The following is a 281,840-nucleotide window of genomic DNA, read 5'->3' as shown; positions in this document are numbered from 1 at the left end:
TTTTTGTTTTTGATCATTCAGTTCACGAAAGCAGCATACCAGAGCTTTGAAGCCACAGTCCACTGCGCTAGCTTTACTCGGTCTGACGTGGTGGTCCAAGCATCGCCTGCAGGACCACACACCAGTAGTTTGCTGCTGACATGTAACTCTGACCTCCCATCTGTGCTGCCATGGCACTTCGATTGTGGTTCAGTCTCACTGCCCATTGCTGTATAATCTGTGAAAAGAGAAGGTTGCTCCAATTGTAGTAGAAACAAAACCTTAACAAAATATAAAAAGGAGATAGAAAATCCTTTTCCCCAGAGTTTCACCAGTGAGAAGGGGCAGTGCAGTGGTACACTATGTTACATTTACATCCTTGATCTGTGTGAATGAGACCCAGCAGGGTACTGGCAAGGAAGTGCGAGGGCCTCAGATAATTAGAGGGTGACGGAGAACGAGGAAACAATCTGACAAGAGTTGAATTAGTCGAAAGGAAAGTAGGGGCAGAGCAAATCAAAGAGGAGTGAGGAAGTGGAAGAAGAGGAGGTGCAAAAAAGAAAAATGAGAAAAAGAAAGACAACGGAGGATCTCATTCATCTGACTTGGGCCATTAGGGAGCATATTGGGCACTTTGTCTGATCTGCCTGCCAGCTGAGTACTGGCCAACTGATGCAGCATTCACAGATGGTAACCCAGCAATGTGTGTTTGTGTGTGTGTGTGTGTGTGTGTGTGTGTGTGCGTGTGTGTGTGCGCGTTTGAGTGTGCGTGTGTCTTCGACAAGAGAGAGACAGACAGAGTTCTCTAACATTATCAATTTCCTGTCATGAGTTCAGTAGAGCGTCTCGACTGACTACAATGTTTAGCACACGGCTGGCATACCTTCACTCTCCATTGAAGTACTGTAGTTACACTGAGATAACAAAGCCTGTAATTTACGTACGCATAGTTATAGGAAGGAGAAGACAAAAACATTTTTGGAGCAGACCAATGGGATCGCAGAATAAAAGAGGAATGAATTAATCGTGTCATAGTTCTTTTTCTTGGACCTGATGTGGAAACAGCCCCCCCCCCCCCCCCCCCCCCATTCTCACCTCTTCTGTTTGTCCTCTATTTTTTATTCTCCATTCTGAGTGATTCTTATGGGTTTTCATTTTTTGTGTGAGACAGTTTCTCTTGTCATGCAAAGGGAGGTGAAGTTACTGTAAAATAAAATTTGAAGCTCTCAACCACTGTCTTTTTCTCCTGAGTAGGACTTCTACAATGTGTTATGGCAAAAAAATGAAATTGCCTAAAGCAATCAAAAAAAAAAACGAATAACAGAAAAAAGAAAAAAAAAATGTCATGAGGAAAAAGCACAAAGGCAAACTGGGCAGAAAATAGTGCAATCCTGATTTTCCGTCTCTCTTGATTTTCTTTATTTTTTTTGGAAGTCGGTGAATCAACCTTTTTTTTTTTTTTTTTCATCGAGTTTATTTTGATGTACTAAAAGCTTTAAAAAAATATCTGTAGATCTTATTGTACAGTGTGTATGACTTTTAGAGCATGTGAAGCTGTTTTCTTACTATGCTAAAACACAAAGAATACTCAAGCACATGGAAAAAAAAAATCCATAAAGTGAAGCAAGAAGTATTTACAGAACATTTCTTTTTTCTTCTTTCCTCTACCTGAAAACAACAGAAGGATGGATATAAATGAAGAGGAGGAATTGTGATTGTCCCCTAAAGCACATGCCCGTTCAAACCTGCAGCACAAATAGAACTCTTTTACAGAGGCACAACATGAGAGCGATTTTAAACCCCTTGGCACATTAAGCTGCCTTGCTGGACATATGGGATCTTTACTGACAACCCGGCTTTGGAAAGTGTCCGTCGCATTGGGAGACAATTTTTGGATGATTGCTGAAGGGCGTTGCCCCAGCTGACAATGAGTTACGTTGTAGCACCGAATACCCCTGACACAGGAACAGCTGTGAGCTTTTCTGTCATCACCGGTGCTGGGAAGGATCTCCCATTGCTGCGTTGGCGTGTGTGTATATGTGCAGAACTTTGACTGCGTGCACACAGCTATACGTCATGTCTCGGTGGGACTGCTGCCACCTCTCTTCAACGTCAAAGCACAGACACATGTTACAAATACCTGCTGGGGTTATTACGGCACAGAGTGGTGAGGTTTGATAATGTCAGAGGATATAGCTATAACTTTAAATGTTGGAAATGTATGAGGCCACTAAAGGAGGAGGAGCTGTATGTGAACGTATGCAAATGTGTGTGTGTGTGTCTCTGTGCTAGACAGAGGTGTGTGTGTGTGTGTGTGTGTGTGTGTGTGTGTGTGTGTGTGTGTGTGTGTGTGTGTGTGTGTGTGTGTGTGTGTGTGTGTGTGTGTGTGTGTGTGTGTGTGTGTGTGTGTGTGTGTGTGTGTGTGTGTGTGTGTGTGTGTGTGTGTGTGTGTGTGTGTGTGTGTGTCTCTGTGCTAGACAGAGGGAGTGTGTGTGTGTGTGTGTGTGTCTGTGAGAGAGAGTGTGTGTGTGTGTGTGTGTGTGTGTGTGTGTGTGTGTGTGTGAGAGCGTGAGCGTGTGCTAGACAGAGGGTGTGTGTGTGTGTGAGAGAGAGAGAGAGCGCGTGTGTGTAAAATGTGTGTGTCTACAGCGTCTCTGTGTGTGTACACATATATGCACATGCTTTGGTTTGTACATGCCCGTGTGCATGAGCCAGACGACAGAGCGGGAGAAAGGCTGAGTGCGTCTCTCTGTGGACATTTTCTGGAGTAATGTGATGCTTATGTAAAACTTGCCTCCCCCCTGCTATTTGTGTTGATACCAGAGAGATTTACATAATTATAATGAACTATTACTTATTGTGATTGTGAACCCCATTAAGAGTGGACACCACCCTCTGGTACTGTGTTGAACTGCGCTCGTACCCCGGAAAAACCCCCCGAGAACCCCCCTCCCAGAATCCTCGGTCACCTCAACACAACGTTGTGTTCACTGTATATGTTGATGCTCCCCTTTGTTATTTAAATGTGAAAGTATTATTTGCCATTGTCCCTGTCGGTGTTTCTGTTGAGGGGGTGCCTTTTTGTAGTCACTATCTCTTGCTAAGTCTCCAAAGGATGAGATGATAAAAGAGTGAAATCAGAGGCTGTAATCACTCCCGGTTACCGGTTATCCCGCTCATTACAGAGCATCAGCGCCCGGATCGATCCCCCAGGTCCCCCAAAACCTCCTCTTTTTCTTACTCTGTACCTCCTTAATTGCCTTAGCCTCTGCTGCCAATCCCCCCCCTCACTCCATAGCTTCTAAATGCTCCTCTCTTCTCTTCCCAGCTCTAGACTCCCTGCCTCTTTATTGCTCAGCTTATTTTTTCATTTTTTTTGCCCCGCTCTCCTCTCCCCCCCGGCCGTCAGTCCTCCCATTCCTTCAGTCCCAGCGCAGAACTAACTCTGTTTTCTGTTTATTTTATTTCTGGTGAAGTACTATAGATTGTTTTGCTGAATCTTGATACTGTGTTTTAATGTTCTTGTCGACATTTAATAAACATTCACATTTTATAAATGGGGAACACCCTGAAGTGTGTGGCGTCCATGCATGCTTACAGCAGTGTTGTTCGGTTTTTTTTGTGAGTTTGTCTGATTTGATCAAGCTGAATAAAAAATAAAAAAAAGGCAATGGACATTTAATAGCCTTTCACCTTTCAAAATAAAACTCTGTTAATGTTTTGGAACCAACAATAGAATATAGAAAGGCAGCCTTAACAGACCCAGAATGTAACATATGCTTGAGGTCATAGGGGCCATGCAGCGAGTTAAGGCTTTACTTGAAAATTGTTTGCGATAAAACCTCAAAGTTTTCTGCCGTAGACCCCTGTAATAGAGGTAAAATGATTTTGTTTGCGGAGCTCAAGGATTTTTTTTTTTAATAAATGCCATTTTGAAAGTCATGAAATCAGACGCAACAAGTCTTTTTCCATAAGCAATGTCCCGGAAACTCTGGATCCCCCACGGAACTTTAAAAACTTTTTTAAATGATTAATGCCAAAAATTAAAAAAAAAAATTTAAAGATAAAATTATCCCATGGCCAGTTTTGCATTGACAACCAGTGAGGAGCTGCTATCACCAATAATAAGAATATGAATATACAGTGCCATTGCATACCTCAAAGTTTGCAATATATTTGAATAATAATTATAAAAAAAAAAAGGCAAGGGGAGATAGCAGAAATGACTTAGCTTATTAAAAGCTAAGTCATTTCTGCTTTCTCTTAAACTATATAATATCTTAATTTCCACAGATAAGGTGCCTTGGCCATGCTGAGGTCTTGCAACATTGATGGAGTTTCTTAAGGGCAATCCAGGGTAAGTTTCAAGTGATGTTTATATTTGTGTACAAAGTAACACATGCATAATCAATGTGGGTAAAAGCAAATATTAGGGGATACATTGTAAAATGGGATGATTGGCAGGAGTAACAGCATAATGTGAAGGAAGCAAATGAGCAAATCATATTTATGAAAGCTGCACTTTTTGTCATTTGATTATTGATCAATCCAAATAAGATGACAGTAAAATGAATCTGTACTAGTTCCATGATGAAAAGGGTGTTTTTTTGGTTTTCTTAGTTAATATTTTTTGTGGGTTAATTGGTATGCCACTTCCACAGGGGGGTGGTTAAGGTGATGGTGATAGGTTACGGGTCACTATCAGGTAATAAGTAGACACAGGTTAGGAGTGTCTGTGTGTTCGACCGCTGGAGATGCAACGACAAACGCAACTAAACGACACGAAACAACAAGCTATAATCTAAATATTGCACACGTACTTACACAGAAAATAAACTAGTCTGCCATCTCAAACTACAGCATCACGGAAGAAGCAAGCAACCAAAGATTAACCAAATTAGTCACAACACTCTTTTCTTACATTTGTTGAAATTCACTCCGACAGCTACCAATAAATCAAACGCTCTTACTCGGCAGAATGAAATGATTGTAAGGGCTGCCTACTTATCTACCAACCTGCGCGAATCGAATTAGCTCTCATGTCTCAGGAACATAAACAACATAACGTTTAACCACATTATAGACAGGCCACGGATATTTATCAATTAGTGTGTTCTGTAAAATATCCAGAGTGCTAAAAATACTGTGCTGTATAAAATGCTGTAATTCCACAGCTATTTAGCCTCCAAGTCTAGCTTGACTGATTTTTATAGCTTTATTGCTTTCTGTTTACTGTTTCTATTGCTTTTATAGTTTGATTGTGTAGTAACATTCTAGTTAGTTTTGATAAATGTTTTTTTCCAACATCACCAACAAAGTGGATGAGCAGTTTCATTCTATTTCACGTGAAATACACTTCTGCCCGTCTGTTGGACAATCCAGCTATATGTGTTGCCTGCTGATAATTCTCTTTATGAGTGACTATCCAGGATCACATACTTCCTCTCTAGCAGGGTAACTCAAATTATTCTTAATGCGGAACATCCTTCTTAAGATGCCCTGGCGGTTTTTGAAACCCTGCAACAACACACAATGCAACTTGTCACTGATCAAAATTGAAGTGTCTCCATGTGGCCAAAAGCCAAGCCGGTACGGTGCACTTACTAATTGCCTAGAAGGAGTGTGACTCATGATGGGGAGGGCTGCGAGTTGCAGGAGTAACACAGAGGAGCCATGCCAGCCGTGTGATCTGGCTCTTCAATTCATAGTTCAAAACAGAGCAAATGATGTCAGTGACTGAGTTCTGTGGAGCCACTAGATGAACACGGCTTTAAAGTGCGGTCGTGACACTCCGTGTGTGCCGGCTGTGCCATCTACTCAGCCTCTTCAAAGTGCCGAATTGGCAGGAAACATGTTTGCTTATTGGTGGAGCAGCGTCAAGTTGTTTTAAATACCATTCCAACTGCTCACACAGAGATCTGTTGAGGAAGGATGATACGGCTTCAGTGTGGTGCAAAAATATTAAGTTACTAAGTTATAGAGTCTGAAGTGATTAGATTTAACAAGGTTACATGACCCGTGTTGGAGATAGACACAATGACAACAGGAAGTCACTGCATGTGGAGAGAAATAGTTCCAGCACATAACACACAAACGCTGTGGAAGTGGCCACACTCGGTATTGCAGGTTCACGTGACCATGGCGGGAAATAGAGCCCCAGGTAGAAATATCATAATTAAATAATACTAATAATTACAGAGTAGAGGTAATGATGAATAATCATAGAAACAACTCACACATTTCTGAGAAAAAAAACTTGAATATTCTCTGAGATTATGAAGATCATGAAAACCTGCAAGATAAAATTCAGAAATACCCTGAGTCTCTGAATACTTGAGGTGCTATAAAAATATATTGCATATCTCTAAATTAATACAATAAAAATGCTTGGTTTTGTGTCTATGTCCGCAGCACAAATGTCTCAGTCACTGAAAACTAAAGACATTTCCACTCACAATTTAGTGGCGTTTTATTTTTAATTTAAAAGGAACACGGGTAATATGTTTCATATTTCTTGTGAATACTGTCCAATCAATCGTATTTCTGTATATTACTTACAGTTTGTTAACACTTTATAATAAAAACTGGATGCAACCAGATGTGTATCCTTTATCTAACTTCTACAAGTCAGACATTAGAGAATGGCTCAGTGGCTGCACGGCAATTTTAAGGCTGATTTGAACATGGAGATGCAACTGACGGCTTGACTGCAGTGTAATGAGGTAAAAGGGAAGGGATGTGGTTCCATGACAAAAAAAAAAATCATAATTTGAGATTTTATAATTTCAGGTAATATTGACGTTTCTTCTTCTAAATGCTCAATACCTACAATGGCCCTAATATGTTGTTGTACGTGATTTGCCCAAAAACATACTTTTTTTCCCAATACACAATGATTATAAACATAACGGCTATAATCCACTGAATATATTTTTGTGTGCGGTATCACAAACTCCTCCGATGATTCTTAATATGTTCAGATTTTGATCCATTCGGTCCAATCAAATTTGGAAATTCTAGAGGAGTCGTTGTATTCATGCCATTCGTCTACGGGAGTCCCCACACACATAGTCAGCCAGAGGAACCTGTCATGGGGACACCACCTTGGAACGGAGCATCCACCTGTTCTTCACTCATTCATTATAACTCCCTGAGATCCTAAGCTAATCAACTCTTCGCTCAATCTCCATGCAGAGGTATTCAATCAGGTTCTCCTCATGATACTCTCAGCACGGATGTGAATAACTGTATTTCCCCAAATGTCAGACTTTAATCTTACATTCAATTAGCAAAAAACTAATTGCATGGGGGCAAAAATAAAAGATAATGGGTCTAAATCAATAGAAGTGTGCAGTCCCAACCAAGAGAATACAAATAAATGGTAAGCTAACGTCTACATAGGTGGTCTTCTTTGTTGTTAGGTATGAAGACTTGTTCGTTGCTCAAAAAGAATCATGTGCTCCACCTTTAATGCCACGTAGTTCAGGGTTTGGGGGGGTATTAGCATTCCTCCCCTGCATCTCTTTTCAGCATGCCAGCAGGGTAAGCGTACAGATTACTGCGGAGCCGTGAAAACCAACTAAACACATGAACACTTGACTGAAAGAGAGCATTGTATTAGTTCAGGCAGAGCCCAAATGTCATGCTTTGCTAATCTACCAGCTAATCGCTTCACACACCGACCTCCATCAGTCTATTTAGATGACTTGCTGTATGTGATTGTTGCTGTATAAACTGCTGTAACCCCATTTCTGCTGCAAGGTAAAAAAAAAGCCTCGCCCCCACCTCCCCAAGCCTTTATCTGATACAGTCTATCCAGTGGCTCTGACACCGATAACACAGCTCTGTTGTTGCCCTGGCTTTACTCTGTGAACACCCATGGGGGGATTTGAATTACAGCCTGGCTATATCCTCAGCATGTTTGCTGGGAAAGCAGAGGGCAGCCTGCTGCAGAGACAGGAATGTCAAATGGAACTGTGTTACTGTTTGCTGCTTTAGAAGGTTTTATCTTTTGACTGCTGCATTTCAAACTGAATCACGTGCATGTTGCTTTTTAGTCACTTCAATTTGTTATAATGTAATTATATGTGTTACTGTTTACCCTTTGATTTAATCACGATTTAAATCGATGATCCTGCAGCCTGCAAATGGCACAGCGATTGACATGCGTGTTAAAAATGTAAAACATGGGTGTTAAATAGACGCAGTTTGACAATTCGTAAAATGAAATCTATGTAAAGCCACGGGATCGTGAAAACCTTGTGTCATGTCATGCACAGACCAAAAAAAACCTCAGACAGTAAGGCTGGCAGTATGCTTTAAAAAAAATGTAATCTGCTCGTACAGGCAAACTTGTGAAAACAAATTGCAGGCTTGTGAACAGCCTTGTTCATTGCTTCAGAACTGACCAATGATGTCATGTGATTGGTTGAAGCTTACATCTTTTCTGACTTGCACATAATTACTATTGCAGTTGTAATAGTATGTTTCTTCCTTGTTCATTTCTTATATTAAGTCACGTTTTCTTGCCACATGATTCTCTCATTTCTTTATCTAGCTGACATATATATATATATATATATATATATATATATATATATATATATATATATATATATATATATATATATATATATATATTTACTGGGGCCATACAAGCAAGAAAATGCAAATATACTTGTATTTATGAATAATAAAGTTGACATTACTCTGCGGTAGGCCTACTTTCAGGCGGAATGGAATGGTTATTTTGTTTGCTAAGTGTTACTATTTAACAATTAGAATTAGAAATGTGATCATTGTTGCGCTGTCTGGTGAACTAATGTTCTTTTATTTTTCTCAATGTGTGGTGCAATTATGATTTTATACTTTAAAAACAATGTAGTTTAGAGAGATAATTATGCCAGCTGTCCTTTATTTTCTACATGTGTGATATGTTGCCATCACAATGGGTAATGACCACTCAATGGCCTCTTTAGTGCTATTGGAAGACCTTCCAGAGAGAGCATGCTGATTTTTTTTGACAAATGATAATTAATAGGCTGGACAGCACTTCAGACTTCAGAGGGGAGCTTGTGTGTGTGTCGACCCCAAATCTTTCTGCTTTCCCTGCAGTCGCGGCCAGTACGTTTGCTCGGCAATCTCAATTAATTGCACTTTATTTTTTGTTCTTTTATGTTACTTTGAGGTGACATTAATTAAATTGGGTGATTCAATCACACTCTCCTTTGTGCATGAAGATAACCCCTTTCAACCTGCATCAGCGTGTCTTTCAAGTTATTAACAGCAGTAGTTCCGCCATATTCAACAGAGATAATGGTTGTTCTCCCGTCCCTTTAAGGTCAACTCTTTTCTTTTTTCAGTGTGTGGTGCTCATATCGTGCATTGCTAACTTTTGCCACTCTATAATTATTTCAACTTCCCAGGCACCCTGTTCTTGCTTCTTTCCTTTCGACAAAATGTAAGCAAACCCAGATGCAAACGACCATCACTGTAGGCAGTTTAACATGCAGGCTACAACTGCAAAAAAGTTAATTCAGCCATACTTTAGCAGAAGTGGAACATATTGAGTGCACAGATGGAGAACGAAGACGTGGATTATGCTGCAGGAGTGGTTTGAATTTTATCTCTATATTTTAAGACTTTTCTGCAGTGGAACCTCATCACCATTGGGTTTTATTTTACACACCATGAATTCAAGCTAACCACAAAATTGGCAATTGTTTTCAAGACAGAATGTGCTGGTTCCAGCTGCTTGAATTTGAAAGTCTTCTGTTTTTCTTTCTATGATAGTAAATTGAATATATGTGGCTTTTGGACTTTTTGGCAACGTGTAATAGGCATTTCATTAATGAACTAAACAGTAATCGATTGATCCATAATAAAGTAATTGCTATTAATCAATAATGAAATAATTACAGCCTTATAGAATAAAGTACAACATCTTTACAACCACTTTTCAAGCCAACATATATCCATACTTTATGCTGTTCTGTACTGGTAGCTGTATACTGTTGCAATAAATCCAGCGTATAATAATAAGGGGTTTACCTGTGTCTTCCTCTGTGATAACATCAAAACAACAAATGTACTGATTCCCTAATCTTCCAATTCTCTTTCATCCCCCCCAAAAAAATCAATCCATGAACATGAACTCTTTCTACTTCTTGTCCTCCTGAGAATATGTTTACCCAAGTCATCCGAGAGCATCCAAACACACTTCACAAGCAAAATGTTTATATTTATGTTCTTATCCACAGTGTATCTGTGTAAAACTGCTTCTAAAACTGCCTACCATCACATCACCCTACCATCTGCATTAACACCATATGCATTCAATATTTTCATATACAAATCTAGACTTGTGTCTTTGTTCTTTTAATATTGCATCTCTACATGGAAGTTAGGTTCTGTGGAGTTCGAGCCACAGAGACCTCTCTTTAATATTCCTTGATGTAAGTGTCACTTTCGTTCCGTGTCACCCGCGTTGCTTGGACAGCTGATAGTGTTCGGCAAGGATGGGATCCGTCGTTAGCACGCGCAGGGATTTGTGATCCCCTCAAAGGGCTGGACAATTATGGTGCAGGGATGCTGTATGTCAAGAAATATCTAGTCTGCCACAATAACACTTGTCTTATTTCCACTCAACAGGCCTTATTTATGAAGCAACTTCTTATGAGATCATTTCTAAAGCATGTAAAATTGGGATCTAACAGTTTTTGCCCATCCGTTTATCAGAGCAAAAATGAACACCCCAAAGCATGTGTACAAGCAAGTTGAGCAGATTAAGTTATTTCATCATTTTATCCTCCTACATTTATGAATCTAGATGTAAAAAAAAAAAAAAAAAAAAAAGAAAAACACAAGCTGTCAACATGTTTTTCAATCTGTTTTTCTCAAATTCCCACATTGACATATACAAGCAATAAATTAACTTTCCTAGTCAATGCGGCAGCACAGATATTGCATCGCGCCAGAGTCGTTTCTTTTGGGCCTAGTATTATCACATGAAGAGTCTCAGTACTGGGCGTGATACAGCAATGATGCGGACTCATTGTACTGATCGGCTTGCAGTCATTCTTGGCCTCTTCACACAGCCTTGAAGCTGCTGTGGTTGGCTCCGAAGAGCTTTCAAGTGTTCGGGGTTTGTGAATTTCTCCTTTGCAGAATTCACCTTGGGTTTTGCCAAGGCTTTTATTTTCAAATAGCTCTTTCCTCCTCGACCTCAGCAGGGATGTAATATCAACATAGCAACGTCAGGGGGAAACCACAGACGTTTTATTACACCTTGTATTGTAGTGTGCTGTGACAGCGGTCAGCTCTTGACATGTCGGGACCTTAATTGGAATAATAATCTAAGGATGGAAAGGTAATGGATGAGGAAATACTGAGGAATTAGTTTTACTGGGCATTACCTGACATGAAAACATGAACCCTGGATTGTTTCCTCTGACTGGCTATATTTCAGCTCCAGAAAACTCTAAAGCAGAATTTTAAAGTACTAGAGTTTTTGTGAGAAAAATTGGAACTTCAGAAAATTCAGACAGTCTGTCCTGACCCCATTGCTGAACATCCAACTGAACCTTTCAAACTGATTCTGAGTCAGCCTGTCTGGACACTTGCTGTTTTCAGCAGATATTCGCCATCCAACCACATTTAGGAACCTTTTGGAGGGTCCAGCTTTGACAGCAAATGTGACAACCACTATAGCCAAACACTCACACCGGCAGTGACATCTAGACACAAACTGAGCAACTGAGTCATTCATTTCAAATGAGTGCCCGGACATGAAGAGCGACAGAGAAGAGCAGAGCAATGAGAGAGAGCTCTCAGTGGTTTTGGTAACGGGAGAAAGTTGAGCAGAGTTCAACTTGATGCATGTGAGATGTGATTTGGTGTTGTGACAGTGAAGAGCAGAAGTGGACCGCTAGAAAACTACCAGTAGTACAACTTGTCTCTGTCAATTTACAAGTATATAACTGAAAGAAGTAATAAAGAGAAAAAATTGTGGATTTTAATATATTACAGAATACATTGCAAATTACATTATTATTTAAAAAAGAAGGGGAAAAAATGAAAGCTTGAATGGATGTCAGCAATGAAAGAAACTGTCTGTGACATTTCGATGAATTCAGGCTCTGTTCAGCTTGAGAGCGTCTTTATGAAAAACACTGATCCACCCATTCAAGACAGGTTTTTTTAAATAAGAGACGCCTTCTAAGGGTTGACAGAAGGAAAACACAAACAATCATGAGGGGATTTGAAACTACATCCTTCAGACTGAATACTTTTTCTTAGCACCAGCTGAGCTATCTTAACTCTACAGGTTTATGTAGACTGACAGCTCAAATTTGTTTTTTGCCATTTGAAATCAGCAAAAGAACACATGAAATTAGATTTTTGCAAATCCGATCCAATGGAGGTCGTTTGAAATGCGATTCCAATCTGCTTTCACCAAATGCATCTCAGTCTGAACCATGAACTGTCAGTGTGAACATGTCTCAGTGTGAACATGTTTCATTGTGAACAGCTTTCAGTCTGTAAACTTTGTTTCTCTGCAGGTGGATGAAGGTGAAGTGTATGCAGCTTCAATCCGATCTTCTTTCTCTCTCTGGTTCTCTGTGTTGATCGATCCTGAAGAGGACATCACCTTTGGGATTCAACCCTGACTCAGGCGACCTGAGGTATGTCAGACAGAAGTTTCTGAGATTACTGTGTGGGTTCATCTGTCATCTTCCCGAAACAACCAAACATAAAAATGTAAAACTTTCTGGTTTATATTTAAATTTCAACTTGTGAAATTCCACCGCTTACAATTAAGGAGGGAACAGAAAACGGGTAAGTGCATGTGAGCTTTTGTTATAACTTTCCTTTATCTGCAGTGTTTTAGTCAGCACACTGTTCAACTGATTCTTCAGAGAGTCTGATTAGCTGACCTTCAACAGCACATTACATATTATACATTACATTACAGTCATTTAGCAGACGCTTTTATCCAAAGCGACTTACAGGAAGTGTATTCAACATAGGTATTCAAGAGAACTACTAGTCACCAGAAGTCATAAGTGCATCTCCTTTCTTAAACAAGCATCTTAAAGCATAAACCAGAGTAAAAAGTATAGTGCAGAGGCAAATTACTACGAAAACAATAATTGCAACAGACTAATACGAATACAATAAGTGCTACAAACTACTACGAATAGGATAAGTGCAGTAAACGAATACGAATACAGTAAGTGCAACAACTAATACGAATGCAATATTTTACAGTTAACCTGCCTTATTAAGGCTTTTCTTGGACTCCCCTGGATAAAATATAATAAAGATCTCTCTAGGTTTCCCTTCCAGTGGATAAAATGTGGTGCAGTGATATACAGGCCGCCCTACATTCTAAGGAAACTTTCCCCACCACATACAGCTGGTGCCTTTTTTATAGATTTCACCCCTTGCCCTCAGACAACCTTAGTCAGCCACTGCACAGAAGTATGTCACCTTACCTTTTTGTAAATGAGCCCCGCCCACTTCAAACAGAAATCTCTCATGTGAAATGACCAGAACTCAGCATTCATAGCAAAATCGAATCCCATCTAATGGCGTAATTGTTGTATTGACTCAATCAAAGAGAAGATTGTCGATAATCTTTTTTGAAATTCAATGCATGTAGTTGCACCATTCTGTCTTCCTTCAATTCTTCATGATTTGTAAAAAAAAAAAAAAAAAAAAAAGAAAGAAGATTCTCCTGACTTTTTCAGAAATATGTCAGTACATTCTATATAAAATAATTTATATGCTCCTGTCTGCAAGAATTATATTATGCAGCTCCTATTCTTTGCTCGTGGAGGCACAGCATATGTGAAAATACCACAGGCCAATTGGTCTCCAAGCTCCTACCCAGGAGTTCCCTTCTCCCTGTGGCACGTTATTGTACGTTAAGCTAATTGATGGTGTTGGCAGGTAAAAGGTCCCAATAGTGCCTAATGAGAGATGTGAATTCAATATTGAGCCTGACACACACAGGCAGAGGTAAGCTGGTACCTGCTTATTACTGGTGACACCTCACAAATATGAAGCAGTTGCTGATAACTAAGCAGACCCCGTGAGAGCATTTAATGGAAAGATGTTGGCAGTGAGGAAAAGTGAGGTTTTGGCTCACAGGCTGACAATTAAAATGACAAAAATGGTTTCTCGTTTACACTTTGGGATACAGGGGAAGAGGTAGTCATGTACTGCCAAACCTAGGTATCTCTGTTTGTACACTGCCAGCACAGGACAAAGGATGGTACATCTTAACATGAGTCATATAAGCATCATTAGGGCTCGACATTAACACTAAAAATATAGGTTCTAGATCTCCATTAGGGGCCAATATTCAATGAGAATATGTAATCCGGAGATCGGCGTTAATGTCTTTCTACCCGCCATTATGTCATAAACGCCAAAATATGTCAATGTCAATTACATACACACAACAGATACTCATGGTTCTCAGACTATGTATTGAAATGATTTGGTGGTTCCCTGGCTTTCCTTTCAGTCCCACCACGAGGGCATGAATATGCATTTCAAAATTATATCTGTAAATTGAGGCAGAAACTAGTTAGAAGGATAGATCTTGTGTGAAACTGCCGCTTTGATGAGGAAGGAAATCGGTTTATAAGTTATTTTATTTATGTTGCAAATTTCCCCGCTGCAGGACTAATAAAGGATTATCTTATCTTATCTTATCTTATCTTATCTTATCTTATCTTATCTTATCTTATCTAATTTATCAATACATCGACTGCATGTCTGATGTAGTGGAATGTGTGATCTTGTGACAGTAAATAACTCACTAAATGTCCCAAACCTTGACTGTTTTTTGTCTGAACAATAATTTATTGCTAGTCATCACAGTACGAAGCTTGAAAGCTAATAAAGTGTTATATGCAGTATGGCCAAATGCAGGTTGGGCTGAGCTCTGCAGTCCTGTCGAACCAACGGACTCACTGGTTTATATCATGCAGTCCACCGGGGCATATCAGAAAGCCCAGTGTATCTGTAACTTTCCTGTTCATGGAGCAAAGCTGGAATTGTAAACTAGAAATTTATGTTGGTTACCATAAATTCCAATAATGGCCATTTTTTACAGTGTGGGGAAAAAAGTACCAGATTTTTGAAAGGAAGTTTTTAAATGCCCCGTGCAGCATAGTCCACCTCTCAGTCAGCCACCTATAGGCTCACAATCATATGTCCAACAGTATATGCCTACATTTGCATTAAGGGCTATGGCTACATTGTATACAGAAGGGGTGTTCCAACTACGGGAGGTAATTCTTTAATCAGACTTTTATCACTGGCCATCTTAGAACATTGAAAAGCTTGCAAGGAAAAGATGGGCTTTTGTGGCAAATGTATGCACACATTAAACAATTTGTTGTGAAGCTTCAACCTTTTGCTAAGCAATGCTGCACGCTTTCCAACTCCCAAGAAACATGCAATTTACATCGCTGATCACAGAATTCCACCAGCGATCTGCTGCCCTTGAGTAGTACTGTTCTCATACTCATGCTCTCTGTGCATATGGATTGTTCAGTACATAGATATGTGAGCAAACGCTTTCTCTTAATAGTGATGGAATCATCCTACTGCGTCTTCTGCAAAGCACAAAGGGCTTTAAACATTAAATCTCTTAAATGGCCCGGGAAGATGTCCTTTCTTTCTCCATGTGGTCTCCTGGCAGGAAAGGTTTGGACTCCCCTGGTACACAGCTTGATGGTGGCTCATGAACAGCTTCTGTTTGGACACAATAAAGAAAAAAGCTGTGCTGGGAACTTTACTGTGAGCAGCTTTACAAGCCTAACAAAAGCTTACAGTCTGTACATTGGCACCTTGTAGCCCTTGACTCATTCTCGAGAGGTTTAACAACATAATGATTTCCTCACATCCCAATATATGAATTATATGGGCTGTATGATATGTTAAGTGGAATGTGTAAATGTGCATACATTTACACTGGATGCAGCATCATTTCCTTCTGTGTCCTCCACATTCATATTTTTCTGTGTACAATACCCTTTTGTCTACTTTATCCTCACTTTGTGTCAGCCTTCTTCTCTTTCACACGTTCATAAACGCACTCCACCACCAACGGATTTATTTTAAAGCCAAAAGTCACACTGCAGCAACAAACTCTTTATTTTGAGGTGTTATTTTCATGTTTTTCACACTGCCATTACCTCGCACCAATTCCCAAAAATATGATTCGAGCTTTTCAGCAATGTTTTTCTGATAAACTCGGACGCACCAAATGAATGTGAAATTAATTTGTTTGGTTTGTTTACTCACACAACTAATGATGTTTTTTTTGTGATTTCTTAACTGAAGTCATCTAACAGATGATCCAATGTTGAAAGCCATTTTTCTGCTAAAATAAAAAAGCAGTCTTTTTTGATGACATTTACACGGCTAATGACAGATTTAGCACTTCATTTTTATTCTGCTCGAGGCTCTGGAGGTTTTTCCGATGTGTGATTTTGTCAACCCTCCGAGCACTTAAATTAAGTCATTTGTTTGGTACGTAAAATGTGTCTCTTCGCTCAGCATGGCTGGTCTTATTTATGCTCACAACGATAATTAGTTCAGTCCTTTTTAAAACAATGAATTACAGATTAAGCACTGCAGATAGGCCTCATGCCTAATTGATTATGAGTAACATTGAACAGTTTTCCAGCTCGTAGAAAATGGGATATTAATGCCATCTCCTTTGTCTTCCCCATCTCTCCCTTCTTCGCTCATGCAAATGTTTACTCTTCATCTGTTTCTCTGTTTGTCAAGTGTGCATTGATCTACTTCAGTATTTCTCTGTATCTTTCTCTCTGTATTCAATTCCATTTGCTGTACTGGCTACACCTTCAGGCCTTGCTTGGAGCCTGAAGGTGAAGCTTGAGATTTACCCGCTGATCTATGCTCCAACTCTCACCTTTATTCACAAGCTTTGGGTCATGACCAAAAGGATGAAACTGCAGATACAAGTAGCTCAAATTACTTTTCTTAGTAGGGCAAGGCTGGGGGGGCTCAGCTTTTCTGATATTCTATCTAAGCTCCTAAACTCCTCTCCCAACAGTTGCTCCTTTATGTTGAACGGAGCATGCTGAGGTGGTGGGGGGGGGCATTTGATTAAGATTTCTCCCCGAAGCCTCCCCGTGGAGATATTCTGGGCATGTCTGACTGGGAGGAAGCCCAGAAGACTCAGGAGGGATTAAATATTCCAACTGGTCTGGGAATGCCTCCGGATCCCCTAGAAGGAGCTCGGAGGACATGGCTTGGGAGAAAAGGATCCACAAGCTGCCCTTATTAGTTTGCTGCCACTAGAGCCAGGACTCTGGAAATGGGATGGATAGATGAAAGGATTACTTTTTTTTTTTTTTTTTTTTTTTCATGGCTTAAATGTTAGAAATGAATATTGCAACAGCTCCCATTACAATGGAATAAAGCACCGGCTTCAAATGTTATCAGCCCATTGAATGGGCCTTATCAGCGGTTATCAGCCTCATAGATGTGGCTTAGAAAGGGCTTACTACAATGAGTTTAGATTCAGAAGGACATTTTCATACAAATACAAGAAGATGACTCAGACTTCAAGTGGCAGTTCTAAAATGAGGAAGTCAATATGAAATAGTAAAAAGATCAATAAACATAGTCATTTTGCGGTAGGGACCACTGTTGTAGTTCTGTAAAAAACAAAGGTCAAAGTTGACTTATTTTACCATATTTTTGTTATGTAATGTACTTTACAAACGCCAAGATACAAGCATACGTATTTCCACCCAAACCACTGTCTTTTCTTAAACCTGACCAAGTGGTTTTGTTTAAAAATTGTTTTCAAACAAAGGCTGTAAAATGTTGTTCATAATATTACATTTATAAAAACATATATTTGGACCTGCATCAAAAAAGCCATAACGATAAAGAGCCATGATTATTTATCATAATGGCTTTTTTGTTGCAGCTCTGTATATCATTTTGTATAAATTACTATAGAATTATAGTGTCTACTCTCCTGCAAATTGTTGCATGATACAAATTAAGAGCTAACTGACAACTGAGTCATTCTGCAGCACTTATTATTTTATTTTTTTTCATTTCTGTTTATTTTGTTCAATATAGTGCTGCTATGCTATTATACTTGTTTTTAAAGTACTCCACAAATTTCAATTCAAATCTCTAAAGTAGTTTTTGAAATATCCTGCTGACAGAAAAACAGACAAATTGGTGCCAAAAACAACCTGAGGCAGTTATAGAGCATTTACTCCACTCAGAGCAATGGCTGCATGCTCTTTGTACGTGTGGTAAAAGAGACAGTTGCATAAATCTGTCATAGCCTTTTTAAATAAGAAGCCTCTAATATCCCAAAAAAAAGGCGATGTGACCTTGCAATATTGTTGCTTTAATCCTATTTAGATAAAAAAACAGCACTCTGCTGATTAGCCAGTAACTGAACATATGAAATTCAAAACAGATGTTTGGGATGTGGATTCACACTGTTTAATGACCCATCATTGCAAGTCTCAGAATCATGTATAGGTTATATGACATTTACTCTTTTTTTTTGTGGCAGGTTGACTCCTTGATCAAAGTCTTCACAGGCATGGTGGCAGCATTTGCATCTGTCAGCGGATTCTCAGTGTGAGACTCCTTCTTTTTCCTATTGTTTGAAATCTCTCATCATTATAGCAGATGCCAGAGTGTCCAGGGTGTTGGCTATGTCCTGATGTGTGCCATCTTTCACTAGAACATAAGGTACCCTGAGCTGAAAGGAAAAAAAAAAAAAGCTTGTGTTTTAAGGCAGGGATGTGAACAAGTGCATATTTGCCCCATCAAGGTTCTGTCATATCCTATCAAAAGCTACTCATGGTGTTATCCCCTTGTGGATACAGCAGTGTGCATGTTCTGAATTTTGAAATTCCACCTTAGTCTAAATATATCACATGCTCAATTTCATTAAGAAAACTAAATGCTTAAACATGGCAGTGAAAAATGCCAAGAAGATAAAGATTTTAGAGTGTATAGGACTTTTTTATTATAGACAATGTTAGATCCTATTACCCATTTATGCATTTCACCCAATAACAAGCTATAATATTCTACAGGCCTGTGCTTTTTAATTATTTCTTTTTACCACTAGTAATAGTGATGGCCGCCGTGTCCCTGTCTGAAATTACATAGAAAGTGCTGAGCGAGGGGCTGTTAGGAATTTAATGGGAAATAAATACCGCTTAATACATCCTACATGTAACTGTGGGGCATTTAGTATCGTACTTTGTTTTGTTAGGAGAAGAGGAAAATATAATGTGATTCTATCTACCCACACTAACACCTAAAAACAAGTTTTGTTTTGAAAGATCATCTCTGTTACACAAAATTGAAGCTGAGTGCCTCATAAAGGTTGTATTGGATTGCATCAAATTGTACAACTGTCATCACCACTTAACAGAGAACATCCCCGCCTTTTTATGGACCATAAGATGCATCATCTCCACAACAAAACAAAATACACTGAATTAAGAAAAACAAACAGCATGAACACCCGGTGTAGAATTTGCAGTGATGATTTTTAGTACATATCTTTACTATTTCAGCTTTCTAAATGATATCATTACCGAGTTTGTAGACAGACAGATAGGGAGTCAGTTATTTAGAACATGTAGCAAAAAACAAGACAACTAAACAGGAATACCAAATAAAATGAGCAGCCCTGGTCCAGAGGATGACAAGGCCCCCTCCTCGTCCCTGTACCTTTCAAAATTATTAATTAAAATATTTCTTAAATTGATAAATGTTTACTTTACTAAATGTCTTCATCTAACACATTCCATAAATTCACCCCACAAACTGATATCAACATTGCCTTGTTAGTGTCAGTGTGTTTGCCAAATCCTACGTTTACGTCTCACATATAACAAAGTTCAGAAGATAAAGTCTATAGTGATCCCTTATCAACCATGAATAAATATTTTAAATTGTCCTCTTACTGGTCAGTTTTCTTCAGCCCAGGAGCATCTATCAGCCTTGTCATTTTAATTCACAGTGGAACAAATTTTCACACAAGTCTAAGTGTTGAATAACTCAGCAATGAGTCAGCAGAATCGAACAGAAAATAGAGACTTAACAAAACACACAATACAGTTTTTAGAATTAAGTTTTTGCATCGTACAGTAATTTTCTTTAACCAGTCTAAAAACATTTTATTGTAGACAGGTTTCCAGCCTGCCACTGCATTTAGTCTCTATTTTATTCAAATGAATTCATACTCCGTTGTTCATGTCGACCCCGCTGAGCTCAGAGAAACCGTAACCATCACTGCTTTATGTGGTGGCTCCATGTGAGCTTTTTGATGATAATGACTGAACTGTTATTCCTCTTTTGTCCTCTTTAGCTTTGGGGCATAATATACTAGATAACATTAAGAAGATATGCTTGATGCTTTGTTGATTTTCACTTCACTTTTAACTAGAAAGTGGCAACATGGATTAACCTGTAATCATGAATACTGTATAGGATGACTAAACATCATGAACATGAAGGATGTGCGGTTTCCTCGTATTTTTGCGTATTTCATCTTCCTGTCCATGCATGACCCTGAATGCGATCAAGCTCTGTCATCATTATCATCTCCTAATGTTGTTCAGAGGAGCGAGGAGGCCTCCAGAGGTGCTTGGAGATAATTTTCACATGAGCATCCAATGTGGAGGGTCCTTTCATTGAAAATCTGTTAGATCCTCCAGCTGATCTGATGAGATGAGACTGATAAAGCGAGCTACTGCGGAGACTGTAAATCACCTCAGCACTGCAGTTTTGTCAAGCTGCAAAGCTGGGACAGGCCAAATGACAGCACACTATCACGTGATATACTGGTTATTGGGAGGTTTTTTGTAGTTGTAGGTCTTAATGTGGAGAATGTTGCCGAGAATTGTGCAGTTGTGATGATGCCATCTTCTAGATGACTGGAGAATTTACAGTAATTATATGAATGCAGATTTAAAGAAAGACGTTTTGCTGCTGTAAACTAACCCTTTAAAAGTCATTGTTTTTTACATTTTAGCCATGTACCTTTTTTTTGCTAATGGGTTCCAGTGTTCATATTTGACATGATCATTGAAACGAAATTCATGAGCGATTCTTATGCTCAATAATCAATTTATGAACTCATGAGTTCTTGATGAGAAATTTAAATCTCTTGACGAAGTGACTATTAATGTGTTTTAATAATGCATAATAATTATGAAATCCTAAAGTCATGTAGTTGAATTAGTCATCACTTTTCTTAGTCCAAACTAATGTCAATGTTTTAGTAGTAATAGTATTTTATTGTTAGAAGAAAGAAAAAAAGGCACATTGGGAAAATATCAGAAATGCTCCTTTCTGTCTCGACGTGTCTTTGTTTGATTGACAGCAGCTGGCAGGCTGCCGATGTGTCGGTGTTGCACGTTAAGAGATGAGAGACAATGTAAACAGATAGCAGCGCTCTTTTCTCCGTTGAATGTTTGTGTGGTTGCTCAATCAACAAGCTATGGTGCAGGACAAGACACCTGTTGGTTGAGTTAAAGGTCTACTGTGCAGGATTTTCTCTAGGATTTTTCTCTAGACTCATACAGAAGTCATTTCTCTCAATCAATTATGACCCACTAGAAGTGTGTGGCGTTTTCTGTATCAGAGAACCTGCCCTTTGTCTGTATTTTCTTATTTTCCCAATTTTTTGCTGTGTTTGAGATGCTTTTTTGGTGGTCTGACTGTTGCAGAATTGTTCTTATTTATTATGAATCAATTGATTTTGTGCTTAATATCAACTTTTAGATCAGATTTCTCTGAACTATTGCACCTTATGCAAGGGCTTACTGAGGCAGAAGCCATAGTGAATAGTGAAAATGTTGGTTTTGAAAGGCTAAACACCAACAAATATTAATTGAAGCAGAACAATTTGCTAGATAAACCATTTGTGTTATCTTGGATTGATAACATCCATCTTATTTAAATAACTACTGACTTTTGGACTTTACAACACAATGAATAGATATGCCACAAAAAACGTATGCAGTATTCAAATGTTTATTTAGAATTTGAATGTAATCGTGACGAATGTGAGAGTATGTGTGTATGTGATATGGCCGCGGCATATTGTGAATGGAGTGAAAGGCTTTCAAAGCGTCCTTAGTGCGAAAAGTCACTTCTGGACATGTTGTAGCCTACTATTAAGCCTTCTGTTATTGTTTTTCAAGCCTGTAGGCTGGTATTTGCAATGCATTTTGTAGGCCAATCAGAGTTTTATGATGGTGTTTTATGGGTAATTTAATGCAAAAAATCATTAAACAATCTATCTCTCTCCTTCTAGCTAAACTAGCGTATGGTGGCCTATTAGCCAGGGAGAGAACATACTATGAAAAAGAATTCTGCCGGTGCCGATGCAAGATACAAATATGCTACAAATATGGCAGAAAAAGTCTCTGGGGTGGACTAAAAAGTTGAATATGAAACGTAAGACGCTATTTTTTCTGGGTTGCCGTTTATTGTATTATAAGGTAAAGTGTCTGGAATCGATGTGAACTTTTTCATTCAATCAAAAGCACATTTTGAAAGAAATTGAATGTAAATCACAATGTGGAACTCGATACTCTGTCCTGCTCTCCATATTATAGCCAACTCATTCACTAAATACTCAACTGAGGAAAACTCACAGCCAATGTAACATTGCAGTACGTGAGACAAGGGTCAATGAAACAACCCTGAATTTCTGAAAGATATTAGTGCCTTTGCTGATGATGCATAGCCATTTTATTGCTCTTTCTTACAGCATAACTACCACCAGACTTGACTGATGCCACAGAGCTTGGGCAGCTCTCTGCACTGCATGAAGATTAGGGCCAGTAGACTTTAAATGTAGCAGAGAATAATGGAGCCGATACAGCTTCAAAAGCAGCCTCATCTTGTTTTCCTTCTCAGTGCGTGACTTTGCAGTTTCTGGCAAATACCTTCTTTCTCTTCTATGTTTTCAGAGAGCACTTATCTCTATTTAATTTGCCACAGAACCGTCTCATGCTCTTTCATGCTCTTTCATGCTCCTCCTTTGTACCCTCAGCTCCTCTGCATATCATGCCATGGAGAGAGTTCAGCCAGTGCTTTACAGTCTCTGCTGCTTGATGTGGCTCCGTGTTTAAAGGAAAATGCAAATGACAGCACAATAATGGATTTTTATGTTCAACCTTCCCAGTCTTGTCTTGAGTTCACTCAGGTACATGTTTAGCATATGGGCTTCAAAACAGAGCGATGCAATGGAGATGATTCCTCTTTTTGGAAATGACATACAGAAGGAAATCTGACAGGTCGTGTTGGTCCCAGTAATGTGGTTGAGGCCGCTGCAAAACTTCCGTCATGGATCAGCTCACGTGTGATATGAAGAGAAAAAAAAAAAGGAGTCTGTACAGCTCAGTATATGAATTTGTATCAGGAAGATTAAAGACTCTGGCACATGCTGAGCCATGTCACAGATTCATAATGATGGATGAGTTATACAGTATGCGTGTTCATGCTTTCCTCATTTGTTTCCAGGCATCACCAATCACCTATAAACCCTCTCTTCATCTGTGCCATGCGGTTGAATGTCAGGAGCTCATCTGTATTATTTCTGCTGAACCATATTTGCTGAATGACTGCGACTGTGTGTGTGGAAGGTTATCTGCATAAGAAGTTAATGTGAGTACATGATGAGCATGCTTTATCCTGCTGAGTTCTTCGTGCTTGTGTGAAGGCATGCTTTCTTGGAAGATTTAAATGCAGTAATGTGAGATTTGTGAAGGTTTCTTTTTTACTTCCAGAGCTTCATTTGTCATATTAATCTATGGTAAAGGCATGAGGGATATCAGTGTTTGGGTAAGTCAAACTGATTATTCTGGGCATGTGTGTGTGTGTGTGTGTGTGTGTGTGTGTGTGTGTGTGTGTGTGTGTGTGTGTGTGTGTGTGTGTGTGTGTGTGTGTGTGTGTGTGTGTGTGTGTGTGTGTGTGTGTGTGTGTGTGTGTGTGTGTGTGCAGATGGATTGCACATCATTAGTCATTCAAGTTAGGCATATAGAGAAGTACTAAAGGAGAGATGGAGACAAAGTGATTTTTTAATAGAAATGTTGCTCTCGTTCTTTATTCATATCGATTTGTTAACGCTTGGTCCTTTTTTTTTTCAAACCACTGATATCTCATCAGTCTCGGTTGCAGATTACAGCTCCCCTCCCTGACCATTTGCATAGCCTTCATCCAGCCCATCACCAAATAAAAAAGGGGGGAAGGAAGCTTCTCTAGCAACACACCCCTCATCATTTATTCAATAAATGAGTACCGATGCGGCTGCTGATGCAGCTCCCTATTAAAATGAATGCTCCTGGTCTCTCTGGGCCTGTGCCTGTTGAAATAGGATACACCCCACAGGTATTACTGAAGTTAATCATTTCAATATTGACATGTTTGCTCTTAACGTTGTCTGAATTGAATTAACCTGAGGTGGATCTTAAGAGGTTAGCCGGCTGATATTAAAGCTTTGGCCTTGGATCAACATATCCGGGAGGATTCGAGGAGATCGGAGTAATGCGCCGTCCCCTTATACAGCAAAGTGACCTGAGGCAAGAGAGTTTGGCTGAGGCAATAAGGCAGAAAATCTAATATGGTGGCATGGGCTGTCCCACTGGGCTAAGCTCTCTCAAACAGCGAAGCTAGGCGTCTCACTCTGTGTGTCTCCTCATTTCCCCCCCCCCCTTCTTTTATATTCTGCTCGCTTCTTCCTCTTCCATCTTTCTCCTTTCTTTTCCCTACATGAGGCTCGCACACTCCTTTAAAACGTGCTCGCACACACACGCCGTTACACATACATAAAGTGATAAGCTGTGAGTCCTGTCTAGCTGCGACCCTAACCAAATTGCAGAGTTTATTGGGCAGCTTCGCCAGAGAAGTAACCTTATTTTGCCTGGAGGAATACAGAGTCAGCTATTTGTTCGGCTGCTTGCACACCTCCAACAACCCTATACTCCTCTGCCTGTTCCCACTGTCCACCCCCACCTCTGTCCACCCATTTGTTTTCCCAATATATCAACCTACCGCCCACCCTGGAGTAAACACACACACACACACACAACACACACACACACACACACACACACACCTCCAGATGGTTTAGTGGCTTGCTGTGCCCAGACGGATATGGTTCAATAGCTCTAAGCAAAAGAATAACATTGTCAACTTTCTGCTGAATCGTACAAGTAATGTCCAAACACTGCACAGCCGTAGAAATGATGGTGTGGAATTGGCTGCACTAAAAAACAGGTAAAGGTAAAGGCCAATTGCAGGAGAAAAAAAAATAAAGCCTCTGAAATGGCAGTGACTGAGCACAAAAGAGAGAGGAAAGAAAGCAATAATTTATTATTAGTGTTATTTAACTGTAAAAGCCCTGAAAGAGCCAAGCATGCTTATGCCATGTTCACTTAAATGTTGGGTTTTTCTTTGATCCTCCTTGTCTCTCTTGTCTCAGTGGTGTATTTGAGCCGATTATCTTCTTATTTTCATCCTTCCTCTCTCCATTACTAGCTCACAACACAATGTGTGTGTGAGTGCAAGGACAGGTCCCATGACAGATCGTTCATGGCGGGTCATGTACACACTCTCCTACAGACGGAGAATTACAGGCTTATTTCCGTAGTTCTCAACATCACTTTTCACATTCTCTCCACTAACTCTCTCATCGCTGTGCAGCTGACTGCACAGTGAACTCCCGGGTCCTCCAGGGGCCACAGGTCCACCACCTCAGCCCGCCGTCTCTGGCACTCAGCTGCCTGAGCACACCTGCTGCAGAGCACTCGGCTATCATACGTGACGTGGGGATAGAACAGGGATGCTGATTACTGAGACCTTCTTGGTAATGTGCACTAAAATGAGAGAAGCCACTTCCCAATGCACACTCATAATAAGGTGTGACTGATTGAGAGCCGGTGTCTCTCAGTTAGTCTTTATGTGTCTGGGTTTTTGTCCGTCCATCAGAGCTGTTCTCTCCAAATTGGTCTTTTGTTCAAACACCAAAACTCTTAAATCTTTTCTCAGCTAGCAACCTTTTGTGGAGGAGAAAAAAAAGTATGCCTGATAAGCCTGATATAATTGTGTTGCCGGGAGAGGTCAGGTGGTATTCTTTTATTTTTTTGCCTCTGACGTTGAACCTTGAAACCATATTTCAAATTCTTTCCCCAACCAATCAGGTTTAGTTACGTAAACCTAACCAAACTCTAACCATATTGGTGGCAGATCAGGAAATACTCACATATAATTCCTGTAACCATGAAAGGAAACAAACAATGTTGTTTTACCAATAAGATGCGTCGGATCAGAACACACTCCCATGAATCACTCTTGAAATGGTCATGAGGGTCATTTTGGAAGTCTGTGACGAACAACCAATTTCGTCTAGTTTGGAGGACTTGCCGTTGGTTCATCAGTCACCTCTCTGCCTGACTGTTTTGTCTGTTTTCTTTTCCATGGCCTTTACCGCTCTTAAAAAATGGACATTCTATCAAATGTAACCATCAACTCGGGAGTGCAAGTTGTTTGTGCTTATTAGTGTCAACAGTTCAAGCGGGTAATTAAAAAAACAAGTAAAAAAACAAGGGAAAGGAAACAATTCCAAAAGTTACTGATTATATTATCATCCAGAGTTGGGGCGGTGTGGGACTGGGTACTAGAGTGACTTTATAAAGTACCCATTGAGGCACACAATAGCCTCATCCATCTTCTTTGCTTTCCTTTCAGCTCTGATTAAATGAGTGTGATGGATCTCGCCATCATTAGGGAGACTGAGGGCTGGCGGATTGGAGCCATCACAAATCAGCTTTATGTGGGAAGAGCATGGAGTGGCAGTGACAGCTTTACTGCTCCTGTGATATTAATGGAGTGGACCGTTTTACATTGCAACGGCCCTGCAGCCCTTTTCACATCAGATGTATGGTAACCAGGGGTCGTTAAAGAGCTCAGGGTTCCAAGACATGTGTAGTTCCATCGGTGGTCTGTACCTTAGTCAGCACATTACCGGTTGTCTGAAAAGGTGGTGGAGTTACTATTCATTCTCGTTCGGAATTCTTTATGTTAATGCTGACCTAGTGACTCAAGATGTAAATCCTGTCTAAGTGTGGTGTGCATAAAAAAACCTTCTGCCTATTTGTTATGTTTCCCATCTTTCTTAGAGCTCAAGTTGTGCGCATACGGAAAGGCACTAATGAGAATGTTCTGTGGTGTAAATCACAAGAGGAGTCCATGTTTTCTCACAATACAGACAACCGGAGTTTCTTAACACAGATGCCGTTCCCCTCCGCGGGTCTTCCTCACCTCAATTTCTCATAGTGGATGCGTTCTCTTTTCATGATCCAAATCTGGATTCATTCATGCTTAACTCACGGTGGAAAACGTCTTTGTTCTAAAGTGTAAGAAAGAGGTCAGTCATGTCGCTCATCCTGAGAATCACATTCAATTTCACTCAAACTAACATTACAAAAATCCCTGTTTGTCTCTGTTTACTTGAGCAACAGACACAGCATGATGCCATTGCTGTTGTGACTATCAGGATAAGTGGGTCTTTATCTAGCTGAGGAGACTGGTGTTAAATTTCTTTTATGATATTCTCACTGTGCTGTGGGTTGATTTGGGTGAAATAAATCAAATCTTTTACTCAGAAGCTTGTATCTTCCAGCTTTGTCACACTCTTTTAACATGAATGCAATTTATATTTATAGTTTTTATCTTGTCTCATTTTTATATACGGTCACCTCCAAAAGTTGAAAGCACAGACTCATTTTCTTTTTCTACTGTTTACTGCATTGTTCCTTTTACGGAAGAGGATTTGGGCTTTATCAGTTCTGTGTTTAAAGTCATGATTCTGAGTTTAAAGTTTTAATTCTGACTATATTCTTAGAATCCACTAACCTTGGGGCCATTCACAGGTTACATCTAAAAACACTTGGAAAGCGCCAGCTGTGCCTCTTTTATTTCTTCACCAGGTGCTTGGAGGTGTTGCGCTCCTGTCACACCTGCGGTTACTAAGCAAACAAAACCTGCACGCTGCGATGACGATGATGATGATGATGAAGTTGCAGCAATTTGCAAAGTAAGCCTCACTTAAACTGAGGGAAGTTAAAACAAAGATAATTGGATTTCCAGCACTGTAAATCTTTCACAGTAGTTTAGCTGCTCAATTTGTCATTTTCAGTTTTGCTGACCTTTCAACCTGATGTTGTGAAGTCTTTGGACAAAAATCGTGACGCGAGTAAAATAGTCCCTGGGACAGATCGTAAAGCTCCAGGTTAGACCTTCACTAAAATGATATACTTCTCCGAATATTTCCTGTAGACTGATATTTACAGAAGAAAGAAAATATATTTGCCAGCTGGGATTGGTCGGTCCTTGCTCGAGAATGCTTGTATCAGTGTTTGAAGTGCCTTCTGCACATCTACATTGAAATCAATAGATTTTAATCTCAGAATTATGACTTTAAAGTTAAAACATAAATATTTTCACTTTGATTGTTTTTATTAATTAAAACCAGACTTTATTCTTAGAATTCTAAATTTGAACTTAGAACTTAAATACAAGACATCAATTATCACTTTTGATGAATTCATAAAAAGGCATATGTTTGGACAAAAGCTAAGTGCTAGAAAGGTAGTGTATTTGCCATAAAAAAGCATGAAGATTCATGTTGACGATATTAGCAGAAGGAGTAGACGTGGTAGAGAAACTATGACAGATTCCTCACACCTGGAGTGGAGGTCACCTTAACTGGGTAAAATGGCATTACAGCTGCAGTAAATTCAGGCAGATTGTTCTCAAGTGAGCAAGCCATGGAGAGCAATATGCGAGCAGCAGAGAAACAAAAACAAAAGTAAGCCAACAGGAGACGCAGTGGGGTGTCAGGCTTTTGCTTTCACAAATGAGTTATATCCAAACCATAGGCAGCCACTGAATACAGAATAGAAGACACAAAGCGCTGCATGCCTGCAGTGGGCGACTTCCAATGATGTGAAGTGTTCCCTAAATCTGTGTTTATTTCTGTGTGTGTGTATTCATTTGATTTGTGTGGATCATAAAACAATGTCTCTGTGTGAAACCTCTCTGGCAGAGTTTGCCTAGTGTGAAAATCCATCCGCCCAACATGAGCTAACATTTTACTCATTAATGTCGTGAGAGGTTTGCACCAGAAATACCAAACAGCCTGCAGAATGTGTCTTTGTATGAAGATGACAGCATTTGCGATGTTGTTTGTTTCTGTGTGTGCGTGTTTGTTTTTTAATGCTCGTGTGTTTGGTTTCGCCATGTGTTGTATTTTTTCATCCCTTTCTGTGTTTTGTCATCCACATTGCACACACTCAGCTGAAGGAATGTAATCTACCCTCTATTGTCGATGAGTCACTCTTGTCATTGCAGCAATTCATCCATATTCAATGGTTTGTCACCAATGAAAAAGTGATTAAAGGGAAGTCTATGAAAAGCTTGATAGAATGGGATTCTACTATACAGAGAAAGAAAACTCTGGAAACCCTCCATATATTTTACTGACTGAACTGGATTCATTTAACAGCAAAGAGCCAGACAATTAATGTACGAATGACGATATTCTGTTAAGTTACATTAGTTTTATTAATATAGAAAACATACACTTACTTTTTTATCAACAACTGCTCATTGGTAAATAGCAATTCTACAGCAAGACTAATAGGCTACATCCTTAAGTGAGGCTGCATGTGGGAACAGTGGTGCTTTGAGCTACAAAGTGATGTCAGCATGCTAACATGCTCACAACGACAAAGCAAACATGCTTATGTGTAGCAAGTATAATGTTTATCATATTTAATAGGTTAGTTCAGCTGTGTTAGCATGCTAACAGTTGCTTATTAGCTCTAAACACCAAACCAGGTTACACTGACTGGAATGTCATTAGTTAGGCGCTATTTTGTTGTAAACTATGAACTGAACATATTAGAATGTTATCTGTTATCAAAGAACTAGTGCTATAATAAGCCGTTTTAACAGATTGTAATCACAACAGGACAGTCAGTGCACGCTGTGATCAATCCTCATGACAATATCGGCCTTGTAGCTATCCATTTCTACCATGACTAGGCTGTGAGAAACCAAAAAACTTGATCGTCAGTCCTTGTTCCATGCAAAAATGCATTCCTGAAGATCAACCAAAACTATTGTGAGGTTTCATGTAGGTTTTGTTTGGGATATAACACTAGCCGGAAAAGCTGCATTCTATAGTCAAAACAAATGTACTCACTAACAATGACTATATAGAAGTACTACCCTGAGCCTTCCTCGTAGCACTTATTGCATTCGTACTAGTTGTTGCACTTACTGTATTCGTATCAGTTCGCTGCACTTATTGAATTCGTATTCGTTTACTGCACTTATCCTATTCGTAGTAGTTTGTAGCACTTATTGTATTCGTATTAGTCTGTTGCAATTATTGTTTTCGTAGTAATTTGCCTCTGCACTATACTTTTGCTCTGGTTTATGCTTTAAGATGCTTGTTTAAGAAAGGAGATGCACTTATGACTTCTGGTGACTAGTAGTTCTCTTGAATACCTATGTTGAATACACTTCCTGTAAGTCGCTTTGGATAAAAGCGTCTGCTAAATGACTGTAATGTAATGTAATAATGTAATGTATAACTTTCAAACTCACAGTAGATGTGGCATGTGAATGTTCTATTGACATAGACTTCACCTGTCCTGTAAAACATATAACTGAAAGGAAACTGTGCAGATAACCTGGGACAAATTTGACATATTCACCTTCTAAACAGGGGTGGAGAGACAGCACAGCCAACGCATGCAGATCCAAAAGCACCATCAGCTCTGTATGCCTCATGCACGATTGATCTCTCACGCCCACTGGTCTCCTCTGAATCCTAAACCTGAACCTGTAGAGAAACCTGGGCAAAACACCAGACAGTCGGGAATACATTTCCAGCCCACACCCCATCCTTCGTGCACAGCAGAATGTGGGAGGACAGTAAGCCAGTAAAGGCAGATCTATTCAATGCTGCACATATGTCCTCCTCACGTTCCACTGATCTAGCCAGTTGATGCCAACCAGGATGGTCCTTGCCTGCCAAAGTGTAAGCTTGATATGCCATCACTAAACCAGCGGGCAAGCCTATGTTTAGACTGAGGGCTTAGCATGTGTTTTCACATCGGGGTGTTTATTTGAGAATAGTCACCCCAGTGCTATCACTGCTTTTGATAGTGTTTCATCTTTCTTTTCAGGAAAATCCCAATGAGCACGGAATTTGAGGTAAAAAAAAAAAGGAGTAAAGTAAAATAGTAGTTTTAGACAATCAAGTAATAATAGAAAACCTTCCTCATTGAGGGAAAGTAGATAAGGTCAGCCAAGAAGCACTATGCTACCTTGTTAGAGAGCAAAGACCAGGCCACTGAGCAGCATCCTTGTTGTCCTCCAGACGAGGGAGTACGACTGGTGGGACTTTCACAAGGGCGGAGGGGCAGCGCTTGGTGGAGCCGCTACCACATGGCATCTCTGTCATCGCGCCACATGAGATCACTGGAAGTCATCCCACCACTGCTGGCATTTTGCCACTGCCAGACGGATGGTATTGTTGTTGATGATGAGTGAGACGAAACACTGTGTAGGTCAACCTCGATGACCAAGCCAGGGCATGAAGAGCACAGGATTATCCTGATTGGCTCAGCGTGCAAATGGGAAATTTATCAGTTCACAGATGCGTGTCAAAGATGGCTAAGCCTGTAGAGCACCAATACACCCAATACACCCATCATTCAATGCTGGCTCTTTCTGGATCACAGTGGAAGCAAATTATTCTTAATGTCTTTCTCTTCACCTGCATACTCCACCCTTTTCTGGGATATCCCCAATACGTTCCAAGGCCAGGAAGGATTTGTTATCAATCCAACATTTCGTCAGTCCCAAAGAGTTCCCCCCATGCTGGAAGGTTCCCATAATACCACATGGAGGTATTTGGTAGACATCCTGGTCATCTACACTGAGCTATCTATGAGTATATGAGCTATACTCACCCTACTGTGTTGAATTGTCACCCATAGATCCAGATTTACAGCAAAAACTGCTTCTGTTAATAAAGAAACATTCAAAAGCTGCTGCTTGGATATGACTGTCACCTGTTGTTCCGGCTTTGATGCTTTCTTTGGCATTTTCTTTGTTCCCCCCCAATGCAAACTCAATAAAATAGTTTTTCTTGCAAACTTGCAGAGCCACTATAGTAGGACAACCCTTGGTATTTCTGCTGCAGCGGATTTCAAGTGCACTAAGAAGGAGGCTGTCACCACTAAGGGTATTAGCAGAATGTGATTTGGTATTTTCTGCTTTATGGGCCCCCTGCACCGTTATCTGGCAGTGGAACAGAGGACTTGGGGCTGTCATTTTACATGGCATCAGCAGAGACACTGAGCAGATAGTGTCAGCGCAGGGAGATCACAGGTAGAAAGGGGTATTTTCCTCTGGGATGTTGGGATGGTAATAAGACAGCATTAGAGAGGCAGGGATATACAGCCAGACAGCCAGAGCTTATCTGTCAGTAGCTCACCATGTAGCCTAGACTATGTAACATAAAGAAACTAAATACTTTTTTGCAAGAGAACCATATTTATGTTGCTCAAGCCACAAAACCAAGATCCTGTATAGCTTATAACCTCCTGTTACTCCTACTCGTGGACTGATCACATTGAGACACAACGCTAAATGCGCAGCCGCTTTAAAAACCCCTTGGCAGAGTATATTGGGCAAAACAGCTGGTACGCCAGTGGAACAGGACTGCTCTCTCACTTTTTCTATCTCTCTCTACTATTACAACATGAGATATGATTGTTGTAGATTGTAGATATTGCCCCGTCCGGCCCAACAGCTAACTAACTAGCTAGCCCTACCCAAGCGCCAGCCTCTGAGGCTAAAAAAATGAAGCCAAGTGCCAAAAAAAAAGCAGTTCATCAAATGGCCACTTGAGGCTGGCTCCAAAAGGGAATATATCCCCATATACCCAGGTATTTAAATGTCCAACTTTACAGCATAAATAAACCAGCTTGGTGCATGGTCGCCTAAGCTGATATGATTTTTTTGGTTTAACTCACACCAGGCTTAAAATTATGCATAATTAAGGGCATGACCGCCGTCACAGCTGCTACCTGTCTGCTGGATATCACCTCGGCTAAATCGATGCACTAAAATTAACCTCTCCGCTGTGTTTGTGGTGTTGGTGCCATTTGGACATTTTTTTCAAGCAAATGTCGGACAAATAATAAGGCTTGCTGTGCGGTTAATTGTACGCCGGGCATCCTGCTGACCAATGTGCAGGCGTTGAATCATGGCTGCCACTGGATGAACTCCGTGCCGCTGGTATCAGTTTTAAATAGGATATAACGATATGTAATGTATGTGAATACCGAGCAACCCCACTCAACCCCAGCTCTTTTTCCTTATACAAAACTGAAAGAAGGAGGCGTGTGCTTTTTGCCTTTTAACTTACGTTAAAGCTAATGCACAAATTGAAGGAGCTGACGGGATTGCATTTCAATAGAGTTGTAATGTTATCTTATATGGTTTCATTTGACAAATAAATTGATTGATTGTATGAAGAAGTGACGTGGTCCAGTTTTTTCTGTGAGTGAAATTAGTTAGTGAGTTAGTTTTGTTTTATTTGTATGTTAGCACCTGTACCAACAGGCAACCGGAAGCAACTATCATCAAGACCACAGGGTGAACGTTAGCCCGCTAGCCACAGCCTAGCTTGTTAGCCTTAGCTAGTTTGGTAGCTTTGAGCTAGTTGGGTATGTGTTTCAGCAACTAAGCTTCATTCCGCCTGCCTGGACCAAGTGTGCAATTGACGAGTGGTGCGATTCCCCGCCTCGGTGTGCAAAGTTGGTAATGTAGTAACTTTAACACGCTAGAATATCACGGCGCACATGTTACAATGGTTTTGCTAATGATGCGTTTCTAGCGCCACGTCTCGGGGTGGCGAGCCCCTTAGACAGTAAACAGCTAAGGCTTGGACATCATTCGGTGCAAATGACGTCTAAGCCCACTCCTTGTTCTCAGATTTTGTGAAACTATTCTTTTTCCTGTGGACTTAAAAAATATGCTGACCTTGAATTGTTGAGAATGCAATTATAATACACACAGGTGTACAAGACATTTGAATGCGAAGCAAAGTGAATTCAGTGAAGTAGAAGACAAAACTGCATAACAGCGAGAAAAGAAAAAGTGGAACATGAAAAGAAACTTTAGTTTTCGAAGTTTAGGACATTCCCTTGAGAATGTGAGTTGAATGTGAGTCTCACAACATTCAGCCATATTCTACAGTAATAATCATTCTACGTCTAGATTAGACTATTCTTTCTTCTTAGTACTATCACCACATGCTGTTTTTTTGACATGATAGATTGGACCTTATTTGATTGACTGCAGAAATGTCAGACAGAAAACAATCAAATGTCAGACTTCCTGCTAACAATATTTCTCTCCCTCTGTCTGTCTGTCTGTCTCTCTTGCAGACTGAAGTCATCCCAAAGCCGCTCTCTTGAGAAAAGCAGACATGTTTCTTAATCCACCTGCAGAAGAGAAATCAATAGTGCTTTGCTCGCCCACACTGAAAAAGATTGTGAGCACCGTCTCATCTGTCCAGTTTACACAACAAAAATTGTTCTATGGCATTAATCCAAATGTCAGCACTTATGGCAGACAAGAACCCCATACATGAAGCCCAGTTTACTCGTAAACCAGTAAAAACTGTTGAATATTACCTTCTGTGGCTCTGTTGAATTCAAAACTATGGGAGTGACCCTTTATTCCAAATAATCATGGTTGATAGCAGACAGAAAACAAGAGATGGAGGATCAATGTTTATACAGTACCAGTCAAAAGTTTTGACACACCTTCTCATTCAATGGTTTTTCTTTATTTTTATTTTTTTCTACATTGTAGATTAATATTGAAGACATCCAAACTATGAAGGAACACATATGGAATGATGTGGTAAACAAACAAATGCTCAACAAACCAGAATATGTTTTATATTTTAGATTCTTCAAAGTAGTTGAATGAGAAGGTGTGTCCAAATTTTTGACTGGTACTGTATTTTGTTAAAAAAAAACCTTCACATTTAATCTCCAGCATCTTTTTTATTTGTAAAAATATATATATCACAGTTGAGAGAATAATAATAAATGAGTATGCACAGCACATTCTCTGCAAGTGTATCTTTAGCATCTTAGCACTTGACCCAGTATGCCCTCACATTTATGATGTTACAAACATAAAGATTACTGCAGACATCATTTGAATCTGCCAATGTTTATGCCCTGGAGGATATTTTAAAGGTGAGCATGGGAGCAAAGTGGTCAAATGCTCGTGTTATTGTGCTCTTCGGCTTCTACAATATGTGTTGCTGTCACACTGAAGCTTTTCTCTCACTATTTTCCTCCCTCGTTTATGGCTGCTGTGTGATATCCATCTTTTTCTTGCTGCTCTCAGAGATGCAAATGATGTTCAAAAGGTAACATTTTATTGCCCTCCTTTTGCATCGGTTTATGTCTCCCTCTATCTCTCTCTGTGCGTGTGTCTGTGTGTCATGCTCAAGGTAGACAGCCATGAAAATGAAGAGGCATGAGCCTGGGAAGATGCTTTGGTGCCGGTGATTCATTCTCATGAGGACATGTCATCCCATCAAAGTCGCTGAATGAAGGAACCTGCCACGTGTGTTTTTTTGTGAGTGTGAGAACCCAGATGATGGGTATTGATAGACTACACAGTCAACATTATGTCTAAACATTTGAGTATGTAAGGCACACACAGTTAATGTGAGAAAAACTGAATGTTACAACATTCCTTGACATTAAATCCAGTAGTATTGTCCTACTGCTTCTCATTTGAAAACCAATTCAGCCTTTGAACTGCAGAAAATGTCTTTTATTGGTTTGATTTGTACGAGAGTGATTTGACTCACGTGACTTATGGACGTGTGTGCTTTTTCTGGCTATTGTTTGTTTTGTGGCGCATTTAACACCACAGCTGAGTCACAAGGTGTACGGTCAGATGGATCCTGAAAGTCCCCCATTGTTATAATTTTTCAGTTCTCTCTTATTCTCACACTTCCTCTTCTCACACCCTCTGCTCCTATTCACTTTTTTTTTTTTTTTTTTTTTTTTTTTTTTTTTAGCATCCTTTCAGCCAATCAAACTGCCACAGCACAACAAGAAATAAAAAAAGTGGAGCATCACTTTTGCACAGCTTTTATGATGCTACCCTATTAAATGAGAAACAGTGTTGATTTCTAGCAGTGCTCATTTTGGCACTCAGCTCAATTCCCCACAGTGTCCCTCTTCAGAAAGAGACAGACAAAGCCGCCTCTGAGAAAGTCAACAGCGACAGAAAGACCACCCGATCCTCCCTGTGAATTATGTTCATAATAGACCATTCTGCAGTAACAGTCAATGCCAATGCAGGAAGTAGTGTGTTATTACACAGGTTAGTTCATATTTAGCCTTTATGAAAAAAAAGTGTCGCTTAGAGATTGGAAAATTGTATTTAAAGCCACTATGTGAGATATTTAAAGATTTGTGACTTTGACCTCCATCATAAGCAATAACGACAACAACAATTGAATTCAGAATATTTGCAAAAATGAAATTGATGGTGAAATTAAACAGTGACTACTCACACTTTATTGGTATGTAGTTCTGTTGGATGTTGGAGTCACAGCTTAGGTTTCTAAATGAAGGTGGACTTAAACATGTCTGAAGCAAGAGGAGAAGGACCCTGTGGCTTAAGATCTTTTCATAATACTATATCTGGACCAAACACACACTGCAGAAAGGGACAGCATCCAACTGACAGGCACAAGATTTCTTTTAAAGCTGCATTCATTGATTTTTTTACCACTTGGGGGCAGTGGAACAAGCAGTAAACCCTATATTGATGTATTGTCACCTCCTTAAGGGGGCAAATGTTTTAGCAACGGGCAAATGTGTTGCTTATTTAAACCTGTGGCAGATACGGAGCAACATTAAACTTATATTGAATTTCTGGACATTTGGCAAATGTACTTACTAATATAAATGTTCCCTTTAGCTCTGTTTTTGGTCTCCACCAACTCCTCAGTGAAACAGCTAGTTGTAGTGAACAGTCAGTTTATCAGAGCTTCATCACAAAAAAAACAGCTTGATGAGATTGATGAGGAGGGTGAGCCAAAACAGTAAAGTTGCCGGCCATAAAACCGGAGCAATCAGCTGAGGGATGCTAAAATGCGCTGTAGAGGTGAGTAAATTGCAGAATGGCAAAGTCAGGTGTTAATTTGCCGTGAGTTTATTATTTTGAATAACCTCTTTCATAACACACAGTCATCCAATCTATAGTTAATAGAGAGCAGCTTTGTGGAAAGTGTTACTTTAAACTGAGTAGGTTATTTGTTCAAAACAGCAATAGTGGAAATACAGAGGAGGAAAATGAGAAGGCAAAAGCTGCGGGATGTATTAACAATTCAACTTTTCAAATTTCCTGGCCTGTCTCTTGACACTTCAAGTGTGGATCAACATGAGAAGTAAACATTTCCGTTTGCAAATGAGATTCAAATAAATAAATAAAAGAAACCTGACTTTTACACTTAGAATTCGAACCAGTGGAACGTTGTAACTGCTCAAGAAAACTGGTCAGAGAACAGGATCTCATACACAGACTGATCTTAGTTGAGGAGGGAATAAGGCCCTGAAAAGCCAAGGCTTCACGATAAATCGTTTTAACTACACTCAGAGTTGTATTCTTCCACAAGAAAGCCTTAGTCATGTGTCGACCGCTGCAGAAAATCACCTCAACATATAAGACTGAATCAGAAAAAAAAAACAGTCACAAGGTCAAGGGTAGCTAACATATATTTTAAAGGTCCTTACATCTGAATGTAATCAAAAAGCTGAAAACACTATTCTATTTAAGAGTTCAATAACAAATAATGTATCCCAAAAGAAATGGAATAGAATAGAAAATAGCTATATGGAAGGATTTTTCTGAAGGCCTTTAAACACCGGGGGCGTGACAAATAAACAATTCAAAAATGCGACTTGCCTGTGAGCAGTCTGAATCAAAATATTAATCCCGGCAGCAATGCGAGATGCAACAGTTGCAACACTTAGATTCACACAGGCAGAGGACCAACTAGTGTCCTATCGACCCAGAGCACCATCTGTCTGTCTGTCTGAGGTAAGTTGTTTTAATGCTTAAACTAATGCAAGCTATTATTTGAGTTTCCTTTAAGTGGCATTCTCTAAGTGAATTTGAGTTCCCTCTGATTACAGTTTTGCAGTTTACATGTCTAGAGCTCTTATTGTGAAAGGTAAGAACGAAAGAGTGGATCTTGTTTATTCATTATTGTTTCCCTTTTTTCGTTCAATTCCACAGTAGTATGAAAGTAGGTGTTAGAATACAAATTTATCATCAACCCAACATTTTTAATTTGCTGTTAGTAAAGTTGTTATTCATATAGTTTTCTGCAAAATAATGCATACTTATCTTTTAACTATTTTGTTGTAGATAAAATGAGACACTCTGCTCGGACACGTGTCATTCATGTCAACATGTGTTAATGCAACAGAGTTTTGCTGAACTGTCAGCCTCGCAGTGGTGCCGTAAACTGGATCCAATTGGCTCGTCTCCACCTTTTATGTTTGTCTGGTATTCCGATGACACAATTCAAGCTTAGAAAACGGACCACTTAGCATGCAGCCGGTGTCGTCCTGCTGCACAGAGCCCAGCGATGCGACTGATCTGGGATGTGAGTACCAGAGACCTTGGACTGTGAGCCGTTTTACTGATTAAACTGGACATTTGTTATAGATAATCAAGTTAATTTGTGTATGTGCGGACTGATGATCATGTAAATTGTTATGTGATGCAAACCAAGACAAACTCTGTTGAACACGCTGACCTCCACTCTCCCAAAAACAAACCATGTTCAAGCTTTGATCAGAGTTATTAGCGAGTAAGGTTCGGAGTATTTCTTTGCCTTGAAATATCAGAGGTTTGTTTGCAAAGCTCTAGCGGTTGACTACTGAGCCTTTTTCATTTCTCCCTTCTTCTTCCCCGCTGGCTGTTTTTTGCTCACCTGTACTCTTAACTTCGCCGGTTCAGAAAGAGCTGAGACTGATGCAACTGCGTTATCAACAGACTTTGGCAAAGTGTGTCTTCAGGCAAAATATCACAAGCCTCTATCAGGTCGTTATGCCAAAACAGTTTTTCAGGACTGAAGACTTTTCAAGTGCAAACTTTTAAATGCCTTCTGTGAACCTTTAGAAACTCATTGAAATCCCATCTGCTGTACATATATCTACATGGGATGCGCTCTTGTGTATTGGGTTTTGTGCATATGCCAAAGTCAGATCTGGGATTGGTTTTGTATTTATGTTTTATTCACAAACATCAGATATAGAAGTAAATCTCTATGTAGAAGTACCTTTAAACCAGCATGCATTGTGGTTTAGAAAATGTAATCTCTGACTCTAGGAGACATTTTGGCAATTGGGTCAGTCCCGTGCGTGATGTTGGGAGAAAATGTTTTCAGAGGCGTGGTTTGCCAACTTCTTTCATTCAAAGTGTAGCTCAGTACTTTTTCCTATCCTACCAGCTCTCCCACCCTCAATCCGCCGCCCCTTCAAATGTCAGAGAACGCCTGCCTGCCGCATGGCGCTGCCTCTTGGGTAGCGTTTGTGTTTTTCATCTAAAACTAATAATAACGAGACAGGCCCTTGGAGGCGCTTTGTAATTTTTTTCCCCTTTTCACAGATCACTACATTTCTTTTTATACCGCTGCACATAAAAAACCCTATTATAGGCCAGTCAGGGAGAGCTGCCATCTCTAATTTTCACTTTTTTGTATTCCAGCTTTATATCATGATATTTGCTACAAAGATTTTTTTTATTTTTTCTGTTCAAGAGCCTGTGAAACTTGCTGCTTCGTGTGACAAGGAAGTTGAGATCTTCAACACTTTATAAATAAAGAGTTTTTGTGTGCAGGTTTCCTAATTCTTTTTTTCTGTCGTTTTTTTTATTCTTCTTTTCTTTTCAACCCAAGACCTCATTCAAACTTTCAATTCATAATATTATGAAGGCATGCCATCAGATTTGTTGAATTTGTCTTAATGCCCTTTTCTTTCAGTCAAAGCTTCAGTAAACAGTAGTGAGTGGTCAAATCCATTCAGGTGTCATAAAGGAGCTCTGATAAGTGTTGGTCTAAGCTACACAGAATGCACCAGGAGTAGGCTTTCATTATTAAAGATATTGATTTTCAATACCAGCAATGCCGATGAGGAAAGGGTAGCAGGAATTCTCAGGTCCACCTGATATTATTAACTCCACCCCGCCCCAATATTGGTTATTACTCGGAACACTGCAGTCAGCAAAATGTTTTGACAAGTGATGAGATTGAGTGAGAGGAATGAGCCACTGATTGACGGACGTGAAGAAGCCGGGGGGGGGGGGGCAAATTGTCCTTACTAGCAAGGTTTTCTGGATTATTTTAAGGTTTGAGTGAAAATCAATGAGCTCATTGTATATCAGTAGTTCATATATCTAAAAGGGTGAAATTGGAAAAGCAATATTCTCTCTGTGTAGTAAAGTCTCCTGTGTGATGCAGTTAGCAATGACAACAAAACTAATGGTCCTCTGTAGTCAGTCCCAATGGGCTTGGAGTAGGCCAAACACATGAATCAAATGCTATACTTGGTGCCCTGCTATTTCCTTGGAGTGCGAAGTGCATCCTCACGTCATTACTCAAAGCCAGTGACTTACATGTATGCATTATGTAGCCTACATTAGAGGTTGATTATCTGAGGCGTTAATAACACACACAGCGTGATCTAAGTTAAATATGATTGATCAAGCAAGTAGAGAGCAGCTCATCCGCATAACTTCTCCTTCATACATGTGTAAAAGTCACATTATGATCATGCAACAGATGGATGTGAAGATGGGCATGAGTTAATTATGGGCACCGGATATGTGTGTAATAGGTTCATGTGCGTTTCTGTTGACCATGCTCACGGTGGCATATTTTTCTTCACATCCCAGTGTGCACGTACACGGTTGTATAAGAGTGTACAGACACTGACATCTTTTATTTAATGTAGTCCGAGCAGGTGTGTGACAGTCACAGGAAACCTGTAGAGAGAGAGAGAGAGAAAAAAAGTCGGACAAAGCAGAGCAGAGAGAGCACGTCTCAGAACAGCTCGTCTGTCTTCATTGTGTCAGACAGAAGAAGCAGGCCACCGGGCCACAGCACAAAGGCAAAGGTCATGTGGACAACTGTGGAAAAAGAAAAAAACATCATAAAAACACCACCCAGTCTGGATTCTTTCCTACAGCTTACAGTTTTGTTTCTTCATGCTGTTGTTGTATCTCTCTCTTGCCAGGCTGCTCTCACAAATATAACTGGTGCAATAGGAAAACCTTTTAAGGCTTTTTTTTTTTCTCCTCTCTGCCTCCCATGCAGTTACACACTAATGGGTCTATTTTCCAGCTAAGAGCAACCTAATGTCCTATACAGGATTAATAAACTATTTATGACTATCAGACCTCAGAAAGGACTGATAGACAGGTTTTCAGACAGGATTTGAGTGCTCCCGTCCTTTTTTTTTTTTTCAAATGGAATGAAAAAAGGCCATCAATAAGTGCTACGGGTCTCATTAGAAAAAACAAAATCACAGACGAGCATAGTATTATTTACCTGCTCAGATTTGTTTCATTATCTATCAAGGGTCTCATTTGTATTCATATATATCTTGTTACTCTGAAGCAAATCACCAGGTGGTGTCCCATTTACAAGTATATCACCAATTAGCTTAGCAAATGCTTTCTGTTAGAAGATAAACGCTCTGAAATTGGACGTGGAAGTCCTCCAGAGATGGAAGAGCTAGCTGTGTTTGCATGTAGTGAATGGAATGTACTGTAGCTCGAAAAGCCAGCGGGGCATTCTCCTGTAGAATTCATCCTATTTTCTAGATTCATATCTGCGAAACAATCACATTATTTAATACCTGGAGATAACAGAGATCCAATAGGGGAGGAAAAAAAAGGGAGCGGAGAAATCCTACACAACCTTTATACACAATCAGCTGCCTGGCTCGTTTCCAAAACATCGTGGAGAATCGAGCAGAATTGTGGTGAAATATTTGTTGGCAGAAAGTGTTTTCTGTGAGTCTCTAGGCCTGCGCAGGTGATCCTCACATTCCTGGAGGATGATTTTGTGTTTGTGACTCCCTCTTTCCCTGGCCATCTGTTGGTCTATTCCCTCTCTCATCTATATGGATAACAAGACATGCAATAGAATAACTAATACAACAGGCCTCATATGGCGCGTGTGCACTAACAAGGTGGTACAGATTGCGGGGGAGATGCTGGGAGATTGTGCTCTGCCGAGGTTTAAGGCCATGCCAGGGACTGTGGAGCTACAGTAACATCATGAAATAATGGTTTATTATTTATTCTTGTGGGAGGCCATATAATGTCCTCTAGCCTGAAGGTGTGCTTTTTTTTCACCTGTAAATATATCTTGTATGGGGTGTTTTTTGTTTTTTTTTCCAACATTACATTTAGCAACCCTTTGAACAGGTTTACTTGCAAGGTTACATATCTTTTTTTTTTTCTTACTGTCATCTTCTGCATGTGAAGACAGCAAACTAACCGAAGTGGCAGGAAAAAGTCCAACCCCGTGGGTGGAGAGTTATAGCGCTGGTCCAACGGAGGGGAGAGATAGATGGAGGACTAAATGAGAGGGGTAGTTGTTGAGGGAGATTCATCAGTGGATCCACTAGCCTCCGTAACATGAGGTGCCGGGTCTGGTCTCGGAGAAGCAGACCCTCAGGACCAGATCTATGTGCTGAAATGTGGAGATCTGAAGTATTTTTATCCTGAGGGAAAAGACTGTCCACATCCAGATGTTTAGTGCACAGTCTGTGATTGATGCCCTGTGGGAGTGTGATTGTGAATGTCCACACACACACACACACACACACACACACACACACACACACACACACACACACTCTCTCTCTCTTAATATGTGTGTACATGTTCGTCAGGGATTCTCACTAAATATTTCAAAGGGGCCAAGAGAGAAAACAAAGGCAAATTGGATATCAGAATCTGGAGCAGTAGTCCCTGAAGAGACACCGAAGGAGCCCCCTTCTCCCAGTTACAACAGGAATAAAATCGTTTGATCTATGCCGCTCCTGCTTCTATTGTTATCTGCTGCAAAAACCTCCACCCTCCCCAACTACGCTCACTGTAGCACTGTGGTAACTTTGGAGGCCAACAAATACGTGCGGAATAAATAGGCAGAGCAAATATGTTTACTCGTGCAACCTGCAAAATACTTGATATCACCAGGGAAGCAGTGTTAATTTGTAGCATTTTCATACACCTTCCTACTTTAATTAGCACTTTTGGGGAGGAACCTCCCTCTATCACCACCAACTACACCACCACCTGACTTTGTCTGGCTTCTCAAAGCATTTGTAATTACCAACAACATCCATTTAATTCCATTTCAACAGGTTTGATTGTTAAGCCAAGCAAATGTTCCATTAGTTAAGTAAGTACGTTGTGATTTCATTACGGCCCAACGTCAACTAGAGATGTGCGTGCTGCAGTTTGAATGCTGCTTATGAGAGAGCAGCGGTTGGAGGGACACATAATCAGCAGTCTTTTTTAAACCATATAATCAATCTGTGTTGGCTGCACCTCGCTGAGACCGACTCAGAAGTGTGACTGGTGTTATGAAACTAAAAATTACAACTTTTTTTTTTTTCCGGTAGTGGCTGCATGCTTGGTCTGGCTGGTTTAATTTTAGCACAGCCCGTGTTACAGTACTCTGTGTACCCAAAACTTTCAACGCCTTGCAGGGCATTTTATCAACTCGTGGAGATCTTGTTTTGTACAAAAGCCTGCTTCAGTAAGAGACTGTCTAACCCTTCATCTATATTGGCTTTATCATCCGAACCACAGCAAACCAGTCACGGACGCTTAATCGATACAACACCCGAGATATTGACCGGGTGTTTAGCATCGACCACTTCCTAATGGGTCGTGACACCTGTGTTTGCTGTACCTCGTAGAGTGTGTTGTCCACCCTTGATACCAAACAATCCTTATCAGCTTCTGGTCACACACACACACACACACAGGTACACATGGAGCATCCTCTTAAAACTGGTGATTTCCTTATCAGCACATTGCATGGACCAACTAATTTATCAGCATTGATTTACCTTTGAATGACGAATAAAAAAAGAGTTCATCCCTTCGCTCTATCTCTTATTCTCTTCTCCTCCCTGTTCTGTAACCTTCCCTGCTCCGTCTCTCCTCTGGCTCTAAAGGGATCCCTCCTTCTGGACGCTACAGTAGGTGAACTCTTGTTAATTGCTCGCAGCAGTTGGAGGTTATCAGCTGGCTGGCAGTGAAGGTCTGAATAATAAGCAGGGCTGAACAAGGCCCAGGTGGAAAACAATTAACAATGAAGCTGCTGCTGCTTTCTCACAAGAGAGAAGGATGTTTAAAAGGCGCAGAAAAAAAACAAACATGTTTGTACCCAAAAGCACGACTCTGAGACCAGTCCAATTAAATGGAAACTCGAGGTCAAAACCAGGGAGGAGAGGGAGATCAGGCAAACTTACCCTGTAGGGGACCAGACTAGTGAGCAGGTGTCCAAAAAACGTAGGCAGGGGTTCATAGCAGGCAGAGAAAATGGCAAGACGCATAATAGACAATCTGGCAGGGAATGAACGGAAATAGGCCAGTACGCAGTATATGCTACTGGGCTGATGGGGTTAGTGGGAACAGGTGTGCAGGTGGGTGGGGAAGGTTAAGTGATGGGGGAGTGACGGGAGAACCGGGGTTACTGCAGGGCATCAGGATCTGAAACTACAAGTGAGCTATAGGGCAAAGCTGGGGGGGGGGGGCTCCTAAGGAGAGGTGAGACTGGGACTTGGCTGACATTGTGACATGAAGAGGGAGGAGAAGAGATTAGATGAAGTGGCTGCAGGTTTAGGGATGACTCATAAACAGGGTAAACGGGAGCGAAGGCACTTGGTTGGCTGATTATGTGCTGTATATAAAATCTTGCCCTGAGCATGCCTCTGGCTGCCCTTTTCATGGTGATTCCTGCATTTGCATAATGCCACTTTTCTGATGGTTGAGTGTCTGAGGTTGACACACACACACACACACACACACACACACACACACACACACACACACACATTTATAACACAAACACACCTACATGCCAACTATACACCCAGATGAAAATGTGATCTTCATTGGGGAGCTCATCAATGAATGTATTCATTTTCCCAGTGACCTGTTTTTCCAAATGACCTTGCCTTTACAGGCGGTATTTCTGCAGAACTGAACATTTTTTGTACAAGTTTGTTTTGCTTCAATCTGTTTTTGCCCGTCAAAAAATGGACCTGTTCAGAACGGGTCGAATGCTTGGCCTGTGGGGTTGCTGCTTGCAACTTTCTCTCGAGTAACCGCTCATAGAAACAAGTTCACACTCAACACTGCGCTTCCTCGCATCCTGAGCAATACACCTGCATAGTTCATTCACACACACCGAGTTGTGGCTAGTTGTGCAACCCAAAATGCACCCTGGTTCGCAGGGAAAAAACACCAGGGGAAGACTTTACCGGAAAAGTAGGCAAAACCTGGACTTGGGCTAAACTGCTATAGATGTATTATGATGTTTAGAAATAAAAAAAAGTTGAATTATGTTATTATTCTTACTCATTGTACCTTGAAAAAACCTCACAAAATCCCCAGAAAGCACTTTAAAAATGTACTACTTACTTTGTTGTTCTACTTCAAAAGAAAACATTGTGGGGCTACATGTACTTGACAGAGAAATGTTACTGGTTACGTTGCAAATTCCGATTTGACTAACAAAACATAACAATTCAAATATAATGAAATGTTGTTGATTTAACTATCCAGAATCATATTCAAATTTAAAGCTCCACCTTGAACAAACATTAAGTCAATTTAAATACGCTGTGTTGATATGCCTCTTTTTCTCTAGTACCTAGTTTTACTTATAGTTAATAGTTTTACTTCAGTAAAAGAAAAGTTTTGAGTAGGCCTGCTGCTAATACCAAAATTCACAGTCAGAGAAAAGGTTTCTAATGTTAATTCAAAGTTTATTAATATTGAATGTGTCGTGTGTCTGAATGAGATCGCCGGGACACGACTGTATGAACGAGATCGCTAGGACGTGACTGTATGAATGAGATCGCTGGGACGTGACTGTATGAACGAGATCGCTGGGACGTGACTGTATGAACGAGATCGCTGGGACGTGACTGTATGAAGAAGATCGCCGGGACACGACTGTATGAACGAGATCGCTGGGACGTGACTGTATGAACGTGACTGTATGACCGAGATCGCTGGGACTCGACTGTATGAACGAGATCGCTGGGACGTGACTGTATGAACGAGATCGCTGGGACGTGACTGTATGAACGAGATCGCTGGGACGTGACTGTATGAACGTGACTGTATGAACGTGACTGATGACGTGACTGTATGACGAGATCGCGGGACGTGACTGTATGATCGCTGGGACGTGACTGTATGAACGAGATCGCTGGGACGTGACTGTATGAACGAGATCGCCGGGACGTGACTGTATGAACGAGATCGCCGGGACGTGACTGTATGAACGTGACTGTATGAACGTGACTGTATGAACGAGATCGCCGGGACGTGACTGTATGAACGAGATCGCCGGGGGACGTGACTGTACGAGATCGTGGGACTGTATGACGAGATCGCTGGGACGTGACTGTATGAACGAGATCGCTGGGACGTGACTGTATGAACGAGATCGCTGGGACGTGACTGTACGAACGAGATCGTGACTGTGGAGACGTGACTGTACGAACTGGGACGTGAGATCGCCGGGGACGTGACTGTGACTGTATGAACGAGATCGCTGGGACTCGACTGTATGAACGAGATCGCTGGGACGTGACTGTATGAACGAGATCGCTGGGACGTGACTGTATGAACGAGATCGCTGGGACGTGACTGTATGAACGAGATCGCCGGGACGTGACTGTATGAACGAGATCGCCGGGACGTGACTGTATGAACGAGATCGGGACTGTATGAACGTGACTGTATGAACGTGACTGTATGAACGTGACTGTATGAACGAGATCGCCGGGACGTGACTGTATGAACGAGATCGCTGGGACGTGACTGACTGTACGAACGAACGAGATCGCTGGGACGTGACTGTATGAACGAGATCGCCGGGACGTGACTGTATGAACGAGATCGCCGGGACGTGACTGTATGAACGAGATCGCTGGGACGTGACTGTACGAACGAGATCGCTGGGACGTGACTGTATTACCGCAACAATCTGGGAGCCGATCCCAGCTATCATTGGGCGAAGGCAGGGTACGCCAGACTATCGCAGGGCTGACATATAGAGACAGACAACCATTCACGCTCACATCGACACCTACGGGCAATTTACAGTCTTCAATTAACCTCAGCTGCATGTCTTTGGACTGTGGGAGGAAGTGGGAGAACCCGGAGAGAACCCATTCTGACAAGGGTAGAACATGCAAACTCCACACAGAAGGCCGTCTAACCCCGGGAACCCTGGCCCCACCGTGCAGCTTTATAGTTAGATTATTTATTATTTGAAATCTCATTGTGTATATATATTGTTATGTGTTTAATTTGAGAGTGCATACTATCTGAGCTGGACACCAACCATGGACCTGCAGCTGTGTGGCTCAAATTTCATCATTTGGATCCCTCACCAGAATAGTGGGTGTGCTTGTGCACTCAGAGTCATTATTTCAGATGTAAGGGGGCATCATTCACAGCATCCCTGTGGAAAGTATTCAGGATAAATACTTTTAAGAGGATTTGTGAAATTTAGGGGAAGAGATGGTGCAGTCGAGTTGTAAGCCCCTTTCGAACGCACACACGCACGCACCCGCTCTTCTTCCATCAGGTCTCCACTGTTCATCCTCCACTTTATTGCCTGCAGGCACTCTAACTTGGAGTCTGAACTTATTATGCTTCTCCCTTCTCTGAATTTTGGTGCACTCAGCTTGTGAATGGAGAAGGAATGAGCTCATTCCACCAGCGTCAGCGCGAGGAATGGTTATGCAGCAGACGGCTCGCTGTGGAAAGTGTAATGAGGGAGCGCAGGTTCTTCTACGCTGGTTCTTCCCCCCCCCCCTCCTCCCCCTCCTCGGCTTCTCCCTCTCAACCAATCAAGCATGACATGATTTAAGCCTCCAGCCGCTGCAGGTGAACTCCAGGAGAATAGATTTATGAAAATGTTTAACTTTTTCATGTAAGATTGCTCCGGGCTTTCTGTCCTCTCTCAAACCCAATCAACCAAAACGCTCCATTTCTCTCTCTCTCTCTCTTTGTCTTCCCTCTTATCCCCCCCTCTCTTCTCGCTATATCTCCCTCAGTCGGCCTGTCTTCACTGTGTCTCTCCATTCTGCTCTCCATCACACCTTTGTCCTAACTCCATCCAAGAACTAGGGAAATAGGGATGACAAATCTTTTCTCTCAGCAGGGATTGCTGGAGGGATTTTTTTTCATTAATGGTGGCTGATTCTTTTCATGCTGCGTTCCACGAAGGCGATGCTCCCATACTCTGCTTTCTCCTCGCGGCAAGCATGGAGTTTAAATGCTTACCCGTGGCTTTGGATACGAACAGTGTGCTTATGTTGCTAAACAAACATAAGTACTCTATTTTTTGCCATCTTTCTTTTTTCTGGAGGGCACAGACGAAATAAACAACATGACATGTCAGTTCAGTTTTCTGATGAATGGCCTTGTGTGCTCCAGTTGTTTTGACACAGAGGGCAATAAAAAAAAAAAAGGGGAAGAAGATCGAGAGACAGAATGGAGGGAAGATGACAAGATATGGTTTGTCTGATCCTTGAGAGGAGAGAGGTTTCATTACCTGTGGGACTTCAGCAGGGGATGTCTCGGCGGTGGCGTATTTATTTTATTTTTTCTCGCTGCTTGTCAGAATTGCGGCGCTGCTACATATACTTATGTGTTTTTAGTCACTCAGGGTATTTCGGCAGCGCCAGCAGGGGCCAGACAGACCAGGAATCAGCCGTGATGGATGGCTACGTCTGTCCTGGAGGATGGAGGGGTCGCCGGGGTTCACGCCGGTGATGGAGACACTTCCCTGCTCGGCACCCATGACTTTTTTTTAATTAACCTCTTCGGGAGGACCAGTCTCTTCCTTTAGAGGTAACCACAGCTTGGAAAGTCCCTTCATTAGGACTTATCTGACCCCTGTGTGTCCGGTAGTGTTCGGCGTTTCTGCCCCCTTTACATCCTCCACCTCCCATTCAGTGCAGTAATGGGCCCCCGCCACACAGAAAAGGGACACAACGGCAGTGAATGTACCCGGGCCCTTCAGGAGTTTCAATTCTCTGTAACCCTCTCTGTTTCCGTGTTCACACACCTCGCGCCATTCATCCCTCTCAGCAAGAATTCGCTTTATTTCACAGCCAGGCAACTTCATTGATCCCACCAAGAGACAATCGTAGTTTAATGGTGAATTAGGAGAGGCTTGCCAGATGCCGCAGCACTCTTTCGCTTCTCATCTTGAATTTTCCTCCTTACTGCTCTCACTGCTGACCTTATTATACACAAACACACAAGAAAGATAGACAGAAATAAAAAAATAAACTTATCCCATTTTTCACATTAGACTTCTGAAGGGACAAACAAGCCTCGGCGCTCCTTCGGGGAAGTGAACCCCTCTGAGCGATGCCCCAGAACAACCAGATCAAACGCCTCTCCTGTGGCTCCCTCGCCTTTTTCTTCCAATCTCTCTATTTTGGTTGCCTTCTTTCATGTCGGGGAACAGTGTCTTAAGTGGCACTATTGGAGCTCTCTGATGGTGCTCTCAAATGAAGCTTGTGTGAACTCGGGGAAAAAAATAAATTGGTTTGTTCTGAAAGCTGCGACGCCCGTGGCGCCCCCTGCCATTCGCTCTGTGATCCGCGTAGTGTCCGACGACGGGGGGGGGGGGGGGGGGTCAAGAAGAAAAAAAAAACATTATAATAAACGAACGGGATGAGTCACGTCACTTGCTTTGTTGGAGCATTTGCATTTCATTTCGGTCGATGAGAGTTTTATACATGCTAAGTGAACATTCTACTTTCTGAATGTATTCACAGTGGAAGGAGGACGTAAAGAGAGAAATGCATGGACCCACATCTCCCCCATGTGGACATCCTGCACAAAACACCAGTTGGAAAAGCTTCAATGAGCTGACTTCTGCTCGTACACATCCCATTGAATATTCCAACTTATTATAACCAACAAACATAATCATATACTTCTGATTTTCTTCCCTCATCTGTCTTTCTATGTCTAGTTTTCCAACATACTTCTATTTCATGTGCACCAATGAAATACCATGCAGAATGTTTGTATTGCTCTCTCGCTTCAACAATCCACCTCTGAATTATGCATTTTTCTTTAAGTTTCCCCTCTTCCTCTGAAACTTCCTCATTCATATGCATCCTATAACAGGGCCCTTGGCTTTTCTGTTTCGCTTATCTGAAAGTTGCTGTGTGTGGCAGTGATGTGTGTGAGCTGTGTGTGTGTGTGTGTGTGTGTGTGTGTGTGTGTGTGTGTGTGTGTGTGTGTGTGTGTGTGTGTGTGTGTGTGTGTGTGTACCCACAGCAGCAGGTCTGTGTGTGGACATGAGATTGGCCCTGTGCCAACAGAGAGGATCAGCAAACAGGAGGATACAATGGCTCTCTCTCTTTGGCTCCTCGCCTCTGCATGTTTGTTTCTTACGTTTATCTGCACACGATTTCCTCTTGTCACGGAATAATCAACGCTTTCATTGTGACAGTAAACACACATCTGCCTTGTTCAGGTGAGAAGTGTTGATTTGCCCATTACACGCCACTCAAATCTCCTTCCTCTCATCCTTAAAAGACTGACAGCAGCTATAACCGTTTGTAACAAGTGTCCCTTTAAATGTTATCCTTCACACAAATGGAGTCTTTGAAACTTTAACATCTGGGCATTTAAAGTTTACAACTCACTGCAGCAACTAAAGAGCTTATGATTGTTTAGTTGCTGTGTTGAGGCTTAGTGGAAACTGATGATGTGTAATGTTGTTCTTTTTTTTCACAAAATAATAAGGTACAGTACCAGTCAAAAGTTTGGACACACCTTCTCATTCAACTACTTTGAAGAATGTAAAATATAAAACATATTCTGGTTTGTTGAGCATTTGTTTGTTTACCACATCATTCCATATGTGTTCCTTCATAGTTTGGATGTCTTCAATATTAATCTACAATGTAGAAAAAAATTAAAATTAAAGAAAAACCATTGAATGAGAAGGTGTGTCCAAACTTTTGACTGGTACTGTATATGCGGACCTTATGGATTGTGTTATATTGATTGATTCTGTTCCAAACTTCTGTTCCTATTCATTTATAAAACATGTCAACATAATATATAAATATAACATAAAGAAAGGCCCTGGTGGGGAAAATATTGGGAAATCTTGTTTACTTCCTCACATTGTTCTGCAATCACCCACTTCTCTATTTGTAGAAATTAAAATTGCAAAATCAAACTGCCGACTGAATTCTGTAGAAACGTATTGGAGTGAGAAACATTCACATTGATTACAAAAAAGAAAAAAAAAAATATATATATATATATACTATTTCACTCTCTACTCATTTCCATGAATTCACAGTTTTAAATTGCCGCTCCTGTCCTGGAGCGTTCATACGGCAAAAGGCACGACCCTAAGCCGATTATGACCCGTGGCCCGGGGGGGGGACCCGGCTGTTTTATTGGTCACCGGCGTGTCAGGAAGCGTGGAGCAAACCAATTGAACTGCGCGGAGGTTTATCTCAGCTTTAAGCACCTGTCAACACAATGCACTTCCTCAATAATAGAAAAGGTAATGGCTTTTACTGAATGGTTTTTTTTTTTACCTTCTCTCTCTCTCTGTTTCCCAAAGCAGCTGTTTTGATCTCGATCTCGGGTGAATGACGGAACACTGACACATCCACGGAGAAACTCTCAGCGGGGTTTCTGAACCAAGAGTGTCCGTCTCACTGCGCGCACCGGCCGGACTCTGGGAATGACATTTGGTGCCTCCAGCAGGATGGAGTGGCTGTTCCAGCGATACCACAAAGAGGCTGTCTTCCACAACACCTTTCGGTCGGTGCTGCTCATGTCATGTTTGGTAAGGAAGTATACTTTAATTACATCATGATCACTTTTATTCTTTTTTTTTTTAATTTGAAAAACTTTTTTTTTTTAGAAGAAGTCTTCAGTGTCCCATAAGGCGTTGGAATTGATGAATTCTTATTTATTGTATTTATTCTAACAGAGGGTTTATTTGCGTTGGATGAACTGTGATGCTGTGCAGAGAAGTAGGACAGATTATAAATTGGTCACTGCGTCCAATCCAAGGCCTGATACTCATTTATCTGTGACAGACAGCGCCAAATAATAAGAGGATAAATACTGAAATCCAATCCAATCCAAACATGGCAATCCTTTCAGACGCCAGCAGATAATTAAATTGAGTTATAACGCTGCATCATCCAAACATTAATAATAAGAAGCTAAATGTCCAAATCTTTTATGTCAGATGCAAACATCAGCCCCAGGGATGTCACAAAGTCACTAACTTTTAGATTGCAACACATTGAGATGTCCTTTATTGCACCCTGACCCCTTCTACAGGTCCTGGTCCTGGCCGTGTCCTTGTATCCTGGGCTGTGGTCCATTGGGGTCAGAGTTCATTCAGTCTTCACAGGGAGCTACGTACCAGGCCACCACTCCGTTCTTCTCATCAACAGTCCCAACGAACAGACAGCCAAGGACATCGGCAGGTACAGTAGTGACTCCAGGTTTTTACCTTTTACAGTCTGCCTCGCGCTGCTGTAGCCCTAAGCTAAATCTGGAAACACACGGTTTCATTTGGGATGTTTACTGGTACATCAGCTCGAAATAGATCCAAAGGAATAGTTCTGCATTTTGGGACCTCTAAAGCTCCCCAATTAACATGTCATCGCATGTCTATGTCTTGTTCGTTTAGTCTGTTAACCTCACTGAGGTCACTGCGACTGCACAAGTCGTTTTCACAGTTTAACTAAACGAGATAAGGCATGTTAATGAGTGAGCGAGCTTTATAAGTTCCAGCTTGCAGGTTTCTTTTATATCTTTGGCCCTGTCTAAAGTCTATATGCTAAGCTAAGCTAACCCGACTGCTGACTCAAGTTTCATATTTACCATACAGACATGAGAGTGGTATCAGCCCTTCAGATCTAACTCTCTGCAACAAAATGGTGTGTCGGCCAAAAATGACAATACAAAATTGAAATGTCCCTTTAATCTGGATGCTAATTGAATTTATTCCACTTTGATATGGACTTGGAAATCAGTTAAAGTGATTTAAACAATAAAAAGTCTGGACATACAGTAAGTTTGACTATTCTGTCTGGAGAAGAGATACAGTGCTGTCAAACCCACAACTGGTACAGCGTCGTGTTTGCACTCTCATTCCCTTTGTTGACATTTTAGCTGCATGTAAATTAACTCTATTTACAATGTGTCAAGATATGTAATCACCTCCTTCAGAGACACCGGTTAGAGCAGGGGAGGGAGACTGAACTGGTAATAAACTATCATATCAGCTGAGCAGCAGCAGAAAGCAGAGTTTAAAATGCGTTTCTGGATTTTAATGCATTAAGTCCTTTCCTTTGTTCTGCTTTGAAGAGCAACATAATAAAAGGGCTCAGTTTAATGCTGTAATTGATAAACATCATAGCTTGTAAGTGTTTCATTTTTCTATCTTCTCTTTTGTCCGTCCCCTCCACCCAATTCTGTCTTTTTTTCTTCCAGGGCGATCATGGAGAGGCGGCTGGCAGGCAGCATTAACATTCTCTCCAGGACCCTCACAATGTAAATCATACTCCCCCCCCACATCTTGACACAACTTTGCACCCAGCTGGGGTTGCCAACACAAAGGTCGCCAACTCAGTTGTTATGTCCCTCACATGTGCATGTAAGCACATATGTTCTTTTTTCTCTTTCTCCACCACATAGCTGGTTACCAAGGAAACCACAAGGTGAACGGACTACGTCTCAATGCTTTTATCCGTCGTTCCCATCGCCAGAAACTGAGTGGCAGTTAGCCTTCGAAGCGATCACACGTTTACGTGGATTAGCTTTCCTGTTAATGCATAAACCACAAAAAGTAATAAGTGAGGAAGGACTCAGGGTGGAGAGGGTTGGAGGGTAACTGAATGGAAAAGGAGTTTCTGTTATAACAAATTGTATTTAGTCTTAAGCTTCAAGATTTTTCTTTGACATTTCAAATGTTTAAATATGGGCTCTTAGTTTGTCTTTCAAAACAAGAAAGGGGAAAAAGCATCATGTTTAAAAGCAAAGAGGCAGTTGTGTGTTTGACACTATAAAAGCCTCTCTGGTACAGTTTGACAGTGTTACTCTGAATCACAGAAGACGTAATGAATGGTTGGGCGAGGTTTGATTGTTGTAAATACACTAATTCATGAAAGCACTTTCACCTAATTGTACTGGTACTTTTCAGTCCCTAGTACTCTACATGGTGCAGTTCTAATGTCTTGGCTTTTCGGTTTCTTTAGGTACTATTGGAAAGGAGAACTCCAGGATACCAGTGAAGTTCTGATGGTGAGCATACTGAGAACGTCTCGCTATGATAAACATGTTCTCAACAGGAATGCTGGAACAGAACGCAGAAGTGTAAGATAAGATGTGACTTGTTGTTGCAGCTGGTGAAAACAAAGACCTCCAGGACTCAGCAAGTCATAGACTATGTGAGGTGAGAGGCTGCTTCATGTAATGGTTATTCCAGATTGTTGACATCAAATACTATTTCATTAATTGATGATTAAGGCGAGCGTGCAACTGTGGACCTGCTTTCAAGGTTTATTGCAGTTAATTTTTAGCTCAGACCTTATCGTGTACTTTAAAATGACTCCATTGTAGAGCTTAACAACCTCAGGTGTGCCAGTGCACTGGTCAATAGAATAAATCAAACACCTGTGATCAAACATTCACAACATTTTATTCGTTAAACAGGCCGTCCCTGACACGTCAAACACGGATGCTAGAGGGCTATTTGAATATATTGTTGTTGCTAACACGCATTCCAAATTGACTGTTGCCGTTTTTTATTAGAAGAAGGAGAACAGAATTCAGATGCTTCAGCTCGAAACTATTTATTTTAGATGTTTGACTTTAAGGAAAAATTGGAAATATCATCTGCTGTTGAATGGGGATGTTTTGTTAAAAGTGTTTGATCTAGACTGTAAAACACTTTATTGAATTGAACAATGGAGTGCATTATCTACATAAGATAAGATAAGATAATCCTTTATTAGTCCCGCAGTGGGGAAAGAGACATAGTAAAAACAAGATTGATTATAAATAAGTAAATAAGTAATAACACAGTAAGGAATATTAAATAAGTTAAAAAAAAGTTAAAAATCCACAATAACTTAAATATTATATATAAAGACAGAATAACTGTAGTATTGTACAGTGTATTGCACATGTTTTTATATTGCACAGATTTATATAGTTGTAGAAAAAAATAAAGAAAAACCATTGAATGAGAAGGTGTGTCCAAACCTTTGACTGGTACTGTAAATGGTTCAATATCCAGTAGCTATGGTCTGTGACATGAAAGAGAAAAATCATTAATTGATAAATAAAACACCAAAATAAATTATATTATTCTACATCTGCGGGCAAAAGATCTTAGATAACTCAGGACTTCATTAAACTGTTTAACTGTCTGGACAAACTAGAAGGGCAGTTTCTTTTCTTTTTTTATCACTGGACCACTGCCAACGTTCATCACATGGATCACCAGGTTTGACAGAGTCTTATCACTGAGCACATGGCTCGGCAAAACCTGGGGTCTGAAAAGGATCAACTTTATTGATACCTTTAATCTGTTCTGGGGCCGTTGGCTTCTTCTTTAGGGCAGGTGGTCTCCGCCCAATCAGATCTGGACTTAAAGTACTGATGGACCGTTTGCTGGTTTAGCCTGCAACATCTGTCTGCCAGGGCTTGATGCGCCCGGGACACACGGCGGCCTCGGAGCCTCAAAGACCAAACATCACAGCTTCAATGTCAGCGTGTTGACAACCAGCTCATGGATCAGTCTCCTGATTCCCCCTCCCTTCACTCCCTCCCTCCGCACCCATGTTGGTATTCACTGTCAGTGAATCTGTTCCCAGTCTTTGTGCTCTCCTTCTGGACTACATATTCCTTTTCCTGTTTTGATAAGCAGTAGGACGAACAAAGCGCACTCAATTTAATCTGCTATTGCAGTATATTTTATAATTACTATTTTAAATTGGCAAAGACAACTTCAGTTCCATGAGTTACGATTTTATTTAATAATTCTTAAACATATTCCGGCCACCTCAATATTCCAGCTTCTACGGATGACTTTGCTGAACTGCTGTCAATCATCCGCATCGCCTTGGGCCGTGTGGTTATTGATGGTGATTTTAACATTCACAGATGCAACCCCCCCAGGACAGCAGCAACGACTAACAGTGTCGTATTCTGGATAAGTATGGACTGACTCTGCATGTGATGGAGCTCACACGCAACAAGGGGGCACGCTCAGGACTTAATCATCTGCAAGGCTCTTATTTGCACTTTTCTGTGGTTTGGGTGATTTTGGATTTTGCCCTTTACGTTCTTTCACACTCTATCGCAGTGCACAAAAGTTCAAGCAGTTAATCGCGAAACAGTCTATCACTTGAAACACCAGTTAATTAATAATTTGTTCGAAATATATAAAGAAAGTGTCAAATAATTATAGTAATGACATCTATTAAGAGAGACTTTACATTTATAATTTAGAACCGAGAATCCAAAGGCAGTCCTCCTTCTCCTACATGACTGCCAAAAGCAATTATAATGCACGTGCCATACTTGATGTGTTGACTGGCTGACAACCCGTATCAGCAGCCCCTGGATTTTTCTATTATGCAATGAATGCCTCCTTCTTCACTGACAACACAGAAAATGAGACAAGCTGTCAGGTCCTCCACATCAGGTGTAGCGTATGTATTGACCTTGCGTGCCCTTAAGACAAACTCAATTAGCATGACGCAATTTGATCACGTCAACGATAGAAACTTGGAGGACATTGTGCAACATTTGAGATCCTCCTCCTGCACTTGTCTGCTCTCAGGCTATTTTCCGCAGCGCCCTGCAGTTATTTATTCACTCTAAATAAAACACAGTTTAAAACCTCGCTAATGAGCAATTATAAGCCTTTTTCAATTCTTCTATTTTTAAGTTGCTTTTTCAACTGCTTAACACCTTCCTTGTACTAAACAATTGTATTGATGTTTTTCTGGATGGATGTCTCGAATGACATCCAATTAAACGCAGGGAGTGGGAAAGTTTCAGTCATTTGACCTCAGTGGTGACCTCCACATATTGCTAGACTGTTAAACTAAGTGGGACTTATATACAGATAATGATCAGGCCTCATCTGTTCAACATCTGCATGCTCCCACTAGCGCAGTTTATTCTACACAACAAACTTTTTTTTACCATAATAATAGAGAGGACACACAGATTTAAATAAAGAAATCACCAGGTGACTATTTTTTATTTTAATATTTTCCTTTTACATATATATATATATATATATATATATATATATATATATATATATATATATATATATATTACCTTTAATTTTCTTCTCTGTTTAGTCTTACAGTATTTATGCCCTTTGAATTGCCACGTGTTGAAAGGTGCTATAAAATAAGTGTACCTTGTGTAGGGCAGATATACTTTTCTGCTCCAGTGTTCATCTATATGAAAAAATTCTACGTCCTATCTGACATGTATTTGTTTGTGCGTGTCCCTTTAAGGTCCATCCACCCCTATGCAAACCCAGAGATCCTCAGCTTCCCGGTGGAGGACGGCAGTCTGGCTTACATGAAGTTGATGGATGAAGAGATTCCGTAGGACTGATACAGCGTTTAAAGTCAAATCCAATCTCTGCATGGACTGCACAATAACAAGGACACTGAGCCATGCATACAGTCTGTTGTGTGAGGGCTTTGGATCGAACGGTTTCTGAAAAGCACAAAAGTTCAATAATGCTATTTTGTTGCTTTGACCTTTTCATTGTTAAATACACTTTGTACTGTGGATATTTGAGTTCAGTCTTTTAAAGAGCTTTGTATCACAGTCATAGACAACACTCGCTTCTGATTTTCTCGCAGGTGAAGGTTAGCATTGCATAACATTACACAACCTTTTCGACCGATTAGTTTTAAGGCAAAGTATATTTATCTCTTTAACCTCTTTAATCTCTTTAACCTCCATAATACTTCTTATGCTTTGTGCCATGAGGTTCTTAGTAAACTCTCACTGGTTAAACTGACACATACAAACTTTTTTAAATAGATGACAATTTGAAACAGCCTGTTAAAAGTAGCCATTAGGTTATCGTCCAAGGTGATCAGATTAAGGAGATAATGGACTCAGTAAGTAATTAAGTTAGTCCAGTTTTGTATTTAAATATCACCTTTCAAAACCTTTACAAAGTTATGAAAAAAAGATAGAGTCCAACATAAGCATTACAATTGATGAAGATGGCACAAAAAAACAGAGTACAAAGTGCTTTCCATAGGCTGCAAGGCAATACAATTACCAAATCTCAAAAAAATAAAAACATAAAAATATAAGCACACAATTAAAATACCATTAAAAATACATTTACAGATTAATCATTTCATTCCATAAGGTAGGACAGGTGAAACTGCTCAAGTGGTTACACAACAGAGAAATATCAACAATTGGACAAATGAATAAATATAATCAATTGTCAGGCAAAAAGGCGAGTCGGTAAAAATGGATTTAAAAGCCGAAACAGTGTCTGAAGATAGCGACTCAAGCACGAAAAACAACAGAAAAGAGAAAGTTCTTATCAGTAGAGGAATCGCCACTCTGTAGCCTTCTCTGCCTGCACCTTTTGTTCTGCATTTCTGCGTCGACATAGCTGCACCTCTCACACAGATTACACTTTCCTCTACTGGCAGACGTCGTTGCGTGTTTGCGTTAGATAAAAACGAGCCCTCTCGTTCTGCTTTCCATTCATGTATTCATTCAAGATGGCATCAGTCTTGTAGGCCGGTTTAACATAATAATGGGTTGTGCTGGGACATATTGATGGCATGACTATACTATACTGATAAATATTGTAATAGAGTCATTGGTATGGTAGTCATGTACTGCCTGTTATTGAACATAACGTTGCCCATACTATAGCAATCCGCATACAGTTCTATAGATTATTGATCCATCAGGCTGTAGTAGGTTAGCTCGGTTTGTTCTACTAAAACATTCACTACCACCTTGATTAACTTCAAGCTACACAGTCCTACCGAGGATAAATTAACAAATGGATATGACTGACAGCACTTAGCGTAATTGTGCATCTTGACCCCGTCTCCGCCTTGTATTTCTAATGTCCAATTATGAAACGTTAGAGGTGTGTTTTGTTTGCATTTTGTGATTGATCATCTTGAACAACACATCCTTGATCTCCACAGGACTAGTCGTGCCAAATGAAACTTAAATTGAATCGCAAAAACAAGCTGGATTGTCAATCGGCCTTCAGCTGCACTTAAAGGTCTTGTTATCTGGATTCTTGCTTTCACAAATATGTATTTGACAGTAAACCACCACTTAAGTTTAATTCATTTCCTTGAAAAAAACAACTTAATATTCTAAATGACATCAAATGTGTCCCCCATGCTTTATTTGTGGTTATACAGGTCAGCCATGCATGATTACCGCATTAAGCAAAAATGCGCACTCGGTCTGCAGAAAGTGTTTCCGGAATGAGGCCCCAACAAAGGGAATGCAGACACTGTTCAGTCCGGTGTTTTGTCTGTGGGGCCAAAATAATCCTCCCCATCAGGTCCGGAGATCAGGACATGTGTGTGTGTGTGTGTGGGGGGGGGTTTGTTACTTCAATGCATGATTTACCCATTCACAGCAATGTGTGTGTACATTCCATGTCTGAATGTGCCAAACATACGTACGCACAGATGCCTTCGTGCCTTTGTGAGTATAGTTAGGGCCGAAAAAATTATTCTGCAATTGGATTAAATGTTCACTAGATGGTGGTGTTTCAATACACATGAAAACATGCCGCTGTTAGCAGACATTCACATGTGGTCCCCGTTGAAATAATGCAAGTTGCTTTCTGTCAGATATTAATTACAACAACACATTTCACTCATTTGCCCACCCAATTTAATTATTAGTGGTTGATGGGTAAGCCACTGTTACCACTTCTACCTTTTATATAGTACATTCAGTCAAAGCCTAATTACTACTAAACTAAAGAAATATCATTTCTATATGAATATCATGTAACTTGTGTCAACACAGAGACATATGGCCGGCTCTTATTTTTTTTATCCTGTGTGTCATCAAACTCTCCATGGGATGCAGGATAATTAAGAATAAGCTGTAAGAAACAGACGCTAATAACATGCTCCCACTGAGAAATTCAATGAACTGAGATTAACACACACACACGCATGTATGCAGCTATCTGTTTCCAGAAAAGCAAGGTGGTGATGGAGGGTTTTTTTCATGAACTTGGGTGTTTTAATTGCAGTCACTGCTGTTTGAAAGTAATACTAATCAAGAAAAGTAGCTGATATGAATGCAATGTTTGACATCACATTCATCACAACACGCTTTGCATTTTCTGCAGTTTATGTTGTGTTGCTTTTACAGAAGTTTTCCTGTAGTGTTACATGGTCTTCATATTGCAGTGCTGTTATCATGTTGCATGTTTAACAGTTTTTTAGTAATCATCTAGATATATATTTCTGTTTCTGTAATTGATCCCACTGTCCCTTTTTTTCTCTTTCAGACATTCAATGATCTAGAGCCTTGTGAACAAGCACAATACAACATAGTGTAGAAGGCTGATAAACAAAATGAAATAAATCAAGGTCAAGTGTTGTTGTTCTTATAGCTAGATTAGTTAAATAAGGTTAAATCAGTTTATACCCTCGCCAGGCCATATGTTGTTTTAATATGACAGTGGCCAAAACGACCTATAATGCCTGGATCCACCTAAGGGCTATAGCTAAAGTTCTTTATACAATTTTGTTGACCCGAGTTACAAGTGCGATCCTTGTGCACAATCTGGAAAAGGAGCTAGAGCAAGGTGAAAACATTGAAGCTAGGAGGAATATTTTAGCAGCAGACCGTTTACTAATGAGCTGGGAGGAGCTACTCCAGGCAGAAAACTGAAACTTGATTATACAGCATCCCAGAACCACTTCCAAGGGCAGATGGTCTACTTTTTTTTAATCTGAATGCATATTTTAGAATCAAATTATATATTTTTTGCAATCTCTAGAGTTTTAGAAAAAAAAAAGATATGAAATTTACATAATATGCCCTCACAGTAGATCAAGGTGGAGCTTCTTAAATAGATTGAGAATGAGTGTTTATATTTAGCATAGCATGGATGCCCTGGCCACAAGGCAGCTGAAGCTCTGAAAGTGGACAGAGGTCATTGAAGTCATAAGGGGGAAAGCTAACCAACGAGATTAATCTCTTTATTTATTAAGTCTCAATTATTGAGTCCAAAAAGTCTCACATTAGTTGTTTGTGAGGGTGAGTATGGACCCTCTGTGAAATGTATGGATAAAGTTATTGCTCCTTTAAAAAAAAAGGCATGCATACTGACAGATGTATATTATTGTCATATTATTTTATTCTTTATTCTTTTAATTATAAACCGCAAATTGAATTTGCATAACAGATACCTGGTATCATCAGACTTGCATTCCCTCTAATGGCCATCAGGGGGCGACTCCTCTGGTTGCAAAAAGAAGTCTGATTGTATTAAAGTCAATGAGAAAATGACTATACTTCTCACTTGATTTATAACCCCAGTAAATATTGTATATTGAGTTTATGGTCTCAATCGTTAGTTTCAAGTCTTTCCCAATACAGCATGATGCATGATGCAGGGTATGCTTTAGGGCGTGGTTACCTAGTGATTGACAGGTCGCCACCACAGCGTTGTCCGGTCTGAGAGTCGTAAGTGTTTTTGTCTCAGAACTTTAACTCTTTCAAAGTTTATGAAAAGTTCATTTTAACATTTTGTTTTGCCTCAATATGTCTTGTTCAGCATTAAAAAAAAAGCATAAAAAAAGCATAAAAACCGTTGCCATCAAGGCTTCAAAACTGTAGCCCACAAACAAATGGGTGATGTAATGGGAACTACGTCCACTTCTTATATGGTGTCATCCAATGGCTATGGGGTTTTAATCAAGTGGAAAAAAAGACTCTCATTCATCTTACAAGAAGTCGAAGACAACATCATGAGGAATCTCTGACTATTCAAAGCGAGGAGAGTCTCTGCGTGATAGTGAGTCTTTGCAGTGTTTGAATTTCTTGTCTGCTTTGTAGACATGGTGGCACTTTGCCACCGGCTGCAAATTCACTAAAAGATAAGATCTCTGACACACAGCCAAACTAATGTTGGTGGCACATGTAAGCTTTGAATTGGCTTACTGCTCTGTGTTGCGAGGTTACGTGGAAGGGAGGGACGAGTAATGGCTCAGTGCCTGAGTGAGTAAGCCTATACACTACACGGTGATTGCTTCCTCCCTCTCCTCAGCACCTCCTTCTCCTCCAACATCCACCGATCCCTCCCCCGTCCTCAAGCTCCTCCCATCTCCCTGCCTCTGTGCACCTCATAAATCACCATCTGCAGTACATGTGTTCTGTGTAAGACATGCACACTCACAGCAAATGAGGAAAAAAGAGAAAGAGAGCAATTGAGAATGTGGAGACACTTGGGCGATGTAATGAAGGAGCCAGTTTCTCCTCCACATACCTCTGATGCTCGCTCGCTTGCTCGCTCACTCACTCCCTGAGCTGCTACGCGGACTCCGTCATCAAAACACACAGTGAGGCGTGCTGGCTTGCTCACACTCTGTAGCTAGTGGACACACACACACACACACACACACACACACACTCTCACACACTCACACCACACATTCACTCTCAGTCTCACAGTGAAGCCAACATTCAAGATGCAGCAGCAAGAGAGAATGTCTTCTGATTCAGGTAAATGCTATATTAGATGTGTATCTCTGTCATCCCTCCCTTTCCCTCCATCAATAACCATCTTGTTTCCCCTCCTTTCACTGTTACACTTAATGACACATTCTTGTTTTCTCTCTCTCTTGTTGTTTCCCTTGCTTCTCCCTCCTGTTCTCCCTCTCTGTATCCATCTGTCCATGTTTCCTTTCTGTGTGTTTCTCTTCCTCTTATGAGTACATGTGTTGTGCTATAAGAGTTGATAACCGTGATGATTGTTATTGTAGAAAAACAGGAGGTGTACCTTTTTCCATATGGCATTGCCCGAGGGAGTACATTAAGGTGGAGTAGCTCCTGCTACTACGACTGCCTCACACCCAAAGCAAAGCTGTGCAACTGCATATGGGCTGGAAAATATATTGCATTGTTCTGACCTAGATACAATGACAAAGCTTGTGCTACTTTAGCTGGGCTGCTTGTTTTTCTTAAAATTAAACCATGTATGTGTGTGTTTGAGTTGATTGAGTGATGATTTGAGAGTCCTGTAGAGACAGACGGCACAATTTACACGCTGGATATTCAATTCCTGTAAGACTTTTAAAAAGTGAGAGATGAAAGCAGGTTGTTTGGTTTGTTCAACAGTGGAAATGTTTGTGGTTGGCCTCTGGAGGTTCATAGTTGTCCTTGGTGATGAGGATGATTCCTGCTGGGAAAATGGACTCTGCACACATCTTTCATTGGTTATGTAATTAATTTTATTGGAGCTTGTAAAGAAAAAAGAAAAAAAATCATTGCTGTTGGTCAGGTGTGTTTGTGGTGAGGATTATGACATTTCAAATCAGGATTATAACAACAAACTCGGTTTTTTTCCCCCTTCGTTGCTCAGCATCAAAACTCATTAAGGCTTCTCAATGTGAACCGGAGAATTACAAAAACACGAGAGATGCAAATAATGAGTCTTTGCATGGCGGAGGGAAAGAAATGTAATTTTGACTCGATTTCAACTCTGAATGACTCTGAAGCAAATAATGAGTCTTTGCATCGGAGGGAAAGAAATGTAATTTTGACTCGATTTCAACTTAACAACTGAAATTATGTTTTGGGCTTCTCATTAACAGCTTCTCATTTCATCAGCCGCATTATTCCAAAAAGTGAACACCTACCTGATCTGCTGCTCGACTGACCATGCATTTATTCATGTAGTTATGGTTATTGTTTGGGGGAGGGTCAGGGGGATCATATCCCGGCATACTGTGGGCAAGTAAATCAGATCATTATAAAATAAATAGAACGATGAACAGTATTCATTGAATGCTTAGGTTTGGATTGTGAGCAAAAACTCTGACGGACCCGGATACCACACAACAACCATATTTGCACAAGTCACAGTCATGCCAATGAAAGGGTGATTTATATCTTTGTGCCATTTTGTCTGCAAGCTCAACTTGAAATCATTTGTGTGCTTTCTTGACGCATTACAGCCCATTGGGGTAAAGATGGGGGCTTAGCCAATTGTATTCATTCACATCACACAATACAGCAATGGCTGTTGCAGGCACTCCTGAGAGAAAAGATGTGCACTCTACTAAGTGCACCTTTCTAGTTTTTTTAATGACTCGAGATGAGAGCATTTGCCCCTTTATTTTGGTGAATTTGTGCAGCGCTTCCTGTTATCCATGTCGACCACAGAGCAAATGATCTGTTGTGAGATAATCTTATTGGAAGCCTTTTGGAGGTCAGTCCACCAGAGAAGAAGAAAAAAGCTTGCCGTGGGCAACATAATAAACTAAAAGGAGCTAATTAACTCTTCATGTTAGTTTGACCGCCACTGCTCGCGCCACACCAACAGGTATCACACTGCCTGCCTATAACAAAGAGTTTGTAGTATATCTAACAAAAAGTTATTTCGTATTTTCTGTCCAGCAGAATAAGCCACCAGTGTGCATGCGCAAGCCCCTAAAGTGCAAAACCTGTTTGAGCTACAAACCTTCTTGGTTAGTTTTAGGAAAAGATCGTAGTTTGTGTTGAAGTAATTGGCATGCGTTGTTAATTAAAATAACTATGTGACATCGGTTACATAACAAAGTAAAGTAAAATGAGTCAATGTTCACTGTGGTTTCACATGGGACACCAACAGCGGTCACGGATACTGGAGATAACATTCAGCATGGGACTTTGAGATGGAGAGGCATTTTATGAGAGCTCCCACGGGAGGAGAGCCAAAGATTTTTGGCAGCAATTTCAACACTAAGACTAAGTTTTTGTTGTCTAAAGAGAATCTGATGATGCTGAAGGACTTCAAGACACTTTAGGATGTCCTGCTGACACCTGCCTCTCTGAACCAAAACAAGACCAGCCAGGCAAGCTTGGGTGAGCTGAAACCCTAAGTCACAATCCAACACGTTCACGATGAGGAATGACAGATGAGCCAATCAGATTGCTACATAAACGAGGATCAGCCCAGTCTGACAGGCAACATTTTGCTCTGTGCTTTTTGGGGCTTTTGCAGGAATAAGTGGATGAATACAGCCTGGATACTTTTTCCATATTTGGCAGGTGACCCCGTGATACAAGCTGCACAATGCATCTTTTATGGTCTCGAATCTAAGAATTCATACGACTGAATAAACATTTCACACTCACTTTCTCTCTCTTGGCCTGCCACATGTTTACTTCAGGTTAGGTTAAGACTGAAATAGCAATAGGCCGAAGTTATTATTATCAATGTGCTCTAAAACAGAAACCTTGTACCGAGTTCTTCTTGCGAGTTTGTTTCAATAACTAAGAAAGATACAGAGTTTCAAATTGCCACTCTGAGTTGCACAGTGCTATTTGGAGGAAGACAAAACCTCATGTTGCTGCGGATTCCACGGTGTTGTTTACGACTTACACTTGAAACACCACTCCTGCTCTGACACCTCGCCTGTCACCCATCACCAGTTCCATGCGAGCTCCCAGGTGAAATCATTATCGGCAAATCATTCGGTTCGGGTTGATGCACATCACCTCTGCTGCACTTTAATCTGCCGCACAGACCAACAGCACAACAACACAGCAGCAGCAGCGGCAGCACAGCTCGGAGGTGATTTCGGTACAAATGCATTTCTTGCTTCATTGGCTTCTTGGACAGATGGGCGTTATTAGTAGCACAGTCTCAGTGTTAACAAGGAAGGCATAATTGTACTCTTAAGTGTATTTTATTGGCCTACAGTGGCAATAGCAGGTGGCAAGCAGGATTACATAAAGTGTGTGAGTGGGAAAGAGATAATGTGAAGGAACACTGGGAGGTAAAGTGAGGTAAAGTGTAGACCACCAATAAAATGACTTGTTTAATGCATCAGAAAGGTAAACACAATGCACTCTCAGACTCCTTTAGTTATGCATTCACGCTGCACTCTATCCTGGTTTCCTTTCCTCATGACAATACATTTCTCTGATTGCCTTGGCACAGTTTCTACAACAGTTTGAATGTGAAGAATTCTTAATCAAAGAGCCAAACTGCGCTGAAAAGGACTGGCAACAATGCATTTTCCAAATATGCTGCATTTTTCTACAAGAAGCAGCCAAAAAAAGAAGACAGCTCTGGCAAAGCCTTCGTGTATGTATATGATGAAGCACACACACAACATGTTGACTCCACCAACTGCAAAATAACACAAGAAATCAAATGAATGTGGCTCTAGTGCCGAGTTTGTGTGTGATAGAACTTTTTGCCATTATTGATTCTCGTACGTCATGCCTGCATTCCAACAGCACTCAAATGGATTAGAGTTTGAAGGATTTGTTCTTTTCAGTATAGTGCTCTGATCAAAAGTTTTTCAATGGAACCATCAAATGAACAACAATGTGTGTGGTTGTGATTAAAGTTAGACTGAGGCTTCTCAAAGGTAGCTGCAACTTATGCTCGGTTTTCCTCATGCATGCCAGGGCACCTTTCTCAATTATTGTCCACCCCAAAAAACTATATATTATAAAAACTATATATTCAAAAACTGTCTGCCCTGTCTCCTAAAAATAACACTCCCACACAACAAATCTGCACTGTGAATTGCGAGGGAAAGTTTTTCTGTTATTATTATTTTCGGATCATGTTTGCTTTTGATTTATCACAAATAAATTTCAAATGAGTCCTCGGAAGTTTGTAGGGAGCTTGATGCGGTGGATGAAAACACAGGGCTGCTATTCATGTCTTGCGTGAACGAAGTACATCTGTTGCCTAAACATAACCAAGTACTTTTTTTGCATTTTGTTTTGATAAGCACTTGTTTGAAATGGTTTAAAACTGCCACCGATTGGTCTGGAAGAAGTTTCCCAAGAAACATAATTGAGGGTGCAGTTTAGTCGTATAGGGAAGTCATTTTGTAAGAGACAGGGTTGGACACTGTATAGCGGTCAGAAAAAACTCATTTGCACAAGAAGTTTTTCAACTTCTGTGGCTTTAAGTGTGTGTTATGGTACAGAAAACATGAGTCACCATGAAATCACAGGACAATATATATTTTAATGTTTCTTAATTCAAAAGCTGAAAATCAACAGGAAATTAAATTCAGACTTTTTGCATGATAATCCCAGAATTTAATCCAGTGAGAGGTGCAACTGGTACATGCACAAGTAAAAGCATTAAAAGGTATTGGCTCGCTTGAATTGGCACATATCACAGTAAAAATGAGAATGCTCCAAGAATTAGATAAAGGGAGAATCAGATAAAGAATCTGATCTTTGTCTGATTCTCAGATAAAGGGAGAGTTGGAACTCTGGTTTGTCTTAAAGGGTAAAATAGAATCCTTTACATTACATTACAGTCATTTAGCAGACGCTTTTATCCAAAGCGACTTACAGGAAGTGTATTCAACATAGGTATTCAAGAGAACTACTAGTCACCAGAAGTCATAAGTGCATCTCCTTTCTTAAACAAGCATCTCAAAGCATAAGCCAGAGCAAAAGTATAGTGCAGAGGCAGATTACTACGAAAACAATAATTGCAACAGACTAATCCGAATATAGTAAGTGCTACAAACTACTACGAATAGGATAAGTGCAGTAAACAAATGCAAATTCAATAAGTGCAGCGATCTGATACGAATACAGTAAGTGCAGCAACTAATACTTTAAAGTAACTGAAGCTTTACACAGTATTATGACATTAAACTACACAGCACGTATCAGTCAGATAGAACTGAGACCAAAAGCCCAACACTGCCTGCACTGAGCTTATATTGGAGCTACACAGGTGACAGCAATTGGTCCTGATTGCCTGAGAAGAGAAGAGTCAATGTGGCACCTGAGCCAGAATTTCAAAAAGGGAGGAAATGGATTATTATAATAAACACATTGGAGCCGTTTTGGAGGGAATAGATTCCTCATTTAAAACTTTTCCTTCAGCATCAACAGTTTTTCCCCTTTCAGATAATCAGAAAAAGTAAGTGTTGTCTCCCTTGAGAGAAATTTGTCTTCGGCAAAGTCAAATTCTGCACTATTTGCTTGATGCAAAAGTCCATCATTTCTGAAATAGATACTGTGACAGCCACAATTTAAGGTGTAAACAACATTACTCACATGATTCTCTTGTGTCAGGAATTTTAATTTATTTTCAAATTATTGCTTGGTTTGCCAGTTTCATTTAATGACTGTATTTTATCATAAGAAACTGCACCATTACAACTCAAAGGAAATTTAAACTGGATTATTATTTCATCGCTACGTGTTTCTTTAGTTTGTGATTATCACTGCACTTCCTTTGTCATGCATTATGTAATTTAATAATCATCTCTGCCTCGGAAGGGTCTGACAAAGAATGTTTTTTGCTCCACAGACAAAAAAAAGTCATATTTATTCATTTTTTTAAACCTAATGGATTCATTAGTGTACATTTCAGTCACTCATATCTGATAGTACTGAAGACGATTCCATATTTGAAAGGCAGCTTCAGTATTTTTTAACCTTTTTTTTAACCCTATTTTCCAAAGTTTTTTGTTTTCTACAGCCTTTTAACCACTGGACAAAAAACCCATTATTACCCTAATAATGGGTCTAACATCTGGCTTTTGTTTATAGTGGCCAAAGTTACAATCAGGATTCGTACCCAGGTTTTCACATGTTTAACTTCACCCACATATCATGCTAGTCTCATCCAGCATTCATAGCTACCTACGAAAAATAATGAACCGTAATTTGCAGGTATCCCTAGAAATAATTACTTTAAAGTACGGTGAGTGTGTAAGGAGGTGGACGGGTCAAACAAAGAGTGATCTGTTCGTTCCCCACGTGAAATGAAAAGTCAATGTTGATTTATTTGTCAACTTGCATCCTTCAATAACGGCACTTCTTTAATATTTGAACCCGAACAACGATCTACTCCTCAACCTAACCAAGTAGTTCTGGTGCCTTTACCTAACTAAGTTGTTTCCTGTGAAAACAGAATTTTACTTTGAATTGACTGAATGATTGTAACAATGGAAATTGACTTGTGTTGCTTGCTTTCGTAGGAATACGCACAAAACATGAGGAGTACCGGATGGACAGCGACACTTTCTCTTAACCAGAATCTATAGTTTTGCATTGGTATTCAGGGTCAGTCCTTCTGTTTTGCTATCGGCTCATAGTTTAGTTTAGTTTAGTTTTCTGTGTTAAAAGATACTGTTTCAAATGCCTTCACACAGGCTTTGTTATCACAGAAACACAGGGACACAATGTTACTTGCACAAAGTATTTTTTTCACATCTAGTTTTCACAGTCGAGCTGTTAGCAAGAGAGTTTTAACAAACTAATTGTTGGGGTGTGTGTGTGTGTGTGTGTGTGTGTGTGTGTGTGTGTGTGTGTGTGTGTGTGTGTGTGTGTGTGTGTGTGTGTGTGTGTGTGTTTGAGACAATGAGTGGGCATGCTAACGAGACAATCAACTGGACTGAAAACAGGTGTGCCACTTGACACAGTAGGTGAGAACCAACTTAGCCCTCCAAACCCCATCACACGTGTCATAAGCACTTTAGCAATCCCATTGAGTTTCAGGATTTAAAATCCTAAAAAATGATTGCCCATCCAATTCATTGGCCAAGCACAATCACACATATCCTTTTCTTGACGTATGGCATTTTGGATTTATTTCAAATTATATAACCTTTTTAATTTCTTGCGGTCTATTTCTTGCTCATGTCTAACCTTTAAAATGTGATATAATCTGTCTCACACTGCTGGTTCTCCATGGTCGAGTCAAGCCAGGTGTGACAATTACATGACATAAAAGTTGCTGTGAAATTAACTTCTGACAATGCTGCAACCTCGGGCTTTTCTTCAAGTTTTTTAATATACTATTTATATTTGATCCACTGTGAGCCCAATACTGGGAGAATTAAAATCAAACATTATGCTAGATTGTAGTAGGTAGCATTTCTACCTTGCCATATTTATTTGTATCCAAGTGCTGTTGTGCTATCTCGATCAGTGTGTATGAGTCCTTGCATTGATTCTTTCAAGCACAGGCTTCTGGAGTGTTCACAACATCTCCTTCCACAGCTACAACAACACATATGCATGGAGGGGATGAAGGTCTTCACATGTCCTTCTATTGTCATTGTATAATGTTTGCTTTGGAAACCCCCTGAAGTTGTCGGTTGCCTGGGTCGTATCTGCACCAGTGTCGCCAAGACAACCTCCTGTGAGCTTGGCGAGAACAGTGACAGTGATTCATAAGAGCTCAAACAGCAGATGATTCGATCATTTCCTCACCTGACTGAGGCTGCAACTGTGGATTACTTTTTAATTGATGACCAGAAGCTACAAAACGGATCAAGCTTCATATTAATGTCGTTGTCGTGAAAAAACCAGCAGCAGCTACAGAGACGGTTTCTTCTTCTTCTTCTTCTTCCAGCTTGCTCCATTGTACCACTGACTCTTTCGTAGAGCATTTCTGGCCTCATGCCAGTAGTATCTTCACACTCCAAGTGCGCAATTAATACTGCCGTCTCTCTGAGCCCGTAACATGACAGCTATGGTACAGTGACACCCTTGAGTCTGCATTAGTTTAAATGACACCCTCTAGAGATTTACACTCTTGGAATCTCATCTCAGCACGTTAAAACAAGATTAACAAACTCTTGTGCATTTGCATCCACTCTGTCTCTGTGTTACCTGCACCCTTAAGTTGTGATTGGTGCCAGTGCCAGGCTAGCTGGTGGCATTTATTTGCTTGCATGGTATTTCTGGAAAGCTCTGAGAAGAGAGGAAGTTCAATCACTCTGCATGTGGGCTTACCTTGTGGCCTTTTCGGCGCTGCTTTGAATGAGCAAAAAAAAACAAACAAGATTGAGCTTTCCATCAGCAGCGCAACGCAATCCTTGGGCTCTTAAATCTCTCAAAGCTGCGTCAGAGCATGCATGTGTAGCCAGCATCACGTAGACAGGCAGGATATATAACTGACTATTGAAATGGATGCTTCTTTAATGGGTTAAGATGAGTGCATCTCCAATTATGGACATTGGACCAAAAATGACAGGTGTATTTAAAGTTGTTTCCCCTATAAATTGGCATTGAATATCAGGAAAACAGTGTGAATACAGCAGCGTGTAATAGGTAGAAGATCCAAGAAGGTTTTGGACTGTAACATAGTATTATCCTGACATTGGCCTCAATTTAGCTCAGTCAGTTTACAATGTCCACCCAAGCTACTGAAATATACTTTTTTGTGCCATCAGTTCATGAGCTGGGAGTGAGAACTGAATGGCGCAGTAGGTAAAGCACAGGATATGTGGATACATCTACTTAAAATAAACTCTTTTGAATTAAACATATGTTCATTGAATCACATGGGTATTTTGATGAGAAAAGTGTGGAAATTGAATTCAATCTTATGTTCCAAACTCCTGCAAAAGTCTGATTTCGGTGAGCTGGGAGGCATGAATCCATATTATGTGGGAGTCGTAGGTGCAGAGACTGCTATGTGATGGAAAGTTTCTTTATTCTCATAGCACAGGCATGAACAAAACCTAAAATATCCTGAGGAAAAAAATTATTGACATCCGTTTCCTTTAGATTAGGCTCCAAACGCGGTAGTCTTGGTCGATCAACAAGGCAGCCTACATGCTCTCCCATCTGCTGTGCTTCAGCTTCACACACAGGATCGGATCACATCCTCTCCACCAGTTTTTTTCTCACCCTCACTCACAATACTTCCTTCCGTTGCTGGAACAGGAGAGCACCAATATGTCCTTCCTCCAAACTTAAAATATTGATCTAATACCATTAGGCCTTTTTTTTTTATATTTGCTCTATCAATACCTGACAGCAGGACTCTGTAGCAACTGGTGAAAGGTGAGGTTTATTGTCATATTTCCAAGGCCTGCTGACGGGGGATGAAATGCTAATATTGTGCAGCTATTGATCTCATCCGGCCACTCAAATGTGCAACACAGGAGGGAGCAGAAGAGCATGGCTATAAGTAAATGCAGATACAATGCGGTCATGCTCGCCATCTGAGTAAGATTAGAACATCTAGCTGCTATCTGATTGGAACGCTGCTTATCTTTCACACACACACAGGGTGAAACGCACTTATCCGTGATGCCGTGTACGCATACGCAAGTCCAATGAATGCACGACCCGTGGTCTCTTTTCTTTCTGCTAATTATTTGAGCCTCATTAAAATGTGCTGGATTACATAACTGCCCTGCAATTGTAGGCAACAATTCAAAGAGTGCATACTAATGTGTGACTTAATCATGCCCTCTTATTTGATTAAAAAACAAAGATAGAACACTTCAAAATAAAAAACACTTACCAAGAGAGACTATTCACATTGCCATTTAATTCAATTAATTATCTTTTAGCTGGACACAGTACATGTAAAACACGTATTGCTTGTCTGTACCGCAGCCATTTCTGCTGTAGTGTTCCTGTCTTGTCAGCCTTTTGCATAGCTGTTTTAGCATGACAAGAAAATCAGCTTCTTAAAATCTGGGTCTCCACATAATTACCACAGCCTGGCCAGTTAACTTGATTAATAATTGACTAGTTTAGCACCAGTCCTGTGGTTCATTTACGTAACCATTTGATGTCTGATATCCCCACAGAGGCCTTTGTGGAATTGGCATGGCAAAATAAAAAAAAAGAAAATGGCTGTTCCATCTTGTATCTCTGTATTAGTTTGAACCGATGTGGCAACAGTTAACAGTCAAACGGCCAGTTGACTGTGTTGCTTCGTTTAAAATGTCCCACAACTTTGCATGCATGTGTGCAGATTATCTCTTATCTAGTGACCTAGTTTGGCTACTGACCTTTTACAGCCATATTCAAATATTGAGAAAAGAAGATGCTTCACACTGACGCTGCAAATCGCGTACTTGTAGTAAATAATGCCCTTACAAAGTACGCACTGTTGCATGCAGTGTGCATTCTAGTTAGACATACTACATCTCATAGCTTAATAACATTACACCTTGTACTTTGACCCTCTTACTCATATATCCGCTGTGCAGAGGATTGTGGGTCAGAAAAGCATGCTGGCTTGCACACTGCAAAATGCAAATAGTTGCTGTAGAAAAAATCCTGTTATTTTGGGCATAATGCATTTGACATAGCCAACTATGTATTGGGACATACTAAAGCTTTTTCCGGTATACTAAATATTTGGTAATATTTGATTGGAACGCCATACATTACCAGGCAGTCAATAATAAAGGCAGTAGCCTACTGTGTCTCAGGAGTGGAAGTAACGAAACATACTCTTTAATAATAATAATAATAATAATAATACATTTTATTTATAGAGCGCTTTTCAGAGTACTCAAAGACGCTTTACAGACATTCAAAAACAGCATATAAAAAGCTACACACTAAAAACTTAAAACTTAAAACACACAGCATTAGTCAGACATTAAAAGCAGTTTTGAAGAGGTGAGTTTTGATTTCTGATTTGAACATTGAAAGGTTTCCAGAGGGAGGGGGCAGCTATGGAGAAGGCTCTGTCGCCCCATGTCTGGTGCTTGGTCCTGACTGGCAGAGATAGCAGGTTGGCATCAGAGGAGCGGAGCCGACGGGACGGAGTGTGGTGATGGAGCAGGTCGGTGAGGTAGGATGGGGGGCCTGATTACGGAGGGCTTTGTGGGTGAGAAGCAGGACTTTGTATTGGATCCGTTGTGGGACGGGGAAAGCCAGTGGAGTTTCTGAAGCGGGAGAGGGTGAGCAGACGAGCAGCAGAGTTCTGGATGTATTGGAGTTTATTTAGGACATCAGTGTGTGAATGGGTGAATGATATGTAATATACTACTTCCTGTAAGTCGCTTTGGATAAAAGCGTCTGCTAAATGACCGTAATGTAATGTAATGTAACTTTGGTTGATGTGCCACAAAGAATGCTGTTGCAGTTTAGGCCTGCTTAACACCATATTTTTTCAAATATATTTCAGTATTTCAATCAGTCATTTTATTTTTCCAAGTCACATCCTTTACACAATACAAACAGTCAGATGAAAAAGTCAATATAAACTGATCAAAAGAAAGGAGCCCGGCCTGCAGCAGAGTAAACCAGTCACATCCTTTACACAATACAAACAGTCAGATGAAAAAGTCAATATAAACTGAATGGATCAAAAGAAAGGAGCCCGGCCTGCAGCAGAGAAGAAGCTTCTGAGCTCTGGGTAAACCAGTCTATGATGTAGACTGGTAGACTGGTGTAGAGGTGTAGACTGGTGTAGAGGTGTGGCTGTGGTGTAGTGGAGAGCAAGGTAGTTCTCCAATCAGAGGGTCGGTGGTTCGATACCCGGCTTCGGCAGTCGATGTGTCCTTGGGCAAGACACTTAACCCCAAGTTGCTCCCGAAGGCTTGCCATCGGTGTGGACTGGATGTTGCATGAATGTTAGTTAGAGTCTGATGGTGGCACCTTGCATGGTAGCCTGTCATCAGTGTGTGAATGGGTGAATGATATGTAATATACTACTGATTGTAAGTCGCTTTGGATAAAAGCGTCTGCTAAATGACTGTAATGTAATGTAGAGGTGTAGAGGTGTAGACTGGTTTAGAGGTGCATTAAACTGTGCCTCAGGTGTGCCAGTTTGTAAACAGCAGTGTACAATCAGGTAGATGTCTCCATGGTTTCAGGTCAGCATTGGTACAAAAGCAGCTTCCTAATCTCCATGAATCACTGGCATGCACAAACCCAGTGGGCACGCTGAGTGACACAAATCAAACACACCCACGTGGTTTCTGCGTGACCAACAAGTGGCGGGCTGCATCGAGCCGACATCATAAATACTGAAGGGCTTCTGCTGGTTGCATGCAGCTCGTGACTGTCACGTGCGCACGTCACGGTGTGTTTGACAACTTTGACGCGTGCGCGGTAATGTGTCAGCCGCAGGTGAGTTTGTTGTTTACGCATGAAGCTGTAAACGCGTCTGGATTCCACCGTTAACTCGTATTAGGTCTGTCATCTCGTCTGGTCAGTTCTCGCGAGACGTGGTCGAGGAGGACAGGTGTATAATTGACCATGCAGCTGTAAGGCACAGGCTGATCTAAATGTCTATTGTTGGTTTGGACGTGGAGCTTTGTGGTGATGTGTAAGCTGAATGTTGATATGTTTGTGTCCTAAATGTTTTTTTTGTTTTTTTTTATTATTATTTGACATGTCAATCATATTACATAACCATCATGGCAGATATTTGTTTTTGTATTTCTGATTGAATTAGCTCGCCTTTGATCATGGAGTTTGTTTACTTGCCTCAGTTGGAAAATGACAGCAGTATGTTGCTGTGGATGGAAATGCAGTTTGTGTGTATATTCCCTCAGCCCACTACAGGAGACAGGAGAGCCTGCAAAATATCAATAGCCTGCAAAATATCAATAGACTACAGAATATGAACCTGTCATGAACCAGATGGATAAATCAGCAAGACCATGAAAAAAAAAAATCCATAGAAAATATAACCCCATCAGCGAGTTGTCCTTTGGTTTGTGTGTCAACCAGAGTCTACGAGTTCTGTTGAAGAACACGAGTTTGTTTTTCATGGCATTGGTCTTGTTAGTGATTTTTTTTTTTTTTTTTTTTTGTGTCTTTACTTTCTATTGTTGTAGATGCTGAACAGCTTTGTTGGTTAACAGATTTCCATCATGAGAATGCAAGACTCAGAGCTCATCTGTGAAGCAGATGAATTCCACCAGTGCTGCTGCTTTATTGTAGGAAATTAATTTACACATTCCAAGCAAAACCGTGTCACTCAAAAGACTTCCTTCATTTCTGCATTTCTCGCCTTCCCGTCTCTTCTCTCCATCGCTTTCATAATTCTAAAGCGGGGTAAAGCTGATTCTGAATAGCATAATTTAATCAACACCAAGATGAAAAACCTGTCTGCTAAATGGAAAACTGTGTGTGCTTGACCTGCTCCTGTCCACAACGTGACTGTAAGCTGATCAGAAGGAGGCAGTAGTGTGTGTGTGTGTGTGTGTGTGTGTGTGTGTGTGTGTGTGTGTGTGTGTGTGTGTGTGTGTGTGTGTGTGTGTGTGTGTGTGTGTGTGTGTGTGTGTGTGTGTGTGTGTGTGTGTGTGTGTGTGTGTGTGACTTAGTCTAATGGCATGGTGATGAGGCTACCTGTGATATGTAGTTACGTCACTAAGACGTAATGGTCTCCACTGACAGGGTTCTGACGAGCTCTAAACTCAATGTGTACATTTTTTCACACTGGTGTCCATTGCACCGGAGCTCTAATTCCACAATATTGTAAATGAGATTCAAAAAAAAAAAGAAAAAAAAAATGACATGACAAAAATTCCCAGTGCAATGAATAAATCATACACTCCTCATTATATTGAATATTTACTGTGAAACTGTGCACGGCTGGATAGTCCCTGAAAGTTTTATATTCAGTTTTTTTACATTTCCAAGAAGTGAGATGAAAAACCTCCAGCTTCAAAATTGCTACCAGAGGCAAAAACACTTTGGAGTGAACTGTGGGAAATAAACAGGAATTGTCTCTGAATTATTTTTTAATAAAGCTACACTCCATCTTTCCGTGCTTGCTCAGTTGCTTTTTTATCAAGTATGGCTGTATGCATATTGCATGTCGTGTGTGTGTGTGTGTGATACATGATGAAACGCATTGGAGCACATCTCTGCATGGACTTGGCATCTTAGCAGCAAGAGCGTCAATGTACTGTACTTTCAACACGGCACACTCTGACCCACATATGCCACTCATTAGCCTGTAGCTGAACTACAAACACATACAACGCTGCACCAACAGGTGATCTAGATCTACGCAGTAATGTCATGTTTCAAGTGTTTGAGTTTAGCCGTCAGAAATATATTTTTATTAGCGTTTGAAGTGTGAAGAGAGAGACTACCAGAGATGCTAATAAGTGTTTGCCTCTCAAAGCAGATCTGTAATGAAACCCTCGGATTGTGCTCCTTGTTGATTGATGTATTCGCAGTGTCTCTGTAACGGTAACCCGAGTGCGAGAATTGATGGATTGCTTTTTTTTTTTCCCGTGTGGAAAAATAGCCCATGTATTGCGTTTTTTCCTGAGATTTATGTCACCTCATTTCTGGAGATGCGGGAGAATCCAATTTATGCCTGTCTCGGTTGAGTTCTATTTATCCTTTCTTCACCTGACATCCACAGAATGACTGAAGTAAAAAAAGTGGAGAGCATGAGGTAGTCATTAACCTCGGTGCCATTTCTAATTCAGAAAAAGGTGTTTTGTGTTTGCCGAGCAAAACAGTTATTTGCACAAGTTGAAAAGCAGTATTCACATAGATGAAGGGCCCATGACCTTTCTTTTTTTTCAGGATATCACTATTGAAAAATGTGATATTCCACTCCGTCATCAAGTGAACAAACAAATCGCCATTTGTCTTTTTACTCTCACAATTTGTTTATTTGTTTATTTTATTTGCACAATTGAAAAATATAAACAGAACATAACATGGATAAATAATATTACAGTGCGGGAAGAGGCAGAAAGCCCACTGGGCTTATTTGAAGCCTCCACCTATATAATATTAAAAAAAAACACAATACTATAATGAATACAAAAAGAATATACATATGGTATCAAATATGTTAAAACAAGATATGATTTATAATAACAATACATTATAAACAACAAGAAAGAAAGAAAGAAAGAAAGAAAGAAAGAAAGAAAGAAAGAAAGAAAGAAAGAAAGAAAGAAAGAAAGAAAAAATGAGATATATTGATATATTTCTCTTTGTCTGATCCCCTTTCCAGATGTGCGGTGTCCATCGAGACACTGGATGTCCCGTGGCCACTCCTATGAGGAGCCAACTGTGAGGAACCCGAAGTACTGCGTGGTTGGTGACTGTCAGATGCTGCTTCTGAGCGAGGAGGTGGTGAGATCAGTCAGCACTATCTCTCGTCTGTCACGTCCCTCTGTGTCGCTATTGTGCTTCTCGTCTGTTCATGTTTTTCTTTTCTTTTTTTTTTTTTCTTCTTGTCCCTGTCAATTTCATTTTATTTGTTTCAGCTTTTAAGCTCTTTCCCACCCACCCATTTCTCCACATAGTTGAGCATTTACCTTCTTAAACAACATCTTAAGGGGATATACCTCAGGCAAAAGCATGTTTATTTATGCACTGGGCATTTTTTGTGAGTTTGGGATATTTTGCTTCCATAACAGGTCTTCTTTCAGACTAATGGGAAGAAAACATCCGAAATACACATTTAAGTTTTTATTTACTACTCTGTCTATTTGCGTCTTAAGGTTTCTCCAAAAATCATCAAAAGTCTGCATTAAATAAAGCCTCACTTGCATATTTAAACAAAGAATTTCATAAAACTTGTATTTACAAAAACGTTGTATTGTTAGTAATCAACTGGAGAAGTTTAATGATGACATCTATTCCTTAAAATTTTACCCCATTCACCTGACGTTTTTCCTCTTAAATTCATGTCAAAATTACTTCTGACTCAAACTAATAATGATATAATGATAATAATTATAGGTTGAGCGTTAAATCCACCAGCCACTATTAGCCCATTGTGGGTATATTAGTATCGGTATGTGTCTGTTGATAAGTGACAAGCAGTTGCAGGACAGAAATTCAAAACCAGGTTTGAAGTCATTTAAAAACACTGTCACCAATACATATTTGTCAAACATAGAGTATTATTTTAACACTGTAAAATCTTACACTCTTTATGCATCTTGTTCACAATTCTTAACAAAAAAATCTTTGTTTATGTTCTGTTTAAAAAAGAATAATTATTGTTATTATTATTATTATTATTATTATTATTATTATTATTATTATTATTATTATTATATATTTGAAACTCCCAAATATTAAAAAACGATAAAGGCCTTTAAACTGCAGCCAGTCTGGCTATAGTTATAATAACTAAGGACGAACAAAAAGTGAATTCTGTTTTGTGTGAGAATCTCCATTCAGATTCATCCCACAGTGGAGACCACCTGTAGCAAGGTTGGACAGAGCACGCTGAGTCTGGCTCTCTGTCTGGAAACTAATCAGGAGTCGGCGAGGTTATCCAAACCACATTTTGCAGTCTGCAATATCCCGACCTTGTTCAATAACTTTGTATGAACTCATTTTCAAAGCATCCTTTTACCCTTTAGCTGCAGTACACAGGTGTTTTATCCTGTTGTGGCTTGTTAGGTGTCTACTCAAGACTGACTAAATGCTGTGATTAGGCAATATATTACACTATAAATAAATAACTATATTAAATGTTACTGAGATATATATATATATATATATATATATATATATATATATATATATATATATATATATATATATATATATATATATATTGCATTAAGCTAAACGTATGCAAACGTGAATAAACTACACACAAAAATAAGATAAAATGAATGTCAAAAATCAGTTCAAAGCAATAAGGCATAAGAATATTCATTACAAAACTAAACAGTCCTCAATTATAAATAAAACATTTTAATAACAAATTGTTAATCAAATTGGAATGTGTAGATTTATAAGAAAAAATAACTATAGTATCACAATTAGATTCAGCTAAAACTTGAATAGCTCTTGTCTGTTGTACAAAAAAGAAAAAAATAATAGCAGAACATTTTCCCTCATACAGACTGTACTTGATATATCCCTCACTGTCCTGTCAGTTCAAAGGGACGACTTACACAAGGCGACCAAACTAGGAATCATTTCTTTCATACTTCTGCCCAACTTTAACCCAATCCCATGAATGTCATTGAGAGCTTCTTATCTCAAAGTTTCTGTCCTGCCGTGGGGGCCAATACCTCATGCACATTAGCATCAGTGGTTGAGCCGGGCCAATAGCATGCATGAATAGCACAAGAGTAATATTCAATATTCCATTGCAAAAGTAATTTCTTTTAACTAATGCCACTATCTGAGAACCATCAGCAGCAAATTTAATTAAAGCCGCTTTTGGGAATTCTCCAACTCTCTTCTTAGCACAGCAGCAGTAACAGAACACTGTTCTAAGAGAATATAGAAGCTTGTGCAAGAACAGTTAAAGGGGAACGCTGGTATTTTTCAACCTGGCCCTTATTTATTCCACGTTGAGGACAGCAATTTTTGAAAATGGTCCAGTAGTGAGGGAGAACGCTGCAGACGGCAGCAGCTTAACAGGATGAAATGTAATCTTATCAGGCATTACATCGTCCAAAAATTGCTTGTTTGTGTCTCCGACGGACTTAGATTTTTATTATAAGTGTCTGACAACATTTTGGAAAGGATCATTCAGAGAAATGAAATAGATTTTCATTTTTTTCCCCCATTCTTTCTATTATTGTGTGTCACGCTTGAAAACTTCTTGTTTCGAAATATCGTGTCGCATCCATATAGCTAAAATTAGCTAAATATTCAGCCATGACTCTGAAAATCCTCTAGATAGCACCAAGCTACCCTTTCTGTACAACACAACAAACACTGACAACAACGGCAGCAAGTCACATGGCTCAATAGGAAAAACGTTTTATTTCACCGGAGGGTTCTTTCCATAGCGTTTTCTGACATTTTTCTCCCTCAATACTGGATGAATTTCAAAAATTGTTGTCCCTATTATTAGTCTTGTAAAATTGTGTTTTTTCCTGTTTTTTTTGCTGAAAAATACCAAAGTTACCTTTTTAAATTTGGGAAATGGCAAATGGACACGACTCCACTGTTTCAAATGAACAAAAGCACCCAGAGAAGGCATAAGTACTGGACAATCCAAACCTACGTACCAACATGACGGCTGCAACTGGGGAGAAAAGTGTGGCTTCAGTTTCTCTCATTTCCTGGAAGTGCTAAGTTATGCCATGCTGAAATAGAGCAATAATTGCAAGGGAGGGCTTATTTGAATTGACCCATTGGCAGCCTTCCCGCTATACAGTGCTTTTTGTTTCGCAGCAGCAGAAGAACAACAGCTTTTAAATGCATCACTCAAGAGACCCGGACTCTGAAAGGTCACCTGTAATGCTGCTGGATTTCTGCGATGTCAGCAAATTGCAGGTCAAAACCGTGATAGAGTTTTATAACGGTTTGCTCCCGATGAAGGCGTGCTGACATGATTTAGACAGCTGAACATTTTCTTTAAGTAGAATGGGTCAGAGCATCAACTGCTACGAACTAGCAAACCGCAAACATCATACAGTGGAGGTCAAACATTTACGTGCCCTTTTGGGGGGTAATGTTTTTCATGAAAGTATTAGGTTTTCAGTTATTTCAGCAACTCTTCATTCCATTACAGAAGGATTGGACATGTGCTTGGCCACAAAGTGATTTGATTTGATTCATATAAGACATATAGCTTACTTCTTAAATGTTCCTCCTTCTGGTTATTTATGATGCCACACTGGCACAGTAATAATTCAGAAGAAGCATTTTCCATCCTAGGGAGAAATACAATGCAACAAAAAACACATAAAGATGCTTAAATTATTCAAATTTAGCCACAAATTAAAAATGAGAATAGTTTGAACTTTGCCCTTTGGCTTTTATGTATGAAGCTGACACAATCATTTGGTAGGTGCAATATACAGGATTCAGAGCATTAATATAGGAGTAAGCCAAAATTTGCATCCACCGCTCTGCCAAGCATTCGTACGCCGATTACAACAGCTAACGCTCTGTCAGCATTTCTGCCTTAGCTTGCACTGTTGGTGCTGTGACCACCGTTAGTTGAGAGCCACCGGGTCAGAAGTTGCCATATTGAGAGTCAATAGAAATGCTCAATATCTCCATTAAAGCACCTTTAATGGAGAGTAAAGGTATATTTGTAAGTGCGGCATATTTAAATCTTCATAGATTAAATATTTACAGCTGCTACGCTGAATTTAAATTTTGTGAAGGTTTTGGCGGTCCCTGTGGACAAAAGCGGTAGTGTTTCAGGTCATCAGAGTCCGATTTGAAAACCACTCATTTTACTGCAGCAGTGTCGACAGTCTGGCCCACTGTCTTTAATGTCCCAGTGAGAAGCAAGTTAGAGCGTCTTTAGCTTCTGTAACAAGAAGGATTTCAATCAAATCTTTTGCATTTGATTGGTCTGCTAAAAAGTGGGCGGGCTTAGAATGTAGCAACATCATCATATGGTGCTTCACGCACCTCCCTTGTTGCTAAAAGTTGCAGATTGATTGATGGATTGCTGTAATGGCAATATTGTTTGAAAGTGGTTAATAATAGCTTACATAAGCACACGTCATATTTAGTTTTACAGGAAAAAAGATGGATTTTGATATAAAAATACAAAGATTTTTTTTCTTTTGTTAATTCCTTTATGATATTTCTAATAGGTGCACAATATGACCAGCAATTTAATCTAAATTACTTTAAAATATACTTTTTTTAAATCTCGACTTTAATGAGTGGAAATTTGGCTTTTATATTCCTCTGTTCCATACCACTTAAAGAAAACACTAGAGTGAACGAATCAAAGTGTATGGCAAGAGTTTAAGAGTTTCTTCAGATAAGTTTTTATTGATTGTTTGCTGTGAAGAGGATTTAGGAACACAGTAATCTTTTTCTTTATTCCTTTGTTTTGACTTTTAGTTTTATTTATTGTCTGTTCTTCTGTCTTTAATAACTTTTTGGTTTGTTTTACTGTCTTTCTTTATTCATTTCTTGTCTCTGTTTCTCCTTGGTTCTGTTGTGTTCTGAGACATGATGAAAAACATAGAACTGAAGCACAGTTCTCACGGAACAACTGATGCTTATATTGTCATTTGTAACAGAATGTTTGCTTGATGAATGGTTTTGGCCTTGTTTGCCAAAGGCGATCAGGCCCTTAGCTATTTGTACCGCCAACGTGGCGTTTCCCTAATCGCAAGACAAATGATGCTTCCACAAACGCAAAGAGAGCCAAAGAGGAGGAAATTCAGAGACTGAATGCAAAAACTCTGCAGGAATGGAGAACAATCTCAACATTCAGCCAGTGTGTCGTATATCTTGAGGGCAGCAATATGAAGGCAATAAAACTGAGAGAAAGGCTCAATTCCAGAGGGGTTTCCAGAGTTTGGACTTTTCTCTTTTTCACTTTCAGTTGATTGTGAAGCCTTCAGTTGTTCCTCAGACCCATGAAGGACACTGTGTGTAAACTCAGAACAAGTCCAGCTCATTACTCTCATCTACATTTCTAAAGCTGCACATGCCTGCCAGTAGAGGGGGCTCATGATTGAAGACAAACAACCTTTTTTTTTTTTTTTTTTTTTTTTTTTTTTATGTTTAAATTCCTACTGAATTGAGAGTACTTGAAGGCAATTCAAGTGGGCTCTGCCATTTGCTTATCTGTTGTGATCAAATCAGTGCTTACGTCCATGGAAAAAGCAATTGTCCTAATTGAGGCAGCAGAGAGTGAAGCGATACATCACTGCCTCCTGAAATATTTCATCAGCCAGCCCTTTCACAATAAATTAGGGAAATTAGTTTATCTCGGCAGAACGATTGTAATTGAAGGTTTTAAACCTATTGCCCTTTTGACTTTCTTAACTTTTTAGGTGTCTCTTCCTCCATTAGTTTTGTAGGCATCCAAGTAGAGGTAAGGTAATAATCATACTACAAATAAACATTAGCTTAATTACTGAGTTTAAAAAAAAAAAACATGTTTTTACTGATAAATTATTATTTTAAAGCCACAGACTATACTCCTATCCCTGATCAAGACCAGTTTCCCTAGAAGACAGATTCCCTGACCAGACTTTTGGAACTTGAGTCCCACTGCTGATTGTTAAAGAAATTCAGAGGACCACCTTCCCAAATAAATGAAAAAAATTATAATAACCTGACATAAAAAAAGAGAAAAATTCAGCCAAATTCAGCTGAAATTACCAAAACCAATACTCTGCTTACCCTCATCTATCACTGCCTGATATAATGAAACCAGATTTCATTTATTCAGGGTCATATTTCCACACGGTATGCCTTGGAGCTTTTATTGGCTCAGGGTTTGTCTCCTAGAGATAGATTTTGCTTTCAAAAAACTATCCATTTTATATCACTTTATCCAAGGGAACGTTAGTTAGCTAGCAGTGGCAGCAGAAAACATTTTTCTTTACCTAATGAAGTGTCGTGATTGACGTGGTGATATCTAAACCTAACTTGTCATTGAGATTTTGCTTTGTTTGAATTAGTTTATTTTTATTTACGTGAATTCTTGAGCAAATTTAAAATAAAAAAAATAACAAGCTTTGTGAATGATCAAAACACTGTGTCTTTTTAATTCAATCCAACCGTTTGGCGTTACCTCTGGGGCCCACCAAGCGGCGTTCCGAGGGCCCCTCCAGTTGGCCCCGGGCCCGTTGGTTGAGAATAACTGCTTTCTCCCAGACCGAATTGTTGCAGTGAATATTGGGACTCAAATTACAGCTCATATTTGCTGATTCATTGTGGCTCAGACCACCAGACACTGTCTGTACGTCAGAAGTGGTGTCAGTGAGAGCTGTCATCAAGCCCTGAGTCCCATGAGGCGAGTAAAGAGGTGACAAGCAGAGAGCATCAACGAGACACGGAGAGATAAACAGACGGACGAGGAAAAGGAGGGAGAGAGAGAGAGAGAGAGAGAGGGGAGAGGTGTGAGGATGTTCGATAAGCCATTATCACTCCTTTTTTTTGGAGGACAGAAGGCCATGCTGCTTTCAACCTCCTCTTTCTCACCACGGCCGTCCTTTTTGTCTTTGTCTGTTTTAATCTATTAGAGCCAAACATGTGGTATGCGAGCTATAGGACGATACGGGCTGACACAGACTGATGTGCTGCTCATGCCTGCTTTGTTTTATCCACCGACTCCTCATTCATCAGGAGCTCTACGGCTATTATGCACTATTGGCCCAACGCAGCATTAAACATGGTGACCAGAATAACCACAACAACACAGATAAGGAGCCTCATTGTCACAGCCACCATTTTTTGTTTTGTTTTGTTTTGTTACTTTCATTCTTCTTCTCTACGCTATCTTTCTCTGTGTGCCCTCTTTTGTATCTGTGCCTTTTATTCGAGTTTACTCGGCCTTTTATCCGTCTTGAATTCCTAGCTCTGTGTCCTTGTCTCCTTCTTTCTCTCTCCCTCCGTCTCAGCAGATCCGTTCCTTGTTTTTGCAGGAGAGGCGCTCTGCGTCATGCAAGGGCCATCTTCTGCGACGCACCATCAGCGTTCCGGTGGAAACGCAGTTCCCAAAATTCCACAGCCAGCTGTCCACCGAGAGCGGTGAGTAGCCTGAGGACACACCTCTGCAGTAATCAGGATGCACACACACACACACACACACACACACACACACACACACACACACACACACACACACACACACACACACACACACACACACACACACACACACACATTACTCTCCTTAAAAGCATTTAATTAAATTACGCTGATTAATAACCTTGTAATCAAATACTTAACACTTGTTCAACATGATTATGTGCATATAAAGATCTAATTTATTATTAAGACTCAGGAGACTGAGGGGAAGTTGTTTCTTTTTTATGGTTTGGACTTTTAAAAGGCTGCTTAATATCTTCTTAAAGTCATTTGCAGATACTTGTTCTATACAAAGGTCAAATGTAACTCTAGTAAAGCACTTCTTTCTGCTCCTCAGTGACATAACCGGCCAAACACCCACGCTTGCATTACTCTCATGCCTGGGTGAGCCGTTTAAAATATCTGATTCTCTTTTCAATCTGCCGTACATCCACTAGATGGAGAGCTTGCTGCTTCGTAGCGCTTCACCGCTCTCATAACGCTTCATCCTCACCACCAAGACAGACACTGAGAATGTGTTTGTCTTTTTCAAACAGCAGATGGCATGTTGCACTTTCATTGCTTTTATGAAATTGTAATGCTTGTAATATCATACCAGTGGCGGAAGGAGTACTCAGATATTTTACTTTAGTAAAAGTAACAATACTACAATGTAAAAAGTCCTGCATTCAAACTCTTATTTAAGTAAAAATACCATTTTATTTGCATCAAAATTGACTTAAAGTGCCAGAAATAAAAATACTCACTATGCAGAATGGCCCATGTCCCAATCATATATATTGTATCACTCTATTTCTAATAATGAATGCATTAACGTGTCCATCACTTTAATGTTGCAGCTCGTAAATGTGGGGGTGATTTTAATAACCTTATATACTGCTGCAGCTTAACCTATAATTAAGAAGCATAAAGAGTAGATTTATATTATGTATTAGTAATCAAAATCTGCAAAGTAACTAAAGCTGTCCATTGCATTTAATGTAGGGGAGTGAAAAGTACTATATTTTTCTTTCAAACGTAGTGTACGTGGAGAGTATCATAGGATGGAAATACTCAAGGAAAGTATGAGTGCTTTAAAATTGTACTTAAATACAGTACTTGAGTAAATGTACTAAGTTACATTCCACCACTGTATAATAGCATTGCTTTTTTGAATGTGCCAGTATACATACTTACGTCTGCGTTTTTTTATGAAGCAGCTCAGTAGAAGCTGCTGAGGTCTGTGGATGTGTCTGTCTTTCAGGATGAGCACACATTCAAAATGAGACACTACGTGGTACTGAGGTTCGACATTAAAGTAATTGTATCCCAGAGTTACTGTTGCTGGGTTGTCAGCTGGCATGCAACCTAATATAACCCACCTTTAAATCAGTGTGCACATTGTGTGTTCTGTTCAAGTGCTTTTTCATGATGTCATTAAATGATTTAACAGCACAGAACATTAAGTTTAGGATGTATTAAGTTAAGTGTTTTCCTGAGGTGTTGGTGCCTCTATCTCTGAGACAGCATGAAGATTGTGTAATTTCTAGTTCAGCGATGTTGTGTAAGCATCCTTTATTCAAGATTCTTGCACGGTTCTTTGTTACCATAGTGATCTTAGTTCTAGGATGAGAATCATGCATTCTGCATAATTTAGACTCATTTAACAATTCCTGGGCATTTAAAACCCTTGGCCATTAGAGGGAACCATTTAGCTCAGTGTTGAAGGAATACTTCACCCACAAAATGACCATTTTTGTATCTATTACTCATACTGTTTTCCTTAGAATGTCTTAAGAAAGATCTTCCTTACAATCAGCCTCACTTGTGCTCACACCTACTCTTCTGCGCGAGTCCGGACGAGTCTGAAGTTTGTTAAATAGTTTAGGTTTTAGCATGTGTTTTTGGAAGTACTGAGCATACTACTACTACTACTACTACTACTACTACTACTACTACTACTACTACTACTACTACTACTACCACTACTACTACTACTACTACTACTACTACTACTACCACTACTACTACTACTACTACTACTACTACTACTACTACTACTACTACTACTACTACCACTACTACTACTACTACTACTACTACTACTACTACTACTACTACTACTACTACTACTACTACTACTACTACCTACTACTACTACTACTACTACTACTACTACTACTACTACTACTACTACTACTACTACTACTACTACTACTACTACTACTACTACTACTACTACTACTACTACTACTACTACTACTACTACTACTACTCCTACTACTACCACTACTACTACTACTACTACTACTCCTACTACTACTACTACTACTACTACTACTACTACTACTACTACTACCACTACTACTACTACTACTACTACTACTCCTACTACTACTACTACTACCACTACTACTACTACTACTACTACTACTACTACTACTACTACTACTACTACTACTACTACTACTACTACTACTACTTCTAAAGACTTGGACAATTCTGCATGAGTTGTGAAGTTTTGCAAACTGATGAAAAAATGGGTTTTCTTCAAGTATTCAAGGTAACAGGGGGTAAGTAATTGATTCACAAATGGTCATTTTGTAGATAATAAATATAACTTTGGGGGCATTTAAAGTATTGTTACTTTGGATGATGGATTTATAATACAACAAATGTATTATTAATCCATCAATTGACATGACAAAATATACATAAGAGAATATTTAGCCCTCAGGTTATAGGTTCTTTCAGATAAAGATTCGGATTTCAAAGCACATCTATATTTCCTCCACACGGCTCCCAACACCGCGACGGCTAACAGTGCTAACAGTGCTAACAGTGCTAACGAGACAAGCAATGGCAACAGTGCTATATCTTTACAATATTATTTAATGCCATGTCATCATGTTATTTGATACAACTCTTTTTTTCCCTTTTATTTTAAAAGACAAACTTTCTCCTTATTTTTCGAACCTTATTTCGGACACTAGCCTCTTTCTATCAGACCCTTTATCTCCCAAATGACGTTGCATTCTCGTTGAGAGGATGCTGAGGGGCACGACGATGAATCAGGCAGAGATGTCCTTCTGTTTCCTCAAAGTTATGGCAGTTACCCAGCATTCTCCGCATAGCACATTTGACTTTAAAATACAAGGACAATCGTGCAGTACTAAATCACACACACACACACACACACACACACACACACACACACACACACACACACACGCACACGCACACGCACACGCACACACATCCACAGGAGGGGGAGCAGAGGAGAGCTTTGGTAACAGGTGATGACATGTTGATTAAATTGGGCGTGCAGACGCATCATTACACTGCATCTGTGATTAGGTTGATTTTGTCTCTCTGAGCGGAGACAGAGGCTAAAAGAATAAACACAGACTGCCAGTTAGCTCACTAATTACAAGGCACCTTTGCAACTCTGCCACTGACTTTCTGAAAACTTTTCCACCATGATGATGATGATGATGATGATGATGATGTAAGATCCTTTCTAAATTGCTGATTCAGATTTCCATAGTCAAGCCACACTTTTCTGCATGTTAGGTAGAATACATTACAATACATAAATATATTACTGCAGTGGTTATTACGTCAGCCATTTAAACATAATTTCAGACTACATCACCTTTTGAGGTATTTAGCCAAATTAATATTCACCAAGGCCTGAAACTTCATTTTGTATCGACTGCATTCATGCTCATGTTAGTATCCGTGGTGTTGGGTGTGATGCTGCTAGAGCTTCATTAAAACACACTTTTCATTGGCAATAATAATATGTCAAAGGGACAACAACAAGTGTTTGCCTCTTTAATATCATATTGACAGAAGGGTGCTAATTTACCCATGAAAGACAAACGGTAATAGATGTGCTAGTCCCCACTTCAGTGTCTAACCTTTTAAAGTCGTGTGTGTGTGTGTGTGTGTGTGTGTGTGTGTGTGTGTGTGTGTGTGTGTGTGTGTGTGTGTGTGTGTGTGTGTGTGTGTGTGTGTGTGTGTGTGTGTGTGTGTGTGTGTGTGCGTGTGTGGTTTTCAAATCACAACACTACAAACACTCACACGGTTCTCTGTTTTACTAAATTATTCATTGGCGTAGGCCTCACCTGCTCTTGTCCTTGAGTGACACACGGGTTCCAAATAAACAGCATGATGAATAAAAACCACGGCGAGATGAATAGGAATCCGCAGCGAATCACAGAGCGCTCTCATCTCGTCTCATCCTCCGACTCAATGGTGAGCGGCTGCCTCCTCTATTCTTTTGAACTCTACGAGATTTTGGCACGGAGAGGGAGCTTTTTACTTTTTTTACTCCTCCATCTGAAAAGCTTAATTTGACTGAGGTGAACGTATTTTTTCTTCTTTCTTTTCTTCTCTGGATGCTGCTTTGGAAAAGTTCTCCACTCTGGGTTCTTTAAAGATGCTGGGGCATATGCTGCCCTATTTTTCAGTTTTTTTTTTTACATCTTCCATTAATATTTTCTCTGCAGCTGCAACACTTTAGATAGGATTAAATAGAACTGGATAACTGACCAAAGGCTGTTGAATGATTTGTACATGCCTTGTGGCCCAAATACTGCCTCGCATGTATTTTAAGCATCTTAACATTCCCTCTGATGTTTAATTTAACACAATCCTGCTTGTCTCCATCTCTCTCTCCAGATATTTCAATTAGCTATCATTAGCCAGAATGGCATTTATTGAGTTAGTGCCAGAACACCTCTATAATAAATATATTTACATTATATTGTTGTGTATCAATATGTGCTATTACATCCACCTGCTTTTATGCACATTTTCAATTTGCACATAAAAAAATCAGAGTGGAAATAATGAAAATTTGAAAAGAATCTTCAAATATCTCAACAAAAAGTTGTTATGCTTGGCAGAGGTGGAAAAGTTGGTTTATCAATAAAAAAAACAAAATGTGACAAAGGGCAATGGAAACCAATTTAGCGGAGAAATGGTGACGTAAATGAAGCATGTGATTTCAACGTCCACTGAAGCTTGAAGCTGCTCCGCTGATGACAGTCTCCTCACGGCTTCACACAAATCTCATGTTGCCTCCCTCACATTAAAACGTGAAACTAACAGAAATGTCACATTTGCGTCGCTTGTTTGTCATCTTTTGAGGTTAGACTCGCGCTCTTTTAATTACTTCATACTCCTCTTCTGCAATGGTATTTTGTTTTTTCCCGTCTTAATGAACTCATAGTAATGGTAGTGGATAGAAACATTTGGATGGACACCTGTTGAATGTTTTTTCTTACAGTTGTAACAAAGACTTACTCAAACCTCTAATAGGGAGCTATGACTTACCAAGAAACTGTGATCGTTGAGATGAAACGTTTTCAAGGTAAAAGGTGGTCTCCATTTGGCTTCTTTCTGTTGCTGAAAGGACATGTGAGCAGCGCTGTCAGCTGATAATCAAACCGATGCAGTCCGCGTAGATGACGTGGTGACACTTATTTTGGAGGATGAGTTGTACGACTGCTTGTACATCATGCTACATAAACCCAACGATAAGAACATTAATCTAATAGTCGATCAGACAGAAATTCATTGACAACGAAGATCCCTTTCAGTCACGTCTCAAGCAAAAATCATTAAACAAATTTTGCATGCAGCATCCTGCATTCTCAGTAATTGCAGGGTGCATATATTTGAATTTTTGTGTGTAAGTCAAACTAAACAAGCAATTTGTAGGCTTCCATTGACAAAGTTTATTTAACATTACATGAACAATTTTTTTTTTTTTTATTGTCAGTCGCATCCCCAATGTTAAGTTTCCGCGCAGTTGGCAAAAGCAGCATGTACTGTCTTGTGTGCCAAATGGAAACAAGAGTAGAAACATGCCCTGCCAGCACAACCCGGTCAGAGTCCCCCCATTGTGAAAATCAGCCTGCAGTACTCAAAAATTCCCAAATTCTTCTGGCCTGATAATGTTTTCCAAACGGATGTTACTAAGTTCTCTTTATGATGACCCAAAAATATGCAGAGAGCGTTAAATTGATCAAAGTGGAAAACATTCAGCGCTGCCACAACCCTCTCCACCCATATCTCTCTCTCTCTCTCTCTCTCTATCCAACACCACAATGTGGAAACTGCTCCTCTCTCTCTCTCTCTCTCTCCTCCCGCCCATTCTGTGCTCAGCTATACTCCCTCACTCTCTCTCTCTTTCTCTCTCTCTCTCTCTCTCTCTCTCTCTCTCTCTCACCACTCTCCAGAGAGAGGCTCAGTCAGACAGATGTAACACAGCGGTAGAAGCCTTGAGCTGAGCTGGCAGGCTGCGGGGGCCCAGACCAGAGCCAGCAGCTCTGACTGGAGAGAGAACGGCAACAGCGGGGACACAACGGAACAGTAGTTGTGGCAACAGTTTTAAGTAGCCGCAGTCCAGTTAGTTAGAGCCGACGTTGCATCCGGGACATGGTTGTGTTGGTCTGGGCGCCCATCACACAGTGAATTTTAACATGGACCCTGACACCATCACCCATCCAGACGCACAGCATGGTGAGTAAGATTTGGAGCGCCGGGTGGGGTGGGTGGGAAAGATCGGAAATGATGAGAGCGATTCTGTGGAAAAAGTTGGTGGACAAGGGAGTCGGGTCACATGGTTTCTCCGGCTAGCTGGCTACTATGACTAGTCTCTCCATTTGGCTCTCAAGCTGTTGACTAGGGCCTCTGTGGTCAGATGAATAGGACCTTCAGTCTGTTCTGGTGGGAAGGGGGTCGAAGGGGTGAGGGGTTTTACATGGCGATGTGACGAATTCAACGACCTGCTAACGACATTTAGCTCTTATGACCTTTTTGGACATTACTTTAACTGCGTTATAAAGTTTTGTTGTAGCAAAGAAAGTTCCAAAATCCGTTGAATGACTTTTCCGTTTTGGTACAGTGTTGGTGCGAGCTTCGTGGAGCAGGAAGCCCTCCTCTCGCTCTCTGAATGGAATAATTAACTGTGTGCACATATGTGAGGGCCGTGGGTGTACCATTTCTGTTCAAAAGCAGCGAGATAATTCGATGGTAATGTGAATCCGTGTACATTTGTATGCCGTGTCGTGGTTTGCAACCATGTGGGTGTTTGTGTTAAGTGGCACAAAAGAATTGAGGGTGAGAGAAGGGGAGAGAGACAGAAAGAGAGTTATGTACACAAATAAATCCAGGGGGATCTAGACTGCACTGTAGGCCAGTGAGAGTGCTCACTCTTTCTCTTCCCCCTCATTTTTCCGCCGCCTCGTTTTTTTTCTCCACCGCTTCAAATGTTAAGAGCCCAAACTAGATAGTTAAAAGACAGAAAGAGTGGTGTGTTATTAACTGGGCCAAGAAAAGAAGATGTTTTGTCTTCATGGCCGACGGGGAGGACTCTGCTGCGCCGCTGATGAAGAATGCGGTTAACAGAACTGAGTCAACAGAGAACATATTTCCAAGAGACTGAAAGTTTGTCTTCGCCCAGCGTCTAAGCCACACTGCTTTATGCACTGGGCCGTCTGCCACGCCGGGGAACGGGAGACGAAGAAAAGGGGAAAGAAAAGTGCTAAAGAAGAAACCTCGCCGTTTTTATCCATCTCCTGAGAGTTGGAGCTGCTGTAAACAATCCAGCCCAAATAAGTTTTACAGTGAGGTTTCCCAACATCAAATGTCAACCTCATACAGTGATTGGATACTGTCTCATTTAAACCAGTCGGCCTGTCACTCTCACAGCCTCAGAAGATCCCCTCTAAAGGTTCAATATAAATAGAAAAGTCAGAGTAGAAAGGGCAATTATCTCATATCATCCGATTACTTTCTCACTCTAGGCAATACTCAAGAAGAGTTCATGCTTCCTCTGGCTCAAAGGCACTCATTTTCACTCTCTATTTCTCACAAACACACACACACACACACACACACACACACACACACACACACACACACACACACACACACACACACATACACATGCATGCACACAGTCACCCCTCTATTGCTGTTTGTAGTAAATCCAAGAGCATTTCTGATCATTTTAATATGCATGTTATTTTAATATATTTCGGAGGGTTTTTTTGTTTTTGAAGAAGAGTTTCATCTGCTGTCTGCATCTAGCTTAGCATTATAGCAAAGGAAACTGCATCTACCCATTTTTTTTTTTCCATCTACAGAAAGCACATGGTTGCTGATGCTGGACATCATCACCTAATGTAATGTATTATACTTTAGATGCTATTCTGAGTGGTGTTGCTACCAGACAGGCGCATATAAAAGTGGTCACTTGAATAACTCAAACAATAGTCAGACATATGAAGTCATTCTGCATCCTTAGTGTGGGTTTGTGGTACATCAGGCATCAAAATGAGCTGCTAGCTTATAGGAACACACAGGGATGAGAGGGAGGTGAGTAAAAAAAGAGGGAGGCAGAAAAAAGTCCTTATCCGTGGCCTTCATTGACATGTAAATAGATCTGCATGATTTTGTCCTAGTTGGGAAAGGTTCAACGCCTGCTCCTGCACTGGAGGAAAAAAGCACGGGGACATTTTTTTTTTTTTTTTCTTTTTTTTTTTTTTTTGCACAGAACTTTTACTAGACGGGATTCTTTCTCTTTCACCATAAAGCATTTTTTTTTTGCGGAAAAACAAGAGGCTCTTCTCTCATTTTCCATTTTGAGGTGAATGAGGGTTTCTGACTACACTTCTAAAATTCCCAGATTTCATCCAGATGAAACTGCGGTCTTGTGGGTGAAAGCGCTACAGGGCATTGTCTTAAAGACTGTTCAGCTTTTAATCAAATATTTAGTCCTGCTGGTGTTGTCATCTGCGACAAATCTAGCCGGACTGTGAAGCTGGGCGGTGCAGGGTGTGTTAATGTAGGAACTGGGCTGTCAGCTTATGAATTTTAATCTACTTTTAAGAGAGGAAACACTATCTTACACCAGGCCTCACGGTCAAGGACAGTTTATTCTGTTGTGCACAAGACTTTCTTCACTTTATGAGGTTGCAGTCTTGTCTAGAGGGTTTAGAGAGTAATACAATCTTGATGTTTAGTCTGTTCTTTGTGCAGCTGTAAACATGTTTGTGTGAAGGCCACAGAGTATGTGTGTGTGTTTCTGTATTCATGTTTTTTTAAAGCAAATCTATATATTTTTTTACATTTGTTGGAAAGATATTTTTGGCAAAGTGAGGATCTGGTTTGTCTCACCTCTTTAAAGGGCTATTTCAGGATCTCAGGGACTTGAGTTTGAGGTTAGAGATTATTCTGGCCACAAACTCCTATGAAAACTATCTGGGTCGTAAATTTGATGTTTAGATGTTTGCTCGAATTTGCTAACCTTCTTCCATTGGCACGTTCGGCTGCGCTGAGTCAAACAACACCGCACTGATTAGCGTTTCCATTACCAGTTTTAGCTCTCAGTGTTGTGCCGAGATGGACCGTCTCTGGAGTCATCCCAAAGTGCGCCCAACCAGCCTCCAAGCGGATTGGTTGACGCCTTGCCAACCGTTGACGACCCCTCTTCTCCCCCTCGAACAAGTGTGTGTTGTGAGACTCAACTCGTGTCTGTGCAGAAGGCCAGAGATGAGGGCTTGTGTGTTCAGCTGTCGGTACTTTTGAAGCTACAAAATGAATTGGTTTTGGTTTGAAGGTTAGTTTCCCTCCTGCGTCCCTCTTAGTACTTTCATTAAAAACCCAACCTTTCCTAAATTTGCCTCTCTGTTCAACCCTTCTCTGCATTCATTCACCCAATTCTGCATTTATTTTAAGTCACATATTTGACCTCTGCGTTTAACCCATCTTTGCATTTAACAACTCGAGCAACTCTCAATAATTTAGCCAAATGTCAGTCCATTATTCACTTTCTTTTAGCTCTGTTTTTGGTCTCTACCAACAAATATCTGGCTCTGCAGCCAAAAATGATGTTTTAAGAGCGGTGAATGAAGCAAAACATAAAAGCTCTGTGTGCCTGTAAGCCAAACAATCGCTGTAAAGTTTCTGTAGAGCAGTGGGGAACTGCAGAGTCAAGTGATTATTCTCTACACTAGCATTATCCGAAGCATTTAGAGTAAGTATGGATAAAAAAGGCATGCTGCTTGTCATGCTCCTACAGAGGTCAAGGCAGTGGCATTGGATTAGTTGGGCTGGAAAGAATGTCTGTGGCAGGCTTTGTATTGTTGCATAGGCTTTTCTTAACTAAACTAGCTCTGATGACTTCCAGTATTTGGGTTGGATGCTATTTTGACATGAAGACCAAACATAACCTTTTATATAGACATCTTTAACTGGTTTCCCGTCTCGTCGGTACAGAACCACTATCTTAGTGTCGCTCTTAAGTCCCGGTATCTTGTACAAAAACATTCAGATTGTGTCGACATCCAGTTGAGGCCTATTGCATTTCACACTTGGCTTTAAAATTCTTTCAAATGTATCTCGAGTGGCTGCTTGTAATGGGATTTTGCCTCTGTGCTTATATTTGACTTTATCTGTGGAGAAAACTATGGATGTTTCTGATCACACACATTTGCGCTCAGCCGTGGAGCCACACAAGAGGATTGCTGTGGCTATTTGCATAATGGATAGTACTACACCGAAAAACTAAAAATGAAAAGAAAAAGATGGATACAGAAGAGCCGTGAAAACACAGATGAACAGAGAGGGAGAGAAGACCTCAGTGGTCTATGTTGGGTCGCTTTGTTGAGCTATATATATATATGAACTACAAACTTGACTAGGTGGTCGCACTAGGAGGTCAAGGACGCACTACTGTTGACACAACACTACATATTTGGATAAATCCCTGACCTGAACATGTCCAAATGTGGCTGCAAACAGTCAGGTTCTGATGGGTGCATTCTTGGGGTGCTGTCTGCTGTGATTGGCATGTTTGTCCTGCAGTTTAAAAGCCTGCTGCTTGTTATTATCTCATAAGACATGATGGAAATATTAAAAAGCCTTGGTGCCTCTGATACAGTTTGCCATTTTGCCATATTATTCCAGGAACTCAAACCATTCCCAGATTAATAGTGCTGAGAAAAGGACCATTTTTATGTGTTGAGAAAAAAACACTTTTTTGATGTCATTGTGTTGTACTTTGTAATTTAAGATTTAGTCATTTTTAATAGACGTTGTAAAGAAGACACACAGAAGACGACACACTAAAATGTCTGTCTCCAGCGTAACAATCTGCTGACTGTGATTGTTCTGTGTCGTTGTCTGCTAAAGTACGGAATTTGTCTGTCTTTGGTACGTAACCACAATAAGGCGATTGGCAAATAAATTGAAATTAGTCTCTCTTTATCTTGCTCTCTTTTTAGACTGTCAAGTTTGCAGATGTTTGTACTGTAAACGTCAGTAAAATTGAAGAATCTCACAGTCCTAAAAGTGAAACTACGCCCAGTACTTGCTCGTAATCTGAATAATTGCTTGTGTGTGAATCTTATTACCACACAAACAGTGACTGGCCCATTGAAAAAGCACCAACACTTGAGCTAGCTAACTCTGATCCAAATGGAGTTAAAGTTCATGGGTTCCAAACAAAGGCAGTTTCGGAGCCCAGTACTCTCACGCATAGTTCCTGACCAACTCTACTTTGGATATACAGAGTAGGAAAAAATTTGTCGTAAAAGGGATTTATCCTAAAAGCCCAATAACACCTCTAAAAACTGTGGACAAAATTGAGAAAAAAGTTGTATGGAAGTCTCGTCAAGTTGCACAGAATTCCGAAAAAACATTCAATTCAGCAGTTTCTTATTGTATTGCTATGAAACTTAAATATAGAACTGCATTTTTTGCACACCCAGATATACCGTCAGTTACAATAAGAAGACATGGCAGATTGCAAACCGACAGCAGAGGATGACACATGAAAAGTTCATCAAACGTTTAAAACTGGTCTGGTGATGGTGTGTATAAATAACACTGAATGAGCCGAGCTAAGCAATAACCTCAGAGAGCTGACTCGCGTCCAGCAGCGGCAGTGGCACGACTCCATTTGGCCCATTTGTCAGAGAGCCTCCCTGATGGGAGACTGTCAGTCAACAGCACTGCCGAGGGAGGGAGGGAGGGAGGGAGGGGGAACACTGAAAACTTTAAGAGACAATAAAAAGTTAAGGAAAATTAGAATGTACAAATGTAAATTATGCCTTTTTACTGTATGTTATGGAGATGTTAATGGTGTAAATGTGTGTGTGGGGGTGCTAGTGTGTACATACATTTGTCAGTGTGTGTCCGTGGCATGTTTGTGTGTTTGATGTGTGTCTAAGTGACTGCGAGGGGGACAGAAAGTGAGCCAAACACAGTCATGAGCTTGTTACACGCTCACAACAAATTCATGTCGGGGGGGAAAATGTGCTTTTCATGTCTCTGTATATCTTTATGGAAATGTGCCGCTCGCACACTGAGCAAAGAGAGCCAGAGAGGGTGAGAGTGGTGAGGGAGGAGAGTTGGAGGAAACTGGTAAATCCAGAATAAGCATGAGCACCAGCACACTTAAGCTTCTTTTTTTCCCCCCGGGAGATACCAATCAAAGGAGGAAGCTAGACTCATGATAATCTGATCTTAATCAGTGTTTTGTTTATCCTTCCTCATTGTTTGAGTATTTATTTTAGTGCCGACACTGATGGGAAAATGCAACCATTTGATACAATTTTCAGAAGTCTGATTTTAAGTTTTTTGTTTTTATCTCTGCTTTTTTTTTTTTCACACAATCTGCACACATTTATATCACAATTAAATATGTCCATGAGGATGCGAACTGTAAAAGCTTCACATAATGTCACATGCTGTTATGTGTATGCTTTATGTAAAACTCCCGCACCTAAACAGAAGGTTATGAGATGACAACAGTGATACAGAATGACATAATCCACTCACAAAAGAGGTAATATTTCTGTTCTTCAAAAGAAGCACTAAAGACTACTATGTTTTGGTCCATTTCTTTTAATTAGAAAAAAAAAGATTAAGCTGCTTTATTGCCGATTTATTTTATTTTTTACAGAAGCTCAGATTTTAGACCCAAAATTCAGTCAGAGACACTTTTATCAAATAATTGCCTGTTAATACCAAAATGTAATGCTGTTACATTTGAATGTAAAGGCTCTGTTCTTTTAAAAGAGGCCTCAAAGGAATCAAAGTAGCACTGAGGATTCTGCTAGAAGACCTAATCCCCTCTGGCATAACAATGACATACATGATCAGATCATTGAGAGTTAACGATTGGTCGGATGGAGGAGGCTTTCAGTGGTGGAGGGAGATACAGGAGAGCAGCAAACAACATTTGCATGGGGGGGAGGGGGGTCATGGGAACAGCAGAGTGATAGAAAGCGTTTACCTTAACTGACACAATACCCCATTTATGACAAGGCACCAAGAGTTCAGTATCTCTCTAAGTTGCAGTTTGCAAGTTGTGCCAGATCGTATTAACTGGCAGTAAAGAGTTACAGAGATGTGGAGATGTGGAGAAAAGAGGTCTTGGATGATATATGATAAAGGGTCCTAATAAAACCGAGACCTTGGCAGCTACGTGGTATGCATGTTAGACCGCCGGGGCCCCCAGGAGGCCCTAGTTTCCAGCCTTTTATAAGTTGAATCCCCTTTTGGAATCCTTCCACAAAAAGCACTTGCCGCTGGCAGGGTAGGCATGGCAGCGGCCTGACCCCCACGTGCCGCACACAAGTGCCTTTTGTCTCCCAAACGGCAGATGATGGCATTCCCGACTGTCCCGCGTCCAACAGCTTCCTACAACTGAGAGACACATTCCCGTACTTCTCTGCTTTTACTGGCGAGAGGAAACCAGAGACGAGTTGGACGCCAGGCGCTCCGGTTGGATTTGATGTGGTTTAATGTGTCAATTTTTCTCAGACTCAGCTCTCTGAGGAGCGCGCTGTCATTTTTTGTTTATGCATTAAGATTTTTCTTGCACTCAACAGAGGATGGAATTACTTCATTAGGACACACATAGACAGACTGTTTGTTTTCTGTGTTTGCCGGATCTCTTTTTCACACTGGCACTTTCCATTTTGCTTCTTTCAGCTTTTGGCTGTTTACTTCTCTGTCTTCTCTCTTTTTATATCCAGTCTTTTTCTCCAGTTTCACTGTCATGCTCTTTACTCTGTTTCAGAGTTGACATAACTGCTGTTCCTCGAGGGAGATACATGAGAAAACCTTTATTTTTACTCCCAAGGAGCTGACTTTCACATGCTCATACACAAATATCTATGCTGAGACTAAATAAACAGCAGGTTTGGACACAGTCGTCATTATGCATGTTGTTAACCTTTCACACGTTCGTGGATATAAACACGCACAAAGCGACTCAGGAAAATAAACAAGGGGGTGAGGGATTAGCAGAGACAGAATGGGAGACAAACGGAGAGGAAGATGAAAGGAGAGGCGTGTCGGAGTAGTCTAAAGGAGTGGACGTCACTGATCCGCTTTTTTGTCCCCGTGTAACTCTATAGTCCACATACCAGAGTACTCACTCATTATGTCACTTCAGCCTTTGAGCTTTTAGTTTCTCCAAGTTTTACTTTCACTCTCTGGCTTTCAATGTATTTTTTTTTTTCCTGGTAATAGCTCTTTGGAGGTGGAATTAGACTTCAGCCAAACTTTGACGTAAACACGCATTGTAGTCTTTACTGGCTTAACCTCAATCTGCTCTAAAGACCACCAAACCACCACATGCTAATGTTACCCGTATGCATCACTACTAAGTACAGTGTGAGTGATGAGTAATACAACTGGGAGCATTTACCAGAATCAGAAGACTTAAGGAACAACATGAGCAAAGATGGTGATTAAGATAAACGAAGTAGAAGCACATGACACTGCTGTACGGTTTAAAGGCGTAAAGTATGTGTAAGTATATTAAGTGAATTCCATTGGTTCCATTTAATCATTTTAAATAATGAAAACACGCGTTTAAATAGAACTTGATGGTTTTTCTTGTTCACCCGGTCTCATTGGGGTATATTAACATTATTTAATTTCACACAATAATGTGAAGATTTTTGCCAACAGCAGTTTAAACGGAGATGGGAATCAGGAGTGCCATGCTACTTGGGGTTATCGTGTTCAAATGATGTTCCTGCCTTCAGGCTTCCTACAAAAATTCTGCACTGAGCACTTTAAACTGATATGTAAAGTGGTTGCGTTTTTTTTTTGTCAAAGAACTTTGGGAGAAAAAGCCTCGATAATTGTCATAATATGTTTGGGAAATTTGCAAGTGATCAAGCCAGTCTTAGAAAAAGAAAAAGGAGAAAACAACACATGCTAAAATGCGCCAAGCAACTCTCATCGCCGAGCTTTGGTGCTCAACAAACAAAGACCAACTGTCAACATAATGTTTAACTGGAGAGTTTTGTTGCTGTGCTGAATGCCTCAGAATCAAGAAACACATGAAAGTAATAGATCAATGTATTTATTCCATCTTTCAACGACGTCACAGACTGGAACAATTTGTATCATTTTATGTTTACTGGCTGGTTCTGGTTTTGGAAGCCAGGACTCACTTAACATAGAGTGCAGGAAACATGGAGCTGTCTGTCACCAGTTTATTCTAACCTGTTGACTTTGTTAATGCTCTGTTGCTATAATTAACATTACTTTATTAGAGATTTAACAGATGCTAAATAAAGGGAAACGTCTTGTCACATTATCTGTCAGATCAGTAAGTGGAAATCTGTTAACCTTAAACACAAACTTGCTCATTAAAGAGATTGAATGGTCTATTAAATTTAGAACCACACTTAGTTTCTCTTTTTTACAGATTTCATCTTTGTGGTCAGGAGCACATGTTCATGCCACACTGCCATCACATTTTCTGTGAACATTTTCTACACTTTTAGCCACAGTAGAGACATGACTCTATGGAAATGTTGATCTGTCGGTCCCCCTCTTTGTTCCAGACTGAAATACCTCAACAACTGTTGGAAGGATTGCTTTGAAATTTGGTACAAACGTTCAGGGTTTTTTCAAAATGATGAATCATCTGACATCTTCCCTTTCGAGGTTGACATTGGTGTTTTTAGTGAAATGTCAGTTCAGATGCTGAATTGAATCCACTTTAATTTGGTAAACCTATTCATGTCTATCTCAAAAGGAAGTGTAATAACATTGGTGATCCCTTCCCTTTTCAAATGGCTCAATCATGTCAAAATTATAGTTTTTTTGGTGCTCCTTAGTACTCCTTTATTTCCATCAGCCCCAGCAATAATTTGTGTTTAGTGCTAATTAGCAGGCTTTTACTCTAAAGTAAGATGGTGAACATGGTCAACATTATATCAGTTAAACATCAGCATGTTAGTATTGTCACTAGTACATACTTAGCATCTAGTACATACTTAGTCACTTATACTACCACCTTCAATTATGTTTTACTTTCAGACACAAATTCACAACAACAGCCTGTATTTAAAGCAGTTTACTCAAAGAAAAGCTCATCATCTTACCTCGTTCTTATTAAAGAGCCCTAATCCCTTTTCTTTTTTTTAAAAGTTGAGGTAGCAGTTAATGGGTGTGAACGGCAGGAGGAGGGGGGGAGATCTGTTGTCACCTCTGTGGACAAATGCTTCGCTTGACAAATGTCTGGCCAAGGACAGCGGCCCGAAACATGAGAGTGCTGTTCTCCGTCAGGAAGGAGGGAGGGACGTGGGAAGAGACGGGGAAACCTCTCTACACAGCTTCCTCACGCTGTGACATACCTGGTACCTTTTTTTTTACCAGTTTTCATGTAGTTTTGTGTCTTGACTTGATTCTTAAGTTGTTCATATATTCTTAGAGAAAAAAAAAACATGTTTTATAGATAACACTCCCTTTTTAACATTGAAATTTTAGTCACGCAGAGAGCAAAATGCCATTGTGTTCAAGGACTAGTCCTTTCCCAAGGTATAAACAGTGACGGTCATCCACTACACTGCTGCAGAATGTAGGCTAAATCCACGGCAAACTCCAGCTAATGCTTTAAAGCTGCAGTGTGGTGGAGAGGCCCGGCCTGGCCCGGCGGTTTTTGGTCAACCGCAACAAGGCCTGCGATTGGTTGGATGCGAGGTAGAGGAATTCGGCTCTCTGAGCTCTCAGCTCCTCCTCCTCCTCCTCCTCCTCCTTCTTCTCCTGGCCCCAGGCGCTGAGGCACGACAGCATTCCCTGTGCACACACACACACACACACACACACACACACACACACACACACACACACACACACATAGTCCCTCTATCCCATTCGCTTTCCCCTCTGAAAGGGGCTGTGGAGCGGGGAGTTACACACATTTTGAAGACACAGAGTGAGGAAGTGAGAGAAAGCAACAAAAGACAAAGAGAGAACTCTACTACCCGCTGTTTGTGTGTGTGTGTGTGGGTGAGCTTTTTTCTCTCTCTCTCTCTCTCCTTCTCACTCTGTGATCCTGAGAAGGGGGAGGACCTGAACCCTGTTAAGAGTCAATACCCCTGCAGGAGTCCACAGGATCCCTCACAAGCACACACACACACACACACACACACACACACACACACACACACACACATATGCATACTCACTCAGTGCACTGCAGCTACCACAGCTTGAATGAGTGCAAAGCAGAGGGAAGAAACAGAGCGAGGAAGCAGGAGTACGAGAGGAGGGAGGAGGAATCTCTGGAGTTGCTACTTGTTGCTCTTGGTTTTTTTTTCTGCGCGGATCGAGGATGATGTTCCTTCTGCTTTCCCTGCGGCGGTGGGACCTTGTCTGAGGTGAGCGCTAGCATTCTTCTCTTTTCTCTCTCTCTCTCTCTCCTTTCGCTGTGGAATAATTCTGTGAGAGTGAGGAAAAAGAGGGGGGGTCTGAGTTCCAGAATAGTGTGATCTTTTTTTTTCTTCTGTTGGATTGCTCTCTCTTGGTTGGAATGGCGGAGGAGGTGTGGAGGGGAAGCTCTTCACGTGCCAGGGAAGCGACATTATCACACCGATCTGTCAGGGGAAGAAGCAAAGCAAAGGGGGTGGGGGGAAAAAAAAGAAGCAAAGTGTGTTTTTTTTTGTTGGAGAATTGAATGTGGCTTGTTGGAAGAGAAATGCCAGGCTGAAAAGACACAAAGAGCTGCAACATGTGATTCAGAGCTTTGCCTCTACGAGTGGGACAGCAGAAGATGAGGAAAACAAACTGTGTCCAGCTCTCTCTTGTGTCTCCAGACTCTTTTTCTGATTTAATGCCTCCCATTCTTTGGCGTTTGTTTGTTTGTGCAGTTTCGGGGCTGCTTTGCTGAACGCAGAACGTGCAACATACAAGTAACATCTGTTCCAAACCTTTTCTCCGAATGTGTGTGTTGGCTCTATGTGTAGTCCCATGCCAACACACTGAGGCACAGGGTAGTGTTTAAGTACTTTAGCAGTGTGTAGCCCCTCATTTATCAGCTCCAGCACGATTACAGTGTTTTCTCTCGACTCCACCACAGATAGCAGCTCACTTGAGCGTTCGGCCTCATCATCATTCCTCCACCAACATGTGTTTACATGCTGCAGTCTATTACCCGCACACAGACGTACCAAACGTCAACAAGTCTGTCTAATGTTGCTCTGTCGGAGTTGGACGTCAGTAATTGTAGCGACAGTTATGTTGATTTAACCTTTTCTGACCTTTTTATGTGTAATTTACTTATTGGTTCTTGTATATTTGTGTGGGGAAACACTAAAAAATGTTTCAGATTCCAAGCAAATAGTTTTTGGATGTGATTTTTTTTCTTCTCAGTAGTAGTGTAGAGTGTCCGGGCGTGGGGCGGGCATTGTTGTCCTATTATTAGAGAAAGCCGGGCCAGCCAGCAGCTGTGGGGAAGGAAGTAGGCTCGGAGCAGCAGGAGAAGAGGGATTACTGGGAACGCTGGGCAGGAATTATGGACTGACTGGAATTGCATTCCTAAGGTGGCAGAGTCACTGGAGAGGAAGACGAGTGAGCCAGAGCATCAGATGGGGGGGATCAGTGTGGATCGTAAGAAAAGACATGAGAGGTCGGAGGTCAACAGGGATCCGGACTAAAACACCCCGCTGTAATTGCAGATTACAACTGCTGAACAGCTGGATAACGTGGTGGTTGATTTATTGGCATGGATTATCAAAGGCTGCAATAGAATTAATAGATGATAGTGGAAAAAGGTCAAAGGGATAGTCACCCTTTTCAAGAATTCAAGGTGAAATCTTGCAGTTGCTTTTGATGAACCAACAGTCCAAAACAGTTTACAGGGACGTAAAACAGAGAAAAGCAGCAAATGTTCACATTAGAGAAGCTGAAGTGTGAACGTTCTGCTTGATAAATGGCACATTTTGTGATTTAATCATTTTCCAATTGAATATTTCTAACTCTCAAGCAACTAATCAGACCATTTTTTTTATTTAAGATTTACTTTTAAATAAAAACATCTCTAGGATTACTATATTTTATCGCAGACTACAGTGTCAGTGTAATGGATGGAAATCTGGCGGCTGTGGCGTAGTGGAGAGCAAGGTAGTTCTCCAATCAGAGGGTCGGTGGTTCGATACCCGGCTTCGGCAGTCGATGTGTCCTTGGGCAAGACACTTAACCCCAAGTTGCTCCCGAAGGCTTGCCATCGGTGTGGACTGGATGATGAATGTTAGTTAGAGTCTGATGGTGGCACCTTGCATGGTAGCCTGTCATCAGTGTGTGAATGGGTGAATGATATGTAATATACTACTGACTGTAAGTTGCTTTGGATAAAAGCGTCTGCTAAATGACTGTAATGTAATGTAATGTAAATCTTAGTTTGTATAAAGGGTGATAAATAAATTACAACCTAATATATAGCCTGTCACCCTTTGTAACATCTTTATCTCCGGCGGCCCAGGCATCGGAAGCTGACCAAGTGTTCCCAGGCAGTGAAAGTGGAAGGAGTTCTTTGCAGATAGTGATGACTTGGTGATTGACTGCTGTGATAAACTGCTGCCACACTGGCTAAAGAGATAATAGCATCCCGGTATTGCTCCCATATCTCTGCTATCTCTCCCCATGTTAGTCTCTGGTGTGTATTCCAGTCGAGTATGCTCACTCAATTCATTCGCGAGATAGAGCAACAAGAGCTTTGTCATCCGCAACTTTTTCTTTTTTGCATTTCTTTTTTAACATTTATGTTTAAAAGTCACGTCCTTCCTACCTCCAGTGCTGAATGCAGGCTGTGATATGTTTACTGATGAATGGTGAAAATCAGCCAACAAAACTATTGTGAAAGGGGGGAAAAAAAGAAAAAAGAAACCACAACAATTGCTAAAGATTCAAGATTAACATCTCTTGTCTAGAGTGTACTTGTTCAGGTATTTTTTAATTCTTTTTTATTATTGTGAAATCAAAGATTGGTGGATAGAGACTTTGATTTAATTATAAGTTTTCCCTTTTACTAAAACTTTATATACAGCGTGTGTAAAGTGTGTACACTAGTTTGTACACAAAGTTGGTCAAGAGAAAAAAGCACCTGGGACTTATCCGGTTTTCAAACAAGAAATTGAATCTGTTTATGCGTATGTTTGTGTGGGGGTGGTTGACATAGCTCTCTGTATTTTAATATAAAAGTATTTAAGATAATCCTTTATTAGTCCCGCGGCGGGGAAATTTACAGATAATGCATCATTTTATTTCACATGTTGTCCATAGTGTCTCCACATCTCAAACACCTGACTGTGTCTTACAGGCTTTTACAAGCTCAGGACCTGCCCTCATTTCCTCCACTCTCTTTCCAGCTTTCCTTTCCAACCCTCCCACACGAGCTCTCTGAAGAAAACAGCTATGTAATTAGTCAGAGCCATGAATCACAGACAACACGGGGGGATCTTGATATATGTTTGACAGCAATAAACGGGAGGGTGATTTCACTGTATATGTGGATTCTGGGGTTTGAGGAGCAGAAAGGGTGTTTAGTTGGCACACCTGAAATGAACTGTTGCTTTTAGATTGCATGTTTGGGCAGGTGGCTCCAGCTGCAGCCTCCGTGTGTGTGCACCGGCACTTATTGCTTATTCATATCAGAATCAATTAACATTTCATTGTTTTTCTGTCCTGCAGACACCTAATGAGGGCCGTGGGAGAGCATGCATTGTGTCTTTTGTCAGAGCAATTAGGGGCTTAAAATGAGGTGGTTATAAATTAAATTAGAAGTATATTCATTTGTTTGTTAAAGTAATGTCTCACAAGGATAGTTCATATGTTCTGAAGTGGGGTTAAATGAGGTACTTATATTACTTATATTCAATTACCTACAGTAGAAAACGGTTGGCACGCCCCCAGCTTGGAGAAGCAGACAGGATTATTTGCATGGAAGCAAAGCCATGTATGTAAATAGTTTTTAGCTACCTAAAATAAATTGTACACTATATTTATAATATTTTCACCGCCCTTCCTTGCCTTGAGACTTCTTCGTCTTTTCCAATGGTGAACCGATCCCGTTATATCCATCTATGCTCTTGGTCAAAGCCACCAAACTTGAAGAAAACAGTGTTTTTACCTTGCAGAACATGGAAGTTGCTGCCCCCCAGTCTGGCGGCTTTGTCGAGAAAACGCCCTAATTTCCCCCTCTGAAACATAGACTGTATGGCTGTCGCACGACAAGGTACAGGTCTGAAAATGTTCCAAATATAGCGTAAACCTAAACTGACTTTAGGTGTGGGCCTTTCTCTGCTGCCCCGGTCCACAGCAGTACATTTCACACATTGCTTTCCTTCCGTGCAGTAACTCCTGTCTGTTTCTCCAAATATGGGGGTGTGCAGATCGTCATCTACTGACTTTGGATAAACACTTTATACAACCACACTTCAACACATTCTAACTATCCCCGTAATGCTTCCAGCCTTGTGGGAACTCTGCTGTGCACATTTGCTCTCCCAAGACAAAGAAACCTATTCATTTTGGACCTTTGTGCCATCTCTGCGCCAAACATTCACAAGTGTGTCTAATGACCTGTTTGTTGTAAACACACAATATGAGGGCACACATATTAGCTCTCTGTATCCTGTGTGATTATGCATTTTTATGTTCTGTAGGTGTGTGTATCCCAATGCTTTAAGGTGTAGGCCTCCACATAATGATAAGATAATAAGATAATAACATGTTGATATATTGACAGTCGTTATTAATCCAGCTGGAGTCCATATGCAGTTGTTAATAATTGAATTCTGTTGCCCCTTTCAGCACTTTAACCCCGACTGAGCTCTTTGACATCCACACCCTCCACTGAAGCTGCCAGTCAAACGGATGTATGGGCTTACTGCGTGTCTGGTTGTGTTCATGGCGGCTTAGCATTTGAATGGGCACGTCGCAGCGTCAGCATGTTTGCTGTACGCAACCAGGCTGCAATGCAGATGTAGTAACAATAGATGCTTCCACGTTCTCAATGAGAGAACGTATCGCTATCTGTCTGTCTACAACTGAGACTTTTGGGAGTTTGTCGTTGACATAAAAGGTTTAGGTTTCCCATCCAAAAAAATCGTTGTTGGCCATTCTTCTTCCAAAAAAGATTCATTTCAATGTAACACTTCAGAATATGCCCTCATATCCCAGTACAATTACCATGGAAGCTTCCATTAATGTCCCAGGAGTTGTTCCATTATTCACTCTCTATTCAGCTTCTCTGGATGACATAATCACTACTGTCTATCTCTCTGTTGGTTTAAAGGTTCTCAATGGGATAGTCAGAGCTTTAATGTAGCAGCAAAAAAACTATTTGCAATGCAAAAAAAATGGTGGAGTAATGGCGTCCTGAATGAAGTTACACTCCCGCTGTGTGTGTTGTGATCTGAGCTGTGTTTACAAGGCCGACAATAAGAAATGAAATCTAATCTTATAATGCGAGAGTGCATTTAAAATGCTACATTTTGTCATCACACCAATATTGGTATAGCATTGTGGTAGAATTTTAATAAAACGGCATTTAAATGATTTGTTAAGCTGGTAAATAATATCAACTTTCACACTTTTACAGCACTACCTATTGCTATACCAGTGATATTCGAGAGACAGTTCTTGGAAGTAAATGTCTCATAAGGAGTTTATGATCTGTGTGATCGTGTGCATGTATTTGCATATATGTGACCTGGTTTATGTTGTGTATATGTAAAGGTGAGACTTTTTTGGGGGGGTCTGACAAAGCATTGTTGTGTTGATTAACAAGGAGCTGGACCACCCAATGAGTTTTCAATGAGCCAAGAGATAACAGAGCAAATGTTTCAGGTCTCTTGTCTGTGGCTCGTCAGTGTTTCTAGTTAAAGATTTTAGAAAACTGCAAATGCTTTTAAAGTTATTTTTAAAGGGGTAGTTTTGATAGTTTCTGAGTATCTTTGCGTGTGTTTGTTTGCCATCACATCTCTTCCTGTTGTTTTCTCACCTCAAAGTTATGCAAAGTGGCACGGGAGCGGCACGTTTGTGTGTTTGCATGACATCACGCCCCCGCATGGTGTAGAACAACACTGTAGTGTAGGCGAAGCAGAAAGGTCAGTCTCTCTTTCAAACGCTCTGACCAGAGTTGGTGATTACTGTTTACGTCAATGGAGTCTTGTGGCTTTGAGGAACGTGTACAACGGCTGTCTTTTTTTTCACATGTGACAATTCCAGTCAGTCCATAATGTGATTATGGGTTTATTTGGACCAACTGGAGTTGCCGATTGTTGGAACACTGAAAAGACAAGATGGTTTTAATTTAGTTTACTGTTATGATAATTTAAAATGAGTGTCCAAATTCCTGTTTATTTTATTTAATATATATATTCTCTTCGAACACACTCGACCTGTGGCTTTAAAATACCCGTACCGAAGACTCATTTGTCCCAGGAATGAATGCCGATTGTAATTTTTCCCACTAAAGACAAAAACAAGATGTTAGCCGAATGTAAGTGGTTTTTTGTGTCCATTGGGAAAGATGCCATGTAGTGTGACCGCTCATGTTTCTTGCTCTTCCGATTTCTTTTTTGAGATGTTGTCTTATTTTTAAAGCTCAGTATTTAATTTGATGAGTACAATGTTGTCATTACTGAATGAAACAATGGCCAAAAGGTCCAAAGAATCTCCAAAATGTGTGAAATGTGCCACAACAATGCAAATGAATAATCTCTACTTGTTGCCCTTTTATATTTTCCTCCTCACTCTACTCTAATCTGCCTTGACATTGATGTATAAACAGGCTTTCATCACAGAGATCCACATCAAGTGGTAACCAATAAAACTCTGTGGAGACACTGAACCAGCCCCCCCCCCCCCCAGCCCCCGGCTGTCAAAACAAAATGGAAGTGGACAGAAGAAAAGAGCGTGCTCTGTTTGCATTAATTAGTCCTTCTACTGCATTCTCTGAGAATATGCAGGTTTTCAAAGCGGTTAGTCAAGGTGTTGACCCCTGAAAAACCCAGCTCCGACAATATAATTTACATGATAATCAAGTTTTTTTCTTTCAACGACAATGCTATAGTTCTATTGCTTCCTAAGTGCTTCTTTAACTGGTCCATAATTTATGAGGCACCGACGAAAAAGAGGAAGAAGCTTGAAGTTCAGATCAAAGTCTTGCTTACTTGTCTGATGTCACTCAGCTTTCAGAGACAACTATCAAGTGTATGAAATACTCTCCCAAGGCTGGTGGGGCCGTGAGGGTTCATCTGAAAGGATCTGAAGCCTGCAGTGTTTCCACTGAGCAGTGAGGCCATGAATTATTAAATACAACAAAAAGTTTTGCACTACGATGCGTAGTCGGCACACAGACTTGACTCAGGGGAAAAACTCCCTCCTGAAAATCCTGACCTTTTTCAAATCACAGAGAACTCACATTTCTCGTAGGCACCGTATCACAAGGCTTTCATGGTTTCTATGGTAACCAGCAAAGGGGATCAGTAGATGTTCCACAGAGTCGGATCAGCAGGAAAAATGCACACGCTGCTTCCTGAGAGATACTGACTAAAATGTGGACTGAAAACATTACAGACAGATTTGAATACGTTTATTTCCTCACGTAGTCAATGACAACACGGAGGGTTCTCTTTTACGTACCCATCAAACAGGTTGTCCTGATAGTGACAGCATTTTTTTTAAGATGCCCTCATGACACGTTATACTTGTGTAGTTAACCTTTTATCAATTAAGTGATAATCCATTTATTCATGCAAAATTTCTGGCAAAATTGTCTGATTCCAGCTTCCTAAATGAGATTTTTTTCTTGTTTCTTTACTCGTCTGTGACAGTACACTGAATATCTTTCGAGTTGTGGACAAAACAAGACATTGAGGGGGACAATGATCGACATTTTTCACCATCATCTAAAATATTATACCCTGAAAATATTTTGTATGTGAATTTACAGCCTAGACCTCCATTCATGATTGATTATTGTACTGATTGTTCTCCTTTTATAAGTCCCCTATCTCAGTTGATCCTACAGTGTTCTCTCTCAGTTTATCACACACACACACACACACACACACACACACACACACACACACACACACACACACACACACACACACACACACACACTGATAGTGAGTGAAATCATGCTGGTGATGTAAGAAGGTGGCCCAACCTGCTGAGACAAAACAGAAAACAGGAAAGGGGGGGAAATGATCTCCACTCCCAAAGGTTCCCCTCTCTCTCCCTCCCAACCTACCTCACTTCCTGTCGCATAACTCTCCACTTCGATCCTTCACACACAAACAAACGCACACTCGCATTCCCCAAAAAACTGCACACGACTATTCTTTCGACGTATCACCGATCATAGACAATAAGTGTTCAAGTGTTAAGGCAAGTATATAAAATATAGTTTAAAAGGAGATTATGTGTGGTGATAATAAGGCTGATCTACAGTTGAGTTTCTTATCAGTGTCTTTGTGGAACTAGTGGAGACTGCACTGTCCCAGATAGTTGTTCTCCTGTGTCCTGCCCTCGATTTTTCTGAATAGCTACACACATACACACACACACACACACACACACACACACACACACACACACAGGCAGAAACTGTATCTTTTGTCATTTCCACTTTGAGGAAAAGATACAGTCCCTGAGTGAAGTATACAGAACTCCAAATCTGCCCGTTTCCTCCCTCCGACCCTCACTGACAACGTCCATTCCATCTGCGGAAGGACACAGACACGAACACGCCCGCAATCTGTATGTGCATGTGTGTGTGTTGAGGGAGAGAGAGACTGCGAGATTGCTGTTAATAGCTCGGATGTGGATTCCCACGCTAGATAGATCACTTACACGCCACGTTGATTAGCAAATAGAGTTGCCTGTCTTGTTTGTCTTTGCTTTATGTTTGAGCTGGTTTGTGTGTGTGGACTTGTTCCCAGATTGCCATTGGCTGATTTACTGTACCGATGGTGTGCCACGCTGAAAGCAACTGAACTCAGAAAGGCTTGTTGCCAAAACAGGAAATTAAAAAAAGGTGTAGCTCACCTCGCTCAGCTGTTTAAGCTTCGAGGTTTTTCCAAACTGCAATAAGCACGTCTTTGTCTTTCCAGTTCACTTGTTCTACTAAAAAGCTTGCTGTTAATGCTGCTGAATCTGTCAGATATAAAGGAGACATGCTGGTTTCTGAACTGGTCTCTCAGACTGATACAAAATAAGCAGCTAGAAATAGAGTGAGACCAACTTTTAGCCTTGGTAACCAAGAGTGATAACTAAGTCAACACTGCTACTACTTTAAAGTAACATCAGGGAATATAATCCATTGTTTTGGCAAGTCTTTATTGGTTTACGAATATTCTTGGATTTTATTGTGAATGAACTGCAAGAGTTGGGGTGTATATAGTTTAACAATCAAAGAAAGGAACATACTTAAAATTGGAGTGAGTTTAACATCTATTTGAACAGTAACAAGACTAATGCTGCGGTCAATTCTTATCTTTTTGCTTAGGAAGGATCCTCACTTAGTGAAATGACCAAGAAATATATAAGTGGCAGCCATGATAAGAGCTGGTTTAGTTATCTCAATGCTAAGGGAAGATGCTTTGATGCTTACTTTCTTATCTCCTTTAGCATAGGGCTCACAGGACCATCCTATAGGAAAGTAAAGGAGATGATGCTTGCCCACAATTCCTTGCTGCAGCAACCTTTCAAGTGACAGGGCAGACCGACATCAGTAACATTGGCCGTCGCATAATAATGCAGCATAGTGTGACTTGACGATATCTTCGTTCCCCCTTCCCTTTACCTCACGACGTTTTCCATCGAGATCAAGAATAATGGTCAAGAAAAGGCGATTTTTTTTTTGGGGACTATTCAACCGCAGCCCAAGAGTCTACAGCCATGCAACACTGCTTAGAGCTGAATGCTTACATCAGCATTCTAACAAGCGCACACTTATAACGCTAACATGCTGATAATAGGCAAGTTAGCATGCTGTAAATAGGAGCAGGAACAAAATATTTGGGGGAAAAAGTAGAAGCCGTCAACGAAAAACATTAACATCTGGATCCTGCAGGAACATTTAAAATAACAGAAAACTGAACACAACACACTTTTTTTTTTTTATTAGTATCTTCTCAGATTTTGTCATCTCTTTGATTCAGTCAGTCCCATGTTGATCCTGCAGGCCAGCAGGAACCTCCCTGCTGTGAGTTTGTATTAGGCACAGATCAAAAGGATGAATTACTGAATGTGAGTCTCTGGGGTCCAATCAGGGGTTAAATGGAGCCAGAGCCCACCGGAGCTGAGCTGAGCTCCGCCTCCTGACATCTAAATCGCACCCTGTCAGAGCTCAGCACCGCCTCCGTCAGTATCACAGTGTTGCAGACCCGTCTTGAAACATCTGCTTTCACACACTGTCTCGCACTGACCAAACAGAAATGTACAGTGTGTTCTCCTTTTATTTGACTTGAGTAAATATCTGTGGCCATAACACAGCAGTGGGATTGATGCGGGTGTCTCCATATTGAGAGAGGAGCTGTGCTCAATATATGCATGTGGCACAGCAGTGGTAACATCATTACTTATTTAAATCTTCTCTTCGGGCATTGTGATCTTAGGGTGGATTTATTAACTGCAAGCAGGAAAAGCTGTTCCACACGGATTCCAAGTTTATATCGTGAAATCATTGTGAGCAATGCAGCTTTGCTAAAAGATCCAAATATAACTTCTGCTGGAATTTCAAATACATTAAATAGGCTTAATAATGAAAGCTCAGTTCATCTATTGTAGTTGCCTCAATGCAAACACACATCCATTTTCTACTTCTGGACATAAATGTCAGTGTTTTATGAACCATAATTTTAAAAAAAAGAAGAAAAATATTACATTACATTATTACATTACAGTCATTTAGCAGACACTTTTATCCAAAGCGACTTACAGGAAGTGTATTCAACATAGGTATTCAAGAGAACTACTAGTCACCAGAAGTCATAAGTGCATCTACTTTCTTAAACAAGCATCTAAAAGCATAAACCAGAGCAAAAGTATAGTGCAGAAGCAAATTAATACGAATACAATAAGTGCAACGAACTAATACGAATACAATAAGTGCTACAAACTAATACGAATGCAATAAGTGCTACGAGGAAGGCTCAGGGTAGTGCTTCATGAAGAGGTGAGTTTTCAGCCTGCGCCGAAAGATGGGCAGCGACTCTGCTGTCCTGACGTCAGTGGGGAGTTCATTCCACCACTGAGGGGCCAGGACAGAAAAAAGCTGTGACCGGGTCGATCGGCCGCAGGGACCTCTGAGCGACGGGGCAACCAATCGCCCCGAGGCAGCAGAGCGAAGTGGTCGGGCGGGGGTGTAGGGCTTGACCAAGGCCTGGAGATAGGAAGGAGCTGTTCCTTTCACTGCCCTGTACGCTAGCACCTGAGTCTTAAACTGGATGCGAGCTCTTACAGGGAGCCAGTGTAGAGAACGGAGAAGGGAAGTTGTGTGGGAGAACTTGGGGCGATTGAACACCAGACGAGCTGCAGCTTTCTGGACGAGCTCCAGAGGTCTGATGGCCGACGCCGGGGCTCCAGCAAGTAGTGAGTTGCAGTAGTCCAGGCGGGAGATGACCAGAGCCTGGATGAGCACCTGCTCCGTCTCGTCAGTGAGGAAGGGGCGTATCCTCCTGATGCTGTAGAGGAGGAATCTGCAGGAGCGTGTGACCGATGCAATCTTTGCTGAGAGCGACAGTTGGTCATCCAGGGTCACACCCAGATTCCTCGATGGAAATGTAATTGGGTGTGGGTCTTTATATTTTGGGTGTTGTACTGTTGTCTTAGAGTACACAGTTCTTCAACCTATTCCCCTTAAATTCATTCAAAGGGTCTCTTCACCCGTATGACCTAATATTACATGAAGAAAATGTAAAATATCATCCTTATTCCTCCTTATAATAGTCTCTTTTGCTGATTTCCACCAAAACAATAGAGGTAGATGGAACTAAGCTTGAGTTGCAGCATTAAACAAATGGACATTTAGAAAAATTCAACAGCAACATCCTTTTTCCAGAAACGGTGCCATTGTTACTCTGACAGTGTGGTCCGTTAAAAAAACGCCCTGCCCCCACCCATACCCAACCACCACTTGTACCCAACCACCCCCCAACCACAAATCCCAATGTAATTTGTTGAGTCATCTTCATTGTATTGCATTTGTTTCAATAGGACCGCCTCTATAAGATCCAGACTCTCTTGTGTGTTTGTTCATTTGTGCGTTCATGCGTATTGATTCCCGCAGCACATCGACTACAATTAGAAAGATAAAGCGGGTGCTTGTGTGCCAAACTATGTACAGGCAGTAGAGAGAGCTCAATCAAACAGTCTGCACATTTGCACATATCAGAGGTCGGTTGGTTGATGGATGGAGAAGTTTAACAGTAACATTAATTGCAAGCTTCAGTATTGCCTGTATCGCTGCCAAATCCCAAGTCAGTCCTCCGTAGTCTCACTCTGTCGGCCACTTAAATTTCACATGGCCGTTTAACAAATTATGCCTTTTGTTCATATGACAATGGCGTCTCTGTGGCTGAATGGGAAGTAGTGACCCATATGTGGGCTGTGACTGAATTCCATAAATTACAGAAATAACAGAATAAAACGGAAAACAAGATCAGATATTATGAGATATGTATATTTAAGTAACCCACTCCATTAAATGCCACGTCTACATTTCAACACAGGCGTGGTTTGTTTGGTCCCACATTTGCTTTGTTGCAGTACAGTTTTGCGTAGCACACAAATGTTACGTCAGCAAAGAAAAGAAAGTGAGCACAGAACGAGAAAATGGGGATTCTTCCTTGCTCATACAAAGAGAGTGGGGGGTGTTATAAAGAGCAGCAATAAAAAGCTTAGGAATGAACTAAAGAGGAGGATAATTGAAGCACTGCAGTCCCACTTCTGTAATGACATGTTTTGTTACCTATAAAACCGGCTTCCTGGCTCTGTTTCTCCTCTAATTTTTTTCCTTTTCTTTTTTTTGCATCTTTATAGCCTGTCCTGTCAGAGCAAAGACTATTACAGATAAGACTTTGGATGAGTTATCGGTGTCATATTTCAGCACCTTGTATAAACTCTTTGCTCACGGCAAAAATGTCATGCAGGAAGTGAATATTATCCAAAAATGGATTATGAGGTCACGCATGTGCAACTCAAACATCCAATACGCATGTTACGGAAGTTATTGACAGTGATCTGCCCTCATATGGGACACTAAGAGATTTGAGATAAGAGATGTGAGTTTTATTTTGTAGCCTCATGTCATGAGGCATCAAACTGTTTCTGCTTCTGTTCTTCCATCCCTCTTCTATGGTTGTTTGAACTGGAATCTTAAAGTGGCCCTATTATGCTTTTCCACTTTTTCCCTCTTCTTTAGTGTGTTATATATATTTGTACATGTAAAAGGTCCGTAGAATATAAAACCTGAAGTCCACGCCTAAAAGGAGTTACCCTCCCCCTCAGAAGCTCCTGAGCTGCCTGAAACGGCTCCATTGAATTCTCTCCTTCACTTCTGTAACTTTATGAGGTCACAATGTTACGGAAGTGACGTACAACTCCTTTCCGGCTAGTTTGGCGAGAGAGACGGAGCTGAAGCTCCGGAGGAAGAGGTTTTTGAAATGTGAAACGTTCACAACAGAGCGGGTTACCTGACCAATCAGAGCAGACTTTGCTTTCTGGAGGGAGGAGCAAACGCTACGACGGAGCGTTTCAGGGAGAGGGTGAGAAGAGGTGCCGCAGGACAGCCAGGATGAGAAAAACAAGGAGGATTATGAGCATTAACACATGTAAACATTTTGTAACTGCAACTTGAGATAAAAATATGTATCCGGAAAATAGTATAATAGGGCCTGTTTAAGGGGAGTTGGCACGTAGATTAAGGAAAAACAGGATCACTGAAAGGAGATGGACAGCACAAACCGGAGGGAGAACTTTCATTGTATTAGTGTTTTTGTCTGCAGGTAGGATCGATGAAGCCTCAATTTATTCGTCTAAAGTAGAGATGAGTATCCAGATGTGGGCTGGTGTGTCTAACCATGCAGTCAATAATCCATTCCCGTGTGCGTGTGTGTGTGTGGGTGTTGTTTTGCTGGTTCCATTGTGTTTGCAAGCCGGGCGTTTATTTGTTTGATCTACAGCCGATTGATTTCCCTATGTAAGCATTCTCTTAAATGTGGGCTATTCTCCCTGTAATCCTGACATTGTCTCCGTGACGAGCGCTGCACATGGCCTCGCTGTGTGTGTGTGTGCACTGTCGCTCAGTGTGAGAGACAGAGAGACAGGGTAAAAGTATTAAGGTAGGATTACCGCTGAAGGCACGTTAACAGCTAATAAACTGCCAGCTGTTGTGATAATCAAGTCATTAATCAAGCACGATAAATGGTAAACATTCTTTGGTTCCAGCTTTTTTTAAGTGTGTTGATGACTGATGATCATACAAAAGAAGATTTGAAGATGTTACTCAAAACTCTGAGGGTGCATTTTCCTCAACTTTCTCACCCGAAGTTGATAATTCAATTACTCAAGACAAAGAATTACTGACATGTTGAAAGTATCAAAATAATTTCCTGCAGCCCTAGTTCATTTTTTGTGTATATATTTATTTCTATTTCCATGTACACGTTCGTCTTTAAACTTATTAAGCAAATTCATTTTAAGTAAATCGGAGCACTTTCAGTCATAAAGTAGCCATTTCTTGCTCATTGCAGTGACACAGAATTCAATAAAATGCTTTTACACACTCTTACTATGAGCATTGGTCGAGAATTTCAGGTTAGATGTTGTTTGCATTGTTGGATGCTGTGTAAGACGATGAACGGAAATGGTATTAGCGACCTCAAGCTCTTATGATTCTCTCTCTGGTGTGAGCTGTACTATTGTGTTTTGGGTCCATGGGGGTATATGAGATCTGAAGCCCACCAGTGGAGGAGGGAGATAAGACCAGAGGTCCACAGGCACAGGAGAGACCACTGGCTAAGCTCAAATCTGCACTGCCAGACTGCAAATAAGCACAGTAAGGGATAATTGATACTAAACTTAGAGGTGGTAGCATATTATATTTTTAAATATTACATAACACTCATGCTCATGCTATTTATTTCCATTATTTTAGGGCTTTTTTTGTTTTGTTTTAAAGAGCCAGTGTGTAGCATTTAGGGGGATCTATTGGTAGAAATGTAATATCATATTAACAAGTATGCTTTCTTTGGTGAATAATCATCTGAAAATAAGAATATATAATATTTCCCCCTCTATTATGATATACAGAATGTGTATACTAGTTGCTTGTGACTGAGCATGATGGTGCATGAATGTGTAAAACTGTGTGTGTGCCTTTGTGGCACATTTGGTCCGTCTGTTCTCATCTCAAGGGGTTTCTTAATTAGCGAGACCTCTCTCATCTCCCTCTCTCCCTCACTATTTATTTATGCTCTTTATTTCTTTAATCATTGCTAAGCTCAGCCCACTCCATATTGCACGTCTGTGTGTCTCTGGCCAACAGTGTCACACAGACTCCTCTGTTCTCTGTCCGTCTCTCTTGTCTTGTATAATGAGTTCTGCTTGGGATAGTACATTCTGCAATTTGGCCTTTACTCCGGGGCCACGAGGGATCGGGAAAAGCCTGAATGAGAGGACGAAGAAAAAGACAGCATGGATAGATGGCACCAGTCTGTCACCATGGCACCATGCAGTATTAAGTTAGTGTGGAGAAAGTTTGAGTTCAGAGAGAAATTCTTTAATGACTGGCTCTCTAGATATGGGAGTCGTGGCCTTCCTTGAAAAGAAGGCGAACACATTCAGGGATGTTCCGAATTCCGTGTCACTGTGTGTTCATTAAAGGTCAGCTCAGATAACCAGAGGTTTTAGATGGGCTTTGATCTTCTTTTGGACATCCCTTTAATCAACTCCGACACTCCGCTTTCTTTGTGACGACAACATTTGCTCGGGAACAGACAAGCCCCCCTCTATTATCTGTTATTAGAGAGGGTTGGTTGATTTCTCTGTCCATCTGTTTGTCCTCTCTCCGCCAAATTTCTGTGGATTCATTCAGCCTCGATTGGACAGTACTATTAAGATGTCGTTACTGCGTTGCTGTGTAAACTAAAGCCAACCACAACCAGAAAATGAATGTGAGTCTTGTTCAGTGCAGTCAGAGTCTTCTTTATTTCATAAGGGAATTACATTTTTTACTACAATGTGGTGAACCATGTTGCAGTAAATACTGTCTCTGTCGTGGGATGATCCACAGCTAATCCTGCAGTGTATTTCATATATGAAAGCCATCTAGCAACAGCACAGTTTGCAGTGTCATACATTAAACGGACCATCAGTTGTACGTTACCATGTTGTCCACAAGGGGTCAGTAGCAATACAGTTTTGATGTGCTGTGGATCACACATAACACATAAATTTGTTTGTGTGTATATATATTTATATATCTCTCTCTCTCTCTTTTCCTCTATATAAATATATATGACCATGTAAATGTAAAGTATGCTCTTGTGTTATTAGTCTATTATGAATAGTTTGCACAATCTATATTTATATGAGCTGAAACAGTAGATTAATCTCTTAGTCAAAAGTTAAAGTCTTTAATCAGCTTGTCATTTTGTGTTGCCTTATTTAATAGAACATTGAATATCTATGGATGGACTTTGGTTTATTAGACAAAACGAGCACTTTAATGACATTGCCATGGACTTTAGGAAATTGTGAAGGTTACAAATATTTCCTGACATTTATAGACTAAAGAATAATTTAAATGAAACAAGTGTAAGCTGCAGCCCTACAGTAAATCCTACCTCCATTAAAGTTATAATGTTCGGTTTTTGTTGAAACTTATTCAGAGAGTTGTGTTGATATAACGGTACGGTCATATTGGAGGTTGCAGTTTGTGTGTTTTTTTTTTTAATTGTGTTATGATATACTGACAGGTGTTTCTATTATTTTGTCCAAATCCATCAAAACCAATGAGGGTAGGCTAGATTATAGAAACACCTCTCTATGTAATGCAACACAGTTCAACAGCAACACCACCTTAGTTTTGCCTTATCAGGACGAGAGAGAGAGAGAGAGAGAGAGAGAGAGGTCACATGACATCTATAAGTTAGCTGCTGTTTACACCAACACAGCAGTGACTTTATTTTATGTAATAAAGTCAAGTTGTCTTTTAGAGGGTAAACTATTATCAGCCCAAGGAGATTTACGCAGCAGAATCCATCAATTTACTCTTACCCGATGCTTGTAATCCATACCAATATATGTGTTGTCATTTCAAGACTAACAAGGTTTGTCCGGACTCTCAATCCTTGAATCTTGATGGTTTCTTATCACCTGCTGGTCTGCTCCGTGACTCATTCTGAGGTGTTTTTGTTCTAATGGCGGGCTATATTTTAGATGTAATAGCCAGTGTGTGTGTGTCACTCTCAGTGTGAGACTATCCATTTTGAGACAATAGAGTGAGCTGTGCTGAGAATCGATACATCTCTCATTTATTTTTTTTTTTTCTTGCTACCAAAGTCAAATTAGTTTCATTTTCCCCTCGGCTGGATACGACACCAGCTTTTCTAAGTAATGTTTTAGAGCTTAAAAAGTTCAGGATCTGTCTTGGTTTGGGGACATTTCACTTCACAGCAATATATCTGAGTCACCAGTGTGCATTGTGTTTTAATTTGAGTGTTCATATGTGTGTAATTGAAGTTGAGGGTTTGGTTAGGGGGTTGTGTGTGAAACTAGGGCAAAGCTGAGCATGCGTTAAAGAAATATAAATGTATAGGACATCTATAGGAGATTGTTTCTTGCGATACAGCTCTTTATGAAAATATGCTACCATTCAAACGATGGATGTCATTGTAACTAAACTACGATCTAAAACTGGTTTTATTTTTGCCTGACTAAAGATGAACACATTGAACTCTTTCAATGACACACTTGCACTTCTCCTTTGTCTTTCTTGTTTGCTTCCATGTGGATTCTCATCCCTCCATTTGTCTCTTCAACAGGTAATACATGTTTTCTTTGACCTTTTTTATTCTTGATGTAATGGGTAGTTCTATTCGCAACTCCCACGTTTCTTTCTGGTCTCTTGAGGTTCGACAGCAGACGTAGCCTTTCCTGCAATTTCTGAAGAATCCTATTGTGTTTGAGTGAGTCATTTAGCCACACACGCTCCAATACACCTTTGTCGTTGAGCCCTTGAGTGTTTTGGTCGTATGGAAGAACAAGATGTCACGTCATGCTGAGGCTCAGCATAAATTCACTTGCAAACACCACTCTCAGATGCTCTGGCTCTCGCTCTATGGTTCTGTGCTCAGCACACTTAGAGGCTCCCGCTGATCACAGCAGTAAACTAAATGCATTCATCTCAATATATTTCCATTTAAGTCATCAGTGCCTCCTGCAAGACTTGTTGTTTCCAAACCTTTTCCATTCTGCTCTCACGAAGTAACAATTCATTATGCTGACTGGATGGAAAGAGGGGTATTAAATACCTTGTGGAAATGCCTGGTTTTTTTTTTGAAGTGATGCCCATTAAAGTGTGTAAAGAAACTTGCAGATCAGCATCTTTATTACACCCCGTTGAAATAGAAATGCACGCCACCATGTAAGACATGGAAGATTAGGCTGCAGATGGTCAACATTTTGGTCATTGTCTTCAAAAAGACCAAAACCAACAATGTGTCATTACGTCTTAATGCTGTCTTTGACACACAGGCCCAAGCCCATCGGTTTGGGTTACAGACCTATAATTTAATGTTAAAAAAAAAAAGCCAAATCATGCCTTTAATTAGCTTGGCACTGTAGCTTTTTAGCAAACGCTAACCAAACAGAACTAAATGGTACTTTGCTGGGGACTATTTTTAGCAGTGGATTAATACACATTTGGTACTTGAATGATTATTAATGGCAGCGAAACAGTGTTTGTGGGATCGACTCCATAAACTGTAATGTTCCCGTTCATTGTGGTGAGGGAACTGTACCCTGGAGATGTTCTAGTGCAACAATGTGTTTATTAGGCTTTGGCAGCAGAGGAAACATCTTTTAGTTGATCAACTGAATGTTGGTTTTGGCCTTAGAATATTACAGAACTTCTTGTTGAATCGCCCAGCAACAAGCATATGAATAACAGTTACAACAGAACTGTTAGAATGTCTTCTTTTTCCATCTTATTTTTCATCTGTGGAGTATTTGGCTTCCTCTAATGTAGCCAATTCTTCGATTTCGGGAATAATTGAATCAATGATCATTGCTCGTTTGGGTCTTCCTATCCCATACTGCAAGAGTCCACAACTGGCATTCACATTAAAACCATAGCCTGTAGTTTACTTTACCTTTTTTTTTCATGACTTGTTATTAGCCCCATAGGAGACCAGCAGCAGCACACTAACTCTGTGTGACCCTGATTCACTGGTCTGCCTGTCTATAGGCTCCTGGCCTGTCTTACAGGAGCTCATTGTAGGTAGCTATTCCCACGGGAACCATCACACAGGCAAGAAAAATCAATCCGATTTATAATAAAAAAAAGTAGTCCCATCCCCCCTCACACCAGCCACTACTGGTTTAGTTGTAACCCATGTTTGTGTGTATTTATACAACGTTACAGGCTAGGTCTTAAAAACCTTTTTATGTATGTCACTCGTTTCTCCACGAGACAGAGAGAACATGTTAACAGTGTCTTCAGGGTGTTTTCATGAGCCTGAAGGCCTTTACATTCCCTCTGCTACCGGGCACGAGGCTCCGTCCCGCTCTGGGGTGACGTCTACCTGCTAATGGTCCAGTTAAATACTCTCCGTGGGACCGGGGGAACAGTTAAGCCTTATGTTAGAGACATACAGAGACGTACATACGCTGCGGCATTCTGTCATTGTGAGTTTATGGGCTGGAGGTAATGACAAAAACTCCCAACACAGCGTGAAGCATTATGGTCTGACTAGCAACAAGAGGCATCATTGTGAACAACTGAGCAGCCATGGAGGGAAGGAAAGGCAATGCAGAGGGAGAGTATGAGGGAGCAGGAGAGGAAGGGTTTAATTAATTTATTATTTTGTTGATTACAAAGAGGTTGAAGTTTGTTTCTTTTTATCCCAGGCTGTTTGTGACCATGCTTAGTCTTAACTGCTTTTGTTCGTGCGTCATTCGGTGATGTCTTTGTGGCCGTTCTTTATATATATATATATATATATATATATATATATATATATATATATTTCTATATATATTTCTGAGCTTCCTCAAAAGTGACTTCTCAGTCGTAGTACTGCACTTCTGTGACTTTTGTCTTGAATTTTCTTTCCTGTTTTGAGTCCCTGTTTGCGCTGATCTTTTATGTGTTTAATCATTATGGCTATATGATGATGTGCAGAAGATATCATAAGTTTTGCAGAGCTTTAAGACAAATATAATGTTCTTGATTAGTGGATGGATTTAGTCATTTTATTATTCTATTCATGTCTGTCATGAAACAGTGTTTTAGTTGTTGTCTATACTGGGGCAATAAGGTTCTGGAGGGTCCCTGGTAGAAAACCGAGAGTAGGGACATTGATGGATTCAGAAGGAACATTTCATCACATTTTCTAAATATCTGCTCAACATTCATTCATGAAAACATAGTTCAAAGTTTTGACACTGGACAAAAAAAAATCACTTTAAGTTGAAAGAAAAATAAGAAACATGTCGGGGGCTCTGCACTTATTTCAGAGTAGTTCCACTGTTCCACAAAGAGAGTTTTTAACATATACCGAGAAACTTTGTCCTCACATGTTACAACTGTATCGAAATTCACACTATTACAAGGAAAAAACCAAACAGGAGGAATCAAAAATGGTTTGCTCATGGTTATGCAGCTTTAATATAAAATTTTAAAGACAGTTATGCCCCTGGATTTTTTTTATGTAAGCAGAATGGGGAAAGTGCTAAATTCACACAGCCTCAGTGTGGACACACAATTGCAATTATGCATGTGTTTGTGTCTAGCTGTGGACTACAGTCCATCTGCCTGACCCTCTCCCTCAGAGCACACTGTGATTGGCTGTTCGAGGCTCTTCAACAGTCTATTTACATCTGCTCCTGATACGCCGCCACTCCCTGTCATGCCTTTTTCTTGCCCAGGGGGAAGCAAATTACAGTGGTTAAGTTGTAAAACCAGGAGCATGACTGAGCCTGTCACTGGATCAGGACTCATTTCCAATGGGAGGGTTTTTATGTTTTATGTCAGTCATGTTAACTGCACCAGATGCTGTCTTATCTGTGAGTCTGTACCAGATCAGTGCGCTTGTCGGAGAGAAGTGCAACCTCCTGCGATCTGATATCTCTCTTGTTGACTCCATTCCACTGGAAACCTTTATCTTTGCATGTTTTCTATACAACCCCCAAACTTTTTTCTCCTGTTGTTCTCAAACACAAAGCACACTCTCCTTCTCCGTCTGTTACATACACAGTCACGGGAGTTTAAGATAAATGGTTTTGGATGTACATAAGTATGTTTCAAGAGAATCCTTTCATTGCTTTATGAAAAAAAAAAAAAAAAAAAAAAAAAAAAAAAAAAAGGTACTGGCTTTCTGACTTGTCTATAAAATTCCTTTGGTGCACTGGGAACAGGAACAGCTTTCCTGTCATTCAGGATACACACTCACACAAGTATTCCGGACATCATGCCTCTGGGGTCCCACTGTGGGAAACTTTGAGGGGGAGTGTTCAAAGGTGGAGCTTTAAGTCTGAGCTTGCGGGACAGGACACTGGTCTTAAAACAGAGGCGGATGTTTGATGTTTTAATCTTCTCTCTTTCTCCAATGGGAGAGGGTTTCACGATGGAGTGGATCTGATCACCGCACAATCCACGAGGACTTTGTGGGTGTTTGATGGTTTAATCTTCTCTCTTTTCTGCAATGGGAAACGTTTTCACGATGGAGTGGATTTGATCACTGCACAATCCAGGAGGACTTTAACTTGAGTAGCTGTGATCGTCTGCAAGAGGGGACTCCTAAGTGAAGTTTGAGATAAACAGAGTTGCCGACCTGGAGAACGTTGCCTGGAGTTTATCAGCACTAGATACCAGATTGGAGAGAGGACTTGTTTAGAGTGCTGCTGAAATAGATATTGTTGTCGGCGGGCTTCAGGTTGGAAACTATAGCACCATGGCTGGGGTCACTAGGAAGGGGTCTGGGAGACCCTCGTACTACTACAGATTCCTGGGCAAGTCCCGACTGCAGCGTCAGCGAAGCCGGTCCCGCAGCCGCACCAGGCCGCCTGCCAGCAGGGGTAATAAATACTACTACCACTGCTAAAAAGTTCACCATGCAGCAGTTTTTAATCTCGTAGAAACCACAAGACTCAGTGTAGTAACTGTGTTCCTGCAAAACACCAGCTGATAAAGCTCAGCAGAGACAGATACTGCGGCTCACTTACTTAATTTGACAGTGTTTGTGTTTCTGATCAGCATTTGCATATTTGTGGTGGTATTTCTCTTTGAATATGTAGGATGTACTGTGCAAGCAACACTTTTTTTTCCCTGACATATTGTTCATGTTAGAGTTACATTTACAGTGACATTACTTTTTTAAACCCATGGCAACCCATCTGCTCTTGCCAATGTGTTTTTTCTTCTCATGCGTGTGTGTTTATGAGAAACACAGTGAGATGACAGTTTGCCGTCACTATTCACAAGGTGCTGCTTCTCTCAAAATTGCACCACCAACACTTGACAGCTCACAGCAAAGTGTCAACACTCTGTTCAGGGCGGTTTGACTGTGAAAATTTGAGTGTCAAAAAACACATTTCAAGGCAGTAAGTTAGTTTTTCTGCACTGAATAACTTCTTCTTTTTTTTTTTCTGTCGTCCCATGTTCTCCAGCACTCGGTTCCTTCACTTTGCTGCCTTTTTTTGTTGCCTCTCAGTACTCTTATAGTCGCTGCTGGAGGCAGCGTTTGAACTGCAAGGTTAAAGTGATAAGTCTAGCCTCAAGGCTTAGCTCAAGCTGCGCAGAACAGAAATATCTCTGAAATCTCCCGCTGATTGATTTTTATTCCAAGTGAATTATTGTAACTTGCCAACCGAGATATTAAGTAAAAAGACTTGCTCATCTGTTGCTCTATTTCTGTGGATATGATGCAAACTTTCTCGAGACAAACAGCAAAGGCCGGAACACATCAGGCTCAGTTTCGCTGAAACTGAACCTTGCTCATTTTTTTGTTTGTTTTTTTTGTCTTTTAGATGACTTTTATTATGTAAGTATAGTTTGTCTTCTATAGTCAAAGACAGACAAAGGCCGCCATGATCACGAGAAAGAGACACACAGAGTTTGCAGGTGCCTGATTTGTTTGCTTCTTTATCTGATGAAAGAGTTGCTTTCAAGTCTCCCCTCTATGTAATTCAGTTCGCAAAAAAAAAAAAAAAAAAACACACACACACACACACACACACACACACACACACACACACACACACACACACACACACACACACACGTGCATTTGAGGTTATGTGTAAAGACCCACACGCCAACACACTCCGCCTTGATCTTTGTGGCTAAGTGCGAGCTCCCCTCACAAAACCTTTTACACACCACACACGAACGCAGTGACACGCAGACAGGGTGAGTGGAGGTTGTTCCCAGATGAAGAAAAAAAAGACCACTTTCAAGAGCAATGCACGCTTTGAGTCTTGTGGTCGGAATAGTTGAAAGAAGTCTCGGTTGTGCTTTGTACGTCCCTAAACTTGTAGCTGCGTGCGGTTGTGCATCAGTGAATTCTAGAGACTTTAATGTGGATCAGTTGGCAGGATTCATCAGACTGTGAATTGACCTGATCATATAATAATAATGATTATGGAAGCAACAAAGAAAGTTCCAGCTTATGTCTTTGGATTCGCCACATAGGCAGTATTATATTTTTCATATAAAAGTAATACTTAATGCAACAAGTGAGTCATATTCCTCTTCTGTTTCGCTGTCTTAAAGGTCCAGTGTGTAGCATTAAGGGGGTTCTATTGGCAGAAAGGGAATGAAATGATAAGTTGTTTTCTTTAGTGTATAATCAGCGGAAATTAGAATTGTTGTCTTTTCGCTAGCTTAGAATGGGCCATTTATGTCTCCATACTGAGCATGCCTCTTCATGGAGTCCACTAGGTTGCACCGCCATGTTACTACAGTAGCCCAGAACAGTCAAAGCCAAACATTACAGAAAGCACTGTATTTCTCCGACAAGCTTTGCACACACTTCCGTTGGTCGCAGTCTGCAACTTCACCGCTGAATGCCACGAAATCCTACCCCCCTTACCTTTACAAGTCTTAAAAATGTTTTTGTATAACAGTGTATCAAATGACCACTTGTATGTGAAAGAGAGCTTCAATAGCATCTTTCAACACCATGTTTTGGGTTTTTTTACAGCTTCAGCCCAAACGTGTCTTATTTGGTTCAGTCCCAAAGCTCTCATCAGTCCTTTTCCAGCAGTGGACATCTGTGTTCAAAGTCAGAAACTAGCTAGTGAATATACTGGAATAATTAGCGACAGTAGTTATTTTATGAGTTAGTGGAGACCAATACTTGGGATTCACAGATCTGTCTTTTTATGTTCCCATACTGATGGTGAAACCTCGGATTTGGGCATCGGCGTATCCCCTTTACCAATCCATTACCAGTGTTTGATTAAACCGTATATTAGAGTGACTGTGATCATCCTGGTATGTGATATTTATTAAAATAATGGTATCCAATACCAGATCGTCACTGGCCCATTGTCTCTTATATTGATCGAGGTATTTGAGTCAGTATTGGACCAATATCTGATATCGGTATCAGATATCAGATATCATCTCTTACCAAAACAGAGCTACCATAAGTGCCCACTACCATAGTGTTGGAGTAGTGTTTCCAGATTGTTTCTGCTGCACTTAAGTGGCAGTTGCAGGTCTTTGTCATGCACATGAAAACAAAAATCCAATTTGAAACCCGGTTACATTTGGCCAAGAAATGTCCTTTATCCAGGATAAATCCAAATCCTTTAACCCCCTTCCTCGATCATGAAAACCAGGTTTCAAATCAGGTTACTATAGAAAGCCAAGTACTTTGCTTTGCCAGTTATATGTTTCAGTAGACTACGAAAAAAGCTAATAATAAAGAACAGCTATTTCCATCTGGTGGGTCGTATTTCCATAAATCCACTATACCACTATTGCAATATTTATGTATTTATCGAATTAGATAAACATGATTTGAAAATCGTATTCGAACTGTCCGCCTCTCAATATATGTGGTGTGTTTTCTCAAAAGACTTTTCTCTCAAGTAAACACTTCTAAGTGCCTGGAGCTACAGATGATGAGATATCGCTGAAATGAGTCTCATTGGAGAAGCCCAGCAGTGCTGTATAAAGAGGGTGTTTTTGTTCACACCACAGCCTTGGAACAGCTATGTTGAGTTATCTAGAGGAAGTTACTGTTGCCCCTCTTGGTGTATTTACACTGTCACTGGGACAGATCAGGTGGCAGCTGCATGAGCTCATGTGTTATTGTTTTCTCAGCATATGTGTGTGTGTGTGTGTGTGTGTGTGTGTGTGTGTGTGTGTGTGTGTGTGTGTGTGTGTGTGTGTGTGTGTGTGTGTGTGTGTGTGTGTGTGTGTGTGTGTGTGTGTGCGTGTGTGTGCGCACCTCAGCAAATCTTTATCTGTGAATGGAAAACGTATATATCAGTTCGGTTTAACTCTCCATATCACTCTGGATCCGTTTCCCCTTCTCCCGCAGAGGTTGATCACATTTACATACAAAATGACTGCTTATCTCAAAGAGAGAACGGGCAGAGAGACAGAGAGCACATTGTCTGTTCTGACTTGTTATGCTGCCGTGTTTCGAAACTCTTGAAGCAATCAAAGTCTTTGTTCTGAATTGTCCTGCGAATGGAAATTTTTCACAACAGAATTTAGAATCTAGTCTCGTTTTATCCGCAGTCTTTGTGTAAAACATTACATCTTGAAATGGTAAAGGACTTATAGAACCCACAGAAAAGTATTCTGGGCTCTAAACTAAACTAAACTAAACTAAACTTTCGTATCTCAAGAGAGAGAGACACTTTGGGGGGAAAATTAGGTCTCTGAAAAAGTGGATCAAAGTTAAGTGTCTGTCTCTTTCTTTCTTGCCTCAGATTTCTTACTTGGCTGAGTGGAGCCGTTATTGCTTGCCATTATATTGTTTTGGATGGTACCAGATAGGCTACCATCAGGGGTTGTGTTTTTTTCACCCCTAGATGTATCATCCAAACCAACTGGTTTCCTTTCTGGCAGAAATAACTCACCATTCTTGTTTTCTTTCCATTGATCTCCTTCTATTCTTTCTGACCAGTATTATCACTTAAAATCTGACTACACCAACTGGAAACGGTGTTACAGACACGTAAACATTCACACAGAGACGCTTCATGTACTATACTTTTGAAGGCCTTCATATACATTATATTCTTTCCTTTTCTTACACTTTGTTTGCAAATATATAGTCAGTCAGTTTCTGGTGGAGTCCAACCCGTTTTGTTTTAATGTGATTTTTTCCGGGGCCATTTTTGTCATTTAATTTAGCTATTTCAATGGTCTGCCTCCACAAGAATTTAACTCAGTAAATAATTAACTTGTCAAGCAAAATTCAAAATGTCTGTATGAATTGGAACTGGCAAAAAGTTTCGAGAGGCCACTCTTAGAGCTTCTTGTTGAAAACCTTATTTTTAGGGGTCTCCTCTAGTTGCCTGGCCCACCTTACAATGACAACGACACTTTGTGTTACATTCAAACAGAGCCAGGCTACGTCTTTATGCTAAGCTAAGCTAAGCTAACCGACTCCTGGCTCCAGCTTTGCATTGAGCGGGGGAACATAAGAGTTGTAAGCGTAATTTCCCAAACTATTCGTTTTAAAAGTGCAATCTGTGCTGGTTGACATTTCTTACATTAACGAATGATCAAAATGAAATGTAAGAGGACGAGGCGAGCAGCACTACATTTCAGGACAAGTCTAATTCTTGGTATAGCTCAGTATCGCATACAGTCTCTCAATGGGTCCGCATCAACAATGGTTGCATTCTGTTAACGCAGAGAAGAACTAAACACAACAAAGAAAGGAAAGAATTACAGGAAAGGGAAGGACATACTGAAAGGAACTTCAGCAGAGGAAGTTTAATGGTGAAAGGAAGACAATTACAGAACAATAATACAAATGGGGTCCAACTGTAATGGTATAATAAGTCCAGCACAATACGCCCACAGAGGTAAGCTTTAGACATGAAAAAGGGAGGTTTTACAACATTTCTGAGTACACATGAAAGGATCTGACAGCTCCGTGACTGTTCCGGTGAGAGCACCAAACATGCACAGCGCAGCATGCGGTAACAAGAAGCGAAGTAACAACTGCGTGGAACCCTGAAATAACACAACAGTAAAGAAAGAGTTACAGCCAGCAGCCTGCAAGAAAAGAGTTTGAACTCCTCAATAACAACTCAATAATGCATTACCACTGACGGTTATTGCACGTAATCATATTCTCAGTGGGTCATTATCAAGAAACACTTTTGATCTGTGCTACTGCGTCATGCTTAGTTTCTGTCAGGCTGTTTATGATGCAGCACGATCTTCCGTTTTTTGTGTGTGTGTGTGTGTGTGTGTGTGTGTGTGTGTGTGTGTGTGTGTGTGTGTGTGTGTGTGTGTGTGTGTGTGTGTGTGTGTGTGTGTGTGTGTGTGTGTGTGTGTGTGTGTGTGTGTGTGTGTGTGTGTGCGTGCTGATGGGAACTGAGGACAGACATAAGGCTGCTAGATGTGAAACACAACCACGACAACACAGACAATCACAATGACTCAGTGTGCGATGCCTAAGTCACATTTGTATACACTGGGAGGCTGGAATTAATGATTTGTGTCTCAAAGTGTTAATCTGATTTGTGTATAAAAAAGAGATTTAGAATTTAAGTTGTGCCAAGTTCAGAACTTAACTTCATGGCCAATGGAATCCCGTTTCCTGTTTTCTTTAAAAACAGATTAGCCATTTTGATCTTTTTTTTTTTTTTTTTGCAGTTTATGTCCGAGCATCCTCTCTGAGATTAAGGTCTTGTTTTAGTAAAAATAAAATGCTTTGCTAATCAGCATAGGGAACCTCATTCTTTGATCATTTTTTGCTTTCATTTTCAGCATATACATCAGGCTAAGGGGGCAGGAGAATATAAGAGATAAAACCGTAGAAAATAGCAAAGATAAAACAGAGGAAAAGTACTTTCCATCTACTTTGTCAGGTCTGTTTTATAGGATCCAGAGACAGTTGATATAGCAATGAAGCAGTGAAGTGAGACCGCCAGATCTCTCCTCATCATCTCAGTGTTTAACCCAGGATTACATTCTGATTTAAGTCTCATCTCTGGAGTCTGTGTCCTTGCCTGCCCCCTTTTTCCCTCTCATCCTGGTGAATCAGGGAGATGGGCCAGATGCCGCGGTGCTTCTGAGCACCCAAAAGACTCCGATAACAGGAGGACAGGTGCAGGATAATCCACCTAAATCCACATATATCAACTCAGATTACGAGAGCCAAAGCCTGGGAAGTATTTTGGGGGGTAAATAGTAGTAGAACTATAGAATATCAATGCAAACCCTCATCCTGAAAACAGCTTGTCGACATACAGCATGTGAGTATAGATATTTTCACATGCATGCGAGTATGCAAACAATCAAGGTTGGAAAATGAAGAGTGTGCTGTCATGATACTGTGTTTCTATAAGAGGGATTTGTTAAATCATTGTAATTCTTGTGTTTCAATAATAATTTGAAACAGTCCAGTTCATATTTTGGTTGGAATTCCAGGTTCTGGATCTAATACCACAATATGCAACACAAAGTGAGGAATGAGAATAAATATAGTGAGAAATGCATCCACAGCCCTTGAATAATCTCTCAAAAATCATGCATAATTGATACACATAACTACAACTTTGCCAATAATGTGACCCTGTTCCTGATGTGCAATATGTATTTTCAGGGGGAAAATATCTCATACAGCCATCATATATGTCATTTTGTAACATTATCAACTGACACCAAGCCTGCACAGGGTGTTTGTTTCATATCTGTGCGTCTGCTTGTGGATGTTATTGACGTTGGTACGACCTCAGACGGCCTTCGGAGGAATGTTGCTGCCGCGTCGACCTCTGCACAAACACAAACTTCCTCCTCCTGCAGCCCCTCTCTTCTCGTCATCCTCCTCCTCCTCCTCCTCTTCCTCCTCCACCGCCACCGCCAGCCCCTCTCCTCTGCCTTCCCATAACACTCTGAGGACAAAAGGCATGAGTGTGCCAAGCTAAACATGAAGCAGAGCCCCTCTCGCTGGATATCACTGGAACGGGGTCGAATATAGAATCCTTGTGCTTGTGAAAAAAAAAAAAAAAAAAATCCAGCTCAAATCCGCTGTAGTGTTGCTTGATGCTCCCAATATCTGATCTTTTACGCTGTTTAATGTGCGACTACGACTCACAAACTTTTCCGGATTTGTTCCATATCCCATATCGGGCTGTTTATTCTGAACTCTGGTCTAAATTTAGGCTGCTGTGATGTTATCACTCCACAGGCGACCTCAGAGAGGGGCACAATGTTAGCAGAAAGTTAAGCGACTGTTGACTGTTTCTGCACTAGTGGTTGTTGAAATGATTCTCTTTTACTCCCTCGTGTCCACGGAGTCGCTCCAAGGAGACGGAGCAGCACCTCTTTATCGCCCCATCATCTGTGCGCTGTGTAAATACCTACATCTCAGAGGTCAAAAGTCCAGCCCTGTCCTCACAGATCAGTGTTAACACATCAGAGTCTCTGTGTACCCACACATATGGAAGCGCTCTCTCTCCTCTCTTGTTCTCTTTTCTCTCCATCTCACACACCAACACGCGTTTTTTTAGTACCACAATTCAAAGCTGTAATACAGTGTGGGCCTCCGCTGTGACCTCCATTACACGGATAACTGTCCAGCTGGGAGTTAGATCTACCAGTAATGAGATTGTGCCTTCTGAAAAAAATAAATGAAAAGAATAAAAAATCTTTCTGGTAGATTGCTTGATGATTGACATTAATTCACAGTTTATATTCCAGAGACAGACGGAGCTTTTTTTTTTTTTTTTTTTTTTTTTTTTTTTTTTTTTTTTTTTTTAATGCAGCACAATCAGCCAGTCATGACAAGTTCTAGTTGTCTTGTTCTTGACGGGGGGGAAAAACTGCAAAGTGATGTATGTGTGAAGGAGGGAGGAGGAGAGGCGGTGTGGACCGAGAGAAAATAGTCCTCCAGGTAGAGAGAACACGGTAAACACAGCTTGACAGCCTGTGCTTTTTGCTGCACATTTCTCCGGCCCACAGAGAATGTGTGTGTGTGTGTGTGTGTGTGTGTGTGTGTGTGTGTGTGTGTGTGTGTGTGTGTGTGTGTGAGTGTGTTTGAATTCTCCTCTGATTTTCCCTCCTGTCAAAACACAAGAACTCTGCATTCTCTTTTGAGGCTATTTTTTCAGCACTCAGGTTATATGGACTAGCTGAACTGCCGACACATGCTGCTATTGATGACAGGATCCTGTACTCAAACTCTCATTATCTCGATGAGCACAGGTTGGATTATTTGTCCGCCTTGTTCCAATACCCACTTTATAGCGGCTATAATGAATATTTTAATATTAATAGTAGATCAAATGACTATGTGTATGTGAAAGTTGTTGCTCAGGGGGTCCCATTCTCCCAGTTAATCTTTACCCCATATTACTTAATTTAAGTTTATAAATTCACATTTTTTTTAAACCAGGACCTCCAGCATTTGGATAAAGTAGCTCATTAAAAAGCGTGCCAATTTCTGTTGGCTACTTATGTTATTTTAATATGTCCGATACATATTTCATCAACCCATCACAACAATTAACATGTGACTGTAATAATAAATGTAATAGATGACACATCTTTCCCGTGGGGTAGACATTTCTGTGACACAAATTAAGAACACCAGCAGTACAGAGTGTTCCTTTCAAGTCGCTATCATTCGTAGGCAGATTAAATACGCTGTGCCACTTGCTTACAACCACCTTTTGTGAATTGTATCATCACAGAGCCACTTAGCACAGCCAGCTCCTGGAGCGCTAAAAGATCATACAGGACGTCAATCCAGGCGAAAGAACATGTGTTCAAAAAGTCAACCGTCATTATCATTATATGAGCACAGCACTTTGGCACAGCCGAAAGAAAAATAAGTTGTTATGCAACATGTTCATCCCCATCCCTGTTTTTGTTCCCCCTCAGATCATTAACTAGATGCTATCAGTCGCCTGTCTGCCTTCTCACACTTTTTGTAACACATTACCACCAGCACCTGTCTGCCCAGTGTGCCGTTTCCCTGCACACCTCACACATGAGTCAGTCATTCTAATGTCATCCTGTTTGTCTCGCCTCGATAGCAACGCACAAAACGTTTGAAAATATTGAACATCACAGTTCGTTTTCCAGAAGTAGGAGAGGCTTTGAACCTTTTTCCTCCCCCGCCTTTCGTCTACTCATTTTTCAAGCTGTAACATCCTGTGCTGGTGAGGTGTGAGAGGAAGGGAAGGTTAGCTGGCGCTGGACACTGGATGGAGCACACCTCGCCGGGAAAGACTTCGGAAATATGTAATCTGACCTATGTGACTAAATGTTAATGGAAGGAAGCAAGAGCTTTGGATACGACAGAACGATGGATTGATTGATGGATGGATGGATGGATGGATAAAGGGTGGACGGATGGATGGGTAGACGCATGGGGGAATGGGTGGATGGACAGATGAATAGATGGTTTGGTGAGTGGATGATTGGTTGATGGGTGGATGGATGGATAGATCAGATCATTTGATGGGTGGGTGGATGAATGAATGAGTGAATGAATGAATGAATGAATGAATAGGTGGGTGGATGAATGAATGAATAGGTGGGTGGATGAATGAATGAGTGAATGAATAGGTGGGTGGATGGATGGATGAGTGAATGAATAGGTGGGTGGATGGATGGATGAATGGATGGATAGATAGATCAGTGGATGGATGGATGGATGGATAGATGGATGGGTGGATTGCTGATGGATGGATTGATGGATGGATGAAGGGATCGGCAGACCTATGGATGGGTGGGTGGATGAATGGACGGATGGATGGATGGGTGTATGGACAAGCTGCAGGAGAGCAGATATTTTCCCCTAAAAGTCAAAGTATAACAGAATGTTATTGGAAGGAAAGAGGAGCTCTGTATATGATTGATGGATGGACGTATGGATGGACGGACTGACAGATGGATGTATAGTGACAATCTGCAGGAGAGCAGATATTTTCCCCAAAAAGTCAAAGTATAACTGAATGTGAATGGAAGGTAGGAAGAGCTTTGCAGTAGATAGGAGGATGGATGGATGGATGGATGGATGGATGGATGGATGGATGGATGGATGGATGGATGGATGGATGGATGGGTTGGTAGATGGACAGCTGGATAGATAAATGCATGGATGAGTGGGTAGGTGGATGGATGAGATTCCCAAATAGTCAAACTATTTCTTTAACACTCGGTTATTCATTCTGGTTAATCTTTTATTTAATGGCCACAAAAAATATATTTTCACTCTCTATCTCTATCGGCCAGACCCGCGACACACTTTCACTCCTGTGAACGCAAGAAAAGCAGGTGACTCTTATCCATGCAGTCTGTGCAGCTGTAGGTCCCCCAGGGCTCTCACTGGCATTTCCAGGGCCCCATTAAACAACTGTGAGTAAGCCTAGAGGTGAGTGGAATCAAGGCAGAGTGATGGCTCTATTTGTGGGTATATGATGATGGAGGAGAAGGAGGTGGTGAAATGACTTTTAAGGGGATGTGAAAGGGTAGAGAATAGCAGCAGGAGAGGTGCAATGTGAAGGTAAGGTCAGATGAGAAAGCTGATTTAATGTAGGAGGTGATTTTGTAAAGATACAGTGAGAACATTTTGGATATGGAGGTTTGAAGATAACAGTAATCTGGGAGCACACAGAGGAAGGAAAGGGGATTTTATGGAAGAGAAGGTGGAAGATAATGATATGAAAAACATGATAGATAGGGAATGGATTGGAAATAAGGACGATTTAAAACAATAGGTGGCCTTAAGGCGACCAGACGTGGTTCAAAGATACCTCGCCTTTTGACACAACAGCAGCTGTTGTCCGTGTGCCCTCTGACCCTTTGATTGGCCTTTACAAAATAGAAACTCGGTATGCTAAATGCTCCCCTCGTACAACTTCAGATACCAAAATAGCCTGATCAGCAGTAGTTAGACGCCCCACTCTGAACAGTGTTTAGAACCATTTAGAGAGTGTTAACGATCTGAAACCAGCCAACACATGCAGTGTTAAACGGCTCTTTGATGATTTACTTCAGTTCGGAAGTTGTGTTTTGATTGAAGTTTCATTGGGCATGTTTACTGTTTTCTGTTGGGTAGAGAGTCAAAGGAGCGAATTATGGCGAGGGAAATTTTCCATGCATTTGTAAAGATGCATTACACACAGATGGTGAAAACATGTGGAAGCGCACACTGCAATTTCACACAGCAATTAGTTCACAACTAAATGATGTGTGTGTGTGTGTGTGTGTGTGTGTGTGTGTGTGTGTGTGTGTGTGTGTGTGTGTGTGTGTGTGTGTGTGTGTGTGTGTGTGTGTGTGTGTGTGTGTGTGTGAGCGAGCCCTCCTCTGAGCCTGTCGCAGCCAGCTGTGTACGAGTGGGGAGCTTTCCGTTAAGGAATCAAGACTAAAGGGGTAAATCCAGGGAAGTTGAGTGCAGAACTAATTTGTGACGAGAGAAAAAAACTGAAATTCACACTGCTGACTTAATTTAGTCAATGTTCATGATTATCTCATCAGCCCCCTTTTTCTTTTTTTTTTTTCTTTTTTTTTTTTTTTTTTTACCCATGACTGATTTTCACATTCAACACTTGTTGTCATGGCAGCAGACACATCAATGCCACCATTTTTTAATACCATTTTATAATAAGGAAGTGAGGCAGATTTTCTGAAGAGTTCTGTTAGTATACCAGTTTTTATTAAATGTTGTACCATGACAGTGGATTGAGCAGCTTTCCACATGCATTCATTTCATGACACAATTTAGAGTCATTTTTACTGTTTCTATTCGGCCCTTATCCAGAGCTGCCACTCAGTGAGACAACTGAAGTTACACAAATGAGAAGTCAGATAAGTCCAGACAATCATCAGTAATACATCGCTGGTGATCCCATTCATTTTTTTTTAACATGAAACAGTCTTTAGGATGGGACAGGACCAGCTTATCACCCTGCTACAAATAAATAAACTGTATGGCCTTTTGGACTTACAGTCAAATATAAAAAAAAAAAAAACGACATCCTACGTCTTTTCCTAAACAAGTTTCCTTGACCTCGATGGCAAAGTACACGAGGTCAAGAAAAAACGGATAGAATAATTTATAAGACTTAAGAAAAGACAGCCTTGGTGCTTAGAGATTCCAGCTGCAATTACTGTACATGGCAGGGGGCGGAAGGATGTGTTTGCAATTCTGCACAATTCAAGACAGGCCTCCTGTCCAAATGAGAATCAGACCTCCTAAGAAGAATGCTTTCAATTTATCCGAAGGGTACGATTATACAGCCAAAGTGAATGTTATTGAGGGCCGAATGCTTTTAATGTTTCTGCCGCAAGGAATTGTGTAATTTTCTCCTTTCCTTTCATAAAGGATGGACCAGTCTTTGTTTGACACAAAGACCAAGCTAGTTTAAAATCAAATCTTCCTCACCTCCACAGAGCAACGGATCACTGCTCACAGGATCCAGATGGCTCCGGTTTTCAATTATAGTGATTTGATTTTGCGACAGAGGACGTCTGCTCTGTGTCAGAGCATGTTGTGTTCGTCTGTTTGTTGTCGCAGGCTGCATTTATGTTTATGTAAAGCTGAGAATTATGGGGGCTGGGATGCCGGTTATTGCTCTGCACAGCAGGAAGTGCTTTTCCACCATTCATTCTTCAATTACAGTGTGCACTAATTCAGACTACCAGCCTGTTGAACAGCAGACAGCTAATTTAGCACAGCTCAGCTTGACAGACGCGCCACACACTCCAAGTGTGTGTGGCTTATTAGAGATGCTCCATATGCAAATGTTATATGACTTTTGGCACAAAATTGGCTACATCCGACGTTTGGTAATATCATTGCAGTTTCGGATCACTACATTCCCTCATTTAGCTGAAGCCAATATTTTGTAAAGTTGCACATTCTCAAGTGAAAAGTTTTAAATGAAAATGAATTCAAAATTCGCAGTTTGGGTTGTGGAATTGCTGTCAAGTCCAGAACTGTAAGGATATATATTTGTAAGATCTTATCCCATTTTGATTTTTACAAAAAGTGGACTTATGACCAAGCTTTGTTAAAATACATAGTGTTCACTGGTTCCAAAAACCTTGTATTTTAACTATTAAGCGATATGACGATTGGATCGGCAGTCAGTGTTCCCAATATAAAGTGAACATTCCTTATCCATGTTATATACTACAGTGTAGTGTGTGTGTGTGTCTATGTGTGTGTGTGTGTGTGTGTGTGTGTGAGAGAGAGATAGAGATAGAGGGAGGGGGAGGAGGATGTGCTTCATAATTTCATCCTTATTAGAGTCACACTGCCACTAATTCTATTAGATACAATGTTGCAGACAGTCAAAGATCTCATTAAAATAATCTAACAAGAACTCAGTGACGCTACGACCCGATGTGTTTCCAAAGATTATATCAGTGTGTCTGAACTGGTTCTCCACACTCTCTGTTTTAGGCTTGTTTTCAATGTATGTGTTTATCTGTTGACCCAGCTGGGACCTTCATTGTGGGAAACTCGACTGCGACAATTTTAGAATGTCTCGTACTGAAAGTTGCAGTTTTTGCACAGAACATTGTGGTCCAAAGAGCCTTCCATTCACCATGTGGGGTTAGACAAGTTCACCGAATGACTGACGTGGTGATAGTTTGCTCTGTACAAGTGAGCTAGCAGTTAGAAGTGATGGCTATCTGAAGTCTGTGGAGACATGCATGCACAACATTCCTTCAGGACATGTCTAGATTTGCTGCTTTTTGCACGCACGCACAGTCTGGGACTCCAGAACTCTTCTCTGACAACTCTTTCATACAGATCTGATACTCTACTGACTGTGTCCAAGTTAAGAAGAAGCATCAGATTGGCAAATTCAATATAAGCAAGATAACGGATTAGTTATCAGTAAACAGGGAAAAGATGTAAAAATCAGGAATGGAAAGTTCCGGCCTTTTACTCCATGAATGGACTCATTCATGCATTAATGGAGGAAAAGGTATGACGCAGTCCAGTGATGCACGGTCAAACGTGTATTTTTGCATGTTCTCATACAACATTTGCCTTTTATCTAAAGTACACACTCACGCGTTGAGTGCTTTAAACATTTGGCTCAGGTTTGCGTTTGTCATATCTAAACTTTCACTTGAAGCAGTCCATTAGGGAACTAACACTCCACACCCTCACTCAACACTCTGTCAGGGTCTTTGGTTCTGTTTTTACATTTGAGAGAGCCTAGCTAGCTGTTTCCCCCTTGCTTACAGTTTACTTTACGCTAAGATAAACTAGACTAAGATGAGATAAACTAAGCTAACTGTCTTGAGTGGTATCAATTGTCTCCTGTAACTCTCGACAAGAAGGGGAACAATTGTATTTCCCAAAATGTCGATCTACTCAAAATGTGAAATTTGTCTTAAAACAATGATCCTTCTGTTTGCAGAGTCTCCTCCGGAGAGGACAGGACGCCGACGCAGCATGCCAGGCAGCTCCTCAGACAAGAACACACCCACTATGGAGGCTGCGTCCACTGCTACCACACCTTTCAGAGTCACCGTGAGTACTGTGAGTCTGTCTTGTATGTATCGTCTCTGTGTTCTGTGTCCGTTTTGGCTCTCTGACCCTTTTGTCTCCGTCTCCACCTTAGTTTGCCTTAGGAGGCTCTCAGCTGCATGTCAATGTCTACAGAAGTTTGCTCTGGTGTCCAGATGGACCCATGCCACTCTGAAACTCATTTACTTCAAATGTTGGAATGGGGCCTTTGATGTTTGCCGTCTACACATCACACATCTTCCACATCACGGGTTTATGTTCAGCACACCATCCTCCACTGCCTTTTTTTTTTTTTTTTTTTTTTACATCCTGTGTGATTTTCATTGCATCTCACACTGAATAATTTCAAAATGCTTCATGTGAGCCGACACGCACGCTCCCACACCTGTGCACGCACACCACAGTCACTCACACGCCTATAAGCAAACTGTCTCTCTTCCTCTTGACACACACACACACACACACACACACACACACACACACACACACACACACACACACACGCACACACGCAGCGCTGTCCTTTGTCTGTCATCTTCGTCTAATTCCAATCCGGTACGCTTTCTGCCATGTTTAATTCAATAGATAAACAGCCAGTTAATGAAGCAAAAAATTCCGCTATGAGTCATCAATTTCAAGCTAATTAGCAATTAGCTGTGCATATTGGCGTTTAATAAGTAATGAGTGGGGAGATGACAACCTGGAGGCAAACTGTAAACAGTAGATGTAAGGGCCAGCAGGGCTAAGAGCACTCAGGATCACTCTCATAGACAATCATCCAACTTCATGTTAACAGTCGGCCTTTGTACTGTAAGAGTATAGCAGGCACAGGAATTTGAAGAAGGAAGTTAACGGCTATAATACATTGTATTTTGTTGTGAAAAAAAGAAAGATATACTCATTTCTTTCATTTTTATCTATTGGACATCTTTAATACTTAAAAGTTTCACCATCAGGTAGTGTTTAGTTTGTCAAAGAGACACTTTGGGATGCCTCTAAAGCTAAATAAAATCCCCCCCAAAAAACTAGAAGCACCGGTGTTGGACCACCTGCAGAGTAAGAACAAAGTGTCTCGTGAAACAGTGTTAACTTTATATAGGAGTTGATAAAATCACCACAGCTTGATTAGCTAGAGATTACCAAACTCTGTTCATATAAAAAAGCGGAAATTAAGTTTGTGTTAGTGTGTGCGTGTGTGTGTGTGTTTGTCTTTTTCTGTCTCAATGAATGTGAATTGAATCATTGACACGTGTTATTTTGACGTGACCGGGAATATATGAGTGGATATAGCGAGATATATATATATATATATATATATATATATATATATATATATATATATATATATTGAAAAATTGAAAAAGAGAAGAAGAAGAATAAAAAGCTCATAGGAGACAGGAAGGGTCAGATTGAGAGGCTAAATATTGATTAAGTGTCTGTTACGGAGCTCCTTGTACTCTCCAGGGAAGAAGGGGGGGGGGAGCACTGCAGCAAAGTCATCTTGTCTCAGTCACATGACCACTTAACTTACTTCTGTTTGCTGATTGCTAAGCAGCAGTAACTTATTGCACAAAGAAAAGCATCCCCAGACAAAGTTCGACCCACTTTTTCATCATACTGCCCCCTTCTGGACTTTGATGGTAGCACAGTCAACTAAGTTCCCCATAGCAACTTTTTTATCAACTTTCTTTGGATGCAAACAAGATATCAAATAAGATATTGCTGAAATTGTGTTCATCATATATCATCATAATATATATTTGCCAAAAGTTAAAATGGATGCACTTTACACTCACATTTTCGATATTCTTTTCCTTCTCTCCTGCGTCTATCTCCCACTTTGAGCAATGACAAACCTCCCCTCACTGTTCTCCCTCCAGTGAAAAGAGTTTTGGTGACATCTAAAGTACCCCTCCTAGGCCTTGAGCTAAATCTGTCAAAATGTTTTTCTCTCATGTTCTTTGCAGGGACTGGGTCCACTGTCTGCACACACAAATGGAAGCTGCACACAAACACACACACACATACACAGAAACTCTTAAGCACAACCTTCAGCGCTTCTCAAAAACAATTTCTCCCCACTAGACTAGAAAAGTAAAATCTCTCCCAAGCCTAATCTTCCGCGGCCAATTCACTCTTGAAGATTGCACACGTTAAATTCAAAAGTTACAACTCGGTAGTTTCTCTTATTCGGGTACTTGTTTAAAAGAGCAGACAAACAAACCTTATCTAAGTCTGTCACGTCCACGTCCCGCTGATTGCACTAGCTGGCTGGATTGATTCTCAATTGGGCCTTAGCTCCTTATCCAATCTCCCCCCTCCTGCCTCCCCTCTCCTGCCTCCCCTCTCCTCTCAGATAATAGCAGGGGGTCTAATTGGACAGGTATGTCTCTTGTTTTCATCAGGTTGTGCTAGAGGAGGACAAGAGAGGTGGATGTGCGAGTGGGGAACACCCTGCTGATTGTCCAGGCACTGATTCTATCAGCCCCCCCATTAGGGAAGCCAGGAATTGCCAAGTCAAGGGAATAGAATTGACTTGTTGCAAGCATTTGCTTTAATTTCCTGAAAAAAAAAAAAAAAAAGCCCAGCGATAAAATTGAGCTGTTCTCTTAGTGGTGATTTAATGGGCTTGGACAGGCTGAGATTACAATCAAGTATGCCGGCCTGTTACCCTATCAGACACACACGGGCATGCGCAGAGGGAAAGCTAACACACATTAGCAATGTAAACAGAGGTGACGTGGTAAATATGGACAAACGCGTTCTTTCTACAACCATCAAATTCCCTTTGGAGCCGGTACAATACGCCGGGGCTGGGGTCTTTGAGGGTGCATGTTGATTCAGATTAATCCATCCCCCCCTCCTTTCCACTAATTAGCTGTCAGCCGTAGAAATGCGGAATAATTAAAGAGCTCATTGGAATTCACGCTAACATGTGACACTGTAATGGCCCCTGTCAGGCTGCACTGGCTGTAATAGCCTTATCGTGTTCTCCGCGTGTAAGTATGTGTTTGCAAAATGACACGCAAAGGGTCGGACACTACAGCAGACCGATGATATACAAGAGTGAACCAGATATTAATTCATGGAGGGATCTCAACAGTATTTACGTCCTGTATTGAATTTTTGAGTTTTCTTTTCATTAATGCATTCATATTTATCGGTGTTATTCAACCTAGCTCGGAGGTAAATCTATTAACCATACGATAGAAAGATGACGTGATGTATGACATTTCATTAACTGTCAGTTTCAGGTTTCTACTAGAACATCTTAAACGCTTTAATGTTGAAAAAAACACAACTTTTTTCATACCGTCCGTCTGAATACACCTGTATTCCATCTCTGTCTGAAAAGCTCTTTTTTTGGCGCCCCATGAATAAGCTCATGCTCTGATTGGCTTGAGAGCAAAATGTGGCACACCTTTGCAAATGTAGTTCTCAAGCCGCGGGTTGAGATACTCAGATGGGGGTGTATATTCTATTGAGTGTGCATGTGACGAAGGAAGACGAGCAAAATTAGTACTCCAGGATATTTGAAAAAAACTGACATTGACATATTTGTTTTCCTCTGTGATATACATTGCGGTGTTTAAAGAAACAGGAATATTCACCTTAAAGTGTGTAGGACACATTTTAGAGTTAAATGCAGTAATCTAGTGCACTTTGAGAGCAAAATTAAGAGGAAAGATAAACACTCTTGTGCTCCAGTAAAAAAGATAATAACATACACATTGGTTGTATGGATGTGGATGGTGATGTGGCTGCAGAAATCCCACAGACAAAGCATGAAGGGCTTTGTGTTTCATGGCGGGTCGGGTCGGGTTGGTCGGGTTGACCCCTCGCACTGCGGACAGTCTGCCCTGGCATGCGCACATCGCAATGTGTATGCTGAAATGATCAATTGTGCAGCTTTAAGCCAAATCTGAATGGCTTGTTGAGTCCCGCGTTTTCTGATCCAAGCAGCCCACAAAAAAAAAATGCCGGGTTGGTTGGCACTCCAGATACCCAAATGTATGTGAACTATCACTGAATGAGATAGTGTGTGTTTCATGACATGTCCCCTTTAAGAACCGATCCCATACAGCCAGACATACTTGAGAAAAGGTCGAGCTGTTTACAATATTGTATATTCGCAGGAAGTGTCAGCCATCAGTGTCTTGACAAGCAACAACCGATGTCACATGTCAAACACATATGCTAAGACGTGTGACCGATCAGGATGAACACCGCAGGGACACACAAAACTGCTTCTACTGTACTCCACCATCTTTTGTTTCAGCTCTAGCTCGACTCTCTCCGCGGCCGCGGCCGCCGTGCTCCGCTGAGTTCTGATCCGACGACGACCTTGTCGCTCATTTGCTGCACTCTCCTCCCCCCCCCCCCCCCATTTAGTCTCATTCTATTGCTTTTTCTATCAACTCACGCTCTGCCTCCCACACATTGTGCTGCACTTTTTCCATTTGTCCCGCTCCTACATCTCATCCCTCTCTGGCAAGCATTCATTGTCATTTTCTCCATTTTTTTTTTGGGACTAGTCACACCTCCATATCTGTCCTCTCCTCTACTTCACCATATGTCTCTATGTTTTTTGTTTTTTTCTTCCCTTGCTCGCTCAATCATCTCATATGAGCTTGCGGTCAAGGCATATTAAATGCTAACACTTATGTGGTGCTTCCAGTGTCTCCCACGGGGTTTAATCTGGTGTTAATATAGGCATCAGTCATCCTCACTGACTGATTGTAAGTGAGGAAACAGGCCGTTAATATCGGCTGACCTTTTAACCTGTGCAATAGCTCTGACAAGCTGACTGCATAAGAGAGCAGTGTTTAATAATGTCACATGGCCGTCCGCATGCACTGAAGAGGGTGAAAGAGAGAGCGAGGAATGCAAAAATAATCAGAGCGATCACAGGGTGGCGTATCCTCCTGACGTCTCTCTCCACTTTTTTCCTCTTCATTCTGTTTCCGTTTCTCCCTCCGTTCTCCACAGTCCATCCATCAGGGGCAAGCAGAGAAGTAAAAACAGAACAAGCAACCACTAATCAAGCCGCCTCGCCTACAGGGACAGGTTTCTCTTCACCGACTTATTTCCGCGGATGGAGAAAATAAATAAATAAATAAATAAGAGAAGCGTTTTAATTTGTCAGCTGTGAATTTGCCAACAGCGGCAGGCACAGACTCTCTCTAGGGCCTACGGGGAAGAGGCGTGGAATTACTATAAATCCGGAGGTGATTGTGAAGGATATCCAGAAATGAGGAAAGGTGTGTGTCACTGTTTGCGCATACAGAACGTGTGGGTGTCTGGGGTTTTTTTTTTTCTACTGCAGAGCCATCATTGCCATCAAAAAAAAAAAATCAAACATCCACCTGCCTCTCCTCAAGTCTTCCGCTCATGTGTTTTCAAGGAGCCGATCTGGAGGGGATTCAAAATGCAGTCGGAGACGACCGAATTCCTCCTGCACAGTCTGACTCATATATTTTCTTTGTTTAGAATGGTGCCTAATGCTAATCTAAACCTCTAAATCTGCCCACACGCTCGCATGCACATATGGAGTGAATGACGGCGAAGGGAAGGGAGAGAAAGAGAGAGAAAGAGAGAGCGTCATGAGGTAGTTTGATACCAACAGCAGTGACTCATTTTTAGCAAAAAGGACCCTGAACAGAGTTCACCGGTGGCAGGTAGCAAGAGTGAGCCCTGTGCTAAGCCCTCTTTATACCATGTCAGATCAAAGTTACTATCATGAACACAAAGTCTTTTCTCATCTGTTTAGTATGCACACATCATTTCTGATCGTGGTGAACGAATAAATTGATTGCTTTTGTAATGATTCAAGTAACGACAGGAATTGAAATGTGCAAGATCCTCCCACAACGTTTGCAGTAGCAGCACACCAATCAACACTAGATGTGTCCCATTTTCATTCTTCAATATCTACTAATAAGATAAGATAAGATCATCCTTTATTAGTCCCGCAGCGGGGACATTTACAGGATAACAGCAGCATAGGGTAAAGTGCAAAACAAGAGACATGGTAGAAGAAAAACAAGATAAAAGAAAATGAAATAAGTATTATAAATAAGCAATAAAAAACAGTAAAAAAAATCCACAATAACTGAAATATTATATGTACAGACAGAAAAACTATTATAGCTAATAGCATACAGGATGTGGTGTTCACTCGTTTTTCAAAGTACACCGTTTTTGCAGTACAATAAGTCAGTGTACTGAACCCTCAGTAGCATCTCTCTTTAGACTTCCCCTGCCTGGGAAATTCCCTCGTTATTCAAGCTCCATATCCAACTATCTAATGCGGGCCTTCTGTTATATATTTGCAGCCTCCGAGCTCACTCTTGAGTTATTTTCTCACACATTTCTGAAGCTCCCACCAGAGACCACAGAAGAACAACTGCTTTCACCGGCTGAGCAGTCCTCCTGAACGTCCTCTGTAGGAACTGGTGGAATGCCCTTTTTTAATACTACTTGTTTTTTTTTTATAAAGATTTTACTCGAGCTTTCTCCCAACTGTGCGCATTTTGTTTCAAGGTTCAGCAGCTGAAAGCAGCTCCCTCCACATTCTTTTGCGTACTGCATCAACAGCACACTCTGTGAATACTACACACTGCTTCCTTTATCATTTTGGCTGCGTGAACACTCTAAAAACTCCTAAAAATAAGAATGTGGCATTGAAGTTGGACAGCTATTATTTTGGGCCACACACACACACACACACACACACTAATGGAGCAGAGACACACCCATGTGAGCAGGAATATACTGACATTAGCAAGTCTTTGTTCCCGGCCCAAAGAGCTTTACAGATGACAGGTGTTGTTCATCAGGATGCTGTGGCTGCTCTGTGATCAGCTGGCAGGCTGTCTGGAAGTCACTCTCTAATTATCCCCATCCCATTGTTGCCCGGGGCGACCTATTCACACTGTAGGTGGTAATTATACAGGTGTGTTAATGGGCCGACTGGGACTGAGGGAGGTCGTTTTCCGCGGCGTGTCTCCTGTCTCCGTCTTGTGAACGGCGTGCATGTATGAGGTCTCGGCGCTCTTCAACACATTGTGGCTCCTGAAGGTGTTCAGTGTATTGTTCAGTCTGTGAATCAACTGCTGGGATGTTTGATTGGAATAAAAATCAACACCTGAGCCCGAACGCCACGTGGCTTAGCACTTTCCCCGTCGCACTGGCTTTGCTTGTTAAGTTCCGTCTTCTTCGTGCTCGCCTCCCAAGTCATACGTAGTCCTTTCTTTTCCAACCTCGTCCTCTTCCTCGCCTTCCTGATCTTCTTCCCAGCAGTGAATTCTAAAAAAGAATTAAAAAAAAAAAAAAAGCTGTTAAAAGTATTAGTTTTCTTTTCTTTTTTTCTCTCAAAACTTGCAACGGCCTGCCATTTCTGCACCATATCTCATTTCTTCATATTCTCTCGCTCTTAATGCCAGCCAACAGTTGCCATGGAGACAGCGAGGTGCTTGGGGGGGGAAGTGTGATTGCAGATGTTAGAAGAAGTAAACACACAGACTCAGACAAAGAAAGGAATGAGAAAAAAAACTGATAAAGGGGTGTATCTATTTAATTAATTGTCGCAAATACCGACCTAATTACTGCTGTGGGAATCAATCTCTAATATATGCACACGTTTTAACTACCTGCTTGTTCTATATATGCTCTTTGAGAATCTTTTGTCAAGGTCCTGTCTGTGAATGTGTCGCTAGTCTCTTTGCATTCAAGGAACATTTTGTCTGTGACCTTGTCCTCCCTTTTTCCCACTGTGAACATCATTCTCTCTCTGATATGAAGATCTATACTCATGTATTACGCATTAACGGAATTCAGGACGTGGAACGCAAATGTCTGTGTTAATATGTTCTGTCTCTCGATGATTGACATCTCGGAGACCTCCCTCACAAAGTAGCAGAGTCACCTAGTCTTATCGTCCGTCTCTCCCTCTCTCTCTCTCTCTCTCTCTCTCTCTCTCCATCAGGGCTTTCTAAGTCGCCGTCTGAAGGGTTCGATAAAACGCACCAAGAGTCAACCCAAACTTGACCGCAACTCCAGCTTCAGGCACATCCTTCCCGGCTTCAGGAGCGTCGACAATGACAGGTAGGTTTTTGTTCGTCGAGGACGATGCTGGTGTGTGTTTTGTGAACGCTGGATATGTTCACATGTCTGTTCTATTCCGCTGCTTTTTTTAACCCCCTCTACACGATGGCTGGTTATTTAGGTCACTGTTGACATTTGCGTGTTGTTTTGTCGGTGTATAGTGAAAGGAAGTGATTCCTGACTCTCCAATCTGTCACTTCTAATGTGTCTCGCTCTTTTCTCGCTGTAACACACGGTGATCCTCCCGTCCTCCAGCTGTGTCATGCCATAGCGCGATTGGTTTCTAGCGTGGAGTTGTGGAAATCATATCATGTCTTCGCAAAAAGGTTGTATGTGAAATGAAATAGGATTCATTTTGCTTCGCCTCGCAATGGAAAATGGGGAAGCAAATGGATATGGGATGTCACCCGTCAACTAAGTCTAAAACGAGTGCCAACAGAGACAGGGATTGGGAAGGTGTATCACCTCACCATCTGACGGAGCATGCAGAGTGCAAACACGGCAACAAACGGTAATATAAATATTTGCTTTCCCACTGTTACAAGACACGTCACACATGCTGTGGCTCTTTTTTTTTGTAGTATCAATGATACTACATTAAATGTAACCAACTCAAGATATAAAATCATATAAGCCCAGCTTTCATGCTTTATACAGGATTATTATTTATCTTTGCGGCCCAAGCAACTGTGATTTTTCATGTTCTGAGTCTACTTTTAGAAAATCTTGTAGTCAGAAATAGTCCCTTCATTTATATCGTGACATACTTGATACTAACTGAGATATTTCTGCTGTATTTCCACATCTCACTTAACAAACTGCCCCACATACCATTTCTATCAGTCCCTGCCATCTCTGTCTTCGTTGTCCAAACTCTACAGATCTATGTTAAGACTTCTGTGTCTCACATTGCTGCCCCATGTGACGGCGTGTCGCTTCCGGATGTGATAATTGCCAGTTTCTGACTCCCGATTTCCTCATGAGTTCAGCCACTTGGCAAACTATTTTCCCGCCCCTAATGACGTCAATTACTATTTCGGACGGGGTTATGTTGTCCCCGCGATCGCGCTCTGAATTGTTTGATGGCCTTTCCACGCATGTAATAGTAACAGCTCTAATTCCCAGCACCTATCTTTGCTGCGTCTGGAAAACAGCCAAGGTGTCCATCTGTTGAGATTAATTAATGGAGGTGGCTGCTTTTGAAGAGATGTTCTATAGCTCTCGGTTTCAAAAAACTCTGCGCCGGGCGGCTGCCTTTCTACGTACTTTTAATGAGGCATTAACATCACTGTCAAACCATCACATGGGAACACTAGCTATTGTTCAGTGTGGAACATAGTGAACTGTTCCCCCGGTGCAGTCGGACAAAATGAGCTCGTATATGTCCCCCTTTCTTTGTCCCCGCTGTTTTCTCATTTTCTCTCCCACTCCTAGCCATTCTTTTATGGCGTGTATTTTTCTAACCTTGCTCCCTTCTATCCATTTCAAACTCATCACTCTCCAATTTCATCCTCGCCCGCCCTCCCCCTCTCTCCTTTTTCTCTATATTTCACACACTAGTGAGGTTTCCTAGCCTATCAGCATTTATGTGTTTTCCCACTGATAAAGCTCCCGGCGAAAAAAAAGAAAGCAAATATCGGACAGGAAATTGGAACGTTCAGGAGGTATCTTATCTTATTAACGCAGAAACAAACACACACACACACACACACACACACACACACACACACACACACACACACACACACACACACACACACACACACACACACACACACACACACACCACATGTTCCACACCTGCAAATGCACACATTGACTCCTATATAATGATAGGTATTCCATAAACATATCCTCATAGTGGTAGAAGGAGACACGGTGACAGCCCCCCCCCCCTCCCCCCCCCCCCCACCCCCCAATCACTTCAGCCCCAGAGCAGCCTGAGGGCAGAAAACACTGCAGAAGAAGGCAGACTTGGGAATTGGCAGAAAAAAGGGAATAGAGATGATGAGACGGAGGAGGAGAGATGGATGGAGGGAGGGAGGGAGGGAGGGAATCCTATACCCTCACCCTCACAAACTCCCTGGTGTGCAGATGTGCCGCCTCAAATGTGAGGGATTGGATGTATGCAGAGAACATTAAGTATTCACTCTGCATCTCGAGCGCCATACCACCAGAGAATTATGTACAATCTGTTCACTTATACCAGTTTCAGTAATCAAAACATATTTTCTGCTATTACTTTTCGCAGCCACATATTTGAATGCATATTTCTTATTATTGTGTTGTGAGAGCAGACACAGCGTCATACAGACACACACACACACACACACACACACACACACACACACACACACACACACACGCACAGACACATTTTCCAGAGTGTGTGTCAGCCGTGATGACATCGTTAGGCCATGTTGCCCGAGTCGGTCTCAGGAGAGAGACCTGCAGATGAGGAGCAGCTGGACTTCTAAAATGAAATATTCATCTGTGTTAATCAGAGGCTGGACACTGAGAGAACACTCCAATCTTTGGCAAAAGCAGAAACAACCCCGTACACACTCGTACACACACACACACACACACACACACACACACACACACACACACACACACACACACACACACACTAATTACTGGATTAAGGAAGTACATCTATTTATATTTAAGTACGCTCTTCAGGATATAGTCAAGTTGTTCTTTTCAGGGTCTGCACATTTCATGTATCATCTGGACATCGTGACATGCAGGTTGCGCAATTTCCCCTCAAGCGTTCACTGAGGCAATCAAAGTAATAATTAGGGCAACAGAATGAGGAAACCTAGACTGTAAGTGCACTGACAGAACAGAAGGAACTAAGCAATTCCAAAAACTTTTAGGGAAGCAATTGAGTTTTTCTTTTTATGTCTATTTTCATGACTACTCTCCTTAATTTAAATAAAAATCACAATATCTCATTTAGCATTTTTTTAAAATATTTTTAAAGTTTTTATATGCCACATGCTATTCATAATCAAATGTCTCCATGCGCTGGTCTGTAATGGTTCTGTGCTCTGACCTGATGTCAGTCACTTGTTGCTCTCTGCACGTTCTGCTTGTATCAGAGATGTTCTGACCCTCACCAGCTCCTTCGCCCTCATCCGATCTGCACCAACCTTTCCTGGACTCTGTGGACACGCTGATGAATACCATAGCGGTTGCAACATGTCGGTTTCTAGACCGCAGCGGAGTGCCTTGGTTGGACAGTCAAGCTTATGTGGGGGTGTTGAAAATTTCCATCAGCAGTGGGCATATATTATTTTTCCAAAGATCGTTTAAGAAAATAATAATAATTCATCAGCGCAGCGAGGTAGTCTTATCTACATATGTTGCAATTTATGTAGGATACATTGTTTTATTCAAAGGCAGTCCATGTTTGGAAACTACCTGGAATATTTTCTTTTTAAAGGGACAGTTCACCAGAAATACATATTTGTCCTCTACCTGTAGTGCTCTCTATCAATCTACATTGTTTTGGTGCGAGTTGCCTAGGTTTTGTAGATATCTGCCCTAGATGTGTTTACCTTCTCCCCATGGGACTAGGTGGAACTCAGCTTGTGGTGCTCAAAGCACAAAAAAAAACAAAAAACCTCAACGTCAATGTCTCTTTCCCGGAAATCATGACCTGGTTACTAATGATAATCCACAGACCTTGTTGTGAGCAGTTTCATGGAGTATCTATGGTGGGAAGAAAAATAGTTCCGACATGAAACTGCTCACAACAAAGTCTGTGGATGATTATGATTTTGTGTCTGTAATTATATGCATATCTACGTGTGCGTGTGCGTGTTTGGGTAGCTGCAGTTCTCGGCACAGTGGGCACCAGAGTGACTCATGTGTTTTTTAGGAAAATCTGCCTCTGCAACACAGCAGGAAAGCTGATTTTTTTTTTTTGCCGTCACTCACAGACTCTCAATATTAGCAGATGGATGAAATGGCCAAAGCGCTTTATTACATCCGTTTTTCACTTCCTGTTTCTGTCCCTCCGTCTCGCTTGTCTCAGACAATCTGCTCAGCTTATGCTTTAATTATGTTTACGTTGCATAGATGACTATACTGTATACTGAGCGATTATATAGATGCATGCTGGTAGAGACTCCTGGACAAGACAAAAGGGTATAGATAGGTAGATAAACAAGACTAGTTAGGACTTGGACTCTGACGTAGCATACATTTCATTTAAGTGACTGATTAGTTGGCCTCTTTTTGGATATATGTTTATCTTGTCTTCATATCTAGAGAGCATAAAACATGGCCAATATTAGCTGATATGAAAGATTGAAACAGATTCCATCGGCCAGTAACGGCACTGAGACAGCCAAGGCGCCATGTTTTGTTTCTTCTTCTTCTTCTTCTTCTTCTTCTTCTTCTTCTTCTTCTTCTTCTTCTTCTTCTTCTTCTTCTTCTTCTTCTTCTTCTTCTTCTTCTTCTTCTTCTTCTTCTTTCTTCCACAGCGGAATAAAGCCACACATAAAGCGTAGCCGATACCACAAACTTCTGTTTCAATTTAATTCACTCACATTTTAAACTCCATGTGTAATTTGTGGGTAATTACAAACTTCGCCTCGAATCATAAAACCACCGAGAACATGAGCTCTGTGTCCTTTATAGTAGCCATAACTCTGGAACTATTACTCTTTTAGATGAAAAAAGCAGGGTTAAACAATTCAAAACTACCTATTATATATTATATATATATTTGAGATGAAGGGAGACACTTCAAATAACCGCATTTGTTGAACTGAGTGCTTTTTAATTTATCTTATTTTGAAATGACAGGCATGATGTCACAATTCCAGCGACCGTATACGGTAGTGAAGCGGTGGTATCAGCATGTGTGTTGTAAGAAGCTTTAGCCTGCAGCTCTGAACAGGATTCGAGAGCCCTCGATACAAACCCCCGGTCATTTTTCATAAAGCTGCACCAATGGGTGCCGTGCTTAATTGTTGCAGGTGGTGGTGTCGGGAGCGTATCTGTGAACACATAGCGGCGTAGTGAGGCAGTGAGAGACACATCCATCCATAAATCCAATAAAGTGATGCCATTTAGAGTTATTAAATTCTGTAAACATTCCCCAGGTGGTTTCGACTGTAATATCCAACCTTTTCTATTGCTCCCTCCCTCCCTCCCTTCTTCCTCTCCCCGTCTCCCCCCTGCATCTCACTCACTTACTTACTGACATTCACTTTTTTGCTTTGCCAGCATCCCAACGTCTGTTAACCCTTCATGTTATAAGCCTCTGTTCACATCCCCCCTTTGCGCATGTGTTATTTCTTCTGTCTCCCGTGTCCCTTCCTGCTTCGCCACCATTTGTCACTTTGCTCCCGTCTTACTTGCTCCGTTCAAGCTATAATAGTTGTGTTCGGAGCTGCAGTTCAAATGGTGGATTTCCGCTCCATTAAACCCAATCCAGCGCTCACAGACTCGTCCCTGGATCCTCTTCCCTCCTCTCTCTCTCTCTCTCTCTCTCTCTCTCTCTCTCTCTCTCTCTCTCTCTCTCTTTGCCCTCTCTTCCTCATCTTCGTGCCACTGCACCAACATTCCCATCCTCGGCTCTCCTCTTGTTCATATTTGTCATAATTTGCTTACTCCCCACCCTGTTGTCTCTCCTCATTGTAGAGGGAAATGTCTCCTTTACCATCTTCTTCCCCCCCTCCCTCCATCAATCCCACTCTCCTGATGCTGAAGGTCACATGCTTGTTGATCACATGTGCACTTATCGGCCAACAACACATGATCATGCACACACACACACACCGACCACGCTGTCTCCTTTTTCTTTCAGTCAGATAAGTGATCCATGTTGTTATCCATTCATTCTGGCATCAGCTTATTCATTAATTCACTTATTCATTCGCTGCACGATCTTCTCAAGCGTTGATTCAGTATTAAATGGTGATGATTACTTGCGTGCACACACAGTAAGGATGTGGGCCTGGACACTGTCCAGAGAAGCAATGCTCTTAGTAGCGACAACAATCAAATGCTCGGTTACATTTTTATTTATTTTTTGCCAATAAGAAGAGAAACAACAGCAGTGGTTTTTCATTATGTTCATTGCAGCAGTATAATTAGGCAGAGGAAGACTGCATCCTTCTCCGTCTCTCCTTGGCATCCTTCCCCTCTCGCCATCTCATTTGCAATGCATCAGCATGATTCGGCGTAGATGAAACAGGGCTCTCAGGGTAATAATGTGTTGTACAGAGCAGGTTTCACCTACCACTGTGTATTGTTATGCTCTATCTCCATGCAGACTAGGAGAGCAATAGCAATCTAAAAAAAACAAACCGTAATGACTGGTGATGGTTTTAAAGCTTCCTGGCATTATCCCTCTCCATCCGAGATTGTAATGAGAAGTTTATTAATTCAAGAGCAATGCGTAGTTGTTTAGGTGCTTATGCAGAGGTGGGTGTTTTTGAAAAGGTTCATTTGTTCTGCTTTCATAAACAGAGGGCTCTTCATTCGCTACAAGGACGGAGATGACTATTCAGTTTTGAAGTTCTAGCACCCCGGATAAGTGTTTGTTTTTTTTATCTGTTCCAGTGTTCCGCCAGAGTCAGGGAAAATAAGTTTTATAGCTTTCCAAGGTTATACGGTCTGTTACTCAGAGTCCTGAAAAGTAGCTTAAGTACATTAACTGAGATAAGCTCTTCTGAATAAGACGGGTTTCTCTTACTGCTGGTGTCACAGACAAAACATCGGCACCGAATTACTGAATCTGTTTTGTTGTTCACATGAAAATGCCCGTGGAAAGCATCGAGTATGTTTTTTTATTTTTTTTTTATTACAAAACCAGAAGAAAAACGCATTCATTCCACGAAAAAAAGACTGAATTCAGTGACTTAAAAGTTGACACCTGCTATTAGTCTCTATTTGTATACAGAACAAAATAAGTGATGCACAAATTGTGCCGTCAACATGTATACACTGATGTTTACAGATTCAGCGTACAGCTTTAAGTGCAGTCCCTGAAACAAAAAGAAAAGCTTTGCAAATATAGGTTCCATTATGTGCAATTAGATTTAAAATGGCCTTCCTTCATTCCACTTCTCATCTCAACACGGTTCGAAAAAAAACCTTTTGCTTGTTAGGTACTTCCTTTCCCCTCATCCCTACAGCAAATGGACAGAATGTGAGTGATTTGCATTACACCAGATTATGCTCGATGTATTCTAGCGAGCTGTGCTCTGTATTACTTCTGTGATCACTTTACTTTCTCCATAGTTTGTCAGCAGCCTCATCCTCACAGCCATCTTGTAGCGGTGTTGACACCTGCCCAGCTGGTGGGTTGCGGTGGCTGGGTTGATGTTTAACCCTGCTGGGCCTTCTGTGAGCCCGAGCGAGCGTGGCCAAGGGTCTCCTCTCTTTCATTCCCTCCCCGGGTAATGAGCTGTAATGGATAGGGCCTTGGGCGTGACAGGAATACAGACGGCCCCATCAAAGCAGCTCCCTGCGCATCCCTTTAAAGGACTGCTCAGTACGCATGCAAACACTCATTTACTCATTCACTGCTCTCTTTAATCTACCCCCGGTCACAGGATTTTTTTGTTGTTTGTCAGGCACTCGTATAATAAGTATATTTTTTGCCTTTTTGAAGCATCATTGTCAGTGTTTACATGTTTTTTACTCCATTATAATTTATGGAATAAAAAAAAGTGGAAAGTAAAAGCGTAAAGAGTCACACTGCAGTGTTTTCGGTATTTGGGTGTCCTTATATAGGGGGTCATATGCTGACGGGGTGCTCTGTCTTATTCAAACCTTAAGATTTGGCTCTAGAGCAGGATTGAATACAAGAGCTACGACATATAGCATCAGATTAGTGAAGTCGTTTTTCAAGTCTGCATGTTGGCGCGACGGCTTCCTCAATCTCCACTTTTCACCTGAAATAATCTATGTACAAAATACGACAAAATATAAAAAAAAATGAGAAATTATATTGAGTATTAACACACGCATATACACACACAATAACATGCGTAAAAAAGAGTTCAGTGGCACTGACAGTCTAGATGGTACTCAGTGACTCTTACAGCGCCACTGAATTACCATGGCGATGACTCTAGATTGTTTTTTCACCACTTTCACTCCACTAACAGTCCTCTTCACTGCTCATCCTCCCTTTCACTCATTTGTAGTCTGTGTTTCTGCCTGAGTTTCACCATTCAGTTGACCCTTAACTGGCAATGAACCAAAGTCCATTGGCAATATAGTAATGAAGAAAAAAAGAAGCTCCAGGAAGTGTAAACTAAGACTTGGCAGTTTTTGTTCCTTTAATGTCTTTTTGATGAACAAAAATGATGTCATATAACAGCGGCAGCATATAGGAGACATATAGTTTCACTTGTACTCTGGTCTGACTGTTGAAAACCACTTCTAAAAGTTGACCGTGCATGTGCTAACACTTAATACGAGGAGCCAGAGAAAGGTGAGAATATTCACTGCATCTTCATTTTCTGAACGTCTTTAAACTGCCAGTTACCATCTGCCTATCCAGTATGCTTAGATCATTTTGCAAAAAAAAAAAAAAAAATACAACATCTTTTCAAGTTTCAGCAGACTGATCAGCATCGCTCTCACTTCTGTTGCTGTTTGTGATGCAAGCCAGCAGGGATCTGTCAAGCTGGCCTCTCATCCAAATGTTGATTGGTCCTTCCGACTTTGCATGGACTGATTCACATCACAGTTGGCTCGCATCCCTGGCAACTAAACTGTGTCCAAAATGACTCCCCCGTTCAGTATACAATCAGTAGTTCACTCCACTATTAATGGTACATTTTAAAGTTTGAACACAAATAGGTATCATCATTTTCAGGTACAGTGATGCCCGTCTGTCACATCCATAAAATGTTATGCATTGCATTATGGGATTGCTGGCAGAAAGTAGTGAATTTGTGAGGGCATTATATAATACAATAGTGTAATTGTGGTGTATTAAAAAGTAAACACGAGGGGATTTCAGACACTCAGTGTGTCAAATGTTGGTGCAAACTGATTTTGCTGAGATAAAGGAATCACCTGATCACCTGTCAGACTGTATCACCTCAGACAGCCATAGTTTACAAGACTTACTTATCCATCCCTAAATGATTACACTCTTTAGGAATGACTTTGTCTTAATATGTCAGTAATGCTCCATCACCAAAACCCCTTCAAGGTACATAACCCATGTTCCCCTACTGTCTTATGACCTGCCTTCTGAAATCAACCAATTTGTATATATATATTTTTTTTTTACTTTATTAATGTGCACTTCATTGCAATTATTTATATTTTGAATTATGTGGTATATGTCTTTAACACATTAAGTAAAGTCACTGATAGTAAGAAAGATTTAGCGGTTACAAATTCCTTGAAATCTTAATATTAAGTATGGCTGTCAGTGTTGCAGACGTGGCAAATATCTCAATAGATTTAGTGACTTGTGGAGCTCCTGCTGCTAGCTACTTTCATTTGAAAAGAGTTGGAAACACTGGTCCGCTTTTTCTTTTGGTTTATCCATTGTTACATGATCAAATCTTTAACTTCTTTACTGCGCATCGATGCCAACATCACGGGTCTATACAGTAGATCAACATTTAATATTGTGGTCGCTGTGATGTATCATTCTTTTTGATGAATAGCCCCTGTGTATGCTCTGTTAATAAAATACTATTTCTGTAATATTTATCCCATATAGCTCGAACTGAATTAAACTGAGAAAGAGAAGAGAGAGACTGGCAGATGTGGCGTAACAGCAGCACAGCTCGGCTGCTGCAGTCTGACCTAGTTAGAAACAAACATTTAAGATCCAAGGTGCCGAGCTGCCTGTTTACCTCTCCGTCTCCTCCTTTTTTTTGCTCGACGATGGGCTGCCACTCAAGCCAGCGGTACATCACATTCCACATGATGCTCTCCTGTCATTCCCATTTACATCGAGAGAATAATGTAAAAAAAAAAAACATTTGTCCAGCACACTGGAATCCGTCAGAATCTATTTGACTGATTGCTGGAGTCTAGACTTCCCACTGTTGCACACTTTACTGATAGCTACCATTGCACTGCATTGCATACCACACCACATGGATAAACTGTAAATATAAGGACACTGAAGTGAAGGAGAGATGAGACAGAGCCAGACAGACCTGGGTATCCCTTTAAATAAAAACGTCTATAAGTGTCTTCTTTCAGTGCTGTCATTGTTAGCTGGATTATGTCTGGGTCAGACGTTCAGCTTTTCATTGTTCATTTACCAACCCTCTCAAATCGCTCCCTGCACTCAGACTGCACTTGTGTCCCTTCTATCAGAAAACACAGCGTGCTCTACCAATGATACATTCACAGAGCTGTGAGCACGTCATCGTTAATAAACCTCTTGCTCTTTACACTGCTGCACAGCCTATGTAAATAATTATTTATGTTCATAATTGTACTTGCAGATCGGAAATCTGTTGTTAGACTGCCTTTAATTTAGTATTTTTACCTTCAGAGATATTTGGAAAATGCAAGTGATCTTCAGTGATTAGAAGGCTTCAACATTTTCATAATAGGACTACAGCTTTTATTAATGATTTGAGGGCAGCTTTGCTATGATGCACCCAAAACTAAGATAACAAATGTCTAGATAAGAGAATGTACTGCAAATAGGAAATGCTTTTTTTTTTGGGCTGCATTCTATACTGATACAACTTAATAAATGTATTATATTAGGTTTAACATTTCAAACCAAATAATGTATCTTTAAAATAATAGATATATACAGGTATGGAGTAAACTAAACAAATAAAAGATGTTTAAATATGAAATGAAATTTGCAGTAAAAATTTACCATATACTGTAATCACCCCCCTGTCATTGCAGATCAGTTGCACTGTATTGTACCCGACTTTGCTCCCACCGTTAAGAATAGATAATTAATCTATAATCCAATAACGTCAAACTGAGATTGTAGTTAAATTAGCTTTTTGGTCAGTACAAAGGCTATTAAGTATAAATTATTTCTAACACGTCTTCTGAGACAGGTTTCAATGAACCTGTAATCATGTGTTATCTTCTGTATTACGCTGTATACATCAAATTCTTACTGTACGCATGTATTCAGTATTTTAGAAAACGTTTGTATGATATCTTAGGAAAGTAAATCCTCATTTTTCAAGACCTGTATTTGTTCGACCTATTCCACCACTTCCCCTGACCCCACCCTGTAGGTGTTTTTGTTGTCCTACACTTCCTGGTACATAATTACATGGAACATACAATTTGACTTTGTTGGATATCTGCTATTTACAAGACATTAATTATCATAGGTAAAACTACAAAAGCTGTATGAGGACAGTCTGTTTTTAGAAGAGCTCAGTGAATAAAAATGGGAAACGTAAATCTTATATAATAGAGTGAAGTCACTAGAAATGGTTTAATGTATAACTATTCTGTCAGCTTCATGAGGAAACAGGTGGCCAGCAGAAAGCTCCTGAAATACATTTCATGATTTGGTCATTATAAACCTAACAATGCGCCTTTGACCTTTTGTTTAGAATGGGCCTGAACTCGGAGCTCACCCTCCTCCTCACCCCCATTGTGTGTTCATTTTGCTTTCCACTGAACTAGTGTGTGTGAGTTTGGGCCATGTGTCCGGGGAGAGTAAGGGCTAAGGGTGATGTCATGTCCGATGACATCATTGCAGACGTGCAGGGAGTGCAGATTAGTGGCCGTCGCTCTCCACAGCTGCCCTGCCCTTATCGGTGTGTCCCGCCCTGGCCCTTTATCCCCCCCCCCCCCACCCCCCGTGCCAGCTCTGTCAGTGTGTAAGCTCTGGAAATAGCCTCAAACTCACCCCTATCTCCTCTGCCAGTCTACCAATCCCGGCTCAAATTGAGCATGGCAAAACCCTCCCACACACACATTCCAGTCCCACTACCACCAACCCTTTGGCTGGCCCCATCAGCCAAGTCACTTTGCCAAAGCTGAGCTCCAGCCTCATATATACAGATTTCTTTTCTTTTTTTTTTTCTTCTGTCTGAGCCCCAGCATGAGTCCTTGTCTCCCAGCTGAACCGAGTCCATGCTCAGGGGCACATGCAACCCCCCTCGGTCCAGAGCAGAGAGAGCGGAGGCGGCAACATTAGCAGCAGCAGCAGCAGCAGTGGTGGTGGTGGTGGTGGTGGTGGTGGTGGCTGACAGGGAGAGCAGCACACCTCGCACAACAGTTGACAGGACAAAGAGCACACACACTCCCACTGGAGCAACACAAGGGGGGAGGGCAGGGCCAAGTGAGGCACACACACACACACACACACACACACACACACACACACACACACACACACACACACACACACATAATCCCCCACACACACACACCCTCGCACAACATATGCAGGCTCCTCCCTGCGCAAGGAGACAGAAATGGGAGGTGCAGTCAATCACTGACAGTGAATGGGAGTGGGATAAGCTGGAGTTTGTATGCTGGGGGGGGGGGAGAGAGACAGCAGAGGAGAAAAAGGGGGAGCCGATCTTCATCATTCCCCAAAAAAAAAAAAAGAGTCAAGTGTCGGGGAACCCTTGAATTCATTCATGCCGAATGAAAAAGAAAGCGGGGAGAAGAGAGTGTGTCCCGTTCCAGAGACAACACAGGAAGTAGGGCATGCTCTGTGCAGGGTGAGCAAGAGAGGGTGGGAGAACGAAAGGGAGGAAAGGGAGCAGCGAGAGAGGGAGAGCATTGTAGAGCTTATTCTCCACCCCTCGTCTTAAAGCAGCAGCAGGAGGGAAGAGAGAAGGAGTCGGGGGAAGAGAAGGAGGAAGAGAACCCACAAGTAAGGAAGCAAAGAGGCGAAGCAGCAGTCTGCATCGGCAGCAGAGGGGGGAAAAAATGGAGCTTTGAAATCGCCTCTGCCCTCATCCATCCCTGCATCTTTTTTTTTTTCTTCTTCTTTTTTTCTTCCTCTCTTATTCCGGCTCAGCCTCGGTTTCTCTCTCCGCCTGCCTTTGATTGTTCTGTGGAATTCTGACAATGCCTGGTGAGTGCTTCTCTGCTTTTTCACATGTCACTCGCCCGCCTTTTGTGTGTTGGATTTGCTTGGGTTAATGCGGAGGGACGTTGTGTGTGTGTGTGTTTTTATTTTATTTTGTATTATTATTATTATTATTATTATGTGTGGCCACGAATAGAAATGTGGACGAGAGGATGCTTCATTGAGACTGTTTACGCTCCTCTGCCTCTCCTTTTGCTTCTCTCTGTCAGTGACAATGCAAAGGAGACTGCTCTCCTGAACACACACACACACACACACACACACACACACACACACACACACACACACACACACACACACACACACACACACACACACACTCTACTACACCCTGCGTAAATTCAGGTTACTCAGTCATGATTATATAATTGCTTTTACCTCCCAAAGGGCTTTCATTCAGAACGGTGCATTTATTACACACACACACACACACACACACACACACACACACACACACACACACACACACACACACACACACACACACACACACACACACACATATACATCATCAGGTTTATGTATTTATACCATCAGAGATGATAATACAGAGACGGGGGGTTTTGATTCCGAGTGGTGACCATAACCTACATGTAGCAACATCACACAAAGCTGGCCTGTGTGACGGAGGGGCAGCCAGCTAACACAAATCAGATGACTGGGCCAAGCTTTCGAGGTCAGCCGGCTGATTTTTTTAATTTTTTTTGGCTGGCATTCACAGTAGGAGTCATATGTTGGAGGCAATTGGCAATTAAAAGAAAGAAAGGGAGGCGCGTGTGTCTTAAGGATAGAGAGTTTAGGAGAGAGCAACAGATCATTTGGTTGTCGATACATTGTGATGTCTGAGAGAGAGAGGACGGGATGAGTGGAAAGGATTATCTTGGCGGTTAGTCATCAGTTCGTCCAGGCCTCAGGGAGTTTATATTTTAGATTCAAAGTAATCTTACTGGACGGTATTAAGTCAGCCAGTACACATTATCACGTGAGCTCTCATGGATTTATTTACATTTTACGCATGGATTATTTTGAATGTATTTCCTGACGTTGATTAGATTTTCCCACAAACACGCGCTGTCCCAGTTAATGCACCATACCCAAAAACACACACCCTACATGCTACTTACATGCATTAAATTAGTCAGCAACCACACACCAAGTATAATTACATTATTCCAGTTAGTTGAGTTACTCCGTTTTAATGTGTCTCATTAAGAAGGACGGATGAAACACCGAGGCGTTCAGCAAACTGCTCAGCACAGCCGAAAACCTCCCCGACACATAATGGAGGCAGAGTTTAGTTAAACAGTTTTTTTTTTGTTTTTTTTGCCGGAGAACAGCGTTCTTCCAAACATTTATTTTCCTCAGAGATGGCTTCACGGAAAGAAAAGCCATCTTCGGTTTGGTAAACACGTAAATGACAGTTTGATGGCCCTGCGCGGCTTGTTTACTGCAGTATGCAGATACGGTTCAGTGTGGGAGCTCAGCTGGTGGTCCTCTTGATTGTAGCCTGCTGTTGAGCCCTCGAGAACAAAAACCGAGCTTGACTTCTACATATTACGCTCCGAGCGTTTGTGCCAGTCTGTATTTATATGCAGTAACAGTGTGATTCTTATTTGTCTCCCTCCAAGCCTGGGGTGTCTGTATATGTTTGCATGCACAAACAAATGGGTTTTTTTCTTTTTCGCACACATGACTATATGTGCACACACTGTTATGCAGATATGCGTATGTTCCATTCCTATTTTAGTTCCGAGCTTGCTAACCAGAAACCTAGACGAGGAAAGGCAGAGCGAGAAATAGAGCTGTTAGTCATTTCTTCACAGTCTTAAGATGAGGAGATGGTTAGAGCAGATGTGAGATGGAGATATGACAAACATTGTGAGAAAGGGGAAGCAAATAAAATGAATGAAGTGGGGCGACAGTCTATTATTGTTCATTTTCCAGTACTTTGTGTTATAGTTTATTTCGGGGGGTTAAACCTATTATGTAGTATTAATTACTTTTCCTGGACTTTGCCCTTAAATCCTGCTCTTGCACTGTTTTGACGTAATGCACCGTACAAAATAGAATAGAAACCAGGAAATGAAACACTGATATAGTGTAATAATATTCTTGATTATATGCAGAGCTTAGCTTTTGTACAGTGTCTCTCTGCAACTGTCCCCATCTCTCCATTGTTCTGTCTCTGTGTAATTACTCTGTCATAGATCATCTCTGGGAGGTCCATTGATTTACTGAGAGCCGGTGAAGTGGAGCAGAGCATTTGATCAGACCCACGTACGGGGGGGGAGGGGGGGGGTCAGTGCCGCACCCATTGGCCACTCCACTGGGGGGGTCAAAAGGTCTGAACCGTTGGCAGTTCAAAAAAAGGGGGACGGAGGAACAGCAGCGGTTGGGCACTTAATGAATAACACTCAATCATGATGACACAAATATGAATATCCAAGCAATCAGAGGTTTTTTTTGTCTATAAATAGTTATCTATTTTTAAGCAATTGGCCATTTTAAAATGTATTGTTGCTGTCCTGAATACCAAGTATCTCCAAATATGGTGATCTTTCCATTTCAGTGTTTTTTTTTTGAAATTGTATAAGCACACTCTAAATGCTTGATTTGAATCCACCATTTAGATTCACATATACAGGATCCCGACATTCATAATAGAGTATGGACATTCAACACACGAAGGCACAATACCGTCTGGGTTTCCTTTAGTTAAACTGATCAATCTGAAAAGGATCTTGAACATGAAAGGAAAGAAAGAGTTACAGGCTTTTGCATAAAACAAATCGTAATATCCAAGGGCTTGGATTCAATGAGTTTAAATTCTTTGAAAGTCGTGTCTCGGTCGACAAATAGAAGGTTAGAATACCGACTTCTACCTAGCTTGCCGTCGTGAATGAAATAATAATGGTACTTAATGGTTGTAAGTAGGCTGCATCAACGACATTCGGTAACATTATTCTGGATCTCCTCAACTCCTGCCTGGTAGCGGATGAAAGGAAGGGAGCATATGCTCATGATGGGGAAGCGTTGCACGTTGTCAATAATTGAATCACTCATTCGCTCTCTCTCCTGCCCTGGAGGCCGGAGTGCAGAGTCAATAGGGGCAACATGAGAGGAGAGCTCTCAAGCAGCAGTCCTAAAGGTCTCTCTCTGTCCTTCCTCTCTCGTACAGTATACACTTTTACCTCCATCTATATATATATATATATATATATATATATATTTCTTTCTTTTCACACTAACAGGCAGAAGAGCTGTCTCTGTTTTATCCGTGTGCCTGTCTCTCTACAGTAAGCTGCTTTACTGTAATGAAATGGAGGGATGGATGGATGGAGGGAGGGATCTCTAATGCCTTTATTGCTTTGCATTTCCTCTCACTTCACTTCCTGTGCCTATATATTTCTAGACAGGGAGACGCTGTCTTTAGATCTAGACAGCCGGACGCGTTAAAGGGATGGACGTTTTGACAAACCTGGTATATGCCATCATGTTTCCCAGTTCCTTTTTCCTTTTCATATTTAACAGCAGAAGCATCCAATTAAACTATCACGTTCAGCCCAGATCCACTGCAGTAGCACAAACACCCCCCATCATTGCAGTAATATCCATATCCTCTCTATGTGAGTCACTGGATAGTTGATGTGAGAAATTTGCTCTTCTCTCTGTCCTGTCAGTCTCTTCATCTCTCTCTGCCTCTGCCCTCCTCTTGCCTGCCCTCTATCAACACCTACTTGTCCAACATGTCTCCCTCCCTCTCTCTCTCTCTCTCTCTCTCTCTCTCTCTCTCTCTCTCTCTCTCTCTCTCCATTCGCTCTGCGATGCAGACTTGTGGAAGCCTGCCTGGAATGGCTTGCATCCACCGGTTATTTTTCTCCGCTCCCGTCCCTCCCACTCGTTACCTCTGTGCAGGCAGGTGGTGCTCCACTAAACGGGTGAGCGCTGAGCAGGGGAACGACTTTTCAGAGGCCTTTCAGGGACGGTCCACAGACAGGCTGTCTGCAGAGAGAGAGAGAGAGAGCCCTGTCTCTCCCACCTTCTCTCATGACCCACTCTGTCTGCTGCTGTACAACTTGGCTCATGATCTTGCATGTACCGCACCCACACACCACACACACACACACACACACACACACACACACACACACACACACACACACACACACACACACCTTGGCATGATTTGACATGGATTTTTTCTCACAAATTCACATCGTCTAGAAGTACACTTTCTGTTTGGGTGTGTGTGTGTGTGTGTGTGCACAGAAACCGTATCTGCACAAACTAATGCACATATACAGATGCAAAAAGTCAACGAATAGTCACAAAATAAAGTATATTGGGGTTTTTTTGTTCAGGGACACTTAATTGCGTGTTTTTTTTTCTTGTCACTCGGCACGACTTTAGTTTAGTGATGACTAAGGTTAGGTAACAAAACCACTTTGTTAAGTTAAGGAAAAACATCATGGTTGGGCTTAGGTTTAGGCAACAAAACCAACTCTTAGGTTAAGGCAACAACAAGGTGTCGAGCTCCGGTCTCCTGGTCGCCAGTCTCAGTTGTTGGACCCATCCACCTCTAAGCCAACCCGCCCTTAAGTGGTGTTTTGGGGTTATTAGTAAGTACTTTAATTGCTCCGACTGTTGCCTTGAGTCATGTGGATGCATAATTTCTGGCTCCACCACGAAAAGCGCTCCTAATTGACTCTCCAATGTCTTTATTTTCCTGCTGAGCGACACACACACAAAAAATCGTGAATTTCGTCCCCATTTCACAAACTTCCATGACACTGGGCTGGATTTGCTACAGAAGGCTAATGTTCATTATTTATAGGAAAAAAAAAAAAGATTGCGATAGTTTCCTGCATTCCTCTCCTGCCACAGTGATTACAAACAAACTTCCATAGAGAGAATAGCCTTGCCTGAACCTCCATTATATTTTGGAGCAGTTGCACTCCAAACAAACCTATGAGGTATGATATTATCACGAACCCAGACCAGAGGATTGAGGAAATCCCCCTGAGTGTTTAGTCTCCAGGCTTTACGGTGGCTTTGTAGTTAACCTTTACCCAGCCATTCTCCAGAACAGCAAGGCATGCAGGTCTGTTTACTTGTGATAAGAGCAGGCAACTCTAATCCATTGCATCTGGGAGAACAATTACATTAAACCCTACTCCCAGTTTCACCTCCCCCAAATTATACTAAAATTGTTTTGGAGCTGGAGAAACCCTCCGTCTATAATGGGGTGCAAAGGCCCCTCCGCTGTAAAGCGCACAATGAAATCCTTGTTGTTGAGGTAGACAGCCTGCACTGGCTCCTGTAGAGTTTGACTTTAGTCTTCATAGTGACGTCTATGCAACGTCGTGTAGAATGATCGAGCTGAAATATTCTCCTGTCGTTCAGAAAGAAAGAAATTTGAATAAGAAGTACCGAAGCTGTTATATTCCCAACTGGACCTGTTTCCATGTAATTATTTCACAGATAACTGGCATTTCTCTAGCCTTGGATTTTATTAAATCTTTTTGCTTCGAAGTGTCTCTTGACAGCATTTCTTAACTGTAAATATCAGTCTCCTTCCTTTGCCAGCTATGCCAAAAAACAACCGTTCAGTACGTCTGGCAGTGCGTTGCCTCCTTAAACCTAGCCGGCCTCCTTTTCTCCTTCTCCCATCGTTTTTTCACCCTTTTTCCTGGAGTCCATCTCTCCGGCCAAGGACCCGGCATTTTCCCACAGAGTGTGGTGCCGAAGGCTGAGCCTTTGTTTCCTGCTACAGGGACACATGGTGGGAGGAGGAGGCAGGCTGACTTCCTGGCTGCCAACTACGGGGTCTATGTCAGTGTGAGAGAGAAAGCAGGGGAGAAAGATCTGATGATGACAGAAGAGCTGTGCATCCTAGGCACTGACTTCAGCTAAAAAGGATATATAGATTTTGCTATATTTCTCAGACAGTTGCACCTAAATAACCCCGTACCAGGCTGTCAGCTGTTTCCTTCTTTCACCCCCTTTTTGGGTTTCATTCTTTGTTGTCCTTCTACTAAGAACAGAGACAGTAGGAGTCAGCACTGTCCTTTACAGTACATTAGACGCATAGTGAGCATTTGTACAGCATTTACTACAGCAAAACTATATGCTTCATGTATCAGTATGAGGATAAAAATAGATTGGTGTCAAAAGAGGTTAAAAAAGCCCTTCCAAAAAGTGCCAAAAGTGCCATAAATGCACATTATAGCACTACTTTGCTATAGAACATATTCTGTAGGATCATTTATCAGCTTTACTCTGTAGTTTTTATTGAAGTTGATAAATAGTATAGATAAGTTTGAGCTGTATTCTATTTTGAAGCACCATATCCAACACCTTTCATCTTACCTTTATAAGTCCATGTCATGAGCACAGTCTTTATGCATTACTTCATCACAGTATAATGTTCCTCTAGACTACTGGAAGGCTTGTCCTTAGAAAACTGCACTGTCTTTTTAAATGGGATGTGGAGAGGGGTGTGTTCCTAGCAACAGACATCCTTTGGGAGCGGTGTGGTTTTAGCTCAGAGGGCAGAGTCTCCAGCCACGTTCCCAGAGACTCAAAAATAGTCTGGAAAACACGGAGACCAGCCGCTAGTGAGGAATGCGACCCAAAAGTGGAGTTGTGCGTTTCGGGGATCCAGCTTGGAGAGGTGCTGCTGGACCATGTTTCACATATTTAGTAAATCGTAAGTGTCTTTTTTCGTTGTTGTTTAAATTCCTTTATTCATGTGTGCGCTTGACGCCGTGGATGGTCACAGCTGCACACTGTGGGTCTTTTTTGGAAAACTCTGTCTCTGCATCCACCCACGGTTCACCCAGCCAAACAAACCCCGTACAGTACTTTCTGTATGCATTATGAATACAAATAAAGGTCAGGATAGCTGATTAAGAAAGAGAAAAAGGCAAAGTACACTTGAATAGTTGGAGATGAAAGGGGCTGAGGGAAAAACAAGGACACGCTTAGACTTGAACATGAAAACTATTCAGTGCCGGAGGCCAATCTAAGGCTTAGAATGCAAAAAACATCCCGGTATTGACAGCTTTACAATTTAGAGACAATACACTATTAAAAAAAAAACCTAATCAAGTGAGAAGAGAAGTGTTTGCAGTGATCGGCTTAGATGTTGTTGTTTTTTATGTTTTGTGTGGGAAGAAAGTCTCTGCCCTCTTTCTCAGTGTGAACTTCAGTGTCTGCCTCTTTCTTTGTCCAATGCCACAGGGGTGTTTGAATATTCAGGGCCAGAGGTGAAACACACACACTTCCTCATCTCCTCTACTCTTTTTTTGTCTCATGGTGTTATCAGTTCCCCAAGCACTTAACAGTTATGCAAGAGTCCAAGATAAAAAAGCTTTCTAATTTATATTTTCTTCAGTTTGTGCTAAAAAAGCAGACATACAATCTTTTTTTTTTTTTTTTTTTTTTTTTTTTTTTTTTTTTTTTTTTTTTCTGGTTTGGTCCGTCTTTGCCTTCTCAAACACACTTGAACAGCATGTAAGCCTATATGCACAGGCTATTTAGCACATGATCACAGATGCACACACTCTCCGTGACCTCGTCGTGCCTTGAGTATTCTCACAGCTGAGTCATACCCGCTGTCTTGCCTCTAATAGTCTATTATTGTTGAAGTGGAGCTTTGTGATTAAAGCGTATGTATATTGCTGCAGTTAAAATGACAAACCAATAATGGCTAATGAGGAATACAAAATAGGAAATGCTAAACTCTGAGTGCAAAACATGTATTTGTGTGTGTTTGTGTGTGTCTATGGGTTTGTGTGTACATGCTCAGTGAGGGGATTATTAATATGACATCTACAGTACAATAAATAATGGTATTTTGTAGTCTATTACGTCACTGATTCAGGAAATCGTGGTCTCTCTTCTCTAGTCGAGTCATATTCTCATGTCGAAGGACAGTCGCTGAAACCAGTCTGACACCTCGCTGCCCTAGAGGGTTTAACATTAAGGATCGCTGGCCCGAAGCCACATGATAAGTCCGTTAATTGGGCCGACATCGGCTCAATTAGGCCGGCGTTTTCACTATCCCCTGTCTTATGATGATCACTTTATTATCTGTGCCTCCGTCTTCTACCACTGCCCTGATCTCCTCTCCACTGTGGTATTTTAGTGTGCAGAATTAATGAGAGTGCCGAGCGGAAATGGTGGTCATAGGTAATTTGAATTACAAAGCAAAAAAGTTGAGAACGTTTTTTCTTCTTTTATTTATTTTTTTGACTTGAGAGCTGTTTTCTTAGGTTTAAAAATAATGAATCAGCCCTCACCTATCAAGGTTATTTTTTGGGGAAAAAAGGGGACCAAGCTGGCAGGTTTTTAAAAAGCACCTATAATTATCACAAACATGAAGCAGTCAGGTGTCTGATTCATCCAGAGCTGAGTCATTTCCTCACAGTTTGGTTGAATGCAGAGGTGTACTATAGTGCTGCTAGTTTTTGCACATTTTTAAAATGCAGTTTGTGGCACACCTTTTAATCATCAATAATACAGAATATATATAGTAATAAGCAAAAATCAATAGTGTAATACGTTTTCTATTGATTTCAGTTAATACCAAGCCCATGCCTCTAGCAGACCACACACCCAAGTTATTGATCGTGTCAGTTAAAGAAAAACATTTATAATGCTGTTTTTTGCTTTGTACTTTGTTCAAACTGTGGTGCAGTGTGTCCATGTTCCTGTTAGCCTGGTGAAAATGTACTACAATATATAGGCCGCTGACTGACTGGTTTAACTGAGACGATATTGAATTGTATTGAATTATGTGGGACAGAGTAAAAAAAGAATAATGGATTTTTGATTTGACTTTTCAGTGGATCAACAAAAGTAAGATCCCATAATTAAATAATATCTATACAGTACATGACATTTCAGCGCGCTCGATTTATTAATCCGTAATTTGAGGCATTGTTTTATCAGTCACAAGACATTGTTTCATTTTTTTTTTTACTCCTCTGTTTCATTTCTGGCAGCGCCCTTATGTGTGGGCGAGTGTTGGTACTGCTTGGGGGATACCACTTGTGTGTTAATGTGTGTGGGTGACTAGTCACTCCAGGCCAGAGACATGAAGTCATGAGTATTCCACCAGGCGACTCGACTAAAGAGCAAAACTGTGTGTATTCCACTCCAGTCATATTCACTCATGGTGACTTTTTTTTTTTTCCCTTTTTGTGTCCCATAACGGGCATCGATTAAATCAATATAGCGTTCATATTGCAATGGTTAGTTCCCAGATGGCCATTCGTCATTAGCACGACAGATGACCTTTGCCCTCTGACCATTGCTGCTACTTAAGGAGTTCCTCATTAGTGCGACCTTTAACCTCATTATACATTCTCAGTCATTGCGATGTTTTTGGCTGTCCTGTTTCGATTGCCTCACCCCCTGATGTGATGACTGGGAGTAGAGCTGTGGACAAACACTCACTCATCCACCCACACACACACACACACACACACACACACACACACACACACACACACACACACACACATTCCTGTCTGTGTAACGGAGTCTATTGTACAGCTTCTACAATCTACTGTAGACTGGGAAGAGAAACAAAAAACTATGAATCAGAAGGATATACCACATGTGTCACATCCTACAGAGCTTGGGAAAAATTCTGAAATCACCACATAAAAAAAAAAAAAAAAGATCATTTAAGTCCTCACAGATGATCACAGGTAATCGGCATGCTGTGTGCTGCAGCTGCTACTGTAATCTCCTCCGTCCAGTGGTTGTATTCGCGGCCAGCTGTTCTGTTCTCTTTCACTCGGCACATGACTTCAGAGCCAACGCCGGTCCCGATCCAGAGCAGCTCCTCCGCGCTCCTCGTTGTTCTCCTGCAGAGAGAGCGTCATAGCAGATGTTACACTGAATTACACTCCCAGCCTAGCAGGGACTCTCTGCGCTCTGACTGTAATCACGCCGTGCATGCGCGTGTGTGTGTGTGTGTGTGTGTGTGTGTGCGTGTGCGTGTTACAGCCTGGCTCAGTGGCTGCGTTGGCTCACCCAACAGTTGTTCTCCAACCACCTGATCTCAGTTACCAGCCAAACTTCCACACAATCTTAGTGTGTCCGCCAGTTCTCTGAGTCAGGCCTCCCTTCAGACTCCTAAAAACTAGACTCCTAGAAGAGCGGATCATTTAGGAGATGCTAAATGCTAAAGCTAGCGCCCTCCTTTCCTGTCTGTCTGTTTAGTGATAAGGGTGTGTGCGTGTAGTGTTTGCATGTCTCCCGTTATTGCCTTATTAAAAGCTTCCCACCTCCCTGTAAATGAAAGGCCCTCTTTGTCCTCCTATATACGTTTGGCTAATGCCTGCTCCCATCTATGGCTCTAACTGGTTCTTGTTTCTCTCTTCACAAGGGCGGTCACACCATAGCTTCACTTTTTTTATTCCTCTCTTGTTTGGTGCAGCGATGCCCGGGGCAGTGTGTCCCTCTTCCCCTACTTCCCAGCATAATCTCTCCTTTGTCTTGTGTGCATTAGGCCGCTGGCACTGCGAGAGCCTAAAGAGCCGACGCTGTCAACCAGCACAGGTGCCGCAAAGCACTAATGCACTGGATATGGACCAACGTGGACTAGACATGTGCCCACTCATCTATGTTGGCCATCTGTTTAAAGGCACATTTATTTATTTTTATATGTTTTCCCTCTCGCTCTCATTGTTAATCGCTTTCATGGCCGTACGACGCCTCACAATCAGGACTCACAGAAGCCACGGATGGATGAGCGTGAAAAGAGGTTTTTTTGTGTCCAAATGTGATGTGTGGCAATTTTCCTTCAGGGGTTATTGGAATTTAAGTTAAGGGCTGTCACATTAGCTGCCGCATCTCGAGCTCACTTCGCTCACTTTCGCAACCTTCATCCTCCAGAGGGATCATTCTTTTCTCCGTCTGACTTCGACAGTGAATGACGTTTGCTCTGCTGCTCTGTTGACTGGATCTTCTGGCCTCCCTGATTGGTGTTTTGGGCTCCAAGGCCTGTAGCCACATGTCAGTGGTTCAGCTCACACATTCTCCGTTCTGCACCAGCAGCATCTGACAGGATCCCCTCCTCTTCTCTGCCTCTCGCTGTGGGCCAGGCGTTTGTTTTTTGGTTGTCTATATTCTCCTGCTACCCATCACGCAACTGTTCACTCCAGTGCAGATGGCAGGTTGATGCACAAAAACATAGATTGTCACGAGTTTACCCAAAAACTCAAATGCCATCGTATTGCAGGACGCGATGCGAAATAGAGACACGAAACGGCTCGATCGAGTACGATTTTTAAACTTCCTCTCTGAGCTGATAGTGCCTCATTATTCCCGTCAAGCACTGAGAGAGACTCGCCACATCTGCTTGGATCAAATGAGCGATCAGACCCGTGACAGAGTGTTCTCCAGTGTGACAGACACGCAGTTGTTTTCATCCCAGCCTGTGGTCCTTCCCACTGACTCAGCGCCAAAGCGGTGGGAATAATGGACACTGTATTTTGTCGAGGCTCGACGCATGAATAATGGCTTGTTTGTCCGGTTGCCTTTCTCTGCAGTGCATGTGTTTCATAATCACGGTTGGACAAAATGCTGTGTGATGCGTGCGCGTGGTACATGTTTCGTTGTTTCCCCCTGCTTTGATGTTTGAGTTCAGGAGCCCAGGTGCGTGCAGAGTGGTTTGGTGTTGCCGGCTGGCTAGAGTTTATTTTCTTTTATATATATTTGAGCCGCATCGACAAAGGGAGCCAGCTGTGAGGAGTTAATGCATTTTGAGACTCTACAGGGATATGAATATGATGAAAATGTATTGAATGTATTGCAACCTCATCTTAAGCACATGATTACAAACCACCTGTCTAACCACAGTGCTTCAGGTCGTATCAAACCGTCTCATCGGGGTTTCACATCTGCAGGTTGCCAAAGCGTTATCAGTTCTGCATCATCTATCCGTATTTGTGTTATTTATTTTATGTTTTTGTACAAATTATTACATTTTATATTTGCGGTAATACGTGAAAAGCTCAAACCGGTGCCAAATATTCACATCATTTACATACTCAGACCATTTAGTGAGCGCTAACACTAAAGCCACTTACATAAGTCCACATTAAACATCGGACATCATGGCACTACTTTGTGTGAAATCCAATCCACTGTCCACCCCGAATCTTTGCATGCAACCTATTCATTAAAAATCAATATAGTTTTTGAGAACGATGCAGTATCCCATAACATAATATAGCGATGCTCATGTGCATCAATATTTTCTCACACCCCTACTCCATAGCAACAAGACAAAATTGTGAGTGTGCTTCGTTGTCTGCCCGTATGTCTTTGCCTGCCTGGCGCTGCTTGTTGATATGCATGCCTACTTGTACACAGTTCTCATGTGTTTGTTTGGCAGAGAGCATTATTAACAAGTAATTGCTGTGCCAGTCTGCCAGTGGAAGGCGTATTGATTGGTTTAAATGCTGGTCTAGCAGCAAAGCAGAATGCTGTGTAAACACTGTGCAGGGCAGTTACCACAGAAAACACTATTAGCAAGAAGACTTAACATCCGACTGCTTAATGCTATAGCATTAACTGGAACAAAGTATTTGTTTTTCTAGGTTATGTTAGAAGATTTGCCCATGAGGGTCATTTATTTTGCATGTTGGTTATTATAGTAACATGAGTGGAAACCAAAACTTAAAGAGGGTGTTATTTCTTTTGTGAAATGATACACATGCACTGTGTGTGAAGCGGTTGTTGTACATGTAATTGTAGTGAAATTATGCATACTCTTGTAGAAGCCCAGTAGACTTTTCAAAGCGCCGTTGTTTGGAGTTGCAGTACATTAATTCAGCCTATCTTGAGCTATCAGTATAAATATAATCCCTTGTGGTTTAGCCGGCTCGCCATCAAGTCAGTGTGTTAGAAGTCTAAGTGCTCTGCCGCCTATATGGGTTCCGAGGTTTCAGGCTATATCAGATCCCAGACAGGCTATCAGATGAACTCTCTATACAGGATGCAGAGACGGAGTGTGCTGGGTGCAGCTCAGACTCACTCAGAATCCATTACTCTGCTCTACTCCTACTCCTGCCATTACCCCAAACTGAGTTTCCATTGAACCCTAGCAGGGCACGGTGCAGCGAGATGTCAGACTGTTTCTGCTTGATGCAGGGACATACATTCCTAAATAGTGAATGTAAACAGACATCCACGGCCAAAGAAGTTATTGGAATGATACAATTCTATATGTAACAGGTAACTTGGCAACACTAACTCATGCAACAGAGTAAAAAATAAATAAATAGATAAAAGCTTTTGCAGCACAGGGCGAATGTTACAGAAGACACATTAACAGAAATGTTTCTACACTTGGCTGAGCTAGAAAAGTTGGCGTATCAGACCAAGAAAACGATGTATGTTACGATACCTGCTTTGATTCCTCTACTGACTTCCATGCCGTTCGTTTCTATGTCCACGGTTTGAATATCAACCCCCCCCCTCTATCACTAAGCACCTGATTAAAACATCACAGGGTACATGTGAATCAAAATTAAAGAAGAGAAAGAGAATTAAAAATCCCCACAAATGTCATTGAGGTGGGAACCGGCAATGAGATTCCATGACGTGCAGAGCCACTGATGCTCAATGAATTATGTAATCCTGTCAAGTCATACGCACCGATTCCAAAACCTTAGAACTGGTTAAACATTTCTTTTCATAGAAATAATAACCTGTGTGTCTCTTTTCTACAGTTATGCATCCCAACATAAGGTATTAGAGATGCAGTATGAGCAGTGTTCTTTGCAACGTCTGCTGTAATTCTGGCAAAGTCTTACAAAGCCGGTTCTTTATGGCATGACCTTTTCTATTCTGTATTCTGCTACAGAGCTTTTGTATAGCTGTGTCTCTTCTGAACTATAAGAGCCTCGAGTATCTCCTGGATATAGCGTCTGAAATATTTAGGTGGCCGAAGAACAGAGTGTGTGATGGAAAGATGTTCACCAGTGGTTGGAAAGAATCCTCCAAACATAGACTTTACTACTCCACCCACACACCCATTTCAGGTAAACACTGACTGAGAGACAGACGGGATAAAAATGGAGGCAGAGTATCGGAGGATTATCAAGGACATAGAAGGACGTTTGCTGAGAATAGACGACGTTGGGGGAAGGTAACCGAAAGAGAAGAGAGACGAGGAGGCGAGGACGGCATGCTCTGCTTTTTATACCAGCTGTTATTTGCAGAGACCGACATGAACAGTGTGTCAAACCCGGGTTGATGTAGAAGTTCTGAGCGGATTTCACGCGGCAGACAGTTTTTCATTGTCATCATTACAAAGTGGCCTACAATACATCGTAAATTACACGTTACAGTACAATTTAATACAGTGCCGTACAGATGACAGGCAGCATTACTATTCATCAATTCATACTTTCACAGTCTCCCAACCATTTCCACTGACACTAATGTGCTAATATGATATGCCGAGAGAAAAAGAAATCCATAATAGCGGAATAAAGGATATTCCTTTTTTTTTTTTTTTTTTTTGAAGATGCATTCCTCTCTCTGCAGCAATCCTCTTCAGTACATTTAGAATATTACTCCAGAAGATGCTACACTGACTGCATGTTCCAGTCCATTTTCACAGGAAGAATACTGGCATGCTTCTTTATGTTCTAAATATAAGAAACGTATATGCTACCAGTTCAATAAAATGTTTGACAGTGTTTGTAGCATTGCCAGAATTTTTTTAAATCTTTTTCTCTGCCAGATTTTGGCGCTTTGTGAGTCATCGAAGCATCATCGTGCAGGTTTTAAGGACTGTGTACATGTGTGTCCGTCCCTACCTGGCTCTTAACAGCACATCCCTTCAGAAAAACCTCTGTTTCCCCTCCTCTCGGCTCACTTGACTCGCTCTGTGTTCTGCCCGGTACCCAGTCAGCCAATCACAAAGCAGAGCTAGGTGCAGAACACACTTCCTCTGCAGCTGTGCTTTGGAAAAAGGCTCGTAGCTCCCGAAACTAGATTATTCGTTGCAAAGCTATGCTTGAGGCGTTTGCACATGTGTTTTTTTTTACCTCTTTTATTTTAAACAATAAAATGTGTTTGTGTGTGTGTGTGTGTGTAAGAAGGATAAAAGGAGAGAGATAGAGAGAGAGACAAGATCATTATCCACTTCACATTGGCTGACTGCACAAAAGGCTGCAACAGAAGAGATGTACAGTGCACACACACAGGCCTCCTCACATGCATGAGATTAGTGCGTAAGCCGTCCAGAGAGGGCACTACTAACAGAATGTTCTCACTCATTACACGAGCAATTGACCCTCTGTCTTCCTCGTCCTGCCAGTGTCAAGGGCCGATGTTGTTGTAGCTCGCCTGTCGCTGCTTACAGCGCTCGCTGGCATATTATGGTTTCATCACCGTGAGGCGGACTGGTTGGATGAAACACGGCAGCATCGAGGGCTGTAGCACGCAGACATATTCATATAGCTTTGTAATAATGATAACTCATTATAGAGCATTTTATCAGTATTATACTACTTCCTAATTATATTTCGCACATTGTGTGTTGTATTGCATTATTAGTGTTTTTTTTTAATGCATTGCAATTATTGCTATAATGCATTTGAATGTGATTATAAATGACTCTAAATGGTAATTTTTTTTTGCTCTTAAAAAAAATAAAACAAAAATAATTAAATCAAAGCAAGAACAACACATAAAACATGAAGGAGCAAACATTAATCATGCATTATATTAATATGATAGTGTTTTATGAAAGTATTATAATGTATTACAACTATGGTAATTATAAAACATGATCCTTGCAAAAATAAACAATTAGTATTATGACTCTTGACCTTATAATTCATGATAAAATGCTTTATAATGTGTTTTGAATCTTTACGAGTGCCTATAACTATAATGATTCAGTGCTATACTGTAAGCAGAATATGAAGCATTATAATAAAGTTTTAATGCTTTCTTATGTTTACTTCACTTTAACAACGTACTTCAACATTACTGGTTATTATTGAATGTTAGAAGAGCTTAATGTTAGGGGCTAAATATTGAGTGTCAATAATGTGGATCAAATACATTGAGAGTTCAAGTACACACTGCATGGAGACAAATGTTAGCTCTTTTCCTGGTGACAGCCATTCACTAACTTAACTCTTATGAAAACACAGAAAGTAGGGCGGCGGCAAACAGTGGAAAGCTCTTTACTTTGTCTCCTAATCCTCTCCGGCTAAAAAAAAAATGGCCAAGCAGAGGGCTTCGGGTGTTGTCTCTGTCAGAATATATTGAACACTTTGCTAAAGTGCACTCTGAGCTCCTGTCAATGTGCAATGGAGAAGAGTTGACAGGGTCGCGCGCGTCTGTTCAAAAGAAACCTCCACGAATCATACAGCAAGCGGTTCGTCACTGTGAAGCGTTATCGCATCATGGACAACTTCCAAAGCGCGACCATTAATGATAATCAATGGTATGAATTGCCTCCTATTGATGGGGGGGGGGGTTTCAGTGTGCGTCGGGTTTTCGCAGCTCAGCTTGACTCAAATCTTTCATGCGTTTTCATCAATCCATCGAGTTGAAAATGAGAAAGTCACAAAGCATCCATTAGGAAGTGAGCGCACGGACATGTGTGGATAGAGTGTGCGAGCTTGTCACGCCGAGGACTCGCTGACTTTGAGGCAAGTGGAGCATCCTCTCTTCGTCATCCTCTCACTCTCTTCCCTAACACTCACCATGAACGCTCGCTAATTTGCGCACCGTGCATATGCTCCCGCTCTCTCACTTCCTCTTCTCAAGCTCTGCAGCGTGACTCAGATCTCTCCCTCTTCCCCCCTCTCTCTCTCTCTCTCTCTCTCTCTCTCTCTCTCCTTTTGACACTCTTAGATCTCATCTGATGCCAAGGCTGAAGGAGTCTCGCTCCCATGAGTCATTGCTCAGCCCCAGTAGCGCTGTGGAAGCCCTGGACCTAAGTATGGAGGACGAAGTTGTCATCAAGCCCGTTCACAGCAGCATCCTCGGGCAGGACTACTGCTTTGAGGTGAGGAAGCCCACATGGGTATATATAGTACATGAACACACTCATGCAGCAGAACATTCCCACTACTGGCTTTGCACAGTCATAGATCCGGTGTTGCTACTGCATAAAGTAAATAAAAGTTCTGTTCATTTCCTGCATCCTGTATATGTAACCACGCTTAAAGATTCACTAGTTCATATTGTTCTATATGCAATTGTTATAATGACTATGTTTAATGTATATGGAGTCGCTCATAGTGATGAACCCACGGAGAGTTACCACCAAACTAAGTTCATCTCTACAGAGCGATTTAGTTTTGATGTTTTGGTTCTCTCTCACTGCTTTCATCAACCTCATTAATGCTGCTGCAGGAAGCTGTTTTTAGAGAATAATATACAAGCTATATGTGTGGCCACAGCTACAAGACCCCAAATTAATGCTTATTGTGTCAGCTGGATGGGCAAATGTTTGCCAAAAACGACATCTTTAGAAGGTAGAAATATGTAAAAGTTTTGTTTCCAGCTTGTTTTGCTACAGCTGTTTAGTTAGCAGAAGCTAAAGATCATACTCTAAAGATAAAACACACAGTTGTTATCAGCTTGCTTTGAAATTTTTATATCAGCTTAAGCTATCATGCTTTTGTTTTAGTCTCTGTTACAGCAGCAAACCATTTTGCTACAAATCTGAGTGGCTTTTTTTCTCCACTGCAACTACCATTTATTTTCATTATAGTTTTTTGATAATGATTATTTTCTCGATTAATCGTCTATATATGTCCGAAAACAGTAAAAGCATGCCATTACAATGATAAAAAGAAAACAGAAATGTGAAGTAACAGCTGAGAACAAAACTTTCAGATCCAGCGTCTCCTCTCACTTCACATCTCACATGGCCAATTATAACCAGAAATTCAGACACAGACTGCATTGCTGTGTTGAAAAAAACCTAGAAGCAAGTGAGAGTGGTTATATTTTTCTGGTTGTAGAAAATAAATGGATGCACAGCGGTAATTTGTTTCATTCACTGGCTGTGTGAAAACTGATGCATCGTCATGATCATCAGGGGGGCTGGACTCATTTCCAACAAATTGCCTCTAATCACTGTAGATTTCACATGTGCACAAACACATACTTGCATACATGTAGCTAGGGAGGATCAGGATGAGAGAAAATGACTGCTCAATCCGACACTGTTTACCGTAGAGACCAGATAACTCCACTAATCTTTATTATCCTGCTCATTACATCATTCTATTTCTTTTTTTCGGTTATTTCCTGCTCTCTCTGTTCTCTCTCCTCCTGTGCATTTTTGAATTATCCAGTCATCATCCAGCCTGCCGGGCAGCCATCTCTCTCCTTTGTCCATTTTCCACCATTCAGTTATTCCTCCACACTGCCAAGTCATCCTCAGTGTCCTCATATCCTTGTGTTGCATTGTTGCTAAGCTTCTTTGCCGTCGGACACAAAATGGTATTTTAGAACTTTAGTTCAGCGAGAAAAACATTCTGTTCCGCTTATTCCCCGTCATTGTTATGCATGGTGTTTGATGTTTTACAGCACTCAGTTTTCCTTCTCTCTCTCTGTGGCGGCGGTAGGTCACCACCTCCACGGGAAGCAAATGTTTTTCCTGCCGTTCGTCAGCCGAGAGAGACAAGTGGATGGAGAATCTGAGGAGAGCAGTGCAACCCAACAAGGTAAACACGCAGTAGGTGGGACGAGGCTGCGTGCAGCAATCAACACTAATAAGTTTGTGTACAAGTGTCGTAATTCCAAAACACAGTACGCAACATTAATTATTATAAAAACACTATGGTGTTGACATTGTGTCGCAATTCGCACGACAATGCAATCTGTTGACATCCGGCAGTGTACGGATGCACAGTACACCTCAAGAGCAGAGGACGCAGAGGTTGCAGCATTGGAACGCCAAAAGCCCCAAAGTGCTTTACTCTTGAGCCCCGATGCCATCTGTAATCCTGACACAAAAACACAGCTGTTGCAGAGGGAGAGCAACAAACACACAACAAAGCCAAGAAAATAGTCCCCATCCCACGTCGGCCTCATCGCTCCTTCATCCGTCATTATTTAGAAAATCTCTCACTAATTAGAAGTTTGGAAAAGAAAAGTTCCCCTTGAAACTTTAGAGTCCTCCTTTTCTCCTCAGCTCTTTTTTTTGGCAGGGAGGTGTTATTTCTGTCTCTCTCTCTCTCTCTCTCCGTCTTTGCTCTGCGTTTTTTAATTATTCCATAATTTAGAGGGATTAGATGCGGTGCAATGTTTTTTTGGCAAACATCAAAACCGGAGTGAGATACCCAAATTATTTGGAGCTAGATAAGGAAGTCTTTGGAGTATTAAATAGATTAAACAGATTTTTGCACTTTAGCTGCTCCTAGAGAAAATTAAATATGTAATGATGTAAAATGACAGCGTAAACAGAGGATACAAACTGACAGGGCAGGACAGATGCAAGACTCCACCTGTTTGACTTTGTGGTTTGCAGGTCGGTATTTGTTACCGTGTCCTCGCCCTGAGGTCTCTTTACTGTCGCTGGTGCCTAGGAGAAGGAAGGAAATGATCATGCATTGGAGATATCAAATAACAAAGGAAATTTAAATATATTCAGCGAATTTCAATACCTATCTGCCACACATCAATGTAAATGAAATGAGGTAGTCTAAATGCTAAACCTGCACAATTAAGATGATGTATAAGTTATAATTATGGGTAATTATGAAAATAGGCCATTTACAGAGGTATCATCTTTGAGGGAATGTTGGAATGTAAGTACATTTCCGTGTGTCTTAACAGAAAGATTAATTTCTAATTGAATGTATTGAGCACATTGATTTAGAGTAGGGAGTCATTTTGCAATCAACCGCGGAAAATTTGGAAAATTGATAACACTACTGACAAAGCTTTATTGAAGATTGATTCCAAAGGACACCAAGACTGAAATGCCCCGACATTTTCTCCTTCTTGATGCAGATACAACTGAGTGAACCACACACACCATTAAAGATAAAATGCCATTTCAGATTTCAGAAATACCTGATTATTGTGACGAATGTAGAACCACAGAAATATACAAACACACAGACGAATGATTTTGTGACGAAAGAAAAGCATTGACATTCTGTTCAGCTGTCTTAAACCTTGCTACCGGTATTTCAAACATACAATGGTTTCCTTGTGATTATGAGAGGCTCTCTTTAATAATGTAATTATTAACTCCTCATTTCCTCTCGTCATCTCCAGAGGTAGTTGTCAAGGCAATCTGAATAATGGGCCAAAAATATGCCCCACTCTTGGCAATATCAATTGATGACATAAGAATGGGTTAGCACTTTGTGAAATAATGTAGGAGTGAGGCGTCTAGGCTATTTTAAAGACCGCAAGAAAGGAGAGAAAAGCTTTTAAATTGCTACCGTGACATGATTGAAGTGCTCTATGCAATGTTTACGCCTTTTAAAATGGAGAAACTTCAGAACCAGGGTTTGAGGCAGAATCTCGTTTGACTCTCATCAGTTTATTTCTGCAGACATTTGATGTATTTAGGTTGCTGGTTTATTAGATATGTTTTTTGGTTGGTTAACTCCAATACAAACTATCATTTGAACTACTGTATGTATTTTTTTTCTCATAAAGTTTCCAAAAAGTTCTAAAAGTTCTTACTAAACCACGTTCTATCGTCCTCTCCAGGACAACAGTCGCCGGGTGGAGAACCTGCTGAGGCTCTGGATCATCGAGGCCAAGGACCTGCCGGCCAAAAAGAAATACTTCTGCGAGCTCTGTCTGGACGACTCGCTCTACGCCCGCACCACCTGTAAACTCAAGACTGACAATGTCTTTTGGGGAGAGCACTTTGAGTTTAACAACCTGCCTGCTGTCAAAAGCATCACGGCCCACCTCTACAAAGACACGGACAAGAAGAAAAAGAAAGATAAAAACAATTACATTGGACTTGTCAATATCCCCGTCGCGGCCGTTACCGGACGACAGTTCATGGAGAAGTGGTATCCCGTCAGCACGCCCAACCCTCCTAAGGGCAAGACATCCGGGCCTATGATTAGGATCAAGGCCCGCTATCAGAGTATGAACATCCTTCCCATGGAGATGTACAAGGAGTTTGCAGAGTACACCACCAACAACTACATGCTGCTCTGCTCGGTGCTTGAGCCCGGGATTAGCGTCAAGAACAAGGAGGAGATGGCGTGTGCGCTGGTCCACATTCTACAGAGCACTGGCAAGGCAAAGGTTAGTACCGACAAGGATGATGATTTATTTTTTCCCAGTTTCACCACGTTTGTACTCCCCACGGAGACATAATGGATAACAAAACCAGAATATCAGACCATTATCTTGCCATGAGGTACTGACAAGACGTTATGTAGCGCACAGAGGTTAACTATTCCTCCGCTGCCTGCTCTTCCAATGAACTATTGACCCCCCCACAGCTGTAATACAGAGCAGACAAAGACCAGACGGAGAGGTGATTTCCTCTTTGCTGCACCAGCCTGTATTACATTTTTAACTCGAGCTAATCCCTTCCATGTATCCCCTGCAGTGCTTCACGGCATACCGATGCAGGACAGAAGCACAATATATCCACCGCTGTCTGTAGCACTGCGAGCACGGGAAGATTAGTCCACCACAGCAGGAGCTAAGTCTCCCATGACAGCAGGCCGTTGGACTCGGATAATCTCCCGTCCATCCGGAATTCGATGTATTTCACTTTTACTTTGACAGTTGAGCGTTTGTCTTATCAGCGCAGTGAGACAAATGTTGGCTTTTTGACCTTGCGTTACATCAGAGTGTGAGACATGGGGAGGGAGAGCCGTCTTATTGGCTGCTGATGTAAAGAGGATGTAAAGTAGCTTAAAGGCTGAGTTGATAAGACGATTAATCATAATTAATCAGCAAACACTTTCATGACAGGTAAGTCGTTGAATATCTGGTCTGTTGGCTGGACATAACAAGACATTTAAAGTGGCCCTATTATGCTTTTCCACTTTTTCCTTCTTCTTTAGTGTGTTATATATATTTTTGTACATGTAAAAGGTCCGTAGAGTGTAAAACCTGAAGCCCACGCCTAAAAGGAGTTACCCTCCCCCTCAGAAGCTCCTGAGCTGCCTGAAACGTCTCCATTGAATTCTCTCCTTGACTTCCGTTACTTTATGAGGTCACAATGTTACGGAAGTGACGTAAAACTCCTTTCCGGCTAGTTTGGCCATCAAACAACAAAAGAGAGAGACGGAGCCGAAGCTCCGGAGGAAGAGTTTTTTGAAATGTGAAACGTTGAACAATCACAACAGAGCGGGTTACCTGACCAATCAGAGCAGACTTTGCTTTCTGGATTGAGGAGCAAACGCTACGACGGAGCGTTTCAGAGAGAGGGTGAGAAGAGGTGCTGCAGGACAGCCAGGATGAGATAACTTGAGATAAAAATATGCACCCGGAAAATAGCATAATAGGGCCTGTTTAAAAGATGTCAAATTCTGTTATGGGACGACACAAAAGACATTTCTTTTTTCATAGACCAAATGATTATCTGATAGATTGAGAAAACTATTTGCCCATTTATCATTCATAAAAAAAGTTTAATAATACTGATGAATCTAATTCCGTTCCAAAGCGTTTCTTATGAACAAACATTTTGTTTGTTATGTCAGGAAATAGGCGTCTTGTTGTTCTTATACTGTCTGAAATAACTGCTTTTGGTGGAACATTGCTCCAGCATCAACGTCGTCGTCTTCACTGCACCGTCAGTTGCCCGTGACAGCTTGTGCCTCAATTTAGTTTTTTCTTGACAGTGCCTCATCAGCAGAGCTTTGAAACTTTCTTTGACTTTATCGCATCTCGGCGGAGTGATGAACGATCAGTGCTTAAGAAGTGATGTCTATCCACACTGTACCGCCAGTCTGCCAGTTTAGGCTCGGGACTGAGAGCCGCTGATTGATGGGGGAGAAGGCCTCTGCTGGTCCCTGGAGAGACGGCCACATCCTTAATCATCTTCAATTAATTAATCCCCACTAAAACTTTTACTCCCCTCTCACCTCCTGTTCCTAATTTTTTGGCTGGTTTTTTTGGCTTTTTAGTGGATGAGCTGCTTGTGAAACAGCACTAGAGATGTTATTTCAAGAAGGCTCATCATGAGAGAGACCCTTGTATACATAAAAGCACTACTGTGGGTAGTCTGTGTTCACGAAAGGCAAACAGGAAAAAATCATTTTAATTCTATCTTTTTCTTGGGCTGTAAATACAGAAAAAAAAACTGCTGTTGCCTTCTGAAGAATAGGCAAACAGAAACTTTCGGACTGACGCAAACAGGAAGAATTAATGAAAGCTGCTTTCAAAATGTCAAGTGTCAGTGCTGATAGCTAGAACAACTTCCTGTCCGAAAGGACTTTCATCATTCAAGACATGGTGAAGTGGTCTGACATTAGGCAGTACACATACACTTGAGTACATGTTTTTTTTACCTTCAGCCTTGATGGGTAAAGCAGTCATGTCAAACCAAACGAGCACACAGCGATTCCAAGGAACCACTTATTTAAAAAAATATTCCTGAAGGCCTAATTAGGATATCCTCTGCTGCTGCACGGATGCTTTATATAAACATATCTTGGCCTATGTTGCATGGTTTACTCATTTACAATACAGTGGTTAAGTTCGTTTTTTCATTTGGTGCCAACTTGGGTGCGGTCTTTGCTAACATCGGTTGGTTATATTTAGAAATTGAGCACATTTACTTGAGCAAAGATAAACCGTAGAAAATCCTATAAGCTTGGTTTTATTGTTTTCCTGCAAATGTTTAATCGAGCCTTTGGTTATTTATTCCCCATTGTTACCCTTGTGTAGTCTTCAAACTATTCAGTCTCAAGTCAAATCCATGAGTCAGGGTCTAATTCTGTCAGCACCACAGTGGATTTCTGTATTTCAGACTAGAGTCTTTTGCACTGCTGTTACATGAGGCAGTGACAAAAGATCATGAGTACTCAGGTGAACGGTTCTTTTTTCGAAATGCAGCAGTAACTTTGTAGTTCTGAAGTTCTGCTGAAGTGCATCGTGTTTAATCGACTGTGCACAGGTGGGAAACGGCTTTTAATTGCAGCCGGCTATTGTTAAGAGATGTAGATTGCGGGGTTGTAACAGGCATTAGTATGCAACACCTTCCAGACTTCTGTTTCTCCCCGTGTCCTTTTATCACCCATCACCGGATAATTACACCACCAATATTGTGCTCTGTTGCACACTCGCTCCTTTTCCTCTTGTTCTCTCCCTACTTTCTTGTCTTTGTCTTGCTTCATCTCTCTTTCATGCTTCATTGCGTCTTGAGGCCAAAGCGCTCTGGAGAGATTGTCGTTACGGACGCTTTATTGATGTCTGGGCGCCTTGGTGAGCGCGACGAACACGCCCTGCGTGGCGACACAGATGCTAACTTCATACGCACACACACCTACGTATAAATCACAAGACATTTGCAGGTGGTCGCAGGTCAGTTATTCAAGTTTATGCTTGAGCAAAAAGGCCTGCAGTTGTATAAAGATATATTTGGCTTTGTATAGCATAAAGTCAGAAGTGTACACTAGGGCTGTGGGTTGAAACAATAATGAATAGTCTACTTTCTCTGTAAACTGAATTTTATTTTATTTTGAAGGTGTAAATCTAGCCAAAATCAAATAATGAGAAAAATCCATCACAACATAGCTGCTGATTTCCTGTGCCTGTAAGGTCACAGCACCTGTTCGTCTCCCCCCGTGGGACATGCTGTTGTGTCCGCACACACAAACCGCACTATTGGAAGCTCCACGGTATCAACAACTAACACCCTCTGCTGTGTTGGAATTGCCTGGAGAAGTTCACCTTTCTTCCATCTGAAGATATCCACTCCTGGCATGAATCCTCAGCGTTATTGATCTAGTCTCCTAGACGCCTCGAACCCTTCGGGAGGATTATTTTCTAATTTTGCTGCCGCTCCTCTCAGCCGTGCCGACTGTTGGAAGTGACGATAAGAAGGATTTATCCTCGTGATAACTGGCCAGACGAGGCTGGCGTTCTGGATATTATGCCATTGCATTTTTATTTTACTGCTCCTCAAGGTAAACTAACAGCCCTGCTTAAGAGGGCGAAATATGTCCCTCGTCTCTCCATCCTCTGTGGTAAAGTGTCGCCTGCACGGTTATGTTCAGCACAAGCGTCTTATTAATGCATTCAGCGCTGTCAACAGTGGGCAGTGATGCTCATCACCACAGCTGTGGCGCACAGGCACAGTTTGTCATATGCATATAATATGATGTGACAAATGATTTACTAACTTGACATGAAGGGCTCTGGTACTTCTGTATTCCGCTGGGCTTTTCTTTTTGGTTTTTTTTTACGTGGCTTTGAGTGAATCAGCTTGTCTCCTTAGAGGGTTCGCAAGCTTTCGCAACCCGCGAGCAGCTTGTCAATACCCTTCCCATTAACAGGGAAGTTGTAAGTATTATTTTTGATTTTGACAATAACCTGTAAATATTTTGATGTAGTTGCTAGATGCAATATATGCCGCCATTTCTCTTTTTTTCCCTTCCATTTTGACACTGATTGGGACACTGCATTGTTACAATTTACCACATGAGAGGTGAACCCTCTTATGATGAACTTACATGGATATTGGAGGAGACAGACTAACAGTTGAAGTGTGGCGTGTGTGCGGGTGAGATGAAGAGGGCTCATTGAGAGCAGGAGATGGTAGCTAGTCATGAAGCCAAATCTATTGTATAGGCTCTAATCAGATCAGGATATAAATACAAAAGCACATCAATGCACTCGCTCTCCTCGTATAACCTCCTTTACAATTTGCACCACAAAGGCAATGCATCATATCTGCAGAGTGTTTTGTAATTCCAGCAGGATTTCTTTATTGACCGTCAGTGACCAACAGTGTGGAGTGATGGAGGAGAGGTGAAACAGAGAAAGGTGAAGGCACCAACAGGGAGGAGAGAAAAAGAAGGCAGAGAGGGAGAAAGAGCATTGCAGCAACACAGCTAATGGTTGTGGAGGCAAAGAGAAACATTCAGCTCAACACATCGATCTGGAAGCTTGTTGACGTCTCTGTTGGCGCTGAGGTTACATAGACTCTGTGTCTCTCTCTCTCTCTCTCTCCCCTGTCTTTCCTCTCACTTTCAGTCTCCTTGTCTCTTTGTTTACATGAGATTTATCTGCCGTCATATACAGTACCAGTCAAAAGTTTGGACACACCTTCTCATTAAACTACTTTGAAGAATGTAAAATATAAAACATATTCTGGTTTGTTGAGCATTTGTTTGTTTACCACATAATTCCATATGTGTTCCTTCATAGTTTGGATGTCTTCAATGTTAATCTACAATGGAGAAAAAAATAAATAAAGAAAAACCATTGAATGAGAAGGTGTGTCCAAACTTTTGACTGGTACTGTAGTTTTAAATGCCAAACATACATGTGCACAGCAAGTCTTACAAATAACTGGATGAAATAAGGAGAAACATATTTTAATTTCCCATTTTTTTTTTTTATATAATAGGAAATCAATACACTCTTCAGATGGACAAAATACAATTTATATATTACAGCCGGTCATCATTACGATTTTCCACCATAGGTTCATATCTCAGGCTTAGCCTCACCCGAGGATAAGTTAATCTTTGCTAGCTTTTCCATCTCAGTTTTGTATCTGGTCACTTTTGATTGTACGTGTCCTCTTTCCCAGAGGAGTCCATCTCAGCTAAACCTTTGGGATGAGATCTACCTCTTGTGCATCACATGTCATGTGCAGCACTTTAGATTATGACCAAATACCTGCAAAAATAATGACATTCCCATCAACATCAGATGTACTTTGTGCTAATTAGCAAATACTAGCATGCCAACACCCAAAACTAAGATGGTGACATGGTCAATTTCTATACCTGCTAAACATTGGCATTGTCATCATGAACATGTTAGCATACTGACGTTAGCATTTAGCTCAAAGCATCGACGTGGGAGATCATGTCACTTTAATCCGACTGTTTTTTGCCTGGTTTCACAGTGTTGGCTCTTGCAAATATTATTTTAAGACCCAATATGAGACTAAATGTCATGTTAAAGAGGGCAAATTTTACATTTAATCATCAAATACATGAAAGGGCTTCGTGGATTACACTTAATTAAAATACAAGATAGACAGCCATACAGAACACGCGGAGAATATGCGCAGTAAGTCAACAAACATGATGTTTGTATGCTGATGACACTTGCTGTAAGACCGCCTCCAGTCTAACCTAGCTTCATGATGATCACGTGCACTAACGGCTTGATTGTGAGAGCTGCAGCAGCCCTTCCTGTTTTTCTGTTGAATAACGAGCCTTCGGGAAGCACCGCTTTCATTTCCACTCGGCCTCCAGTCCTCTCAGTCAACCCAATGTGACCCTCACAGGAAGAGCTGCAGGCTATGCCTCTGTAATACTAGCCACCAGTCCCCAGGGAGGGAAACCAGGGGAGGCAGAAAAGAGATGGAAAGATGAGGAGAGCTAAAGGATGGAGAGGCTGGAGTGGTTCCTGTTTTCTCCCCCCCCTGAGTCTTTCCTCAGCCCTTGCCTCAGGCTGAAAGAACTGGACTCATCGATCAGGCAAATTGCTTAAGTTATTGGGTTTCTATTTTCTCCTCACATTCAATTATTTTTTCTGTAACAAAACTCAAATAATTGAACACAATTTTTGTCATTTTTAAATGATCTAAAAGAATGTATTTGTGCCTTTTGGTGTATATACACACCTACCTGAATAGCAGCACTCGAAGCATCAAAAGGTAATTTCCATTTTTGTTTTTCTAATGAATCCCATTAGTTCCACAATCCATGACTTCTCCATTACTGATGTTTGTTTATCCATTCACCAGATAGAAGCAATCTATGAACAAAGCAGAAGCATTATGCCAAATGAGAATCTTTTATGCTCTGTTTATGCTCTGTTGGACATCGTTGGAATTTATTATATCCACGAAAAAGAAAATTCTTTCATCAAAATGCTCTTTCAGCAGCAGGACGTCCCTGAAAAAAGTAAACACTGTTATGATTACATTTAAATATTTTTTGTTTTACATCACATGAGCTCATCATCGTTTGGCTGTCAAATCATCTCCTTTTTTTACATTCCGCGTAAAATAAAATGCGTTGATTCCCATTCACATCATACACGGCAGAACACCATTATGTAAAGAAATCTGTTATCGCTGTGTGATATTTGAACCCACTTGAGACATTCACATACTCTTCAGGTTCAGACAGTTTTAAAGAGGCTGAATTAAGAAGACAATGCTCTGTAATTTAACCTCCTCATGCTATTTCCTGCTCCAGTATTTTCCTTTTAAGGCCTTTTTATTGCTCTCACTCTTGTATTGCTCTGGTTTATATTACCATAGAAACGCATAAAAAAAAAAAACATCTGAGCGCTTTTAAAGCAGCTTTTTCACATCACTTTCTCTTTTTTTTTTTTTTTTTTTTTTTTTAACCAGACTCAATGTTCTCTACTTTGCAAAGTGCAGTAATTACAAAGCATTCCATTTAAAAAAAACACCACTGTGTCCTGTTCTTCTCTTCAGTAGGAGGCCTGTGAATCTATATTCCAGCTTCAAAACATGCGGCTGCACACTGTGCAGTGGAATATTGCCGAAAAAAGAGATGTAAGCAGTGAACACGCACACAGGGCTGTGCCTAGTGGTGATTAGATTGTTGTATGCACATCAGCGCAATGGACAAGACTTTATGAGTTTTTACCAGCAAGTAACCCCGTCTACAGGGAGCTTCTCATCTTTTCCAACAGGACTTTTTTTTTCCCCCTTACTATTTATTAGATCTGATCTGCCGGGCTGCACCATCTATCCGTCACTCCGTCCCTATCTTCATATCACCCCTCCTGTCTATGTGCGCTGTGTGTGTGTTTTTTTTTTTTTTTTTTTTTGAGGCATGGTTTGGCTGATGAGATGTGGCAGCGATACAGAGAGCGTTCTACTTCTCCTTATTAGCACTGAAGCAGAGGGAAAGGAGGGGGGGGGCAGGGTTGAGGGCATCATCAGAGAAAAGGCTGAGGGATGACGGGAGGGGAGAGAAAGGAGGTCCAGTCGCTTTTTAAGGCGGTGATTGCTCAGACTTTTATAACACCAGTGGTTCTCCATGTTTTAACCTACTACAACAAAGCATACATATACTTACCATCACTGGCGTCCATTTTCTAAAGCATACTATGCAGTCATAGCTTTCCACAGATTCAAATTATAACATTTTAAAATACCACTTGAAGAGACTTGAAAATAGTTTGAAACCCGAGGTAAATCATTATAGTGAACAAAGTTACCAAGCATTTTAGCCTCACTAGTGGTGTGGTTTTTATTGCATTGTTCCTCAGTTGGTCCACTACTTTGGTCCAGATTTAGACATCTGGGATGAATTGGCATGAAATGTTATAAGACATTCATTCATGGTCCCCAGAGTATGAATCCTACTGACTTTGGGGATCCACTGGTGCGATAAGACAACATTTTGTTTGGTCAGTTCTTGGTCTATGACCAAATTCTTGCAAAACTATGACTTTTAGACTTGTTGAATTAGGCTGTATAAATCAACTTGACGTGACTTTTTTAACAAAATATACAAATTCACATCTTCCTGGTTTGAATTTCCTACAGCAAAGCGCAACAATGCAGCAGTCTTTCAAATTAGAGATGGTGGTCGCAGATGTCCCACTCGCAACTGCATTACCATGCTGTGATATCATAACTTTGTAAAAAAAAAAACTCTATCTTAAAAACATATGGTACCTACTGAAAAATTGTCGACATAATGGATGCAGTTTGTACTTCATGCAGAGACGATATAGTGTGCAAATCCATCGCTATGGTCCCTTTAGTTATAATATATATCCATGTGTTTTGATTAAGTTCCAACCTTACTAAGACAAATGCAAATTCACTGTGGTACAGACACAGCTGAACTGTATCACCTATAAATTCTTGTAACATGTCCCTGTAAGAGATTATCAGCAGTGGATTGATCTAATTTTTGTTTTAGGCTATTTGCAGGAATAATTCTGTTCCTCTTTTGATGTCTCTCTCTCTCTCTCAGTTTAATTCTCAGTTTCAGTCTCTCTCCTCCTCTATTTCATATAACCGTCCTCTCTAATCAGGCCTGCATTTGCCTCGCCTCGGTGGAGAGCAGAGAGGAGGGAGGGAGAGATTCAGAGAGGGATGGTTAGGTTGGAGGAAAGATCATAATTGGAATGGCATTTTCTTCCTGAAAAGTGTTACCTAAATTGTAATGCTGCTGGTATAAATAAGATTCCTGGACTAGAACATATCATTAGAAGCAGGATTTGTAGGGACAATTTTCTGTGCATTGAAGTTCATGTTTATTCATGAGTATTTTTTATTTGTTTTTTTGCAGTCTAATTAAAAAGATGTCATCATATCATGTCAACATGAAATGGTAATCTACAAAGTGTTTTATTTTCTCTTTCACTCTTTACTTGAATTAAACATTTGAATGCATGACTTTTATTGTTTAGTATTTTTAGATTTACTAACAGTTAATAGTTTTGAGTAGGCCTCCTTTTTCTACCACTGACAAAAACAACATTCCCAGTAAGACAAAGCGTAAATAATGAATCAATCAAATAACTAAATCTGCCAAATTACGGTTACTAAAAGTCAAAACCTTCAGTCTCATTTCTAAATAGGAGCGTTTGTTGACATAAGATAAGATAAGATAATCCTTTATTAGTACCTCAGTGGGGAAATTTGCAGGATTACAGCAGCAGAGTGCAAACAAGAGACAAAAGTAAAAAAAAAACAACAAGATCTAAACGGGTATTATAAATATGTAAATAAGTAATGACACAGTAAATAATAATAAATAAGTAAAAAAAAAAAAACGTTAAAATCCACAATAACAAAAGTATTATATAAACAGACAGAATAACCACTGCGGTTATAAAGTGAAGAGGTCTGCCTGTTGTGGACTCGACTTAGATTGCTAGTTTGCTTGTTTATTCAAAATGTATTAATACTGACAGGGTTGCGTTTCAAAGTGTCACCAAATTGGACAAAGCGCTCCTTTGGGTCCAGTGCGATACACCCGCCAAATGTGAAGTATTTCCGTTTGAGCTGTTCTAGGACATAGAGACAGACAGACAGATATAGAATCCTTGCTTTAAAGTTAGATGCATTGTCTTTCTGAAAAGCAAATCTCCTCCCAAATCGCAGCTTTCTTGCAGACTACAGACATTTTCTTTACCCCCAGGATTTCCCGGTATATTCCTGAATTAATTTCACCCTCTACCCTCACAAGTCTTCTTGGGCTTGCTGCAGAGAAGCAGCCCCCACAGCATGATGCTGCCACCGCTGTGCTTCGCGGTGGGGATGCTGTGTTTATGGTGATGTGCAGTTCAACATGGTATTTAGTCTAATGGCCAAAGCGTTCACTTTTGGTCTCATCAGACCGTAGAGTCTCCCACAGTGCTTTTGTCAAACTCTAATCGAGATGTCATGTGAGGTTTCTACCTCTTTAAAGACTCCCTTTCTTTACTTAGCTTTCCAATAAAGCAGTGAGTGGTGAACTACCCAGCCAAGTGTTGTTGTATGTGCAGCCTCTGAAGCTTGGAACTCCTTCAGAGTTGTCATAGATTGCTTGGTGGCCTCCATCACTGGCCTCCTTTTTGTAAGGTCACTCTTTTGATATTCTTTCCATTTTTTTGATTTGCTTTATTTAAAAGTATTCAAAGAGATGTTTAGTTCATTTACCTTGCCTCTCAAATCTTCATGGTGAAGGTTTCGCCACGATACTGACTCACAACAACTTGGACGTGTATTCATACTTTGAATAATAATGCAGACACATTTTTAATTCATTTAGATTTCTTCGTAGGCATTATTGTAATGTTTTGTTGCAACGAAACATGAAAAAATGTATAGGCACTGTATCATTTGTCTCATTATCTGCCTGAAACAGCAGATCAAATACAAACTCACACATAAATAGACACAAACACCTTTAAGGCTACACTCCTGGTCTGATTTGAATATTTACTGATATGCGCATTTGTTAAAGGTTGAGATTAAGTAGGTTTGTGTGTGTATTTATATATATATATATATGTGTGTGTATGGAGCATGTGAATGAGCGAATGCCGTTAACAGAAAAAGGCTCCTTTTCGCTGCACATCAGTGGATGATTGGCTCCCTGTGGTGTGTCTCTGATTAGCCGGATAACAGGCTCCTGCAGCAGCTATAGAAACCGTCTGAGAGGCTCCGTCGCTTTCTTTCCGCCTCCTCCTCTGTTCTTAAAAGACCGGCGTTCTCTCACTTCTTCCTCTCTTTTCTCTACGTCTCTCTCTCTCTCTCTGTACATCTGTCACTCGCCTCTCTTCTCCCTCGCCGCCACACTGGTTCCCCTGGTTTAACAAGCTGCCGGGGGACTTACATGAGAGTACACCCAGAAATTTGTTCAAGGGATCTAAACAAGGCATGATTCATCCCCAGATGGCTCCATTTCCCTCTCTCTCCCTTTTCAGACTTGGAGCTTTAATGCATGTATCCACCTGCTTTTTTTCTTCCCCTGATGAATATCATATAGTCCTTTATGGAGATAACTTATACAGTTATAGGTATATATATATATATACATTGTAGATTTGAGGTTTCGTGCCGCTCCCTGGCTATAATGTGCATCCATCATTTTCTCGCTTCCCTTTATTATTTGCTGCTTTCCATTTTCATGAGTGGAAAACAGAGACTAGCAATTATTTTTTGGTCTTTGTTCACTCATTGCAACCTGAACAGGTGTCAAAATCACTCTTTGAGCATTTGAGTGGAAGCGAGGAAAATGTTTGCTGCCATTATATTCAAAATAAGAGTCCTGTCACTATTTGTCATCGTTTCATTGGTAAACACATTGTTTCTTTATGCATACTGAGTTTCGGCTCTGGATATGTCAAATTCAATACCATTTTGTTCCCCTCCATTTATTATAATTTCCACATTCACTGGTCATAAAAATGTGATTTGAGAACCTGTTGAGTCACGGCAGTCAGTTGTTCACAGAACACCGGTGCAACTGACAGTTTGAGTTAATGAAGCAACACTGCTAACCTTTACAAAGATAGTCACGGAAATAGTTGCAAGACAGGGAAAAGAAAAGGAAGATGTTCGAGTTATTCAGGTTCAAACTTTTCATTTACATTACGGCTCATTTGTACTCAGGCTTGGATTGACTTGTGATCATCTTATTGTACGTTTGTAAGGAATCTACTGAATGTTTTGGTTGGACGGGGCTAATTAGTGCACATTTTCATTCTTTTGATCCACACTGTTATTCAGATATGATTCACAGTTATTGAATTGCCTACATTCTATACCACCCCGCTGTGACTACATACACTGGCACATAAGAACCAGCAAACTAAACTGAAGTGCTCATCAAAGCTAATGCAGCAGACAGAAGAGAGGCTTCCAGTGTCATGGCAACTAAAGACAATGTGGTAAACAGGTTAGTATTGTATAGGGAGTGTGTGCATGCTGTGGTTAATTAGTGATGGGGAGCACCAGCAGGAGACTAGTCAGGTGACTGGTTCAGGCAGGAAGCACACAGAGGACCACCAGACAGGTGCGATAACAGTGTCGGAAATGACAGAAGTTGTTATTAATGTTAGATTTCACAGGATTGATGGAGGAAGGGGATGAAGGTGAATCAGATGAAACCTTGGCGATGAACCAATCTGGTTTTCCATTATAACCCACTCACATATTTCTTGATTAATACGACAGCACCAACTCTCTCCCGATGATGCACATTATTTTCATGGTCATTCAAATGAATCCCTGTTCTTCATCTTTCCCTTTTTTTTCATTCATGTTCCAAATTGAAAAACCTTTTGAAAACCGTTAATGCAACATTCACGATAAATGGACAGACATCTTTATCAAGTAATTCCTTTGTAATTTTTTCTAATTAAATTCCTGAAAAGCGGATCTACTGCCTCGACCTCATTAGAAGTTACAGAATCTATGAATACGCATAGGTTTCGCTTTTGGACGCAAGATGCCTCCTGAGCACGATCGTCTACATTTTTTTTTTTTTTTACATCACAATTGTAAAAGTAAAAAAATGAAACCAGGATTGACAACAAAACTATTTGTGATGTCACAAATCATGCTTGTAGGCCCACCCCCTTTAAAATCCAATTTTCAATTCAATACTATAAAACTTTCTGTTCACAAACTCTGCACATCATTCTGCAACATCCAACTGTAGGAACTAAGAATAAAAACGTATTTGTGCGTGGAGGGGAGGTTAAATATTGGATAACCACATAGGATTATATGATTTGCAATCATTAACCCTGTGCTTGTCTTGTTTCGTTTTTTCCCTGCAGGACTTCCTCACAGACCTGATGATGTCAGAGGTGGACCGTTGCGGGGAGAACGAGCACCTCATCTTCAGAGAGAACACACTAGCCACAAAGGCCATAGAGGAATACCTCAAACTGGTGGGACAGAAGTACCTGCAGGACGCCCTGGGTGAGTGGAGCAGTGATCTGGAAGAGAGCGGAGGCAGAGGCTCTAATCTGCTGACGTTCATCTGAGAAAAGGCTGAAATAGTTTTAAAAAAGAAAAGAAAATGTAGTTCTGTTTTCATCTGTTTGTCTATTTCTTCTGCTGCATGTTCCTGATCATCTTTCTGCTGTCTCTTGTCTTCACGTTCACCTCTTAAACATACTAATCCACTCAGAAATGTTGAGCATCAGTAAATTAAATGAGGGTGGCTACAGTACTATTACGCAAAAGTGACATTTAGAGATAGAATGCATTGGTCCTCTCCTCCCAAGAATCGTTACGACAACTGAAGCCACTCTTCCGTCATTTCAATTTCTATTTCTGAGGCTCATCCTGGACAACACAATACAGACTGTGACAGGAATCATTTTTGTGTCTGCCTTTTGACGGACGTTGTGAGCATTCTAAACCACTTACAGGATCAGCTTTGTGGAGAAATTATCATGGGGTGATATTTTTTTCTGACACTCCCCTACTCCCTCTTCTACAATGTTAGTCCAAGGTTAGATCAAATGTGTTTGTCAGCCTGCGGTCCTAACAATAAGCACTCTGTATGCAGTGTGTGCTTTGCTCCCCTCTCCCCGATTCCGATATGTACACATTGGCAGTTTAATCTACAAACGGCACACATCCTTCGTGGCACTCGTCACATCTTTCTCTGTATGCTGCTAATATTTATGCATAACATGTGTGTTTATGCCGTTCTGTGTGTCTTTGGTACAAGAGATGCTGCCTGTTTTCCTGCATATCTCTGTCGATTTATTCAGAGAAATATGGAGGGCTGGTAACTTCTGCATCACTGTTTTCGATAGAGTTTTTTATTGTTTAACATGTGTCTAAACTGTTGAAATCAGTGAAACTGCAGATGGAATAACAAGTACACCCATGAGCTCTCTTAAACAGCTGCTGACTCATTAAGATTGTAGCACGAATGGTCTTTTATCCCTATGAACGTAGCAAAAACAACATGTTTTCATTTCTTATTTTTGTTAGTGGAACCGTGTTTGGCTTATATGGATTTTCTAGGTCTGTCAGTCTTTGTATTGATTTATTTAGTTCATGGTTCGGCCAACAAGAATCTCAAGAACTCTGTTCCCTGTAGCTTTGACATCATATTCTTCCTACTGTTGCTCAGTTCAGCAATACCAGAGAGCATTTCGATATCGCCAACACTAACAAGAAGCGTTGGCGAAATCGAGATCTATCACAGATAACTCACAAAAGATCCCATATGTTCCTTCCTTTCCTGAGTGTTTTTGTGTTGTTGTTTCTTTCAGGTGAGTTCATTAAGGCTCTGTACGAGTCAGATGAGAACTGTGAGGTGGATCCATCCAAGTGTTCCTCAGGCGACCTGCACGAACACCAGAGCAACCTGAAGATGTGCTGTGAGCTGGCCTTCTGCAAAATCATCAACTCATACTGGTGAATACCGGAGCACGACTTCCTATAACGTTTGCTTTATTATTCAAGGCCAGGAGTGTCTAACGGGGCGTACTCTACCTTTTAACAATATCCAGAATTTACCATATCGAAAGTCTGCTTTATTACATGTTTTCCAATTATTAATTGAAGGAAGAGTCGATAGCAAAAGAATATTTTATTCCATTAATTGTTTCTTGTAAACAGACTTAATAACAGTTAAAACAACACCATTAAAGGCGTCTTCCATTAGGTAACATTCCAGTCAGCAGCAGTTGCTAGTTTTGTTAAAACACATCTGTGGTTCAGAACTTGGATATGTGAGATTTTAAGCAAAAGAAAAGAATGCTCCATTAAGCCAACTTTGCAGCAAAACTTGACTAAAAGTTCAACATAAGACACATGTATCCAGCAACTCACTCCTACTTAGAGCAAAGTGTAGGAGTAACCTTTCAGAGCAGCTCTCAAGGGATCACAGCTTCACTCCAATCAGAGACGAGGATTTTTATTTTCAAGAGTTCCTTTTATTTTTGTAAAATCTTTAATATCTCGTGTTTTTTTATATATATATTTATAAGTAGGGATAAAATTATGCTGAAATGGGGGGGGAAAAAAGGAAACAAATTTGCAAAGAAATTCAGAATAATGATAATTGAGTGCCACAAGATGTATGGAAAGTGATTGCAATCAAATCAGTTGTTTTCACCCCTAACAAATGTTCAAATCAGATGCAAATAATATGCTATAACAACACTGAGCGCTTCAGCTCCATCATGACCACTCTTTTTACAATCACTCTCAAAACATGCCTCAGAAGGTATAGTATGTGCTCAACTCTACTTCTGTACTGAAGTCCTCTAGGATGAATTCCCAACCAAAATTAAATTAAATTAAAAGCCTTTTAAGTCTGACAAAATGTGATAAATGAATTGTGCTCTTACATTTGGAAGTAGGTGAAGAATCTGGGAATTGGGAATATATAAAGGAGAACTGGAAATATACAAGAAACTTTAACTTTAAAAACTTTAAAAAAAGAATCTTAAAGAATCTTATATTGTCTACTTCCTCAATTTCACTCACTATCAATTCCATTCATGTGGTATGAGATGAAGATCATATTAAGTCCGCTCTTTAAAAAGGTACCTCTGTTTTGTCTCTTTTGTCTCTACAGTGTCTTTCCACGAGAACTGAAAGAGGTCTTTGCGTCATGGCGACAGGAATGCAGCAACCGGGGTCGACCGGACATCAGCGAGCGTTTGATCAGCGCGTCTTTGTTCCTGCGTTTTCTCTGTCCAGCCATCATGTCCCCCTCGCTTTTCAATTTGATGCAGGAGTATCCGGATGACCGCACGGCACGCACGCTCACGCTCATCGCTAAAGTCACGCAAAACCTGGCAAACTTCACCAAGTGAGTGTGTTTTTCTTCAAAGGAGTTTGTTTGGATGAAGGAACCATGAACCCACTCAAATATTTTTACAAGAAAATTGTGGAATCTTCTAAAATAACAATTCTGCATTACTCTTTGTCCCGGTTTCCCTTTCCTGTCCCTGTTTGACGTCAGATTCGGTAACAAGGAAGAGTACATGTCCTTCATGAACCAGTTCCTGGAGCACGAGTGGACCAATATGCAGCGATTCCTGCTCGAAATCTCCAACCCAGAGACGATCTCCAACACGGCAGGCTTCGAGGGGTACATTGACCTCGGAAGGGAACTCTCCACCCTGCACTCCCTCCTTTCTGAGGTGGTGTCCCAGATGGACCAGGTACTGAAAATGGCACACTGTAATATACTACAATAATAATGATATAAAATGTATATAACATCATTTCAGCCCACAGCAAAGCCATCACCAGGTTTTGCAGGATACAGTATTTCACATTCTGTAGTAAACAGTGCAAATTATACTGGAAATTATGATGCATTAGTTTCCATCAAAATTAAATAGAGATATATAGATATTCTGCAGCTGTCATAGATTATAGGTTTCAACTTTACAGAAGGTCTAAAGGTCTTCAATAGATTATCACAAGCTGCAGGATTTGAATAATGCTTAGACTACATTAGGATGTTTATCGTACATCAATCAATAATTCATTCTTGCATTACATAAACAGAGCACAAGGGGAGCACACTGGAAAGTCAGAGGCTGGGTGAGGCATATTAATGGATTCACAAGGACGTTTACATTAGCTCTGGTAGCAGATGGGAAGCTGGTAATAATTAGATAAAGGGCAGGTTTGAGTTGTTTTTTTGGGGGGGCTAAAGCATAAAGCGCTCTGAAACCATGTCTTTTAATAATTCAGGAATCCCAGTGAGTCTGGTTGAGTCCATCAGACTGGCCGGCCTAATGCATTATTCAGTATGTTGTCTGAATAAGAAAGTTGATTGCATGGCATAGGGAAAATAAGTAGGTCTAAAAAATATGCAAATATCAAATTCAGCAAAACAGCACGGAAATAAAAATCCAATTATTCCCCCAAACTGAAGTGGTCCAGAGTATTGTTTAATTTGGTTTAAAACATAATTACGTCTCTGTCTTCCCAGAGTGCTGCCTCCAAGCTGGGTCCTCTGCCCCGGATCCTGCGGGAGGTGAACTCCGCTCTGTCTAACCCGTCCTGCGTCCTGATGACACCGGGACAGTCCTCAGAGAGCATGGGCTCGCCTCCCGCTGAGGCAGGCTGCAGCATCTCCACCGGCCTGCAGAAGATGGTCATAGACAATGACCTATCAGGGTAAGAAATAGGAAAGGTCTCAGAAAGAGCACAGACACAAGCTTATGTGGATGAAACTGTTACGTATGTTATTTTTATGAATCATGAATAAAGAATCGGACGAAATACATTAAGACCCTCTAATAAACATCCAGGGCCACATACAAACTTTTCTGGGGGTCTCAACGATTATTATTATTATTCTATTATACTTATTATTTTTCTTTAGTGGAAATTAAGGTGAGAAGCCCAGAAAAGGCAGCTAACAGCAATTGTGTATTGGTGCTGCAGCCGCTGGCATGGATATCCAGCCATAGTTGTGCAAACCCTAAATAAAGGAATATAATCATATTTGAACGCTGTGGTTCTGCTCTTCCTCTAAAAATATAAAGAAAAGTCTTTGAAGTGCAATAAATATGAATGACCCCTTGTACAAATCAGTCCTCACTGAACCAAAGCACTAAAGTATGCAAGAGTACTTATATTACTGAACAAACAAATAAAAATGGGCAGCCATTCTCCTAAAGTTATAAACTTGCAACCTTTGGACCAGCTCACCAGTTTTTTAGAAGGTCAGTTACCAATAAATCCCAGTGTCTAGTGAAAACATGGAGGGCGCCTTTGCCTCCACCATAGGTTGTGTTCTCAAACTAGCAGTTCTGCTGAGTGTTAATGTTTGGCAGCTGAGGCCACGACACAGAGAGAGTGTCACTCCTGCTTGTTTACATCAGCAAGATGAAACCTTGTTTACCCTCCTGTGGATGAATACGCACTCCGACTGCACCTTATCGTGCTCATCTCCTGTCCTCTTACTCCCTGGCAGAACAATTGCAAAGTGACACTTATAAAGATTAACATGGAGGCACAGGGACCAACAGGAGGAGAGATATTTGAGTAATTGCCAGACATAAACACCAGTGAACACAACACCAGAGCGAGGGCAGGCAGATGAGATCATATAGAACAAGAAGATGGAACAGGAAGAGAGTCAGACAGCTGGTTTCATTATGGTAATAATTAGTGGCCGAGGATCAATAGAACTAATTAAGTGATGTCCCTATATGACCTGACGTCAAAGCCTACCCTCTACTTTATCACAGTAATGGTTAGCTCACATATTGACTTCTGTGTGTCCGTGGTGGCCCTCATCAGCAAACTGTGTGACTGTAACAGCATTCGAATGAGCTCACGGTTCCCACCTAATTGCTTCTCATCCACCAACCAGTGACATGAAAGGTAGGAGAAAGAAAAAGAGGGAGATTGAGAGAGGGAAGAAATTGAGCAGAATAAAGAGACAAAGGAAGTTGGGACGGAAGGGGTAATGGAACAGAGGGAGAAGGACACAGAAAGAGGGAGGAGATGAGCGTGATGTGCATGATAGAGATTATTGGAAGATAAATCACGTCTGTCAAGGTAATGGTCTTCTGGCAATAAAGCCTCCATCTGCAGGCTGAAGGGAAGGAAGAAAGGGAAGGTGAGGGGACGAGGGACAAAGCAAATGAGTGCAGAAGCCATGCATCTTCCAAAAACCGGCCAGATGACCCTTATCCACTGTTGCTATCGTTACAACGGCCAAGCATTTTAGCTAAATGTTAAACTTGAGGTTTTGCTGCTGCAGCATCACAAGGTCTGTTATGTACAGTAGCTTATGGTGGCTAATGTTCTGCCTCACTTAACTCCAAAACAGTGAGAAAAAAATAAATAGAAAATTTGTTTCACGTTTCAACGACACATAACTTTGAGCTTCTACGGTCTCCCACATAACTTTTGTGTTTCAGAAACCAGTCCATTTTGTGTCACTGCTGTGGAGGAAACATTAGCTAACTGCTAGCTACATTTGACCCAAAGCACGTTTGACTCTACCCGTGATGTTTCGTGTTCATTTTAACTGGTCATTGTAATTTTGCACGTTAATTTGACGTTTAGTATTTCTGTGAAGTCTTGCACACATTTAGATGTAACTAGCTTTGTAAATAACCAATAAAGATATTATTTTAACTTAATTTAACCACTTGCTAGTATATCCTCGGCCCACTAGATGGCGCTCTGACGCCCAGTGGTTAGGAATGGCTGCTTTAAGGCACATTATTGATTCAGTTCACTGACCTTGACATTGTCTCCAATTGTTCTAGTGCTGCTTTTACAATTGCTGAACATTTTTGCTATATGCTAAACTGCTCTAGGGTAACTTACGTTCCACTTCAGGTGGTTTCTAGAATGAGAACTTTAATATGCATTTTATTGGTAATTGTAATAATTACATTTATTCTTCTAATTCTGATCTTATACCATATTTTGTGTCATATGTTGTAACACATAGCTGCCTGTCTTCGCAAGGACACTTCCTTTCAGGTTCAGTGAGGCATTTCATTTACATACAGAGAAAATTACTACTATTTTTTGTGGGTTCGACAGCTCAAGGTTATCAGTTGTGACTGATCTCAGTGGGCTGAGGTTTTAAAATGCACCCCAGATTTACTTTATTTTCCGGTCTGTCTCTTTCAGATTAGTTGACTTCACCAGGTTACCCTCCCCTACCCCAGAAAATAAGGACCTATTCTTTGTGACAAGGAGTTCAGGGATCCAGCCTTCCCCAGCACGCAGTTCAAGTTACTCTGAGACCAATGAGCCTGACCTGGGCATGGCCAATGGCAGCAAGAGTCTCTCCATGGTGGACCTCCAGGACCCCCGCAGTCTGGAAGGTGGCCCGGGCCCAAGCTCCTCAGACGCCCTCGGTGAAGGCCAAATCTCTGGGGGAGGGTGGTCAGCCCGAGTCCCACAGGGAAATATCCCTGGAGGTCCTACTCTGAGGAGGCCAGGTCAGACCCCTACCACCCTGGGCACAGAAAGCACCCCAGGCCGACCCGCCCAGCTACTAGCCCCCCTGTCCTTCCAAAACCCGGTCTACCAGATGGCGGCCTGCCTGCCCGTGTCCCCCCGCGGAATGACCGACTCGGGCTCAGAGTGCCACAGTTCTGTCAGTTCCCATAGCAACAACGAAGACGGACCAGCAGGGGGGAAGCACGCCTTCTTGAACCACGGTGGTGGAGGTGGAGGCGGAGGCGGAGGTGGAGGTGGCGGGAGCAGCGGGGACGAGTACACCAGGCGTTCGGGGGAGTTCAACCGCCGACAGCTGTCTCTCACAGAAACACAGCACCAGCCCACCGTCCCAAGACAGAACAGTGCCGGCCCACAGCGGAGAATAGACCAACCTCCACCCCAGAGCGTTACCCGGGGCCGCACCCCCCCAAATCTACTCAACAGTGGACCCTACCCCCGACCCTCCTCCGGCAACATGATGACATCATCACCTGACTGGCCTGGCAGCGGCGCGCGGTTACGACAGCAGTCCTCTTCCTCCAAAGGGGACAGTCCTGAGACCAAGCAGAGGGCTCAGCACAAACAGGTACGCTGTGTACACATATTTAACCTACAGTACAATAAATGAGGATGATATTCATTAGCACATTATTGAAGACAGTCACCTATAGCCGTCTCAGTCTATATAATCACCTGAAATTACTGTGATTAAAAGAAAAAAAAAAAGTTTATATTACCAAACACCCATCTGTCGCATAGCATGTTGGAAACGGCTGTGTGGGAGGCCTCAGCACTGACACTCTGCTCATTGTGCCCTAATGAAATACAGTCACTGTGCGTGTAATAACAGTAATTTGCATACAGGCAGCTCATCGCTTCACCACTGTTTTACTGGTCAAGTGTAATGGGCTGAGAAGGAGGGTGGTGGAGGCACAATTAGCATCTTATTAACTAGCGATATGTGTGCTCACGAGGAAAACGAAAGCAGACCTCATGGGTGCAAACAGATACAGCAAATTGTGGGTTAGTGTATCGATACGGTACGTGTGTCACTGTGTGTGTCGGCACAGTGGGAGGTTTCCATTTCTTCAATGCGTTTGCTGGTATATGTTCAATATCATCAGGTTAGGAATATAGGCTGTAATTAAAAACACCTGTGAATGGTTGCCCTTGCTTACCTGGCTGAAGGTGAGGGTATCTTGCATATTAACCACAATGCTTTGCTCTCCTCTTTATGGAATATTGCTTTTAGATTGACTGTCTTGCTGATAGAATCTAACTTAATTTAATTTGCTTGTTAGCGGAACTGAAAATCCACATTTATGTTCAGTGGTTGATGCAGCAAACCTTGACCTTAAAGCCACTATGTGTTGATTTTTTAAAAGTATCTTTTAAATTATTATTTTGGAAGGTTATGTCGGTTGCTCCATCACGTTGGTCTAGAGTGAAATATCTCAACAACTATTGGATGGATTGACATAAAATTTGACCCATGAATGGTCCCCACAAGATGAATCCAGTGACTCCCCCCCCAGCACCATCAGCAGGTCTTACTTGTCCAGTGAAATATGTTGACATTTACTACATGGATTGGTTAACATTCATGGTTTCCAGAGGATGAATCCTACTGACTTTGGTGATCCCCTGACTTTTCCTCTGGGCCACCATGAGGTTGAAATTTGTGGTTTTGTTTCGACAGCTGATGAATGGATTGCCATGGTGAACTGTATTTACTCTGGTGGTCAAGCGCAATCATCGGGTCAATTTGTAATTTCTCCAATACTTATGATTTATGACAAAATACATTTTTTATATATATACTACCGCTGGAGTATGCCAGAAGTCTGAAATATTTCAATTCTGCATAGTGGCTTTAAGTTGAGTTTCATTCAACTGCATGTGTGACATATATAGAAAAGAAAAAATACTTTATCTTGATGAAATCTTGATTGAATGAATGTAGAGTTATATCTTCATTCAATCTATCTAGATTAAAATGAACTGTTCACAGCTGCTTGCATGTTCTAAATTAAATTCAGTGACTTACAAGAGTACTAAAGCCAACAACGTAGTTAAGTTCTGATACATTTCATCAGTAGGCTAACACTTTTTTTTTTTTTTTTTTTTTTTTTTTTTTTTCTGTGTTCAAATATTCATACTCCAATATTTCCGCCTTTTCAAAAGCCCTCAATGCTCATGAGTGTGCTGGACTATAAAAGCATCCTACAGTTCCTCTAATGTACCTTAACAGCCCACGGCCAACTTCTCTACTCATCTATTCATCAGATTACTGGCAGATAACACACACGCACACACACACGCACACACACACACACCTGAAGTGCCAGCATCTGCCCCCAGGCTGACTTCAATTTCTCTCATTTACTGTATTTACCGTCCATGCTGCTAGTTTGACACTGTAGGTGCACACACTCGCACATGTTTAAATCAGTGCTTTGAGGTGTGTGCGCTCTGCTGTGTGTGTGTGATCTTGAACACACAGAGGTGTGTGTATCCATTCCACCTGCTGCTTTCAGTCCAGATGATTTGGTGCATTTCAAGCTTATTTCTGTTGTTTCTGTGCTATTATTGCAACCTGCCCCCAACCCCCCCCTTCCCCTCCCTGTCACTTGCACTCGGCTCATGTATGTGTATGTGTGTGTGTGTGTGTGTGCGTGTGTGTGCGTGTGTGTGTGTGTGTTGTGTTCACTAGGCCCCCTCCCCAGTGAACCCCAGTGCGCTGGACCGCACAGCAGCCTGGCTATTGAATATGAATGTGCAGTTTTTAGACCATGAGGGGATGGAGCCCGAGTCACTGAGAAACAGAGAGGATCTGACTCAGGTGGAGAAGGTAACCTGCCTCTTCATCCAACCTCTGACCTTTACCAACACCTCCTTTCACAATCCACCTCAACCTTCAGCCCTGATACTCCCACTTAACTATCCTTCCTTTCTTTACCCATCATTAGCTCCCACTCACACCCTCCCTACTTCAAACAACCCTTCTACACTTAATTGTCTGCCGGATTTATCCCCACTCTGCCTTTCCTCGAAGCCCAAGGTCCCTTAGACAAACCCAAATTGTCACTTAAAGTTATAATACGCACATTTATAACTTAAATTGAGGCAAATAGGACATATTGTGTGTCAGTCTGGCTCTGCATGTGACCCCATAATGTGCCTCAATCTCCCCCCATTTTCCTGAAATTGGCTTTCCAATGATGGGCAGGCTTCTTTGCTGGCATGTTTATTTATTTGCCATTTCCACAGCCTGCAGTGAACCTGGTTGTGGCTATCAACTGCAGGAAAGTGATAGCAACAGCAATAATGGCAGAAAGTAGCTATTACAGTGAAAATAATTGCTAAATACGCACAGCCGGCAGGAATACCAGCGTGATTGTGAGCAGGTGCCAGGAATGAATATCAGGACAAAAATTATTTTCATGATTGATTTATCTACTGATTATTTCTCAGTAACTATTGTACTGTAGAATGTCAGAAAATAGGGATGAATACCCGTCATTATATCCCGTAGATGTATTCAGAAGAGTCCAAAATAAAAAAAAAAGGTTTCCAGTTTACTATCATAAATCACATGAAAGCATCCAATTCTCAAATTAGAAAAACTGGAATGTTTTTACACAAAAAAAGAATTAGAAGAATGAATTGCAGCTCTCTGTCAATTAATGGAATAATCATTACATTTGGACAACTTGGCTAACGATACACTTCCTGTATTGTCATATACTCCCTTGTCTCATATAGAAACTGGAGAATAAGCTCTAGAAATATAAGGCACAGTAAGACTTGGCTCTAATGAGACTAACCCTTTCACTTCATTAAAATGAATGTCCCTCCGCCTTGAATAACTGCACATCCTCAGAACGTTCCCCTTCTTTCTTACCATCTTTGGAATGAACTTAAAAGCCCAAAGCAGGTGTGTGTGTATGTGTGTGTATGCACATGCAGTACATTCACACTGACATGTTGGAGCTTGTGTGTGCTCTCATCTATGTGAGAGATGGCGACAGAGAGAGTTTTTTTTTTTCTCTGCTTCCTCTGCCCGTGTTCCTGCTTCTTTTCTCAGCAACCTTTACAACCATCCTCCCTCAGCTTCGCTTCCATGCTTTGATTGGCTGCCGCATGCTACCCATTTATTATTTTATTTTCTTTCATCCATAATGAATACAAACCTGTCATCCTAACATAGCTCATACTTTATGGAAGCCAGAAGCCCAGGCAGGGAGAGCAACCAAAGAAGGCAATAACTTCAGTCTTAACAAAGAAGCCGCAGCAACCTTAAAATAGCAGAGCAGTAACAAGAGAAGGATTGGAAAACAGTACATCTTCCACAGCAGCTCAGACACAGGCTGCAGCTAATGGTCCATACAGTCCTAACAGCACAGGACATACAGTAGCCATTTTATATCCATCTACATATACTGTATATATTCAGTGATCCGTAGCAAATTAGGGCATTTGCCTTGTAGGATGAGTAGATAGCAAAATCGAAATTGCAATAAATCACACTGATTGCAAATGTAGATGAACACAAGAGCAATAATAAGATACTGTTTGCATTTTTAAGTATAAAAAAAATTATATTTTTTGTTATTTCCAGTTGAATGCCACTGAATATATAAGAGCAAGTGTTTTATTGCATAGCTAATGTGAAACACAGGAAGGCAAAATTGTTGGGCCATGCATTTGTTTCATCTTGATGTATGATTCTGCATTAAGTCAATGATTATTGCCATTCTTTAGGAAGGATGTGAGATTTTTGTTTATACATTATTGCAACATAATATAACATTTCCAATTGCTTACAGGACAAAAGGGAAATAAAAATAGCACTGAAAAAAATGTTGATTACAATTATTTATTTCGAAAAAAGCAAAACACCCTTACCAGAAAAGCAGTCCAAAAAAATCATTAATACTTATGTATTACATAAAATGTGATTAAATGATCATCGGTGTAATCCTCATGTTATGACATTCCTATATTCACTCAAGTTTAATGCCAAAGAAGCCCTTCTTTGAACGTGATCAAATTCAAAACTATTTAACTTTATTAAGCAAGGACGCTGAATATTGTGCCATTCAAAACAGGTCATTGAATATGTTGATGGTATAAGGTGGTTTCAATGCTGTAATTAAAAAGAGAAAGAGGAGATTACTGTGTTTTTTGGTTTCTCAAGTAGTTTGATTTCCTCTGAGACGATCATTTATTTCAGTTAGGTAGTAGAGAGGATGCAGCAATTAGGATAAACCAGCATTGCTCATAGGGGTGCCAATGTTTTTTACAGGGATACAAAGCCCTGTATTTTTTTCCAATATCTTTTGTTTGTTCATTTCTTTTATGTCATTTGAAGAATACATTTAAGGGCTTCATTACAGCACCAGGCAGTAAGCAGTGTACATGGTGTGCATGTCTCTCTTCATGTAGGGGCTATATTAGATGTTTGGTCGTATTTGTTGGGGTTTTAAATTAGACTTGTATTTAAATTATCTACAGTAAATCCTTTTACAATTTTAGATATATACTATGACAGTTGGATGGCCGGCAGTGGTGGACGAATGCTGTTACAAACACAGTAGATGTCATTTCATTCTCAAGGGATGTATAGTGACAAGAGCAGAGAGGGTTGTTTGAGATAGAGAGAGGAGTTGAGAGAAGGGGTAGAGGAGCCGGTAAGAAACGTATTTGAGGTCACCATTCCTCCTGGGAAGAGAAGGATGATGGGAAAAATGTCCTGGTGGTGAGCAGGAGAGTGACATGGGGAAAAATAAGTAGTAGTAGGTGACCAAAGACGAATGAACACAGCAGCATCCTCGCTGTGTGTGATTGGATCTGATCATTCAGGGTGTTCTGATAGTTTGTCTTTCACAGTGTTTCACAGATAAACTGGTCATGTGTTGTTTAATTCAGGCTGTAATCCTTAGGTTTAAAATGTTATGTGAATACTACTGACTGAATGATTTTGATTTGTGTTCGGGCTGTAACAGAGGAGGCTATTGACAGGGTCCACTGGATATTAACAGCCAGAAAGACCAAGAAACATCAGTGAGGATGAAGCTTAATGAGATGCGGCATTTTCTTTTAAACAACTGTAAAGACATGATAATGATTATGATCACCCCTTTCAGTCAGGCTAGCAGCGTGACTCTCTTGATGGCAATGTCATGAAATTTAGTACAGACACTGAGCAATTCTTAAAAGCGCCATCATCAGTTCAAATGTTTGCTATACTTTGTTTTCCTGCAAAACTAAAGGCACAACACTCAGCTGCACTTTGTATTCAGTGTGAGTTAGCATGCTCACTCTAAACTAAAAACGTGCTAATCATTGTAATTGTGAGCATGCTGGTGTTGGCATGTAGTACAGCCACACTGAGCTGCTAGCATGGTTGTCGGCTCCTGTTCCCGTTTCCTCGTCTGTAGTTTCACCTCGCAACGGTCTTCTACGGACACGCTAGACTGACGGATCACAGTATCCCTCACTGCTGTGAGAATTGTGTTTTTCTATCCAGAAGCGATTTGATTTCTACATTAGTTTCCCCCGTCGCCTGAAGAAAGCTCCTCCAAAAGCCTTTTCTAAGGTCCAGCGAGAGGTCAGGGAGAGATTTTCAAGGCTTATTTCACAGATTAGACTCCTACTTCACTCGTTACATCCCTCCCTTCTCACCTCCTCTTTGACTTTATTCATTCTAAACTTCCCCTCTTTTATTTCTCCTTCTGTTTTTTGCCAGAGGTCTGACTGGGGAAACAGCTGAATTTGACACTGGTTTTGGGTTTATGATTGGCAAGGAAAGCTTTGCTGGTGTTGATGAAAGCTTCACCTTGTTAGTAGAAGTGTTTGATTGGTTTCTTAGGGCAGCTATACTGGTCTAGTATGAAAGAGCATTAAAGAAATGGCTTGTAAATGAACCGTGTGATTCCTTTCTCTTTTCGAGAGAGAAATAATACTCTCTCAGGAACTACAGGTCCTCATCTAAGGCCTGACTGAGAGATTTCCTTTTTTTGTTCTTGTCAGCGATGGTAATGAAGAAAAGGGGGGCCGCGCTGATAGGGTTGATGATTATGATGATCATGATGATAATGGCGAAGACGGCGATGATGAGAAGCTTCTCATCTCTCTCTGCTTCTTTCGTTCAGTATCAGCAGGAGATCGCGGTGCTGCAGGAGAAGCTGCGGTCGTCGGTGCAGAAGCTGGAAGAGTACGAGGCCCGTCTGAAGGGTCAGGACGAACAAGCCCAGAAGGTGCTGATGGAGTACCAGGCCAGGCTGGAGGAGTCGGAGGAGCGCCTGCGCAGACAGCAGGACGACAAGGACCTCCAGATGAAGGGCATCATCAGCAGGTAGGCAGGAGAAGAAGAAGAAGAAGAAGCAGTGGTGTCCAAATGCAGCTTTGTGTTCTGTTCTTAAGTTTTTGATTACAATGGTCCTGTTTGCAGGTTAATGTCGGTGGAAGAGGAGCTTAAGAAGGATCACTCAGACATGCAGGCCGTGGTAGACTCCAAACAGAAGATCATTGATGCACAGGTCAGTCTGCTCTCTCACATGTACAATAGAATAACCTAAAATACATAGCGCCCACTGTGCATTTTGCATGGGTCTGTAGATACTCCGTCTGTGCGTTTTTCAAATTTCTATTTGCTGTCACTTGCGTCCTCTGCTTGAGGAAAGAAAGGGTCAAAGAAATATTTAATTCATCGCAGTCTCAGCTCTGGCATTGACAAGCTTGAATGGCTGAGCAGAATTTCTCAGCTCCCCCCCACTCTCTCTCTCTCTCTCTCTCTCTCTCTCTTATGAAATTTACAAACGTCTTATCTCGTTTTCTGTTGACATGCAGCTCTTCAATAATCCATGTGGTTCTTATTCATATAAAGCCGTGTTTAAAATCCGTCTAAGAAAACAAAAGAAATGTCGCTTTAAAAAGGGGCCTGGCTGCAAGGAATTCTGAACGTTGATTGTTGAGAATAATTAAAAAATAAAGCAGAGAATCAATGTGTCGCTGGAGTATTTGTTACAGTCGTCCGGAGATGCCATTTCTTCTATAGCCTGGAAAAAGTGTACATTATATCAATGCAAAACCACAATTAAGCTCTGCGCCTCTTTGGAGATTAATGTCAAAGTGATTTTACAACAGAATGGGGGGGGAAAAAACACAACTATGCCACAACATGACATTTGCACAAACCCAGGAAACAGACATGCATAGGTGATTAATCTCCCTCACGGCGTAATTAATGAGTCTTTGCATCTGAAAACAAACACGCCACAGTCGGCCAATACGTTGTCGCTTTCAGTAAACGGGCAGAGAGAATGAACAAAAACAAATCTCATTATAAAGACAGGGAGGGGAGTTTGCTTCTGTGGCTTTGCACTGCCTACATTATATAATTAACACATTAGGAGCCTCTTGGAAGAACCACTCATGCAAAGAGATTTTAGAAGGCACATCATTTGTTACAATTTCTCGCATACTAGATACGGACATGTAGTGTCATGTACAGATATCTGTTGTAAAACACTCATTTGACTTATGAATTGAAATCATGTGATTTATTTTGGAGATTAAATCTGTTCCATAAATCAACTAAAGTTAAAATAATGTTCAAAGTGTCAGTGTGATGTGTTTCATCATGGCTTGCAATTTTTTTCTCCTATATTTCAGCATCGTTATTTTGATGTAAGAACGTCTAATATGCAGACATTTCTTATAGTCTTACAGCAGCATTAGTGTTTTTATGGAAGTTGATGTCCAAGGAAAACATTCCCTAGTACAACCCCTGATTGTATAACATCACCTACTGTACTAAAATATAAACAAAAAATAGAGTTGTCTTTTCTTTAGCAGGACATTTTTGGCATGTAACTTCATTTAAAATCATTCCCTCTTCAGTTCTGTCACGACACTGCTGTGTCTTTCCATTTTACGGGTCCCTTAATAGGAAATTGACAGTTATAAATGTATTATGTTTTATTCTTCTGATTTCCGACAGCAGGACTTAAAGCTCTGAAATGAAATTCGCCCGCAAATGAAATAGCCTTATATGGTAATTTGGGGGGGTTGATAATGTTAATGAAATAGCTAATTCCTTAAGAATAGGAGAGGAATTCAGGTCCAAACAAGCAATATACTTCAAGTTTTTGCAGTTGAAAGGGTTTTGTAGAACCAATTTGTACAAACAAACCTCGCAGAAAAACGAGAAAGAGAGGTTTAGGATTAGAACACAAATATGTTCTTGCCTGATGAAGAGAAACAGTTCATCGTGGCTTCTCTTCATATAGATTCTACACTTTGTTTTCTCTAACTGTATTTATGTGTGTGTGTGCAGGAGAAGCGCATAGCCTCTTTGGATGCAGCCAACGCCCGTCTGATGAGCGCTCTGACCCAGCTGAAGGAGCGCTACAGCATGCAGACCCGCAACGGCATCTCCCCCACCAACCCCACCAAACTGCAGATAACTGAAAACGGAGAGTTCAGAAACAGCAGCAATTGTTAGACGGACTAGCGTCTGCCCCGGAGTGATTGAGTGCCTGCGTGTGTACAGTTATTCGGTGAGAGGACGTTCACATGCATGCATGGCTGCATGCCTGTTTGAAAGACTGCGATGGGTGTGCGTGTGTTTTTAAAAGCCAACATAGAACTTCTGGAAGACATTTTCAACTTTTTTGGAAACCAATGCAGGAGTGAGCGGGCCAACCAGAAGAGGCGGGACTTCAGCGTGACAGACAGATCCCTAAGAGAACAAGATCACCAGACGGCCTTCGTTACAAGGGAGACGGCCAGAGGAGGCGGGGCAGGGCTTGTGTATATATGAAACTCAAAGCTGTCAATCAGTCACACACTTTGCCAGTGGATGTATGCAGTGGCTGGGACAATTCAAGAGCCTGCCTACGCCTGGGACAAACCACTATTTAACCACACACAGTGACGACCGCCAGACACGGTCACCCCTAGCAACCCTCCTCTCCTCCTCTCTCACTTAATTCTTCTCCCTCTTGACGACCAAGTGGACCCACTTAAACAACAATAACCCGCATTGAGGATTAACACGCTAGTTGTCGTGAGAGGATTACTTTGCTTTATTTTAAAGTCATTGTTTATAAAGAACCAAATAAGAGCTGAAGAAAATAGATATTTTTTTCTCCCAAATTATCTTTATGTCCCCTTACGACTCCTTGGGTGTGTTCCCGACGAGCCCCGCTTCCCCCCCCTCCCCCTCCATCCCTATGTAGTGCACTTTGTGAGAAGCTATTGGTACATGGAAACGCCTTAAGTAAGGAACACACCTCGACTTTATCCCACAGCTCCCACCTATTTCTGCAAAAAAAAAAAAAAAAAAAAAAAGGCACAACTTATACTGTGGATTTGTAAAGGATACAAAAATAGAATTGTACACACATAAATGTATTATGAACACTAAAGTAAATGAATTCTATGTGATATACTATATTAATGAAATTTAATATAGATGTATGCATTTTTCTTTTCTTCTATAGAGTATACACACATATCTATATTTGATAATCTCAAATATAAAAGCAGCCCTTTATTTAGGAGTGAGATCTAGTTTTATTATTCTTCTCTTTTGATGAAAGACTGTAGTGTGTAGCTTGCTTTAGAGCCCTGGAGGAGTCGATCACACCGAGCAGTGATCAGCACCAACGCCTCAGTCACCCCTTCAGATCTCCATGATGCTTAACCCTTTACATGCAGTATGCACTACATTAGAGAGACGTGTCTGTACAGTAGTTCTAACAGCTCCGGCATAGCTTGCACATTATGCACAGTCAAGTGATCGTTTTTTTTTTCTTCTTCTTCTTCTTCTTTTGGTGCTTATCATTGCTCCCGAATGACACGGATCAATCAAACCCAGATATAGGTTTTGCTTTGAGTCGTGTGTGTGTGTGATCTTCTCACTCTAGTAGCACAATAGTTACTGAGAGACGTGTGTTTAGACAAGCTCACTCATACTATACACTGGACTGGTGAGCCGTGTTTAAAATGGCCTCCTTAGTTACAACATTTTCTCTCTTAACTGCTTTGTCTGTCAGTGGTAATGAAGTATGCTGCATCCGAACTGTGACTCTATTAATCCTAGTGGCATCATCTCTCTCTCTCTCTCTCTCTTTTTTTACTCTCCTCCACCCTCTTTCATCCCGCGTTTTTCCAAATGTGAAGATGCTAACTCACAGTTGGTCTTAACATGGGGTTTGGTCCGTCTACTCTCCCCTCGCATTGCTCTCATTGCTCCGTACCATCTCGGCATCTGTATTTTGTATATTTTTGTATTGATTTTTCTTACCTGTAACAGACTGTATACATCAAGTGTGAGGCTCTGCATGCTTCATCCTCGCTCTAGAGCCAATGGTAGTGTCATTAACACCATTTGTTTTTCTTTTGTTTCCAATTCGAAAGTGATGATGACGATGATGAATGCTTTGCCGCAGACATATAAAGTAAATATATGATAACAAGAGTGCATCGAGAGGCTGGACAGCCTGGGAACGTGTAAATAAAATGCTCACACTATTTTTACCTAATGTTAACAGAGCTTTTTGTAAATGTATCTTGTGCTCAAACTCTGCTGTATCATTATGGATATTGTAAATACAAAATAGCTCAGTCGGTCATCTGTCCTCATTGGGTAGAACTATACAATTAAATTAACCTTTCAGTGTTCTCCCGGGTAAAGCTATTGTTTTTGTATTTAGAGTGTAATATCACTAGCCAAAAAAAACTGATTAAGTAGGAGTTGGGAAGTCATGGAGGTTGCCACACAATCCTGCATTTCTCATCAGTTTAGCTCTTTGCACTTTTACGTTCAGTGGTTGGTGTTCAGATTTAGCTTCTTTTTTTTTTTTTTAATTGGCACAGCACCTGTTTCAGGTGTTTAAAAACGTGGCAGAGTTCCAAACCGAAGAAAGGGATTTTTGGTATTTCTCATTCACAAAGCGTTCTGTCAGATAAATAGAATTGTTTAGCTTTTTCCTGCTTGAATAGAAAGGAATAGCCTCAGACCATAGACTGTGCACAGTCTAGGCCTCAGACTAGAGAGTCGTGTTGCAGAAAGAAAAAAAAGATATATATGACTTTGCTCCTCATCATGTCTTAGGAGGCATTCGGTCCCAAAACAATATTGTATAACTGCAAAGATTCAAGTGAGACTATGATACTTTTGACAGAGAAATGATAATAATTGAATTAATAAGCAATAAAACGTATTAATGCTCAATTCAAAAGGCTACACTCAGTACTGCCTAATGCTACATGGTCTTTTTTTTTAACCAGTAGCTTTTGGTGGCTACTGTTAGCCAATGTGAGGTCAGTTTTGCTGTAAAAGCCACTTTACTGATTCAGTTTTTCTGCTATTGGTACCCTAGCTTAGCATTTCAGCTAAATGCTAAACAGTAAACTACTATTTAGCATTCACATTTGATAAACACGTGGAAATATCGATGCTGTTGTTACAGCCTTACTTGGTCAGTATCATAGCTACTGCCAAGCTATTGTTTGCTAATCTGCTATTGTTAACTACTGTTTAGCATTACGTTTAAACAGAGAAATGGCACAACAGTGGTTTTAACATTTAGCAATGGTGGTTGTTCATCAAAAGTTTCATCGTCTTGCTTTAAACTGCAAAGTCTACAATAATAGAAGTTAACTGATGAGGTCATGTGTGTGTACATCGAGGGCCTACAGCAAGTAAACAGGAAGAGGCTCTCTAGTTGATTTATCCCATCCATGTTCCCACCTCAGTTTTCACAAAAAAACATTAATTCACTTTCCAAACAGTTAAGCCAGTCCGACAAAAGATCAATCAAAAATATAAATCTATAAATAAAGTAAAAGATGTTGTATGTTTTCTATTATCTTGTAGAAAATACTTTTGTAAGTATGTTGAAAGTATAAAGTATTTGCTGGATTCTGCTTCCTTTGACGACAGTGACAAAACAATAATGTACAGAGGAATTTGTGTTGACAAAATGTGGCTGTGCAATTTATGTACATTTGCAACTAGACCTATTAAAGTTTTATTTAGCTATTTTAAAATCTTGTCGTTTGGTGTCTGTCTCTCATAGCCTCGCTTGCATTGTTCTCCGTGACTTTTTGTTGTTATGAAATGTAAATGAAGCTTAATTTGAGCGCGTGCAAGATGAATCACAAGTTCATTGTATACTCAAGCAGGCCTAGATAGATGACAAGCAGCTAGAGAGACCATATGCTCAGACTCAAGGTCCAAAAGCAGAGTGGAGGGTATGATGGAGGGATGTGACAGACTGGTTTGAGCAGAGCCTACTCCTCAGTGAGCCTGACCTACATACTGCTTGATTGTTATTCCCAACAGTGGGTGGGAGAAAGCCTGAAAATGGGTTGGGGGTGGGGGGCTGTTGCAAAATGTCTCTCTCACATAGCTGTATTGAGCTGATTGTTATATAAAAATGGTCCCACTTTGTTTTTAAATATAGTTCAAATCCAGGAAAAATGCATTTATTAAAGCATTATATTATTAAACAGTATGATCGAATGGAGAAGTGGCCCTGTAACAGCAGATCCTCCTGTGTGTTTTTTCAAAGGAAAGCTCCTCTGCTTTTAATTGCTCCCTATGAGGCACACTTATTTATTTAGCCGAGGGGAACCAGCTCCCTGGAGCTTCCAAAGACATGCATTTAGGAAATCAGGCTAATAAAACAAGCTACTCTCCAATGCTCACACACATGAATTTAAAGTATCAAAGACTACTAAACAAAGTCACATAATAAAGGAACATCGTGTAACATTTAGGGGATGAATTGGGAGTAATGGAATACAATATTCATAACTATGTTTAAATCTATGTATAATCACCTGAATCTGAATAACAGTGTTTTTGTTATCTTGGAAAAAGCCATTTATATCTTCCTAGGGAGCATTGAAGATATTTAAACTAGTTGTCTTGAGAGGATTACTTTGCTTTATTTTAAAGTTGTCATTGATAAAGAACCAAATAGGAGCTGAAAAAAATAGATATTGTGTACAACACATCCAAGACACATCCAAGACTATTATAGAATAATCGAAAAGTCAAAGTATGACGACAAAAGAAATGAAAAATAATTATAATATAGTATGTCAATAAAAGTCATAGAAGAGTAGGTCAAAAACAGTATACAATATAGAGTTATAGAGTAATTAGTAAAGTATATAGTAAAGTATAATTAGTAAAGCAATTGTAAATATTTATCATAAAAATTCATAAAAAGTCATAGTATAGTATGTCGAAAATGAAAATAGTATAGTATGGAAAAATCATGAAAAACTTCATAGGATAGTATGTGGAAAAATCTGTAAAGAAGGTAATGTATAGTTTGATGAAACAAGCTCTGATCAAATGTTTCGAGACAGCGCCCTTCACATTTCATGAAAACTTCATAGTCCCTTCATAGTATAGCCTTCACATTTCATGAAAAACTTCATAGGATAGTATGTCAAAAAATGTCATAGCATAGTATGTTGAAATTATCATTGAAAACGCATATTATAGTATGTCGAAAAATATCATGAAAAACGTCATAGTATAGCATGTCGAAAAATATGAAAAACGTCATAGTATAGCATGTCGAAAAATATGAAAAACGTCATAGTATAGTATGTCGAAAAATTTCATAGTATATATATGTTGAAAATATCATTGAAAACGTCATAGTATAGTATGTCGAAAAACATTTTGTATGTCATAGGATAATATGTTGAAAATTTCATGAAAAACGTCATAGTATAGTATGTCGAAAAACCTGTAAAGAAGGTAATGTATAGTTTGATGAAACAAGCTCTGATCAAATGTTTCGAGACAGCGCCCTTCACAGCGCCCTTGATTTCATGAAAACATAGCTCTGATCAAATGTTTCGAACAGCGCCTTCACATTTCATGAAAAACTTCATAGGATAGTATGTCGAAAAATATCATGAAAAACGTCATAGTATAGTATGTCGAAAAATGTCATGAAAAACGTCATAGTATAGTATGTCGAACAATTTCATAGTATAGTATGTTGAAAATATCATTGAAAACGTCATAGCATAGTATGTCGAAAAATCTGTAAAGAAGGTAATGTATAGTTTGATGAAACAAGCTCTGATCAAATGTTTCGAGAGACAGCGCCTTCACAGCGCCCTTCATAGTATTTGAAAATGAAAAACGTCATAGGATAGTATGTCGAAAAATGTCATAGTATAGTATGTTGAAAATATCATTGAAAACGGCATAGTATAGCATGTCGAAAAATATCATGAAAAACGTCATAGTATAGCATGTCGAAAAACGTCATAGGATAGTATGTCGAAAAATTTCATAGTATATTATGTTGAAAATATCATGAAAAACGTCATAGTATAGTATGTCGAAACATTTTGTGAAAAACTTCATAGGATATTATGTTGAAAATATCATGAAAAACGTCATAGGATAGTATGTGGAAAAACCTGTAAAGAAGGTAATGTATAGTTTGATGAAACAAGCTCTGATCAAATGTTTAGACAGCGCCTTCACATTTCATGAAAAACTTCATAGGATATTATGTTGAAAATATCATGAAAAACGTCATAGGATAGTATGTGGAAAAACCTGTAAAGAAGGTAATGTATAGTTTGATGAAACAAGCTCTGATCAAATGTTTCGAGACAGCGCCTTCACAGGAGAGAGTTAAGCTTCCCCATCATCTGCCCATCTCCAACTCTCTACCTATACTTTCATTTGCATCACCAACCAAAGTCAAAGACCAGACAAAGTGCTGAGTTCTTCTCTGATGTGCAAACCAGCAAAAACAACTCTAGAGGTACAGCATCAACTGGCATTGCCAGCCTCCGCAAGGGGATTTGAGGAAACATGGGCAGGTCTCTGTGAAACGCATCTAAAATGCAGAAAAATGATGGGTCTGCCTTGTTCAACAGAGATAGAAGAGTAGGTCAAAAAAAGTATACAATATAGAGTTATAGAGTAATTAGTAAAGTATATAGTAAAGTATAATTAGTAAAGTATAATTAGTAAAGTGATTGTAAATATTTATCATAAAAATTCATAAAGTCATAGTATAGCATGTCGAAAAAATATCATGAAAAACGTCATATTATAGTATGTCGAAAAATATCATGGAAAACGTCATAGTATAGTATGTCGAAAAATGTCATATTATAGTATGTTGAAAATATGAAAAACGTCATAGTATAGTATGTGGAAAAATCTGTAAAGAAGGTAATGTATAGTTTGATGAAACAAGCTCTGATCAAAAAAGCGCCTTCATTTCATGTATAGGATATTATGTCGAAAAACTTCATAGTATAGTATGTTGAAAATATCATTGAAAACTTCATAGTATAGTATGTTGAAACATTTTGTGAAAAACTTCATAGGATAGCATGTCGAAAAATCTGTAAAGAAGGTAATGTATAGTTTGATGAAACAAGCTCTGATCAAATGTTTCGAGACAGCGCCTTCACATTTCATGAAAATCTTCATAGGATAGTATGTCGAAAAACTTCATAGTATAGTATGTTGAAAATATCATTGAAAACGTCATAGTATAGTATGTCGAAAAACATTTTGTGAAAAAAAACTTCATAGTATAGTATGTCGAAAAATGTCATATTATAGTATGTTGAAAATATGAAAAACGTCATAGTATAGTATGTGGAAAAATCTGTAAAGAAGGTAATGTAGTTTGATGAAACAAGCTCTGATCAAATGTTTCGAGACAGCGCCCTTCACATTTCATGAAAAACTTCATATGTCGAAAAATGTCATAGTATAGCATGTCGAAAAATATCATGAAAAACGTCATAGGATAGTATGTTGAAAATATAATTGAAAACGTCATATTATAGTATGTCGAAAAAAAAATATCATGAAAAACGTCATAGGATAGTATGTCGAAAAACCTGTAAAGAAGGTAATGTATAGTTTGATGAAACAAGCTCTGATCAAATGTTTCGAGACAGCGCCTTCACATTTCATGAAAAACTTCATAGGATAGTATGTCGAAAAATATCATGAAAAACGTCATAGTATAGCATGTCGAAAAACGTCATAGTATAGTATGTCGAAAAATATCATTGAAAACTTCATAGTATAGTATGTCGAAACATTTTGTGAAAAACTTCATAGGATAGCATGTCGAAAAATCTGTAAAGAAGGTAATGTATAGTTTGATGAAACAAGCTCTGATCAAATGTTTCGAGACAGTGCCCTTCACAGCGCCCTTCACAGCGCCCTTCACAACGCCTTCACATTTCATGAAAAACTTCATAGGATAGTATGTTGAAAATATCATTGAAAACGTCATAGCATAGCATGTCGAAACATTTTGTGAAAAACTTCATAGGATAGTATGTTGAAAATATAATTGAAAACGTCATATTATAGTATGTCGAAAAATATCATGAAAAACGTCATAGTATAGTATGTCGAAAAATATCATGAAAAACGTCATAGGATAGTATGTGAAGGATTTCATAGTATATTATGTTGAAAATATCATTGAAAACGTCATAGTATAGTATGTTCACAAAACATTTTGTGAAAAACTTCATAGGATATTATGTTGAAAATATGAAAAACGTCATAGTATAGTATGTCGAAAAACCTGTAAAGAAGGTAATGTATAGTTTGATGAAACAAGCTCTGATCAAATGTTTCGAGACAGCGCCTTCACATTTCATGAAAAACTTCATAGGATAGTATGTCGAAAAATTTCATGAAAAACCTCATAGTATAGTATGTCGAAAAACCTGTAAAGAAGGTAATGTATAGTTTGATGAAACAAGCTCTGATCAAATGTTTCGAGACAGCGCCCTTCACAGGAGAGAGTTAAGCTTCCCCATCATCTGCCCATCTCCAACTCTCTACCTATACTTTCATTTGCATCACCAACCAAAGTCAAAGACCAGACAAAGTGCTGAGTTCTTCTCTGATGTGCAAACCAGCAAAAACAACTCTAGAGGTACAGCATCAACTGGCATTGCCAGCCTCCGCAAGGGAATTTGAGGAAACATGGGCAGGTCTCTGTGAAACGCATCTAAAATGCAGAAAAATGATGGGTCTGCCTTGTTCAACAGAGATAGAAGAGTAGGTCAAAAAAAGTATACAATATAGAGTTATAGAGTAATTAGTAAAGTATATAGTAAAGTATAATTAGTAAAGTATAATTAGTAAAGTGATTGTAAATATTTATCATAAAAATTCATAAAGTCATAGTATAGCATGTCGAAAAAATATCATGAAAAACGTCATATTATAGTATGTCGAAAAATATCATGGAAAACGTCATAGTATAGTATGTCGAAACATTTTGTGAAAAACTTCATAGTATAGTATGTCGAAAAATGTCATATTATAGTATGTTGAAAATATGAAAAACGTCATAGTATAGTATGTCGAAAAAAATTATAGTATGTTGAAAATATGAAAAACGTCAAGTAAGTATGAGGAAACGTCATAGTATATGTTGAAAATTTCATGAAAAACGTCATAGGATAGTATGTGGAAAAATCTGTAAAGAAGGTAATGTATAGTTTGATCATGAAAAACTTCAAATAGTTTCGAACAGTATAGTATTTAAACATTTCATGAAAAACTTCATAGTATATAGTCATAGGATAGCATGTCGAAAAATCTGTAAAAAACGTCATAGTATAGTATGATGAAAATATCATTGAAAACGTCATAGTATAGTATGTCAAATGAAAGCGCCTTCACATTTCATGAAAAACTTCATAGGATAGTAGAAAATATGTCATAGTATAGTATGTCGAAAAACCTGTAAAGAATAATGTATATTGAAAACGTCATTTGATGAAACAAGCTCTGATCAAAAACTTCATAGGATATTATGTCGAAAAATTCATAGTATAGTATGTTGAAAATATCATTGAAAACGTCATAGTATAGTATGTCGAAACATTTTGTGAAAAAACTTCATCGAAAAATGTCATAGGATAGTATGTATGAAAAATCTGTAAAGAAGGTAATGTAATAGTTTGATGAAACAAGCTCTGATCAAATGTTTCGAGACAGCGCCTTCACATTTCATGAAAATCTTCATAGTATAGTATGTCGAAAAATTTCATAGTATAGTATGTTGAAAATATCATTGAAAACGTCATAGTATAGTATGTCGAAACATTTTGTGAAAAACTTCATAGGATAGTATGTCGAAAAATGTCATATTATAGTATGTTGAAAATATGAAAAACGTCATAGTATAGTATGTGGAAAAATCTGTAAAGAAGGTAATGTAGTTTGATGAAACAAGCTCTGATCAAATGTTTCGAGACAGCGCCCTTCACATTTCATGAAAAACTTCATATGTCGAAAAATGTCATAGTATAGCATGTCGAAAAATATCATGAAAAACGTCATAGGATAGTATGTTGAAAATATAATTGAAAACGTCATATTATAGTATGTCGAAAAATATCATGAAAAACGTCATAGGATAGTATGTCGAAAAACCTGTAAAGAAGGTAATGTATAGTTTGATGAAACAAGCTCTGATCAAATGTTTCGAGACAGCGCCTTCACATTTCATGAAAAACTTCATAGGATAGTATGTCGAAAAATATCATGAAAAACGTCATAGTATAGTATGTCGAAAAATGTCATAGTATAGTATGTTGAAAATATCATTGAAAACTTCATAGTATAGTATGTCGAAACATTTTGTGAAAAACTTCATAGGATAGCATGTCGAAAAATCTGTAAAGAAGGTAATGTATAGTTTGATGAAACAAGCTCTGATCAAATGTTTCGAGACAGCGCATAGTATAGTGAGACAGTGCTTCACAGCGCCCTTCACAGCGCCCTTCACAGCGCCCTTCACATTTCATGAAAAACTTCATAGGATAGTATGTCGAAAATATCATTGAAAACGTCATAGTATAGCATGTCGAAAAATATCATGAAAAACTTCATAGGATAGTATGTTGAAAATATAATTGAAAACGTCATATTATAGTATGTCGAAAAATATCATGAAAAACGTCATAGTATATGTTGAAAAATGTCATGAAAAACGTCATAGGATAGTATGTCGAAGGATTTCATAGTATATTATGTTGAAAATAATTGAAAACGTCATAGTATAGTATTCGAAACATTTTGTGAAAAACTTCATAGTATATTATGTTGAAAATATCATGAAAAACGTCATAGTATAGTATGTCGAAAAACCTGTAAAGAAGGTAATGTATAGTTTGATGAAACAAGCTCTGATCAAATGTTTCGAGACAGCGCCTTCACATTTCATGAAAAACTTCATAGGATATTATGTTGAAAATATGAAAAACGTCATAGTATAGTATGTCGAAAAACCTGTAAAGAAGGTAATGTATAGTTTGATGAAACAAGCTCTGATCAAATGTTTCGAGACAGCGCCTTCACAGGAGAGAGTTAAGCTTCCCCATCATCTGCCCATCTCCAACTCTCTGCCTATACTTTCATTTGCATCACCAACCAAAGTCAAAGACCAGACAAAGTGCTGAGTTCTTCTCTGATGTGCAAACCAGCAAAAACAACTCTAGAGGTACAGCATCAACTGGCATTGCCAGCCTCCGCAAGGGAATTTGAGGAAACATGGGCAGGTCTCTGTGAAACGCATCTAAAATGCAGAAAAATGATGGGTCTGCCTTGTTCAACAGAGATAGAAGAGTAGGTCAAAAAAAGTATACAATATAGAGTTATAGAGTAATTAGTAAAGTATATAGTAAAGTATAATTAGTAAAGTATAATTAGTAAAGTGATTGTAAATATTTATCATAAAAATTCATAAAGTCATAGTATAGCATGTCGAAAAAATATCATGAAAAACGTCATATTATAGTATGTCGAAAATATCATGAAAAACGTCATAGTATAGTATGTCGAAAAATGTCATATTATAGTATGTTGAAAATATGAAAAATGTCATAGTATAGTATGTGAAAAACCTGTAAAGAAGGTAATGTATAGTTTGATGAAACAAGCTCTGATCAAATAGTATGAAAAAGTATGATATGAAATGTATGAAAAACTTCATAGTATAGTATGTTGAAAAATCATTTTGAAAAACGTCATAGTATAGTATGTTGAAACATTTTGTGAAAAACTTCATAGGATAGTATGTCGAAAAATCTGTAAAGAAGGTAATGTATAGTTTGATGAAACAAGCTCTGATCAAATGTTTCGAGAGACAGCGCCTTCACATTTCATGAAAAACTTCATAGGATAGTATGTCGAAAAATGTCATAGTATAGTATGTTGAAAATATCATTGAAAACGCATATTATAGTATGTCGAAACATTTTGTGAAAAACTTCATAGTATAGTATGTCGAAAAAATGTCATATTATAGTATGTTGAAAATATGAAAAACGTCATAGTATAGTATGTGGAAAAATCTGTAAAGAAGGTAATGTATAGTTTGATGAAACAAGCTCTGATCAAATGTTTCGAGACAGCGCCTTCACATTTCATGAAAAACTTCATAGTATAGTATGTCGAAAAATGTCATAGTATAGTATGTCGAAAAATATCATTGAAAAATAGTATAGTATGTCGAAACATTTTGTGAAAAACTTCATAGTATAGTATGTCGAAAAATGTCATATTATAGTATGTTGAAAATATGAAAAACGTCATAGTATAGTATGTGGAAAAATCTGTAAAGAAGGTAATGTAGTTTGATGAAACAAGCTCTGATCAAATGTTTCGAGACAGCGCCTTCACATTTCATGAAAAACTTCATATGTCGAAAAATGTCATAGTATAGCATGTTGAAAATATCATGAAAAACGTCATAGGATAATGTTGAAAATATAATTGAAAAACGTCATAGTATATTATGTTGAAAATATCATGAAAAACGTCATAGTATAGTATGTCGAAAAACCTGTAAAGAAGGTAATGTATAGTTTGATGAAACAAGCTCTGATCAAATGTTTCGAGACATCACATTTCATGAAAAACTTCATAGTATAGTATGTCGAAAAATCATGAAAAAGGTAATGTATAGTTTGATGAAACAATTTCATGATCAAATGTTTGAAATATCATTGAAAACTTCATAGTATGTTGAAAATATCAGCCTTCGAAACATTTCATGAAAAACTTCATAGGATAGTATGTCGAAAAATCTGTAAAAATAAGTTTGTCATAGTATAGTATGTTGAAAAACGTCATAGTATAGTATGTCGAAAAAAAATAGTATGAAAAACTTCATAGTATAGTATGTTGAAAAAAATGAAAAACTTCATAGTATAGTATGTCGAAAAATATCATGAAAAACGTCATAGGATAGTATGTGGAAAAACCTGTAAAGAAGGTAATGTATAGTTTGATGAAACAAGCTCTGATCAAATGTTTCGAGACAGCGCCTTCACAGGAGAGAGTTAAGCTTCCCCATCATCTGCCCATCTCCAACTCTCTGCCTATACTTTCATTTGCATCACCAACCAAAGTCAAAGACCAGACAAAGTGCTGAGTTCTTCTCTGATGTGCAAACCAGCAAAAACAACTCTAGAGGTACAGCATCAACTGGCATTGCCAGCCTCCGCAAGGGAATTTGAGGAAACATGGGCAGGTCTCTGTGAAACGCATCTAAAATGCAGAAAAATGATTCTGCCTTGTTCAACAGAGATAGAAGAGTAGGTCAAAAAAAGTATACAATATAGAGTTATAGAGTAATTAGTAAAGTATATAGTAAAGTATAATTAGTAAAGTATAATTAGTAAAGTGATTGTAAATATTTATCATAAAAATTCATAAAGTATAGTGTCGAAAAAGCATATCATGAAAAAAAAATATCATGAAAAACGTCATAGTATAGTATGTCGAAAAAAATATCATGAAAAACGTCATAGTATAGTATGTCGAAAAACATATATTATGTTGAAAAAAAACGTCATAGTATAGTATGTCATAGGATAGTATATGGAAAAATCTGTAAAGAAGGTAATGTATAGGATAGTCAAATGTTTCGAGACAGCGCTTCACATTTCATGAAAAACTTCATAGAAAATTTTGTGTATAGTATGAAACATTTTATGAAAAAAATTTTGTGAAAAACTTCATAGGATATTATGTTGAAAATATCATGAAAAACGTCATAGGATAGTATGTGGAAAAATCTGTAAAGAAGGTAATGTATAGTTTGATAGTCAAATGCGCCTTCACATTTCATGAAAAACTTCATAGTATAGTATGTCATGTCATTATAGTATGAAAAACTTCATAGTATAGTTGAAAATATCATTGAAAACGTCATAGCATAGTAGTCGAAACATGAAAAACTTCATAGGATAGTATGTTGAAAATATGAAAAACATAGGATAGTATGTGAAAAAAAACGTCATAGTATAGTATGTTGAAAATATCATGAAAAACGTCATAGTATAGTATTTCTAAACATTTTGTGAAAAACTTCAAGGATAGTATGAAAAACCTGCCTTGTTCAACAGAGATGGAAATAGCATAAACAGCCACAAGTGCTGCAATTATGACACATCATCCTCTAATGGTGTGACAAATGGTGTCCTTTAATGAGTCCATGGGGGATCTCACCTGGAGGCACCACAATATTGTGCGCATAAATGTTGGACAGTAACTGCAGCAACATGCACATCCATCCTTCGCAGCCTTGCATGATTTGCTCATATATATATATATATATATATATTTGGTGCATTAGAACACTAAAGAACATATCATTTGTGTTAAAAAAAAACAAAAAGCAAAGCAAAGTTAAAAGTATTCTTTAACATATCTGGTCTATAACACAAAAGCAGCGACCACATCAACACACAGCTTCAGTTCAGAGAGCAAGAGGACTTTTATTTTTTTGCAGTGCTATTAATACATTTCATTCATAAGTCCGATCAAGGTTAATAACCTCATTAATCTACTTCATATTAACCAATGTATACTGCATTAAATGAGTTAGTCCTACAGTACGTATAGCAGAAATGTTAAACATGTTTAGTTCACTGTCTGGGTTAAAGAGCTGCATTGCAGTTCACTCATAATTTGATTGTTTTTTGTGTTACACACCACATTTAATTATTGGTCTGCATGTGACATATTAATTTAATAATCTTGGTGTAAACAAAACAAAACAATACAATTTAAATATCATTGTTCAGCGGGTAATAATTAAAAATGACAGCGACCCCTTTGACCTTTCTGGTTGGCATCCAGTCGCAGTCATTTTGTGTGTAGCCACATCACACATTTGATGAGTTTTCTTTTTTGTTTTTTTTTAATACAAAACGCTATCTGGATCACATTTAGGAAAAAAAATGCATCTGATTGAATTGTGCCATGCAATTAATTCCCAATGACAATTGTGTGGCTACACAGCATTCATCCTAAAATGTGATATCTGGAGATCTGAGGGGCAGCCTGACAGGAATAGCTGCTGAACTGAAAGAGGATAAGTGGCGCCGTGGCCTTTTCCCTCTGAATACTTATTCACTTAACTCATCACTAATGGGCTCACGGAGCTTGGACGCACAGCTGAGCCACTGGCTGTAAATAGGGCTTTCACCATTGAGCTGAACACAAATAAATACAGTACAGTACACACGCACTCATACATATACACAATACGTCCACACAAATGCTCAGTCACCCTCACATCCATTTCTGTGCAAATGTAGTAGTTCCAAGAGTTGTGCAAATTCAAATATATAACACACACACACACACACACACACACACACACACACTAAGGACACTCCCTTGCACTCATTTATTTATGTGTGATGTGTGTCACTGCATTGAATGTGAATCCGGAGCGTCTTATTTTATACCTGAAAAAAAAAAAAAAACCCCGGTATGTTTCAGTGGAGCTGTTGCCAAGAAGAGAAAGGTGAAGGGAAGCAAATAGCTGCCCTGTAGAATCAGTAAGTATATTAAAGCAGCCATATCTTCCTCCTGAGCGGACCTCCGTTCACATACGATCGCAGCAGGGGGAGGGAGGGGGGGGAGGAGGAAATGCACCAACCTCCTTATAGCTCATGTTCTATTTCCTCCCCCAACCCCCTCTCCCCACATGTGGACATCTTCCTCCTCTAAAAAAGAAAAACCAATCAGGCCGAGAACAGTCCTCCTGGCAAGTCAGCCAGCAGGGGTCAAGCGAGTCCTTCTCTCAGCTCCCCCGCTCCCCCCCGTTGCTGGAGCTGCAGAGGAGAGAGAGGGACATCTAATTCCCCAGCTCCTGTGGAGAAAGGCTAAAGGCAGTGTTTGGGTGTTGGATGCCTAGTTGGAGCCCTTCCTCGTCAGTTCTCCACGTTGGCCCTGAGCGTGCGAGGCTTGAGTCTTTGATGCAGCCGGTAGTCCTGGCTGGACGCCCTTCGCAGGGGAGCCGGAGAGTTGAGCTGAGGGTTGGTGAGGCCCAGCGTCTGAGTCTTGGCGGCCCGCGGCATCGCCCTGCTGCAGCTCACGGAGCGCCTCTCCTCCACCCCAGTCTGGGACTCGAGCTGAGCCTCGCACAGCTCCAGCTGGGACACTACCTGCTCCCTCAGCGGCAGGGATTTGAACCTGCGACCTGCCAGATGGAAAAAGGCTTCCACGAATGCTTGCAGTCCCATACCTGCAAAACAGAGAGAGTTTGTCCAGGTGAGGCCAGAGAAGTACGCAAGAGGGAAAGTAGAATGACAATAGTTTTTAAAGCAACAGCTAGCTTTGGTTGCTGATGTCGCCTCAAACTAAGGGGACACGTACAAGAGTGGTATCGATATTCTCATCTAAGTCATTATCCATCCATCCATCTGTACCCACTATTCAATTCAATTCAGTTTATTTTGTATAGCCCAGAATCACAAATTACAAATTTGCCTCAGAGGGCTTTACAATCTGTACACATGCGACATCCTCTGTCCTTCCCTCACATCGGCACAGGAAAAACTCCCCTAAAAAACCCTTTAACAGGGAGAAAAAAGGAAGAAACCTCTGGGAGAACGACAGAGGAGGGATCCTTCTCCCAGGATGGACAGAATGCAATAGATGTCATGTGTACGGAACAGCATAACAGAGATACAACACATTCAATGTATATGACATAAATGATTCATATAATAAGACTACTTATAATAACAGCAGCAATTATTACAGTAGAACTATGCCTTAACAAGTTCTCAGGGGCCCCAGAGACATTGTGCGAGAGGCCGTGTTCACCCTATTCAGGTAGCTAGTCAATCACTGGGCTGAAGCATTGAGACAGACAACCATAATTCAAGGTCCCCAATGAACCTAACTGCATGTCTTTGGACTGTGGGGGAAGCCGGAGGAACCAGAAAAAACCTGCGCCGACTTTGAGAGAACATGTAAACTCCACACATAAGGACCCAAGCCGGCCGGCGGGTTTCGAACCCAAAACCCTCTAACCCTGCTAACTGCGGCAGGGTAGTGTAGTGGTAGTGGTATGACATTATAATGACAGTATCATCATACATTAGCATGGGCGGTTGGGCAAATGCTAGGGCTGCCAGGATGCTGAAGGGGTGCAAGTTTATGTAGGTGGCCAGATTATTATTATTATTTTATTTTCTATGTGACTACCTGCATGCGACCTTTTTGATCAACAAATTTAAAAAGTATGTAGTTATGAGACAGTAATGTTGACCACGTTTTAGGTGTTACTCTGGTGATTTCTTCTCTAACTTTGAAAACACACTGATAGTAGACAGCAGAGTCTCTCCTGAAATCTAAATTTAACATCAATAGCCTTTGAAAGCACATTTGGGATGCTGTACATTAACATATGAAGATGAGTAAAATAACAATTCAGATATGAATATACTGCAAATATACATATGAATCAACTCTATGTTTTTGCCACCAAGAGAAGAACATTTTTTTAGACTTTTATTTTGTTAATTTCATAACTTTCTGATTTTGCCTACTGGGGACTAAGGCCAGAGTGACTGAAGGTCAAAGAATGAAATAAGAAAACAATGACGTGTTCAGAAACACAAAAGCAAGAGCTGAATTTCCCCTCAAAGGTCTCCTTAATATTTCCCGCTGCAGCGTCTGTTGTAGTCGACCTAGAGGAGGAAGACAAATGTGCAGCAAACTAATGAAAGAATGAATCCAGATGCTAATTCACAGTGGACTTCATCAATCATCACCCTGAACAAATCAAAATGAGCTCTGTAATCTAACACTATTATTATCAATTGTATTGTTCTTGTGAACTGCATGTTTCACAGTTTTATTCCTATTTACACGTGTATACATATGTGCATTGTATATTTGATGCTGCTTTGTGAAGGACAATAATAATTATATTATCTTATCATAATTGTTACAGATCATAAAAAGAGTCTCTTACAAGAGAGCATTTTCAGAAATTGCCTCATGTGTCCTTTTAAAACTTTGCTGCATATCAGCCTCCCCCCCCCCCCCCCATAAAAACATAATAATATGTTAATACGAACAATACTTTTTTTATGCCCCATCTTGTTTCCTCACAAATCCTCCAAAGCACATACACAGAAATAACAGACCTTGACACTTCAGTCTCCCTGAATACGTATGAGCTCGTTCTAAATTCAGCCCGCAATCTCCTCTGTACAGACCCTTCCATCCCGGTCCATGTGATCTCCATCCATCCGATTCGGCTCGCAAACATTCCTTGCAAGGTGCAATGTCTGAATAATTCATGTCGGATAGTCTCCTCGCTGCCACATTGTGATCTCAGCTCATTTCAATTACGGTAGTGCAGTGTCAGAGGGAATCTGACAAAGAATGACAAGCAATTATCTCCAAGCACATCATTTGCTCCGAGTCTCAAGGATACCCGGCTCATGTAGTTTCTTTGTGTGTGTGTGTGTGTGTGTGTGTGTGTGTGTGTGTGTGTGTGTGTGTGTGTGTGTGTGTGTGTGTGTGTGTGTGTGTGTGTGTGTGTGTGTGTGAGAGTAGGTATGTGTGTTACCTGCTTCTCTAGAATCGGGCATTGTTCCTGACCAACGCCGTGTGATGTCTATGTAGAGGATGTCCACTGAAGCCATGGAGAAGTTACTGTTGCTCAGCTTACAGGTCCTAAAAGCAACCAGGAAATCATGTCAGTCAATGTGTTAATAATGTCAACATGTTTTTTTAAAAGTATTCTTTATTGTTTTTTTATTACTAAAAAGAAAGAAAAAAAAAAAAGGTCTTTAGGGCAACATTAGAGTTTCCTTATGCAAAGATTTATTGGCAAGCAAAGATATGGGGCGCCATTGTGATATAAAAATACATTTCTCCATTTTGTTTTTTAAATTTTTCTCAAGGGAGAATACAGGCCATGTGAGTTACAGAGAAGAAATATATGTTGTTACCATAGATTATACATAAAGATTCACAACATGACAGCTCCCAAAAAGTAAAGCCAATACTTTATAGAAGTAATAAATCAAAGTACATGTCAAACACATTTTTTTTTACCATAGATAGTTTCTGTCATTTTTAGGATGTTTTTATCACACTGACAAAGTTGTTTTACTGAGTTTGGTTCAATCAATTTTTGGATGCTATGAAAAGAGGGTGAGACGACATGATTGACAGCTGTGTGATTGACAGCTCCTCTGAGTGAAGTAGTTGCAGTGGCATGGGCTTGGGAGTTGTCGGAAAGAAAATGTAACTTTAACTTTCCATAACTGGGATTGTCTGTTTTTTAAAAAAAAAAAGACTGTAAAATATCTTTAAATACAGTGTAAGATTAATACAGTCACTGACCGTGTCGCTAGTTACCTTAGCAACATTTCCACTGATGTTTGCCAACACTGTCGGACCGTCATGTGTGTCTATACCCTAGAGTGTAAGTGCAGTTTTGAAATATGAATCACGCGTCTGTGTGATAAAACGTGTCAATTTGATCAATGAATTTACATAAATATTATGGTAAGTGGTTAAAAAGTGCTACACTTTTAAGAAGACTAAATTAGCACATGTTTCTAATTGATATTATCCTTTTTTTGGTTTTTCTTTTGGACATGTTGTGAATGTGCAAGACCCAGTAAATAAATGACATTACATTACAGTCATTTAGCAGACGCTTTTATCCAAAGCGACTTACAGTCAGTAGTATATTACATATCATTCACCCATTCACACACTGATGACAGGCTACCATGCAAGGTGCCACCATCAGACTCTAACTAACATTCATGCAACATCCAGTCCACACCGATGGCAAGCCTTCGGGAGCAACTTGGGGTTAAGTGTCTTGCCCAAGGACACATCGACTGCCGAGGCCGGGTATCGAACCACCGATCCTCTGATTGGAGCACTACCTTGCTCTCCACTACGCCACAGCCGGCACCGTATAAATAAAGAAATAAAGAAATGTTTGTACCTGATGAATGTTCTGAAGGCAGTGGGGCCCAGACGCATGTTGCCCTTGACCCCGAGGAAGCGTATGAACAGAGCTGTGATTCGCTCCACCAGTCGCAGGTAGTTGAACTGTTTGGTGTACTTGGGGTAGACCTGCTTCAGACACAGCGAGGGCAGAGCTCCTTCGTCGGAGCTTCTATCCTGTGTCTCCGCCTCCATGGGAATCTCCTCTCCGTGTTCGAGCCCACCAGCCCTCAGTTGGGAACTAAGGCCATGAAATGAGAGGACAGGAAAAAAAATAACAAAACACAGACAAAACATATACTATAAATTGAATTGCATTGTATTTCAATGACAGGTTGAAAGAGCGTGGAGTTTTAAAGACTCCAAAAGTCCCTTCATTCACTGCCTATTGGGCTGTCCAGCGGCAGGGTTAATGGACTACCTTCAAGCCCCGCAGGACTGATGACAGGTACAGATCACCTGAGGTAGATAAATGCACCAATATTTTCATTTGAGTCTGCACCTCCAGCCTGGCTTGTCAGGGGAAAGTGGAAGAATGATGTTGTTTGAAGGTTAAATAACTCTTTTCACTACCTCATCTCACAGCCTCCTTACGTGCTTTTTACGGTCTGTGCTTACATCCACAACACTAAATGCATCATGAGTATGATGGATCTACGTGGTAGGGGTTTTGCATTTAGAATTTAGATTTAAGTTTTGAATTCTTATGAAGAGAAAGTTGATACTTCTCAGCAAGTTTGGATATCTAGTTAAAAGTCCAGAGTGTAGGATTTAGTGGCATCTAGAGGTGAGATTGTAGACTGCAACCAACTGAAACTTATCCCTTGTGTACGAAAATACAAATGGCCGTCTCTAGATCCAGTGTTTGGCTTGTCTATCTTGTCCGCGTTGAGTATCCACTCTGTATAAACATAAAAACAGCTCATTCTAAAGGTAACAAAAACACAATTCAGATTTTCAGGGTATTAAACACCAAAGAAAACATACTTATTAAAATGACATTCCATTTCTTCTAATAGATTCACCTAACTCCTACACACAGGTTCTCATGAAACACTGTCCATCCAGGAGATGTCTCTTGAAAAGCTACCCTGGCTCTCTGCAGTGGTTTTTACTCTTTAAAGCACATTAGTCAATGAAAATCTACACTTTGAAAACGACCAATGTTTCCAATCCATTGTACCTGCTGATGAAGGACAAATTCTGCTTTTGGAGGTTAATTATCGACATCACGTTTGATGCTTTGAATGCTGATGAGGCAAAGATATATAAGTCATACACTGACCATAGATTGAATCACTCTCCTGTGGTTCAACTTGGTTTCAAAATATTCAAAGCAAATGCAAACCAAGCGCCCGGGGAAAGGGCTGCACTGTGGGCCGATTGTGGTCTAGCAGCTACAGTCATGTCATGTGATGCCCTCTGGAACAAAATGACTTTGTACTCATTAACAATCATTACAATAGAGCTGCTGTAAAAACATGAATATATGCAGGACATATTCTGAGCATTGCAAATACCGTGAGGTGAAGTTTTGTCATTTATGAATTTGAATCATTCAATAGATATAAAAAAAAAGAAAAAAAAGAAAAAGGTACCCCGAGGAGTTTCCCTCTTCATAAAATATTTGCAAAGACAATAAAAGAAAAACTTGAAACTCAAGTTTTTTAACTTGCCATCTTCTTCCCTGTATTTTCCCAGCATATTGCTCCATTTCTTTGTGCGTTACTACCATCTGTCAATTACTGAAATAGTGTAAAACCATCGGTAGAAATGAATATCACATCAGCACCATACTCATACTCATGTGTCCCTGTACACGACATACAAACAAAACAGTGACCCACTCCGCTTCATGGTTCTACCGGTGGTCAAAGGATACACAAATATACACCTTTAAGAAGTCTCAAAGAGCAAAATCCGGGAGAAAGAGTGAATCCAAACGTAGTTTACTCCTGTGATCGGTCACCATCCCACTCCTACACCTCTATTAGGCCAAAGTTCACAAAGCATTCTTTCCCATTTTGCTTCTTTCCTGAGGAATTTTAAGCTTCTCATAGAAAATGAAGAGGAGTCTGCTAGCTTTGATGCACATGTTACTGTAGTGCAGCACCAATTACACCTTTATCATTTCTATTACTTCACTGAGTGCTGTGAGCTCAAATAATTCCCAGCCCAGCAACCTGAGCAGAGGTCTCATCAGCGGGAGTAAGTGTAATCAACTGTGTGGGTGTGCAGGGCCTTTAAAAGACGACTCCTATGGTCGACACATGACACAAAAGCAACAAAGAGAAACACAATGGTAGATTCAAGTGAAGGGGATGCAGTGCTGCTGACTTTTATGAGGCAGTTTCTTTCTCCATGAATTAGTAAGCAGTGTGAATGGCACTGAGAGAGCACTGCTGAATGTTTAATAGAATCAATCATCCCTCAGCAGCCAGAGGGACACCACCCACATGTATTTAGACAGGACAGTCTCGGCTAAAAACGGACACATCTTCAACGGAAGCTGACAGCCAGACAGACAGTGAAGGGAACGTCCACAGACATTCCCTGCAGAGAAGAGAAGGATGGCTGCCAGGCGACGGGGGTAAAAGGTGAAGAATGGCAGGTTATTAAAAAGACATACAGAGGCCTGGTGCCAAATGTTAGTGGAGTGTACGCGAGGAGGGTTAGGCCTAATTTAGCTGTCATTACTCGGCATAAATGCTTTTTCTGTCCGCCTGGTGAATACATCTTCAGAGCTGTTACACTCTGTGAAAAGGCTTAAAAAAGGTGCCAGATGTGTCAATGAAAAGACATTTAAAAAGTGTCTGCACACTTATCTCCATTGCAGAAATCTGAATTTATTGCCTGAGCTTTTCTCATGAGTATGAGTCATACCTAAACACAGAGATCAAATTGGACTCCCACAGGTAACAATTCATCTTTTGTTTCGTTTTATAAATTATTTAAGAAGCAAAACTTTTCTCCATTGCTCCCTAACCACGCAACCACAAGAGTCAGAAAACTTTGAGCAGATTGCGACTAGCTAATGAACATAGTGGAGCATTTAAAGAATAATGAGACAGATATCTTAAGAGACCAAAAGCAGAGCTGAAAGAGAGTGGATATTTAAATTACATTCACCAGATGGCCAGAAACATTATTTCAAATGATACGGTCCTGATAATGTAACTGCTGGATGAGTAAATAAGAAACTATTTGCCAACACGTTTTCCATAATAACTTAAAAAGATGTTAACATGTCAAAGTTGTGTTCACAGCCCCTTAAGTGTGTTAATTCAGAGCTTCCACAGCGACAAAAACGAACTTATAAAACAGTGCATTTTGGACACATGATTCAACCTTCGTTACCTTTATCCTCCACATATTTTTTTTATGCAGATGATGCTTTAGTAATCGTTTCCCTCGCACTCTATTTTAAGAAATGCTTGCCTACGAATATCAGCTTTTTGTTTTCACCCACACTAACACATACCTCTCATAATGGCTCATAAATCACCCACAGAGGCATCATGCACAGGATTAATGAGCTGGGTGCGAGAACTACATGCCTAAAAGTCACTCACATCACACCCTCCTCCTCATCATCATTACCCATTTACCTCTACCCCCTTTCTCCAAATTACACTTTACCATTTTATATTTACTTATCTCTCTTGTATAAGTTCTCACTCCCACACACCTTTTTTTTCTTTCTAGACGGCACCTTTGTGTTGTTTGCCAGGTCAGTTCTCAGCCCTCTTTCACATTTTGACAAGTCAAATTCACACATGGGTGACTCCAGTCTAAACTCTGCATTCTGAATGACTGAATCCCATCCATCCCGCTGCAGAACAGCTGTCAGAGACCACAACACAGGTATATTTACTTACAGGTGCGCCATCTGTTCAGTAAACAAATTGCTTAAACCTCCAGTAACGAGGTTGGGAACATTTTTGTTTGTGCTCCCAAAGACTACTTGTTAATGATTCTGAAAGTTTGCTGAAGAATAAGAAATCAAATCAGTCCTTCCCTATCAAAATATAACTGAACTGAATCTAAATCTATGCATATGATTGGCAGCTTAAATCATGTACTCTCATTATTTATGATAGTGTAGGAAACTGTTAAAACATTATCCTGTTCAAATGCAAAATCGTTACCTAATTTTTGTCTCCCTTGCTTATTTCAAATCAATCAGCCAATGGAGTTTGTTCTTCAGCAGCAATCACATTTTCGGAGAAGCTTGCATTAATCAGAGCGTTGTTCTCTTTTCACATTCTTATGTGGATCTTGGATGCTGAAACTTTTAGCTGTGCAAATGGTTGAAAGAAACTGAGTTTATACAAGTACTACAAAGAAGTAAAAAATGTTTGATATTGGTACTCAGTACTAAAACTTTTATGGGACTTTAGACTTTCCCTCCACTGCATATCAGAGTGAAATATAGTATTTTTTTATTATCCAATATTGTAAAAGACAACAAAGATTAGATAAAATAAGCAGTGACTTGTAAAGCTGAACTTTTTCTTCTTCTTTCCTACCTCATTAATAATGCCTTCAGATATATCGTGTGTTTATCTTGACCGTTTGAAGTGGTCTAACACGACTAAACTCCCAAACTGATTTTAATAACCTTACAGCAAATAGTTCAAACTAGCTACAACAGTAAAATATTTTGCACATTGATGGATCAGAATTAATCTAATAATATCATAAATAATGGCATATCAGATTAATATTCTGAGGAATTACTAACTTTGCTTTTGATCCTCCAAATACATTTGCTCATGATACTTATTTAATTTTTTTATTTAACTAGCATTTTCAATGGAGGATTTTTACTTGTAATAGAGTATTTGTGCCACATTTGTACACACAAATGGCTTGATTTAAAATGGATAGAATTCAACATATCATTGAGTCTATCAAACATGAATGTACAATGCATCTGCCTCTGTGCCCATGTAAACAGAGAGAGAACACACAGTGGGGCTGAGTGATTAATGAGATCTCATTCCGTGCCCGCGTCGTTGGCTACAGTGATGATTACATTTTTCGGAGCATAACCAATCTAATGGCTAATTCAATAAATATTAGCAATAGCTAGTTGGGACATAATTAGCATATCGCCCCGCTAAACCAAGAAACTCAGTCACTATCTGCAAAGCTGACAGCCCACTTTCCTGCAATCACAACCTGACATGAATACTAAATCTTTGTGTTTGGGATGCACATATTTTGGAAACCAAAACAGATGTATTACTGCAGTTTGATTTTATCCTGTATATAGATAATGTATTGAAATGTTTGTTTGTTTTCCAATATAACAGGACTAATTTGTGATAGATGTTCACCCTAGAAGTCTGGGTCGACTTTCTATCTGCAATCATTTATTAATAGTAAAATTCTTGTTGATGCTAATCAGGAGATTTTTATTATTTAATAGCCCAGTAATGTATCTATTCTATAATGCAATTTACAACTATTTGTAGTCATTACTATTTTCTAAAAATCTAACTGCTCAGGTTATATACTGTACGTATATGCTATGTGTTATAGTATATACAGATATAAAGGCTTTAAGTAAGTTTCTAAATTAACATGATAAGTATGAGACATTAGATTAAAGGATTAAGGGTTTCTAAAAGTGCAAAGATAGGAATTAGTGTTCAGAATTCTAAATGTGTACACTAAATTATACAGTATTGTATTTCTTCCGCAGACAAGTGCAAGATGTGGTTTTGCTGATTCTAGCTGGATGAAATTACAGCAATGCAGGAGGGACGAGGATTAAATGTATCATAGGCGCATTATATCAACGTGTTACTGGTCATGAATGAGTGGGTATTATCCCCGAGAAGATATCGCTGTCACTTGCAGAACAAAGCAGATCAAATATCTGATACAGAAGATAATCTGGAGAGGAAAGAAGTGAGGGAATGAGGGAAGAAATTGAGATGGTGGCGGAATAGAAAACAGTAAATCCTCTTGTCATAGAAGAAAAACAGATTAAAAGAAAAAAAAAAAACACAAACCCTAATGGTAGAGGAGATTTATTGCCAGGCACCACACAGGGCCGGTCAGCCAGAGAGAGTGAGCCACCAGACTCGTACAGTAATTTGTGAATTTCCACTTAAATTTTTTCCATTTAACAGGCTTATGGAGAGCTGTTGAGTGGTGCAGAGATGGGCTCTGAGGAGGGATGGGCGAGAGTGAGGTATCATGTCCTTAAAAGTGGACTCTTAAGACCGGCAGACAAAGAGAAGACGATGCAATAACTTTTTAACTGTGTTTTAATATACGTGTGTGTGTGTGTGTGTGTGTGTGTGTGTGTGTGTGTGTGTGTGTGTGTGTGTGTGTGTGTGTGTGTGTGTGTGTGTAAAAGTGTGTGTATTTACATTGAAGGTTTCTTGCGGCCAGGGTCCATAAGGCGCAGAGTGTCCCTGATCACACCCACTTTGACCTCTTCGTCGACAGGACTAGGAACATATTCAAAAACTCCTGGTGAAACCTGAGAAAAACACAAATATATATTACAGCAGTGTATAATAATAATAATAATGATAATAATACTAAGGCAATATTGATGTTGACATTCAGTCTTACCTCTTGCTCATGTTCTATTCTCATACTGGGGTTGGAGTTGACCTCTAGTAATACTGGCTTCAGGTTTTTCATCAGCAAGATATCAAAACCTAATATCTAAAGACACAAACACATCCTTATTACATACTTTATATTTATATTTTAGAATGAAGCAGACTGTAACTGTGGAACAACAAGCTGTTATATGAATTTGTATAGGATTTATGCAGAATGTGGTTGCCTAGTCTGCTACATTTTTCTGCATCAAGTTGTTTTCTCTTGACATTCATTTATTTATATAAATATATATTTAACTGTTAATGGTCTGCTTGGAGATCAATAGTTAAAACACATAAAACAAGTGGACAATAAATTAACAATGAAAGTCTGAAATCCAACACAACAGTTCTTATTTTCAGGGGATTATATACAATAGAAAATGTAGTTTAGTATAGTATAGTAGCCAATAGATCCCCTTAAATGCTACACATTGTTATTTTAATAAGGGGGTTGTGCATGCAGAAGGAAACGAAAGAGAACGCTATTGAGAGAAATATGAAAAGCTCACTTGGCCCAATTGGCTGCACTTTTGAGACAGTCCCTAACTTCAACTCATCAGATTCCAGTCTACTGTCAAGTCACGCACAGGAAGATCATTAAGTTCTCTGTTCATGCAGGAGGGACCGCCTAAATAAGAATACTACTAGCGGTTCCTGTTTGCGCTGTGCAGACAAGAAGAATTCCTTTTACAGTAAGAAAATGTCTGAATATGATGAGATTATGAGAGATGATCTGAAGTTATACGGAGTGCCTTTCTATATGATTTGTAAACAGATGAATTGATGTTTATCTTTATTAGTATATGAGCGTATCTAAGCAATGCATTCTTATTCATTAACAACCCTACTGTACTCATTCTACTCCTAAGACAGTGTTACCCACTACCGACCTGGAAGCAAGTGGGTCCCGGTTTTCCAGGTGGTATATCAGCCTGATAGAAGACTCTGAGTTCAGGCACCACGGCGATAGCAGTCTTGATCACAAGCGCGATGATGTCCGACCACACCTTCTTGATGTCTACGCCTTTAGCCGCCAGCCTGTACAGCACGCTGGAGAGAGTGCGCTTGCTGCCTGTGCTCTGGCTGTCCGAGTGGACAAAGTTGCCACTGTGGACGTTGAGGGAGTAGTTTGTCAGGTGCATGAAGACGTGGCTAAGATTCTTCTGGCTTGGTTCCTTCACAATCAGAATAAGAGTGGCTTTAATTATTTTTTATGCTATAGAAGTATAGGTACACGTTTCATGGCCTCAAAGTTAAAACCTGCCGGCATTAATAGCATCGTCATGGCTACCTGGTAGGGCTCGGTGCAAAAACGTGTCAGGCCTTCCTTGGCAATGTAGATCTCCAATGGCTCCAGGGACTTCAACAGCACATAGAGGCGGATATCAAACTTGAGCTTGTCAATGAGTAACGGCCTCTGGATATACTCCTGGACGACAAACTGCTTGGCCTGTGAACCCACCATGAGCTTAAGGTCACTAGGGTCACGAATGAGGTAGATGCCGTCCCCTTGAGAGCCCCCATCCGGCTTGACGATGAAGGTGGGATTCACTGTTGCATCGTTCTCCTTCACCATGCGAATCTGCAGCAGTGGTGGGAGTGAGAAAAGATAAGGTTAACAAAAAGCTCACAGGGTTATTGGCAACACTTGAATCCCACAGGTTTCACACACTGTGGCAAACTTCAAAACAAAGATCCCCGAGTGTGAGTGAAGACCGTTTGATGGTGCTTTAGAACTTGTTTAAGTTGGGGAAGGAAACTTTGGAGAAACTGTGATATTTGAAAATATCCAAACTAAAAAAAAACACCAGCCGCCGTCTTTAGGCCTCTCTCTGAAGCCACTCCCCCCCAAAACAATGCGCACTGACTACTCCTGAAGGATAAGTCAAGGAGGGAGCGTTGGCGAGGAGCACAGCACATCATTGTTATCGCCAACTGTATCCAACAACCTCATGTTTCATTCACATGTAAGAAAACAACTAACATTATCATAATGAATGATGGCTATTGTTAGTACTCATAGCTGTCAAGCTAGCAGCTTGTGGAAGATTCCGGTCACACACACTATGAGAACGCGGGCGGGAAGGCCATTCAATCATTTGACAGGGGCAGAATGAAATGATTGGCCGGGTTTATTACACGCCTGCAAGTATTTGATTTATTGATTGCTGTCAGGATGCAAAGAGAATTTTAAAAAATATAAGAAAGAAAATACTTCTTAAATAAAGTGCCAACTGTAGCTCTAACAATTGATCATAAATCCTTAAAAATCTGTCATAATGCTAAACCAATCATATTCTTATTTAAAGATGTTATACAATGATGCAGTCAGTGGTTGAAATGTGGGACATATGTTATTAAACTATTAATAAAAGTCACTGTTCAGCTGGTGAACTTACTCAATAATGAGTAATGCCTTTCCTTGACACTGTGATACAGAACCTTTTGTTTCTTCTGCTGGAAACTAGACCGGGATGTTAACAGTGATACTCTGGTGCCCCCTACTGGACATAATATATTGTTGCTATATATGATTTATTTAAATATAACTTTTTGAACATCTGCCCTTGCAATTGCATGAAAAATTTGATTTAAATTTCTTAATAAAAGCGCACCGAAAAGGACAAGCCATTGACAAATATTTGACTAACTGCCAAAACTGATAACAACAAAAAACATATTTAAATCCTTTCCCTGTCTGATCAACTTTCCTCCTAAATTGATTGAGATAATAAGTTTACAGATTGTTTTATTTTCACTTAATTTAAGACTTGTTTTTGGGGGTAACTGACTGTAACATTGCTTATTGTAGTGAACCAGGGCAAAAAGCAGCTGAGGGACATTCTCATGCTCATTCTTCCCCTAGGCTCTTCACAGCTCTACTTCCTGGTCATATGTGTCTGCACTCAATGCTGTATTTTCTATACAAGATAATCCTACAAGATTCAACCATGTGTTAAGAAGTGTTAGATTACCACAAAGGGTAATATGCATGAATAGAGTACAGTCCGTTTTTTCCCCCTCAAGGAGAGTGTGCAATGAAGCGAGCACATGACACAGTTGTTACAGTATTCCATTTAAACACTACTGTTCAGTGTAGCATGGTGGGCAGTTAAAGAGATAGGGGGAAAATGAGTACACTGGTACTGTAAAGATAACAGTATACCTCCTATGAAAATGAAGCGGAAGCAAGATGGCAAACAGAAACACTGGCTTTACTTTTTTAGAGCTGTCTTTTATTTAAAAAGCCTAATCTGGGAATTCATCTTGCTATTTTTTATCTCCAATAGAAATAATCAAGAACTAATCTCCTGGGTATCCAAAATAAACGAGCGGAGGTGACAGGCTTTATGTTTTCAGCTAAGCCACTTAAAATGGTCTGTAAAACAAAAAGAGCGGTTTTGGTTTGTGATAGCAGGAAACATACAGGGTTAAATAATGACATAAATGAAAACTGCATGCTAGCATGGCCTATTGGGGCACTAAAATGGAACGTGGCCATCGTTAATGTTATTAACAACAACTGGTCTTACACTGCTGTGTCAAGTCAAAATGTCTGCTGTGAAGAAGGTTTATTTAAATCATGGAATTTGATATCTCTGGTTTAACGATTGAAAACCCCATGTTTAATGACCCTTCTGCTAATGGTGTCTGTTTTAGCGTATTTTAGCCTTCTTAGTATTGCATCTATTTTTTTTTGCATTGTTTTATCGGTATGCATGATTTATGTATTTTTTGTCTGCAACTTTTTATGCTGTTGCCTTCGCCAAGTATCCCTTCCAAAAGAGATATACGGCCTCAATTTATCATCAATATAGGTTCAATTAAAATGTAAAATAATTTATTTTCTTATGCATTTTTTTTATAATGCCCTTTTTCAAGCATACACTCAAATCTAATCTTTGTCATCTTATTCTTATGACCTACAGTCAACACAACATTTTCTGAAACAGTCTCATAACTGCTTGATTTCTACTCAGACAGCATATAGTATCCAATGTTTGCACTGCACTGTGCATAGAAATACAGAAGTTTATCCAAAGAAAATCTCCACGTATCACACCCACTATCTTAACACTTTTGTTATGCAACTATACCTGTGTGGAAAACTGCTGGCACTCCTCAGGCAGGATCCAGGACCGGGGGTAGAAGTCGTACTCTTCTGGGAACAACTCCTGCATAGTCCTCACTGCCCGACTCAGGTTGATCTTCCTCAGCATTTCAATCATTCCTGCAATGCACAACGCACTGTTTCAGATATAATAAATAGAAGAGACTGACATGCAAGACATCAATAAAAACGCACTTTGGGAGACAGTCGTCAAAGGAAGTTATATTGCTGCGGGAAAGCTAATATAATCTGTAGAAGGACTCGAAGGAAGGCAGACAGACATGACCTTGTCAGGAGATATAACTCAATATGGCATAAGTATAATATAATGCACATAGACTGATAGTGCAAGATAAATGCAAGCCAGGAGACTCCAGTGATGTGCATTTCTTACTAATACATATCTCTAGAGTCTCTAAAGTAATGATTATTGCCATGGCATGAAAAGGTTAGCACTGGAGCAATGAGGATCAGTGAGGGTTTAACTAAATCCCTCCTGCTGTGAGTACAGAATACTGAATACACAAGTACTGCGAGATGAAATGAAGCCATCTCTGCAGCTACAGTTCAGCAAGCATTGGTGTAGCGTGCTTTAATTCAACATTAGGTTATAGAAGAGGAGAGCGGCGAAATACCTGGGAACTTGTTCACCTGCCCTGAGACGATATTTTCATTGTCGTGGAAGGAGACGCCATGCCAGTAGATATCACAGGGTGCCCGTCTCCCCAGAGGAAACTGAAGAAAGGGAGAGAACAGGACCAGTAATAAAAGATTATTTAACACTAAATAAAAAACAATACACATATATATATATACATGACCAATAATTGAATGCAGTGTGCAGAATCAAGCACATTTATACACACACATACGTATATATACATATGGATACATATATACACATATATAAATATATATAGACATATACACACATATATAAATATATATAGACATATACACACATATATAAATATATATAGACATATACACACATATATAAATATATATAGACATATACATATATACACATATATAAATATATACAGACATATATATATATACACACATATAAATATATACAGACATATATATATTTATATATATGTACACACACACATATATATATATATACACACATATACATATACACATATACAAATATATATATATATATACACACGTACATATATATACATACACACATATATATATATACACATATATATATTTACACACACATATATACACACACACACACACACACACACACACACACACACACACACACACACACACACACACACACACACACACACACACACACACACACACACACACACACACACACACACACACACACACACTTAACACTTTTTGTATCTGTAAATGAGAGAAGGCCTAGTTTGTTCATATGACTCAGGACACTGGCAGGGTGCTTGTCTTCTGGTGATCCCAGAGTTCAGGGATAATCTTGCCTATAGATGGTACTAACTAGGCAGTGTGTGCTCTGTTGTGATGAACTGGGGAAAAGAAGAGGAGGTGATACTATAAAAAGGAATTAGAGAGCTAGGAAATCCTACTGGCAGCTTTTAGCCTCAACACCTCTGCTCTTGACAATACTCACATAATGGAATTACGCTACAATGAAGTCAAAGGGATAGGGTATTACAGTAACAATGTGATGGTCACATATATCACAATTGCACGTCTGCACAGTCATTCTTTTGATTTCATTAGTTTTCCACCTCATTTTAGAAGACAGAGTTATCCCATCTTAAGTGAGTTTTTTTATGATAGAGTTCAATAAGTGTTTGGATCCCTGACTGACCACTGCGTCCACTATTACAGTACATTTCTACCACATGCTGTTACATCTCACTGCTATGCATCAATGCACAATCCACTTTTTATTTATTTAAACATATGCATATACAAATGTCATCAGCTGTTGAGGACTGTTTCTGGGTGTTTTCTACCGTAGATCCGTCAAATGTCCATTTGAAATGTCATTATTTGGGTTTTATTTACAATAAAAGATATGTTTTAATTTTGTTGATGCATCTCAAGTACTGGTGTGAATGTGGTCTAACTTCAGTTGGTTTGATTCAGCTCCTACAAAAGGAGAAAGTTAAACCTGTTTCAATAGGGAAGCTTTGTTTCTTCTGAAAATCAACAGCAAAAACAACATATCCCAATGTGTGCTTATTGCTAGAGTCATCTACCTTACAAACAGGACAGCAATGTGGCATAACTGATCAGAAAATACTTTGTACTCTTTCTGTTTTGTACAAGTCTTCATCCTCACAACCTGAAATAGATCTGAAGAAAATATTTTAAAAGATGCCCTCCCTGATTTATACCAGCTCATTAATATATCACAACTTTACACAGCTCCATCTGAGTCTCAAAACATCAAAATTGAGCCGGGACAGGTTTTGTCTTTAAATTTATGATTCTATATCAAGTTGTATTGTAAAGGCACCACTAAACTCTACTCTAAAAAATAACTCCCCTACTGCCCATATAAGATAGACATCTGACAGAGCTGGATCTCATTAACAAGTTAGTGTGAGTGTGTGAAACAGGGAAACCCTGCGTCACAGCCAAGACGTGCTATAAATACTGTCACACAGACGCCAACGTGTAATTGCATCAGGGAAGGAAGTAAAATTAGTTTGAGTAGTTTCTGGGAATCAGGCCTAAAAAAAAGAGAGACAGAGGAACACTTTCTACCCATTGTTGTGGACATAGTCACAAGTGGGACAGTTCAGTTTCCGAGCCACTTAGTAAAGGAAAATACTTAATAATCTCAGTTATACCAGTTATTATTTCCTAAATACGGTAGCCTCCAGATGGAAGGCCTTTTTTAAAATGTCAGCTTGGTCTGTAGAATCTTAATCGAAATGCCAAAACCCAAAGATTTAATGCACAGTTATTGGTGTTATTTTCTGAAGTTGTCACTCAGACCCTCGGGCTTATCATTGGCTCTCTGCCTCAAGGAGGACTCAGAGTCTATTGGATTAGAGGCGCTTAAGGCTAATCATTTCCCACTGCGTTAGAGAATGCCATATGCTGAAAGTCACTTGACAGCTGTCCAACGGGGCCCGAAAATACTGCAGATGTAGAGAACGGGTAATTCGGATGTAAATTGACTTAATGAATAACTTATCAATCCCTAATGTGTCTTAATAAAAATCTCCATAATTGTATCCAGTAGTCCATTTAGTAAACTGACATCAGTGCTTTGACTTACAACTTGGGATTCCTCCCAATCAATGTTCATTTAATAATTGACAAACGATGCTACTGGAGTTTCAAGCCATTCAAAAGATGATGATGATGACAGGTACTTTTGAAAAAACGGCACAGGATCCATAGCGCCCTTGACTTTGTCGGGGGTGCACCGTGAGGACAAAGCGTGGTAATGTATAGGCCTTCTGTCTCACGTTTCCGATACCAGACCTGGAAGGGGTTTAAGTGTCACTGCCTGGTCATACCGGTCATAAGTAGAGTCTTTACCTCACCGGCCTCACCTCGTTGCCCTTCTTTACTTCTTATGCATAATGGAGACCAATGGTAACAATATAGTTATCACATTCAAATTGACCAGATGGTGTTTGTGGCCTCGGACTGGATGAATTAGATCTACTCATGAATGTTTTAATGTTGTTGCTTTTTTTTTTAGAACAACTTTCATCCACACCCATCCTCTGTAATGTTATACATTAGAGGCATGCACACGGGCACTGTCGGGTTGTGTCTGGGTTAAAAGTGATCGTGTCATCTAATTAATAACGGGCCGAGCTTTCGATCGATGACTTCTGCAATCATCGTCATGGAAACTGGAAACAAATAATAAGGATATCAAGCCGTCATACTCGAAATTAGAGCTGCAACAAAAGGATAATTGAATTAAAATTTTATATACAGATCATTTTCTTAATTTACCACGCCATTTACAATTTACTAGCCAGTGATCAGCTGACTTTTTAGTGCGCCACATGATCGGCCCAAAACAACATATCCAGTCCCGAGGCCTTCGCAGAAATAGGAGTGTGAGATCAGAATAACAAAAATAGATATGACGAGGCTCAGCCTGAGAAAAACAGTGACCACGCTGATCCATTTTTACTCTCCACATAGATGATAAATGAATGCTCAGTGTCAGTTGTCCATAATATTTCAATGGATGGACAGATTCATCAACATCTTACGTTGTTTGGAATCCAGCCCCTTACAATTATCCTCATCAAATCTCCCGTGCATTTTCTAACAGATCAGTTTGGCCACGTTCAGTAGTGTGTGCACTCATGTATATTTTATGATAAGTACATGAATATATTTAAAAGCTGGAAAGCTGTGCATAAGGTTCTGCAGCTTAAAATATTTAAAAAAAAAAGTATTTATAACCAGTTTCCATGGATTGCATTTATTTAATCTAGTTATTAAATAAATAGGTCATTTAAGTTCAGGTGTGCCAAACTTTCTTGCACACATAACTCTCCTGCACAGTATCAAATTTCCGTCCTTACATCTGAAAAGCTTTGTATTTTACATTTAGTCAGAGACACTGCCTCTTTTATAATTCCAGATTCTGGATAAGGAGAAAAAGAAACATGCATTAAAACTACTACATAATCTAATATAAAGCCCCAATCAGATAGAAAAGGTTATATTACATTATTGTCCAATACAGTATGTTTATGGGCTGCAGCAGTTAAGATTCTATTGTTTTTTTTTTACCAACGGTTAAATGCCAAGTAAAAGCTGTTTCATGTTATGTAGTGCTGTGCAGATTGATATCCTTGGAAACTACAAGAAATGTGCATTGTTGACCTTTTCTTCTAGTTGTCTTCCTACCCACAGCCTTTGCTGACATGTGACCTTTCCAGCTCATCACATCCTCTGACCGGTCTCTGCAGATATATAGTTCTTATAGTATATATAGTCTGAGAGCAGTGAGACAAAGGTTTTTCATCCATGCACGCTCCTGACCAAAGCCTAAGCTGGTTGTCATCCAAATGAAACCCTAATGCAGCTGATGTCAGAAGTCCTCTTCTGGATCAAGCCGTGCACTAGTGTGTTAAACCAGCACCTGATCTTTCCACGGGAATCAAACCTGCACAGAACATTGGTTAAATGATATTTCTCCCAAGACAAACAGCACAACAAACAAATGTGTCACACCTCTTTCCACTTCAGCTGCTTGATGCTTATCTTCAGCGCCTCCAATGAAGTTTTGGCTTTCGAGGTGTCCACCGTCACAGGTCTTCTCTTCCTTGCCAGTTTAAATCCGTCCTCCCTGCGTGGTTCTTGGTTGTTCTTGGATGGATGGATGTTTGCGTAGTTCCCATTGGTCTCCAGCTTGCTCCCCTGCAGTATCTTCCCAGTCCCTTTGATGTGCAGTGTCCTCTCATGCCCTGGTCTATTCAAGTTCTTCCCAACATGAGCAGCAACTACACACCCATGCAGTGACACATCTGAGGTGTGTTTGCCACAGGAGTTCTTGGCATCCTTACTTCGACTTTTAACCCTTTGTTTACTGATGATGGAGGTGTTGGAGGCATCTCTGCCGGCTCTGGTGATGGTGATGGTGCTGGAGGGGTCTGGGGAGACTGAAGTGGGAGGAGGACCCACTGGCAGCTGCTCCTCAATGTCCACACCCTCCTCCTTCTCTGCATCCTCTCCTAAGGATTTCATGTCCTCCACTCGGATCTTTACTCCTGCATAACGATCAGTCATTCTGCAGGATGCTGCTGCTGCTGCAGGGCACAGTGGTACCAACACCCCGACCCCTGCAAGATAAGGTTATTCTGCAATAATGGAGGACGCATTATGGGCTGGCGTTGACTTAACCTACTCGTGCATGCGGTTGTCTACTTGTCTAACGACGGCCATGTTCCTCTGCTCGCTGTGTGTTGTCGTCTCTGTGTTGTCAGCAGCAGCAGGCAGACCAGCACCGTCGTCCAGCCTCCATCTGCTTTGAGCCCAGCTGATGCTGCGTTCAGAGCTGCTCGTAAACGCCAGATTTTTTTTTTTTGTATATATATATAATAAATAGAAACGGGTGTGCTCTAGTGGTGTTTACTGTTTGTTTTTGTTTGTAAATGATAATAAGTGTTTGATTTTCGTTTTTAAGCAGCGTGCTTTTTTTATTGCGGAAAGCAAAAACTGCAGAAACTGAATGTCATAAACTGAAATAACCAATCAATGCCATAAAGAGTCTATTCCAACAATGTGTATGTATCGATATGTTGATTTTACAGGTTAATTGTTAGCAATGGATATCGTTTGAAGCCGTATTATTTACTCTTTCAATTGGTATCTGCTTTGAAATTACGTTTGTTCCGACAGCACTTGAAGGCAATCAGGGGATGCCATGTTTCAGGGATGGTGTCCCCCTTTAGAGCAAACAATACAATTATTCACCTTGAGAGCAAGTGCTGTTCTCTGTATGTGAGGAAAAGGAATAATTTATATCAATTACGTGAACCCATGTTTAAAGTCTTTTTAAAAAATGTATTCCATTTCTCTATATGTTCGCCTACAACTTGAATAACAGCCCTGTGTAAGGATGAATACTGGCACCTGAGCAAAATAAACAACAGTTAAGTAAGAAAATAGAAACTATAATGTGATTTAGAGAAGAGGGAGAAGTCAAAAAGAGAAAAAAGAAATGAACATCTCTAAAAGTATGGAGACAAAGTCTGCAAACCACAAATAAAGTTGTAAGATCAAGAAAAACCCATAGAAAACAAATGTATTTTATAATGCTTTTAAAAATAGGAGGTGACCAAAGACAAACAGTGGGCACAAATTCTTGCTCACAGAAACTGATTGGAAAACCAAAATGTCATTATATAAAAAAATATACAAAATGATATACATGTGAATATAAACAGACACATTCAAACAAACAGTGTGTAAATCTGACATCTGTGCACGATATTGAGGTTTTATGATCTTACCATTCAATGTAATCCATGCGATCCATGCAAAGCTGCTGTAAAGAGTTGCTGGTATTAGTCATAGCCAATCAAGGATAGGACAGAAATCACAGTAACATAATGCAGATCATCAAGAGGAAACTTTTTCTTTTTCAATTTTAAGGGTGATTTCATATGCTTGATTAGTTAAATTCTTAGTCACCATTTTGTACATGTGCACAATAATGCATACTTTGTGAATGCTGTGAATAAAGAATATTCAGGCAAATGTATGATGACAATTCCAGTGTGTGTGTCTGCAGTGTGTGTGGAATATTGAATCAGCTGAATAGAACGGCAATTATGACATCACAGTGGAATTGTGCTCCTTCTTGAAGCACAAACAAGACAATCTGCACACATTTCCATATCACATGTCTGCAAGTTGTCTTTGGGAAATGATGGTCATATCTACTAAAGATGAGTGCTATTAATTCAACACAATATGGATTAAAAAGTTTGCTAGAGTGTTTGTCCAGAGCAACCCTCCTAGCACAGCCGTATGACATCCCGGAATTTCTGTCTACACACGTGGCTGAAATGACACTTTTCAGGGATTACGAATCAAGAGATACCAAGGAGGTCACCTTTCAGTATCAAGAGCAGTGGGGTAAGTCGGAGTGGTATTTTGATAAGGGCATCGAAGTGACTGAGATTATAAAATATGATATATAGTTAAGGATGTACAAAGTCAATTATGGCCCATATTTGTAGCCAATCAATCAGTACCCTGGAAAGGCCACTTCAAAAATAAGTTAAGTAAAAAATTAATATTTTGTGTCATAATAAGCCTGTAATGCTCAAAAATAGTATTTATTTTCACTAATGAGATATTTTAACTAGTAATAAGACAAATAAGATTTAGCATTTTTGCATTGTATGGACATGTGAAGTCTGTTTCATTTCCTATCTTTCTTTAAACAATTTAATTCAAATATACAGCAAAGCTTCAAGTTATTTTTTATTCAGGATAATCGTTGTGGACTTATATTTTAATAAAGTAATAAATACGTCTTTTCTCAGTCCGTCTTTGTGGTTGTGTTAGCTGACAGGTTTGTGATGACATCGATGTATTGCATCCATATCCATGTTTTTGTAAACAATAAGCATCTTATCTAAGGTTTAGTTTTTTTTATTGACCTTTAGTGACTTTTGCAGAGAATATCTTCTTTCAAGAGAAGCACAAAGGGACCGAGAACCCTGAACCCTCTGCAGATGAACCTCCCTCACCATCCAGTGTGTCCAGTACGTCCTCTGCATCATCGAGAAGGGGGACACAGAGAGGGTCTTCAGTCAGGGGTCCCAGTCGTCAGAAGACCGTGGTTCTAACTGCTGAAGAGAAACCAAGACCAGTATCACCACCACCACCCTGTGCTGAGAGAGTTGAGACATGTCGGGAATCATCAGTAGAGATTCCATGTCGAAAGGACACAAAACCGTCTCCATCATCTGCGTGGCCACTACTCCCACCCATCAGACAAGTTGCAAAACAAAAGAAGGGTCATAAATCCTCCAAAGGGCGTGGCAGAGGTTTATACATCTGCCCACTGAGTGACTGCCCCTACCACAATAAACCCAAAGCAGGGCCTGCAGCTGAAGAGGACTTGGGGCCAGTTGGGATCAGCACAGGGCCTGCAGCAAAAAGGGATCTGGGGCTGCAAAAGTCCCTCACAGGGCCTGGATCATTTGATGTACACATTCCATACAGACCCAAGGGAGGGCCCATTGTAGATCCAGAACTGGTGCCAAAGAGAACCAAAGCAGGACCTGGGACAAAAAGGACGACCGGGGCGGAGAGCAAGTTCCTTTATGGCAGACCGGGCCATGTCTATGGTACGCTAGGGGATGTCCAAGAGGTCACAAACAGCACGGATATGTCGAAAGTGTCGCTTGAAACCCCCACACATACCTGTTCTAATCCAGCCCATACTGTCCATATGGTTACATACAAATGTATCCATGTACAGTGCACTGACCTCTGCACATTATTAAAATGAACAACGCAGCTGTTGTCATGTTTCATTATTTCTGTAGGAATGTCTCAACACAAACAATTACAGAGTTAAACAGATTATAAAATCAAGGAGCAGGATGTCTACTTTAGATGAATCAGCAACAAAGAATGCCTCTTATTCTATTATTTAATATTCAATCAAACCACTCATGTAGCCTGAGCAGTCATGGCAATAAAAATAAGTATACATTTTTTTTTTATTGTACATGCAATCACAGCTTTAATTTTTTTTTTTTTTAAATTGTGATCAGTGTGAACGGGAGACTTATTGGACTGATGGACACTGATATCAAGATGGAGCTTTGCAGGGGGGACATTTATAAGTAGACTAACTGGATCCAAGACCCCTGACATGTCCCCCCCCCCCCCCCCCCACACACACACACACACAGACTGATTTGTGTCGGCGGTATATAAAATCATCTCCCAGCTGAGAGCCCGCATCTTCCCCTTTAAAAGGAGCGCAGTGATGAGCCGCTGGGAAACGATCGGCCGTGCTCGTCAGACCCACTGGCTACTTATTAATCTGTCACATATTTTTTTGTGTCCAGATTAATCCGACGAGATAGTAGAAGGAGATGCTTTTATAGCTAAGTAATCGGATTTGCCTGGACTTGGCCCCGAGGAGGAGGAGGAGGAAGAAGAGGAGGAGGAGGAGGAGGAGGTCCTTAATTCTAGGATGGCACATAAGGAGCTGGAAATGTAAAAAAAAAAAAAAAAAAAAAATTGTCAATTTCAAGGACGTTTTTTTTTTTTTTTTTTTTTTTTTTTATTTATGGTGGAAAAATAGAATCAGGAAGACATCAGGTCAGATCATATGTCGTGTCACCAGCGGAAGGACATGTGATGGCATATGGATGATCAGACGCGCTATTTGGGTTGTTTGCGCAGGTTTTTGCGTAAAGATGTGATCAGATCAGGAGCTCTGGTTTCTCGCTGCGCTGCCTCCTCACAGAGTCGCTCATAATGCCGCGGGCTTTGCGGAGACTGGTCCATCTGGTGCTGTTCTGTCCTCTGTCCAAAGGGCTGCAGGTATGTGTGATGCCAATCTACTATATAGATGTTTTGTTGTTGTTGTTGTTGTTGTTGGTGCAAATTACCCTACATGCATGTCAAATCTACCAGGGCGATATCTTCTGCCTCCATCACACAGGCATCACAAAATGTCGTGGAAAAAAAGAGGATGCAGACTAAGAAATCATCTTTTTTTATTTTATTTTTTTTATATATCCTAAGATCAAGTGGAGACATTTACCCTGCAAGGAAATTAGAATCAAATTCCCTGTATGTGCATAGGCCTGTCCATATTTGGCCCATAAAGCTGGTTGTGATTCTTGTTGTGTAGGCCCTCACTGGTGGAACATATCCCAGGCTGCATTTATTCAGATTCAGGCTATTATTGTGCTTAAGTATAATTTTCAGGTATAGGGCTACTTGCTTCATCTTATATTGTTTACTTTTATCTCCATTACATTGATTTAAAAGTGACGAGGGAATTTTCAAATATAGATTTTTTTTTCATTTAAAAAAATGATGATCTTGTAAAATACAAAACTTTAGATTGTCACAGTGTTGTTTATCAGGTCAACGAGACATTTCTCCTCTTCATTTTCTTACAAGGTTTGACTCAGAGATAGAATATTTCTGAAAAAGCAAAGTTTAAAAAGAAAAATCGAAACAAATACTACAGAATTGTGTGGTAGAACTCGTGACCCCCTCTGCACTGCATCTTCTGACCCTTACAGTAAATGGGGGAGTTGACCTCTATGTTGGGAACAACTGAACTATACATAATAAATAATGATTAAAGAATATGTTGATGCCTCAGTATTTACTAACATAATATTACATGTAATATCAGACATAGGGGCTACAATACTTTTACTTTTCTAAGTACATTTTGATGTAACCTATGTAGGATTTTGAGAGGAGGGCTTGACTTGTAATAGAGTATTTTTATATTGATGTGTTCCTACTTTTACTTAAGCAAAGGACCTGAACACTTATGTCACCCCTGCATTATCAGGTATCTTGGTTTTAGCCCGAGGTCAAGTGACCATCTGTTCTTTCAATCATTGTGGTGAAAGCTTGTTTTTATGACCAGTTGCCATGTCTTTTAAGGTTAAGTGGGTTTCTCTTCTCCTTCCAATCCATCCTTTTCCTCCCTTTTCCTCCCCTTTCCTCCCTCCACAGAGTCGTCTCCCAGCCATTAAGGTGAAGTACCTTCTCCTGGCATGGCTGGGCATCCTCATTGCCAGCTGGGTCGTCTACATGCAGTATGCCTCCTACTCTGAACTCTGCCGCGGGCATGTCTGCCATATGGTCATTGTAAGTTTAATCTCTCAGTTCAGTGACAGCCAATATTCATAACTTCATCAGTGTGATGGTTGTCAGGAAGCTACATCAGATATGATGTTTGTAAAATGTTGTTGAGATGCAGGGGGAATAAACGTTGTGCCACAAATTCAAAGTGGGATATTTGCACATGCAAATCAATACAGAATGGATTTTTTTTTTTTCGACAAAAAAAAGATGCTATGCTCTTTGTTTCATCAGTTACGGTGTGGAAAATGAACTGCTATTATATGCAATGCTACATTCTGTAATCATCTTGACTATGCTTGGGATAGATTGGAAACTAGCTTAATCGTGTCACAGAACTGCAGATGGTCCTGAGGCAGAAACAGAAGAATACAGGATACACTAATGTTCCAGCTGCTGCAGTGAACTGCTTAGACTCCTAAATTAGCGTGAAAATGCTCAAATCAAGGGGAAATATGGCAGGACAACTGGACGGGAGGACTGTCTTTTGAGGAAGAGGAGGGACAGTTGGGGCCTGTTTGGGTTTTGGCCTCTTCCTTCACACATGGCGTTTGACGCTGGGTAAAGACACTGGCTATAGCTAAACTACTCTCCAGCTGTGCCCAGCTGTTTTCAGAGTTTTCGGCTATTGAGAACAGAACAGGCGCTGACGTTTGATGAGACACAGAGGAACACGATGGCGATTAGGTGGATAACTACCCAGAGTAAATGATGCACAATGAAAGATCAATGATTCAACCTCATCATAACAAATAATCAGATCTTCACAACAGTTGTTTTGCCTCAGTTTTTTGACATTGTTGAATAATGCTGAAGTGTATAAATGTAATAAATAAAAGGCTAACGTGATCAGATGGAATCGTTTTGTGTTGCTGGAATAGGCTCTGATGAGGATGGGTACACAGAGGTTTTTGATTTGCCTGTTGCTGCTTTGTTTCTTGGTGACATGTCATTAACATGGGTGCTATGAACTAGGAGGAGAGTGTGGGAAGGTATAAAAAGAAATCTGGCAGTAAACTGCTGTTTTGGTTTGTATTGCCAGCATCTGTGCCAGCTCAGAGAAATAGTCTAGCCATAACCTGCTGAAAGCCAAGGTTTGTTTTTACACGACGTGTTAGATTGTGAACTTCAGAGGTGTTGGGAGACACATTTTGTCACCTTCAGACAGAGCCAGGCTAGCTGTTTCCCCCTGTTTCCAGTCTTTGTGCTAAGCTAAAGTTGAACCGGCTGCCGGCCACAGCGTCCTACTCACCATAGAGTACAGACATCAGACTGGTATTGATTTCTTAAAACCAGGATGGCACTTTTAGAGACATTTTCCAACCCTGTTGTTCAGAGGAAGCATTGTCGGCTGTCAAATACACAAAGCGAATTCAGAAACTGTGCCTTTAAACGATCCGTCAGTATGTGTGGAAAGTTGTGATATCACAACTGAACAATATATAGACCATTTCACAGTTTTTCTAAATGCGTCCCAGTTCATTGTATTTCTTTCCTTTGAAGCACTCACAAACCTAGAGTCGACTAAGCTGTTTCCTGTGTTTAATGTAGTGCACTTCCTTTTTCTTTTTTTGCAGTGTGATCACTACAGAAGGGGCATAATATCAGGCTCATCCTGCAAGGCGCTGTGTGATCAGAGAACTCTGACCCTGCAGCACTGCAGGTCCACCTCCTCTACACACCAGGTATAGAATAAACACACACACATTGCTGACACACACACACACACACACACACAGTGAACCCAGGCACACTTTGCTTGTATGCAAATGATAACCTGAGACGCAAAAGAAGACAAACGTTCTCTTATTATTTATTTGTACTCGCAGGTGTACGGTGGCCTGTGGAAGGAGAGGCCTGTTGTGATCAAGTGTGGGATTGAGGATCCGGTGAAGGTAGATGGGGCTCCGGACTCTGTGCTGCGGCAGGAGATGAGCTTATTTGACAAACCCACTCGTGGAACCTCAATGGACGAGTTTAAAGAAATGCTGCACAGTTTCCTCAAGGTCTTTTTTTCCAGCAATTACACCATATAATATAATATATATATATAATTAATATTAATCACCATATAATACCTCCTTTTTTGCAGGCTAACCTTGGTGAGCAGCCATCTCTGAGCTCCTTGGTGGACCGGGTCATTACCCTCGCTGATGTCAACCAGGATGGCAAAGTGTCTCTAGCAGAGGCCAAGTCCATCTGGGCTCTTCTCCAGATCAACGAGTTCCTCCTGATGGTGGCGCTGCAGGAGAAGGAGCACACCCCCAAGCTGCTGGGTTTCTGTGGAGACTTGTACGTGACGGAACACGTGGGCCACAGCTCCCTCTACAGGCTGGAGGTGCCTCATTACCTGCAGCCTCTGGTCCCGGAGGCCCTGACCTCCAGCCTGAACCACTGGCTCGCCCCGGCCTGGCCCAGAAGGGCTCGCATCACCATCGGCCTGCTGGAGTTTGTGGAGGAGGTCTTCCACGGGTCCTACGGCAGTTTCCTCATATGTGACGCCAGCCATCGCCACGTGGGCTACAATGCAAAGTATGACTGCAAGATGGCCAACCTGCGCAGCGTGGCGTCTGAGGCGGTGGTGAGGGGGTTTTTGAGGGGTCGGCGGTGCGAGACTAACTCAGACTGTACCTTTGGACGGGACTGCACGGCCACCTGCGATCGACTGGTGAAGCAGTGTAACACGGAGGTAGTGCAGCCCAATCTGGCAAAGGTGTGTGTGCTTTTGCAGGATTATCTGCTTTTTGGAGCTCCTTCAGACCTCCGCGGGGATCTGGAGAAGCAGCTGCGCACCTGTGTGACACTCAGCGGTCTGGCAAGCCAGATGGAGGTGCACCACTCACTAGTCCTGAACAATCTGAAGACACTACTGTGGAAGAAAATTTCTAACACACAGTACTCTTGAAAACAGGTTGAGATGATCCGTACATCTACAAAAACGAGTGGATTGTGACACAAAGCTTTGCCAAACGCTTTAGAAGGTGGTGATTATTAATGTATTTTTTTAAACTCAATTGACTGTGAATAACAGGAAACTGTGAAATGCTGATTATACAATATGAAACAGCTGAAGAAGAAGACTGTATTTTTGACTTTTGTTTTCTGATGCATTATTTTGAGAAGCACATGTATCTGTTTAGATGTACTATTCTCAGGGCACTGCCTATAACTTTATTTGTAAAATAATCTGTGAGTAAATTTAGTTTTTAAATTGTTTATATAGAAACACTCTTTTGCCTTTCCCTACAGAGGCAGGATGTCACATTTGACACGAGTGAATTTTGTAAAACTGTAGATATTGGTGGAGCTTTCTTGTTTCCTGTGTATAAATGAATCTCCGTGTGAAGCAGATATAAGACACATATAATGAATAGAATATTGCATATAGACAGTAGAACTAAAATGTCCCTCCTAGTATTGATCCGATATCGATAATGTATTTAAATTGACATAAACAGAGTTGTAGATGATGTTCAGACATTACATTTGAATGAACTTTTAACCCATAAATAAATGTAAGTTGGTTCAAACAATTGATTTTCAGATATTGTGAATACAATTGCATTAATATAAACTGGGTAGCTGGTGTCAGTACCACAAGAAGTAAAAGTCAAATATGTGTAATAGTAGTAAAGTATATAAAAAAATACAACAACAATCACCATGGATCACAGACAGAAGAGTACCATAAATACTTGGGCAAGTTTGAAGTATATTTCAGGTACTTCATCATGTTTTTTCACATATTCATGAAGAATATTGACCTTTTCATTGAGCTGATATGCATAGATGGATAAAAAGTCCACTTAAAAAATAAGTACAAAAAAACAATTAATACAAGGTGTTTTTTTTCACTTGTAATTAGAAAGAAAATCATTGGAATAAGTGAAAAGTAACAACATATTCAAGATGCATTGTCTAAAAATTTAATTCATGGGGTTAAAAACTTCAACAGTCAGATTTTCCAACATATTAATGTAGATTAAAAAAAAGACAATTACATTTTACCTTTTATTTAATTCAAACTTTATTTCAGAGTCACATGAGGGTTCATAACAATAATATAAAGAAATAGAAAAGAAAGGATATGCACAAGATTAAAAACACAGCAATTCATCTTTAAATGAAAAAGAAACATTTATATGTATTTATATCTCTCCAGCCCGGATGAGCATCGAGGGCAGCTCCTCCTACGGTTTGTCAAAGCCTCCATGATGCTGCTCTCTGACTCATCCAAGTGACACATCAAATGGTGCAAAAAGCTCTGTTATGTCTATCGAATATCGGGTTAACAAAACATCAAAGGTTTGCTATCTTAAAGACACCCACTAATATTTTTTAAGGCATGTCTTGAAGCATTTGCATCCAGGTAACAGATGCAAAATGCTCACTTTCAATCAGGTCTTCAATGCTTACGTATCTGCAGGCCTCAGATGTCTCCAATCGAAATCCAACGCTGCGAATAAAAATCAAAATTAGATGTTTGGTTATGTTTGTTTCCTAATTCAACAATCATTTCATCTTTAACCAACTTCAAAAAAATGATCTGTTGGTAAACGACATCACTCCAAATCCCTGCTGTTGAAGGTGATGAATGCAGATGATGATGTAGAACTTTTATTCTCTGCAACCTTGTGACAGGAAACGCTGGAGCTAAGAGTCTGCAAGTGTCAAGTCAGCATGAGTTCTCACCTTCTGGGTTATCTGGTCCATCAAAGGTGATCTGAGGGCCTCTAGACGCTGAAGACCTTCATTAGTAGGAAACAATCAAAGCAAAATGTTAACGCTCCCTGTTTTGTGCCTCATAAAGTGGCTTATTAGCTGAAATTATGCACATATATTATTTTCAAGATGAACTTGACTATTTGAAAAAAAGACATTTTTATCTGTGTTATTGGTGCAACTAACGGGAATTATAGCACCCTCAAAACAAATAAACGAGACGGGTGAAAATGGATTAGATGCGACCACAGAAGTGAACTCAAAGTACCTCAGGTTTTACTCAATGGGATTGTGGTAAACCTTGTGGTAAACAGAGTCTAAGTATAGTATCTGGCCCGGTTCCATACCCAAAGACCACAAATCAGTGGAAATTGAGCTATCGTGAGCCAGTCACTTACTATCTGCCCGCTTACTGCACAACAGAGACACTGCAGCCAGAGTTGAGTCTCAAGGGGCAATATTAAAACCTCATGTCTCCCATTACAGTGTAACGTTTTTAAAGCTGTAAAGAGGACCAGTTACCATTCTCTCTCATCAGAATGTAAAGGATCAGCCGTCCTCGTGAGGGCAAAGCCATGCATCTGCTCTGTGTGCATGTACCTGCATGAACAAGAGCAAAAGCATCAGATGACAAACAAGACTCATAATTAAGATACTTTAATGAGAACTAAATTAACCCATATTATGTTAAATCTGCTAAGGCCAACTGACTAAGGTAAGCAATTAATTCACCATTTCATTTCCAACAATTGTGAAGAAATAACATTATAAAAAATAATAGAATTAATAAATCTTTACTGATTGTTTCATTCTTATAAAATAATATTGCTCATATTTCCTAATTCCAGTTTTTCAAATCTGATTTTTTTTAACTCTTCTATAATAGCTAAAGATTTTAAACTAAAACCAGAGACATGTTTAAGCTTCTTCTTCAGCGTTTCTTTCACAACAGTGAATCCTATTAACATGGTCACATAAACACATGTATCAATGTTACAGGTTTGACGTGTCAAGCTGCTCCACCCATCCACCCACACTGCCAGTAAATCTGCTAATATCTGTTGATTTAGATAGAATAAAGCCCGAGAGAAGACCTGAAACACTGAATAAAGTTAATAATAAAGTGAAACTAAACTCGTGATGCAAGTGTGAACATGAACCTGGGAGAGCTTAAATCTAAAAATACCCTGTTGTTTACCATGTAAGGCAAAGCAGGAAACTACCAACCAAACACGAGGAACACTTAATAAGCATTTGTATGACATTAAAACTAATCTGTGTATTAGCATTAAACTTAAATAGTTCTGATATTAAACAACTAAAAAGTAGATATTGGCATATTGTTTTTAAGTCTATGCCACATTTTTAATAATAAAACACGTGCCACTAGTGTTATCAGTAATATGTATACTAGCAGTTGAAATAAATATAAAGGTTATGAATTGATGGGTCTCGTTAGAAGTCGTATACTCCCACTCACCATGTTGTCCTTGAAGTTTCCAGCTGGTGAAGAGGTCAATCTGAGAAAACTACGGAAACCGACAGCGACCAAACTTCATCTGCTTAGAACCGCCCATAGAGGATTAACAAGCAGTGTACACCGCAGCTATTACCGGTGTTCTGCTTTAGGAGTCCAGCTAATCCCTTCAATCATTTCTAATAAAGTTATGTTGGCACTATTAAGTTTTCCTTTTATTGTTTTTAACTAGACTAGTTCATAAACATGTGTCCTTGGTGAAAATGACTGAAATGGAAAAAGATACAACTAGCTATCTATATAGCACCAAAAACACAAACATGTCCTTAATATTGATTTTTTTTTATAACAGTATAACCTTAGTTTGAAGTAAAAATATACCACATAACAGAAATGACAAGATTGCAGTCAAGATGCATATTTTCTATTTTTCAACGAGTTTGATGTAAATTAAATGAGATTGGAAGTACAACGCACATCTTTTTTTAAATCTTGTATTCTTGCATATGGATTTAAATTTCATATCAGCACTATGTTCACATAGACTGGGGGGTATACAAACTGGGGCAGAAACAATTAGTTGATGAAGGAAAATCTATATGATACTACTTTGACTAGTCGATTTATCTGTTGGTCAGATCAAACCTGTCATCCAAAAATGAAATTTTGTGCTCTGGGAAATTATAACAGGCCTTTTTTTTTTCTTAATAATTCTGTCAAATTGAAAAGCATTGTGGATGTTTAGGTGTAAACCTTTTCAAAAAATATCTCAACAAGAGGCTTCATGACATTCTGTAGCACATATAGCAATGAATCACCATTCTTGCGTTACGGCCAAAAGCGTGTTTTGTGCGGCCACAGTGTCATTGACCATCAAATTCTAATCAGTGTATACTCGAGTAAAAATGGATGTGAAATTCCCTCCAGGCGTTCCGAGCCATTGCTTTCATGGGAATGGTACGGTCAGACAGACAACCCACAAACATAAAGCCTCAGGCCAAGGCTGTCACTGGCATGGAGGTATAGAGAAGTTAAATTAGAACCAGAAGACGACCATGTCACAGAAAGTAGATTCATTAAAGAGTGAGATTTGCAGAACTTCAATTTTAACACAAGACAACATTGTGGACTCAGCCTTGAACACTAGCGTCACACCTTTTCTTCTAATACAGATGTATGATGAAAGGGAGCAACAGACAGTTTGAACTTTTTTTTAAATGCAATTTTTTTTAACGTCTCTTATTTAACAATATATCATGTCACGAGTTTGAAGTGGGCGGTGCAGCCAGGCCGTGCAGTAGCTCCATCTGTCTCCTTTTGTCCTTGGCGCGGTTGATGGTCATCTTGAATAAGCGACAGTACATCTCCATGGCAACTGGAGTGTCGTCGTTTCCGGGCACCGGGTAAGTCACCAGGCTGGGGTTGCAGTTTGAGTCCACCACGCCGACCGTGGGAATGTTCATCTTTGCCGCGTCTCTGATTCCCACGTGCGGCTGGAACACATTGTTGAGAGTGGAGAGGAAGATGATGAGGTCAGGTAGGCGGACTCCGGGTCCGTACTGGATGGGGGCGTTGGTAAGGAGGCCGCCCTGCCAGTACCGCGTGTGTGCGTACTCCCCACAATTCTTAGCGGTGCTCTCCACCAGGTGGACAAACTGACGCTGGCGGCTGACGAACAGTATGACGCCACCGCGGTACGCTACGTGGGCGGTGAAGTTCAGGGCTTGCTGAAGGTGCTCCACCGTCAGGTCGAGGTCAATTATGTCTTGGTCCAAACGGCAGCCATAGAGGTACGGCTCCATAAGCCTGAAAAATAAATAAATAAAGAGGATTCGATTTAGGTTTAAAAATAGAGAGGTCGCTGCAGCCGACTGTGCTCCAATGTTCAGGGTCACAGTTGACCCTCGAGTGAAATATTGAGTTATTGATTTGTCTGCAGTCAACTCTATCAAGCCATTCTGTTCGGCTTTGTTGTGTCTATCTCGTGTTAACCCATAGAGCTAGTAATAATGCTAACTAAAAATGTATTTATTTGCTTTAATGTAAGAGAACCATTACGTAAGCATATCAAATATTACCCGAGTGTATCACATGCTTTTTGAACCTACTACTTATCACACCACTGTCTCTTTATCAGCACACCGTACTTGACCATATAATTCATCTCCAAATGTTCTTGTTTATGTTCAAATTTTAGTTTATCTACCTCCTATTATTTATTTCTGTTACTTATTAAATCTCACATTATTCATTTTCGTCCTGGTACTGCTGCAACCACTGTATTTCCTATTTTTTTTTTTTTTTATATATATATATATATACACATATTAAAGAGCACAGTTATATATACTGTTTTGGGGATATTATGTAGCATATTAATATTGTCTCCAGTGTCTCTGTCTGGCAAATTCATACATATACAGTGAATTTTAAGTGTTACAGCTTTACTCAATTGAATTGCATCTTATTTCAAATCAATTTTTTGGATCAAAGAATCGAAACAAAAAGGCCATGCCCAAATTATTACAGACTGCACTGTCTATTATCAGGCAGATCTACATTTCTTTCACTAGAGCTGAAACAATTTGTTGACTAATTGATTAGTTGTGCAACAGAATATCAACCAGTAACTATTTAGATTTTTCCCTTTGTTTGTTTGGATTTTTCAATCACAAATGCCACACTTTTTTGGTGCTTTCTAGATTGTGAAGATTTGCTGCTCACAGTAAATTGAAAATCTTTGTGTTTTGGAGTGGTGGTCGGACAAAATTAACTCTTTATAGATATTATATGAGCTTTGTTCAGCCTAAAAGCAAAACAAATCATTTCCAATGACTTTTCGCTCGAATTGTTGTGCATATGAGAAATAAAGAACTTGAAAACTTGATTAATGGAGGACGAGTAAGGCTTTTAGACATTTAGAATTTTTTAAATATATGATCCGTCAATATTCTGACATTTCAGAGACCAAAACAATCTATTTAAACAAGAAAATTGTTCTCGAAAAATAAAATAAACATTTGTTGCAGCCATATCCCTCATATTCAAATGGAGGAATCGATAGAATTGCTTCAACATCATGCATGTTGTTCTGCATTAACGTTACTGAACATGTAGATAGATAGATAGATAGATAGATAGATAGATAGATAGATAGATAGATAGATAGATAGATAGATAGATAGATAGATAGATAGAGATTGCTGTTTAAGTGTGTATTTCATAGTTAGAGTATACGCCTTATATATATATAGTTCATTTCCACACAAAGTCAGTACATGTATTCGGACAAAGCATTTAAGCAACAACATTTAGTGAAACAGCAGATGAACTGTATAAATATATACCGACCTGTGTCTGCAACCTTTTTTGTGGCCAAGATGCACTCTGGCTTCGAACAGGTCTTTCAGGGAGAAGAGCTCGGACACACGGAAGAAGTCCGGCTTCTCAAGCGGCTGGTTTATGACTTTGTCTGTATGTAGGAGAAATACCATTATGTAAAGTCTGGTTAAAGAACACGGACACACTCTCCTCATATACAGTACCAGTCAAAAGTTTGGACACACCTTCTCATTCAATGGTTTTTCTTTATTTTTATTTCTTTCTACATTGTAGATTAATATTGAAGACATCCAAACTATGAAGGAACACATATGGAATGATGTGGTAAACAAACAAATGCTCAACAAACCAGAATATGCAATAAGTGCTACGAGCCTTCCTCGTAGCACTTATTGCATTCGTATTAGTTGTTGCACTTACTGTATTCGTATCAGTTCGCTGCACTTATTGAATTCGTATTCGTTTACTGCACTTATCCTATTCGTAGTAGTTTGTAGCACTTATTATATTCGTATTAGTCTGTTGCAATTATTGTTTTCGTAGTAATTTGCCTCTGCACTATACTTTTGCTCTGGTTTATGCTTTTAGATGCTTGTTTAAGAAAGGAGATGCACTTATGACTTCTGGTGACTAGTAGTTCTCTTGAATACCTATGTTGAATACACTTCCTGTAAGTCGCTTTGGATAAAAGCGTCTGCTAAATGACTGTAATGTAATGTTTTATATTTTTAGATTCTTCAAAGTAGTTGAACGAGAAGGTGTGTCCAAACTTTTGACTGGTACTGTATATACTTCATTAGCTCACCTGTGACGTCATCAATCTTGATTTGGGGTGATTTGATGGAGGCTGCAGTGGCATACTGGTGTCCAATCACAGCAGCCCTCGTGTGTCGTAGTCCCAAAAGCCCTAAATGTAAAGACAACAAAGTGGCATCAGTCAAAGCATTGGACATTAGCACCTGCTAGCTGCTAGCTACATAGGTTAGCTGTAAATAAACAGCAAACTAACCAGGATTATAAGCATAAAACATATTACCACAACTGGTATAGAGATATAAAACAGTGAGACATGCACCTAAAATATTCATAATTCATTTTTTTTGTCGGATAATTAAATATGCTTATGTGCAGATACCTTTGGTTAGCGCCCGGGCAGCCATGCTTGCTTGAGGAGCTCCACAGAAGGTCAGCAAACTGCGACTGCGCGAATGTAGTTCATGGACTGCCGTAAAGTGCCGTTTCTGTCGTGACAGTTTCGCATAATAGACTACAATACCCATGAGGCCAAAGCATGATTTTTTTTAACTTCACAACTTTATTGAAAAACAAATACAACACAATGCCCTCATATTATTTAGCCCTCATATTATTTAGCTATATATATATATATATATATATATATATATATATATATATATATATATATATATATATATATATATAGTATATAATATATATATACTATATATATATATAAAAGAGGTTTAAAAAGAACATAAACCAATGTTAATGTTAAGAAATTACTTTTTTAACAACTAAGGATGACACTTCCTAAAAAATGAAATGCTGTAGTATAAGATAATTCATGGTATCTATATGATCCATGACAACACAGTATTTATAAAATAGCAACTAACGAATACCCCTTCCACCAGTAATATCTAATTTTTCAGTAGTAACATGAAACTAAATGTATCTTTAAAAAAATGCCCTTCATTTGCTACATTAACAAGTGAACTTTCATTTAACTTTACCTATTTTAAACAGCGTCTTTAATATTGAACCTTCAACATAACAAAACAGGGCCAAACCTTCTTTTTTTCAAAGTCCAACTCAAAAAGTATGTGCTGTATAAAAATGCAAAATAAAATCCAATGCCACTAGCCTGCAACCTTAAATCTAATTGCAAACTTCACACAAACAAAAGGACGCTCTTGATGGAATGCAAAATGATAACATATTAAATATTAAACAACCCGCATACTGTAATATCAAACATAATCTGCATGCCTGTTTCAAATGCAGAATTAAGTTTTATTCTGCTAAATTGTGGTGGCTGGGTGTTTCATTTTCCCTGAAAAAGACAAAAATAAATCATGGATAAGTGGGCTTTTCTTTGACTGTGATCACTCAATTAGGAGAACAACCACACACACACACACACATACGTACCTGTTCACATGAATAAACTGAAGCTTTCTTTTTACTCGCTGCACAGCCTTGCTTTTTACTGGAGCTCTCTTGCGAGAAGGTATCCCCTGCAAGCATCGTGTAATACAGCTTTCACACTCTCTATGGACAACTTTATTTACAAAAAGCCACCTTACCATTTGTGGGGCTTGTGAGTTTTAAGTGCTACTGTATATCTCACTTCATCATGAATGGATACAAATAATGGCGCAAAGTAAAAAGCACCTAAAACTTGTCTCTACATAATTGTTACCTTCTTGCATTTTTCAGCCTGGAACCTCCTGTTGAACATCTTGCTTCTGTCCTCTGTGGTAAGAGCTATGCAAGGTCTGAAGGTGATGCCAGGGTCAATAGCACTGGACAAAGACCTGGGCAAGGCAAAGCAGGACACACATCAGACCAACTAATGACTTATTGCTCTAATGAATCATACCAAAGTCCATCTTAAAGCCAGTGAACAAAGCTTGTAAATGAAAAAAATGGTAAGTGTTCTATTTTAATCTTATTATACATGATAAATGAGGATAAGAAAGACCCATTGTTTCTCGGATTCCACTCTTTATTACACAGATGCACTTGAAAGACACAGCAAAAGTTTTTTTTGTTTTGTTTGTTTTTCTGAAAGAGTAAAAGAAAAAAGAAACACTTCTTACAAAATATTTACAAAACCTGGCAATGCACAGCATGTTCAGTAACTTTTTTTTTTTTGATAAACAAAAATAAATAGCCTTTTTTTTTTTCACATAGGAAATTCCAAGAAAAAACTTCAACATGACAAAGAAATTAAACACACTAGATATCAAGTTTAGCAAGACAGAGAGGAGTAAGTATGTGGTTTCTGTGGAATCTAGAACGACACTTGAGTCATAGAGGTAATAAGTCCAAGACTGTTATAGTGGCTTTCATCATCAACGGAGCTTTAACTTCCCCATCTATGAGTTGAAACCATACAATAAAGTAAGAGCACTGTGTCTGACAAACAAATGTTGGGAATAATGATTTATACCTCCATGGTAGTCGAAGAAAGGATACCAAGTTGTTCCAGAACCAAATGGTGTTCTAAAATTGCTCTTAAAATGGTGCCTTTTAAGGGTCAAGGGTATAATGTGTTCAAAAGAAGCATACCCTGGCTTTTTCTCTTTATGTGAAAAAGTTAGAAAGGACTCCCTCAATCTGGAATCATCATCATAAGAAGAAAGCCAGATTTAGAGCTTTAGCAGTGTTGGGCAATGGTGAGGGATGAAGTGAAGAGACATGTTTTAAAACAGTGATAAGTATGATAAATGGTTGGCATGGTAGATTTTGGGCATATAAAGTCATGATTAAATGTATTATGCTAGATTAGTTAGTTAGTCTGACTGCTCTTTTTTTCATTATAAATCTAACAAATAAGCCTTTAGGAGAACCAGCATTGATTTTGATATATGTAATTGCGTGTTATAGGAAATTTCATCATAACTTTTTAGCCATATTGCTACGTTCTGTGTGCATTTTGATTTACTGTACACCAGAATTGAAAGGATCTAAATCATATACTATACATTTTGTTTTCTGGCTTTCTTTAAGATAGCCCTCAATGATATAACAATAACGACTGTTTAACCACATAAAAAGGTCTTAAAAGTAAACCCACATATCACAGGGAAATTAGGTAAGATATGTTATAACACCATGTATTTTTTTTGAATAACATTGTTTATTTGTCCCTCTGGTAAATTAAATCCATACAATACAATCTACATCTTAAGCATTTGGTCTTAACCTTGAATCTTTATTTTGTCATATTGAGAGGTTATTTGTCTTGGTCACCTTTTTTTTTTTTTTTTTTTTTTTTTTACATAAAATCTGAAAGATATATTAAAGATGATATAATTTTCTGCAAATTAAGTATTCTGCATTTTGATGGTGGTACTAGTCATGCAGTCTGCCTTTTTGTGCCAACATGTCACTGTATTGCTTTACAAAGGTTCGATGATGATATGAATTAACCTCAGAGCACAAAAAGAAAAAGCTGTCATGATGGTGCTATTGTTTTTACATAGCCGTATAAATGTATAAACACCTTAAAAAAAAAAAATGCCTGTTTTTGTTTTATCGTATTAAAGAAACATTCCCTTCGAGCCTATAAATGGATGATCTATTAGCAGGGCACAATCGAGAAACTAACTGGTAGAAAATTGGCTTATGATGCTATGGGACACAGAGGCCAAAGGAAATACTTACAACGTGGGAAAGCCCTGCTTCTTCTCTGGGTTTCTCCTGTTGCCTGACTCACAATCTGCCTCGTCTATAAACTCTTCCTCTGTTCTTTCTAGATGCACTCGTTTATCGTCTATCTTCATGCTCTCGCTTTCTCTTTTTATCTCACTCAGCACGTCTGCTCTCTCCTTTCCCTCGCTCCTTTCCCTGCTTCGAACCTGGACATGGTTGGTCCTATTAGATTCCAGCTCGACAAACACACTCTTATCCTTAGATATGTGCACCATACTCTCCGTCTCTCCTTCTATGGGGCACTGGGATCTGCTGCCCGGCGCGAGGCTCCGTGCAAAGGGCGCCCTTGGATGCTGCCTGGCAGTAGACGAATGACTGGAAACAGGGGACCTGAACTTGGGATTTACATTAGTCTCTGTAGAGCAGGGGAAAGGTGCTCTGCTGGTCCTTGCGGAGGACCAAACTGGGACTGGAGTCTGTGATTTGTGGCCCCCGCTTGGATATGGTGGAGTTGCTGATGCAGTCTCGTTGATTTTAGATGAAGTGATGTGGAACGGAGTCCGGCTGGTAGTCCTAGTGTCAGTCGTGGGGAATCCGAAGCTCTGGCGCCACTTGATTGACTCGGCAGTGTTAGGACTCACAAGCGACCAAACTCTCTCGATCTGTGGGGGGACATCCTGTCCGTCCCCTCTCCCAGAGCCGGGCCTCCATTGCTCGGTTCTGGCAGCCCCCGCCCCGTCCGCTGGTTCCAAAAGGCTGGGGCTGCAGGACTGGACCGATGGCAGGCGTGACTGCGAACCGTCGGCAGAGACGTCTGGCATTGGCGCTGGAAAAGGACGACTCCTCGGAGGAGATTGTCCAGAGGGAGGACTGATAATTGGAATTTCAGCCAGCTGATTTTCCTGTTTGATGTCTTTATCTTGAAGTGCTGCACAAACCACGACGTCGCCATTTCTGGATACATCTCCATCTGTACTTTTCTCTGCGGTGGTGGAAACTTTGGCCTTCTCAGCCAGAAACCTTCTGATCTCTAGCTCAATGCTATCGTCGCTGTCTACCGAGCTGCTGTCTTCCTGTATCGCAAGAGTAGTCGGAGTATTGTGCGGCAACGGGGGGGTGTCTTGACCCCCGACTGCTGGTTCCCCTTCATGATCATCGTCATGCTCTTTCTTAATCGCTAGTTTAGGTTGTGAGACGCTCATTTTACTCAATCCGGCCTTGTCTTTCACGTCATCCTTACTCTTCAAAGGACTGAACTTGGAAATAGGATCAGATTTGAACTTTTTGGTCTCTAAAGCATTTCCCAGCTGTGGTTCTTCACCCTTGGGGCACATCCTTGATTTCCGCTTCAGGTCTCTTTTTTTCTTTGATTTCTTCTTTGTCTTGAGCAGGTCTTTTATAGCAGAGTCCAGGTCCTCGTCACTGTCAAGCGAGCTGCTTTTGTCTCCGCTTTGCTCCGCCTTGCGTGATCCAGCTATTGGTTTTGTCGGACTTCTCTGGGGAATTACCAGTGGGCTGGATTCTTGGCCATGCTCAGGTAAAGGTTCAGGGGACGTTTCTTTAACATTGTTATCCGTCCCCGACGTGTTGGAAATGCTACAGTTTCCCTCTTTGAGTTTTGTTCTCTGTGTCAAAGACAATCTGGAAGGTTTCTTTTGGGTCGCGACATTTGCTTTCACTTTCTCCGGTTGATTTGCACGCTGCGGCTCTTGAGTCGTAGCTGTGGGCAGCTGCTTCTGCATTTGGGCCTTCTGCTCAAGAAAAATCCTGATTTCTTGCTCTATCCCATCTTCACTATCGATGGAACTGCCGTCGCTTTCCTCATCGGGGCAGATGTCAGGGGGTGAAGATTGCAAGGACGATTCGATAGGAGCGCAACTGCTGAGGCCAACGCTGTGATGGAAGGCGACGGGCATGACCGCTTTTGAAATGTCCAGTATTGCCTCAGCACACATGAGCTCTGCGGTTGTATTAGCCTTTGGGAGGGCAGGGGACGGTTGCTCCTTCAAACCATCTTCTTTAAACGAAAGCAATCCATTTCCTTTACTCTTGGAGCTCTCTGAAAGTGCACTCTTGGGTGTGAAAACAGAAGACGACGGAAGTTGGACGGATTTAGCTTCTTTCTCTGCTCTGGTCTTTTTCTTTCTCAGTCTGTGTCTCTTCATGTTTTCCGTGCTAGCACTTCCAACAGCGTGTATCAGTGACTTGGTGAAGGGTTTTTGCTTGTGTAAGAATGGCTGCAGGACAGGCTTCTCCCTGAGTTGCTCGAGCTGGTAGGAACGAATGGCTTCCTCGATCCCATCGTCGCTGGTGGAGTCCGACTCTTCTTTGAACGCGTGTGGAATGAAAGTTTCCCTTTTGTTCTCCTGCTCTTTTTTCTCCAACTGGTATATTTGAATGGCTTCCTCGATGCCGTCGTCACTACTGGAATCATTCGACTCTTCATTGTCCTCAACTTGGACCGGGCACTTTACTTTGTCGAAGAAGCTGATTGTTTTCGAGAGGCGCTTGGTCTGCTCTTTGGGCAAGACTAAACTTTTGGCAGTTGTACTTTGATTTGAATCCAATCTCTCAACTGTGTCGTCATTTAGGAAGGCCCTGTTTTTGATGTACTTTTTTATAGGTACGACAGCTGGTGCTGTGGAAGTCTCAGCTTTGATACTTGTTGGAAGCTGGCTACTGGCAATCAAAAAGGTATTGCTGTCAGGGGTCTGTGTGGCATCATCAGGAACGGGTGAGCTTTTCCTGGGAATTTTGGATGGTGGGAGAAAGGCTAAGCATGGCTCAGCCTTGCGTTTGTGATCATCCTTCTCCTTCAGGTATTCCAGTATGGCCTCCTCAATGCCTCGGTCCACAGAATCATCGCTGTCAGAGTCACTGCTCTCATGGTTGATTGGGGAGGCAACATCTGCCTGTTGGTTTTCTGTGGGGCTTTTAGTTTTGGGATTGGGACCAACATAAGACCCCATTGCAACCTTGCAGACTTGGGGATGAACTTCTTGTCCTGGTGGCACATTTTCCTCGATCTCGTCGCCCATCTCGAGTGAGGACTGGGTGCTCCTCAGGCTCTCTATGATCATCTGGACCTTATCTGAGATAGGGGTGCCTCTGGTGGACAACTCGGTGTCAGAGTCATTGAAGCAGATTGGAAGGCTATAGCCTCCAGGTGGGCCACATGTTCTCCATTTGGTTTGCGTCGCTGCGACAGGAGGTACATTCATCAAGTACATTCTAATGAAGTGAGGTGAGGTCCTCGACCATTGGAGTGCAGCTGCCTCCGATAGCAATCACATCGTTCGACCTGAGAAGAAAACAGAAACAGAGAATCAGTGACAGGAAAGTCAAACTACCCATTTGTTTCTGTACGCATCATGTTTCAAATGATTCTGAAGGCAAACGTTATTATTCACTCTGTGTCCACATGTCGGATCCTTTTGTAAGAGCTGTGAATGAAGTCCATTATGCCACTGGAGTATTGCAAAGTGAAACATTAAAAAAATAAATGCCAATATGATATCTTAAAATGATATAAAGGCAAAACGCCTTTATTTATTTTTAAACCCACTTTATGTACAGTATATTGTCTACGAATATACCTAAAACTACTCTATATGCTTGTTCAGTACTACAGTAAATGCTTCAATATATTATTAATATTATATCTGATTTTATTATTACATTTTTTTCCACATATCTACCTGCTGTTGCTCTCTTATCCTGACACAGACAAAAACATGATGCTATGCAATAGATAATAAAGCGGAAAAAGTACCTCCAGCAGTTGTTACTGAACATTTCATTTTGCCATTTGCAAACAATTTGATTTAAACATCAGTATCAACGAGATAAAACGTCCCCTCTATGCAAGTGAACTCTATGAATATAGACTTCCAGAAAATCTGTGACTATCTGTTCATTTCATTTCCTCTCCTTCACTTAACCCCCAGTCTATCAGAGTAAAAAAAACAAAAAACTGATGGAGACATTTAAGCACAATACATATCCTTGCTAACAGCTACACATCCTGAATATGCAGCAGAAGAGGCATCATAAGGGCTCTGCTGCCATCCTGTGGAGGAACTCGATGTGACTATTCTGCAGCACTTTAGTGAAGGCTGTATGTTGTTATCGTGTTAAATACAATTGTGCTGCATTGTTCTGAGAGATCTGAATTAGTGCTCATTTGTCTGTGATATGAGAAAAATTTGGGAGACTTGAGATGGCTGTGTGTACAGTATGTACGATGTCAGCAGCTTCTTCACAGTCAAAGTTTTTTTTTTAAGTGGCAGGCTTTGGTTGGTCTCTTAGCCCTGTTTGGGTCCCTTGACCAAACAGCTCACATACTTGCTAAGTCAGTAATTACAGGCTAGGGAAAATGCTTTTTTTTTTTTTTTTTTACCTAAATGGAACAGGACCAAGACTTGGAATCTAATAAAAGTGGAAAAAAAGGCAGTGATGCTGAAAGTATTTAACTGTGAAATCGCTGAAGAAAGTGTTCAGGTACATTCTGTCCCCCTGAGGGAAAGAATGGACTCCATTACAGCTCTGATGGATTATGGCAAATAACCTCAAAGCTTTCAGCTGAAGCCAAACCTTTGGAGCATGTAAAAAAAAAAAAAAAAAACAGGGCTGCTCATGGCCAGATCTACATGCAAACGGGCCTTGTGGTAAAAAGTATTGGTGGGGTCCAGCTCTATAGTTGATTCTAGTTGATTTAAAGTAAAGGTATTGTCTTTTAGTCTAGACTTAGTAAGCCTAGTTGCAACTGAAAAAAATGAGTTAAGTTATTTTGTATTAAGTTGAGAACATTGGATATGGATTTACTAAGCCAGGCAGGTATCAAGGGAAATATTTTTGGATTACTTGTGCACACATTTGTAAATTACACCCTACATCTTCTAGGAACTGAAGTTAAAGATTGTTTTGGTTAGTGCTTTCATTTATTAAGGAGAACCCAGGGTGTCACTGGCAGGCTAATGGCTAAGATGTGAAACAAATGTGCCCTCTAATTACGGTTCCAATTCCCTCAAATTAAATGTGATAAATGATCATGTTTATCCAATTTGTCTTTGCCCTCTCAGGATCCTCTCTCTCTCTCATTCAGTTTTAGCGCTACCTTGTTTGTTGTTTAAGCTCTCATTGAGGGAGAGATTTGAATAATTTTCCGATACAGAATTTATTAGGAATATTGTCACTTCATGAGAAGGCTGAGCAGTTGGACTACAGTCATTGGAGCGAGAAAAAAAAGTATTCAAATATGTCATGCAAATAAAGCTGCTATATCAGAATTGTGTTAAAGTACAGTATCAGCAAACTGTACTTCAATTATGAAAAGTAAAAATACTCCTTAGGCAGGAGGAATGACACCTGCCTTAGATGAATACATTTGTATCATTGATGCATCAATATGCAATTTATACAATGTGTATATATAATATCGGTGTGGACTGGATGTTGTATGAATGTTAGTTAGAGTCTGATGGGCAGGTGGCACCTTGCATGGTCGCCCTGTCATCAGTGTGTGAATGGGTGAATGATATGTAATGATATGTAACATAAGCTTTGAGCTACTGATTGTAAGTCGCTTTGGATAAAAGCGTCTGCTAAATGACTAACGTAATGTATACTTTTTTGGAAAATGCACCATAATCCATATGCAATATTTGTTTCTGAATCATCTGCAAAGTAACATGGAATTTAAATAACAATTTAAGTACAAGCATCTTAAACTGTATCTCTATTGACTAAATAAATATCATATTACTTTCCACCACTGGGGTTAACATATATATTCCTTTTAGACAGTTATGTGGATAGATTTCAAGTTTTTCCCCCTTTAAAACCACATCTATTTTATTTTTTTTGTTTGTATCAATTTAAGTTAAATGCATTTATTTATTTATTTTTTTTTTATTTTTTTTACAATGACTGTAGCTTTTCTGTGTTCGCACAAATCGGAAACTACGGGTACCTGGCAGGCTCCGGTTGGATGGTACAGTGGCACCTGAACCCAATACTACAGCCAGCCCTGGTTGCTGTAACAGCCGGTGTCGTACCTCCATTAACAAGCACGCTGTGGGGACATGTAACCAGTTTGACCATCCCAAAATGTAAATGTGAATCCTCCCTTCCAGCTCAATATACATATGCACCCTCTGCAGGAGCATGCACAACCCAAAAACAGACCCCCAAGAAACAATATCCAACTCTTAAATCATTATCTCTCTAATAAACATGGCATAAAAGTGCGACTAACTACAGGAAACCATGATGGGTCTTGAAAAAACGCCCAATTGAAAAAAAAAAAAAAAAAAGCACACAAACCGGGCTAAACAAACGTAGTCAACTTTGTTTGACACATATATATATATACACACGAATAAAGTTTCACCTCACATCCACAACATAAGTGGTTTAACATTTTTTCTGTATTGCATAAGCAACATTGTTGCATCGTGTAATTTCCCACCCGGACGCTTTCCTGGTTGCAAGAGGAAAAACCCCGGTTGTGCCCGTAACCCTCTAGCGGCGTGCACTGCACCGATGCCCGGCGTGCAGCGTTAGGAGACTCCGCAGAGCAACCATGTTTCTCGGTTCCGGCCATGGTTGTCAAAAAAAGAAACCAAAAAGAAAACACCCTATTTTCGGTCTATAATTCCGCTGATTGTAAATAATGTGCGTGCACACTCCTGTAGAAAAAAACATGGTTGCATTTTTGGTAGAAATGGTGCGGAACATCGGAGGGATAGCCGCGGTGACTTGAAAGACACAGGCGGGCCTCTCGGCTGCTGCAGCCCCGGCATTTTCTCCGGCAAAGAAAGCCTTTGTATTGAAGCCACAGCTTACCCTCGGCTGTTTTTCTCCACCAATACAGCCGCAAAAACACAATGCACATGTTCAACTCACCCAGATATGGAACAAAAACCACCTTTACAGTAAGAGTGCGTTCATTGCTGCGGTGATATAAAGGTGTAAAGGGGGAGAGCCGTCGTGGAGATCATTCGGTGTCCGTCGCCAGCTCACACACACCGCCTGCAGCTCCTCGCCTCGCAGTCCCCCTCCGCTCCGACTGCCGGGCGGGCCAGCAGCTTCCTTAAACCCAAAGTCCAACCCTTTGGTCCAGCCAAGCATGCAAATATGACAGTGGCAATTTTTTCCTTTCATATTTTACATGATCACATTAAAATAATAAATAAAACACAGTGACGTGGCGGATTTAGATAAGTTAATAGCTGCATTAATACATGAAAACAGGTTTTTCCAGGAACAATTAAGTGTTAATTTACTCTTATAAATATTTTTTATAGTAACCCAGCTACAGTACGCCTTCTTATTAGAAAGTTTTATATCCCATGGGAGTGGTGTGATGCAACGCCCAGTAACACATATCAACTGAGTACAATCCCACATACTACCATACAGTTTTATTTCAGTGGTATTTAGTTTAGTTAGTTTGATACATTTAATTAAATTTTATTTTTTAATTTCTTTATTTGTATTTTACTTCTAAAACAGGACAGATGTGCCAATGCATTACATCCAAACAACACTAAACAGAGTATTTAAAGTTTTTTTTTTGTATGTGTTTTTTAAATTTAATTCCAGACATGCAGATATTGAAATATCATTCAAGATTCAGGGAAATAGATTTTTTTTTTTTTTCATTCAGTTAGGATTCGCCCCATGTGACTTGGATCTAAATGGATATTGGTGATCTATGCAATGTTTACAAAAGCAGATATACCTCAAGCCTAAACTTAGAGAAAATTTAAGTCACATATCTGTTCGGGTACAAATATATTTAATTAAAAGGAATACAAAAAAAAGTTTTTGTAGTCTTTCTGGTTGGTAGATTCCCAACATTGACTTTATAGAATATTAATCCTCAAGAGTTGTGTCTGATAGGATGCATTAGTCTATAACATAACTCAATGCAACTCTTTTCTGAAAGTTTCTATAAATATGGGGGTTAAGCACCTGTGTACTGCTGGACATGTCAACACCTGTGTACTTAATGGCCATCCAATAGAGACCCTGCCAGCCTTAGCTTCAAACACAAAAACAAAAGTAGATCCAAAACACATTGGATCAACCAGTAAAGAGATTTAAAGTTGTGTTAATAAACCGATTCCATCACCTGGAGAAGTTCTTCATGAGGATGCATCACCTGCTTGATATTGATGCAAACCTCTTTAAATACATGCACAAAATGACTTATGATCTAAACAATCCGTTGATTCTACATTAGCTTTCAACACAAATGTGATTTGAAACGCAACATTTCATCATTTTAAATTCCCCAATACCTTCACAAGTTTAATCTTCTTACTTTTTCTTGAGGCACCAGCAGACCTGAACCAACTCATATCTTATATCTAACATATTGAGACTCATCTCACTTTCTTTTCTCATTTAACCTGAATGTAATTGAAGCTAATCTTGTGCATTGTACAATTTAAAGTCTGGCATTGTGTGCAATATATAAGCTTGTAAGAAATATTCTAACATAGAAAGAAATTGTTACACAGAACAGGTCCAGCACATCTAACCAAAATACTCTGGTCATGCCTTTGTATATTGGAAAAATAAACAGAGGCTTAAAAGTAAACTCTTGAAACAGGTTGTATTGGGATATGGGAATACAATCCGGGATACATTTCTGATTTCTTTTTAATGTATTATGCATTGTAGTGTACACAGTGGGTAACATTGAATAAAGAAGTCATCAAAAGGTGGTAGTATTAACTTTGTTGATTCAGAATACAGAACAGACATGATGTACTTCACTTTATACTTTTATGATGTATCTGTGATTTAGGATTGTTGCCATAGTGTTGCACTATTACTATTACTGTTGGAAGAGTTTTTTTGGGGGGTTTTTTGCCTTACAGGAGCTCTGAGTCATGTTCTGTTATTTCAAATGGGAAGGGCCAGAGTTTGATGGGTTTCTTTCCGGGGTTGTTCTTCTGATCCCAAAAAGCAACTCTGCTTCTCAAAAGGCATTTCATCCATCAAAGTGTCTGGCTGTTTGCCTTCTGTTTGTAAGCATCCTGTACTATTTGGCCTTGAGTTTTCTGGTAGTCATACAAAAGAGTGTACTTCATATTTTAATTCAAATTCAACCAACTGTTGTTTTCATTATCGATTAATTAGAACATTTGATTAACCGAACAACAGGGAAACGATAGTCATTACAGCTTCTCAGAACCCAAGGTAACGTCTTCAAATGTAGTCCAAAATCTAAAATTACTCCGTTTCAAGTGAATCGTGACAATGAATAGCAGCAAAACCTCGCATTTGAGTGACTGTAGCCAAAGAGTGTTTGGGATTTTTTACTATTTTTGCTTGAAAACATTACTGAAATGACTGATTATCACAATTGTTGGAGATTAATCATTTCCGCTCTGGAGGATTTTTCTAGTATGACAAACAATACATTAAAAGTATACCTGCTTTATACTGTCAAATTGGCCCTTCTCTTTATTTTTACAAAGATGATTGATAATTCAACACCTAGGCTACAGAAATATACACTTAGCTTTGAAGCCCTTGGCTGATTTACTGCTGAGGACAACAGTTACTAAAACTCTAGCTTGTGTCGGTATGAATCAACTACAGCAAGCTAGTAAAAGAAACAGAGTGACTCACTCCCACTCTGACTTTTGTCATGCTGTGCAATGATCCACAGAATCCCAATTCTCAGGCCTAAACGGTCTCAGTTCACCTTTGACATCTCACTGCATTTCTCCAGAGGGGATTTCAACTTTTTGCTATCCATCATTTTGACATTCTCCACTCATACTCATACCGTGTCTTGACTTGTGACTAGGTTCATGTGTTTTCTCTCTGTCGCTTTAACAAAAGTATGAGTGTTTTTTTCCTAAAGATAAGAGCTGGTGAATTGAGATAAAACACCTGATATGGCAATAATGGAATACATGTTATTTATTAAGCTTCTGGATCTAATATTGTGTATTATATGTTTAAAAAAATCTGACATGTAAAGTTTAATTTAATCATACTGTATAGCAGCGAGCACAGAAAACAGATCTGGCAGTTTTGTAAACATTGTATAAAGTTGTATTGCCCATGTAAACCTTACTTATAAGTGCCATAGATGCTAAACAGATGTGCACAATGCTACACTGCCAATGTTTGGCTCTGTGCCAGTTAATCATGATCATACTTCCTTTAGATAGTGTCATCATATTTAACGTACAAAGCTACTGAGAATTAGCTTTAATGTCTACTGAATTTCAGTTTATAATCACAAAAGTGAGAAAACCTGTCTCTATACATTTAGGTGAGAGTTAGGTAACATCTGGGGATTAGTTTTCTGTTTGTTAGTTTCCTGCACAATCAGCCAGGTGGAGACATGAATGAGGACAGACACTACAAGTCTAGCAAAGACATTACATTACATTACAGTCATTTAGCAGACGCTTTTATCCAAAGCGACTTACAGTCAGTAGTATATTACATATCATTCACCCATTCACACACTGATGACAGGCTACCATGCAAGGTGCCACCATCAGACTCTAACTAACATTCATCATCCAGTCCACACCGATGGCAAGCCTTCGGGAGCAACTTGGGGTTAAGTGTCTTGCACAAGGACACATCGACTGCCGAAGCCGGGTATCAAACCACCGACCTTCTGATTGGAGAACTACCTTGCTCTCCACTATGCCACAGCCGCCCACTGAAATAAGACCACTGAAATAAAAGGCCTGAGTAAAATGCAATTTTTGGTAAATGGTTCTCATCTTACACTTTAACATTTGCTTCATTAGGGATATCAAATATTTACTTTTCACTGGAAGGTTAGGTTTCTGTATAGAATAATAGAATTCCGACTATGACTCTCCTAAGTGACTTTGAAAAATAAATATATTTGAGGCATTTATGGATGTCAATATTCTGCTCACATTGTGTTTTGATCAGTCTGTCACTTCAGACACTTTTGTGGCACCATAAGAAAGTATTGAGGACAAAGAGGCAGTATACTCCACCATATAACTCCACCATTCTAAATGCATACTGTGTGCGATCCTCTCTTCTGTTTCACTGCAAGAAATGAGGTGATTTGAGTTGCCCCTAATGGGAATGTGACTGAACAAATTGGCCCCATTTTCATGGAGGTGGAAAGACTGGCACAAGCAGCACACTGGTTTGTTCATGACCTTGAAATGCATGATGCCTTGTTAATTTTGTGTTTTCATTTGCATGCAAATGAGGAGGTGATGGGCTAGTTCTTGGTACTTGATGATAATTGAATTGAGGAGACGTCAGAGGGCCTCATCAGTTCTCAGACCGACATCAGTCATTCGCTAATAAAACAAAAGGCATGATGGAAATACAAAGCAGTCTCTCTATGTCTCTCCTGCCTCTCCTTTTTCCCGAAACTTGCTTGCACACACTAAAGTTGCCAAAGTGAAAAGAGAGGTTCAGCACCACGGACAGCAGCACTGCTCACACTGGCCTCGGAGTGGAAGAAATTAAGAACATTTAAGATAACACGAGTTGTTAAATTCAACTTTTAACACCGCAAAACATTTGGTCTCTCCTTAACACCTTGCAACTGCTGATGGAAATCAATTTAATATTGATCTAATACATAAACAATCTATTTCAGAGGTAGATGGTGGAACTGTCAAAAAATCTAGAACCTGGATGAGTTCCTGGATTGGCCATATATTAAAAGCAATGTTAGCATTAATCTAGAATAGTTCAAACTGTTCTCTCACTGACATTATAATTGTCAGTGATAGTTCAGTCTTGAGTGGGGAATCGTTTCCAAAATTAAACTGCATCAATTTGACCACCTCTCAATGTGCTCATTAGCAAGGGAGCCTACGAGAGCCCATAAAAGCTTCATCAAATTAAGGCCATCATTTGGTGGAATTTGAGGAGTAAAAACTTAACTAATTCACATGTTATACAAAGTAAAACAGGGAAATTCCTCAAGAAACACCTGAAGCAGTCAGCATGAAGCTCTCTCCATAAACACACCAGTTTGATCGATAGGTTTTCTCATCCACTCTGTAGCTCTGCCAAATTTCAGTCCTAATCAAATAATAGAGCAATTCAAGTTAATGTCTATCCATATCAAATACATTATGTTCCTGCAATATATACCACCAGATGGCGATATAGTCATGTAAAAACAGAAACTTACTTACTTCCTCTATTTATTAATTGTTTCTACACAGCCATAGAGAATGAGCTCAGTGTGCAGCAAGAGGATAGGTCAAATAAAATGGACAAAAACAAATTCAAATAAAACATAGATATAAATGTAATACAATAATCTTACTTACAAAACCACAGAATAACTCATTGATTAGAGTCACATATCTATAAGTTTCGGCGCTGGTGAACATACACATATTATTAGTATAGTATATATACTATAGTCTTTTTTTTTCTTAGCATCACATTTCATTTTTATATTCTTCCTTGAGCAACAACAGGGCGATTTTGCATCTTCATAGCAGCCATAATGCATTGGGCTGAGATACATGAGCATAAAAAAACATAGAACTCTAAAAAAAAAAATGATGCTCTTCATGTTATACAGAGTTGATTAGGTAATTGATAGTCAATAGAACTTTTCGTTTACATGTTAACATTCCCATCTTCAGTTTATTTTTAAAACATGAAGTTGGATTTCTCAAGAAGGATATTCAGAGATATATTAGTTATAATTCATAGTGTTGCTCCTACAGAGGGCAGCAGAGACCCACTGTGAGGCTTCATCTTTTTTCCTCAGCAGTATTTGTAGTGTTCAAATGAGAGAAAGGTAGTAAATTAACAGCCTTAATTACATCACAAAGTTCAATCTTCATTTGTCTGCTCTCATCCTGCATCATCTCCTTAGCGGAGCTTGTCAACCTGATATGATGGCTGATGTTTATTAACCTAAATGAAACTGATCCAGAGCTCGAAATGCCACTCGACGGGGCCATTATTTTTCTTAATGTGCCTGTCAGATACCAAAAGTGCACACGTCTTTCTGGCGTGTGTGTGCAATCAGAGCTGGTGGTCTTGGAGAGGAAGACTCTGCAAGTTCAAAATGCAGGCAGAAAGGCATTCTCTGCCAGGTTAACTGTTCAGACGAGGTTGCGGGTATCTGCTGTTGCTTGTTAGTAGTCCTGTCATTTCATGATGTTTCCTTCATGGGGTTCAAGCCAAGCCAATACCATAGGCAATAATTGTATAGAAGGCAGAGAGAGAGAGAGGGACTACATCTGACATTAACATTACATTACATTACAGTCATTTAGCAGACGCTTTTATCCAAAGCGACTTACAGTCAGTAGTATATTACATATCATTCACCCATTCACACACTGATGACAGGCTACCATGCAAGGTGCCACCATCAGACTCTAACTAACATTCATCATCCAGTCCACACCGATGGCAAGCCTTCGGGAGCAACTTGGGGTTAAGTGTCTTGCCCAAGGACACATCGACTGCCG

General features: G+C 40.3%; 7 protein-coding genes across 13 annotated transcripts; 4 read left to right on the top strand and 3 right to left on the bottom strand.

The window, feature by feature from the left end:
* Positions 1-51,982: 51,982 nt before the first annotated feature.
* Positions 51,983-58,909, top strand: zgc:63972 (protein CutA homolog). 4 transcript variants are annotated; one of them, XM_054612724.1, is made up of 8 exons: positions 51,983-52,060; positions 52,124-52,348; positions 52,855-53,003; positions 54,016-54,075; positions 54,780-54,825; positions 54,927-54,976; positions 56,692-56,744; positions 58,068-58,223. In XM_054612724.1, the coding sequence occupies exons 2-8, from the start codon at positions 52,244-52,246 to the stop codon at positions 58,136-58,138; spliced, it is 534 nt and encodes a 177-aa protein (XP_054468699.1). In that variant the 5' UTR covers positions 51,983-52,060; positions 52,124-52,243; the 3' UTR covers positions 58,139-58,223. The 4 variants fall into 4 exon arrangements, with proteins under 4 accessions (XP_054468699.1, XP_054468700.1, XP_054468701.1 ...); XM_054612725.1 differs by lacking the exons at positions 51,983-52,060; positions 56,692-56,744 and having other exon boundaries at positions 52,074-52,348; positions 58,068-58,909; XM_054612726.1 differs by lacking the exons at positions 51,983-52,060; positions 58,068-58,223 and having other exon boundaries at positions 52,074-52,348; positions 56,692-57,794.
* A 15,446-nt stretch (positions 58,910-74,355) lies between these two features.
* si:dkeyp-72a4.1 (uncharacterized protein LOC100148058 homolog) lies at positions 74,356-85,937 on the top strand. The gene is made up of 3 exons (XM_054613026.1): positions 74,356-74,386; positions 78,497-78,618; positions 85,800-85,937. Exons 1-3 carry the CDS (start codon positions 74,356-74,358, stop codon positions 85,935-85,937), a joined length of 291 nt encoding a protein of 96 aa, XP_054469001.1.
* A 17,661-nt stretch (positions 85,938-103,598) lies between these two features.
* On the top strand, positions 103,599-213,176 carry dab2ipb (DAB2 interacting protein b). 4 transcript variants are annotated; one of them, XM_054612196.1, is made up of 16 exons: positions 103,599-103,682; positions 140,134-140,255; positions 148,231-148,349; positions 178,303-178,456; positions 180,030-180,128; positions 182,134-182,688; positions 195,859-196,003; positions 197,317-197,461; positions 198,630-198,866; positions 199,020-199,221; positions 200,004-200,191; positions 202,676-203,576; positions 205,704-205,841; positions 210,148-210,350; positions 210,447-210,534; positions 212,334-213,176. In XM_054612196.1, exons 2-16 carry the CDS (start codon positions 140,169-140,171, stop codon positions 212,499-212,501), a joined length of 3,429 nt encoding a protein of 1,142 aa, XP_054468171.1. In that variant the 5' UTR covers positions 103,599-103,682; positions 140,134-140,168; the 3' UTR covers positions 212,502-213,176. The 4 variants fall into 4 exon arrangements, with proteins under 4 accessions (XP_054468171.1, XP_054468169.1, XP_054468170.1 ...); XM_054612194.1 differs by lacking the exon at positions 103,599-103,682 and adding an exon at positions 125,146-125,616 and having other exon boundaries at positions 140,134-140,246; XM_054612198.1 differs by lacking the exon at positions 103,599-103,682 and adding an exon at positions 125,485-125,616.
* A 15,060-nt stretch (positions 213,177-228,236) lies between these two features.
* ttll11 (tubulin tyrosine ligase-like family, member 11) lies at positions 228,237-249,001 on the bottom strand. Its single transcript, XM_054612894.1, has 10 exons — positions 248,277-249,001; positions 243,725-243,824; positions 243,076-243,209; positions 240,270-240,560; positions 239,869-240,153; positions 238,941-239,036; positions 238,733-238,845; positions 232,345-232,587; positions 230,944-231,050; positions 228,237-228,600 (listed from the first exon to the last, which is right to left on the bottom strand). The coding sequence occupies exons 1-10, from the start codon at positions 248,829-248,831 to the stop codon at positions 228,287-228,289; spliced, it is 2,238 nt and encodes a 745-aa protein (XP_054468869.1). The 5' UTR covers positions 248,832-249,001; the 3' UTR covers positions 228,237-228,286.
* Positions 249,002-253,014: 4,013 nt separating this feature from the next.
* On the top strand, positions 253,015-257,908 carry dipk1b (divergent protein kinase domain 1B). The gene is made up of 5 exons (XM_054612933.1): positions 253,015-253,121; positions 254,283-254,417; positions 255,989-256,096; positions 256,241-256,417; positions 256,504-257,908. The coding sequence occupies exons 1-5, from the start codon at positions 253,056-253,058 to the stop codon at positions 257,314-257,316; spliced, it is 1,299 nt and encodes a 432-aa protein (XP_054468908.1). The 5' UTR covers positions 253,015-253,055; the 3' UTR covers positions 257,317-257,908.
* Positions 257,909-261,668: 3,760 nt separating this feature from the next.
* On the bottom strand, positions 261,669-265,192 carry mrps2 (mitochondrial ribosomal protein S2). Its single transcript, XM_054612815.1, has 4 exons — positions 265,088-265,192; positions 264,758-264,859; positions 263,962-264,082; positions 261,669-262,416 (listed from the first exon to the last, which is right to left on the bottom strand). Exons 1-4 carry the CDS (start codon positions 265,110-265,112, stop codon positions 261,870-261,872), a joined length of 795 nt encoding a protein of 264 aa, XP_054468790.1. The 5' UTR covers positions 265,113-265,192; the 3' UTR covers positions 261,669-261,869.
* A 315-nt stretch (positions 265,193-265,507) lies between these two features.
* ppp1r26 (protein phosphatase 1, regulatory subunit 26) lies at positions 265,508-275,438 on the bottom strand. The gene is made up of 5 exons (XM_054613048.1): positions 275,260-275,438; positions 268,366-271,654; positions 266,396-266,510; positions 266,125-266,210; positions 265,508-266,026 (listed from the first exon to the last, which is right to left on the bottom strand). The coding sequence occupies exons 2-5, from the start codon at positions 271,581-271,583 to the stop codon at positions 265,987-265,989; spliced, it is 3,459 nt and encodes a 1,152-aa protein (XP_054469023.1). The 5' UTR covers positions 271,584-271,654; positions 275,260-275,438; the 3' UTR covers positions 265,508-265,986.
* Between the last annotated feature and the right edge of the window lie 6,402 nt (positions 275,439-281,840).

The sequence above is a fragment of the Anoplopoma fimbria genome, chromosome 14, assembly GCF_027596085.1.
Source record: "Anoplopoma fimbria isolate UVic2021 breed Golden Eagle Sablefish chromosome 14, Afim_UVic_2022, whole genome shotgun sequence".
NCBI lineage: Eukaryota > Metazoa > Chordata > Actinopteri > Perciformes > Anoplopomatidae > Anoplopoma > Anoplopoma fimbria.
The sequence above is the reverse complement of the archived record's forward strand: the minus strand, read 5'-3'. Positions and strand labels throughout refer to the sequence as shown.

Coding starts and splice junctions, on each gene's coding strand:
- zgc:63972 (XM_054612724.1), top strand. CDS start 52,244: ATGACATTTGGTGCCTCCAGCAGGATGGAGTGGCTGTTCCAGCGATAC. Junction 52,349..52,854: donor TGCTGCTCATGTCATGTTTG/GTAAGGAAGTAT, acceptor CCCCTTCTACAG/GTCCTGGTCCTGGCCGTGTC. Junction 54,977..56,691: donor CAAGTCATAGACTATGTGAG/GTGAGAGGCTGC, acceptor TAACATTCACAG/ATGCAACCCCCCCAGGACAG.
- si:dkeyp-72a4.1 (XM_054613026.1), top strand. CDS start 74,356: ATGGGGGGCCTGATTACGGAGGGCTTTGTGG. Junction 74,387..78,496: donor GATTACGGAGGGCTTTGTGG/GTGAGAAGCAGG, acceptor TCCCCTTTCCAG/ATGTGCGGTGTCCATCGAGA. Junction 78,619..85,799: donor TGCTTCTGAGCGAGGAGGTG/GTGAGATCAGTC, acceptor CCTCCGTCTCAG/CAGATCCGTTCCTTGTTTTT.
- dab2ipb (XM_054612198.1), top strand. CDS start 125,493: ATGGCTGGGGTCACTAGGAAGGGGTCTGGGAGACCCTCGTACTACTAC. Junction 140,256..148,230: donor TCAGAGTCACCGTGAGTACT/GTGAGTCTGTCT, acceptor TCTCTCCATCAG/GGCTTTCTAAGTCGCCGTCT. Junction 148,350..178,302: donor AGGAGCGTCGACAATGACAG/GTAGGTTTTTGT, acceptor TGACACTCTTAG/ATCTCATCTGATGCCAAGGC.
- ttll11 (XM_054612894.1), bottom strand. CDS start 248,831: ATGACTGATCGTTATGCAGGAGTAAAGATCCGAGTGGAGGACATGAAA. Junction 240,561..243,075: donor GCCAGCAGTTTTCCACACAG/GTATAGTTGCAT, acceptor CCACTGCTGCAG/ATTCGCATGGTGAAGGAGAA. Junction 240,154..240,269: donor TTTGCACCGAGCCCTACCAG/GTAGCCATGACG, acceptor CTGATTGTGAAG/GAACCAAGCCAGAAGAATCT.
- dipk1b (XM_054612933.1), top strand. CDS start 253,056: ATGCCGCGGGCTTTGCGGAGACTGGTCCATCTGGTGCTGTTCTGTCCT. Junction 254,418..255,988: donor ATGTCTGCCATATGGTCATT/GTAAGTTTAATC, acceptor CTTTTTTTGCAG/TGTGATCACTACAGAAGGGG. Junction 256,418..256,503: donor TGCTGCACAGTTTCCTCAAG/GTCTTTTTTTCC, acceptor CCTTTTTTGCAG/GCTAACCTTGGTGAGCAGCC.
- mrps2 (XM_054612815.1), bottom strand. CDS start 265,112: ATGGCTGCCCGGGCGCTAACCAAAG. Junction 264,083..264,757: donor CAAGATTGATGACGTCACAG/GTGAGCTAATGA, acceptor TCCTACATACAG/ACAAAGTCATAAACCAGCCG. Junction 262,417..263,961: donor AAAAAAGGTTGCAGACACAG/GTCGGTATATAT, acceptor TTTATTTTTCAG/GCTTATGGAGCCGTACCTCT.
- ppp1r26 (XM_054613048.1), bottom strand. CDS start 271,583: ATGTACTTGATGAATGTACCTCCTGTCGCAGCGACGCAAACCAAATGG. Junction 266,211..266,395: donor AGGCTGAAAAATGCAAGAAG/GTAACAATTATG, acceptor CGATGCTTGCAG/GGGATACCTTCTCGCAAGAG. Junction 266,027..266,124: donor CAGTTTATTCATGTGAACAG/GTACGTATGTGT, acceptor TGTCTTTTTCAG/GGAAAATGAAACACCCAGCC.